At 46.8% G+C, this 288,358-nt stretch overlaps 5 protein-coding genes across 9 annotated transcripts; 3 read left to right on the top strand and 2 right to left on the bottom strand.

Moving 5' to 3' along the window:
• The first annotated feature begins 3,883 nt into the window (after positions 1 to 3,883).
• Positions 3,884 to 23,459, top strand: LOC140393508 (polymeric immunoglobulin receptor-like). The gene is made up of 6 exons (XM_072479825.1): positions 3,884 to 3,961; positions 9,290 to 9,619; positions 20,334 to 20,657; positions 21,485 to 21,515; positions 22,424 to 22,546; positions 23,205 to 23,459. The coding sequence occupies exons 1-6, from the start codon at positions 3,922 to 3,924 to the stop codon at positions 23,341 to 23,343; spliced, it is 987 nt and encodes a 328-aa protein (XP_072335926.1). The 5' UTR covers positions 3,884 to 3,921; the 3' UTR covers positions 23,344 to 23,459.
• Positions 23,460 to 25,995: 2,536 nt separating this feature from the next.
• LOC140393716 (polymeric immunoglobulin receptor-like) lies at positions 25,996 to 39,849 on the top strand. Of its 2 annotated transcripts, none has more exons than XM_072480035.1 (6): positions 25,996 to 26,073; positions 30,664 to 30,993; positions 34,836 to 35,159; positions 37,647 to 37,677; positions 38,602 to 38,708; positions 39,595 to 39,849. In XM_072480035.1, exons 1-6 carry the CDS (start codon positions 26,034 to 26,036, stop codon positions 39,687 to 39,689), a joined length of 927 nt encoding a protein of 308 aa, XP_072336136.1. In that variant the 5' UTR covers positions 25,996 to 26,033; the 3' UTR covers positions 39,690 to 39,849. The 2 variants fall into 2 exon arrangements, with proteins under 2 accessions (XP_072336136.1, XP_072336135.1); XM_072480034.1 differs by having other exon boundaries at positions 38,586 to 38,708.
• Positions 39,850 to 59,743: 19,894 nt separating this feature from the next.
• Positions 59,744 to 95,973, top strand: LOC140393715 (polymeric immunoglobulin receptor-like). The gene is made up of 7 exons (XM_072480032.1): positions 59,744 to 59,821; positions 66,740 to 67,069; positions 80,295 to 80,618; positions 89,283 to 89,319; positions 90,439 to 90,548; positions 93,098 to 93,144; positions 95,566 to 95,973. Exons 1-7 carry the CDS (start codon positions 59,782 to 59,784, stop codon positions 95,740 to 95,742), a joined length of 1,065 nt encoding a protein of 354 aa, XP_072336133.1. The 5' UTR covers positions 59,744 to 59,781; the 3' UTR covers positions 95,743 to 95,973.
• A 5,093-nt stretch (positions 95,974 to 101,066) lies between these two features.
• Positions 101,067 to 222,588, bottom strand: LOC140393714 (S-adenosylhomocysteine hydrolase-like protein 1). 4 transcript variants are annotated; one of them, XM_072480031.1, is made up of 17 exons: positions 222,239 to 222,584; positions 153,443 to 153,554; positions 151,110 to 151,253; positions 145,383 to 145,483; positions 136,862 to 136,964; positions 128,439 to 128,533; positions 125,859 to 125,965; positions 121,788 to 121,904; positions 118,930 to 118,993; positions 117,193 to 117,281; positions 114,373 to 114,443; positions 113,603 to 113,697; positions 112,708 to 112,806; positions 110,279 to 110,347; positions 109,706 to 109,784; positions 109,331 to 109,451; positions 101,067 to 108,099 (listed from the first exon to the last, which is right to left on the bottom strand). In XM_072480031.1, the coding sequence occupies exons 1-17, from the start codon at positions 222,476 to 222,478 to the stop codon at positions 108,093 to 108,095; spliced, it is 1,713 nt and encodes a 570-aa protein (XP_072336132.1). In that variant the 5' UTR covers positions 222,479 to 222,584; the 3' UTR covers positions 101,067 to 108,092. The 4 variants fall into 4 exon arrangements, with proteins under 4 accessions (XP_072336132.1, XP_072336130.1, XP_072336131.1 ...); XM_072480029.1 differs by lacking the exon at positions 222,239 to 222,584 and adding an exon at positions 172,670 to 172,705; XM_072480030.1 differs by lacking the exon at positions 222,239 to 222,584 and adding an exon at positions 168,034 to 168,183.
• Positions 222,589 to 241,187: 18,599 nt separating this feature from the next.
• Positions 241,188 to 275,832, bottom strand: LOC140393713 (glutathione S-transferase Mu 1-like). Its single transcript, XM_072480027.1, has 8 exons — positions 275,686 to 275,832; positions 272,625 to 272,700; positions 270,594 to 270,658; positions 267,230 to 267,311; positions 260,390 to 260,490; positions 247,214 to 247,309; positions 244,174 to 244,284; positions 241,188 to 241,369 (listed from the first exon to the last, which is right to left on the bottom strand). Exons 1-8 carry the CDS (start codon positions 275,719 to 275,721, stop codon positions 241,274 to 241,276), a joined length of 663 nt encoding a protein of 220 aa, XP_072336128.1. The 5' UTR covers positions 275,722 to 275,832; the 3' UTR covers positions 241,188 to 241,273.
• Positions 275,833 to 288,358: the final 12,526 nt, after the last annotated feature.

Raw genomic sequence — 288,358 nt, 5'->3', positions numbered from 1 at the left:
ATATCTTGTCTCCCCGCTTGTGTTTGTTGGTCCCATGCGGGTCGGGCAATTGGAAATTTTGTGTCCCCTGGTATTGTCGGGACGTTCCCTACAGTGGGGTTTTCTCTTTCCCAAATCCTCATTCCTGCTTGTCTTACCATTTGCCTCTCGTCTGGGGTTAAGAGATTCCCCAGAATGGCCTGCATTTCGTCCCAGGAATATATATTGGGTCCAAGGAATTGATCTAATTGTTCAGCCACTGTCAGGGGGTCCTCCAGCAGGTTTTTCATTTCTTTCTTGAAACTTATTACTTCAGTACTTGTTAGGGGCACGTTCACAAATCCCAAGTTACCGTCACCCATGGGTACCTCCCTCAAGGGGAACAGCGCCGTTGGACGGGTGCTTGGTCGAGGGAAATTTTTGACATCGTCCTTTAACTGCCGGACTTCTGTTTTTCTTGACCTCGGGATCGTCCCCATTCCCCCTGGTTGATCATTATGGGCCCCTGTTTCTGTTGAAGGAGTGTGGGGCCCTTGTATTATGTCCGGAGGAGGATTTATGGGCTGAGGATGGTTTATGGGCACCAGTTGGTCTTCCCGTTGCAGTGGGGGAAGCGGAGGAGGATTTATGGGCGCCTGTTGGTCTGCCAGTTGTGGCTGATTATTCTGAGGGGGCGCATTGGGCTGCAGATAGGGCGGTGGCAGACTGTCTAAACAGTCCCTCTGAGGGGGAGGGGGAGGGAGAGGTTCTTGGTCTTTCTTCCCTTTAACTTTCATTTGCTTTCTTAATTACGGACTCAACCTGCAAGTTTACCTTTAGAGAATCCTGGACTAGGACTCCCAAGTCCCTTTGCACTTCAGCATTATGAATTTTCTCACCGTTTAGAAAATAGTCCATGCCTCTATTCTTTTTTCCAAAGTGCAAGACCTCGCACTTGCCCACGTTGAATTTCATCAGCCATTTCTTGGACCACTCTCCTAAACTGTCTAAATCTTTCTGCAGCCTCCCCATCTCCTCCATACTACCTGCCCCTCCACCTATCTTTGTATCATCGGCAAACTTAGCCAGAATGCCCCCAGTCCCGTCATCTAGATCGTTAATATATAAAGAGAACAGCTGTGGCCCCAACACTGAACCCTGCGGGACACCACTCGTCACTGGTTGCCATTCCGAAAAAGAACCTTTTATCCCAATTCTCTGCCTTCTGCCTGACAGCCAATCGTCAATCCATGTTAGTACCTTGCCTCGAATACCATGGGCCCTTATTTTACTCAGCAGTCTCCCGTGAGGCACCTTATCAAAGGCCTTTCGGAAGTCAAGATAGATAACATCCATTGGCTCTCCTTGGTCTAACCTATTTGTTATCTCTTCAAAGAACTCTAACAGGTTTGTCAGGCATGACCTCCCCTTACTAAATCCAAGCTGACTTGTCCTAATCCGACCCTGCACTTCCAAGAATTTAGAAATCTCATCCTTAACAATGGATTCTAGAATCTTGCCAACAACCGAGGTTAGGCTAATTGGCCTATAATTTTCCATCTTTTTCCTTGTTCCCTTCTTGAACAGGGGGGTTACAACAGCGATTTTCCAATCCTCTGGGACTTTCCCCGACTCCAGTGACTTTTGAAAGATCATAACTAACGCTTCCACTATTTCTTCAGCTATGTCCTTTAGAACTCTAGGATGTAGCCCATCTGGGCCCGGAAATTTATCAATTTTTAGACCTCTTAGTTTCTCTAGCACTTTCTCCTTTGTGATGGCTACCATATTCAACTCTGCCCCCTGACTCTCCAGAATTGTTGGGATATTACTCATGTCTTCTACTGTGAAGACTGATGCAAAGTACTTATTTAGTTCCACAGCTATTTCCTTGTCTCCCATCACTAGATTACCAGCGTCATTTTGGAGCGGCCCAATGTCTACTTTTGCCTCCCGTTTGTTTTTAATGTATTTAAAGAAACTTTTACTATCATTCCTAATGTTACTGGCTAGCCTACCTTCATATTTGATCCTCTCTTTCCTTATTTCTCTCTTTGTTATCCTCTGTTTGTTTTTGTAGACTTCCCAATCTTCTGACTTCCCACTACTCTTTGCCACATTATAGGCATTCTCTTTTGCTTTGATGCATTCCCTAACTTCCTTTGTCAGCCATAGCTGCCTAATCCCCCCTCTGATAAACTTTCTTTTCTTTGGGATGAACCTCTGTACTGTGTCCTCAATTACTCCCAGAAACTCCTGCCATTGCTGTTCTACTGTCTTTCCCACAGGCTCTGCTCCCAGTCGATTTTCGTCAGTTCCTCCTTCATGCTTTACCTTTATTTAACTGTAACACCTTTACATCTGATTCTACCTTCTTTCTTTCAAATTGGAGATTGAATTCTACCATATTATGATCACTGCCTCCTAAGTGTTCCCTTACTTTAAGATCTTTAATCAAGTCTGGCTCATTACATAACACTATGTCCAGAATGACCTGTTCCCTCGTGGGCTCCATCACAAGCTGTTCCAAAAAGCCCTCCTGTAAACATTCAATGAATTCCCTTTCCTTGGGTCCACTGGCAGCATTATTTACCCAGTCCACCTGCATATTGAAGTCCCCCATGATCACTGTGACCTTGCCTTTCTGACATGCACTTTCTATTTCGTGGTGCATTTTGTGGCCCCGGTCCTGACCACTGTTGGGAGGCCTGTACATAACTCCCATTATGGTTTTTTTGCCTTTGTGGTTCCTCAACTCTACCCACACAGACTACACATCATCTGACCCTATGTCGTTTAGTGCTATTGATTTAATTTCATTCCTAATTAACAAGGCAACCCCGCCCCCTCTGCCCACCTCTCTGTCTTTTCGATAGGTTGTGAATCCCTGGATGTTTAAATGCCAGTCCTGAACCCCCTGCAACCACGTTTCTGTGATGCCTACCACATCATACCTGCCAGTCACAATCTGGGCCACAAGCTCATCTACCTTGTTCCGTACACTGCGCGCATTTAAATATGGCACCTTTAATTCTCTATTGACCGTCCCTTTTTGTTTTCTTAGTGTGGTGGACATCCTGTGGCCCATTCTAATGATTTAATCAAACCACATCCCTCACAATGGCCCCTTCTAATGATTTAATCAAACCTTATCCCTCACAATTCTGTACAGACTTTTCCTCTTTTTCACCCCCCCAACCCTCCCCCGCGACGAACAGGGTCACAAACATCCCCCACCTTTCCTCAAACACCCCTGAAGAGCCCCTTAACTCATACTTTATCCTCTCTAACCGCAGGAAGTCGTATGGGTCACCCAACCAAGCCACTACCCCCGGTGGCGATGCCGACCGCCACTCCAGCAAAATTCGGCGCCGTGCAATCAGAGAGGCGAAGGCCAAGACATCGGCCTTCCTCCTCTCCATGAGCTCTGGCTTCTCTGAAACCCCAAATATCGCCACCAAAGGGTCCGGGTCCACTCCCTCCTCCACTATCCTGGCTAAGACTGCGAACACTCCCGCCCAGAATCTTCCTAATTTCTCGCAAACCCAAAACATGTGCGCGTGATTGGGTGTGAAGTTAACAAAGTTTAATATTGTAGTCGTCATAAAGTTTTGTTTTAAAAATAACCAAGCCCCATTTCTTCATGCAATCACTCCTGGAGTGAATCATTCTTTCCACACAGTCTTTCAAATACTAAAATATTGGGGATTTAATCCACTATCCTAGCCATTGTCGGGATCTGGTCTTGGATCATAACAATGGGTCAGTGAAAATGGCAATTTCCTTAAATTGCAACTGTTGATGGATACACAAACAAATTGTGAAATAGCATGATTGGTCAATTTCTCTTATCCTGTGTATATGTGGAAAATATTTCTAATTCTATGAGGAAGTCAGTGATTCAGTTCGGATGTGTTGAGCGATAGAGACGTTCGTACTGAAAACTGTGGATACACTGGGACCATGGTGTTCACTACGTTGCTGTTCCTCACTTTGATATCAGGTAAGATGTCCTTATTCTACATTTGGAATAACTGCTCACGTTTATGCCGGATCATCGTCTTAGAAAAATGGCTCAACATTCCTCACTGAGGTGTAGAGAAACACAGACTCTGGGCCAAAGGAGGGAAGGTTGGAGGGGTTGACCAAAAGCTCCGTCAAAGGGATGGGTTTTGAAGAGGATCCTAAATGGGGAGGGGGAGCTGGCGAGGAGGAGGGGTTTAGTGATGGAGATTCAAAACGTTCGATCTGATTGAAAACTCAGCCATTAACAGAGGGGCAAAGGGAGGAACCGATGCATTTGTTTGGAGGAATAGAGATTTCCCTCAGGGAGGGGGATAATGGAATATTGGAGGCATTACCGGAATGAGAACTGATGAGTACAATTTTCAGGATCTAGAGGACCACATGGCTCTGAATCCTGCCACCCAGGGACAAACCCCTTCAAATAAAGGCAGCAACCAGAGTTCCAGCCTTACCCAGCCTGTGAATCTGCTACTCCTATCGCTGCCAATCTGGCCGAGTGAAAATCATCCTCAAGTTAACAATTCAGTTTTAGGCTTACTGGTGAAATTTAATTTTATTCAAGAGAATAGCAGTGAGGATAAACTTACAGCTCATGTGGGCTGCAAAGTGAATATGAATGCTGAGCTTCCCAGCTGGCCAACTTGAGTTTCTGCCCTGTTTCCTTTAATGGGCTCTGACCCCTGAATGCTCAGCTCATACTTTTCAGTGTGGTTCTTGCAGCATAAGGATCCAGCACACACAATCCAGTACCGCCCAAATAGCGATTTTTCTTTTAAATGTCATTCCTTTCTCAGAGCCACAAAGCCAAACGCAGAGTGAATGGGGCGCGCCCCTAATCCATCTCCTTGCTTGCTCTGAAAACCAATTCGAATTGAACCCAATTCATGGTCCCCACGGAAGGGACATACTGCAGGGGCTGGTTAGGCACATTGGGCTAAACAGCTGGCTTGTAATGCAGGACAAGGCCAGCAGCCCGGGTTCAATTCCCGTCCCGGCCTCCCCGAACAGGCGCCGGAATGTGGCGACTAGGGGCTTTTCACAGTAACTTCATTTGAAGCCTACTTGTGACAATAAGTGATTATTATTATACTCGATGACAAGAGAAGGCATTGCACCCGATCGCGGGCTTGATCCTACGCTCGATCTTAGCCAAATGGCACAGTGATGAACCAGGTCCAAGTGTCAGTGCGAAATTGAGCAGCAACATATACAGACCTAAGCACGGAGACAGATCCTAGCCAAAACCCTTTACTGTAAATGTGTAAATAGTCCCGGTATTAATAAAGACTTACAGTTAACCAACGGAAGATTATCGAGACTTCTTTAAAACATACCGTTCTGTAACCAGCACTTTCCCAACAGTGTTACCTTTGAAGATACATCACAAAAAGGAGAAGTTTTCTTTGTCGACCAAAGTCATTATAATGGTTCTACCAATCAATTGGATAATGATATACAGATTACTCCTGGTTTGGAGTAGGAGAACCTGGAGTCGAGAGATAAAGTCCACAAATCTCACACTGACTGGCTTCACATATTTCCGGCACCTTTTACTGGGCCCACCTCTGCTCGTTTCCATGTCTCAGTTCGCAAGCCATTTGTGTCACATTGCTCAGTAAAACTAACCTTCAGATTCCCAATGTCCCCATGACAATGACAGAGGACTAATGGGCGCTTCATTTTCCTGATGCATAGCCCAGTGCCTCGTGGTTACGGATGAGACCATCAATTCACTCGAGTCAAGAGTAGAAATAAACTGTGGCTTTAATCAACTAGAACAATGCCTGCCTGCGACTGATCTGACACTGAGAACCGCCTACAGGTCGACTGCTCTTTATACCTCCCTTCAAGGAGAGGAGCCATGGGCGGAGCCCATACAGGCCCCAACATGTTCCCTTATGGATAATGCCATACAATGGCCCATAGGTTGAGCCCACAAGGGCAACAGCATAGCACAGATACAAATACAAGGGCAACAGCATAGCACAGATACAAATACAAGGGCAACAGCATAGCACAGATACAATGATGGATTATTGATATAATACATTCACCACAGTTACCAACCATACAAATGTCCCCAAAGTACAATGGAATTCACAGACTGACTTTAATGAAAAGGCAGAACGTGCTGGAGAAACCGTCAGGTCCGACAGAGAGGCACTACACAGATTCCAGAACTGGCAGGTCTTTCGGATGTAAAGTATGCGATGTGCTTCCTGCAGGAAATCCACATCGATCCGGGAAACAAAACCACGTGGGTGTTCCACATGAGGTACCTGGCCTCCAATTCTAGCAGGGCGGCTCTCTTGTTGGCCCCGCTATTTCGGCCAGAGATCTTGGGAGTCAAGGAGCATATACCAGGCCGATTGCTGCCCCTCACAGTTCACGAGGGGGGCATGGTGCTTCACTTTGTGAATGTCTTCTCTCCCCTGGCTGACCAGCAGCAAATCGCTTTCTTTGAACAAGGGTCCACTCATCTCGGTTCCATCGACCTGGGCGAATACACCGTTCTTGGGGGCGGGAGATTTCAACTGCACCCTCAAGGCCAGGGACTGCTTTGCAACCCTGCGCCACATGCCAGTGATGGAGACGTTGAGGGACCTGGTCGGGTCCCTCAACCTGGTGGATGTCTGGCGGCATCTCCACCTTGACTCCAGCGTGTTCACTTCCATGAGGCCTGGACTTGGAGGGCGCTGAATAGACCGGCTTTACATTTCGAAGGCGTGCATTTCTGGTGTAGGGGGCATCTGAGGAAGGGAAGAGAGAGCTAACGCTTCAGGTTGAAGACCTTTCTTCCAACCTGGAAAAAAGTTAGTGCTGCAACAGGTTTTAAGTAAAAACAATGGTCGGGACAGGGGAAGGACAGGAAGGAACATCCAAGAGCAGGTTTGTGAAGGAAGGAGAGATTAATGACAAAAGCGAAGATGACGTGGGGAAATAAGAAGGTGCTAGCAGAACAAGCAACGGAATTAAAGAGGGAGCTCGAGGAGCTTTAAATGGCAATGGCACGAAAATTACCTGCAGCACCATCTGAAGATAAGGGAGCAATGGTTCCGATCTTAAGTAATTGAATTCACTGCTGAGTTTGTAAGCCTAATTTGATGAAAGGTCACTGACCTGGAATATTAACCCTGTTTCTCTCTGCATAGGTCTCGCCAGCCCCAATGAATTCTTCCAGCATTTCTTGTTCTTATTTTGGGTTATCAGTATTTTGTTTTTTGACTTTAACTTGGACAAATTGCAGAAAATGCTGGATAAACTCAACAGGTTTGGCAGCATCTGTGGAGAGAGGCAGAGGCTGCACGTTAACGAAAAACAACAGAGTCCTGTCTTGGGCTCGTATAGCAGGGTGTTACTTGGCACCTGCAATGACGAGGGCGGCCCTGCTAACGGTACAGGGACCACCGCGCCGAAACGGCACTTACATCATTTCCTGCACTGGTGAGCTCACCTCAACTGTGCAGGGAGAGATTGCGGTGCCATTTTTAAATGCCTCCCCAATCTTTCGGCCCCCCTCGGCATCTCCAGCCGTGGTCTCCAGAAACCCCCACCCACCCCTCCCCAAAAACTAAACCTCTTTGGGGGTCCTCGAGCCCCCGCCCCCCTCACCAGCCCTCTTAATAACAAGGCTCACCCGGGCCCAATCCCTGGCATAGGCAACCTTGCACCTGGGCACATTGGCACTGTCAGCCTGGCATCCTGGCAGTGCCAATGTGCCAGCGTGGCACTGCCAATGTGCCAGGATAATGGTGCCAATGTGCAGTCTGGCAACGCCAAGGTGTCTGGGTGCCAGCGGAATACCAGGGTACCACCCTGGCCAGTGTTCAACCACCTTGGGGTCTCCAATGACATGGGAGAACCTCCAGATGCCACTGCGTTTGGCCCACGTTTGAGTGGACCAGTAGTAAACAGCACCGTGACAAGGCCCCGCTGTGGAGGCCACTAGTTCTCAGGCCCCTAATGGCTCGTTTAAATATGTTAATGTGGATCTCACCCACCAGATCACGACATCTCGGGGGATCCTGATAGATCTCACGAGGCGTTCCAAGTGTCTCGAATCTCACGAAAGGCCTCTCGCGAGATTAAACAGCCTCAGCCCAACACCAATTCTGGTGCAATGAGGCCATTAAACCGCGCCCAGAGTTACTGTTTCGGATCTTAATGATCCGTCTACAGAAGCTGCCAGACCTGCTGAGTTTACGCAGCGTTTTCTCATTTTATTTCAGATTTCCAGCATCCTCAGTATTGTCCTCTTTGATTTTAACGAGGAAGAATTTAATTTAATTTACACGCAGATCATTGCAGGGGCTTTTTCTCCCCTGACAGTGAATACTTGCCAGCATGCATCAGGAAAGGCGGGGCAAGCTGCCTGCAACAGTCCAGTAGGAACTGATTTTCCACTGCCAGTGTGCACTTGAAAAATGATCACCGATGTGTCATTTTGGGGGTAGTATTGTAAAGGGAAATCGGAGGGCTAAATGTCAGAAAATCTTAAGCATCTCAAGCACAGTAGTACAGTGGTTAGCACTATTGCTTCACAGCTCCTGGGCCCCAGGTTCGATTCCCGTCTTGGGTCACTGTCTGTGCGGAGTCTGCATGTTCTCCCCGTGTCTGCGTGGGTTTCCTCCGGGCGCTCCAGTTTCTTCCCACAAGTCCCAAAACACGTGCTTGCTAGGTGAATTGGACATTCTGAATTCTCCCTCCGTGTTCACGAACAGGCGCCGGAATGTGGCGACTAGGGGATTTTCACACTAACTTAATTGCAGTGTTAATGTAAGCCTACTTGGGACAATTAATTTTCTAAGAGGGCAGCACGGTGGCACAGTGGTTAGCACTGCTGCCTCTCCGCGCCAGGGACCAGGGTTCGATTCCGACCTTGGCTGACTGCCTGTGTGGAGTTTGTACATTCTCCCCGTGTCTGCGTGGGTTTCCTCAGGGTGCTCCAGTTTCCCCCCTCAACCTAAGGATATGCTGGTTAAGTGGATTGACCATGCTAGACTGCCCTTAGTGCCCGAAGATTTGTAGATTGGGTTGTGGGGCGAGGGCGGAGGAATGGGCCTGGGTAGGATGCTCATTCAGTGGGTTGATACAGACTTGATGGACCAAATGGCTTCCTTCAGCACTGTAGAGATACCTCCATTGATATAATACTAGCTGGACAGGCCGAATGGCCTCCTTCTCTGCTTTAAGGTTCTTGATTCCAGTCCCACTCAGGGTTTGTGTGTGTCCCCTTGGGAAAGGATTGTCTAAAATTGATTGGTGGGATATTTCCAGCTTTCTTAAATCATGTTTCACCCAACAGCTTCACCGACACAGGCGGCTCCGATAGTGATGAAAGCTGCACTGGGAGAAACCATCACAGTGGAATGTCCACAGGCAGAAAGGTACAAAGGAAACTCTGTAATCTGGTGGTGCAAGGCCACTTGGGGAAGTGGGTGCAATCATATATCGAGCATTGATGGACAGATAGTCAGAAACGATTATCGAGGAACATCGATCGCGAATACCAATGGCAAAATTTCAATAACCATACGACAACTTGAAGAGAGAGATACAGGAACATACTGGTGTGGACCAGGAGATAACGACACATTCAATATTTCAGATGTTATATTGCTGAAGGTTTTCACAGGTGAGAATATTTCAGTAGATTGATTCTAGCATTGATAAAGTGGTTGGGCTGCAGTAACACTGCTGCTGTGTGAGCTCAGACTGTGAAAGGATTATCGCTGCTCCTTATGTGCAAGTAAAGACCTCCCATCCTCCCATTTCTATCCATTTCCATTAACCTCTCGAAACATACTTCCCCTGACACTTTTACAAATCTAAAATCATATTCCACCAATGCCTCTTTTTAAAAAATTATTTCATAGGATGTGGGAGTCGCTGCCTAGTCCAGCATTTATTGCCCATCCCTAGGTATCCCTGAGAAGGTGGCGGTGAGCTGCCTTCTTGAAACTCTGCAGTCCACGTGGTGCAGGTACTATCAGATTGTTGTTAACGGAGGGAGTTCAGGATTTTGATTCAGCGACATTGAAGGAACGGCAATGTAATTCCAGGTCAGGCTGCTGGGTGACTTGAAGAGGAGGTGGTGGTGTTACCTTACACCTGCTCCCCTTGTCCTTCTCGGTGAAAGGGGTAGCAAGTTTGGAAGAAGTGAGCCGCTGTATGTCTCCACAGTAGAAATCTCTAATAGTTGCCAAATCAATAGTTGCCTTCTGCAACACACTGGCATCAATTGGTTATAACTAATTGGAGGTTGTTTTATTGGAATTATGTTTAACATAATTTGCATTCAACAACATTCATTCGCACTTATTTACAAAATAAGTCTCCAAGTTTACAAAAGTTCTACAAAATTATGAGGGGCATAGATAGAGTGGATGGTCAGAGATTTGTCCCAGGGTAGAGGGGTCAATTACTAGGGGGCATAGGTTTAATGTGAGAGGGGCCAGGTTTAGAGGAGATGTACAAGGCAAGTTTTTACACAGAGGGTAGTGGGTGCCTGGAACTCGCTGCCAGAGGAGGTGGTGGAAGCAGGGACCATAGTGACGTTTAAGGGGCATCTTGACAAATACATGAATAGGATGGGAATAGAGGGATACGGACCCAGGAAGTGTAGAAATTTTAGTTTAGACGGGCAGCATGGTCGGCACGGGCTTGGAGGGGCGAAGGGCCTGTTCCTGTGCTGTACTTTTCTTTGTTCTTTGTTATTTGATATCAATTGTGCTCAAAAGCATTCAGCTATCATTTGCCATTGCAAATAGTGATCAACAGGCATCATTATCATCAATTGCCAATAAACTGCATTGCTCAAACATTGGTGATTATTTAGTTGAAGCATTATGCGAGCATATGAAATCGGCAGAAAAGCCAGCCATTCGGCCCCTCGAACCTACTCTGCCATTCAATAAGACCATGGCTGACCTGTTTGTATTTTGAATTCCACATTCCCATCTACTCCCAATAACCATTGATACCCTTCCCTAACAAGAAACAATCTACCTCCATCTTAAAAATATTCAGTGAGCCCCCGTATTCACCGGCTGCTCATGCAGAGAGTTCCAAAGTTTTTTTAAAAATATATTTTATTCAAGATTTTTTGGCCAAACATAACAGTACGTAGTGTTTCTTTTAAACAACAATAAAGCAATATAAATAACAGTGGCCAGTTTTGAACAAATAAATAAATAATATTTAAACAGAAACAAAAAACAAAACTAAATGGCAACTGCCTTGTCAAAAATAGATAATCTCCAAAGATACAATCCAACAGTCCAATATACATTACCTATAACAAATGTCTATATATATACAATGACATCCCTGAGAGTCCGTCCGGTTCCTCCCCCCCCCCCACCCCACCCCTCCGCCCGCCCGCCCCCCCCCCCCGCTCCCCCCCGGGTTGCTGCTGTTGTCTTCTTTTTTTCATTCCCTCTATCTTTCTGTGAGGTAGTCGACGAACGGTTGCCACCGCCTGGTGAACCCTTGAGCCGAACTCCTTAATACGAACTTGATCCGTTCTAACTTTATAAACCCTGCCATGTCGTTTATCCGGGTCTCCACATCCGGGGGCTTGGCTTCCTTCCACATAAGCAATATCCTGCGCCGGGCTACTAGGGACGCAAAGGCCAAATCATCAGCCTCTCTCGCCTCCTGCACTCCCGGCTCTTCTGCAACCCCGAATATAGCCAACCCCCAGCTTGGTTCAACCCGGACCCCCACCACCTTCAAAAGCACCTTTGCCACCCCCACCCAGAACCCCTGTAGTGCCGGGCATGACCAGAACATGTGGGTGTGATTCGTTGGGCTTCTCGAGCATCTCGCACACCTATCCGCTACCCCCAAAGATTTACTGAGCCGTGCTCCAGTCATATGCGCCCTGTGTAACACCTTAAATTGTATCAGGCTTAGCCTGGCACACGAGGACGATGAGTTTACCCTACGTAGGGCATCAGCCCACAGCACCTCCTCAATCTCCTCCCCCAGCTCTTCTTCCCATTTCCCTTTCAGCTCATCTACCATGATCTCCCCCTCGTCCCTCATTTCCCTATATATGTCCGACACCTTACCATCCACCACCCATGTCTCTGAGATCACTCTATCCTGCACCTCCTGCGCGGGAGCTGCGGGAATTCCCTCACCTGTTGCCTCGCAAAAGCCCTCAGTTGCATATACCGAAATGCATTCCCTTGGGGCAACCCATATTTTTCCGTCAGCGCTCCCAGACTCGCAAACGTCCCATCTACGAACAGATCTCTCAGTTGTGCTACCCCAGCTCTTTGCCATGCTCCAAATCCCCCATCCATTCTCCCCGGAACGAACCTATGATTGTTTCTTATCGGGGACCGCACCGAAGCTCCCGTCCTTCCCCTATGCCGTCTCCACTGCCCCCAAATTTTCAATGTAGCCACCACCACCGGGCTTATGGTGTATTTCTTCAGTGAGAACGGCAACGGTGCCGTCACCATTGCTTGTAGGCTAGTCCCCCTGCAGGACGCCATCTCCAATCTCTTCCACGCCGCTCCCTCCCCTTCCCCCATCCACTTACACACCATTGAAATATTGGCGGCCCAGTAGTACTCACTTAGGCTCGGTAGTGCCAGCCCCCCCCTGTCCCTACTACGCTGCAAAAATCCCCTCCTCACTCTCGGGGTCTTCCCGGCCCACACAAAACTCATAATACTCTTCTCGATTCTTTTGAAAAAAGCCTTCGTGATCACCACCGGGAGGCACTGAAACACAAAAAGGAATCTCGGGAGGACCACCATTTTAACCGCCTGCACCCTACCTGCCAGTGACAGGGACACCATGTCCCATCTCTTAAAGTCCTCCTCCATCTGTTCCACCAACCGCGTTAAATTAAGCCTATGTAATGTACCGCAATTCTTGGCTATCTGGATCCCCAGGTACCGGAAGTCCCTTGTTACCTTCCTCAACGGTAAATCCTCTATTTCTCTGTTCTGCTCCCCTGGATGCACCACGAACAACTCACTTTTCCCCATGTTCAATTTATACCCTGAAAAATCCCCAAACTCCCCAAGTATCCGCATTATCTCTGGCATCCCCTCCGCCGGGTCCGCCACATATAGCAACAAATCATCCGCATACAGAGATACCCGGTGTTCTTCTCCTCCCCTGAGTACTCCCCTCCACTTCCTGGAACCCCTCAATGCTATGGCCAGGGGCTCAATCGCCAGTGCAAACAACAACGGGGACAGAGGACATCCCTGCCTCGTCCCTCTATGGAGCCGAAAATAATCCGACCCCCGTCCATTCGTGACCACGCTCGCCATCGGGGCCCTATACAGCAACTGTACCCATCTGATATACCCATCTCCAAAGCCAAATCTCCTCAGCACCTCCCACAAATAATCCCACTCCACTCTATCAAATGCTTTCTCGGCATCCATCGCCACCACTATCTCCGCTTCCCCCTCTGGTGGGGGCATCATCATTACCCCTAGCAGCCTCCGTATATTTGTATTCAGCTGTCTCCCCTTCACAAACCCAGTTTGGTCCTCATGAACCACCCCCGGGACACAATCCTCTATCCTCGTTGCCATAACCTTGGCCAGAATCTTAGCATCCACATTCATAGTATCATAGAATTTACAGTGCAGAAGGAGGCCATTCAGCCCATCGAGTCTGCACCGGCTCTTGGAAAGAGCACCCTACCCAAGGTCAACACCTCCACCCTATCCCCATAACCCAGTAACCCCACCCAACACTAAGGGCAATTTATCAGGGCCAATCCACCTAACCTGCACATCTTTGGACTGTGGGAGGAAACCAGAGCACCCGGAGGAAACCCACGCACACACGGGAAGAACGTGCAGACTCCACACAGACAGTGACCCAAGCCGGGAATCGAACCTGAGACCCTGGAGCTGTGAAGCAATTGTGCTAATCACCATGCTACCGTGCTGCCCCGGAGGGCCCATTCCCCTCCATTCAGGAGGGGAATGGGCCTATAGGACCCGCATTGCAGCGGGTCTTTTTCCTTCTTTAGGAGGAGCAATATCGTTGCCTCTGACATAGTCGGGGGCAGCTGCTCCCTTTCCCTAGCCTCATTAAAGGTTCTCATCAGTAGCGGGGCCAGCAAGTCCATATATTTCCTATAGAATTCCACTGGGAATCCGTCTGGTCCCGGGGCCTTCCCCGCCTGCATGCTCCCAATCCCTTTCACTACTTCCTCCGTCTCAATCTGTGCTCCCAGTCCCGCCCTCTCCTGCTCCTCCACCTTAGGGAATTCCAGCTGATCCAGAAAGCACATCATTTTCTCCTTCCCTTCTGGGGGCTGAGCTTCATATAATCTTTCATAGAATGCCTTGAACACTCCATTCACTCTCTCCGCTCCCCGCTCCATCTCTCCCTCCTCATCTCTCACCCCCCCTATCTCCCTCGCTGCTCCCCTTTTCCTCAGTTGGTGGGCCAGCAACCTGCTCGCCTTCTCCTCATATTCGTGCTGTACACCCTGTGCCTTCCTCCATTGTGCCTCTGCATTACCCATAGTCAACAAGTCAAATTCTACATGTAGCCTTTGCCTTTCCCTGTACAGTCCCTCCTCCGGTGCCTCTGCATATTGTCTGTCCACCCTCAAAAGTTCTTTCAACAACCGCTCCCTTTCCCTACCCTCCTGCTTTCCTTTATGTGCCCTGATAGATATCAGCTCCCCTCTAACCACTGCCTTCAACGCCTCCCAGACCACTCCCACCTGAACCTCCCCATTATCATTGAGTTCCAAGTACCTTTCAATACACCCCCTCACCCTTAAACACCCCCCCTCATCTGCCAATAATCCTATGTCCATTCTCCAGGGTGGGTGCTGTTCTTTTTCCTCCCCTATCTCCAGGTCCACCCAATGTGGAGCGTGGTCCGAAATAGCTATAGCTCCGTCCCCGTCACCTTCCGGATCAGTGCCCTTCCCAAAACAAAAAAGTCTATCCGTGAATAAACTTTGTGGACATAGGAGAAAAACGAAAACTCCTTACTCCTAGGTCTACTAAATCTCCAGGGGTCTACACCTCCCATCTGCTCCATAAAGTCCTTAAGCACCCTAGCTGCAGCCGGCCTCCTTCCGGTCCTGGACCTCGATCTGTCCAGCCCTGGGTCCAGCACCGTATTAAAATCTCCATCCATTACCAACTTTCCCGCCTCTAGGTCCGGGATGCGTCCTAACATAAGCCTCATAAAATTGGCATCATCCCAGTTCGGGGCATATACGTTCACTAAGACCACCGCCTCCCCTTGCAATCTGCCACTCACCATCACGTATCTGCCCCCACTATCCGCCACTATGGTCTTTGCCTCAAACATTACCCGCTTCCCCACTAATATAGCCACCCCCCTGTTTTTTGCGTCTAGCCCCGAATGAAACACCTGCCCCACCCATCCTTTGCGTAGTCTGACCTGGTCTATCAGTTTCAGATGCGTCTCCTGCAGCATAACCACATCTGCCTTAAGTTTCTTTAGGTGTGCGAGTACCCGTGCTCTCTTAATCGGCCCGTTCAGCCCTCTCACATTCCACGTGATCAGCCGGGTTGGGGGGCTCTTTCCCCCCCCCCCCTTGTCGACTAGCCATCTCCTTTTTCAATTCAGCTCCTCACCCGGTTCCCACGTAGCCGTATATCCCCCCAACGGCGCCCTCCCGCCCCGACCACCCCACCCCATACCAGCTCCCCCTTCTCCCCAGCAGCAGCAACCCAGTTAACCCCCCCCCCCCCCCCCCCCCGCCAGATCCCTCACTATCGTAATTGCACCCCCCATGTTGCTCCCAGAAGTCAGCAAACTCTGGCCGACCTCGGCTTCCCCCCGTGACCTTGGCTCCCACTGTGCGAGGCCCCCTCCTTCCTGCTTCCCTGTTCCCGCCATGATTACCATAGCGCGGGAACAAAGCCCGCGCTTCCCATTTGGCCCCGCCCCCAATGGCTGGCGCCCCCAGCTCCTCATCCTCCCTCCCCCACGACATGGGGAAGAGAGAAAAGTTACAGGGTCGCAGGATTAACAACTTGGGAAATCATCTCTTCCCCCTTTTCCCCCCCTCTTCACCCCACGTATTCGCCCCACCACTTTGTCCCAAACGTTCCTTTTCAAGCCCGCTTATTCCAGTTTCTCCTCGACAATAAATGTCCACGCCTCTTCTGCCGTTTCAAAGTAGTGGTGTTTCCCTTGATGTGTGACCCACAGTCTTGCCGGCTGCAGCATTCCAAATTTAACCTTCCTTTTGTGCAGCACCGCCTTGGCCCGATTAAAGCTTGCCCTCCTTCTCGCCACCTCCGCACTCCAATCTTGATGTACGCGGATCACCGCGTTCTCCCACCTGCTGCTCCGAGTTTTCTTTGCCCATCTGAGGACCATCTCTCTGTCCTTATATCGGAGAAATCTCACCACTGTGGCTCGAGGAATTTCTCCAGCCCTCGGTCTTCGCGCCATAAGTCGATAAGCTCCCTCCACCTCCAACGGACCCGTCGGGGCCTCCGATCCCATTAACGAGTGCAGCATCGTGCTCACGTATGCCCCAACGTCCGCCCCTTCTGCACCTTCGGGAAGACCAAGAATCCTTAAATTCTTCCTCCTCGCATTATTCTCCAGCACCTCCAGCCTTTCCACACACCTTTTGTGTTGTGCCTCGTGCATCTCTGTCTTCACCACCAGGCCCTGTATGTCGTCCTCATTCTCAGCAGCCTTTGCCTTCACGACCCGAAGCTCCTGCTCCTGGGTCTTTTGCTCCTCCTTTAGCCCTTCAATCGCCTGTCATATCGGGGCCAACAGCTCCTTCTTCATCTCTTTTTTAAGTTCTTCCACGCAGCGCCGCAGGAACACTTGTTGGTCAGGGCCCCATATTAAACTGCCTCCTTCCGACGCCATCTTGCTTTGTGCCTGCCTTCCTGGCCGCTGCTCTAGAGGATCCACCGCAATCCGGCCCCTTTCCTCTCCTTTTTCCATCCGTGTCCAGGGGGGATTCCCTTCTGGTTTACCGCACAGTGCTTTTAGCCGTTAAAATTGCCGTTGTGGCTCCTATTAAGAGCCCAAAAGTCCGTTCCACCGGGAGCTGCCGAAACGTGCAACTTAGCTGGTCATCGCCGCACCCGGAAGTCGAGAGTTCCAAAGTTGCACAACCCTCTGCGAGAAACAGAATTCTCCCCATCGCTGTCCGAAAACAGTGTCCTCCTAATTCTAAAACAGTTGCCCCCTAACTCTGGACTCACCCACAGGAGGAAATATCCTTTCCACACCCACTTTGTCATGACCACTCAGGATCTCGTATACTTCAATCTAAACGCCAGTGTAAACAAACACACCCCGTCTCTCCAACAATCTGAAACCAAAAATGATCAGAGAGTTTATTCTCCTAGTTTCTGAATTACCATTGCTTCAATCATCTGAAAGATGAGCTAAATTTAGAAAAAGTGGACGCTGTTTCAACATATGTTTTTATAAGATAGTTTCATGATGACTTCCAGTTGTGGCTATGCAGAGCTAATCGCACGTTCGGCAGCTCCCGCTTGGAACGGAGTTTGGGGCACTTTTTAGGGCCCCCAACGGCATTTTGGCAACATTTCCCGGTGTGGGAAGAAGACGGCAACATTCCCTCGACAGTGTATGGCTTGGACCAGGAGCAGGGCGACTAAAAAAGTGGTGGTGAACCCAAAGAAAGTGCGAGGGAAGAAGAGCAAGATGGCGGCGGGGTGGGGACCAGGCAGCGTGGATGCAGTGGGCGCAGGAGCAGCAGGAGGCTATCCAGCGCTGCTTCAGGGAGCTCAAAACGGACCTGCTGGAGCCGATGAAGGCCTCTATTGATAAGCTGCTGGAGACCCAGACGGCCCAGGGGGTGGCGATCCACGAGGTCCAACAAAAGATCTCAGATAATGTGGACGAGATCTTGGGCCTAGCGGTAAAGGTGGAGGCGCACGAGGTGCTCCACAAGAAATGGCAGGAACGGTTCGAGGAGATGGAGAATCGGTCGAGGCGGAAGAATCTGCGGATCCTGGGCCTCCCGGAGGGGCTGGAAGGGTCGGACATGGGGACCTATGTGGTCACCATGTTAAACTCGCTGATGGGAGCGGGGTCCTTCCAGGGGCCCCTGGAGCTGGAAGGGGCCCATAGAGTGCTGGCGAGGCGGCCCAAGGCTAACGAGCCGCCGCAGGCGGTGTTGATGCAGTTTCATCGGTTCGCTGATCGGGAGTGCGTACTCAGGTGGGCCAAGAAAGAGAGGAGCAGCAGGTGGGAGAACGCGGAGGTTCGAATATATCAGGACTGGAGCACGGAGGTGGCGAAGCAGAGGGCCGGGTACAACCGGGCGAAGGCGGTGCTGCACAGGAAGGGGGTGAAGTTTGCCATGCTGCAGCCGGCGCGTCTGTGGGTCACCTACAAGGACCGGCACCATTATTTTGAGTCCCCGGAGGAGGCGTGGGCCTTTGTTCAGGCCGAGAAGCTGGACACAAACTGAGGGTCGGGATGGGGGGTCGGGCGTGGGGATGTTCGGGGATTGTTGTTGTTGTGTTACATTTTGAGGGGGGGTTCTTTGTTCTTGTTTCTTTTTGATTCAGTGTGGGTGGTTAGGGTAGGTTGGGCAGTGTTTTGGCTGGGTCTGTCGGGTGGGATCTTGGAGGGGGGCAAGTAAACGGAGTAGGGGGTAGATGGCCGGTAGGAGGGATGGGGCACCGCGGGGAGGGGGAGGCGGTGCCGGGCAGGTGGAAAGCGCTGGCGTTTTCCCGCGCTGAAGGCCGGAGGGGGTGGGGCCGTGGCGGGGAAGCGCGGGTTTATTCCCGCGCTTGGGATGGCAGGGGGAGGCGGAGAGCCTGCTGGTGGGTAATGGGGAGGGAGGGGAAGTCCCACAATGGGAGGAGTCGAAGGAGAGGCGGGAGTGGCCGGTGTCAGCAGGAGTCAGCTGACTTGCGGGAGTGCAATGGGGGGAGCAAAACAGCTAGGAGGGGTCCTACCTGGGGAGGGGGGTTGGAGGGTGGGGGGGTGGGAGGAGGGAACCGGGTTGCTGCTGGTATGGTCAAGGGGGAGCTGGAGCGAGTAGAGAGGGTTGGGACGGGGGTCTGTCGCCGAGGGGAACGGGCTGAGGAGGGGTTATGGCTAGTCGGCGGGGGAGGGGGGGGGGGCGGGTAGCCCCCTGATCCGGCTGATAACCTGGAACGTAAGGGCTCTGAACAGGCCGGTTAAGCGGGCCCGGGTGTTCGCGCACCTGAAGGGGCTGAAAGCGGATGTGGTCATGCTCCAGGAGACACACCTGAAGGTGGCAGACCAGGTAAGATTGAGAAAGGGGTGGGTAGGTCAGGTGTTTCATTCGGGGCTGATTTAGATTCTGAGCATATTTGATGCCTTTGGGCACCTTTTGCCTTCTAGCTCCATTGATCACATTTGATTACATTTCATTGCAAAACATTGTTGTCCGCATAAAAAACACATTCCAAATTAAAACGTTTGTCGTCAAATGAGCGCTGGTCATTTTTGAGCGCATAAATAATGTCAAAACTTTCTGGTACGGTTTGAACCCAGTGGCTAAAATCTGAATTCATTCAAATCCATCCACTTACAAAAGTTTAAAATCAGACCTAATGGTTCTAGCAATGCAAACTAAAACTCAAACTGCTTAATGTGCAACCAGAACTATACTCCGTCCCTTCCCTGTGTAACAGGCCTGGTGTTGGGTGTAATTCAAACACTAAGGAACATCGACCCAGAGGTGGGTACAGTTGGTTCTGGGCAATGGCATAAAATGGCTATTCACAAATTGCCAGCTCAATTCTTAAACTGCTTTTTTTCCCCCCATCGACTTTACCTGCAATACTCCAATAATGAATGTACAGGAGCCCTGCATAGTCCACTTTGAACTCAGTGTGCGAGATCTTAACTCATTCAAACCCATCCACCTACACAGGGTTAAACTCAGACCCAATGGGTCAGACGATGAAAACTGAAACTCCATTTGACCTACAAGTAACAAACTCACATTGTTTGTATATTTTTAGTGTTTATCCAAAGCAATGCTCAGTTTGTGTCCAACAGGCCTGGAGTTGGGTTCCCTTCATCGACTTTGAAAATTCACCCGAACATTCTGAGCAATTTCACTGCAGCTACAGAAATAGAAATGGTTCACTAAACTTAGACCCACACACCTCTGAAATATTAAATTAAAGGTTTAGAACGAGCAGGAATTGAACGCAGGAGCCTTCAATGATTACAATGCATTTTAGACTATAATCCTGTCCGTACATTAAAAACAGAAAATACTTTTTGACATTTTCAACATTTGGTTGGTTTTTATATTTTGAGCAATGAAAAGATGCTCAGTTTTGAACTTTTATTGATTGTTTTTTCTGATTTATCAACAGGTACATGGGAGCCAATTGTATCAGAGATCAGAGGTGTGGGAAATACCGCCACTGTACCATGTCTGTACACGGAGGAGGAGACATACTATAAGAAATTCTTGTGTAAAGTAACCTCTATAAATAAATGCACCATTATTGCCAGATCTAATGGAGTTGTAAACAATCTGCAAAATGGGGGTGTTTCAATCACTATTAACAATTCTCATAATTTTACTGTTACCCTGGGCAACATTAATAAAGCTGACGAAGGAGAGTACTGGTGCGGAGCAGTAACAATAAAGAACATAAAGATCGTCCAGGTAAAAAATCTGACAACTGCTGAAGGTAAGGGTCAAGATAATATTATTATAATTCAATCAGTGTTGAATAAAACTCCCAAAACAATAACAATTGGTCAATGCCGAGTTCTTTATTTACACAATGCGGCCACCCTACTTCATCTCAACCTTTCAGCACATCCTTCTCTTACTTTCCCCCTCGCTAAGTTTCAATTTCCCCCTAAGAGCATCTATGAAATTTGGCACAATTATACCTTGTGGTACAGGTAGAGCAACACAGATCCGCTAACCAAAAAACAATGGTGTCCGTCCACAAATCAGACATTTTTAGGATGCTCAATGCACCAATTTTAACTGAGTTAAATTTTTTTAAAAGCACCGGGACAATTCGGCTAGGTGCTACGTTGGCACGATGTGACTCCACACTAGATACCGGCGTCAGCGCTTCACCTTCCACTCTATCCGCCACTCCATACGACCCTTACACCAGCTAACGCGGCCTCACATGAACCACCCGTGGCCTGGACTGCCCACCCTGCAACCTAGCAAGATCTGAAAGCCATGACTAGATTGGAGGTACTGTCCCTAGTTCCACATTTAACAAGTTGAATCTTCTATCGAGTGTTCAAAACTTTCACTAATACTGCAAGAAAATATAAATGTTAAAAATAAATAGAAAGTTTGTGCTATACCTCACAGATTATTGTCCTTCCAACACTATAAGCTCTTTGTGAAGCCCCCTCAGAATCTATTTTTTCCTCAGCTCACAACACCCATGTTCACTTTCCATAAGTACAGTACGCTGAAGATAATAATTGTGGTGGTTGTCAGTTATTCATCAAATTATTCATTTATGTTTACTTCCAACAATAGGAAGACCAAGAGTTTCCAACGATACTTCAAGGTAAGATTTTAATTTGCAACTTATAAATATCAATTTTGTGCCATCCTCATTAAAGCCACGGTTGTTAGATAATCCTGCTTTCCTCAAAGGTCATGATGAGCAATGCAATGTTTTTAAATTACTCCAATCCGCACAACCGCCATCTTGGTGCCATATATTTCCTCATAATTCTGCCATTGATTGCCTTCCCATTTAATACACACAAATCGAAGCCAGGGGGCGACGTTTCTGAAGACCTTGGCAGTAATCATTCGGTGCGATAATATGCGACAGTCAAATTAACACTGTCTGCTGATTCCTTCCCCACGGAACATCCGACACCTCAGCCCAGCGTTTAATCATTCTCGGGATGTCGGTGCCACTGACAAACCCTCATTTATTGCCCATCCCTAATTGCCCTTGATAAAATATTGGTAAGCCACCACCTTGAACCCCTGCTGTCCATGTGATGTCGATACACCCACAGTGTTGTTCGGTAGAGAGGATTTTGACCCAGAAAAGGTGAAGGAACCATGATATTTTTCCAAGTCAAGTTAGTGTGGTAGTTAAGAAGGGGAATTCGAGGTGGTGCTGCTTTACCTGTTGCCCTTGTCTTTCCAAGTGGTGATGGTCACAGGTTTGGAAGGTGGTGCTGAAGAAGCCTTAGAAAGTTGCTGTAATGCATCCTCAACAGAGAGATGCAGTCTCACCAGAACACAGCTCATCTCTCCGCAATTCCTGTTCGAGATATTTTCCCTGTGTGTACAAGGCCCACTAACTCCTAGGTGTGATTACACTTTGAGAATCACCCCATAGCTCGTACAAACTGTCACTGCGTTCAATATAATTTTGCAGAATTGTTGGGACGTTATTGATGGTCATATTGCATAAACTGTGGGTTAATTTATTTTGTACTGTATTAATTCTAGTTCCTTGTTTAATCAGAGAGGATCAGCTGAAGATATGGACTATATTCCGTTGGCTGCTCTTTGGGGCTCTGGCTGTTTGCTCCACTTCAGTCACATGCTATGCACATTTTGCAAAAGGGCCAGGTATAAAAGAGGAAATCTTTTTGCTCTAATATTTACAGATATTTAACTTCAGCCTAAAAGCTCAGGCACTTTGAAAGTTACCAAGAAAAGCAACGCATAATCCACAAGAAATAAGTTATCCTCATAAAAGTTTAACGAGAGAGCCATTTGAGTGTGATACCAATGATCTTTGGGGTGAATTTTATGCTCGTTTACAGAAAGGATAAAAATGTCAGTTCGTCTGGAGATATTTATTTTTACGCGGGAGTGCAAGATGGGGAAAGTCATGTCGGCACTCAATGCAAAGCACTGTTTAATTAAATATCTTTTTAAAATGCATACCTGTGTACAAAGGCAGCCTTGAACATGGGTAAGGGAGCATCAACAGTGCCCCTGGACCAGGCACAGTGTGTTGCATTGTATAACCTGGAACCCATGATGTGCCCCAGAGCTGTGGGCACCAGATGCAAAATAGAAAGCTCCCCCGAACCCAGGAAATTGGAGCAAGATCACAGTGCGAGGCTATGGCAAACAAACCTCAGCACTTACGTCAGGATATCTCCACCAACACTCCCACCTATTTTTTTGCCATGTATTGCTTGAAGTATTTCACTTACAGAAAGAAGATCAATCCCTCTGTTTTCTTCATTACGATTGATTAAATTCATTTCTTATTCAGTTCTGCAGGCCAGCAAATGATGGGTTCTGTGGCAACATCAGCCAGAGAACACCAATGGGATGAGAGCTGCATTCGAAGACCGGCCAGAAGGTTGACTAATTCCTACACGAATGTCCAGAGTATTTTCACTTGCTTTTAGAAGTTACTTTCCTGTATTGCAGTATTTTATACTTTATGACAATCTTAAAAGCTTTGTAAAGTCTTCAGAAATTGTGCGAACTGCTTTTATTATAATAAAAACAACTAGATGATAAACGTTGTTGTTTTTTTTATATTAAGGAGCAGTGGATGCCAGAACACTAAAGAAATTTGAGTAGGAGATGGATAGGTTTTTAATTAGTGGTGGGATGAAGGATTACGGGAATGGGAAGGATGGTGGGAGATGAGGCCTGGACGAGATCAGCCAAGATTGTTAGGGGAGGCGATGGTATAGTGGTATTGTCACTGGACTAGTAATCCAGAGGTCTGGGATCCTGGGTCCACCTTACCAGGTGGAGGAGGGGTGACAGGGTGTTCCCAATGACCTTGGCAGATGTTGAAATTTGAATTCAATAAAAAAATCTGGAATGAAAAGTCTAATGATGACCATGAAACCATTGCTGATTGTCGTAAAAACCCATCTGGTTCACTAAGGTCTTTCAGGGAAGGGAATCTGCCGTCCTTACCCAGTCTGGCTTACATGTGACTCCAGATCCACACAACAATGCTTCCCCCCTCAGTTCAAGGGCAATTAGGGATGGGCAACAAATGCTGGCCCAGCCCAGCGAGGCCCACATCCAAAGAGCGAATAAAAAATAATATTGAATGGCGGAGGAGGTCCGAGGGGTGGAATTGCCGACTCCTGCTCCTGGTTCCTCCATTCTTATGTTTGTGTCCCAGCCATTGGAGGTGCCTCCCAGCCATTAGAGACCCCTGGGTGGTCGGGGACAGGGCAGGGTGATACGATGGAACTCCCTATGGCAGCCTGGCACCTTGGCCCTGCCACACTGGCACCTTGGCAGTGCCATCTTGCCACTGCCTGGGTGCCAGGCTGGCAGTACCAGCGTGTCCAGGTACCAGATTAACACTGATGGCGATCAGGCCCAGTGGAGCCTTACCAGGTGGAGGAGGGGTGACAGGGTGTTCCCAATGACCTCCCCAAAGTTGGGGTCAGAGGGGTCAAAAAGAGGGGGGGGAGGGCAGAAAGATCGGGTCAGTATTTCAAAATGCGAGATGCATTTCCTACCGGTGAGCAGAAGCAGGAAATCGCTCTAAGTGCGGCCTCAGTGGGGAGTAACTCCCCTCGGCAAAAAAAACAGCAAAGTGCCGTTGAATATCGGGGTGTTTTTCGGCACTGCAGCTGCCAAAAAACACCCTGCTAAACGTGCCCAAAGCAGATATAAACATTTTTTGCTTGAATTGCCCTGAGGTTTCTCATCAACCCTCTTGGGATTAAGCGCAAATGTAGTTGGCTTTGTGGCTTCTGATGAGCTGAGGGGTTAGTGGAGTGACCAGTTTAACTCTACAATCCTAGGAAGAATTGGACTTCACAGGCTGTTGGGGGACAGAGCTTACAATCTGCAAATTTATTTCACTGCATGTGTGTCCTGATTGTACATTCTTCACCTTAACCAATTGACTATTGTTTCTACCACCCTTTGGTCAGATAGTTCTGTTTCTGGTACATTTATAAATCTTGGCTGAAATATTCCACCCATTCCCGCCGATGGGATCTTCCATTACTGCCAATGGTGACCACCCGCGGTGCAATCCCAAGTGGCGGGAGACGCCAGGAAGGCAACACACCACATTGAAATTGGCCGGCATGATTTTGTAGGCGTCACAGAGATGTAGTGGAACAGCAATGGCAGGAGTTTTTGGGGGTTATTTGGGAGGCACAATAGAAATTCATCCCAAGGAGGAAACATGGTAAGGGGAGGACAAGGCATCCATGGCTGACGGGGGATGTCAAGGACAGCATAAAGGCTAAAGAAAAATCAGACAAAGTGGCGAGCATTCGTGGAAAGCCAGAGGATTGGGAAGCCTTTAAAAGCGAGCAGAGGACAACTAAAAAAAGCAAGTTGCAATATGAGTGCAAGCTAGCTCGTAATATGAATGAAGAAGGAAGAGTTTTTTCAATATATAAAAGGTAGGGGAGAGGCAAAAATAGATTTTGGATCACTGGAAAATGAGGCTGGAGAAGAAGTAATAATAGGAAACAAAGAAATGGCAGAGGAACTGAATAGTTACTTTGCATCAGTCTTCATGGTGGAAGACACCAGTGGGATACCAGAGCTCGAATTGAATTATTATTCATGACCCAAGGAGGAGGCATTTGGATTAATTTCCCACATAAAGCACCAAGAGGATAATTTATTGCATTGATTAACATTACAGCAAAAAGCAAAGCAACCAGAAATCGAAATTGAAAAGATATTTTCACATAGAGACGGCAGGATGCTCCGTCCCGCCGAACCGCATTTCTGCCTCATCACACCGGGGGGATGTTCCATTACGCTGGTCGGTCAATCGGGTTTCCCATTGTGGGGCAGCCCCACGCCGTCGGGAAACCCCCAGCCTGCCGGGAAAACAGAGCATCCCGCCGGCGGAGGATCCGGCCCAATATCTTTACTTAATGCCGTAATTTGGCAATGGTCAGCGAACAAGGGATCATTTCCTCAAATTGCAACCATTGGCATCCACACAAACTATGTTGTGCAGCAGTGAGATTGGTCAGCTTCTCTTATCCTGTACGTGTTAGGCAGATATTGCTGGTTCTAGGAGGAAGTAAATGATTCAGCGCAGATCTTTGACCGATACAGAGACACTTGTACTGAAAGCTGTGGGACCATGATTTTTACTGCATTGCTGTTCCTCACTTTGATATCAAGTAAGATTTTCCAATTCTGTATTTGGAGTAACAGCTCACGTTTATGTCTGCGGAAAATGGCACGACATTTCTATTTTTGAAATTCAGTTTGGGAATGTGGGTGTCGCTGGTTATGCCAGCATTTATGGCCCATCCCTAGTTGCCCTTCAGAAAGTGATGGTGAATTGCCTTCTTGAACCGCTGCAGTCCAAGGTGTAGGTGCACCCACTGTGCTGTGTGGGAGGGAGTTCCAGCGACAGTGAAGGAACGGCGATATATTTCCAAGTCAGGATGGTGAGTGACTTGGAGGGGAACCTCCAGGTGGGGGGGTTCCCAGGTATCTGCTGCTCGTGTCCTTCTAGATGGTAGTGGTCATGGATTTGGAAGGTGCTGTCTGAGGAACCTTGGTGAGTTGCTGAGGTGCATCTTGTAGATGGTACACACGGCTGCCACTGTTCATCAGTGGTGGAGGGTTTGAATGTTTGTGGAAGGGGAAGCAATCAAGCGGGCTAATTTGTCCTGGATGGTGTTGAGCTTCTTGAGTGTTGTTGGAGCTGCACTCATCCAGACAAGTGGCGAATAAGCCATGGGGACTTCATGGGGTCCAGAGTCGATGGTAAGGGCTCCCAGGGCAACTCCCTCCCAACTGTATACCACTGTACCGCCACCTCTGCTGGGTCTGTCCTGCCGATGAGACAGGACATTCCCAGAAATTGTAATTGTGCAGTCTGGGACATGGTCTGTAAGATATGATTCTGTGAGTATGACTATGTCAGGCTGTAGCTTAGCTAGTCTGTGAGATAGCTCTCCCAACATTGGTACAAGCCCCCAGATGTTAGCAGGGTCGGCAGGGCTGGGTTTGCTGTTGTCGTTTCCGGAGCCTGGTTCGATGTCGGGCAGATGTCGGGCCGTCCGCCTGGTTTCAGCAGTACATATATAGATACATTTTAAGGGCCTAACAGGTGTTTAATCTTTTTTTTTCCTTTTAAAACGCTTTGGGAATTCAGATCAGAGGGGATGGAAGCTAGGGCAGTTACCAGCTCCTCCTGTAGGATGTGGGTGGTGACTACACCTGCAGGAAGTGCACCCAACTCCAGCTCCTCAGAGACCGCGTTAGGGAACTGGAGCTGGAGCTGGATGAACTTTGGATCATCCAGGAGGCAGACGGGGTGATAGAGAAGAGTTACAGGGAGGTAGCCACACCCAAGGTGCAGGACAAGAGTAGCTGGGTTACAGTCAGGGGAAGGAAAATTAACGGACAGACAGTGCAGGGATCCCTCGTGGCCGTTCCCCTTCAAAACAAGTATACCGTTTTGGATGCTGTTGGGGGGGGATGACCTACCGGGGGAAGGCCCTAGCGGCCAGGTCTCTGGCACTGAGCCTGGGTCTGTGGCTCAGAAGGGAAGGGGGGAGAATAGAAAAGCAATAGTGAGAGGAGACTCAATGGTTAGGGAAACGGGTAGGAGATTCTGTTGTCGTGAACGAGACTCCCAGAAGGTATATTGCCTCCCGGGTGCCAGGGTCAGGGATGTCTCAGATCAAGTCTACAGGATTCTTAAGGGGGAGAAGGAGCAACCAGAAGTCGTGGTGCACATAGGCACCAACGACATAACTAAGAAAAGGGATGAGGATCTAAAAAGGGAGTTAGGTTGGAAGCTAAAGAGCAGGACAAGCAGAGTAGTGATCTCAGGATTGTTACCGGTGCCACGTGCAAGTGAGGCAAGGAACAGTGGCGAGTGCAGCTGAACATGTGGCTACAGGGCTGGTGCAGGAGGGAAGGCTGCAGATATGTGGATTATTGGGATACATTCTGGGGAAGGTGGGACCTGTACATGAAGAATGGATTGCACCAATATCCTGGGTGGGAGGTTTGCTAGAGCTCTTCGGGAGGTTTAAACTAGTTTGGCAGGGGGATGGGAACCAGTGCTATGGATCAGAGGATAGGGTAGCTGTTGAACAGGCAGAAATAGTATGCAGCAAGTCTGTGAGGAAGGATAGACAGTTGATAGGGCAAAGTTGCACTCAGTGGAATGTGTTAAAGTGTGTCTGTTTCAATGCAAGGAGTGTCAGGAATAAGGGAGATCAACTTAGAGCATGGATCAGTACTTCGAACTACGATGTGGCCATGACGGAGACATGGATTTCACAGGGGCAGGAATGGTTGTTAGATGTTCTGTGGTTTAGATGTTTTAAGAAGAATAGGGAGGGAGGTAAAAGATGAGGGAGAGTGGCACTGTTAATTAGGGAGTGCAACACAGCTGCAGAAAAGGAGGTAGTTGAGGAGGGTTTGTTGACTGAGTCAGTATGGGTGGAAGTCAGAAACAAGAGAGGAGCAGTCACTTTATTGGGAGTTTTCAATAGAGCCCCCAAAAGCAGCAGTGAGATGGAGGAACAGAACTATCTGACCAAAGGGTTGTAGAAACAGCAGTCAATTGGTTAAGGTGGGGCAGCTACAATGAGGACACACATGCAGTAACATAAATTTGCAGAGTGTAAGTCCTGTCCCCCAACAGCCTGTGAAGTCCAATTCTGTCCAGGATTACAGAGTTAAACGTCCTTTTTCATATTTTCCAATTAAGGGGCAATTTAGCGTGGCCAATCCACCCAGCCTGCACATCTTTGAGCTGTGGGGGCGAAACCCACGCAGACACAAGGAGAATGTGCAAACTCCACACAGACAGTGACCCAAAGCCGGGATCGAACCTGGGACCTCGGCGCCGTGAGGCAGCAGGGCTAACCCACTGCCCCACCCTGCCGCTCCTTGATTGCAGAGTTAAACCGGTCACTTCACTAACCCCACAGCTCATCAGAAGCCACAAATCCAACGAGATTTGAGCTTCATCCCAAGAGGGTTGATGAGAAACCTCAGGGCAATTCAAGCAAAAAATGTTTATGTCTGGTTTGGGCGCGTTTAGCAGGGTGTTTCTTGGCGGCTGCAGTGCCGAAAAATACCCCGATATTCAACGGCACTTTGCTGGTTTTTTTGGCCGAGGGGAGTTGCTCCCCACTCATGCCGCACTTAGAGCGATTTCCTGCTTCTGCTCACCGGCAGGAAATGCACCTCGCTGGTCCGGATGACATTTTGAAATACTGACCCGATCTTTCTGCACCCCCCCCCCCCGCCCACTTTCAGCCCTCCTCCCGCCTCCTTTTGACCGCTCTGACCCCGACCTTGGGGAGGTCATTGGGAACACCCTGTCACCCCTCCTCCACCTGGCAAGACCCCCCTGGGCCTGATCGCCATCAGTGTTAATCTGGTACCTGGACACGATGGTACTGCCAGCCTGGCACCCAGGCAGTGGCAAGATGGCACTGTCAATGTGCCAGGATGGCAGGGCTAAGGTGCCAGGCTGCCATAGGGAGTTCCAGGGTATCACCCTGCCCTGTTGCCGACCAACCAGGGGTCTCTAATGGCTGGGAGCCCCCCCCCTCTCACCCCACCCCCGGGTCTGTTATGCCTGATCCACGTTTGTGGAAACCAGCTCTGCAGAAGGAGGCCATTCGGCCCATTGAGTCTGCTCCGGTTCTTGGAAACAGCACCATACTTAAGCCCACGCCTCCACCTTATCCCCATAAGCCAGTAATCTCACCTAACCTTTTGCACACTAAGGGGCAATTTATCATGGCCAATTCACCTAGTCTGCACATCTTTGGACTGTGGGAGGAAACCGGAGCACCCGGAGGAAACCCACGCAGACACGGGTAGAATGTGCAAACGCCACAGAGACAGTCACCCGAGGCCGGAATTGAACCCGGGTCCCTGGAGATGTGAGGCAGCAGTGCTAACCACTGTGCGACTGTGCCATCCCGAATCGCTCCCCCAAGCTTAAAGAAGGAAGGCTCTTTACCGATAATTGCAATATAAAATGAATGTGAGGATGATTTTTGAATTTTAAATAGGAGTATTAAATACAAAGTGAGCAGTTATGTTACCCCTTCACTACTCATTGGTTAGGTCTCTGGTTAGATGCTGTGTTCAACTCTGGGCAACACACTCGAGGGAGGAGGTCACGGCCCTGGCGAGGACACAGGGCAGATTTACCAGGATGATACCAGGGATGTGGCAGTTTGTATTTGTGGGCAGATTGGAGAAATTGGGACTATTGTTCTTAGAGCAGAAAAGATTAAAGGGAAATTTAATAAATGTATTGAAATTGAGGAAGGGGCTTATGCAGCAAGTGGAGAGTAATTATTTCCTCTGGTGGTGGATTGGTAACCACAGATCATAGAGTTAAAATAGTTGGAAGAAAAACTAGTGGGTAAATGAGGAGAAGTTATTTCACACATTAGGTTGTTATCATCTGGAATACACCACCTGGAATAGTCATGGAAAAGATTCCATGGGAACTTTCCAAAGACAGATGGACATACATTTGAAGGGGACCAATGTGCAGGGTTACAGGGGGAGCTGGGGTGTGGGATTAAATTGGGCAATAAATTTTCCAAGAGCTGGCACAGACATGACCGGCCGAATGGCCTCCTTCTCTGCTTTTAAGGTTCTTGATTCCAGTCCCACTCAGGATTTGTGTGCGTCCCCTTGTGAAAGGATTGTCTAAAATCGATTGTTGGGATATTTCCAGCTCTCCTAAAACTTAATGTTTCACCCAACAGCTTCACAGACACAGACGGCTCCGATAGTGATGACGGCTGCAGTGGGAGAAACCATCACAGTGGAATGTCCACAGGCAGAAAGGTACAAAGGAAACTCTGTAATCTGGTGGTGCAGGACGATTTCGGGAACTCGGTGTGATCAAATATCGAGCATTGATGGACAGAAAGTCAGAAATTATTATCGAGGAACATCGATTGCTAATACCAATGGCACGATTTCAGTAACCATACGACACCTTCACGAGGTAGAAACAGGAGCGTACTGCTGTGGACTAGAAGATAACGGCTCATTCAATATTTCAGATGTTATATTGCTGAAGGTTTTTGCAGGTAAGAATATTTCAGAAGGTTGATTCTAGCATTGATAATGTGGTTGGGCTGCAGTAACACTGCTGCTGTGTGAGCTCAGACTGTGAAAGGATTATCGCAGCTCCTTATGTGCAAGTAAAGACCTCCCATCCTCCCATTTCTATCCATTTCCATTAACCTCGCTAAACATAGGATAAAAGCAAATTACTGCGGATGCTGGAATCTGAAACCAAAGAGAAAATGCTGGAAAATCTCAACAAGTCCGGCAGCATCTGTAGGGCGAGAAAAGAGCTGACGTTTCCAGTCGGATGACTCTTTGTCAAAGCTAAAAGACAGAGAAAGTGGGAAATATTTATACTGTGGAGTGAGAATGAAAGATGAGTCATAGCCACAGAAACCCAGGGGAAAGAGTGCTAATGGCAGTCCCCAGAGAGGACAAAAGGTGTGAAAGGCCAAACAGCAGAAAAACTAACATCAGAGGCTAAACTGTGACAGATGGAGATGTGGGGGCAGGGGAAGGGGGAAGCAAAGGGGAGAAGGGGTAAGGAAAGGTGGATAAGATGGGGCCGGGTGTTAAATATATATTAAGAAAGACAAGAAAGAAAGAAAAGGTAAGAGCTAGTTGAAATGAAATGGGATGAAAAGGGATGAAATCCTCCGCCATTTTTGCCATCATCAGCGTGATGTCATCACCAAACACCTCTTCCCTTCACTCCCTCTGTCAGCATTCCGCAGAGACCGTTCCCTCGGAGACAATCTGGTCCACTCCTCCACCCAACACCTCTCCCATCACCCATGGCACCTTCCCATGCAATCGCAGAAGGTGTAGCACCTGCCCCTTTACTTCTTCCACGCTGAACATCCCAGGCCCAAAACACTCATTCCAGGTTAAGCAACGTTTCACTTGCAGCTCTTCCCATTTGGTCTATTGCATTCGCTGCTCCCAATGTGGTCGCCTCTATATCGGAGAGACCAAATGCAGACTGGGTGATCGCTTTGCTGAGCACCTTCGGTCTATGCGCATTCAGGACCCTGACCTTCCCGTTGCTTGCCATTTTACCACAAGACCCTGCTCCCAGGCCCACATGTCTGTCCTTGGCCTGCTGCAATGTTCCAGTGAAGCTCAACGCAAACTGGAGAAACAACATCTCATCTTCTGGTTCGGCCTTCCGGTCCCAACATCGAATTCAACAACTTTAGATGATTAGCTCTATCCCGCCTCTAGCCATTTGTTTTGATCCCATTTCATTTCAACTGTCTCTTACCATTTCTGTCTCTTACCATTTCTTGTGAGGTGAATTGGACATTCTGAATTCTCCCTCTGTGCACCCGAACAGGCGCCAGAATGTGGCGACTGGGGGATTTTCACAGTAACTTCATTGCAGTGTTAATGTAAGCCTACCTGTGACAATAAGGATCATTAATTTATTAATAAATTAATCAATATTAAAGATGGGTGGCAGCGGTGTGGGGACCTTGTCAGCAATGGGATGGGGGCGAGGGGCCTTGCCAGTGGTTCTGGGTGGGGGAGGGTGGGGCCTTGCCAGCGATTCGTGGGAGAGCTGCATCAGTATTCTGAGATTGGGGGACCGAAATACCTGTCAGAGAGATTAAGCCCCACCCCTCTCAAGCCCAAAGTATGGGTGGCACGTTGGCACAGTGGTGGCTCACAGCTCCAGGGATCTGGGTTCAATTCTGGCCTCGGGAGACAGTCTGTGTGGAGTTTGCATGTTCTCCCCGTGTTTGCGTGGGTTTCCACCGTTTCTCCCACACTCCAGAGATGCACAGGTTAGGTGGATTGGCCGCGCTAAATTGCCCCTTAGTGTCTAAAAAGATTAGGTGGGGTTACTGGGTTACGGGGATAGGGTGGAGGCGTTGGCTTAAGTAGGGTGCTCTTTCCAGGGGCTGGTGCAGACCCGATGGGCTGAATGGCCTCCTTCTGCACTGTAAATTCTATGATACTATGTGAAGCCCAATCCTGTGAATAAAACATTCTAAATCCCATTCAATGGGTTTCCTGCTGGAAGGTCTCCGGAGTTTTCAAACAGGAGAATTGTGGCCCATATTCCTGAATTTCGATTTCTTCCATCATCCAAAATCCAGCCAACTTTAGAAGAAGCAGCTTCCATATTAACATATGTTTTTGTAAGCTAGTTTTTTATGTTTTTCTTCATAACCTACAACTAATACAGCACATCCCCTCGCCCCCTGCCCCCTCGCACCCGTTACCCCAGATTGCAGTATTTGTCTTCCCCATCTGCCCCTCTGAAATTTCTGCCACCCGTCCCCACGATTCCCCCCCCCCCCCCACCCCGCCCTCCTGGATTACATCAGTTTTATTCCTTCATATCCCCCCCTCTTTCCCACCTCATTCCTCCTCCTCTTCTCCTCCTCCCTCCCTCTCCTCCACCCCCCCCTCTTTGACTCTTCATCCCCCATTATCCACCCATCTTTCCACCCTTTATCCCCACTCTTTCCCTCCCTGCCTTCTCTGTTGCTCTGTCTCTTCCCAGCCCTGAGCACTCAGGTCGCAGGGTAGGCCGGAACCAGAAATAACCCAGGTGTCCAGCTCTACCTGCAGCTTTCCAGCCAGCATGGAGCAGCACTGGCTGCAGGAAGGTGGTGTGTGTTTGCGGTGGAGAAGTCAGGGGTGGAGAGAGCCATTGGCGGGGGTCTGGGCTTGAGGTTTGGTGGCGTCTGGATCGGACCCTGGACTCGGCCCTAAATTGGGGTGGGGGGAGTGTTGGCCCGAGGCCAGAAATGGGTGAGGGTGGTGGGGAGAGAGTCTTTGGATTATTTGATCTGGGGGAGGAGGTGGGGGAGAGCTGCCAGATGTCAATGGGTCGGGGGGGTCGGGGGGGGTTGAGGGGGGGGGGGGCATCAGAGATGCAGAGAAGAGATTGGGGAGATGGGGGTGGGGAACAACCAGGCCACCGAGACTCACTCCTATTGTCCTAAACCCAGATAATTTCTTCCCAGGTCGACAATTAATAGATTACTAAAATGCATTAAGTACTGATGGGATGTAATAATAATAATCTTTATTATTGTCACAAGTCGGCTTACGTTAACACTGCAATGAAGTTACTGTGAAAATCCCCGAATCGCCACATTCCGACGCCTGTTCGGGTACACAGAGTAAGAATTCAGAATGTCCAAATTACCCAACAGCACCTCTTTTGGGACTTGTGGGAGGAAACCGGAGCACCCGGAGGAAACCCACGCAGACACGGGGAGAACGTGGAGACTCTGCACAGACAGTGACACAAGCCGTAAATCGAACCTGGGACCCTGGCGCTGTGAAGCAACTGTGCTAACCACTGTGCGACCGTGCTGCCAACTTAGCACTTATTATTTCATAATAATAATAACGCCTGATGTCTTTCATTGCATTTGATGTCAAAGTTGGCAAAATACTGCTGACGGCATGAAAACCCTTCCCAAATTAGAACATTTGATGTAATAGAATCATTGAATTTACAGTGCAGAAGGAGCATCTGACCATTTTCTTTCGCACAAAAGCAGTTTAGCAGTTAAACTCAGGCCCAATGGTTCTGGTGATTAAAATTGAAACTCCATTTGACCTACAAGTAACAAACCCACATTGTTTGTATATTTTTAGTGTTTATCCAAAGCAATGCTCAGTCTGTGTCCAACAGGCCTGGAGTTGGGTTCCCTTCATCGACTTGAACGCAGGAGCCTTCAATGATTACAGTGCATTTTAGACTATAACCCTGTCCGTACATTAAAAACAGAAAATACTTTTTGACATTTTCAACATTTGGTTGGTTTTTATATTTTGAGCAATGAAAAGATGCTCAGTTTTGAACTTTTATTGATTGTTTTTTCTGATTTATCAACAGGTACATGGGAGCCAATTGTATCAGAGATCAGAGGTGTGGGAAATACCGCCACTGTACCATGTCAGTACACGGAGGAGGAGAAATACTATAAGAAATTCTTGTGTAAAGTAACCTCTATAAATAAATGCACCATTATTGCCAGCTCTGATGGGGCTGTAAACAATCTGCAAAATGGGAGTGTTTCAATCACTATTAACAATTCTCATAATTTTACTGTTACCCTGGGCAACATTAATAAAGCTGACGAAGGAGAGTACTGGTGTGGAGCAGTAACAATAAAGAACATAAAGATCGTCCAGGTAAAAAATCTGACAACTGCTGCAGGTAAGGGTCAAGAAAAAATTATTATAATTCAATCAGTGTTGAATAAAACTCCCAAAACAATAACAATTGGTCAATGCCGAGTTCTTTATTTACACAATGCGGCCACCCTACTTCATCTCAACCTTTCAGCACATCCTTCTCTTACTTTCCCCCTCGCTAAATTGATCTCAATTTCCCCCTAAGAGCATTTATGAAATTTGGCACAATTATACCTTGTGGTACAGGTAGAGCAACACAGATCCGCTAACCAAAAAACAATGGTGTCCGTCCACAAATCAGACGTTTTTAGGATGCTCAATGCACCAATTTTAACTGAGTTAAATTTTTAAAAATAAACCGGGACAATTCGGCTAGGTGCTACGTTGGCACGATGTGGCTCCACACTAGATACCGGCGTCAGCGCTTCACCTTCCACTCTATCCGCCACTCCATGTGGCCCTTACACCAGCTGACGCGGAGTCACATGAAACACCCGTGGCCTGGACTGCCCACCCTGCAACTCAGCAAGGTCTGAAAGCCATTACTGGATTGGAGGTACTGTCCCTAGTTCCACACTTAACAACTTCCACCTTCTATCAACTCTCTGGGTAAAGTGTTCCAAACTTTCACTAATACCAACAGAAAATGTTGATATTAAAAATAAATTGAAAGTTTGTGCTATACCCCACAGATTATTGTCCTTCCAACACTATAAGCTCTTTGTCAAGCCCCCTCAGAATCTATTGTTTCCTCAGCTTTCGTGCCAGTCAAAGACGTCCACTCAAAAATCGTTGTTCATAGTGTAACGGATTTAGGTTATTCCGGACTTAATAATACTTCATTATTAACCCATCCTCTAGGTTAACCCACCAAAAGAGGGAAATCCGTTTCTCTGCTAAGACTCAAAATAGATCTCACGAAGGGAGAATGCTTTTCCGGGTCTCAGACAGTTAAACAGGGTCTCAGTTACTTTTTATGGGAAAAGTTCAGATGCGTCACTCATAACTAAATCGTTATCTCTGTCGTCGTGGGTCCTAGTCACTTAAGATTTCCTAAATGAGTGTCCAGGATTTTAAACTTTCAGAGTAAGTCCACACAGTATAATTTTTAATAAAAATATTTTTATTGTAAAATACTCTCAATTGATACATACAGAATTGCAGAGTTAAAAACATAAATTGATTAACAGTTTTTAGTTATCTGTTAATAATATAAACCTGCTAACAGTCCTTTGTTATCTGCTAACACACTAACTTCTCTTAAGAGAATGAGATATCTAAAACATGGAAAATCCTAAAGTATCTCCTATCAATTTCTACTATATTTTTAAGAAGTTTAATAGAAACATACTTACAGAAACCACAATGTCTTTGTCTGATGAGGCATGCTTGAAGAACAGAGCTTTTCTCCCTTCAGTAGCACTGAAGGAGAAGAGGATGGAAACTTTCGCTAAAGTCCATCCTCCTTATATACATAAAATCTTCTCATTGGTGAAGGACTTTTTCTGTTATCTTATCACTTATTGTTGGTTAATTGCCTATAGCCAAATGGCTAATTTGATATATTATCATCAATGTATGTTTTAATGATCTTAGTGTCTGCGTGAATGTCAGGTGTCTTAAGATATATTGGCAAAGAGGGATTCTTATACGAGATCTGTCTTTTTTCAATGTTGCCATGTTTCTTAGATATATAAAAATTGTCAGACACTTCTTTGAGAGTGTTATTCGAAGTGTCAAGAGTTATATAGTTAAGGAAAGATTTGTTGTATTGTTTATCTGAAGAATGTTCCTGTCTTCATGGTTTGAAGTCCATGGGGAGTGATTTAGAGAATTTACAGTGTGTCAATGCAAGGATTTCCTTATCCTGTATTTGTTTGGAATGCCCTAATGATCCTTGAAGTCAGCTAGGAGTTTCACCCAGCAAATGGTGACTTCTGGACGACCTTTAGCAGAAGTGGTTTTATTCCACTTTGAATTAAAATACTTGACGTATTAATTTCTGTTACCTTATTTCAAATCGAATTCTGCGGCGAATGTGATATCCATCACAATAGGGCAGCACGGTGGCACAGTGGCTAGCATTGCTGCCTCACTGCGCTGAGGTCCCAGGTTGGATCCCGGCCCTGGGTCACAGTCCGTGTGGAGTTTGCACATTCTACCCATGTCTGCATGGGTTTCACCCCCACAACCCAAAGATGTACAGGGTAGGTGAATTGGCCACACGAAAGTGCCCCTTAATTGAAAAAAATTAATTGGGCACTCTAAATTTTTTTTAAAATTGTTGTTCATTCATCCTGTATTTGACCAATTGGCTGAAGGAAACTTAATCAGCAGGTGTTCAGGATAAATGAAACTTACCCCAACTCTGTTGGACACCCATTCCCACCATTTCCCTGCTCACAACACCCAGGTTCACTTTCCATAAGTACAGTACGCTGAAGATAATAATTGTGGTGGTTGTCAGTTATTCATCAAATTATTCCTTTATGTTTACTTCCAACAATAGGAAGACCAAGAGTTTCCAACGATACTTCAAGGTAAGATTTTAATTTGCAACTTCTAAATATCAATTTTGTGCCATCCTCATTAAAGTCACGGTTGTTAGATAATCCTGCTTTCCTCAAAGGTCATGATGAGCAATGCAATGTTTTTAAATTACTCCAATCCGCACAACCGCCATCTTGGTGCCATATATTTCCTCATAATTCTGCCATTGATTGCCTTCCCATTTAATACACACAAATCGAAGCCAGGGGGCGACGTTTCTGAAGACCTTGGCAGTAATCATTCGGTGTGATAATATGCGACAGTCAAATTAACACTGTCTGCTGATTCCTTCCCCACGGAACATCCGACACCTCAGCCCAGCGTTTAATCATTCTCGGGATGTCGGTGCCACTGACAAACCCTCATTTATTGCCCATCCCTAATTGCCCTTGATAAAATATTGGTAAGCCACCACCTTGAACCCCTGCTGTCCATGTGATGTCGATACACCCACAGTGTTGTTCGGTAGAGAGGATTTTGACCCAGAAAAGGTGAAGGAACCATGATAATTTTCCAAGTCAAGTTAGTGTGGTAGTTAAGAAGGGGAATTCGAGGTGGTGCTGCTTTACCTGTTGCCCTTGTCTTTCCAAGTGGTGATGGTCACAGGTTTGGAAGGTGGTGCTGAAGAAGCCTTAGAAAGTTGCTGTAATGCATCCTCAACAGAGAGATGCAGTCTCACCAGAACACAGCTCATCTCTCCGCAATTCCTGTTCGAGATATTTTCCCTGTGTGTACAAAGCCCACTAACTCCTAGGTGTGATTACACTTTGAGAATCACCCCATAGCTCGTACAAACTGTCACTGCGTTCAATATAATTTTGCAGAATTGTTGGGACGTTATTGATGGTCATATTGCATAAACTGTGGGTTAATTTATTTTGTACTGTATTAATTCTAGTTCCTTGTTTAATCAGAGAGGATCAGCTGAAGATATGGACTATATTCCGTTGGCTGCTCTTTGGGGCTCTGGCTGTTTGCTCCGCTTCAGTCACATGCTATGCACATTTTGCAAAAGGGCCAGGTATAAAAGAGGAAATCTTTTTGCTCTAATATTTACATCAGCCTAAAAGCTCAGGCACTTTGAAAGTTACCAAGAAAAGCAACGCATAATCCACAAGAAAATAAGTTCTCCTCATGAAATTTTAACAAGGGAGCTATTCGAGTGTGATAACAATGACCTTTGGGGTGAAGTTTAAGCTCGTTTACAGAAAGGTAAAAATGTTAGTTTGTCAGGAGATTTCATTTTTATGCGGGAGTGCAAGGTGGGGAAAATTTAAGTCGGCAGTCAAGGCAAAGCACTGTTTAATTAAATTTTTATTTATAATGCATGCCTGTGTACAAAGGCGGCCTTGAACATGGGTAAGGGAGCATCAACAGTGCCCCTGAGGGCAGCATGGTGGCGCAGTGGGTTAGCCCTGCTGCCTCACGGCGCCGAGGTCCCAGGTTCGATCCCAGCTCTGGGTCACTGTCCGTGTGAAGTTTGCACATTCTCCCCGTGTTTGCGTGGGTTTCGCCCCCACAACCCAAAGATGTGCAGGCTAGGTGAATTGGCCACATTAAATTGCCCCTTAATTGGGAAAAATGAATTGGGTACTCTAAAATTTTTTTTTTTAAACAGTGCCCCTGGACCAGGCACAGTGTGTTGCATTGTATAACCTGGAATCCATGATGTGCCCCAGAGCTGTGGGCACCAGATGCAGAATAGAAAGCTCCCCCAAACCCAGGAAATTGGAGCAAGATCACAGTGCGAGGCTATGGCAAACAAACCTCAGCACTTACGTCAGGATATCTCCACCCACACTCCCACCTATTTTTTCGTCAGTACTGCTTGAAGTATTTCACTTACAGAAAAAAGTCAACCCATCCGTTTTCACCATTACGATTGTTTAAATTCATTTCTTATTCAGTCATGCAGGCCAGCAAATTATGGGTTCTGTGGAAACGTCAGCCAGAGAACACCAATGGGATGAGAGCTGCATTCAAAGACCAGCCAGAAGGTTGACTAATTCCTACACGAATGTCCAGAGTATTTTCACTTGCTTTTAGAAGTTACTTTTCCATATTGCAGTATTTTATACTTTATGACAATCTTAAAAGCTTTGTAAAGTCTTCAGAAATTGTGCAAACTGCTTTTATTATAATAAAAACAACTAGATGATAAACGTTGTTGATTTTTTTTCACATTAAGGATGCCGGAACACTAAAGAAATTTGAGGAGGAGATAGATAAGTTTTTAATTAGTGGTGGGATGAAGGATTACGGGAATGGGAAGGATGGTGGGAGATGAGGCCTGGACGAGATCAGCCAAGTTTGTTAGGGGAGGCGATGGTATAGTGGTATTGTCACTAGACTAGTAATCCCGAGGTATGGGATCCTGGGTTCAAATCCCACTATGGCAGATGGTGAAATTTGAATTCAATAAAAAAATCTGGAATGAAAAGTCTAATGATGACCATGAAACCATTGCCGATTGTCGTAAAAACCCATCTGGTTCACTAAGGTCTTTCAGGGAAGGGAATCTGCCGTCCTTACCCGGTCTGGCCTGCATGTGACTCCAGATCCACACAACAATGCTTCCCCCCTCAGTTCAAGGGCAATTAGGGATGGGCAACAAATGCTGGCCCAGCCCAGCGAGGCCCACATCCAAAGAGCAAATAAAAAAACGTATTGAATGGCGGAGGAGGCCCGAGGGGTTGAATTGCCGACTCCTGCTCCTGGTTCCTATGTTCTTATGTTTGTGTCCTTATAAGTAAAATGCGATTTCAGAAACTTTTATAGGAACCCAGAATTCATATTTAATGATAATAGTAGGGAATTACTAAACCCAAGGTCTCTCTGAGTTAGAAGGTTGTGAATGAGTTTGTTGTCCAGCAGCTGAGTAGCTAGAGTAGCTGATCCTCTCTTTGTCCCGCCACATGACTTTTAAGGTTGTACAAGAGGGAATTATTTTGTGCTCTTCCAACAGGATTACTTCTCTTAATCCTTCATTCATGTGGCCAATTGTGAGTGCTCACCCCCACCAGTCAAATGCTAGCTGTTTAATTCTTTCAAATTCAAGGAAGGTTAAGTGGGCTTTTTGCAAGAATTCCTAAATCTCATCGATACATAGATACATAGAAGATAGGAGCAGGAGGAGGCCTTTTGGCCCTTCGAGCCTGCTCTGCCATTCATCACCATCATGGCTGATCATCCAACTCAATAGCCTAATCCTGCTTTCTCCCCAGAGCCTTTGATCCCATTCTCCCCAAGTGCTATATCCAGCCGCCTCTTGAATATATTCAAAGTTTTAGCATCAACTACTTCCTGTGGTAATGAATTCCACAGGCTCACCACTCTTTGTGTGAAAACATGTCTCCTTATCTCTGTCCCAAATGATTTCCCCTGAATCCTCAGACTGTGACCCCTGGTTCTGGACACACCCATCATTGGTAACATCTGGGGGGGCGGGGGGACGGTGCAGAGTGCCCCCACAACAGCCTCCTGTCTTCCTGAGTACGAGGGGCTGAGGCCATGGATGCAGAACAAGTTAATGGAACCCTTCCCGCCATCTCCGTCAGCCTCCCACAAAACTCCTGGTAGCCATCGGGAGGTTTATAACGCTCCCCACCCTGCCAGGTCTACATTAGACTCAGCACCCAACACATTCCCATCACCCGTGCAGTGCCATCCAGTTAGCAGATGCAGTCAGGCTGGCCGGCCTCAATTGCCCACCCAGCGTAATATCACATCAGCAATCGGGTATCGACCTGGAACGGATTTTACATCCGCTGCCAGACTCAGCAACTTCAGGCACATCCTGAGGGTGAAAGTCAGGCCATTGTGTATTCTCTTTAAGAAGGGAGGAGTGCAGAGCCTGGGAGGAGGGGTTGTATAAGGTGCAAAACATCAGGGTCTGTGCCCTTGAGGGGCCCGAGCTCAACCCACAGCTTTTGCCTTTGTCTTTACCAGCAGCAGTGCCTCTCACTCTCATGTAGACCCCTCACTCCTTGTGTCAGAGCACATGGTCACAAAGATGTGAGATGTATTGGGCGGGATTCTCCGTCCCGCCACACCCGTTTTCTGGTGCAGTGCTGGCAGCGGGTTTCTCCGTCCCGGCAGCCGGCCAATGGGGTTTCCCATGGTGGGCACCCCCCACGCTGTCGGGAAATCCCGCTGATGGAGAATCCAGTACATTGTCTCCTGCAGCTTCTCAAGCCCAACAACAACCACCAAAGTAGTTTGTTTCTGACTTTCTCCTAACACTCAAAAACAGACTTTTGTATTTGTTGCCGTTTTGCTGTTTTTTTTGGGGGGGCTGAAGGTTTTTAAAATCACTCTGCTTTTTATTTTTATTTTGCTGGCGCTGCTGTAGGTGCTGCTGTAGGTGCTGCTGTAGGTGCTGCTGGAGGTGCTGCTGGTGGTGCTGCTGGAGGTGCTGCTGGAGGTGCTGCTGGTGGCACTACTGGAGGTGCTGCTGGAGGTGCTGCTGGCTGTGCTGCTGGCTGTGCTGCAGACGGTGCTGCTGGAGGTGCTGCTGGAGGTGCTGCTGGAGGTGCTTCTGGTCACGCTGCTGGAGGTGCTGCTGTAGGTGCTGCTGGAGGTGCTGCTGGAGGTGCTGGCGCTGCTGGAGGTGCTGCTGGAGGTGCTACTGGTGGCGCTGCTGGAGGCTGCTGGAGGTGCTGCAGGTGGCGCTACTGGAGGTGCTGCTGGAGGTGCTGCTGGAGGCTGCTGGAGGCTGCTAGAGATGCTGCTGGAGATGCTGCTGGAGGCTGCTGGAGGTGCTGCTGTAGGTGCTGCTGTAGGTGCTGCTGGAGGTGCTGCTTGTAGGAGCATTTTCAAGGACTGAGTATTGAGTGGGGTTCCTCCCTCTTAGTTATGGCTCAGCTAAATACGAAGACCAGCAGACACATCACACTCTGGTTAAGAGGCTTTATTTTCCGAGCTTGGTCAACGTACAAGGGAGAGTGATTTGGATAAATGCCAAATCCACTCTACTTTACACTGGTTCAGGTGCAACAGTTATACAATTTTCCAAAATTCAGTAGCCCACCCCAGTTGGACTATATCCAATCCTTGTATCTGTCAATTTTATCTTGACCAATGAAGTTTACTTTAGGCAGCGTGGTGACTGTGTGATCAGCTCATGATTTAGCCCCATCCTGTTCCCTGGCCATCTGTTAATTTCATATCCATGTTCCTTTGCTCTCCCCTGCTCCCATGTCGCTTATCTCAATCAGTTCCTGCCCAGCTCATTCTTCATTCTGGGTGCAGGGTGTTGAAGCTGGTTCCTCTTTGTGCCATGTTCTGTCTGAGCACAGGATGTTGGGCCATTGATAAGAACTATTCACTGAGCTGACTGTGTTACTGCTGGCCACACTATTCCTGTCTAATTCTGCCTATCTTGAGAACTCGGTCAAGTTAGCTTATATCCCGTCATACATCGCGCCCACTACTTATTAGCCAGAGTTTAAAAACATGTTCTACATGTTTAATGGTTAATAATGATTACTTGGTATACTTTCTATGATTAATCGCAATTCTTAACAAACTAACTGTTGTAGAGTAAGAAGTCTTACAACACCAGGTTAAAGTCCAACAGGTTTGGTTCGATGTCACTAGCTTTCGGAGCACTGCTCCTTCCTCAGGTGAATGAAGAGGTATGTTCCAGAAACATATATATAGACAGATTCAAAGATGCCAGACAATGCTTGGAATACGAGCATTAGCAGGTGATTAAATTTTTACAGATCCAGAGATGGGGTAACCCCAGGTTAAAGAGGTGTGAAGTGTATCAAGCCAGGACAGTTGGTAGGATTTCGCAGGCCAGAGGGTGGAAGATGAATGTAATGCGACATGAATCCCAGGTCCCGGTTGAGGCCGCACTCATGTGTGCGGAACTTGGCTATAAGTTTCTGCTCGGCGATTCTGCATTGTCGCGCGTCCTGAAGGCCACCTTGGAGAACGCTTACCCGGAGATCAGAGGCTGAATGCCCTTGACTGCTGAAGTGTTCCCCGACTGGAAGGGAACATTCCTGCCTGGTGATTGTCGCGCGATGTCCGTTCATTCGTTGCTGGAGTTTTCAAATGGATTTTGTCAATTCATGTACCAGGGGATTGGAGAGCGGCGAATGTCGTGCCCCTGTTCAAAAAAGGGACTAGGGATAACCCTGGGAATTACAGGCCAGTTAGTCTTACTTCGGTGGTAGGCAAAGTGATGGAAAGGGTACTGAAGGATAGGATTTCTGAGCATCTGTAAAGACACTGCTTGATTAGGGATAGTCAGCACGGATTTGTGAGGGGTAGGTCTTGCCTTACAAGTCTTATTGAATTCTTTGAGGAGGTGACCAAGCATGTGGATGAAGGTAAAGCAGTGGATGTAGTGTACATGGATTTTAGTAAGGCATTTGATAAAGTTCCCCATGGTAGGCTTATGAAGAAAGTAAGGAGGCATGGGATAGTGGGAAATTTGGCCAGTTGGATAACAAACTGGCTAACCGATAGAAGTCAGAGAGTGGTGGTGGATGGCAGATATTCAGCCTGGATCCCAGTTACCAGTGGCGTACTGCAGGGATCAGTTCTGGGTCCTCTGCTGTTTGTGATTTTCATTAATGACTTGGATGAGGGAGTTGAAGGGTGGGTCAGTAAATTTGCAGACGATACGAAGGTTGGTGGAGTTGTGGATAGTAAGGAGGGCTGTTGTCGGCTGCAAAGAGACATAGATAGGATGCAGAGCTGGGCTGAGAAGTGGCAGATGGAGTTTAACCCTGAAAAGTGTGTCCATTTTGGAAGGACAAATATGAATGCGGAATACAGGGTTAACGGTAGAGTTCTTGGCAATGTGGAGGAGCAGAGAGATCTTGGGGTCTATGTTCATACATCTTTGAAAGTTGCCACTAAAGTGGATAGAGCTGTGAAGAAGGCCTATGGTGTGCTCGCGTTCATTAACAGAGGGATTGAATTTGAGAGCCGTGAGGTGATGATGCAGCTGTACAAAACTTTGGTAAGGCCACATTTGGAGTACTGTGTACAGTTTTGGTCGCCTCATTTTAGGAAGGATGTGGAAGCTTTGGAAAAGGTGCAAAGAAGATTTACCAGGATGTTGCCTGGAATGGAGAGTAGGTCTTACGAGGAAAGGTTGAGGGTGCTAGGCCTTTTCTCATTAGAACGGAGAAGGATGAGGGGCGACTTGATAGAGGTTTATAAGATGATCAGGGGAATAGATAGAGTAGACAGTCAGAGACTTTTTCCCCGGGTGGAACAAACCATTACAAGGGGACATAAATTTAAGTTGAAAGGTGGAAGATATAGGAGGGATATCAGAGGTAGGTTCTTTACCCAGAGAGTAGTGGGGGCATGGAATGCACTGCCTGTGGAAGTAGTTGAGCCGGAAAAATTAGGGACCTTCAAGCAGCTATTGGATAGGTACATGGATTACGGTAAAATGATATAGTGTAGATTTATTTGTTCTCAAGGGCAGCACGGTAGCATTGTGGATAGCACAATTGCTTCACAGCTCGAGGGTCCCAGGTTCGATTCCGGCTTGGGTCACTGTCTTTGCGGAGTCTGCACGTCCTCCCCGTGTCTGCGTGGGTTTCCTCCGGGTGCTCCGGTTTCCTCCCACAGTCCAAAGATGTGCGGGTTAGGTGAATTGGCCAATGATAAATTGCCCTTAATGTCCAAATTGCCCTTGGTGTTGGGTGGAGGTGTTGAGTTTGGGTAGGGTGCTCTTTCCAAGAGCCGGTGCAGACTCAAAGGGCCGAATGGCCTCCTTCTGCACTGTAAATTCAATGATAATCTATGATAAATCTAGGACAAAGGTTCAGCACAACATCGTGGGCCGAAGGGCCTGTTCTGTGCTGTATTTTCTATTTTCTATGTAAAATGACAGAGAATAATACAAGGTCTGCAAGATACCCAACCCTCATTGAGCAGGGATGAAACCTAAATATCTAATGAGGGAAACATGTTACATGTCATAAAACGACATTAGCAAAATCACAAAGGAAGTTTGTGAAAAAGTTTTAAATGTTTCCATGAAAAGGGAGATGGTTTTGGACAGGGTCAGAGAGCGAAACAGATATATGTTGTAGAAACAAAGCTCGGGGGAGTCAGAGAAATGTTTATTTCAAAGTCAAAATTTAACTTCAAATTGCGTATAATCAGCTCCAATCAGGATTGTCTCTAACAGTGTGTTTTATATCACACAGTTACCAATGGTTTCCACAACCCATGTCTTACAAGTAGCAAACAAATCTGTAAAGTATCAATTTCAGACAACTATCAAGACTGCAAATTTAATAATAATAACAATAATCTTTATTAGTGTCACAAGTAGGCTTACATTAATACTGCAATGAAGTTAATGTGAAAATCCCCTAGTCGCTACACTATGGCACCTGTTCGGGTTCACGGAGGGAGAATTCAGAATGTCCAATTCACCTAACAAGCACGTCTTTCAGGACTGTGGGAGGGAACCGGAGCGCCCGGAGGAAACTGACGCAGACACGGGGAGATCGCACAGACAGTGACCCAAGCCGGGAATCGAACCCGGGACCCTGGCGTTGTGAAACAACAGAGCTAACCACTGTTCGAACAAGTTCATTATTTATTTCTCGGTAAATCACTCGGGTTTGGAGATTCAGGCTCTGTCCTGTTTGAAGCCTTTGTAAATCCCGGGTAGAGCAATATGCCAAGCCGTTAATTACCACAGAGTGCCAGCAACTACATTTCTCAGTTTGAACCTGACAGCTGTTTCCTCTGCAACCAAATGCGTTGGACATAAACTACAGTCTTTCTTCAATATCAATACTGCTCCTCCGTATCTACTGAGTACAAAACAGCTGCTTTTTGACATCCGAATTCCCGAGTGGCAGACCTGCCCCCTTGACACCCACCAGGCTGGGCATGGGCATGAAGACGGAGCTGGGAGACCTGTGTTATGGGCCAGGGTTTAGAAAGTATATTATGGAGTTCACCTGACCTATACCTGTTTATTGATTTTTCACCTGCCTTTCGGGTGTTAATCAACAGAGTTCTCAGGCGCTTTTAATCAAAAAACAAGCTTTATTCTACAAATTTAGTTAATATTTGAATAAAAACATACAGTAATAATTTGTACCAACTGCAAACATAAAGACCCCTCACAGCTACAGTAATCTATATATAACCCTTAATGAATTCCCCCTTAACTGTTCCAATTCAATAACAAAATCCAAGTAAAGCCAGAAACCCCTTTTCAAAGGCATAGCCCGGCACTCTCGCTGGTATAAGACGTGTTATTGATACTCTGTTCCCCTTTTCAAACAGCAGGTTTAAATTCCTTCCAGAAAGCAATTATCTATTTTAAGTTATCAAACAGTCTGAAAACAGCTTTTAAAATGAAGACAGAGAGAGACTTCTTTCAACCTGTGCAGTTCAAACCCAGTCCAAAACTCAAAGCGAAAGTAAAACCCAGAGCCACAGCCCAGCTCCATCCACACAATGACATCACTGAAGCCATGTGATAAGACAAAAACCTTTCTTAAAAGGTTACTCACATGACACCTGCCCATTTTCAACATGCCACCCACCCCCTGTCTGGACTCGCAATCATTCCTGGAGGGAATCTGCCCCATGGTGGTGATGCAATGGGGTCAGCAGCTGCCTGGCCATCCCTCAGACCACCAGGGAGCTGCTGCAATTGGATTTGCTCTTGACCACTTTCCAAATCCAGCATCGTGGGCAAGGCTTTTCCCAGGAAGGTGACACTTCCAAGACTTTGAATGTGACCCTGGAAAACAGGTAACTTTAAAAAAAGGGGGGGATTGGACAAACATTGCCCTCCGAATTGGCCTAGCCACCTATTCAGTTGTACCTAAAACTGCAATGGAAAATTGGATAACAATGAAACCGTACAAACTGCCTGGGCAAACACGGCATTGTCAACCCTACAAAGTCCTCCTTACCAACACCAGGGGCTTCTGCCCAAACTGGGAGAGCTGTCTCACGGAGTAGTCAACATAGTCACACTGACAGAATCCTACCTGATAGGATAGTGACCCAGACACCACCATCCCTGGGTACGTCCTGTCCCACCTGCGGGACAGTCCCAGCAAAAGCGGTGGCAGCACAGTGGTATAGAGTCAGGAAGAATATGTTCTGGGAGTCCTCAACATTGACTCCAGGCAGGGCTGCACGGTGGCGCAGTGATTTAGCCCTGCTGCCTCATGGTGCTGAGGTCCCAGGTTCGATCCCGGCCCTGGGTCACAGTCCGTGTGGAGTTTGCACGTTCTCCCCGTGTCTGCGTGGGCCCCACCCCCACAACCCAAAAGATGTGCGGGGTAGGTGGATTGGCCATGCTAGGTTGCCCCTTAATTGGAAAATAATAACTGGGTTATCTAAATTTATATTTTAAAAAGATCATTGACTCCAGACCTCATGGAGTCTGTCTTTAGGTCAAACATGGGCTGGGAAAACCCCTGCTCAACACCACTATTCGCAACCCCCCCCCCTCCCGGCTAATGAATCATTGTTCCTCCATGTTGAACAACACTAGGGGGAAGCACCGAGGGTGACAAGAGTGCAGAGTGCGCCGTGTGTGAGGGATTTTCATGTTCATCGCCAAGAGTGGCCTGGTAGCACCACTAGTGACCGTGCTGGCCCAGTCCTAACAGATAAAGCTGCTAGACTGGGTCTGTGGCAGGTGGTGAGGGAACCAACAAGGAGGAAAAGATTACTTGGCGCCACCCTGGCCAATCTGCCTGCAGCAGCTGAATCTGTCGATAGGAGTGTCCCCCACACAGTCCTTGTGGAGACAAAGTCCCGATTTCACATTGAGGGTCACCTCCATCATGTTGGGTGGCACTAGCGATGAGCTAAACGGGACAGACTTTTGAGGGAGCGCTGACAGGTGGTGATTTACCTGGAGTGTTACCACACCTCAGGAGAATGGCTAGGTTGGGAAGACGGGGTCTTCATGGATAACCTCAGCCAGTGCGGGAATTGAACTCGTGATGTTAGCGTCACTCTGCATCACGTACCAGCCGTCCAGCCAACTGAGCTAACAGCCCCCCAAACCCAGACTGTAGTAATGTCTGATAAACCTTAGCACCACTGCAGATATCTTTCTGGCCTCTCACGATCCAATGTCTTATCAATTCTCTGTGACTTCACTTACGCAAGAATAACCTGTTCTAGTTCCCAGTTTCCTCTGTTCCGTTTACTCCAGACTTCCTGGAATCCTCACTTTATTTCTCTAGTTGTCTTCACTAGCTGCTCTTGAGATCACTGCACTTGTTTTCTTCACCATTGCTCCATAGTGTGGTTATCTTCTAGAAAATCTGAGAGAGATGTTCCCTCTGTGGTGAACCACTGTACACCTGTATTAGGGGATGTAAGGTAGGACCTGTACCACAGGTAGCCCCTGCCTGCTGGCTCCGCCCAGGAGGAGGAGTATAAATATGCGTGTCCTCCATTCAGCTGCCATTTCGCCAGCTTCTGTAGGAGGCCACGCATCTTACTGCAATAAAGCCACAGTTGTATCCAATCTGAGTCTTTGTACAATTGATCGTGCATCAATTTATTGCAGTAAGATTTTCTACAAGATGGACCTCCGAATCAAACAAGATCGCCTGCAGCTGGATCCGCAATCGACCAACGCCAGAAAGGACTTTAATCACTGGCTAGCTTGCTTCGAGGCTTACATAAACTCAGTGAACACCCCATCGACGGAGGCTCAGAAGATACAGGTCCTGTACTCAAGGTTGAGCTCAAGCGTGTTTCCGCTGATCCAGAACGCCCCGACCTACACGGAAGCCAGAGCGCCCCTCAAAGAGAACTACGCACAGAAAGCGAACACACTCTTCGCCAGGCACGTACTCGCCACTCGCTCTCAACTCCCTGGTGAGTCCATTGAAGACTTCTGGCGGGCCCTAATCCCACTAGTCCGGGTCTGTGACTGTCAGGCCGTATCGGCTGCTGAACATTCTAATCTCCTCATGCGCGACGCTTTTGTAACGGGGATTGGGTCGGACCTCATCCGCCAAAGACTGCTTGAAGGGGCCACGCTCGACCTAGCGGGGACTAAAAAACTAGCGCGCTTCATGACGGTCGCCTTGCGTAATGTTCAGGCCTACCCCTCCGGCCACGCGGCCCACCCCTCCTATCCCTCCTGGACCCCGCAAACGGCCACCCCAGCGTGGGCCTTACACAGCCAGTACGCCTGCGCCACACGCCAATCCGTGCACCCCAGGGGTCCCCGATGTTACTTCTGTGGCCAGCAGAAGCACCCTCGCCAACGCTGCCCGGCTCGCGCTGCCATTCGCAAGGCTTGCAGCAAAAAGGGACCCTTCGCCGCAGTGTGCCAGGCCCGCGCAGTCGGCGCTATCGCCCCCTCCCCCCTGACACACGCACAATGAGCGCCGCCATCTTCACCTCCCGGGGCCACGCGCGGCCGGGGGCACCGCCATCTTCACCCCCCCGGGGCCGCAACCGGCCAGTGGGTGCCGCCATCTCCCCCCCCCTCAGTCCACGTGCGGCCCATGGGCGCCGTCATTTTGTCCCCCGCAGGATCTTCCGTCACCGCCATCTTGTCTTCCCCACGGGGCATGGACGCCGACGACATTCCACGGCCTTGGCCCCCCACGCTCTCCGTCTTCTGACACCAGTGACGATCAGCCGCAGCTCGCCTCGCTGACGCGAGACCAGTCTCGTCCTCACAACCTGGCCACCGCTTCGACTACGGTGAAAATCAACGGGCACGTGACCTCTTGCCTGCTAGACTCCCCGGGAGCACAGAAAGCTTCATCCACCTGGATACGGTAAGGCGCTGCTCCCTCGCGGTCCACCCCGCCAATCAAAGGATCTCCCTGGCCTCCGGATCCCATTCCGTCCCGATTCGGGGGTTCTGCACGGTCACTCTCACGGTCCAGGGCGTAGAATTCAGCAGCTTCCGCCTCTGCGTCTGTTGATCCCCAAATTTCTTTCTCTGTCAGTCTGGCCTCAATAAAAGTTGAGATGGATTCGCACGTAAAAAGAAGTTATTTATTTAGCTTGCAAGTTTGATTCATTTCATAGAAATATAAGAGACATCCAGTTTCCTATATCCCAGAAAGCGAATGAACAAAGAAACAAAGGGATCTCTGCAAATCAATTCAAATGGTATCAAGTTTCACATACTCGACGGACATAGGTCAGCCTATGTCCCTCCTGACCTGTTCGATCTATTCTGATTGGCTCACTTCCAGTCCCTTTCTCTGGCCCCTATCAATGCAGCATCACTCTCATAGACACACCTCTTCCTGCTTTTTCCATGCGGTCTCAAACCCCTTTGTCCCTAACTGCCAGAATCAAAGTGGTTTATTTCTACATTACATTAACTAGTATCTCTAAAGTAACTATTTTATATCACATTCGTCATTCCCTCCTTTTATCATTCCATGATAACCGAACTATCCAATCCATAGCTACGGTTCCTCATCTAAAAAGATCTGTCGCTGCATTTCCAATTCCTGTCTTCATCTGCCTCACCCTCATGGATTTTAACAGTTAAATTTTTTTTTCCGGTGATTGGGGCGGTGATCTGATCTAGTGCACCCCGCATTCTACCCATCACACATTTAAGGATGGCCAGGCCCACAAAGATGCAGCCGATAGCTACCACTAGATACATGGCCATATTTATCAACCAGTCCTTCCATCCTCCAAATCCCCAGTTACCCCAAGAGTCAGGATCCTGCATCCCGTCCAAGTGATCACGTATGCGATCCATAAATTTAGTAATGTTAGCGGTCAAGTCCTGAACACCCATGATACACTTGCCCTGTACTATGGCGCATACCCCACCCTCACGGGCCAGAAGATAGTCAAGAGCATACCGGTTCTGCATTGCAAACAACCGTAGCTGAGACAACTCCTTGGTTATTGCCCCGAGGGCTCCCAAGGTTTACTACCCGGGTTTTCCTCAGTTTGGCCTTTAACTAACTTAAGTGTATCTCCCGGTAACCTACGTTCTAGCTGTACTTCCCTTCTCATACGCCCCGTCCTCTCTCTAGTCCCTTTCTCTTTCTCATGGTCTCTTCCTACACTCTTCTGACAGCCTGATTTTACCTTTATTGTACCACTCTTAACACATCCAAAATCAAATTTACATGTATTCCAAAAACAAGGCAATGTCCATATAATGTTCCCTTCCCATCGCCGGGACCGGTGCAGCTGCTTCATGACTCCTGCATTCTCCTTAACTTTGATGACCTTCCATGAGTCGATACCATGTCCTCGTATATGGGGGCAGCGAAGAACATCACCTTTGCATAGGTGATGTATCCTTGTAGATTGGTTGGGGCTACACAGATACATAATATTCCCCTTTTCCATGTCCATCGCCAATAACACGCCAAGCGAAGTGAGGCCAAATATCAGACAGACGATGCGTAGCCACTCCATCATGCTCCACACCTGTAAAATAGCACTGGAGAAGGGAGGCAGGTTAGTATCCGACCTTTTACAGTAGTGGAGATGGACTCAATTTACAGTGATGTAGGTGGAACCAAGCACTTCGCCCCTCCACTTTAACTGCTGTGGGGGTGGTAAGGAGAACTTGGAAGGGCCCGTCCCATCGCCGCTCCGAACCCCTTCGTAGTCCATTTTTTGACCATGACATAACTACCGGGCTGGACTGAAAGTGAGCTAGGTACTGGGGCAATGGCTGGTGAGCCGCGCGGACTTGGCCATGGAGTTCCTTGAGCACTTGCGTAAGGGCTAGAACATAGGCGGTCATTTCTTCAGTCATCTGATGAAACTGAACCCGTCTGGGAACCTGCAGGCTCCAAGGAGTTCTAAGAGGCCTGCCATAAAGAATCTCGGCGGGAGAGAACCGGGCTGGTCCCGCAGGTGTAACCCGCAGCTGGAAGAGGGCAACGGGGAGCAACTTAAGCCATGTCAGTCCCGTGTCTGCTCTTAATTTAGCCAATTTAGTTTTGAGGGTCTGATTGTGTCTCTCAACCAACCCGGCCGCCTGCGGTCTGTAAGCACAGTGTAACTGCTGGCGTATGCCCAACTGGGAGCAAAACTCCTTGTTAATTTGTCCAATAAAATGAGGCCCATTATCAGAACTTAACTGAGCTGGTATACCGTACCGGGGAATGATTTCCCTCATCAAGACTTTAACCACAGTAGCAGCTTTACTATAGATAGTCGGATACGCCTCGACCCATCTGCTGAACACATCCACAATGACCAAAACATATTTGTAACATTGACACCTTTCCAACTCAATGTAATCCATTTGGAGCGTCTCAAAGGGACCACTGGGCAACGGGGTTTGCCCCTTCCCACAAGGGATACCTTTTCCGGTGTTATATTGCTGACAAATCAAACACCGATTACTGATACTTTGGGCCAACCCCTGCATTTTAGGGTGCCACCAAGTGTCCAGCAACAAATCACTAGTCTCTCGAGCCCCACAATGAGTTGCAAAGTGTACACATTCAATGACCCATAAAGCCAGCACATCAGACATACAAGTCTGATGTGCAGGCGTGGTCCATAAAGAGGAAACAGAATCATATGTACAATCTAACCGTTTCCACATTTGTTTATCACTCTCAGGAGCGTCCTCCTGTAACCTTATGACGTCTTGGATGGTTGGCATTGGCTTGTCAGAAGCAGACATATTCATAGTAGATCGTTTAGTCTGACTTAACATTTTAGGCACCATCACTTGCTGAATTTGTGCGGCTGTGCGCGCTGCACGATCTGCTCGTTCATTACCAACGTCAACTGGGGTTGTACCATTCGTGTGGGCAGCGCATTTAATAACGGAAATCTGCGCGGGCATAAGGAGGGCCTGCAGTAGGTCATTAACTAAACCCCGGTGGGATATTTGACCACACATAATCATGTCAGGTTGTTCTGACGAAATGTCACTCAAATCGCCCCTTATTGTGGTAGTTTCCTGAATCAAGGCTAAACAGTCGTGGCCAGGTGCGTCTTCATGGACAGGGGGACCACTAAGAAAACAGGCTGGATTGATAGTGGTACAGTATTTAAATGTCAGACGTGGATTGTTCAAAAGGTATATCTCATACCTATTCTGACGAGCTGCGGTAAGATGCTGACCATTCGCCCCATATCCCTGGCATGGTACTGGTCATGGACCTGACGTGTAATATGAGGGCTTACCGAAGCTGACTGTGGCCATAAATGTGGTGATATTGTAACAAAATCGGCTGTACCTTCTTTTCCCGTGACTGTGGCTGTAACCTTGACTGGCCATTCGGTCTCAAGTAATGGCCGGTATTTGTCCTCCAACTCCCTGTTTCGTCCAGTTCTGTCATAGGCCAGGGTAACGTGATGCAATGACTGTTCAACGTCTAACGTCCACCACTGGGGGGTGATAGAAATATAGCACTGTTGTCTCATCCTCCTCTTCGCTGATCCACCCACCCAAAGTCACTATATTGGGGCTCCTGCTGGTAAACTACCATTTCTGCCGCTTGTTGGGGTCGCAGATCATCCTTTTTCATTACATACTCAGTCTTAACCTTTGTAACTGAGCCTCCTTCTTGGCCTACACCCTCCTTCCAGTAAAATCTGACTGCCCTTGCCATCTGGGAAGGGTCGTTCTCTGTCCAATTCATGTTATTACATTTCACAGCAGTAACCACAGAAGGTGGTAGGCAATGCATTAACATAGCACAGTATTGAGGGGCATTCTGACCATTTTGATACAGCAAATCGCCTGACTGCCCCCGGTGGATTTCATTAAAATGCTCCAGAAATTCCTCTGGCTCTTCAATCTTCCTAGGTTTTAGCTCTAAGATAACAGAAAGATTTATGGGCCTTTGAAATGTGCTATTCAACGCATTCAAGATCTGTGTCCTTCTTTTCTCTATTTGCTCTCTTTTTTTTAAAACTTAAAAATGTTTGAAAATTCAAATTGAATTACTGCAACTTGCAAGCTTAGCTCTGATCTCAACTCAGAACTAAATTTGCAATTTGCTTAACACAAACTTGTATAACATTTACAACTTAATTATTTCTTTATCTTAACAATTTTTCTTTTAACAAGTTTTTTTTTTTCTTTTACATACACATAAGTATTAGCAAAATCAACTATCATCTCCAGATTGACACTTTTTAAAATGGTGTCCATGATCTTCTTTAAGTTTCTATTAATCTCCAGATAAAATGAGATAAACCTTATTTCAAGTAAGTAAAACTTAAGATTCTGGCAATTTCAATCAATTGCTTTCGAAAATAATAACTTTTATCAAAGAGGTGGAGAAACCCACTGGTTTCCTTTAATTAATTCAAAACGTAACTTTGCTGGTGTTCACTGACTCAAAGGAAAGGTATCCGATTACACTACGGCTGCTGCTGTTATCTCAAAGCCTGAGTGAGAAGCACTGTCTGTTTTCAACTCCGCCTGCTGCTGTTAACCCTTTGAGAGACTTCTGCTTCAACCAATATGCAGCATTCCTCACAATCTCAACTAGACCTCGGAACTTTACAGTCCAAGGAGACAATTTTAGCTTAATCAACTATATATTTAAAACACTCACACATAGAGTTGAACCATCTTCAGATTTAAAAACAGTTATACTGGACTGAACCTTCATCTATTGAAGTCCCATCAGCCCCTGAACCCATATAATAGACTGAACCTTCATTAATGAAGTCACATCAGCCTCTGAACCCATATAATAGACTGAACCTTCATTAATGAAGTCACATCAGCCTCTGAACCCATATAATAGACTGAACCTTCATTACTAAAGTCCCATCAGCCCAAAGCCCTAACCCAAGCCGAAACAACAATATGAAATCCCATCAATTAAAGTGCTAATCCCCAGACTGACCTGTGATTTCGTCGAGGCGGTCTTTCTGTGCCAACCGCGAGTGACCAGACTAATCAGACGATAAGAAGAGGGTAACAATCAATGCGCGGTCGTTTTCCAGTTCTACATTGAGGGCCCTTTGTTCCCCATCCTCCTGTTCATAATCAGTCTAATTCTGATTTCGCAGTTGGATCAGGATCGCCCTGAGAAATCCCGGGTTTCGGCACCAAATGTTGATCCCCAAATTTCTTTCTCTGTCAGTCTGGCCTCAATAAAAGTTGAGATGGATTCGCACGTAAAAAGAAGTTATTTATTTAGCTTGCAAGCTTGATTCATTTCATAGAAATATAAGAGACATCCAGTTTCCTATATCCCAGAAAGCGAATGAACAAAGAAACAAAGGGATCTCTGCAAATCAATTCAAATGGTATCAAGTTTCACATACTCGACGGACATAGGTCAGCCTATGTCCCTCCTGACCTGTTCGATCTATTCTGATTGGCTCACTTCTAATCCCTTTCTCTGGCCCCTATCAATGCAGCATCACTCTCATAGACACACCTCTTCCTGCTTTTTCCATGCGGTCTCAAACCCCTTTGTCCCTAACTGCCAGAATCAAAGTGGCTTATTTCTACATTACATTAACTAGTATCTCTAAAGTAACTATTTTATATCACATTCGTCACGTCCTCCCTAACCTCTGCACTGCACTATTACTTGGCCTGGATTTCCAGTGCAATCTCCAGAGCCTCACCCTCAAATTCGGCGGGCCCCTACCACCCCTCACTGTGTGTGGCCTCGCGACCCTAAAGGTCGACCCCCCCCACTCCCTCTTTGCCAATCTAACCCCGGATTGCAAATCCGTTGCCACCAGGAGCAGACGGTACAGCACCCAGGACAAGACCTTCATCAGGTCCGAAGTCCAGCGGCTGCTTCGGGAGGGCATCATCGAGGCCAGCAACAGCCCCTGGAGAGCCCAGGTGGTAGTCGTTAAAACTAGGGAGAAGAATAGAATGGTCATGGACTACAGCCAGACCATCAATCGGTACACGCAGCTTGACACGTACCCACTCCCACACCTATCTGATATGGTCAATCAGATTGCGCAGTACCAGGTCTTCTCAACGATTGACCTAAAATCCGCCTACCACCAGCTCCCCATCCGTAAATCGGACCATCCATACGCTGCCTTCGAGGCGGACGGTCATCTCAATCATTTTCTTAGGGTTCCCTTTGGCGTCACTAACAGGGTCTCGGTCTTCCAAAGGGAGATGGACCGAATGGTCGACCGGTACGGTTTGCGGCCCACGTTTCCCTACCTAGACAATGTCACCATCTGCGGCCATGACCAGCATGACCACGACGCCAACCTTGCTAAATTCCTCCGCACCGCCACTCTCCTTAACCTTACTTATAATAAGGAGAAGTGCGTGTTCAGCACGACCCGCTTAGCCATACTCGGCTATGTAGTCCAGAACGGAGTTCTGGGACCCGATCCCGACCGCATGCGCCCCTCATGGAGCTTCCCCTCCCCCATTGCCCCAAGGCCCTCAAATGCTGCCTGGGGTTCTTTTCGTACTACGCTCAGTGGATCCCAAACTACGCGGACAAGGCCCGCCCACTCTTTCAGTTCACCCACTTTCCCCTTACGGCCGAGGCACAACAGGCCTTCGCCCGTATCAGAGCTGATATAGCCAAGGCCGGGATGCACGCAGTAAACGAGACACTGTCCTCCCAAGTAGAAAGCGACGCATCAGACGTCGCCCTAGCCACCACCCTCAATCAGGCAGGCAGACCCGTGGCACTCTTCATGCCTCAGAAATTTGGCATTCGTCCGTCAAAAAAGAGGCCCAAGCTATCATTGAAGCTGTGCGACATTGTAGGCATTACCTGGCGGGCAGACGATTCACTCTCCTCACTGACCAACGGTTGGTAGCCTTCATGTTCAACAACACGCAGCAGGGCAAGGTCAAAAATGATAATATCTTGCGGTGGAGAATCGAGCTCTCCACCTCTAATTACGAGATCTTGCATCGTCCCGGCAAACTCAACGAGCCCCCAGATGCCCTCTCCCGAGGTACATGTGTGAGTGCACAAGTAGACCTATTCCGGGCCCTACACGACAGCCTTTGTCACCCGGGGGTCACTCGATTGTACCATCTTGTCAAGGCTCGCAATCTGCCCTACTCCGTCGAGGAAGTACAGAAGTCACCAGGGACTGCCAGGTCTGCGCGGAGTGCAAGCCGCACTTCTACCAGCCGGACCGTGCGCGCCTGGTGAAGGCCTCCTGCCCCTTTGAACACCTCAGCGTGGATTTCAAAGGGCCCCTCCCCTCCACCGACTGAAACACAGTCGATGAGTACTCCTGATTCCCCTTCGCCATCCCATACCCGATATAACATCTGCCACCATCATCAAGGCCCTCAAAACAATCTTCGCTCTGTTTGGTTTCCCCGCCTACATCCACAGCGACAGGGAATCCTCATTCATGAGCGATGAGCTGCATCAGTTCCTGCTCAGCAAGGGTATCGCCTCCTGCAGGACGACCAGCTATAACCCCCAGGGAAACGGGCAGGTAGAGAGGAAGAACGGGACGGTTTGGAGGGCCATCAAGCTGGCCCTACGGTCCAGGAACCTCCCAGCCTCTCGCTGGCAGGAGGTCCTCCCTGATGCACTACACTCCATCCGGTCACTATTGTGCACCGCCACTAATAACACACCCTATGAACGTTGCTTTACCTTCCCCAGGAAGTCCACATCCGGGGTGTCGCTCCCGACTTGGCTCGCAGCTCCAGGACCGGTCCTGCTCCGTAGGCACGTCCGACTCCACAAGGCGGACCCGTTGGTGGATAGGATACGCTTGCTCCATGCCAACCCCCAGTATGCCTATGTGGTGTACCCCGACGGCCGCCAAGATACTGTCTCCCTCAGGGACCTGGCACCAGCAGGTTCCACCCATACACACTTCCCCGGCCCGGCGCCACCCTCCCCTCCCCCGGCGCTTCCAACATTCCCACCAGGTCCATCCCTCCTTCCCCTGCCCACGCAAGAGGATGAAGAGGATTTCGGCACACTCCCAGGGTCACCAACATCAGGCCAACACCGACGTCGCCAGCATCGACATCGCCACCACCGTTACGTCACTCCCAGCGGAACGTCAAGGCACCAGACCGGTTGAACCTCTAACTGGCACCGGACTTTCAAGAGGATATTTTTTTCTCACTTCCTTTTAATAAAACACTGTACATAATTTTCAATACTGTATATAGTTCTACACCACCCCCGCCGGACTCATTTTTAACAGGGGGTGAATGTGGTGAACCACTGTACACCTGTATTAGGGGATGTAAGGTAGACCTGTACTACAGGATCGCCGGTAGCCCCTGCCTGCTGGCTCCAACAAGGAGGAGGAGTATAAATATGCGTGTCCTCCATTGAGCTGCCATTTCGCCAGTTGCTGTAGAAGGCCACGCATCTTACTGCAATAAAGCCACAGTTGTACCCAATCTGAGTCTTTGTACAATTGATCGTGCATCACCCACCAACAGTTCCTAGCAGAGCTGAGATCTGCCTTCCCTCTCACTATCTTATGTCCAACTGCCAACAAATTCAGCTAAAACTAAGACAAAGATAATCCCTCCCCTCTGGAAAGTAGCCTTCTGTTGCTAAGCAACCACTGCTAGTTTATTTACTCACGCCGCAGCCCTCTCAAAGCACAATGGATTTAAAATTGGAAATGAACCAACCCCGACACATACACCTTTATGCAGCATCAATATAACTATAGGTTTTACCCTTACAGGCACAGAAACATTAACTTAAACCAGAGGGATCAAACACCCCAGTTTGAAATGCTATGCATACGGTTAAGTTAGAACACCCTCAGTCGAGTTCCTCTTTACACACCCTGAATACCAATTCACACTGATTCCCATCCCTCGAATTGAATAGGATGTGTTTGGATTAATTTCTTATGTAAAGCACCAAGAGGGTTATTTATTTTACTAATACAAATTACAGCAAAAAGAAAAGCAACCAGATGTTCAAATTGAAAATATATTTTCAAAGAGAATATCTTTACTGAATGTCGTAATTTGGCAATGGTCAGCCAACAAGGGATCATTTCCTCAAATTGCAACCACTGGCATCCACACAAACTATGTTGTGCAGCAGTGAGATTGGTCAGCTTCTCTTATCCTGTACGTGTTAGGCAGATATTGCTGGTTCTAGGAGGAAGTAAATGATTCAGCGCAGATCTTTGACCGATACAGAGACACTTGTACTGAAAGCTGTGGGACCATGATTTTTACTGCGTTGCTGTTCCTCACTTTAATATCAAGTAAGACTTTCCAATTCTATATTTGGAATAACAGCTCACGTTTATGTCTGAAAAGAATGACACAACTGTTTTATTTTTAAAATTCAGTTAGGGGATGTGGGCATCGCTGGTCTTGCCAGCATTTATTGCCCATCTCTAGTTGCCCTTCAGAAGGTGGTGGTGAGTTCTTGAACCACAGCCAGGCTTTGAGTCCGAAAGGATGTAACTGCTAGACTGGGACCGGAACAGGTGGTGAGGGAACCAACAATAGGGCAAAACATACTTGACCTCATCCTCAGCTATCTGCCTGCTGCAGATGGATCTGTCCACGACAGTATCGGTCGAAGTGACCACTGCACAGTCCTTGTGGAGACAAAGTCCCGTCTTCACATTGAGGATACGGTCCATCGAGTTGTGTAGCACTACCACCGTGCTAAATGGGGTAGACTTTGAACAGATCTAGCAACTCAACACTGGGCATCCATGAGGCGCTGTGGTGCTGTGTGGGCAAGAGTTCCAGGATGTTGCCCCAGCGACTTGTGAAGGAACGGCCGATATATTTCCAAGTCAGGATGGTGAGTGACTTGGAGGGGAACCTCCAGGTGGTGGGGTTCCCAAGTATCTGCTGCTCTTGTCCTTCTAGATGGTAGTGGTCGTGGGTTTGGATGATGCTGTGGAAGGAACCTTGGTGAGTTACTGCGGTGCATCTTGTAGATGGGACACACGGCTGCCATTGTTCAGTGGTCGAGGGTTTGAATGTTTGTGGAAAGGGTAGTAATCAAGCGGGGCTGCTTTGTCCTGGATGGTGTCGAGCTTCTTGAGTGTTGTTGGAGCTGCGCTCATCCAGGCAAGTGGAGAGTGTTCCATTACACTCCTGACTTGTGTCTAGCAGATGGTGGAAAGGCTTTGGGGGTAGGAGGTTAGTTACCCGCCTCAGGATTCTTGTGTTGTAGCTTCACCAGGTTGAGACCTCATTCTGGGTCTGCCTGGTGTTGCTCCTGGCACGCTCTCCTGCACTCTTCATTGAACCAGGGTTGATCCCTGGCTGGGTGGTAATGGTAGAGTGGGGGATATGCCGGGCCAGGAGATTGCAGATTGTGGTTGATACAATTCTGCTGCTGCTGATGGCCCACACGCCTCATGGATGCCCAGTCTGGAGTTGCTAGATCTGTTCAAAGTCTACCCCATTTAGCACGGTGGTAGTGCTACACAACTCGATGGACCGTATCCTCAATGTGAAGACGGGACTTTGTCTCCACAAGGACTGTGCAGTGGTCACTTCGACCGATACTGTCGTGGACAGATCCATCTGCAGCAGGCAGATAGCTGAGGATGAGGTCAAGTATGTTTTGCCCTATTGTTGGTTCCCTCACCACCTGTTCCGGTCCCAGTCTAGCAGTTACGTCCTTTCGGACCCGGCCAACTTGGACTGTGGTGGTACTACTGAGCCACTCTTGGTGATGGACATTGAAGTCCCAGAGCATCTTCTGTACCGTTGCCACCCTCAGTGCTTCCTCCAAGTGGTGTTCAACATGGAGGAGCACTGATTCATCAGCTGATCGTGGCCGGTACGTGGTAATCAGCAGGAGGTTTCCTTGCCCATGTTTAATCTGAAGCCATGGGGACTTCATGGGGTCCAGAGTCGATGTTGAGGACTCCCAAGGCAATTCCCTCCCGACTGTATACCACTGTACCTCCACCTCTCTGGTGAGACAAGACATACCCAGGAATGGTGATGGTGGTGTCTGGGACATCGTCTGTAAGGAATGATTCTGTGAGTATGACTATATTAGGCTGTTGTTTAATTAGTCTGTGAGACAGCTCTCCCAACTTTGGCACAAGCCCCCAGATGTTAGTAAGGAGGACTTTTCAGGGTTTGCAGGGTCGGCAGGTTTGCAGGGTCGGCAGGTCTGCGTGTTCCATTGTCCTTTCCGGGGCCTGGTTCGATGCTTGGTGGTCCGTCTGGTTTCATTCCTTTTTTGTGTTTTTGTAGCGGTTGGATATAACTGAGTGGCTTGCTAGGCCATTTCAGAGGGCATTTAAGCATCAACTACATTGGGTCTGGAATGACATGTGGGCCAGACCAGGTAAGGATGGCAGATGCAGATTTCCTTCCCTAAAGGGGCATTCGTGAACCAGATGGGTTTTTACAACAATCGACAATGGTTTCATGGTCATCATTAGACTTTTAGTTCCTGATATTTTATTGAGTTAAATTCCACCACCTGCCGGGGTGGGATTCGAACCCAGGTCCCCAGATCATTGTCCTGGGTCTCTGGATTACTCGTCCAGCGACAATACTACACCACTGCCTCTGCAGAGGGGTAAAGAAACACAGACTGTGGGTCAAAGAAGGGAAGGTTGGAGGGGTTGGCCAAAAGCTCCGTCAAAGGGATGGGTTTTAAAGAGGATCCTAAATGGGGAGGGGGAGTTGACGAGGAGGAGGGGTTTAGCGGTGGAGATTCAAACTGTTCAATCTGATTGAAAGCTCAGCCGCTGACAGAGGGGCATGTGGTAGTCACCGCTGTTTGTATATAGTACACATAGGAGATGTAATACGGTAAGGCTCCTGTACTACAGGTACGGGGGTACAAGGAACCCGACCGGCTGAATTTGTGAACTTTTCCAGAACTGTACACTTTAAAAATGCTCACTTATATGTAAATAGTTTTCCACCCCCCCCTGCTGGACTCTTTTTTAACAGGGGGTGAATGTGGTAGTCACCACTGTTTGTTTATAGTACACATGTGAGATGTAATACGGTAAGGCTCCTGTACTACAGGTACGGGGGTAGATCCCTGCTGGCTCCGCCCAGTAGGCGGAGTATAAATGTGTGTGCTCACCGAGCTGCAGCCATTTCGGCAGCAGCGGTAGGAGGCAACACATCTCTGCTTAATAAAATCTTGATTACTCTCTACTCCTGTCTCGTCGTAATTGATAGTGCATCAGGGCAAAGGGAGGAACCAATGCACTTGTTCCGGAGGAATGGAGAGTTCCCTCAGGGAGGGGGATAATGGAATATTGGAGGACATTACAGGAATGGGAACAGATGAGTACAATTTTCAGGATCTAGAGGTCCACATGGTACCGAGTGCTGCCACCCAGGGGCAGCGGCAGGAATAGAACCCATCATACGTTCCATATCTGAAGTAAAGAAAAGAGAGGAGAGTGGAGACTAGGACAGTGAGGATAGTGCTTTCTGAGGGCAGATCAGTTACAATGATGGGCCGTGTAGTTTCCTTCTGTCTTGTGAAATCCGATGGTTCCCTCACGGAAATCGAAAATCATCTCAGGATACTGACTAAACCCATTACTTCCCAACATGTTGAGACATTTTCATGTTGCAGAAATTCTTGCCTGCACCCTCAACTATCTTTTGCTGCCATATTATCTACTGAATAAGGTAACACACCCTCATTTCTGACCAATTATCATCATTTTTACCTTTTTGTTTGAGGAAATGTGGCACATAGGATAAAAAATGTGGTGACAAGCAGCCTAAAGAAACTTCTAGATTCGTACAGAATTTTGCTTCACATGACCCCAAGTCTTGATCCTTAAACAATGTTTATCTGGTTGGGAAGCGTAAAGAGGTCGCAGTCCGTTGTTGAGATTCTATAATAGAGGCCATTGCCTGGTTGACTTCTGCCTGTGATAAAACAACAGAAGAAAGGATAATAATCCAAAAGCAGACACATTATTATTTTAGAGAATGCAGGTTTAACGAATGCAGGGCAGCACGGTAGCAGAATGGTTAGCACAATTGCTTCACAGCTCCAGGGTCCCAGGTTCAATTCCGGCTTGGGTCACTGTCTGTGCGGAGTCTGCACATCCTCCCCGTGTGTGCGTGGGTTTCCTCCGGGTGCTCCGGTTTCCTCCCACAGTCCAAAGGTGCACAGGTTAGGTGGATTGGCCGTGATAAATTGCCCTTAGTGTCCAAAATTGCCCTTAGTCTTGGGTGGAGTTACTGGGTTATGGGGATAGGGTGGAGGTGTTGACTTTGGGTAGGGTGCTCTTTCCAAGAGCCGGTGCAGACTCGACGGGCCGAATGGCCTCCTTCTGCACAGTAAATTCTGTGATAATCGAACATGGATAGGCTTGGGCCTGTGCTCAGTGCCTGGGTGAGAGATTTACCTGCAGAATGTGCTTCTCTCTCAATGCCACATCCTGCAGCGATGGCAGCTGCTCCACAACACATCCAGCCACCAAATGCATCACAATGCCAGGTGGCAGCTTCCTGGGTGGTAGCAGCTGTCAGGATTGGCTCATTCCTGAAGGAGCAGGCCCAATTCTTCACACTCGCACACACTCTCCCTCTCACTCCCAAACAGACACACAGGCCGAGATTCCCCAACCATGCGCCGGGTCAGAGAATCCCGGGGAGGGGGGGGAGGCGTGAATCCCGCCATGCCGCCCCGAGCCGGCTGCCCTATTCTCCGGTGCCATTTTTCAGGGGCCGGCGGGATTCCCACTGTTTGTATAATAGTTGTATTAGGGGCTGGCTGAGCACACTGGGCTAAATCGCTGGCTTCTAAAGCAGACCAAGGCAGGGCAGCAGCACGGTTCGATTCCCGTACCAGCCTCCCCAAACAGGCGCCGGAATGTGGCGACTAGGGGCTTTTCACAGTAACTTCATTTGAAGCCTACTTGTGACAATAAGCGATTTTCATTTTCATTTCATTTCATTAGAGGTAATACGGTAAGGCTCCTGTATTACAGGTAATGCGGTAAGGCTCCTGTACTACAGGTACGGGGGTAGATCCCTGCCTGCTGGCTCCGCCCAGTAGGCGGAGTATAAATGTGTGTGCACACCAAGCTGCTCTCATTTCTGGTAGCATCTCTGCTTAATAAAGCCTCGATTACTCTCTACTCGTCTCATCGTAATTGATAGTGCATCACTCCCTTACACACACACACATATATACACTGTCACACACACACAAAGCACACACTCTCACGTCCTGACACATGCACTCTCTCACTCCCTTACACACACATACACACACTCTCACACACACAGCACACAGCCTCACTTGCACACACAAACACTCTCCCACTCCCTCACATACACACACTCACTGCATCACTTCCACACACACACCCTCTCACTTCCTGACACGCACTCTCTCACTCTCTTACACGCACACACACATGATCGTCATCCTCTTACTCTCACACTCCATCCTCTATTCCGAGGCCTTGCAACGAGCCTCTCCTCCCCTGCATCTCACAATCTGTGTCTCCTCCCTGGGGCCTCCTCACTCTGCTCCCTATCGCTGTTTGGAGGCGCTGGAGTGGTATTCCGGTGTGCTCCAGCATCATGACACCCCTAACGGAAGAGGAAGATGATAAGGCAGTTGTGGGATTCTTGAATTTTAAATAGGAGTATTAAATACAAAGTGAGGAGGTATGTTACCCCTTCACTACTCACTGGTTAGGTCTCTGGTTAGATGCTGTGTTCAACTCTGGGCAACACACTCGAGGGAGGAGGTCACGGCCCTGGCGAGGACACAGGGCAGATTTACCAGGATGATACCAGGGATGTGGCAGTTTGTATTTGTGGGCAGATTGGAGAAATTGGGACTATTGTTCTTAGAGCAGAAAAGATTAACCGGAAATTTAATGAATGTATTGAAATTGAGGACGGGCCTTATGCAGCAAGTGGAGAGTAATTATTTCCTCTGGTGGTGGATTGGTAACCACAGATCATAGAGTTAAAATAGTTGGAAGAAAAATCAGTGGGTAAATGAGGAGAAGTTATTTCACACATTAGGCTGTTATTATCTGGAATACACCTCCTGGAATAGTCATGGAATAAGATTCATAAGTTCATAAGATATAAGAACAGAATTAGGCTATTTGGCCCATCGAGTCTGCTCCACCATTCTATCATGGCTGATATGTCCCTCATCTGTTACCTACAATGTTACAGACCAAGAGCTGGGTTGCAAAATCAGCCAGAGCGTCTCCTCCCTCGAACACACGACCTAGGAGCAGGAGTCGGCAATTCAGCCTCCCGAGCCTAACACCCTCAATGTGATCATGGCTGATCCCATCCTGGCCTCAACTCCACCGTCCTGCCCGTTCTCCATCACCCTTCAACCCATTACCAATTAAAAATCTGTCTAACGCCTCCTTAAATTTACTCACTGTCCCAGCATGCACCGCACTCTGGGGTAGCGAATTCCACAGACTCACAACCCTTTGGGAGAAGTCGTTTTTCCTCAAATCTGTTTTAAATTTGCTGCCTCTTATTCAAAGATTATGACCTCTCGATTTAGAATGCCGCACAAGAGGAAGTATCTGCTCCACGTCTACTTTATCCATACCGTTTAGCATCTTGTATACCTCAATTTGTTCTCCTCTCATTCTTCTGTACTCTAGAGAGTATCGGCCCAAACTGTTCAACCTCTCCTCACACGACAAACCCCTCATCTCTGGAAATCAATCTGGTGAACCTCCTCTGAACTGCCTCCAATTCCACTGCATCTTTCCTCAAATAAGGGGACCAAAACCGTGCACAATACTCCAGGTGTGGTCTTACTAATGCTTCCAAAAGACAGATGGACATACGTTTGAAGGGGATCAATGTGCAGGGTTATGGGGGGAGCTGGGGTGTGGGATTAAATTGGGCAGAGCTGGCACAGACATGACCGGCCGAATGGCCTCCTTCTCTGCTTTAAGGTTCTTACCTCTTCATTCACCTGAGGAAGGAGCAGTGCTCCAAAAGCTAGTGACATCGAAACAAACCTGTTGGACTTTAACCTGGTGTTGTAAGACTTCGTACTGTGCTCACCCCAGTCCAACACCGGCATCTCCACATTAAGGTTCTTGATTCCAGTCCCACTCAGGGTTTGTGTGTGTCCCCTTGGGAAAGGATTGTCTAAAATTGATTGGTGGGATATTTCCAACTTTCTTAAATCATGTTTCACCCAACAGCTTCACAGACACAGACGGCTCCGATAGTGATGACGGCTGCAGTGGGAGAAACCATCACAGTGGAATGTCCACAGGCAGAAAGGTACAAAGGAAACTCTATAATCTCGTGGTGCAAGGCAATTTCGGGAACTCGGTGTGATCATATATTGAGCATTGATGGACACAGAGTCAGAAATTATTATCGAAGAATATCGATTGCTAATACCAATGGCAAAATTTCAGTAACCATACAACAACTTGAAGAGGGAGATACAGGAACATACTGGTGTGTTCCTTATTCTGAAAACCAACTCCATATTTCAGGAGTTATATTGCTGAAGGTTTTCACAGGTAAGAATATTTCAGAAGATTGATTCTAGCATTGATAATGTGGTTGGGCTGCAGTAACACTGCTGCTGTGTGAGCTCAGACTGTGAAAGGATTATCGCAGTTCCTTATGTGCAAGTAAAGACCTCCCATCCTCCCATTTCTATCCATTTCCATTAACCTCTCGAAACATACTTCCCCCTGACACATCGACAAACCTAAAATTATATTCTACCAATGCCTCTTTTTTAAAATTATTTCACGGTATGTTGGTGTCACTGGCTAGGCCAGCATTTATTTCCCTAAGTACCCTTAGGAAGGGGGTGATGAGCACGAAAAAGGTGCTGGAAAAAGCATCGACCTACCAGAGCAACCAAATGGTCGCCCAGGAGGCTGAACTGCGACCGAGGGGAGCCTGATGGGGAAGATCGAGGACCAAGAAAATCAGTCGAGGTGGCAGAACATTCAAACAGTGGGCCTGCCGGAGGGAATCGAGGGCAGGGACGCGACCGACTACATGGCCCAGATTCTGAGCACCCTAGTGAGGAGGGACAGCTTCCCCAAGCCGCCGGAGATCGACAGGACTCATCGGTCACTCAGACCAACACCCAAGGCAGGGGAGCAGCGGAGAGCGGTCATAGCCAAGCTGCACAAGTACCAGGACTGGGGAAGGATCCTTCGCTGAGTCAGACAGGTGAAGGCTTGTAACTGGGAGGGACATAAAATCAGAGTCTACCAGGACATTGGGGCGGACCTGGCAAAGCGCCGGCGGAATTTAACCAGGCAAACTCGGCCCTATATAAAATCAAAGTCAGATTTGGGATGCTATTCCCAGCCAGACTCTGGGTTACATATCAGGATGAGGAACATTATTTTACTGCCCTGCAGAGGCGGACAAGTACATCCGTAAGAACCGTTTGGACACACAGCATAGAGGCGGTGATGAGGACGCGGAGGACACCAATGGAGAATTTTGGACGGGGCTGCATCACCTCGCTGTGCACAGGGGAACCAGCTCATGGGAAGGAGAGGGCAAGGGCACCAGAGCGCAGGAGAGGGTGAGGAGGAGATAGCAGGGTCACCGGCAGAACGGGTGAGGGGGGGGTGGCATGATACCAGCAGGAAAGGTAGCAGCAGGAGATATGAGGGAGAGGGGGGCATCTCCCAGGAGAGAGCATGTGGCAGGGTGGGGGTGCGGGGGGAGACACGGCATCGAGAGGGGGGGGGGGGTAGTCAGACAGAAGAGGAGGAAGATGGGGGTTGATGGTTGGGGTTTTCAGCGAGGGGGCGGGAAACAAAACCACAGGGTGATGTGTTGGGTGTTCTGGATCACATACAGGTCACCAACACTTGAAATAGTGCAACACTATTTTATTGAATCATTAACTGTTTAAACTGTGGGTAAATACGATACTAGCTTTAACTAAAGACTTTGCCTTGTCCTAACCAGTCGATGCACTCAGCACATGGTTTATGTCTGTGTTGCAGGCTGTGAGCTCTGTCCTCCTAGCTAGCTGCAACTCGAATCAGCGGGAACTCTGATGTCCCCTGTCTTTATAGTGCGTGTGCTCTCACTGGTGATTGGCTGCGATGTTGTGTGTGTTGATTGATTCCACTGTGTGTCCATCAGTGTGTGTGTCTGCACCATGATATACTGGTGTATATTATGACATCCCCCCTTTTATAAAAAATGTACCTACATGGCAATAAATAGTGTATGGTGTATGTTCCTGACTACATGTGTGCGAAATATTTACAGGACTATGTACATAAAAATTAAGCTATTTACATGGGAAGGTGCCTGGTGCAGAAAAACAGTGTGTCACAAGAATAACGAGATGAACACTATATACAAACTATATACAAACCACTTGAATGATTAAACGGAAGAACAGAACAAATCAGAAAGTCCATAAGTCCACAAAGTTCACAAATTAAGTCTCTGAGGTGGGCGACGAATTCTGGTTGACCGCCTCAAGGGTGGGTCGGGAACCGCCGGCTGAGGAGCGGGCTGGACTGCGTCAGAGTGAGGAGGATGCAGAGTGACCGGAATTTCTGCATAGTCCAGGTCAGGGTCAACAGGAGGGCGTGGCAATGGTGGAGGATCACGTAGCGAGCGCGGAACGAGACGAAGGGCACGTCGATTGCGGCTCAGAATGGAGCCATCCGGTAGACGAACCAGGAATGAGCGGGGGGCCACCTGCCGAAGAACCACAGCAGTTACAGACCAGCCACCATCCGGAAGATGGATGCGGACGTTGTTATCTGGAGCCAGAGCAGGGAGATCAGCTGCACGGGAGTCATGAGCCGCCTTGTGCTGTGCACGAGACAGTTGCATTCGTTGAAGGACCGGAACGTGGTCGAGGTCTGGGACATGAATGGACGGCACCGTCGTCCTCAGGGTGCGACCCATGAGCAGCTGGGCTGGCGACAGGCCAGTGGACAGTGGGGCTGAGCGATAGGCCAGAAGGGCGAGGTAGAAATCAGACCCAGCATCGGCAGCCTTGCAGAGGAGCCGTTTGACCATGTGGACGCCCTTCTCCGCTTTGCCGTTGGATTGGGGGTACAGGGGACTGAATGTCACATGCACAAAGTTGTACCTCCTGGCAAAGTTGGACCATTCCTGGCTTGCGAAGCAGGGGCCATTGTCCGACATCACAGTGAGTGGGATGCCGTGTCGAGCAAAGGTGTCCTTACAGGCACGGATAACTGCAGACGATGTGATGTCGTGTAAACGAACCACCTCCGGGTAGTTTGAAAAATAGTCTACAATCAGGACATAGTTCCTGCCCAGTGCTTGGAACAGGTCGATGCCGACCTTGGACCAAGGGGACGTGACCAACTCATGGGGCTGTAGGGTCTCACGTGGTTGGGCCGGCTGGAAGCGCTGACAAGTGGGGCAGTTGAGCACTGTGTTGGCTATGTCGTCATTGATGCCGGGCCAGTACACTGCCTCTCGGGCCCGTCGGCGGCACTTTTCCACGCCAAGATGGCCCTCGTGTAGCTGTTCCAGGACGAGCTGGCGCATGCTGTGCGGGATGACAATGCGGTCCAGTTTCAGGAGAACACCATCGACTACCGCCAGATCATCTCTGATGTAGAACTGAGGGCATTGGCCCTTGAGCCACCCATCTGTTAGGTGGCGCATGACACGCTGTAGCAAAGGGTCAGCCGCCGTCTCGCGGCGAATTTGGACGAGGCATTCATCTGAAGCAGGTAGATTGGAGGTCACGAATGCCACATGGGCGTCAACCTGGCAGACAAATCCCGCTGGGTCACATGGAGTGTTGACTGCCCTGGCGAGAGTGTCAGCAATGATGAGGTCTCTGCCTGGGGTGTATACCAGCTGAAAGTCGTATCACCGGAGCTTGAGAAGAATACGCTGGAGGCGAGGCGTCATGTCGTTCAAGACTTTCTGTATTATATATATATATATTTATTTTTTTTAATAAATTTTTCCTTTTCTGAGTTACCAAGCCAGGGCTCAGAGTGTGGGTCAGGGGCGAACCCCTACTCCAGCTCCTCGCCTGCTCCAAAAAACTAATTCAAATTGAATCGAATTTATGGTCCCCACAAGAGAGACATACCAGATCTGAACCGACAGGCTCAATCTACAGACACTTGATTTTAGCCAAAAGGCCGAGAAGCGATCTTTCTATATTATATTGACCAGCGGGCGATGGTCGGTCTCGACGGTGAATTGAGGAGGGCCGTACACATAATCATGAAACTTGACGACACCGGTCAAAAGGCCCAGGCATTCCTTTTCTATCTGCGCGTAGCGCTGTTCCGTGGGAGTCATGGCGCATGTCGCATATCCAACGGGGGCCCATGATGAGGCCTCATCGCGTTGCAGGAGCACTGCCCCAATGCCAGATTGGCTGGCATCGGTCGAAATTTTTGTCTCTTTCGCTGGATCAAAGAAAGCTGAGACAGGGGCCGTGGTGAGTTTTGTTTTGAGTTCACTCCATTCGCGCTCGTGGGCAGGAAGCCATTGGAAGTCTGTCGTCTTCCTGACCAGGTTCCTGAGAGCCGTGGTATGAGAGGCGAGGATAGGGATGAACTTCCCTAGGAAGTTGACCATGCCCAGAAATCGGAGGACCGCCTTCTTGTCCTCTGGCGTTTTCATCCGGCCGCACACCCAACTGGGAGATTTGGTCCCCTAGAAACCTGAGTTCCGTCTGACCAAAGGAGCATTTAGCTCTGTTGAGGCATTGGCCCTGCTCCCGTAAGCGTTTGAACACGCGCTGGAGGCGACTGACATGCTCCTGCGGGGTGGTGGACCAAATGATTATGTCGTCGACATAAACGCGAACACCTTCAATGCCCTCCATCATTTGTTCCATGATCCTGTGGAACACTTCTGAAGCTGATATGATCCCAAACGGCATCCTGTTGTAACAATATCTGCCAAAGAGGGTGTTAAAGGTACAAAGTTTCCTGCTGGATTTGTCGAGCTGTATTTGCCAGAATCCTTTCGAGACGTCAAGTTTGGTGAAGAGCTTGGCGCGAGCCATCTCACATGTGATCTCTTCGTGCTTGGGAATTGGATAATGCTCCCTCATGATATTGCGATTCAGATCCTTGAGATCAAGGCAAATTCTCAGCTCGCCGCTTTTTTACGCACACCATGGAACTGACCCAGTTGGTTGGTTCCGTAACTCTGGCGATCACTCCTTGGTCTTGGCGGTCCTGCAGCTGCTGCTTGAGGCGGTCCTTGAGGGGTGCTGGGACGCTGCGAGGTGCATGCACCACAGGCGTCACGTTCTGTTTGAGTAGGATCTTGTACGTATATGAGAGTGTGCCCATGCCTTCGAAGATGTCGCGGTGCTGGTCGATGATGGCGTCGAGTTGCGCCCTGAAGTCAGCATCCTGGAAGGCGGGCGTGTCATCAGTAGAGAGAGAGTGAACTCTTTGAATGAGGTTCAACAGCTTGCACGCCTGTGCGCCAAGCAGGGAGTCCTTCGAGGAGCCCACGATCTCGAAACGAAGGATGGCTTTCCGTGACTTATGCGTCACTTCAAGTTGGCACGAGCCGGTAGCAGGAATGATGTTGCCATTGTAGTCCAATAGCTGGCAGGCCGATGGAAGGATGGCTGGTTTGACACAAAGGCTTTGGAAAACAGACCATGCCATGAGATTGGCGGAGGCACCAGTGTCCAGGCAGAATCGTATTTGGGACCGGTTGACCGTCAGGGTGGCACACCACTCATCGTCTGGATCGATGCTGTATACCGACAGCAGCTGGTGTCTTTGCTTCAGGGACAGCCTGTTTTTTGTCACAACACCGACTCGGGTCGTCGGTGTCACTGCTGTGTGGGAGGTCCGCATCGGACTCGGAGACCGTGGGTTGAATTGCCCGAACATTCCTGCGAGGCTGGTTGAAGCGATATGAGTTGGCAGGCTGAGCTGCTCGACAGCAGGCAGCATAGTGGCCAAGTCTTCCACATCATAGACATTGTCGAGATTTTGCGGGGCATTGCCGCTTTAAATGGGCGGAGCCACAGTTGCGGCACGTCATGACGTCAGCACGTTCGCTGCGCCACCGCGCATGCGCGGTGCCGTCATGCGTGGTGTGCGCCTGCGCATTACGTTCCTCAAAGTCGCCATCCCCTCGTTTGGTATGTACAAGCGCGGGAGTCCGCAAAATGGCCGCCCTCATCCAGGCTGAGGCCCTGGAGGTGATCAATCACTTGGACCTGTTCCGCCTCGTGGGGACCTTGCCGTGCCGTTTCAGCCGCTTGTATATGGGAGTACCGACTCGTGGCGTTTTCATGTAAGACACAGGTCTCGATGGCGGTCGCTAGGGTGAGTTGCTTTACTTTGAGGAGCTGCTGACGTAGGGGGTCTGACTGAACACTGAAAATGATCTGGTCGCGTATCATGGAGTCGGAGGTGGGCCCGTAGCTGCAAGATTACGCAAGGATGCAGAGGTGCGTTAGAAAGGATTGGAAAGGTTCACCCTTACCCTGCAAACGCTGCTGGAACACGTAGCGTTCAAAACTTTCATTCACCTCTACACTGCAGTGAGTGTCAAACCTGAGGAGGACCGTCTTGAACTTCGTCTTGTCTTCATCATCTGCAAAGGTGAGAGAGTTGAAAATGTGGCTGGCATGGTCCCCGGCCGTGGAGAGAAGAAGACCAATCTTCCTGGTATCCGAGACGCCCTCCCTGTCCGTGGCTTCGAGAAGAGCTGGAGGCGCTGTTTGAAAATCTTCCAGTTGGCCCCGAGGTTGCCAGCGATGCGGAGCGGCGGCGGCGGGCTGATGTTGTCCATGTCGCAGGATGACGGAATGCTGGCGGAAGGCAGATCACTTGCAGGTAGGTCTAAGAAGTGCTAGTATCCCACCAGCCCTGGTATCATGATGTGTTGGGTGTTCTGGATCACATACAGGTCACCAACACTTGAAATAGTGCAACACTATTTTATTGAATCATTAACTGTTTAAACTTACTTAGACTGTGGGTTAATACGATACTAGCTTTAACTCAAGACCTTTGCCTTGTCCTAACCAGTCAATGCACTCAGCACATGGTGAATGTCTGTGCTGCAGGCTGTGAGCTCTGTCCTCCTAGGTAGCTGCAGCTCAAATGAGCGGGAACTCTGATGTCCCCTGTCTTTAGAGTGCGTGTGCTCTCACTGGTGATTGGCTGCGGTGTTGTGTGTGTTGATTGATCCCACTGTGTGTCCATCAGTGTGTGTCTGCACCATGATAAACTGGTGTATATTATGACACAGGGGGAACAAAACTGTAAGAGTGGAAAGGCTCTAGACTGGCTTCAGCAGGTCACTCTCAGAAACGTGGAACAAGATGGCACCGTAAGCAGCCATTTTGGAGGGTCCCTAAATAAAGGGAAACCCCAGAGCGCAGGGACTGACCCACGTGGTGGCCAGTTGCCCCTGGACAACGGAAACCCCGGAGAGCAGGGACTGACCCATGTGGTGGCCAGTTGCCCCTGGACAACGGAGAACCCGGAGCACAGGGACTGACCCACGTAGTGGCCATTTGCCCCTGGACAACGGAAGCCCCGGAGCGCAGGGGCCCGGCCTCATGGTGGGAACGGTGACTGTGACAATTTTGGCTGACCCCCTAACAAAGGGAAACCCCGGAGTGCAGGGGCGCATCCACAAGGTAAGTATGGTCGATCCCGCGGGGGGAAGGGGAAAATAAAATCTCCATCAGAATAGCCGCTTGGAACGTCAGGGGACTTAACGGCCCAGTGAAAAGATCCAGAGTCTTCGCCCACCTGAAAAGTATGAAAGCCGACATAGTCTTCCCTAAAGAGACACAGCTGAGGGAGAAGGACCAACTTCAGGTTACAAAGAGCTGGGTGGACAGACCTACCATTCCTGCTACAGGCCAAGAGCCAGGGCGGTAGCCATATGATCAGTAAGAGGACGGTGTTTACTGCGACGAGAATGGTTACGGACCAGGGGGGACTGTACATCATGGTCAGCAGTGGGTTTCCTCCGGGCGCTCCGGTTTCCTCCCACAAGTCTGAAAGACGTGCTGTTAGGTGAATTGCATATTCTGAATTCTCCCTCTGTGTTCCCGAGCAGGCGCCGGAATGTGGCGACGAGGGGATTTTCACCGTAACTTCATTGCAGTTTTAATGTAAGCCTACTTGTGACACGAATAAAGATTATTATTATTAGTCCTGGTGAATGTGTACGCGCCCAACTGGGATGGCACGGAATTTGTAAAGGAGACCACGGCAGAAATCCCCGACATAGACACGCGCCGACTGATCATGGGGAGGGGGTCTTTAACTGTGAACAGGACCCACTGACGGTCAGGTCAAACCCCAGAACGGGGAAACCGACAGGTATGGCCTGAGAACTGGGAATGTTTATGGACGGGAAGGGGGCAGTGGACCCATGGTGAAAAGGAATTCTCATTTTTCTCGCTAGTACACAGCACGGCAGTACCGTGGGCAGCACGGTAGCACAGTGGTTAGCACAGTTGCTTCACAGCTCATGGGTCCCAGGTTCGATTCCCGGCTGGAGTCACTGTCTGTGCGGAGTCTGCACGTTCTCCCCGTGTGTGCGTGGGTTTCCTCCGGGTGCTCCGGTTTCCTCCCACACGCCAAAGATGTGCAGGTTAGGTGGATTGGCCATAATAAATTGCCCCTTAGTGTCCAAAAGATTAGGTGGGGTTACTGGGTTACGGGGCAAGGGTGGAGGTGTGGGCTTGAGTAGGGTGCTCTTTCCAAGAGCCGGTGCAGACTCGATGGGCTGAATGGCCTCCTTCTGCACTGTAAATTCTATGATTCTGGGTAAAGCCCAATTCTGTGAATAAAAAATTCTAAATCCCATTCAATGGTTTTGCTGCTGGAATGAAATGAAAATCGCTTATTGTCACAAGTCGGCTTCAAATGAAGTTACTGTGAAAAGCCCCTAGTCGCCACATTCCGGCGCCTGTTCGGGGAGGCTGGTACGGGAATTGAACACACGCTGCTGGCCTGCCTTGGTCTGCTTTAAAAGCCAGCCATTTAGCCCTGTGCTAAACAGCCCATAGCTTCATGGGAAGGCGAGGGCACCAGAATGACTACGGAGTTTTCAAACAGGAGAATTGTGGCCCATATTTCTGAATTTCTATTCCTCCAACCATCCAAAATCCGAGCTAACTTTAGAAACAACTGCTTCTGTATTAATGTATATTTTTAGAAGCTAGTTTTTTATGTTTCTCTTCATAACCTACAACGAATACAGCACATCCCCTCGCCCCCCCTGCCCCCTCGCCCCCGTTACCCCAGATTGCAGCATTTGTCTTCCCCATCTGCCCCTCTGAAATTTCTGCCACCCGTCCCCACGATTTCCCCCCCCCCCCCCCCCCACCCCGCCCTCCTGGATTACATCAGGTTTCTTCCTTCATATCCCCCCTCTTTCCCACCTCATTCCCCCTCCTCTTCTCCTCCTCCCTCCCTCTCCTCCACCCCCCCTCTTTGACTCTCCATCCCCCATTATCCACCCATCTTTCCCACCCTTTTTCCCCACTCTTTCCCTCCCTGCCTTCTCTGTTGCTTTGTCTCTTCCCAGCCCTGAGCACTCAGGTCGCAGGGTAGGCCGGAACCAGAAATAACCCAGGTGTCCAGCTCTACCTGCAGCTTTCCAGCCAGCATGGAGCAGCACTGGCTGCAGGAAGGTGGTGTGTGTTTGCGGTGGAGAAGTCAGGGGTGGAGAGAGCCATTGTCGGGGGTCTGGGCTCGAGGTTTGGTGGCATCAGGAGTGGCCCCTAGACTTGGCCCGAGATTGGGGTGGGAGGAGTGTTGGCCCGAGGCCAGAAATGGGTGAGGGTGGAGGGGAGAGAGTCTTCGGATTGTCTGATATGGGGAAAGGAGCTGGGGATAATGTCGAAAACTAGACTCTGAGTAAGACTCAGAACACAAAATATAGGTTAACTTCAACAGTTCATTTATTTACTAGAAATAATCACAAAATGATAAGACTTTTGCAAGGGGGGCACCTGCGTGGTGTCCCGAATGTTATTTACATTCCGGTGTTTTTTTGTTATTTACATGGGTTTAGATCCTTTCTTATTTTCATTCTTTTGTTTTCTTTCCTCATTGCCGCGTTTGCTGTGGCCATTGTGGTCCCCTGTGTCACCTTTCCTGCCTGTGTTCCCCTCTCTTTTCTCCCTCCTGATTCCACACCCCCCCCCGTTGTTGTTGGTGATCAGGGACGCAAAGGCAAGGGCGTTGGCCCGCCTCCCCATGCAGAGATCTGGCTGATCTGATACCCCGAAGACTGCCACTTTCTGGGCACGGCTCCACCTTCTTCTCCCCGGGTGGGTGAATCTCCATGGGTCCACCACCCCCATCTGCCCCATAAAGAGACCGAGTTCCTTTGCAATGCAGGAGGTCCTTCCCATTTTGGGGTTTGACCTCTCTGTCCGTGGGTCCTGTACACAGTTAAAATCCCCCTTCCCATGATCAGGAGGTGCGTATCTGTGTTGGGGATTTCTGTCATGGTCTTTGTTATGAATTCCGTGTCGTTCCAGTTGGCAGTGTATACCATCCTTGCCGCCATAAACATTGCCCTCTTATTAATTAGTATGGCTATCACCCCCTGGCACTCGTGCTGTGGCAGGAGTGGTACGTCTGTCGCACCTAGCCCTTCCTTACCCGTTGTCGTTCCTGCTCGCTCAGGTGCGTCTCTTCCAGGAAGACTATGTCAGCTTTAATGTTTCTCAGGTGGGTGAAGAATGAGGATCTTTTCACTGGGCCGGACATTCCAGTTGACTATCCTGGTGTGGGGGGGGGGGGGGGAGGGGGGGGGGGATTGTTTCCCCCCCCACCCCCCCCCCCACCCCCCACCCGCTCCTGTGGGGTTAACCATACTTACATGATGGACGCGCCCCTGCAGTCCAGGATTTCCCTTTGTTAGGGGGTCGTCCAAGATGGCCACGGTCACTGTTTTCCCCATCTGATCATGTCCCTGGGCTCCGGGGTTTCCCTTTGTCCAGGGGGCACCCAACATGGCCACCAACGGTGCGTCCACCACGTGGATATGTCCCTACACTCTGGGGTCTCCCTTCGCCCAGGGACGTTCTAGGTGGTTGCTTGCAGTGCTATTTTGTTCCGGGCCCCCAGTTGTGGTCTGATATAGCCATACTGCCTTTATCGTTCTGCCCTTATCTATTTCTAAGTCCCCTTTCCCCATCCTTCCCGTAGCCCACTCCCCTCTATCCCCCTTCCATCTGCTTCTCTCCCCCTTACCCCTTGTCACCGTTTTTTGTGCCTCCCCCCCACTTGCAGGTGCTATTCCCCTTGCTAGGGGTGTGCCGTGGCCTCTGTCTGCTGCATCAGTCATGGTGCTAGTTATGCCGCTAGTGTGGTGACTCCCCTCCCGGAGTTACTGTCCTTCTTTTCTTCGCCCGCTCTCTGGAATTCCTACCCGTCCTATCCCCCGTCTTACCCTGTATTTTTCCTGGGTGCCACTCCGCCTTCCCTCTGCGCTACCCTCGTTGTCCCGAACGAGGCCACCTTCTCACACGTAAAGCGGTCTCTTTGGTGGTGGCTTGTTGTTGATCGTACAGGTTGTGGTGGGGGGGGAGAGGGGGGGAACAGGTTCTTCTCTTCTCCTCCTCCCCCACCCCCTCACCATTGTAGCCATCTCAGATGGCCACCTGAAAAGGACCATGGGAATTATGGCCAACCCAGGACTCAGACACACTCAGAGCTTGTGTGTGTATTTGCAACCCTGATAGCTAGACGCGATCGAAACCCCCGCTCGTTTGCATTCTAATGGCCCATTTCCCCAGAACAAAAGGATTGTACTCAGGTAACCGATACAGATGCAGACTAATCGACGCCACTCCCTTTGCTAAGGAAGCCCAAACAGCCAAGGTCAATGACCGCTCAGGACACTCCCAACCATCAAGGCACCCGCCCCTTTATTGGCCAAAATCGAAGAGAGTGATCGAAGCCTGTCGAATTATTGGATCCAAAGCTAAGAACCGCCCCAAAGAGTGCGAAATCCCAGAAGGATAAAGAGAGACACAGCCATGTGCTCGGTCTCTCTTGGCCCCGGCCTACGCCTAAAACCAAGTGTGGCATCACGACCAGAAGACAAGTTCAAGACCAACGATCGCTATCAGACGGATGAACCCAGCAGAAACGAAGCCACTTCTTCCACCCAGCCACACAAGATCCGAACAAAGGCCTTGTTCATCTCCAAAGCAGGTTGCCCTGAAGTTAAGTACAGGTTGTTGTCGTTGTTAGGTGTAGTTTAAGTAGTAGTGTTTTATGTTGCATGTCGAAGTAATCCTTGTGTATAAATAAACTATCCTTGAACTTGAACTGACTAACTGGTTGTTTGGTCTTTGATCGATATCCGGTAAAGCCTTGTGGTGGTATCATTTGATACTTGGCGGCTCTGAAAAGCAATATTATCATTAATAACTGTCATATCTAGTTAATTTGGCAACATTATTGGGTACAGCATACCAAACCGTACGCCGCTCTTGTATAGCGCGTCCTTTGACTTGTTGAACTCGGCCCGGTTCTTGGCCAGGTCAGCCCCAATGTCCTGGTATATCCGGATCTTATGTCCTTCCCAGCTACAGTTATTGGACTGCCTGGTGCAGCGCAGGATTCTTTCCCGGTCCTGGGATCGATTCAGTTTCGCTATCACCTGCCTTGGTTGGTCCCCGGCTTTGGGCTTTGATCGCAGCGACCGCAGTGCTCTGTCTATTTCCTGTTGGTTGGGGAAGGTCTCCCTGCCCACCAGGTTGCCCAGCATTTGGGCCACATAGTCTGTGGGGTCCCTACCTTCGATCCCCTCCGGTAGGCCCACGATCTGGACGTTTTGACGCCTTGACCGGTTTTCTTGGTCCTTGACCTTTCCTTTCAGGCTGTCTTGTGCCGTGACCAGCCTGGCCACCTCTTTTTCCAGGGCAACGATCCGGTCGCTCCGGACCATTGAGGCCCTTTCCAGGTCTGTGATCGTCACCTCCTGGGCCTCCAATCTCTTTTCCGCTTTTGCCCAGGGAAACTTGGGGTTCGCCAAGTGCACCGATCGGCTCGTCCGTTTACTTCTGCTCCAGGCTCTTTCCACTCCTGGTCTCTGCTCGGCCCCTGGATTGACTTTTGCCAGGCATTTTTCCCCATCTCTCTTTTTCCCCCTGTTCCACTAAGGTGGTGGAAGTTGTTAAGTTCTTAGGCGAATGTTTGGCGAAAAGTGGCTATTTTGCACGTCCACGGGAGGAGAGCCACCAGATGTGGGACTGCTCAGCAAATCGTCATCACCGGATGTCTCCTGACCATTTTCTTTAGCACAAAAGCAGTTTAGCAGTTAAACTCAGCCCCAATGGTTCTGGCGATGAAAACTGAAACTCCATTTGACCGACAAGTAACAAACTCACATTGTTTGTATATTTTTAGTGTTTATCCAAAGCAATGCTCAGTTTGTGTCCAACAGGCCTGGAGTTGGGTTCCCTTCATCGACTTTGAAAATTCACCCGAACGTTCTGAGCAATTTCACTGCAGCTACAGAAATAGAAATGGTTCACTAAACTTAGACCCACACACCTCTGAAATATTAAATTAAAGGTTTAGAACGAGCAGGAATTGAACGCAGGAGCCTTCAATGATTACAGTGCATTTTAGACTATAATCCTGTCCGTACATTAAAAACAGAAAATACTTTTTGACATTTTCAACATTTGGTTGGTTTTTATATTTTGAGCAATGAAAAGATGCTCAGTTTTGAACTTGTATTGATTGTTTTTTTCTGATTTATCAACAGGTACATGGGAGCCAATTGTATCAGAGATCAGAGGTGTGGGAAATACCGCCACTGTACCATGTCTGTACACGGAGGAGGAGAAATACTATAAGAAATTCTTGTGTAAAGTAACCTCTATAAATAAATGCACCATTATTGCCAGCTCTGATGGGGCTGTAAACAATCTGCAAAATGGGAGTGTTTCAATCACTATTAATAATTCTCATAATTTTACTGTTACCCTGGGCAACATTAATAAAGCTGACGAAGGAGAGTACTGGTGTGGAGCAGTAACAATAAAGAACATAAAGATCGTTCAGGTAAAAAATCTGACAACTGCTGCAGGTAAGGGTCAAGATAGAACATAGAACATTACAGCGCAGTACAGAACTTTCGGCCCTCGATGTTACGCCGACCTGTGAAACCAATCAAAGCCCATCTACACTATTCCCTTATCATCCATATATTTATCCAATAACCACTTAAATGCGCTTAATGTTGGCGAGTCCACTACTGTTGCAGGCAGTGCATTCCACTCCCTTACTACTCTCTGAGTAAAGAACCTACCTCTGACATCTGTCCTATATCTATCTCCCCTCAATTTAAAGCTATGTCCCCTCGTGCTAGCCGAGGAAAAAGGCTCTCACTGTCCACCCTATCCAGTCCTCTGATCATCCTTGTATGCCTCAATTAAGTCACCTCTTAACCTTCTTCTCTCTAACGAAAACAGCCTTAAGTCCCTCAGCCTTTCCTCATAAGATCTTCCCTCCATACCAGGCAACATCCTGGTAAATCTCCTCTGCACCCGCTCCAATGCTTCCACATCCTTCCTATAATGCGGTGACCAGAACTGCACGCAATACTCCAAATGCGGCTGCACCAGAGTTTTGTACAGCTGCAACATGACCTCAAGGCTCTGAAACTCAATCCCTCAACCAATAAAAGCTAATACACCATACGCCTTCTTAACAACCCTATCAACCTGGGTGGCAACTTTCAGGGATTGATGTACATGGCACCGAAATCTCTCTGCTCATCCACACTACCAAGAATCTTACCATTAGCCCAGTACTCTGTCTTGCTGTTACTCCTTCCAAAATGAATCACCTCACACTTTTCTGCATTAAACTCCATTTGCCACCTCTCAGCCCAGCTCTGCAGCTTATCTATGTCCCTCTGAAACCTGCAACATCCTTCCGCACTGTCCACAACTCCACCGACTTTAGTGTCATCTGCAGATTTACTCACCCATCCTTCTACGCCCTCCTCCAGGTCATTTATAAAAATGACAAACAGCAGTTGCCCCAAAACAGATCCTTGTGGTACACCACTAGTAACTGAACTCCAGGCTGAACATTTCCCATCATCCACCACCCTCTGTCTTCTTACAGCTAGCCAATTTCTGATCCAAACTGCTAAATCACCCTGAATCCCATGCCTCCGTATTTTTTGCAATAGCCTACCGTGGGGAACCTTATCAAACACTTTACTGAAATCCATATACACCACATCAACTGCTTTACCCTCGTCCACCTGTTTGGTCACCTTCTCAAAGAACTCAATAAGGTTTGTGAGGCATGACCTACCCTTCACAAAACCGTGTTGACTATCTCTAATCAAATTATTCCTTTCTAGATGATTATAAATCCTATCTCTTATAAACCTTTCCAAGACTTTGCCCACAACAGAAGTATGGCTCACTAGTCTCTAGTTACCGGGGTTGTCTCTACTCCCCTTCTTGAACAAGGGGACAACATTTGCTACCCTCCAGTCTTCTGGCACTATTCCTGTAGACAATGATGACATAAAGATCAAAGCCAAAGGCTCAGCAATCTCCTCCCTAGCTTCCCAGAGAATCCTAGGATAAATCCCATCCGGCCCAGGGGACTTATCTATTTTCACACTTTCCAGAATTGCTAACACCTCCTCCTTATGAACCTCAAACCCTTCTAGTCTAGTAGCCTGAATCTCAGTATTCTCCTCGACAACATTGTCTTTTTCCTGTGTGAATACTGATGAAAAATATTCATTTAGCACCTCTCCTATCTCCTCGGACTCCACGCACAACTTCCCACTATTGTCCTTGACTGGCCCTACTCTTACCCTAGTCATTCTTTTATTCCTGACATACCTGTAGAAAGCTTTAGGGTTATCCTTGATCCTACCTGCCAAAGACTTCTCATGTCCCCTCCTGGCTCTTCTTAACTCTCTCTTTCGGTCCTTCCTAGCTAACTTGTAACTCTCGAGCGCCCTAACTGAACCTTCACGTCTCATCTTTACATAAGCTTCCTTCTTCCTCTTGACAAGTGATTCAACTACTTTAGTAAACCACAGTTCCCTCGCTCGACCACTTCCTCCCTGCCTGACAGGTACATACTTATCAAGGACATGCAGTAGCTGTTCCTTGAACAAGCTCCACATTTCAATTGTGCCCATCCCCTGCAGTTTCCTTCCCCATCCTATGCATCCTACATCTTGCCTCATCGCATCATAATTGCCTTTCCCCCAGCTATAACTCTTGCCCTGCGGTATATACCTATCCCTTTCCATCGCTAAAGTAAACATAACCGAATTGTTGTCACTATCACCAAAGTGCTCACCTACCTCCAAATCTAACACCTGTCCTGGTTCATTACCCAGTACCAAATCCAATGTGGCCTTGCCTCTTGTTGGCCTATCTACATACTGTGTCAGGAAACCCTCCTGCACACATTGGACAAAAACTGACCCATCTAAAGTACTCAAACTATAGCGTTTCCAGTCAATATTTGGAAAGTTAAAGTCCCCCATAACAACTACCCTGTTACTTTCGCTCCTGTCCAAAATCATCTTTGCAATCCTTTCCTCTACATCTCTGGAACTTTTCGGAGGCCTATAGAAAACTCCCAACAGGGTGACCTCTCCTTTCCTATTTCCAACCTCAGTCCATACTACCTCAGTAGACGAGTCCTCATCAAACGTCCTTTCTGCCGTAATACTGTCCTTGACTAACAATGCCACCCCTCCCCCTCTTTTACCACCTTCCCTGAGTTTACTGAAATATCTAAACCCCGGAACCTGCAACAACCATTCCTGTCCCTGCTCTATCCATGGGCGTCATTCTCCGACCCCCCGCCGGGTCGGAGAATGGCCGTTGGCCACCGTGAATCCTGCCCCCGCCGAAGTCTCCGCTCCCGGAGATTGGGCGGGGGCGGGAATCCGGCCGCGCCGGTTGGCGGGACCCCCCGCTGGATTCTCCGGCCCGGATGGGCCGAAGTCCCGCCCAGGAATTGCCTGTCCCGCCGACGTAAATCAAACCTGGTATTTACCGGCGGGACCAGGCGGCGTGGGCGGGCTCCGGGGTCCTGGGGGGGGGCGCGGGGCGATCTGACCCCGGGGGGTGCCCCCACGGTGGCCTGGCCCGCGATCGGGGCCCACCGATCCGCGGGCGGGCCTGTGCCGTGGGGGCACTCTTTCCCTTCCGCCTCCGCTACGGCCTCCACCATGGCGGAGGCGGAAGAGACTCTCCCCACTGCGCATGCGCGGGAAACTGACAGCGGCCGCTGACGCTCCCGCGCATGCGCTGGGAAACTGACAGCGGCCGCTGACGCTCCCGCGCATGCGCCGCATTTCCGCGCCAGCTGGCGGGGCAACAAACGCCATTTCCGCCAGCTGGCGGGGCGAAAATCCCTCCGGCGTCGGCCTAGCCCCTCAATGTTGGGGCTAGGCCGCCAAAGATGCGGAGACTTCCGCACCTTTTTGCCGGCGCGATGCCCGTCTGGTTGGCGCCGGCTTTGGCGCCAGTCGGCGGGCATCCCGCCGTTGGGGGAGAATTTCGCCCCAGGTCTCCGAAATGGCCACAACATCCCTGGTACCAACCCCTGCTGCAAGTTCACCCACCTTATTCCGGATGCTCCTGGCGTTGAAGTAGACACACTTTAAACCACCTTCCTGCCTGCCGGTACACTCCTGCAACCTTGAAACCTTACTCATGATCTCACTACTCTCAACCTCCTGTATACTGGATCTACAATTCAGGTTCCCAACCCCCTGCTGAATTAGTTTAAACCCTCCTGAAGAGCATTAGCAAATTTCCACCCCAGGATATTGGTATCCCTCTGGTCCAGGTGTAGACCATCCCATTTGTAGAGGTCCCACCTACCCCAGAATGAGCCCCAATTATCCAGGTATCTGAAACCCTCCCTCCTGCACCATCCCTGTAGCCACGTGTTCAACTGCTGTCTCTCCCTATTCCTCGTCTCGCTAGCACGTGGCACAGGTAACAACCCAGAGATAATAACTCTGTTTGTTCTAGCTTTAAGATTCCACCCTAGCTCCCTGAATTCCTGCCTTACATCCCTATCCCTTTTCCTACCTATGTCGTTGGTGTCTATGTGGACCACGACTTGGGGCTGCTCCTCCTCCCCCTTAAGGATCCCGAAAACACGATCCGAGACATCACAGACCCTGGCACCAACTGCGAGTCTCTCTCGTTCCCACAGAATCTCCTATCTATCCCCCTAACTATAAAATTGTTATAATTCAATCAGTGTTGTATCGAACTCAGAACAGAAACAATTGGCCAATGCCGGTGCGTGAGCTTCACACGAGGCACCTCCTACTCACCCCTTCTCTCAGCATATCCCTTGGTCCATTTCCATCTCAATGTCTTTCTCTAGCTTCCCATTAAAAACATCTGTGACTGTTGCCACAACCACTCCTTCTGGCAGCAAGTTCCACATTGAGCAAGTTCCATATTCTAACAACTACGAGTAAAGAATTTTATTCGGAATCCCTAATCGGATATTTTTAAAATATCTTCGATTTTTACGCCCTTAGGTTCCATCATAAGTGGAAAGATCTCTCTTAGAGTCATAGAATTTACAGAGCAGAAAGAGGCCATTCGGTCCATCGAGACTGCACAGGCCCTTGGAAAGAGCACCCCATTTAAGCCCACGCCTCTACCATATTCCCGTAATCCAGTAACCCCACCTAACCTTTTTGGACACTAAGGGCAATTTAGCACGGCCAACCCACCTAACCTGCACATCTTTGGACTGTGGGAGGAAACCGGAGCACCCGGAGGAAACCCGCGCAGACACGGGGAGAACGTGCAGACTCCGCACAGGCAGTCACCCGAGGCCGGAATTGAACCCGGGTCCCTGGAGCTGTAAGGCAGCAGTGCTAACCACTGTGCCACCGTGCCACCCTTGTCTTAATTTTTTGTTCTTCATTCTTAAGATGTTGCCGCCATTGACAAGGCCAGCCATAACTAAACTGGAAAATTTGGTGACATTCGCTGTTTCTAACTGCTGCATCCATGTGGTGTCGGAACACCCATGGTGCTGTTTGAAACAGAATTCCAGGATCCCCACCCAGTGACAGTGGGATAACAATAATGTATTCCTAAGCTTGGATGGAAAATTCCCTGAGGAACGCAGTTTCTTCCAGACCTGCTGTGTTGTGTGCAGATAGGCCTCTGCTGAGTCTGTGGATTGGACGTTCATCTATGATGTGTTGCATAGTTTGCTCTCTCCCACAGGCACATAGGGGGCTGGCACTAATGCCCCAGCTGTGGAGGTTGGCCAAGCAGGGGCCCTGGCCGGTCCTGAACCTGCTACGGGTGGACCACTCTTTCGTTGGAAGGTTGAAACCAGGCAGCCGTTGGGTTGGGTTATGAGACCAGCTCCTTGCTTTGTCGTGTCCAATCATTCCCATTCATTTGTCCAGTTGGAGTTTGCGCTGAAATCCTGTGGGAGAGGGTTTTTCCAGATTGGCCTTAGATGGGAGTCATACATTGGGTGGGCTGAAGTGGCAGGTGTGGAGGGCGCATTGTGAACTTTATCCATCATTTTGTGGGGTTTCTGCAAGACAGTGGATATGTGGAGGGGTGAGGTTCACCAGGACAGGGAGCCAAGGGAGTGATGTTAAGTGTAGTGTTTCAGTAAAGATACGCATTGTAGCATTCAGCTACGTGTAAACTGTGTGTGCATGTGTGTGTGTGTGTTGATATTGACCAAACAGGGCCACAGTATTCTGCTACTATGAGAGTGGCGAGTGCTGAGGTTAGGAGGGTGGTGGTAGCAGCACCCCCCCCCCCACCCCCCCCCATTGAACCGACTAGTTTCTAGTTTGGCAATCAAGTTGTTTCTGGACTTGACCTTGGCTGCAGTTGTTTTTAGATGTTCCCGGAGGGTCAGTGTCCTATCTAAGGTCACTCCGAGGTATGTTGGAGCTGGGTGGTGCTGTAACTAGCAGCCATTCATTTGGATGTTGAGCTCCTTATTGGCTTTTGCATTGTAAAGATGGAATAAGCTGGATGCAGTTTCTGTAGGACTTGGCTTGAGTCACCATGTGTTGCAGTATTGTTCAAAATTTTGACAAGTCCTCATTTAGTTTCGGGTCCAGGGTGTTAAGTCAGGGATTTGAATTGCGTGACAGGTGCCATCCGCCTATGTGAACTTTCAGGATCTAGTTTTTGGAAGATCGTTTGTGCACAAGCTGAACAGAATTGAAGCCAGTACTGAGTCTTGGGGGAGTCCATTGCTTTGCCTTTTCATTGTACTCTTTTCCTGTCCAAGACAACTCTGAACCTTCGATTGTTCAACAGTGTCCCCTTTCTTTAGTCGCCTGGGTTGGGGACGCACCCGAGACAGTTTCAGGAGGAGGAGGTCAGTGTGCCAAACGGTGTTGTAGGCAGCTGTGAGACCGAGGAACATTGTGGCTGTCTTCAAGTTTTCCTGAAAGTTGTTTTCAACGTCGGTGGTAAGGGCCGGAACCCCCTGTATTGCGGTCCTTGCGGAAACCAACCTGGTCGCGCTAGGGACTTCTCCTATGATTGGGGATATGAGCTGAAGGATGAGGCGCTCAAGTATTTTCTGGAACCAACAAGAGGGAGATTGGACGATAGCTAGCTGCACGTGTGGGGTCTTTTCCGGGTTTCGGTAGTGCAATGACTTTTGCTGTCCGCCATTTCTTTGGAGCAGTGTTGGAATTTATGACCATCGTGTAAAACCGGGTCAGCCAAGTGTTTCATAAATTCTAGCGTGATATTGTCATATCCTGCTGCCTTGCCGCACTTCAAGCCTTGTTATTAGATAGAAAAATATATTGAAACAACTCTGTGGTAAATCCTCTCTGATTTTGAGTTTGGCCACATTGGACAAACTTTCCCAGGGGAAGAAGGGACATGAGGGTGTAGTCATAGCTAGGCACTTGGGGTGGAATTTTACCAGCTACATTGTCATTGCCAACTGTGATTAAATATGGGCTTCACCATATGACTTTTTATGGGCCCGGGTTTAAAACTCCAAAGTATATCATGGAGTTCACCTGACCTACAACTGTTTATAGATTTGGGTTAGCGATGAGCACAAGGGCCTACCTATCAGGTGTTATTCAACAGAGGCCTTAAGCACTTTTAATCAAAAACAAAGTTTATTCTACGAATTTAGTTAACATTTTAATAAACACACACAGTAAGCATTTTTATCAACTATTAACATAAATACCCCACTCAGCTACAGTACTCTATATATAACCCGAGATAAATTCCCCTTTTAACTGTTCCAATTTAATAACAAGATCCCATAAACCAGAAAACCCTTTTCAAAGATGTGGCCCAGCAGACAGCACTCAAGACCTGGTCTGGATGCTCCTCTTTCCGTTCCAAAACAGCAGGTTTGAATTTCTTCCAGAAAACAGTTATTTATTTTCAAGTTATCGACCAGTCTGGAAACGGCTTTTAAAATGCAGATAGAGAGAAAAAACTTTCTTTCAACCTGTGCAGAACAAAACCAGGTCAAACTCAAAACGAAAGTAAAACCAACTCTCAGAGCCACAGCCCAGCTCCACCCACACAATGGCATCACTGAAGCCATGTGATAAGACAAAAACATTTCTTAAAGGGACACTCCCATGACAGACTTCGCCCACGTTCCAACCATCAGTTGGCCAACACATCCATCCTTGTGACGTACAGCCTTCCTAAGACAATCGGAAGACAAAAAGACTCATTATCCGTGTGGCTGATGCTAATTTGTCAGTCAAATAACCTTTTCCCACATTTTCAATATTTTTATACCTGGTAAAGGGAAATGTTCAATGAAAATTACAAAAAAAATCTTCTTCAACATCCCAAAGATGTTTCTCTAGGGTTGCACACAGCATTGTCCTGGAGATTGGTCTTGAATTTCTGGAGATTCTAGGCCAACCCTGGAGAGTTGGCAACCTGGGCTCCATGCAAGTGACTTTGGACGTGGAAGAATAGGGATTTCAAACAGTTAAGTGTCGGGTCAGCTCCCTGCCTCTCGGCTAGTTCCCCATGGGCGGGCTACTATGGGAACTGTCAGCCCACTCCATGGAGACGGGCAGTCAAGAAAGCTAATTAAGGCCCTGTTCAGCAGCCATTTTCAGGAGCCACTGAAATTTTGCTAGGGTGAACCCCAAACACCACCCCCCAGCACCCCCCCCCCCCCCCACCACACCCACCCCCCACTGGAACTGAAGCCCTGAAGGTGATCTCCCGGTAACAGATGGAAAGCCATCGGACCCTCTTCGCAATCCCACATTCACGGAGCCACATAAAGAAAAGAGCCACCTGCACAACAACTCCAGCCAAGAAGACCCCTATTCAAACTGACTTCTTTAATTGTAAATTCTTCACAGGCCTCCGAAAGCACCTCCATTTTGGAAAAGCCCTCTCGGTCCCCTCCCTGCCCATTCAACCACTAACTGAATCCACCTTTTCCTCCGCTTGCCTTTGCGCAAGATTACGTGATAATTCAAGTCAAGGAACTCCATTCAGCCCATCTACGTCCGTCCATCCAAAACTTGACCAGTTGGTCAAGGAGACTGTAACAGCGGGTGTTCAGAATGAATAATATATATCCTTTTCACCACATAACTGGCCCCTCCCATCCTCCAACACCTATGCTTACTTTCTTGAACACTCGGTGATGAAAATAAATGTATGTTATTGGGAATGATTATCAGTTATTCATTGAGTTACTCATTCATGTTTACTTGCAGAACTAGAAAATCCACCAAGCTCCAATGATTCCCAAAGGTAAGATTTTCATAATCGTCATAAAATAATTTTTAATCATTCGAATTAAAGTCATATCTAATAGCTAGTTCTGCTCTCTTCACAATACATGCTGAGCAATGCTATGTCTTTAAAACTACCACAATCCACACACTTTTTGCTGCTGAACTTTGCCTCATATAATTCCTCTGTTCATTGCCTTCCCATTTAATACACACATCGAAGTCAGGGAGCAAAGTTTCCACAGGCCCTGCCAACAATCGTTCAGTTGGCGATAATATGTGAGCCATGAATTGCCACTTCCTCCTGATGTCCCTCCCCACAACTCAGCATTCGTTCATGGATGTGGGCGTCACTGTCAAGGCCCATCCCCAGGGTCAGCACGATAGCATTGTGGATAGCACAATTGCTTCACAGCTCCAGGGTTCGATTCCGGCTTGGGTCACTGTCTGTGCGGAGTCTGCACATCCTCCCTGTGTGTGCGTGGGTTTCCTCCGGGTGCTCCGGTTTCCTCCCACAGCCCAAAGATGTGCAGGTTAGGTGGATTGGCCATGATAAATTGCCCTTAGTGTCCAAAATTGCCCTTGATGTTGGGTGGGGTAGCTGGGTTATGGGGATAGGGTGGAGGTGTTGACCTTGGGTGGGGTGCTCTTTCCAAGAGCCGGTGCAGACTCGATGGGCTGAATGGCCTCCTTCTGCACTGTAAATTCTATGATTGCTCTTGAGCGGGTCGTGTGCTGACATCTTGTGCCACAGCAGCCCACATGATGTAGGGATTCCCGTGGTATTGTTAGGAAGGCAGTACCTGGATTCTGACTCAACGACGATGAAGGAACCTTGATATATTTCTGAGTCAAGTTAGTATGAGGTTTGGACTTTCCCACGAGCCTATTAGCATTCTCCTTCCGGATAGCAGAAGTGCGGGTTTGGAAGGTGCTGCTGAGGAAGCTTCGGCAAGTTGTTGTCGTGCATTGTCAACAGCGAAAGACAATCTCACCAGAATGTGACTCATCTTTCGACTTAGCAATAATTACAATTAAAAAAAGATTTAGTTCACAATCCACTGCACGTTAGAGATATTTTTCCTTGTTTTAATGTGTGTACGGTCTTAATTTCATCTATTGCACTTCAATCTTTTAGAAACACTGCCTTGTACACCATCATCGCAGTTGTTCTGGGATTATTAATCTTACCACTGCTGGTTCTGTTTATATTGAGAAAGAAAAAGCTAAAAGCAGCACATGACCAGGGTAAGTAACCAAGAAATAAATATGCGAATAGAAACAGAAGTTGCCGAGTGGAAGAGTACAATAATTAACTGTTGAAATTAAATTGAAAAGAACTACTTTTTAATCAGAAACGGAGAGGGCTAAGCTTTCCCAGTTCTGGGAAGGTGAGATTGGGAACAAAGATGCAAAATAGCACATCGGGCTGGCGACTAGAATCGTTCCCACTTCCGAGGGATCTTGACCGAGCTGAATGGCAATGGCTATCCATACAGTAGCAACGGGTAGTCAATTAGGTGCATTAATGGGACAATTGGGGGGAGAGGTAATGACATTATTGGGATCTTCACTATAGCGGATGGAACCCCTGCTGAGGGTCAAGCCTTGCAGACAACTGGTGGCAGCCTCCTGGGGATAGGGCTGGAAGCAATCAATGCCTCCACTATATCAAGCCTGCGGAATTCACCAGCATCGGCTGCAGCCACAGGCCGTCCTGTGGAGCGGACCCCTCGCCACAATGATGGCCGCACAGCTGCGGCCAGTTTTTAATTTCCCCCACTACTACAGAGAGCCTCTCCATTTTGAGGTACCCTCATGATCTCCTGCTAGCTTCAGAAGTGCCAACTTTCCTGGTGGAGTGGCCGTCCAGACATTGCTACGGGGCCTCCGAGTGAGATTCTTGCTTCCATAGTCTGTCCTCTGTCGATAATTAATTAAACAGGGATTCCGGTGGTGGCTTCTTAATTGGCCGTTTCTCTGAAGCTCAGAGCCCACCAAAGCCTCCTCAAGGTTCCGAACCGGAATTGAGACCATCATCAGGGTCGTGACCCAATCAAGGAAATTCATCCCTCGGACATTCCAGCCCCTCGACCCAAACCAACTTAGGGGGGGGCAATTTTGTAATTGTTTATTTGATATATAAACAAAATGAAGGAAATCAAAGATAATGAGAACCATAATGTATAAATCAGGCCTTCCATTCCAATGCATGGGACTTGGGCAAGAGGAGTCATTTGCCATCCAGTGAAGCATAATATTGCATTCTGAGTCATTTCACTTCACAGTGACAGAATTTCCAGTAACCCCAATGCGTGGACAAGGTTCCCGAATCTCAGTTGTCTCACTTCCTCCCTCTATCTCTCCCCGTCCCTTCTTGAGCCACTCACACTAGCCGAGGCAGTGACTATGTGAGGCTACACAACTGCAGCAAATATCACAGCGGACATTGGTCCTCCTCCAACACCATGTCCAGCAGAAATTCCTGGATAACAACCAGGGGCAGGAATTCTGCCTGATCGCTTCCCGAGTCTGGGGCGCTGCAGCCATTTGTGGAGCCCCCAACACAGGGTGCTTCTGAGATTAATTCATTCATTTACAGAAGTGTACGGTACAAAGCCAGGTTTACACAGCTCAAGGACTCGCTGCCCTAACTTGTTCAACCATTGAAATAGAAACTGAATCTTGGGTTTCATGTATGTATTGTTGAGATGTGGGTGGTGCTGACAAGGCCAACATTTACCATCCGTCCATAACTGTGTTGCGGTGAACCACCTTCTTGAACCCTTGCAGTCCATGTCCATGTGGTGTGCACGCACACACACACACACTTGTTGGGGAGGGAGTTCTGGGCTTTAATCCAGCTACAGTGAAGGCTGTGATCTGACCCTGTAGATTCTGATCAAACTTTTGAATCCCTCCCATAGTTTATAGAATCGTAGAATTTACAGTGCAGAAGGAGGCCATTCAGCCCATCGAGTCTGCACCGGCTCTTGGAAAGAGCACCCTACCCAAGGTCCACACCTCCACCCTATCCCCATAACCCAGTAACCCCACCTAAGCCTTTTGACACTCAGGGCAATTTATCATGGCCAATCCACCTAACCTGCACATCTTTGGACTGTGGGGGGAAACTGGAGCTCCCGGAGGAAACCCACACAGACACAGGGAGAACGTGCAGATGCCGCACGGACAGTGACACAAGCTGGGAATTGAACCTGGGACCCTGGAGCTGTGAAGCAACCGCGCTAACCACTATGCTACCGTGCTGCCCTAAGTTTATGATATATATCTTGAGCCCCCAATTGCATTGGAAGACAGTGAAAAAAAGCTCATCTGGTTCAATGAGATATCCCCTAATTGTTTCAGAAATATAATGTTGATGTTACTCATCAGCTGATGAGTAACTTTGTACTGTTGTACTTTACAGCACTCTACTCAATTTTGCACAATGTTCTGAGGAAGTGGTTTGTCAGGAGTGAGTAATAAATAGATTTCTGCAGCAGATGCAAAGGAGACAGTTGGATTGATGTGGGGGAGTATGTGTGGGTGTGGAATTGAAGTTCTTGCAGTGATTTCAGAGTTTAATAGAACAAAGTTACTGCTGGTCAATATGACAGATAGCGTTCTTACTGTAAATTGGATTGGATTGGATTTGTTTATTGTCGCGTGTACCGAGGTACAGTGAAAAGTATTTTTCTGCGAGCAGCTCAACAGATCATTAAATACATGAAAGGAAATAAAAGAAAATACATAATAGGGCATAATAGTGAATCGCATGTTATCTTTTGTTACAGGTAAGAATGAAAATGTAAATGTGGAATTCCCAGCCACAATCAGAAAGGTAAGAACAGAAGGTATTTTAAATTCCACTTTTCTCATTTTGCAATCATTTAACACAATAATGAAAACTTTAACAGAAACTTAATTTCCCTAAATTCCCCAAAGTGCTCATTGTAACTACATTGACATTATAAACTTTGGTTTTCAACAGCACCAGCTGAAGGTCCTCCTCCAAGCCACTTACCATCCTGACTTGGAACTATATTGCTGTTCTTTCATTGTTGCTGGGTCAGAATCCTGGAACTCCCTCCCTAACAGCACTGTAGGTGCACCTCCACCACATGGGCTGCAGCGGTTCAAGGAGGTGGCTCACCCACCACCTTCTCAAGGGCAATTGGATATGGGTCACAAACACTGGCCTAGCCAGCGACATCCGCATCTCATGAAAGAATTTAAGAAAAGGTTTTGACAAGGTGCTACATGATCGGATAACTGGATGACCCTGGATTAGGTATAGACTGAAGGTTATTATTCCAGGCAATGTTTCCGTTTGGAGACATGTTACAATAATAATAATCTTTATTGTCACAAGTAGGCTTACATTAACACTGCAATGAAGTTACTGTGAAAATCCCCTAGTCGCCACATTCCGCCACCTGATCTGGTACAGAGGGAGAATTCAGAATGTCCAATTCGCCTAACAGCACGTCTTTCGGGACTTGTGGGAGGAACCCCACGCGGACACGGGGAGAAAGTGCAGACTAAGCTAAACTTGTTTGCACAGCTGATCTTGCTACTTAATGCCAACTTCAATTTTAACCACACATTCAGCAATTGCCATTTTTCATGAAGGCTCCTGAAGCAAGAGAATAGTATGAATGAGGAGCACACAATTTGCAACAGCATTTTTCAGGTACATCTTATGAAAGGTCAATGATGCACGTATACACTCACTTACCATGACCAGATGATGGTACTTTGTTGCAGTTCTCAACCAACCCAACTCCACGCCAACTCCTTCACTTCAAACACATAATATTTATAAAAAAATATAAGTTCTTCATAGTTAACTGTGAAAGCGCAAATCATTTAATGATCGTCAATCGTTTAAAATTAGCAAGTAGTCAAAATACTCAAGAGACCCACGTCAATCCACTTGGGTGAAAGGGCACAGACCGAATTATGTGGGAAATGTTAAATATTAAGAGTCAGCAAATATATGCATGAAGCACACCTAAGCATCAATTTATGATAACATTTTAATAAAAGGATCAATTATCATTCAATCTTGGTAATTGGCAATCATGGGCAGCATGGTAGCACTGTTGCTTCACAGCGCCAGGGACCTGGGTTCGATTCCTGGCTTGGGTCTCTGTCTGTGTGGAGTCTGCGTGGGTTTCCTCCACGTGCTCCTGTTTCCTCCCACAAGTCCCGAAAGACGTGCTTGTCAGGTGAATTGGACATTCTGAATTCTCGATCAGTGTACCTAAACAGGCGCCGGCGTACGGTGACTAGGATTTGCACAGTGGCATCATTGCAATGTTAATGTGAGCCTACTTGTGACACTGATAAAGATTATTATTTGAATGAGCTGTCAAGGACAGCTTTTAATTCCTTTCCTTCGAGGCAGTGAGCTGCCTTCTTGGACCGCTGCAGTCCAGCTGGTGCAGATTAGGGAGTACCATTCGGGAGGGAGTTCCGGGATTTTGGCCCAGCGACAGTGAAGGAAAGGCCGATGTTTTTCCAAATGATGACGGTGTGTGCAGCTTGGAGAGGAACATTCAGCTGGTGGTGTTCCCATGCATTTGCGACATTTGTGCTCCCAGCTGACATGGAACCGATTTCGAAGGAGCTGTCAAAAGTGCCTTGGTGAGTTGGTGCACGTGTCCAGTGGATGGCAGACACTGCCGGTAATGAACCAAGAGTGCTGATCGAGTGGGCTGCTTTGTCCTGGATGGTGTTGGGTTTCCTGATCTGCACTCATCCGGGCAGGTAAAGAGTTTTCCACCATACTCCTGACTTACACCTGTAGACTGGCAGGAGGAGGCAGAATCTCCACCTTTAACTTACTGTTGTAGCTACAGTACAGATATTTCATAGAATTTACCATGCAGAAGGAGGCCATTCGGCCCATCGAGTCTGCACTAGCTCTTGGAAAGAGCACCCTACCCAAGCCCACACCACCTTATCCCCATAACCCAGTAACCCCACTCAACACTAAGGGCAATTTTGGACACTAAGGGCAATTTATCATGGCCAATCCACCTAACCTGCACATCTTTGGACTGTGGGAGGAAACCGGAGCACCCGGAGGAAACCCACGCACACACGGGGAGAACGTGCAGACTCCGCACAGAGTCAATATGGTCAATAGTAACACCCAGGATATTAATGGTGGGATAGTATCACAGGAATGTCTACCTACATACTTTGTTTGATCACCTTTAGACAGCACCAAGCGTGAATGATCTATTTATTTTAGTTTGACAGGGAAGCTGATGACACGATCACTTATTCTACTGTGGAAATTCAAACTGCTGCTCAAAGAGAAAGACATTCTGCAACTTACGCCAATTTGAAGAACTTGAACACGCAAAACGGTAGCATCGCGACCAATTCAGAATCAGTGGAATATTCCACACTGGTGTTCAACCACTAGTCCAATTACAAGTTCAAAATAGCACTCTAAATATACTAAAGCAAAATACCGCACATCCCTTACATCTGAAACATAAACAAAACACTGGAAATATTCAGTAGTGCTGGCACCAACAGTGGAGGGTTAACAGCTGTAATTTTACATGCCCTGGGAAGAGGGTGGCGGCAGGTGTAGTCTGGTACCATGGCAACAGTGCCATGTCTGCTGCCGCTGGTGTTTTACCAGCGTCGGGGTGGGGGGGGGGGAAATCGGGGGTCAAGTAACCAGCCTGCCCTTGGTCCAACAGTACTATTATTCTCCCAATAGCATGGTGTTCCTCGACCATCTGGTCAGGCTACCAGGTGGTACCTTTTGGCTTTGATCTGGATCGAGAGGAACATCTCTCTGCTGCGAGCACCTTGTACCTGATGGTGCACATCCCACCACCCCCAACACCCACCCTCACCCCAATGTATCTCTCCCCCTCTGCACCCAACACTCCCCCCAAACCCAGTCCTTCGCCTGCCTAGTCGAGGCCTGCCAGTCTGGCTATGCAGTATTCCGCATTCACCTCCAAATCCATATCCTCAAATCCTCACCTTGGGGACTGCCTGCAGTTGCCACTGCTCCGGTTGTCTTGCTTGGACTAAGGGCTGCTAGCCATTTGTTTGATCAGGAGCTCTCAGAAGGGGGACTTCCTCCCAGAGAGCGGTGCAAGCCTCACCCTGAGCCACTTAACAGCCTGACAGCCGTAAAATGAGCTCAGGGCAACCGAACCCTTTGCATTAAATTCCACCTGAAGTTTCAGGCCGATAAGCTTTCATCAGAATTTTCAAGAAAGGTCATGACCTGAAAAATTAACTGCTTTCCTTCCCAGCTACTGCCCTATATTCTTTTATCATCACCTTATATTATATATTTGTATTTCAGACATTCCAAAATTGGTAATTGAATTGCAGGAAATAAAATGTGTGGCAGAGGTCTATTAAAACAGTTGACGGTCCTCCCGAGATTCCTTTTTGCTTTCCAATGTCTCCCCATCTTCATTCTGAGTTCCTTTTTTAAGCGGGTCAATAAAGTTATAGCGGGCTTTGTATGGGGTGGGGCAAGTCCCGCGAGTGAGGAGGGTAATGCTGGAGCGGAGTCGGGGGAGGGTGGGCTGGCGCTGTCGAACGTTAGCAATTATTACTGGGCAGCTAATATAGCCATGATTAGAAAGTGGCTGGTGGTTGGGGGGGGGGGGGGGGGGGTCGGCATGGGTGCGTATGGAGGCGGCTTCATGCAGGGCACAAGTCTGGGAGCACTGGTAACTGCGCCTCTGCCGTTCCCACCGGAACGGTACTCCACCAGCCCTGTGGTGGTGGCGGCCCTGAGAGTCTGGGGGTAATGGAGGAGACATGTGGGAGCAGAGGGAGCATTGGTCTGGTCCCCAATCTGCGATAATCACCAGTTTGCCCCAGGATGGACGGGGGGTTCCGAATTTGGCGGAGAGCAGGGATTGAAAGGATGTCCCCCATGTATGAGGGCACTGGAGAAGTTTGCATTGGCTGTGGGAAACAAATCCCGATATTTACAGGTACGGGACTTTTTGCGGAAGCAGGTACCAACCTTCCCACTCCTGCCGCTAAGGGGGATTCAGGATAGGGTGGTTTCTAGAGGATGGCTAGGGGAGGGGAGCATCTCGGACATATATAAGGAGTTTATGGGATCAGAGGAGACGCAGACCGAGGAGCTGAAGCGAAAGTGGGAGGCGGAGCTGGGAGGCGAGATGGAAGAGGGCCTTTGGGCAGAGGCGTTGAGTAGAGTCAACGCGACCGCAACATGTGCCAGGCTCAGTCTGATTCAATTCAAGATCGTTCACCGGGATCACATGACAGTGGCCCGGATGAGCAGATTCTTTGGGGTGGAGGACAGGTGTGCAAAATGTGCGGGAGAACCAGCGAACCATGTCCAAAGCTGAGGGGATTTTGGCAGAGGTTTGCCAACGTCATGTCCAAGGTATTAAATACAAGGATGGCATTGAGTCCAGAGGTGGCGATTTTCGGGGTGTCGCAGGATCCAGGAGGAGAAAGAGGCAGAAGTTCTGGCCTTTGCTTCCCTGGTAGCCCGGAGGCGGATATTACTAGCATGGAGGGACTCGAAGCCCCTGAAGTCAGAGACCTGGCTAGCAGACATGGCTGGCTTTCTCTGCCTGGAGAAAATTAAGTTCGCCATGAGAGGGTCATTGTTAGGGTTCGCCCGGAGGTAGCAACCATTCATCGACTTCTTCGCAGAGAATTAACCGTCAGCAGAAAGGGGGGTAGGTTAGCGTAGATTAGGGGGTGAAGTAATGGTGGGAACTGTGGGGGAGAGAAGCGGTATTTGCTCTATGTTTATATTTTTATATACATTGTTTATATTGCTGCTGTTACAATGCCCAAAAAAACCCTCAATAAAATGTTTATTAATAAAAGAAGTTTGGAGCCAAGTCTTAAGTCAATTTTACATCTTCACTTAAATCCTTTGTGCTCTGCAGGGCGAGTCTATGGCAATACCATAGAGCAGTCCAGAGTTCCCTCTTGTGTGTCAAAGCAGAATTAGGTTGATGACTGCCCTTGACAGCACACTGGGACCAGTGTTTGGAGAGTCACAGCCCAAGCCAGTGACTTTGCTGCTGAGATTTAAAGATTCACCATTTTCACCTCTCAATTATTGCAAATCAATTGGTTTGTCAGTTTCTGGTGCACTGTTTGGAAGCATGCGATTCAATGCCTTGGGACCACGTGTAATCAAAGTGCACAGCCATTAAAATATAGGCAATCTGGTATTTACAATAACAAGATGGCATACAAAAGTTACAATGGCTTGTTCTAATGGCTAAAATAATCAATAGATGCTTTGTGCAGAGCAAGCTGACCTGCTGTTTCCAACCTTTTCTGCTGTATTGTGCTTTTGTACCTATTTATGTCCAGTTTCATTTATTAATCAGATAGAACCCCAGAGAAAAATACTTTGATCATGAACATTAACTTGGTGGGCAGTATTACTCTGATTATACCTGGTGAAAATATTTTTGATTTAAACTTTTTTGCACCATCTTGTTCTCACTTATGCACGGGTAGTGTTTCACTGACCTAGACTAGTTGGCAAGGTTGCCAAAGTGGCTTCTCAGATCAGTCAATGATTCTGGGAGCGTTTCCAGTTCCAGCTAAGCTTTCTTCCTGGAAGAGGAGCAGGCTGAAAATAGTCAGGCGATAGTCTGTTTGGAGATGCAGAGGAACAAACACTGGACAACTAAATAGATCAAAAGTGTACTGCAGCTGGAATAGGATCTTTGAATTATGCTGCCTTTCTTGGAGCTAATTAGAAAGCCAAGGTGGGGTTGAGTCTTCCGATCCTGGTGAGGAGTAAAAATGGATGGACGGAGCATCTTCCATCCCACAAAATAAATGTCTCTCAAAATCTATTTACTATGGTGGTTTCTAGTTCATTTATTGCCCTCTTCGGAGCACTCTTTACACTTTAGAAGTATAGATTCCTGGTTTTAAACTATCTGAAATGAAATGAAATGAAATGAAAATCGCTTATTGTCACAAATAGGCTTCAAATGAAGTTACTGTGAAAAGCCCCTGGTCGCCACATTCCAGCGCCTGTTCGGGGAGGCTGGTACGGGAATCGAACCGTGCTGCTGGCCTGCCTTGGTCTGCTTTAAAAGCCAGCAATTTAGCTCAGTGTGCTAAACCAGCCCCTCTTTTTAAATCTTACCATAAAAAGAGGAAGAAAAAATCTAAAATGAAGCAATGTTTTCTTATGGCCACATCACTCTTCTTCCCGTTTCTGTAACAGGCTTGAAATATAAAAAGGATATTGACTCAATGTCAGAATCACATGGCACAGTCTCAGAGCAGCAGGACGTTACTTCACAGCGATGATTTCCACAGCACCGCAGGAGACGCCATGGGGAGGGAGGGCCTGCAAGTAACCAACACAGCTACAGGTCCCAGCGATTATTGGAAAAGGCTGGAGAATAACGTTTGCTTTTTATTTTGTTGGCACAGGAGGAAGCAGAGCTCACAAAGTTCAAGAGAGAGTGAGGGTCTTTCATGGTTATGGTGAAAAGATAGATGGGGAAGTATGGTCATGGCATCGCACAAAAATAGATGCACCATGACCCATATATCACATGTCCACCAGTCAGAAAATAGATAGATAATGATTGACGGGTGCAACAAGAATTATAGAGAATAGAACTGCTACAGTGCAGGAGACGGCCGAACGAGTCTGCACCTCCCCTCTGGTGGAGTACCCTCCCTATCCCCGTAACCACACCTAACCTGCACATCTTTGGACATGGCCAATCCACCTAACCTGCACATCTTTGGGAAGAAACCGGAGCACCTGGAGGATTCCCACTCTGGGGAGAATGTTCAAACCCCGCACAGCCACCCGAGGCCGAAATTGAACCCGGGTCCCTGACGCTGTGAGGCAGCAGTGCTAACCACTGTGCTGCCCTCAATTAAAATCTTTTTTAAAAACATTGCACATAAGGCAAATAATAGGTTCTGAGCTCTGTCATTTGAGGCTTTGAGTCACTGATATATGCGCTTGCTAGATGCTTATAAATGGTATTATTGAACTACAAATTTACTCTGTAAGGAAAGATAAATCTTTTGCATCCATATAAAGAACAGAGGGAAGAATAAATACTGCAAACTCCCCCCTGGGAGGAAAACGGCAAAAAACATTGTGCAAACAAGCTGACAAGATGGTTTGAGGAGGAATTAACAATGTTGCTTGCTTCTTAAACAAATTCAGCAACATTAAGTTAAAACAATAAACCTGCATTTATGTTTCATGAAATATCCCAAAGCATTTTATAAGCAGTGTGAAGTGAATCATTGCTTCTGTAGGAAAATAGAATTATAAATGTTGAACATATACCTTCCAGAATCAATAGTCTATAACTTTTCTTTTTAACCTGATGTCAATTCCGTTTTATTATCTTCATAAAGTTGCTGCTTGAAGCACCAACACATTTATGCTGCCGTAGACAGGCACTTAACATGCAACAGTGCCCAGAGCAATGGGAAGTCTAGTACTATCATAAAATACATTGGAACGCAAAACGCATCTGGCCTTCGCGGCTGTTAGAACCATTCTCAAAATTTGTCGTCAACAATAAAGATTTGGGTTAGCAGGTTATCTTGAAACAGTTATGTGACTAAAGTTTAACGGGATACTTCCAGTGTGATCGTGGGATGACTTTCAGACTCGAGAGCAAGGAAGCAAGACAGACAATGTACAACAAACAGAAAAGCACAATTCCGCTTTTGGGAGGGTGAAAAAGACAAAGGTGCATGAAACACTGATGGTTTAGGAGACCTTTATTAAAGTTAATGACACTTTTCATCTACTACTCTTCATAGTACAGCAATGAAAAAGGTTGTATGCAATAGAAAATTATCAAATAATATGTAGAGCAATATGTATTCTCTACTTTGAATATATCAAGTGTTTCTTTAATGAGCTGAAATTGAGTAAGACTCTACATTGCTGGTTCACCCAGTGGCCTTCAGAGTTTTCAAGCAATTGCCTTATCCTTTGAGAAATCAGGCTGAAAACAATGAGTAGTTAAGAAACTGCACTACCACTTTTAAACTCTCCGAGTGTAATATCCAATTCAGATGACAACAATGGCTCTCTACTTGGACAGAGGTTACATTATACTGAAGTGACAATATGTTCCTGTCTCAAAATCGTTGTGGTGACAGAAAGCCACAATGATCAAATCCACCCCATGGTAGTGTAATTTCCCCTATCCGCACCTCCTTCTGTCTCCAAACTTCAGAGAAGTTTTGGCCAAGTTCACAGGTAACTTCCCAAAACCCGCAGAATAGAACTTTGCACTAGTTCTGGTACTAATAGGTTTGTGTAATTGACGTGCATGTCGCATAGTAATGAATCACAAATCTTTCATCACACATGATATTCACCCACGTAAATGGCCTATCAGCAAGCTGGTGACTTGGCTACCCATTTACTGTACATCCATAACGGTTTAAATCAATGTCATCGGGAAGAGTAATGAATAATTCAACGAAGAGTAGAGATGTTGCATTGTGAAGGTTATTTGGCTTATTTCTCCGAATGGCCTTAAACTGTTTCAATTTTTTCCTTCCTTAAATACACTGCTAAAGAGCTAAGGGACAAAATCAAAACAATGAGCAGGAGCTTATAGAAAGAAAATGCATAAAAACAACAAATTCTGAATATTAGTTAGTTAGTAAAAAGCTGCAGTAATCGATGTACAACAAAGCAAGTCTTAGTCCTTTTTAATGTTATCAAAAATGCTGTAGAATATGCAAGACCAATGGATTTCTTTATCCAATGTTCACATCTCTTTAAAGTATTTAATAGGTCTCCATTACAATATGTGCCAGAAACAACAGAAACACCTAAACCAATTCTGTTTCCTCCGCCATATCCCCATCTCTGCTGGTTTATGAGCATGTTGTCATGTGTAACACATGAATGATGTTAAATACGAAATGGTCATTCCAGAAAGCCCAGCAAATTCCAAAAAACAATTTCTCCCAGTTCTTAACGTTCTTGTCCATCTTCCGTAAATAGGTGTTTCAGAGAATCATAGAATTTAGTGTGCAGGAGGCCATTCGGCCCATCGGGTCTGCACCGGCTCTTGGAAGGGGCACCCCTTAAGACCACACCTCCACCCTATCCCCCTAATCCAGTAACCACACCTAACCTTTTGGACGCTAAGGGGCAATTTAGCATGGCCAACCCACCTAACCTACACATCTTTGGACTGTGGGAGGAAACCCAGGCAGACACGGGGCGAACGTGCATACTTCACAGAGACAATCACCCAAGGCCAGAATTGAACCCATGACCCTGGAGCTGTGAAGCAGCAGTGCTAACCACTGTGCAACCGTGCCACTCTAACCTGGATTTTCCCTGAGCTGCCAACCGATGGGGAGTGGCCAATGTTGATGATTTTCTCAAAACCACAATCACAAGAGAATCAACTGCTACAAATATCCCACTGCAAATATATACTCGTGTGGAAATCCTTCCTGTTCTTAATCTTGGTTGTAATTATTTCTAAAAATCCATAACTTTCAATTAGAGCTAGTTCACAAGAGTTCCATACACATTCATTCTTTGGAATTCTCTACTCCCGAGGGATGTGGGTGTTCAGTCATTGAGTTATATTCAAGACCAAAATCGAGAGACTCTTGGACACTAAAGGAATCAATGGCATGTCAGGAAAGAGTGAGAAAGTGGAGTCTATATTGAAGTGCAGCCATGATCATGTTGGTGGAGGAGCTCAAGAGGTGGTTTGGTGGACTCCTGTTCTTACTGTAAATGTGTGGACAAAACCCAATGGAGTTGTGTAAAGGAAGGATATCCTGAGTGTCCATTGAATTATCATCTCACTAGCTTAGTAGAGTTTAGTATCGGATGGCAAACGGCGCACGACCCCCGGTGGGGATGGGTGAAAGGATTTCCCAAGTGTGCACCAAACAGTGCCTGCAAAGGCTGTAAAACAAAAACCCACGCAAAATCTGTCCACTTAAAACACCATCGATGTGGATCCCCACGCTACAGATTGTGCATGCTGTAGAGGATTATCCTGCCACATGTCTCTTCCGTGCCTCGTCTCCCATGGTACTGCCAAGATACACCATTGCAGGGCTCATTGGGAAAGGACTGAATTAACCATTGGTAACTGCCTTTGGCGTTACCTTTCCCTGCAGTAAGGGCAGGAGGGGACACTGAAGAACAAAATGTCCATCATCTTCCTGGTTCATGCTTGAGTTGTACACCCCAGAAAACAGGGAAAAATCACAAATATAAGAAAACAAATACCCTATTCCTTAAATAAATAATTTTAAATGAAAACATAGATTTATGGCGGAAAGTACTGATATTATCGAAGGAGGATTTTAACATTACCGTAGAAGCCAGCTGGAAACCCTTTCCATTTGTCCTTCAAACTAAACTACAAAATACAACGGTGCCTGTCTACTGGACAAATAGATGGATGGATATAATTGGAACATCTATCATGTTGCTTTTTCAGTTGTATAAAGGAGGATGCACAGCCTTCGAAGAACACTGCAGCCACAAAGCATGAGGGCAGCATGTGGTTAGCACTGTCGCTGCACAGCTCCAGGGTCCCAGGTTCGATTCCCGACTTGGCTCACTGTCTGTGTGGAGTCTGCACGTTCTCCCCGTGTCTGCATGGGTTTCCTGCGGGTGCTCTGGTTTCCTCCCACAGTCCAAAGATGTGCAGGTTAGGTGGATTGGCTATGCAAAATTGCCCCTCAGTGTCCAAAAAGGTTGGGTGGGGTTGCTGGGTTACCCAAACCTTGGGTAAGGTTTGGTGGATGCTAGGATGCAGAAGGAACATTCAATGAGAATACCTCCTTGCCCGTCTCTGTGCACAGCCAGGATTGGGGTGGTCAGAAACCCCGGAGTGTTCCTGCATTTCCTCTGCTACACTCTAGGCTGGGGGAGCTTTCCTTTCCATGCCAGGTTTTCAATGCTGCCCTCCGGCTCTGCTGTAGCCATTTACATACCCTCTTGATCGGTCTTTTGTCTGATTATCGCCTAACCTTAACCCCCGTCATTTATTCATTCCTGCCCCTCTACGCCATCAGTGTTCTCTCCTGTGGTGTCACTTTCCTTCTTCCGCAGCTCTGCACTTACAAACTATTTATCTGTAACACCCCAACCATTCCGATGACAAGTCATCAAGATGTTAACTCTTATCTTTGTGTCTGCAGATGCTGATAAGTGTTTCCAGTTTTTATTTCGGATTTTGTTTTCTGTTGGCAAATACAAGTTCTAGAATTTGTTGTCTCTAAGTTTGGGAAATTAAACATGAATTCCCACATTTATCAAAACATGATACAAAAAATTCTACAGTACCATATAACAAGCAGAAGTTATCTAGGCTCACTGCAAATATAAATACAGCCAAACCCTTTCAATGGTAACACTCATTGCCTGTTTAAATATGGTTTGGGCCAGTTTAAAAAGCATCTACTAGAACTTCCATTTCCAGATGGAGACTGGTGGAACATGAAGGTGAAGGGGACTTACTCACAGGATACGGAGTGGCCTGGATAGAGTGAACATGGAGAGGATGTTTCCACTTGTAGGAGAAACTAGAACCCGAGGGCACAGACTCAGACTGAAGGGAAGATCCTTTAAAATAGAGATGAGGAGGAATTTCTTCATCCAGAGGGTGGTGAATCTGTGGAACTCTTTGCCTCAGAAGGCTGTGGAGGCCAAATCACTTGACTGTCTTGAAGACAGAGATAGATAGGTTCTCGATTAATAACAGATCAGGGGTTATAGGGAGAAGGTAGGAGAATGGGGATGAGAAACATATCAGCCATTATTGAATGGCGGAGCAGACTCGATGGGCCTAGTGGCCTAATTCTGTTCCTCTGTCTTAAGGTCTTATCAGTTTTATCTCCTCCTCTTTTCCTCATTTACTCCAGGAGATATCAGCAGTTTTGAGAGAAAAATAAACACATTATAGTCAAAGCGGGGCCATTTGTTATCTCATCCTGTGCATTAGATTCACACTGAAAATGTTTAGTCGCCTGGCTTCATGCTATTAGATTCATCAAATGCTAAACATGAAACTGGCATTGATATGGGACTACAGTGGGCTCAGATAGCCCTGCAAACAGCATGTATGATGGGGAAGGGGGGCGGGGGGAGGGAGAAAGAGGGAGAGGGAGAGAGAGAGAGAGAGAGTGAGAAATGGTTACATCGGTGAAGTTAATGGAAGTTGGTGCCATCTCTCAGCTCGCTATCCTGGTCAAGCGTTCCTCATTTAAAACTAACACTTGGCCACCAACGTTCACCACCATTCTTTTATTTCCTACTTTAGTTCCCAGGGCAACGAGCATCAGACTTGGCAACAACTGTTCTCCCACCACTGGCAGTAAGATGATGACTGCTCCACCCCAAAAACAAAATTTACCAGCTCACAACTTGAGCAAGGTCCACAATCCCCTCCCCCAACAAGGGCAGATGCAGGGTCAATATCCTAATGTTAAAAAGGGGGGGCAACTGTTTCCATACTCGAGATGCCTCATTTATCCATAGAATCCTGATTGGGCGGAATTGCCTCCTTCTGCACTTCGATTCTCACCGACCCTCTGAAAGAGCACCTAGGCTCACTCCCCTACCCTATCCCCGTAACTCCACCTAACCTGCACTATACTCTGTATGCTTCTGTATTTACATTGTGTATTTATCATCTATCCTATGTTTTTCACGTATTGAACGTTCTCCCTGGACTGTACGCAGAACAATACTTTTCACTGCGCCTCAATACACGTGACAATAAATCTAAATCTAATCTAAAATCAATTTAACAATTAGCTTTGCTGGCATTTCAGAATAGCATGGAACACCCACCTATTTTTGTGGTGGTGTGAGTGTCTACAGTGTGTGTGCGCAAGTGCGTGTGTATAACAAGGAGGGAAATCTAGGAAAATAAAGTACAGATTTATCACCGGAAACAGGATGGTGGGAACATCTTTAGCAAAGATTGGGTCAGACCTTTCAGAAAAGACAATCAAATTTATTCAAATGCTTTAACAAAAGGGACCGGATCAATTCCTGGGCTGGTGGGAGAAGTTAGAATTTTTTAAAATGCAGCTTGTTTTTGATCTAGAACATGCTGCCTAAAACAAAAACAGGTTTAGGAGTAACTTTCGAAAGCAAATTGATAAATACTTAAAAAGGTACGGTTTGAAGAGCGTCAGAGAAAGAGCTAGGGTAGTGGGAGTAATAGGATAATACTTTCCCATGGCTGGCACAGGCATGTCGATACAGTACAATTGATGATTCGGCAAAATCTGCATCACAAATCAAAACAAATTAGTTTTGCACATGTTGCGCCAAATTGAGACAGGAACAATTTTGAAAATATTGCAAGGGACCTTTGTTTTCTCCCTTAACAATCTAACTTCAAACAAACAAACACTTCACCATTCAGAGTTCTAATGTTTCCCACTCTACATCAGGAGTTCCCAAATTAACACAATCAGAGTCATTCTCACCCAGGTGAATTCCCAGAAGACAACACAGAAGCAAGATTTGATTGAAAAATCCTTCATGTTTCTACAATGATTTTTAAATTCTTTATTATATTTTTTTAAAATATATCTTTTTCACGTAACTGGAGTCCAGGTATTTTCTGGTCCCACTGTTGGGTCTACAACCTTAAGAGGCTCAATGGCATAAAAACCCACAGCATTAACAGAGGTCACCAGCAGAATCCAGTGCTTGTTCATGGTCCAGAAAAAAGCATTTGCAAAACAAAAAAGCCCCATCACAATAAAGTACATAATAGCGGAAATGTTTTGTTTGTATACAGCAAGTGTCTGTGGAATGTGAAGCCATCAAGACTCAACCCGAGATTGGTGCTCATCACCACACACTCTATTTGGCACAATCTTATGACAAACTTTCTCTAATATGATTCTGTCAAAATGTAACCATCTGGTATTGGAATACTGACACCTTAAAATTACTTGGTCTGTTAAACTGGCAGATGCAAGCTTCTAATTTCCCTTGCCTGATCGATAATGATTTGCGTCCTGAAGTGTAACATCTGGTGGTGCCAATATAGTAAAGCGCATATGTAAGGCTAGCATCGCATGAAAGAGGTGAACTCAAATTCTGCATGAACAAAACCATTCACATTTTTTTTTTGGGCTGCACAGTGATATTTACAACTGGTTTCAGTACTGAATCGGGGTTTGTTTAAAGGTTGATACTCATCATTTATTACAGTCAGCACTGGTTCCTGAAAAGACACGAGTATCGTACAACTATATTGGCAACAACCAAATCGGTTTTCCATTGCCACCAACAAAGGGTTTTTTCTTTTAAAAAAACATATCATTAAAACAAGAAAATCCTTTGGAACATTTGGAACTGAGCTGAAAGCTCAGGTCTTGGACTGGAACTAAACAGGAAAGACGAGGCAAACAAATAAAGATAATCGTTTTAAATTATTACAGTACTACTTGTTTGCACATCAATCATATACAGGCTCAAGTGATCTCATGGAGACTGTGCCATCACAATAGTAATGTGGCGGTTATATCTCCTGGCAGTAAATTAGAAAATCATAACACTCATTTATAATTGGAGTATAGAAAAGAATATGCAAGCAAAAGACCAGGCTGTTAAAGGAATAAGATGCCTAGGAGTGCAGAAATGCTCTTCCAATACATTTAGCGAGCATTTAAACAGCTAGGCTGGCTCCTACTATACATTCTTCTACTGAGGTTTCATACAACGTGCTCCTTCTTTCAATAATTTTGGTTCTGCTCCAGCTAATACCTGCAGAGGGAGGGGGGGCACAAAACATTGTTGTGTGTTAATGAGAGTCCTCTTGACCATTCTGTTAATGGTTAGTACAGTTTGCGTTACTCCCTCCCTTTAAGCACAAATAATTGTACATACTATCCTACTCCTTACACAAAAAATTGCTCAATTAGTCTAAGCAGTGATATTTTTACTACATTCAACGGAATATTGACCAACAAACCATTAGCGATTATTTTTTTAAAAAACTAAATTTAGAGCCCCAATTATTTTTTCCAATTAAGGGGGAATTTAGCGTGGCCAATCCACCTACCCTGCACATCTTTGGGTTGTGGGGGTGAAACCCACACGGACACTGGGAGAATGTGCAAACTTCACAGGGACAGTGACCCAGAGCCGGGATCGAACCTGGTCCTCAGCGGCGTGAGGCAGCAGTGCTAACCGCTGCGCCACCACTATTAGCGATTCTAGAGTTCACAGGCTGTGTGCATATGAATAATATGTGGGAAGATAGGGCAATTGAGACAAAACACAGAGGGATCATTATCAACACCAAAATAGTTGCTTCTGTTCAAATGTAATTACCCTTCAATGGGTAATTTCACAATAATTTATAAATGAAATAGAAAGGTCCTGCATTTGTGTGTTTACTTCTGCACAGTAAGCTCCTAGTATGTTGTGATACGATGTTTCCGTCAGTTTATTTATTCAATATTTGTGTTAACATTTCCCTCTCTCTGCAATTGCATTCCCACATGATGGGGTGCTCATTTAAGAGGAGATCTGGCCATCAGGCTTCCCTGTAGACTTGGTATTAGTTGCTGAATGAGATGGTTACAATTCTTCCTTTCAGGATTTGTTGGGGTGATACCAATGGATACAGATCCTAAATTGCAGAACTAGCCATTATTTTGTGAAGGTGTGAGCTTTTGAAGGGAAGAGTCATAGTAAGTTTACTTTGAGCTCCCTCTGATGGCTCAGTTGGTAACTGCAGTAAAGGGAAAGCGGACTATCTGTATTTCTGCCACTTGCATAGCACTTCGCACCAGAAATTTGAACCACAACAGCAAATGAGATTCACGTCTACAATGATTTAAAATGTTCAGTGTTTTTGCAATGAAAGAATTCCGTGCAGAGGAAATTTAGTTTCTTTAAGTCAACACTATTAATAACTTTGCATGGTGAATCTTCAACAATTCCACTAAATGTATGCATTGATGTTCGGATCAATTATACAGAAGTTTACCTGTAGTAATTAGGTTTGAAGGGTCCGTTTTTGTTTAGGCCGAGATATTTTGCCTGATCATCTGTCAACTCGGTCAAGTGTGCATCAAAGGTTGGCAGATGCAAACTGGCAACGTACTCATCTGTAAGGAGATAAGATTTATTTACAACCAGAGAGTGGATGGAAGTGTTCAATAACAGATTCAAGTAACTTTGGGAACTCAAGACAATTCCGTTTCCCAGCTGTTGACTGAAATACTTAGCAGGGTAACTAAATCCGTGAAACCTTCTCTAGAATGTTAGTGCCACAGTAGCACTATATGATGCAGGTTTGCAGTCCTCTCACTACTTTTTATCTAAGATGCAGCTCTGCAATGGAAAACACAATACTACATACCCATCTTTTTAGGCAGAAGATACACATCTTGTTTGTAGCGCCCCTCGGGAGCATTGTAGAGCTCTATCAAAGCCAGTGCCTGCACATAAATCAGAACAGGTTAGTAACTTGTATGTGCTAAACAGGATTGATATAAAGCCACATATTTTCCAGCTCACCTGGGAATTCCATTTTGTAAAACATTGTTTCAATTTTGCTGCTTATATATCGACATTGCCCATTAAACAAATGAGTGCCTCGGTAGCTGCATCGTGAGATCACTGGGTCTTGTGGCCAGACCAGTGATCTGCTAGCTTTGACTGATGCTTGCTTTTGAACTCACTTAACAGGGCAGTTATTACAGAGTAGCTGTCCGTCTTTGTCATGCATAATGTTTTAGAGATAGAAGACATTTGTTCATTATTTCTAAGCAGTGCTGCCCAAGAGGAGAGTGAAGCTATCACTTGGCTATAACGTAATATACAGAATACACAAGATACAGAACGAAATACCAACATCAGACTGCAAGAGGGTTCTCCTGCACTGCAGTTAAATTATTAAATTATATACTGGAGTTCCCATCTAGTCTCCTACCTGAGTGGTTGCTGTGATTGAAAGCACAAAAGTGGGAACAGTTGAACAGCTCAAGTTTAGAAGGCGGCCCTGAGGAAAAAGAGAGAGTATTTATTAAATTGACATCCTAAACCATACACTGGTTTACACTAATCCTTAGCTGCTATAGTTGACGAGTAAGCTGCTGGCAGGCAGCACAAGCATTCTGTAGAAACGCGCATAAAAGGCACAAAAGGTACGAGCTACTGTAACAAACCTCTGTTGGTAGCAGCAAGTCATCCCCTCTCTTGCAATAATTTACTGCAAGTTCCAGACAATCCCTGAAAATGATCCGATACAAGACCCGCAATTTCATCAGTTTAATTACAGTGCTTTCACTTCTCAAACCTGCGCGTTTCCCAGTCTGATGCCCATGCACAGAATTCAGGACAGAGGAAGTACCAGCATTTTCTTTTTCAGGCTTCATCTAATCCTACGCTACAATCAGGTGCGAGGAGGCAACATTTGTGATCCAAACTGATCCACTTATTGATCTTTCCAGCTCTCCCCCTTCCAAGGCTCACTTGGCAATCCTACAAAACTGGAGCTTTAAGCTTGCGGCATATATTCTCTGAATCCTGCAGTGGGTGGTTTCCCCTCCGCAATGAAGGCCCGCCAGCTGTGATCATACTTTGAAACCTACAAATGTTTTCAAAGAGTGCCTCCATCTTGAGGCATACTCCCACTTTCTCACCTAGAGTGGCAGCACCCACCTCTCCCAGTGGCACTGTCAGGCCCATGGGGCACTCTCACTGACCTACCTGCCTGCACAGCACTCCGCTGCCCTCAATTGAAGGGGCTCCTGCAGGCAACCTATTAACTGGCCACCTCCTGGAAAATTGTGCAAGCAAGGGGAACCGCAGAAATCATTGGTGTCGGGTTCCAGAAATGGTCCTAATCTGCCTTTAAAAACTAACAGATTCCTCCCGCAGTGGTTGCTATCCTCTTTTATTTTACTGAAAGGTTGGTTGAATAGGAGCACAAAAAATAGGAGTAGGCCATTCAGCCCCTCGAGCCTGCTCTGCCATTCAATGGGATCATGGTTGTTCCAACATTCCTCATGTCCACTTTCCTGCCCTTCCCATGTAACCCTTGATTCTCTTACTGACCAAGAATCTATCTCAGCCTTAAATATACACAAGGACTCTGCCCCCACAGCTCTCGGAGGCAAGGAGCTCCAAACACTCAACGCTCAGAGAAGAAATTCCTCCTCATCTCGGTCTTAAATTGGCTCCCCTTTATTCTGAGACTCTGCCCTCTGCTCCTAGACTCTCCCATGAGAGGAAACATCCTCTCAGCATTTACCCTGTTACGCCCCTCAGAATCCCATATATTTCAATGTGATCACCTCTCATTCTTCTAAATTCCAATGAGTAGAGTCCCAACCTGTTTGACCTTTGCTCATAAGACTATCCCTCCATATCGGGGATCATCCTAGTGAACCCTCTCTGAACCCCTTCCGATGAAATATCTTTTCTTAAAAAGGGGGATCAAAACTGCTCACAGTCCTCCCGACGTGGTCTCACCAGTACCTTGTACAATTACAGCCAGACTTCCCTTCTCTTAGACTCCAACCCTCTTGAAATAAGGGCCAACATTCCATTAACCTTCCTGATTACCTGCAGCAACTGTGTGCTAGCTTTCTGTGTTTCGTGCACAGATACCCCCAAGTCCCTGGTGTTGCAGCTTTCTGTTGTTCCATTTAAGTAATACCCTGCTCTTTTGTTCTCTCTTCCAAAATGAACTTTACATTTTCCCACATTATACTCCATTTACCAACCTTTTGCCCATTTATTTAACCTATTAATACCTCTCTGCAAACTGTTTGTATCCCTGTCACAACTTGCTTCTCCACCTACTTTTGTGTCGTCTGCAAATTTGGCTGCAGTACATTTGGTTCCTTCCTCCAGGTCATTAATATGAAAATGAAAAATGAAATGAAAATCGCTTATTGTCACAAGTAGGCTTCAAATGAAGTTACTGTGAAAAGCCCCTAGTCGCCACATTCCGGCGCCTGTTCGGGGAGGCTGGTACGGGAATATATATTGTAAACAGTTGTAAACATATATAATATATATTGTAAACAGTTGGGAGTCCCAGTACCGAGCCCCGTGGAATCCCACTGGTTACATATCGCCAACCTGAAAAAGAACCCCTCATCGCCACTTGCTGTTTCCTGCCCATTAGCCAATTCTCTATCCATGCCAATAAGAAGCTACTGGAGGGCTTTCTACACCAACCGAGCTACATCCAAATAAAACTCATCTTCAGCAATGGAGAAAATAAATATCCACCTTTTAATTCCCAGCAGCATTGTACCACGATATTATGGTCCCCAAGACTGGCATAAACTATCTTGAACTTATTCCTGTACAGATTCTTCCAATAAAAACAGAATGAAGAGCACAAACCTCGGCTAAAAGCACAACACGCTTCCCATCAGGCCAAATCACGTGGTCAACTTGAGATCGTACACGCTCCCATGTCAATTCTGGAGTACGAAGGCTAGCCTGCAATAAAGATTTGCCAATGATAAGCAGATAGGAATATTACAAAATGTAAATCAATAAAACCATTGGGAAAAATGAGCAAAAAAGGAAAATATTCCATTTGACTGTCTTAACTACTTGTATTCAAAATTAATTCATATTTAGTTTAACCAATAATTACTCTTAATTTGGTAAAAGCTTTTGACATCACAAATTGTGAAGCTAATTATTTTTGTAAAACAAAGATTGCACATGATCATAATGCCAAGTAGCATTACCACTGTGCTACATACAGATTAAGAGCAGAGCTAGCATCCATTCGACTCTGGAGTAGCACCTCCTGGGTGCCTATCGCCACCACCTGGAAAGGCAGAGGTAGCAGGGCAGCCCCGTCGCCTCAGGGTTCCTCACTGGATACACACACCATCCAAATCGGACATATATCAGCGTTCCTTCATTTTTGCAGTGTTGGGAGTCCAGTGGCTCCTTGATTCGCGGCACGTTGGGATTGCCTTTTGGGAACGGGAGGGAAATAAATTTGCAGGTTGGCGTGGATTGGAGGGGGGGGGGGGGCCTGACTGAACTGCACTAGAGAGAGCAGTCTTTGACTCACTGGCTCAAATGGTCATCGTCTGTGCGGTTTTGCTGCTATGACTCTTCCTATAACCTCAAAATAGAAGGGACCTTTGGCCAATTGTGCCCGTCTGCGTGACAGCCCCACAAGCAGCCATCTATTTTAATCCCAATCCCCTGCAACTTTTATATCTTTCTCAGCAGTTCAACGTCACGGTGGAAGTGTGTGATAACATTTCCTTACCACATCAATTTCCGTGTTGGAATGCCCCATGTTGCAGATAATACAGCCATTCTTCATTCGGTCGAGCTGTTCCCGAGTAACCACATTTTTGTTTCCTAAAAATAGAACGTAAACAGAAAAGTACACAATATGCGAGCACAGCCATGACCATCCACACCGGATACACAAACCAAAAAAGCAATTTACAAGATACATCACAAGAGTATTCATTCGCAGCTGGTTACAGAGGAGCATGATGCAGCAGCTCTACAATCATTATATTAATCATTAAAAAGTCAATTTGACAACATGACATATGTCATTACATATCAACGTCCACAGTGTGCATGATACTTGTTTCTGGTAACAAAGCAGAAGAAATTGTAATTTAAAACAAAACAAAAAAAAAAAACACAAAATGCAATAAATTTGAGGTTTATAAAAAAAGAATTGTTTGATATCTGTTCTTTTTGATGAAATTAAATGCTCACATGAAACAAAGTACCAAAACCCTGAGTCTACTAGAGTCGGACATAGGGGTGCAGCCAATTCACATCTTAACACAGTACATGCAGTAAATTCATCGAATTTTTGAATTCACCTCTGTCACTATCAAATTTTTTCAAAATATATATTTTTAAGCGTATTTTTCAGCATGTCACCATTTTTGCCTTCCCCTATCCGATACTCTTTTCCAAGCAATATTTGCAAGCACAAGTCATAATAGTAGACTGGGCTGCTAATTAAACTGTTTTGTGCATGTTATAAGTACATCTGCGGCGCTCTAGTACCTGTGCAAGTAATGATCAAATCCCCCTGTCGTACAACTTCATTCAGTTTCATCACACGAAATCCGTCCATACTACAGGAGAAAGACAAAAAAGTTCAACTAAAATAAAGCACTAAATGCCTTTATGTGGCAAAAGGCAAAAAAATAAATTTAGGCAAAGGTCAAGTTCCTTGCAGTTTAATCATATCACAGTGAAGACTCTGATGACTCTCAAAGTGCTAAATCGTATTTTTAATGTTAATGATGACCTATAGTCTCGTTGCTTTAAGTATCCATTTAGGCTGAGATCCAGACAGTGTGCCTCTTTAGTCAGTTCTGTCAGATGGACTGAATATCATTGAGCAGCATAGAAACATAAGAAACAGGAAGAAGGGTAGGCCAATCCATAAGGGTTGCCCTTCGACAATCAACTCTATCCCACCCTAACCCCTTATACCCTTAGTGTGCAAAAATCTATCCATCTCAGTTCTGAATATATTTTGTTACCCGAACATCCATTGTCCTCCTGGGCAGAAAATTCTAAAGATTCACAACTTTCACTGAACAGGTTTCTCCTCACCTCTGTCCTAAATGGCAACACTCTAATGCCAACCCCTAGTTCAATCCTCTCCAGACAGGGGAAATCAGCCTCTCAGCATTTACCCTGTCAAACACTCTTTTAAGTGTTTTGGACGTTCAACAATCTCGCAAACTCGAGGAAATATTGGCTAATTATACTCGATCTCTCTCAGGAGAACCTTTTCACTTCAGAAATCAATCCAGCAAACCTTTGTCGCACACTTTTTAAGGCAACTAAATCATTCCTTGGGTAAGGAGACAAAAAGGTACACAGATCTGCAGGTCTGGTCTCCCCAAGAGCTCTATATAATGGCTGACAGACTTCCTAACACTTGTACTTCAAACTCCTTGCAATAAAGGCCGACACGCCACATTTGACTTCCGAATTGGTTTGCTGTCCTTGCAGGTTAACTTTGCATGCATTACCAGGTGCTAAAAGCTCTTGAACCAAAGTAAGTTGATTGATTGGACAATAGATCAAGCGATTATTCATCAATTAAGTGCACACAATTGTAAGCTCTTCATAATAAATTTGGTCATCCACTGAATGAATCATTCAATATCGCAATGGGATTAAGTCAATTTGTTGCACAATTTGGAGATCACTAAAAAATATCCACAAATCAGTCATTTTGTTATTTTTAAAACTTATTTTCTCCAGGTCAAGTTTCTCTCTTTTCCGCCTGAACCCACTAACAACTAGAGGGATGAAACTCCACTGGTGACAGTTGCCTCAAGCACATATCCCAAGTGACCATTCAACCTGTTACTCGTGAAATCTGAAGAACCACTGCCGGACGTAACCGCGTACGCAGCAGGAGGTCATTGGATAGCGATCAAGAAGAAAGGTCGGTGACGATTCTTTCCCTTCCCTGAGCCGGGTGAGGCGGAGTGACTGAATATCAGCTAACAACATGAAGGGAGGAAACTCGTGGCTAGTCAAAATTCACTGAATCGTGAGGGGAGTGTAACCTGTCCCTTTCGGGTGCGGCGTGGGGGAAAATGACGTTCAGTTTTCATTCCTCTACACGTGTCTATACACTTGCCCTTCCCGACTGCCTCTCATACCACACCCAAAAGAATAATACTACAGCAATGATTGCGCCATCTTCTGGCTGACGAGGGAGCCAAAGATAATCATTCAATCAAAGTTAGAGTCTCACATTGTTTGCCTAGAAATTTTTTAAAGGTCTTCTCAAAAGTAGATTGGCGGCCACGAAATTTATGGGCGATTTGTTTACTCTGTTGTTGGTGCATCAACCCAGCATGTATCAGACCAGAAGATTCTGGGTTTGATCACTGGCTTATGTCAAATTAGCTGCCGGCTCCTCTTTCGAACGCTAAAACTGACCTACGTTGGTATAGGAGGAAAAAAATCAGCAAGATTGATATCCAGTGATATCTACTAGAACCAGTAGGATGCTGATTTTAGGCAAAGAAAAGGTCAGCTTCATTTTTGATGACCCAGCTGATCAAACTACCTGTTGACCTTCATATCTTCAGAATCCAAACGGTTGATGTTCCACCCAAAAAAGATGTCAAAAACTGCTAAGGAGCAAAATTTATGTTTTTTTTTAAACTATAAACTCCTTCATTACCAAATGAAATGACATGGCTTTTGAAATAGTCCTCCTTTTCTTTGTGTGATATCTACAAATGTACTTGACGCGGGATTCCCTCCTCTCCCCCACCCGCAGCCTGTGCCGTATGTTCTGGCAGTGGAGGCGATCCATCATTGGCCGCCGGTGATCTTCTTGCCCCGCTGATGTCTACGGGGTTTTGTGTGCCCCCGCACCCTTGCCGCGAGGAGTCGTCCATCGGTGGGGCAAGATACCGCTGGTGGGTACAGCCGTAAAGGTTTCAACCTTGTAATTACAGTTTAGTGACAAATGCAGATAAAGATGATTGTACCTAAACACAGGATCATTCTCAGCCCACAGGGTTCTTGGGAATTAAAAGAAACAGTACTTTCAATGTTGAAGCTATCCTGCATTGTTCAATCCTGAACCAAACTAAGAAACATCAATCGGACGTAACATGTCTGAGGGAGGTATCGCAAAAAGGTAGTTGGCTAAATGGGACAGAAATTAATCCACAACTAAACAGTTACCATATCAGGTGCAAGGAAATAAAATAACTTATGTATTGGATATATTTTGCTCAGTTTCACCTTAAGGGCTCTGCTAACCCCCTAGTTCCCTTAGCCAAGATAGCTAAAGTTTGAGCATGGAGCTACAATAAGCATTGAAAACAGTCATCTTACCAAGCCTGTAAAGCACAAATTGGATCAATCTCGGTCACATATACAATAGCACCCAGAGCCTTCAGGGCAGCGCAGCAACCTTTCCCGACCTATAAAAATGTCAAAAGATTTGCATTATTAATGGGTTTCTCCCCCCCATCGACAGTCTTTCAACTCGAGGAGCAGCAAGTAAGATCTACGGAATTCTGTTATTGATGCTTGGTTTACTGCAAACTATTTCAAAAGCAAAGTTCAAACCACGAAAGATAGAAATTTGAAATGAATTTTGAAAATACGGGATATAAGCTAATGTCAGCCATTGTCTACACTGTTTTTTTCTTAAATTTAGAGTACCCAATTCATTTTTTCCAATTTCGGGGCAATTTAGCGTGGCCAGTCCACCTAACCTGTACATTTTTGGATTGTGGGGGCGAAACCCACGCAAACACGGGGAGAATGTACAAACTCCATACGGACAGTGAATCTACATAGAGTTAAAGAAAGCATGCAGCAGAGAAACAAGCCAGCTGACCCATACCATCTCTCTTCACTAGCCCTTCTACTCCCTCCACCCTCATGTTTACCCCCCTTACCCTCACGAACATCGGAATGAGAAAGGCAGGCTGGCATTTCAGAATTTGTGACAAAAGCTTTGCACCACTTCTTCCTTCGCGGCTGACTGACGGCATTTGTCAGCCATTTCTCTTGAACTGACATTTTTAATAAGGAAGTTCCTAATGCCGTTTTCTTTTCCCTAGGGGCCACTTTAGCTCAGTTGGCTAGACGGACGGCTGGCTCGTGATGCAGAGCGAGGCCAGCAGTGCGGGTTCAATTCCCGTACCGCCTTGAGATTATTCGTGAAGGCCCTGCCTTCTCAACCTTGCCCCTCACCTGAGGTGTGGTGATCATCTGGTTAAACCACCACCAGGCAGCTCTCCCCCTCAAAAGGGGGAGATCTGTGGCTATGCCGACTTTTCCTTACCTTTCTTTTCCCTAAATTCAGAACCAGTAAAGTAATATTCTTGCTATTCGGACAGCTCTCCCTGTAGTAGCCATCTTCCACAGCTTTACTCACAACTATATTCATCATTTTACTTTATATGGAAAATAAGCACGCATGTGGGACAAGCTGCATTTAATTTCTTTTGTATTCTTTCTAAAAACACATTTTCTAGATAGGTTACAGTACATTACAGCAACAACCAACTTCTCTACAAGAGATGCATTAGCGACAGCTTCCCCACACGCAGGTTGACGTAGAAAGGGGGGAGTGGCTGAGAGAATCCTTAGCAGAACTTTCAAGTGCAATGCTCACACCCGATACGTAACCTTGGTTACGTCAGCTTTGCTCTTGCAAGGAACACAACTCATTCTGCTATCTTTCCGTGATGACTGATCCCCTACTTGTAGAAGGAAACCAACTCTCAACATTTGTGCAGTAATTAGCTTGTTGGGAAGTCGCAACACTTTTTCATTGATGTACAACAGCTGCCACAGCACCAGAAACACAATCCAAATCAATGCAAATATGTTCACAGGACAGCTTAAAAATTAAATAGCCAATGATCCAATGTTTCCATAGTGACCATGCAAATATTACAAAAATCAAGATCAGTAATCTGCAGCAAATTGGAATGGCTTGTAATTAATTATATGTAATGCAAAAATTGGATTGAAAACAAAATATAAAAATCTATCATCGGGTGAATTAAGTGTCCATTTATTTACAGAAGTACCAGGAGGTAGGCTGGACATTACCTCTCCATATCCACATATTACCACTTGCTTTCCACCGAACATCACATCTGTTGTTCTCTTTAAGCTGGCAACAGAACACAGAAGCAGATGATGAGATTCATAGTTCATGAACTGTGTGAGAACTGCAGATTTGTAACTTTGACCAACTTTTTTGATGTAAATTTCTCTGGGCACACTGGGGGCTCTTATGTTAGTCGGTGTGCTCAAAGGGAACTCACTTCCTTGACAGGACTGGGTGATGTCAGCTAGTGTAGTAGAATGGATGCCGAAATGGCTCATGTTCCTGAGCTACGAAGAACAACAAAACCAGCAAAGCAGCAGTTCCTGCTTCAGATCCCTATCCAGTGAGGCAGTTGGGATCAAACACAATGCCAACAACCTGTCTGCCAGCATAACCCCAAATTCACACAAAAAATAACTGCCGGGAAGGCCAGCTGAAACCAGAGAGCCACAGCCACCAGGAGGCCACAGCCCACCAGGAGGCCACAGCCCACCAGGAGACCACAGCCCACCAGGAGACCACAGCCCACCAGGAGACCACAGCCCACCAGGAGACCACAGCCCACCAGGAGACCACAGCCCACCAGGAGACCACAGCCCACCAGGAGACCACAGCCCACCAGGAGACCACAGCCCACCAGGAGACCACAGCCCACCAGGAGACCACAGCCCACCAGGAGACCACAGCCCACCAGGAGACCACAGCCCACCAGGAGACCACAGCCCACCAGGAGACCACAGCCCACCAGGAGACCACAGCCCACCAGGAGACCACAGCCCACCAGGAGACCACAGCCCACCAGGAGACCACAGCCACCATGGGACATATCCACCATCAGAGCGTCTTCAGGTGGAGAGAGTAGCAAATAACTGTGCAAGGGGGGAAAAGTGAACAATGTCATAGTGCACTTTCAATTCATACCTTGAATTAACAAGACTTTAGGGATTCTTGGCGATTTTTCAATATTTTGTTAGTTTTAGCAGCTGCTTTTATTGGGACATTAATGTCACCAGCTCCTGACATGTGAATTTCACACAGTCAATGGTAATATTAAAGTAAATACGCTGGAATTACTTGGGTTAGTGCCAGATGACAAATGTGCTTCCTTTTTGATACCTGATCATCCTGGCTACCAGTTTAATCAAATAAAGCTTCCTTTACTGCGCCCATTTACAATGTGGATCTCCCACATCAGGAGATGTGATGGGGATGGGGGGTAATTGGTGCGGAGCTGCACACTAACCTACATCAAGCAGCCAAGTAGGTTCACAAATCAAAACGGTGCTCCCTCATCCAAGGAAAATCAAAATTTTACCATGTACTGCTTTTAGCATTTATTAAAATAATTCTACATGTCTATGTTGCATATAAACAAACATACAAATTAGGGGCAGGAGTAGTCCGATTGGCCTTTGAGCCTGCTCCACCATTTGATAAGATCATAGTCAATCTGATTGTGCTCTCTACTTCTTGTCTACCCATACGACTCCCTTGTTAGTCAACAATCCATCTAACTCAGCCTCAAAAATATTCAATGATCCAGCTTCCACAAACAAATAACCTCAAAAATAAATTCTACCTGCATCATAAATGGGGTTCTAGCCTCTCAAATAAGGGGAAACATCTCTTCCGCATTCACCCTGTTAAGTCCCCTCTTATATATTTCAATAAGATCATCTTTCATTCTTCTAAACTCAAATGTATACAGACCCAACCTTTCACCCTAAGAAAACCTCTTCATCCCAGGAATCAGTAGAGTGAACATGCCCCACTAATCTTGACAATCTAAAACTGATCCATTTATGCCTATTTGGTTGCCTATTTGGTTTCCTGTTAGCTAACCAATGCTCTATCAAAGTTAATATGTTACCCCCTGCACCATGAGATCTTATTTTGTGCAGCAGCGTTCTTGTTTATATAGAATCCCCACAGGCGGCCATTCAGCCCATCGAGCCTATACTAACCCTCTGAAAGAGCACCACACCCAAGCCCACATTTCCCCCCCCCCCCCCCCCCCCCCCCAGCCTATCCCGGTAACCCCACCTAACCCGCACATCTTTGGACTGTAGGACGAAACCGGAGCACCCGGAGGAAACCCACGCAGACACGGGGAGAAAGTGCAAACTCCGCACTGACAGTCACCGAGGCAGGGATTGAACCCGGGTCCCCAGCGCCGTGAGGCAGCAGTGCTAACCCCTGTGCCACCGTCCCGCCGTTAATATTGTCAAATATCTTTTGGAAATCCAAGTGTAGGACACCCACATGTTCCCTTTCATCCACGGTGCTTGTTACTTCCTCAAAAGAACTTTGATAAATATGTCCAAGATAATATTCCTTTCACAAAACCATATTGACTCTACGTGAATTGCATTAATATTTTCTAAGTGCCCTGCATAACTACTTTGATAGATTCTAGCATTTTCCCTATGACAGATGCTAACTAACTGTCTGTCATGCTGCTTAAAAGAATCTGACGAAATTGCAATATTTCATCTGCCCTGGAGATAATAAACCTTCCCTTCAGTAGGTAAATAAAGCATGGTTTGAGGAACATGTGCAACGATCCATTGACAGAATCATCAAGGGGCAAGGGCAAGAAAATACATGCTTTTTCAGACATAACACAGAGTCCCTAAAATGAGCCATGAATGCAATGCAAAACCCGAATTGCCAAATTAACCAGTCTCGTCCATTCAGCAAGGTTTTTCTTGTAGCTTTGTAATAAATTCTGTTTCGGTTACAAACATGAGAATATGGTCCTGCTGAAATCAAAAGGATGGCACACACAAATTATTCACGTTAATTGTATTTATAAAAACTTTCCAAACAAAGAAAATCTTAATACTGTATTGCTCACCCATCCAAGATCGACTCCCTGCAGCAGTAGAGGTTGTCAAATTTCTGTTTGGTAACAGAATCATTCACATTCATGGCTGGGACGCAGAGCTTGCCTGCCTTGGACAACTGATACAGTCTGAAACAAAACAAACACAAAGCCTTAACGCATAACCATTTTGCGTAACCTTTGAAATACGTCACGGACACGGTTATAACCGAAGCTGGTGACATGCTGCCAATATATCAGATTTATCCTGACTGTTTCAAAGTTGCTTTCTGGCTTTGTGTGTGCATGCAAGAGTACATTCACAGAGTAGCATTCACACACTGATTATAATGTTAAGTGCTGATGGAATTTATCTCTTTGTTAACCGTGGCGAATTGGTCTCCAGTTGCTTTTTTTTTTTAAAAGCATAATATTTCTGTAGTGCTAGATTCCATTTTTTTTTTTAAAGTTGGCTAGCATGTTTAAACCTGGCTGCCTACAATACTGATGTGAAGCATTAGTTATTCAAAAAGAGGGTTGTAAATGCATAATCTCAAACATATTCTCCAGCTGCAAGAAGATCCTCTTGACACCTGAAAGTCAAGGGATCATTTCACGAATGAGGCAGGTGCTAGAAGAATAATCTTTAATAGTGTCACAAGTAGGCTTACATTGACACTGCAATGAAAGTTACTGTGAAAATCCCCTAGTCGCCACATTCCAGCGCCTGTTCGGGTGCACTGAGGGAGAATTCAGAATGTCCAATTCACCTAACAAGCACGTCTTTCGGGACGAGTGGGAGGAAACCGGAGCACCCGGAGGAAACCCACGCAGACACGGGGACAATGTGCAGACTCTGCACAGTGACCCAAGCCGGGAATCGAATCCGGGACCCTGGCACTGTGAAACAACAGTGCTAACCACTGTGCTACCACACTGCTCTTAACTAAGGTAATTGCATGAGTGTCCCCTGAACACAAATTGAAGAAGTATGCTCAACCTCTAGGCCCAACTGATTGCTGGTCGAGATGAACCATTTGTGTTAAATATTTAAGAGAATCTTTCTTGCTTGCTCTGTCTCTCATGGATAAAAAGAATAAAGTTTTCACAGCACCAACAATCCATCTGAATTTTAAAAATTTGAACTAGCCTCGCTTCAAAATTTAGCTATTGAAGGCCAGCCTATTTTTTTAAGAAAATAAGTAAATAAGCATTTTCCTTGCTTTCCATAATTGGGGAGTAACGGAAATTTGATTGTCTTATGAAAATTGCATACTGTTCATTCATGTAATCATAAGATCACAAGATATTGGAGCAAAATTAGGGCCATCCAACCCATTTAGTCTGCCCCACCATTCGATAATGGCTGATAGGTTTCTCATCCCCATTCTCCTGCCTTCTCACCGTAACGCCTGATCCCCTTATTAATCAAGAACCTATCTATCTCTGGCTTAAAGACACATTTCTCACCTCTACCCTTACCATCAAGCCAGAGATTCTACTATGGTTCAATGAAGAATGCAGGAAAACATGCCAGGAACAACACCAAGCATACCAAAAAATTAGGTGTCAACCTGGTGAATCTACAGCACAGGACTACTTAAGTGCCAAACAACATAAATTGCATGCAGTAGACCGAGCTAAGCGATTCCATAACCAATGGACCAGATCTAAGCTCTGCCATCAGAACACGTCTAGTTGTGAATGGAGGTGGACAAATAACCAACTCACTGGAGGACGAGGTTCCACAAATATCTCTATCCTCAATGCTGGGGGAGCCCAACACATCGGTGCAAAAGATACGGTGAAGCATTTGCAACAATCTTCAGTCAGAAGTGCTGAGCTGATGATTTATCTCAGCCTCCTGCAGAGGTCCCCTGTATCATAGATGCCAGTCTTGGATTTTGTCTTGTCTTTAGCCACTTTGAAATGAAAATGAAATGAAACTCGCTTATTGTCACAAGTAGGCTTCAAATGAAGTTACTGTGAAAAGCCACATTCCGGACCTGTTCGGGGAGGCTGGTACGAGAATTGAACCATGCTGCTGGCCTGCCTTGGTCTGCTTTAAAAGCCAGCTATTTAGCCCAGTGTGCTAAACCAGCCCCACTTTGAACTGAAGGCACTGGATACTGGGATACTGAAAAGGCTATGGGCCCTGACAACAATTTTATAATAGCACTGAAAACTTGAGCTCCAGCACGTCTCGCTCCCCTAGACAGGCTGTTTCAGTATAGCTACAATACTGACATCTTACCAGCAATGTGGAAAATTGCCCAAGTATGTCTTGTACAGAAAAAGCAGGACAAATCCAATCTGGCCACTTTGCACCCCATCAGTCTACTCAACCATCAGTAGTGATGATGTGGAGATGCCAGCGTTGGACTGGGGTGAGCACAGTTAGAAGTCTTACAACACCAGGTTAAAGTCCAACAGGTTTGTTTTGAATCACTAGCTATTGGAGCACTGCTCCTTCCTCAAGTGAGCCCTGAGGAAGGAGCAGTGCTCCAAAAGCTAGTGATTCGAAACAAACCTGCTGGACTTTAACCTGGTGCTGTAAGACTTCTAACTGTGATCAGTAGTGATGGAAGGGGTCATCAACAAGTGGCATTGCTGCTCAACAATGACTTGTTCACTGATACTCAGTTTGGGTTCTGCCAGGGTCACTCAGCTCCTGACCTCGTTACAGTCTTCGATCAAACATGGACAAAAGAACTAAACTCCAGAGGTGAGGGGAGAGTGACTGACCTCGACATCAAGGAAGCGCTTGACCAAATGTGGCATCAAGAAGCCCTAGCAAAACTGGAGTCAATGGGAATCGGGGGGAAAACTCTGCAATGGTTGGAGTCATACCTAAGACAAAGAAAGGTGGTTGTGGTTGTTGGAGGTCAATTGTCTCAGTTGGAAGTTACCGCTGCAGGAACTCCTCAGGGTTGTGCCCTAGGTCCAATAACTACAGCTGTTTTATCAATTGCCTTCCTTCTATTCTAAAGTTAGAAAATGCGGTTGTTCGCTGATGATTGCACAATGTTCAGCACCATTTGTGACTCTTGCATACAGAAGCAGTCAATGTTTAAATGCAGCAAGACCTGAACAATATTCAGGCTTGGGCTGATAAGTGGCAAGTTACATTTACACCACACAAATGTCAGGCAATGAGTATCTTCAACAAGAGAGAATTTAACCATTGTCCCTTGACATTCAATGGCATTACCATCACTGAATTCCCCACCATCAACATCCTGGTGGTTACAATTGACCAGAAACTAAACTAGACTACCCATATAAATATTGTGGCTACCAGGGCAGGTTAGAGGCTAGGAATCCTGTGACGAGGTAACTCACTTCCTGACTCCCCAAAGCCTGTCTGCCAAGTCAGGCACATGATGGAATATTCTCCATTTGCCTGGATGAGTGCAACTCGAACAACATGAGAAACCCGACACCATTCAGGATGAAGCAAACAGCTCGATTGATGCTCCATCCACAAGTATTCAAACCCTCCACCACCGACGAACATTAGCAGCAGTGCACTGCATCTACAAGGTGCACTGCAGGAACTCGTCAAGGCTCCTTAGGTAGCACCTTCCAAACCCACAACCACTACCATCTAGAAGGACAAGGGCAGCAGAAACCTGGGAACCCCACCACCTGGAGGTTCCCCTCCAAGTCACTCACCATACTGACTTGGAAATACATCGCCGTCCCTTCACTGTCATTGGGTCAAAATCCTGGAACTCTCTCCCTAACAGCACAGTGGGTGTACCTACACCACATGGACTGCAGCGGTTCAAGAAGGCAACTCACCAAATTCTCGGGGGATATTAGGGATGGGCAATAAAAGGGCCCAGCCAACAATGCCCATAACCCATGAATGAATAAAATAAACTATCTCACCTATTTATCCGCTTTTGGCACTCTCTAGAAAATCTTCAGCGACGACTGACCGGGAAGTGATGATCTTAGCTACTTTGTTCTTCCATTAACTACAGGTGGAACCACTATTTCCTACCGCCCAACTGCCCCACTTTCCTTCTTACTGAATATCTTGGATTACCAGTGGTCAAGATGTTTCTTTTTAGCTGAAACCTTTTAGAATGTTCTCACCTGTGAACACCAGTCACACTCTCCTCTACAATGCCTCGGATTTTCTTAAAGACATTGGGATATTTCTTATAGACCCAGTGAGTCAAATCTCCACCATCATCCAGAATCTGTGAGGGAGAGAACAAAATACAGAAAAAAGATTGCCACTAACTTTTGCACAGTCAACAAAAGTCGGTAAATCAGCCAGAAAATATTTAGGCTTGCAGGAAAGGTCAAGGAAATTAGGTACAGATTAGGTGAAAGGAAAGGAGACTGCAAGGTCAATTTGTGTTAAGTTTCCAGTTCGATCGAGTTTCTGTTTGCATTACGATTATATGTCCAACATCAATCGGACTGGAACTTGGAAATTTTTCATTATTTATTTTGTGACCGAGAATCATCAGTCAACACAGGCCCATTAATTTTTTTAAATTTTTTTTAAAGTTTGCCGAATCTGCTTAACATTGCTTAGACTTTGTTCAAACACCATTGGAGTCAGTGCAACGGGCACAATTATCTCAGTCAAGGTTACACAACAGAGCTGAAAAGGGAAGATAAGTTTTCCACACCTTACATTTTCATGGTGAATATTAACAGGGTTCCGGAGCCTATAAAATAATTCTACGATAAGATATCCTAGAAGAACATAATTTAATCTCAACTGCTGCAAGGTCACTCTTCTTTATACGACTTCCCTTCATCACACTCCCCACTAGATTTTAAAAGTCTTGATGGCTATACAACTTGTAATAAGTTACTATGCAGTGCTGTGAACATTTTGTTATGCAACTAATGTAATGCATTGGCAGACTATCTCCTCCTGGGGGCACTATTGACTAACAGCTACTTAAAATACTGCCCTCTGCATTGGAGTAACCATTTTTAATGAACTTACACTTTTTTTTAAATGAAATCAAATGGGAAACCTATCAATTTTAATAATTACAGTTCACTAAAGCAAAGAAACTTTCAATTAAAAGAAATGGATATCGCAGGTTGAAATGTCACGACATATCTTTCCACAGCGCTATTTAATTTCCTTGAATCAATAATTACTACATTGTGAAATCTTTTTCGAAAACACTTATTATATTTTTTCAGGCTACCTAATCTCCTTGATCCAATTAAGAAAAGCTTAGTCATGTCTGAAGCACAATATGCTATGGTTCTAAAAAATATGGATGTTGGCTTTTACCCCCACCATTACATATTATTGTCTTGGACCGGGAACGCAAACGGTTTAAAGATTTGTAACTGGCCGTTTTCACATTTCCTGGCAGCTAGAGCTAGAGAAAGACAAAGTGCAGTCAGAGGACAGAATGAGAACAAAAGGGTATTATGGAGATAATAACAGGATTTGGTACGCATTAAGGCTGAAAGTCATATGATTACACCAGTCTTACAATTTGCAAGAAAGTACATGAAACTTCAGGTGGAGCTGAAAAGCATTGTGCCTCTACCATAATTCTGGTTTAGATACACTGTCCTATAAACACTGGGGCCTGATTTTGAAAACCAGCCCCCAACTAACGTTGTGAAGATCCTAAATCACACAAAGTAGAACCATTTCTCCCCCCCCCCCCCCCCCATTTAATTGCAGATACAGTAGGCAGGTGACATCATTTGGTGCAAACTGGTCTGAGAAGCCACAAGCAGAAAACTTCATTCTGCCACATTCCCTGCCCAAGATTGGAGTTAATGGAAACACTGACAAAAGTTGAGAAACTCTTTGTTTTCCAGCAGTGACCAATATTCACTTTGTTTCCCCCTTAAAGAAAGGCACGCACCCGGAATTGGCCATTAATAAACCTCTGCAATGTGGACACTAAACAGGAATAAAATACACTGTCTCTTTTAGTGGGCAGCACGGTAGCATTGTGGATAGCACAATTACTTCACAGCTCCAGAGTCCCAGGTTCGATTCTGGCTTGGGTCACTGTCTGTGCGGCGTCTGCACATCCTCCCCATGTGTGCATGGGTTTCCTCTGGGTGCTCCGGTTTCCTCCCACAGTCCAAAGATGTGCAGGTTAGGTGGATTGGCCATGATAAAATTGCCCTTTGTGTCCAAAATTGCCCTTAGTGTTGGGTGGGGTTACTGGATTATGGGGATAGGGTGGAGGTGTTGACTGTGGTTAGGGTGCTCTTTCCAAGAGCCGGTGCAGACTCGATGGGGCGAATGGCCTCCTTCTGCACTGTAAATTCTATGAAAAAGTAGTAATTATAAACTGTACAAAACATTGGCTCGACCACAGTTGAGAATAGCGTGTGTAGTTCTGGGTGGCTCGTGATATAAAGAGGTCTTTAAAGCCATCGTATAATGGATCAGATCGGAAGTTATTGTTGCAGAGAGACACTGGGTCTATTTGCACTGGAGCAAAGAGGGCAGCAGGATACTTGACTGGGGCATTTAAAATTATACAGCCTGACAGAGTGAATAGGGGAAAATATTTCCTCTAACTGGGGAGTTAACACATCAACTTAGAGCTGTTCATGATAGAGAGAAGAGAAGCTAGGAGAAATTGACGGAGCGTGGAATGCTTTGGGAAGAAGGATAATCAGAACCTGCAGTCCTCAACTTGGCTAGAAAAGTAGCTCATTTACCATATTTGCTTGCCAGCCGTTCATGTTGACACAACAATCGATGCACCACCAGAAATCATCCTCAGACTCCCCTTTCCAAGCAAACACCGCAAATCCTGAGGGGTGGGCAGGTTTGAAAAAAAACCACAATAATTATAGGGAAATGTTCAAATATTTAAACCCGAGCTGCAACAAGCTTAAAATAATTCAAAAGTGGACGTAGAGTTCAACTGAGAGAGCTCCAATTACTTCAAGCAGACTTTCCATAATTAGCAGATGATTTGCAAAATATAAGCTGAAATAAAACTTCACAGCAAGGAGGGTATATCAGTGAATCAGGCTCTTCAATATTCGGTGGGAGAATCTGAAAGGATCAGCTGATGACATTTCACGGGTCAGAGCATTTTATTAAGCTTGCAGAGACCAACGTAATTAAGCCCATTGTTTCGACTAGATATTGGCTGGATCACATTTTAGAAATGCAAAGCATGCACATTAACTACGTTTGTATGGTGTGAGCCAGGAAATCTTACCAAACCGACAAAATATATTTAATACAGTGCAATCATGCATTTCTTTTTATAAAACACAGATAGGCAATATTTTCTAATTGGAAATCATCTGTACTTAGGAATTGTTTAGATTAGCCCATACAAAATTGGCCTGCCATCCCAGTTTATTGAATCCCATCCTTCCAGAATGTCTGAAAGCTATGTATTCCAGTAGTTTAATAATAATCTTTTATTGTCACAAGTAGGCTTACATTAACACTGCAATGAGGTTAGTGTGAAAATCATCAAGTGTCAGTACCGGAAATGAAAAACACGAACGAAAATCTGGAATTTGCCATCATCCGTTAAAGAAACCTCAGCCCAATAGAACTAGCAGATTCATACTCAATTATATTGCAATATATCCCCGATGTGACGAGCTGCCCATTTAAAATTGTGGCATCAATTCAACATTAAAGTTCGCCTGATTAAGAATGCAGTTGCTCAAAAGACTCGACCATAACTTTCAGCGCACCTGCACACATACAATCCTGCCCGTTTCTCTTTCACAATCTTGTCCGTTTTTCTTTTCTTTTAATTAAACCTATGAATTTTTTTACATGGAACTTTATCCCTGAAGAACATCCTCAGAATTTCACCTTTCCATGTTCCAGTTCTGAATTGAAACAGAGCAGCTTTTCATTCTCCCCTCCTTTTTCTCCCTCAGTAAGAACAGCAGCACCATCTGGGCACCAGGCCTCTTGAGGAATTTGATTGGCGCTGTTGCCTACAGTTGCACTTGGCTGCTGGGATAAGACAGGGACTTGTTCTTCCCCCAAACAGGATGCATCACACACTGCAGAGAGAATGTAACTTCTAAAGGAACAGCTCAAACAAGGTCGAGCAAATGTACCCAGTGTGGATGCAAGAGTCACCTGTCTAAGTTGTCCTGTGCTGAATTCCATCAGAATTGGAGTTCACAGAAAACCATTATAAAATAGTCACTAAAGTTTTGAATCTGAATATATTGATACAGAAAGTCCTCACTAAAAGTCACCCCACTTCAAGTCTTTTCACTTTAATGTAATTTACTCTTTTGGGCCTTTCTTCGATTTACATCACCATTTTTGATTTTATGTCGTCTGAACTTTGGCACTGCCCACCCTGCGCTGAACTCTGGACCAGCTGCCACCCTGTTCTGATGCTGGAGCTGCCATCATAGTCACACAAGCCCAGGCTGTGGGGAGAGAGCAAGGTCTGAGATCTGGGGGCAGGAGTGCAAGGCAGGGACAGGAAGCTGCTGGCCACCGGTCAGATAATGTACTGAGAGTATCCCTGGGGGGGAATGGAGCAGCATCTTCCCCAGCTCCCTGCCTCACCCTCCTGATGCTTTTGTGGCACTCCAGTCAGCCCCTGCAAACTGTCAGCAAGGGGGTGGGGGCGAGGGAATTGAGTGAGCGGGAAGCAGGGTGCAAAAAGACAGAGCTTTAGCAGAGGAAGGGACGGAGGATGTGCTGTGGGCGAGAGTCAGAAGCCGTCTTACTCAAGGGGTTTGTTTGGGTGATCTAATTTCAATGTAAATGGTGTTTGTGTCATATTCAGTGATTTTATTTTGCAAGTTATTCCAGTTAAGAATGTGCATTGCTATGTGTGTACAGTACAGTAATTAAACATTTCTTGCCCAGAAAAAGCAATGCCCAAACAAACCTCACTCTGGCTTTAATATTGATTCCTACAGTAACCCATGATTCATATAAAGTTGTTTCACATCAAGTTACAATTTTCAGGAATGCTTGAGCACTATTACAGTATGACATTAAAGCATTGAAGTTATGTACATAATAATACATAGTCCTAAACATAAATGAACTGCCAACTTCCACCAAAAGCATGCGGTAGAAGAATTTAAACTTTTTTTAAACACAGTACTATGACTGTGAATACTCGAAATACCACAAGTTTCTGGCTGATGCTGGTAGAGGCACTGAAGTAGGCTTTGCTGTACCACTGAAGCAATTTGACAAGAATGGTGTGCTGCCAGGTCATTAGAGCAGGTGGGAAGGAGGACTGTGCAAATCCAGATTGTGCACAGCTGCTTTTACATTGACCTTAACGGTGCAGCAACCTCTGGTATCTGTACGTCTTGTGACAACCCCAAGATAATTTTGCCTGCCTCACCAAAGAAAGCTACTGGAAAGATCAGGGGCGACATTCTCCGACCCCCCCCCCCGCCGGGTCGGAGAATTGCCGGGGGCTGGCGTGAATCCCGCCCCCGCCGGTTGCCGAAGTCTCCGGCACCGGATATTCGGCGGGGGCGGGAATCGCGCCGCGCCGGTTGGCGGGCCCCCCCGCTCGATTCTCCGGCCCGTATGGGCCGAAGTCCCGCCAATAAATTGCCTGTCCCGCCGGCGTAAATTAAATCACCTACCTTACCGGCGGCACAAGGCGGTGCGGGCGGGCTTCAGGGTCCTGGGGGGGGGGGGGGGGGCGCGGGGCGATCTGACCCCGGGGGGGTGGCCTGGCCCGCGATCGGGGCCCACTGATCCGCGGGCGGGCCTGTACCGTGGGGGCACTCTTTCCCTTCCGCCTCCGCCACGGTCTCCACCATGGCGGAGGTGGAAGAGACTCCCTCCACTGCGCATGCGTGGGAAACTGTCAGCGGCCGCTGACGCTCCCGCGCATGCGCCGCCTGGAGATGTCATTTCCGCGCCAGCTGGCGGGGCAGCAAAGGCCGTTTCCGCCAGCTGGCGAGGCGGAAATTCCTCCGGCGCGGGCCTAGCCCCTCAATGTTGTGGCTCGGCCCCCAAAGATGCGGAGCATTCCGCACCTTTGGGGCGGCACGATGCCCGTCTGATTGCCGCCGTTTTGGGCGCCAGTCGGCGGACATCGCGCCGTTTCCGGAGAATTTCGCCCCAGGTTCCTTTTAAGATCCTCCCACACACCAATCTTAGAAAATTGAGCAAAATTCCCAGATGGAAGGTGAAAAAGCAGCTTTGTTTTTCAGCAACCACGGCTGGCTACCAAACCAGACTTAGTTTCTCTAAAAGCTCAGAGAAGACAATACTTTCTCAACACGTTTGACTAATAAATAAAGTTAATTTTCCACTGTTGCTACATGCCATTTATTGACTACTTTCTAGTTCACCTTACAAAGAATATTCACCTTTTATTTTGGAGGGTTGGGAGTTTCTTGAGAGAGAACGGGATCATCTCAGCTCTCAATATTTTACCAAGATGCTTAAACTGAGCCAAACGCTCTGAAACTCACTACAGACCATTCACATTGCATTGAGAGACCTGCAGGAGCCCCAGTTGCTGGAGATTTTGTTTCCCTGGTCCTAGTGAAACAGTTGAGTGGTCTAACATGGCGTTTACGTGCCAGCGTAAGCATTGGAGCTAAAGTCGGCAGATAAATTCACCATTAGGACAGCTGGTGGGGGCCATGAGCTGAGCGGTCGCACAAAAGGCGGCTCTTGTCGAGAAACCTTGCTTAAGGTCCTTTAACCCCAACGAACGAGCACCAAAAGAATGAAAAATCCCCCAAATCAACCCAGTATCGACCGCAATGCCACCCAAAGTGCTGAGGATCCAGCAATCCACAGGGTGAGTATGGTTGACCCCACAGGAGCGTCAGACTAGCTACATGGAATTTGAGGGGCCTTAATGGTCCGGTGAAAGGATCCAGAGTCCTCGCCCATTTCAAAAACTGGAGGGTAGACGTAGCCTTCCTACAGGAGCTGCATCTAAGAGAGAGAGGGACCCACTGCGGGTGAGTGTGGGCTGGTTGGGGCCAGGGCGGGGGGGGGGGGGGCATTTTATGTAGCAGGGCAGCAGCGTTCACAGCGATGGGGGGAATAAAGCTTTGGAAGTTCAACCACCTTCTCCAACATGCACAAGGCCTGCTCACATATAGACGTTTACATCATAGGGAAATGGCGCATCGAGTGAGGGCGGAATAACTAACACACCTTGGCGGATTCATCCCAGAGGTGGCGGGACGCACACGCACACAGATGAGGATAAGTGCGAGCGGTTGTTTGTTTTTTTTTGGGGGGGGGGGGGGGGGGGTGGCTGTCAAACCACCCATATGTTCTGATGCTACCCCAGACTCGGAGTTCTGCACAGCCTTTTTTGAGGCCATCGCCAGGGTTATGGGAAGGAGAGCCCCACGGCAGAAGGGACACCGATCCCTCTCGCATGCAAGAAACCGGCGAAGCAGTATAGCCTACTCACCCTCGAAAAAGAAAGGTTCAACATGACTCTCTCCATCACTATAAATATAAATACACCATTCTCTGTATGTACACCACTGTAAATAAGACGATGTGACCATGGGGGCTGGGGTCACCAACGTTATGGCAATCTGTAAATGATATGTTCTTTATTCGTTTTTCTCTTCTTGTTCTGTCTTGTGTAAAGTTTGATGTTGTGTTAAAATTCCAAATTCACCATTAGCATGGCTGAGGCCACTAACCCCACTGCTGAGGCCAAGCCTCCAGTTGCCACTGTGTCCACAACACCCGTGTGGCATAGAATCATAGAATTCCTACGGTGTAGATGGAGGCCATTCAGCCCCTCGAGTCTGCACCGACCCTCCGAGAGCACCCTACCTAGGCCCCCTTGCTCCCTGCAGCACCACCGAACCTGCACATCTTTGGACTGTAGGAGGAAACCACAGCACCCGGCGGAAACCCGCACAGACAAGGAGAGAATGTACAAACTCCACATCGTCACCAAAGGCCGGAATTGAACCCAGTGTTGTGAGGCAGCAGTGCTAACCACTGTGCTACTCGGTGCCGGAGATATCCACTGACCTTTACCTCAGTTGATTGGGCACTCTTTCTGGAGCATATTAGTGTAGGTTGCAACCCAACTATCGTTAGAGAATATATTTTCATTGCAACTGATAGGAAATGTTGGTCAAGGTTCACATAACTCATGGAAATGTACAAGATTCTATATCCTCCAGCCACACTGACCGTTTTTTTTTCTCCTCACCCATATGCACCCCAATATGGTGGGGGTGGGCGGAAGGAGGAGAAAGGGAAGAGACACGGACAATTAAAGAATCAGAAAGCAGTGGGAAGTTAAATTAATACCAGCAGGCAGTCAGCAGCTCAGTGGGTTTCTTTTCAATTCAGTTCTACATGTTAATCCAGTTCCTGTGCAGCAATAACAACACACATTTTTGAGCATCTTTAATAAAGTAAAATGCACCAAGCATTTCATAGGGGTGTCATCAAACAAGATCTGACACCAAGCCACACTAGGCGACAGGGAAGATTGGCATGGTCAAAGAGGTACGTTTTAAGAAGCGTGTTAGGAGGAAACAGAGGTTCTGAGATTTAGGGAGATAATTCCAAAGTTTAGGGCCAGGTAGCTAAAGGCCCCACCACCTAATGGCTGGTTTAGCACAGTGGGCTAAACAGCTGGCTTGTAATGCAGAGCAAGGCCAGCAGCCCGGATTCAATTCATGTACCGACCTCCCTGAACAGGCGCCGGAATGTGGCAACTAGGGGCTTTTCACAGTAACTTCATTGAAGCCTACTTGTGATAATAAGCGATTATTAATTAATTAAAATAGTGGGTGGTCAAGAGACCAAATTAAAAGGCGTGCTGACATCCAAGAGGTTGTGGAGCTGCGGGAGATTGGAGATAGGGAGAGGGGTGACCACAGAGCAATTTAAAACAAGGATGGAAATTTTTTAATCGAGGCATTGCAGAGCCAGGTGTCAATCAAGGTCAGTGAGCACAGGGGTGATAGGTGAAGGGACTTGGTGCAAGTTAGGGCACGTGTGACAGAATTTTAGATAACCTCAAGTTTACACAAGAAATTAAGGTTTTATTTTGACGGGTTATTAGTAAAATTAGTACAGATTGTTTCACTGGCACAAAATGTAGGCTCCAAGTGATGTGTTTTAAAATCGTTGCTGATGGAAGTGGGAGGATGGAGGGGGCAAAATAATATTTGAGGAACTAAATTAGGATATAGGTCTTTTCTACATGCCTCAAAGCTGGTTGCGTGGATAAATATCTATCACAATTAAAACTGGGGAATTGGAGAGAATTCTATTTTATACAAACACAAAGACATACACTCAGGCATTTAAATATTTTATTTCTGAGCATAGATCATTACCTGGGTCAAGATCATCAATGGGATGTACAGGGCAGGACAATACGTGGGCTTTCTAAAGCCCAAACATGAATGTAAAATAGCCCGAGGAAAAATAAAATTTAACAGAGCATGGAAAAGCAAACATTGCAGCAACTTTATATATGTTTTGCTTTCTCATTTTGAAGGACAGCAACTTGAAATACTACAATCCTAGACCCTACCTTTCACTGTTCAATTTGCTGAGTAGGAGGAGCCTAGTGATCAGCTGTCACTAAATCCACAACAATAAAAGCTTTATTCAACTCAGCCTGTATGAACCCTCCTCTATGCAACTTCCTACCAAGGTCTCCCAGTTTTACAGCCCATTGTGAATGCTTTGCTTTGATAACTACTTGCTGCCTGGTCTACAAATCTGTGTAATTTTCGATGTGATAGTTCCAGCAGTGGGGGAACTGGTTAGCTCCGTTGGATAGATGGCTACCTTGTGGTTCAGAACAACAGTAACAGTGCGAGTTTGGTTCCTGGAGTGGTCCGCCCCCTTACACCGCTCCGAGAATGGAAGGCAAACCATTGCGTGAAAGGAAAACTGCTCAAGTTGAAGCGACAGCAGATGCTAAGCCAAGGACCTACAACACCCAGGCTGAGCATTTTGTGGAATGGAACTCCAGTGGGCGGGATTCTCCGCCGTCGGGGTGCTCTGTTTTGCCGGCAGCCCAAGGGTTTTCCATCAGTAACCATTTTAAAACACGTCACTTAGAGCCTACATTTTGTGCCAGTGAAACAATCTACAGACTGTACTAATTTTACCAGTAACCTGTCAAAATAAAACCTTCAGTTCTTGTGTAAACTTGAGGTTATCCAAAATTCTGTTGCACATTCTGTTCCTAACTTGGGAAACCCCATTGACCGGCCAGCGCAACGTAGCATCCTGCCGGCGTGCTGATACAGAAATGTGGCGCAACGGGGCAGAGAATCCAGCCCAATATAGTTGGATGTACTCGAAGGTGCCTATGCTTTGATTCTTCATACCTTCAGTAAAGCTCCCGAGAAAGTAGGTTATGCTTGATCCAAGTTGGACAGACGTGCAAAGCTTAAGCTTACACATTACAGACATTCACCTCCAAGCCCAACAACCACTGCTTTGGTCTGATCCTATATAGATGGGCATGAGGTGAATCCCGGTTATTGCCCACAACCTGAATATAGTTAAACATACAACCTTCATATTGGGCAAACAGAAACTCTGAAGATTGTTTACTATCAAAGCTTGAATTAATACCGGGTTTACAGAAGTGTCAAGACACATATTTTTAAAAATTTGCTCCATTGATGGTTCTGTGAGATTATCTTTTGAGTGGCTCTGCTACACAAACCACGATCGCAGTTTCAAATCCCGCCTGTTCCACATTCACTGATCTGAGTCAGAACAGTCCAGGTGTCAGAATTGGCACCAACCCTCCAGTTTAGGAAGAAAATTATTCCAATCTGAGATTCCCTGCTGTGTGCGTGTGTATGTGTGTGTGTGTGTGTGTGTGTGTGTGTGTGCGAACACTGTTGGAGGACAGGATTCAGGTTTGGTGAGAACGTGTCCCTGAATAGTCAATCACCACGCACTGTGAAGAGTCACATGAATAATGGGCATTTTGATGATGTACGGATGGTATCAGCGCCCACCCGTTTCAGTAATGCTTTCCGATAAAGGGAGACCAGAAAACTGTCAAGTTATAATATATTTGCCTTTGGCCTGCAGCCTAATGTGTCAAATGGCAGACTGACAGTAAAGGAGCAGAAACATGGATGTGTGAACTTAGTATGTAAATAAAATATGAACATACCAGCCTCAGCGAGAGCAGCAGCAACCTCATTCTGCGTGGAGTAAATATTGCATGCTGCCCAGCGACACTGAGCTCCAAGAGCACCCAGGGTCTCTATGAGGACCTGCAGCAAACACACAAGGAGGAAGACTTTAATACACTAATAGTGCCACACTAAATGCTTTTATTCTGGGTTTATAATGGGATCACTTATTGAATCCACTCAGTTTAATTACGGGTTAGCATTGACCAGACAGGGGCTCACACCGAGTCCACACCTGGAGCCAGGGCACCTCACTAAACACAAAATAAAACCACCTGCTTCACTCGTTGTATTTTGAAATAAATGGGGAGTTATGTGGAGCCATTTGGACAGCGTACTGGAGTGAAAAGATTCATTAGGCAGCCCTTTAAAAAAATGCCACTCTCACACAAGTTCCACATGGTGTCTCACAATCAAAGATACTTGGGGGGAGTCTCCCTCCCGGCGCCCATACCGCTAGGTCGGGAAAGCCCCTACACAGGCTTCACGCCGGGCGTCAGATAATGCACGATGCTCTCGGCCTGCTCAGCTGACATAACCCAGATTAGTTTATTCAAATATCCATTTAAATATGCTGGGTCGGTTTGAGCTCCTGCCTCCCGGTGTCGTCATCCTCCCCTCCCCCGGCCGGCACAGTGTTAGGATCCACTCAATTATGTTTTAAGATCCATTAACCCAACTGTGAGAAACACTTTTGAGCCCCTTTATGGTCTTTATATCTATCAGTTTATTAGGCCTGTTGCTTTCACAGCTTGTGTGTAAATATCTGACCAAGAACTCATCTCCTGGTGGAAATGAATAATCACTAAACTGTGAAATTTCTTTTTGACTTGTTGAAAATAATCCATCAAAACTTTACACCATGTAAGATATTGCAGCCAAGGCGGTTCCATCGTCAGAAAATGTCTTCAACACGCCCATTTCTGCAGACTCAATAGCAAAGTAACTTATAAGACCATAAGACATGGAGCAGAATTAGGCCATTCAGCCCATCGAGTCCCAACAATCAAGGCTGATATTTTCTCATCCCCATTCTCCTGCCTTCTCCCCATAACCCCTGATCCCCTTATTAATCAAGAACTTGTCTATCTCTGTCTTAAAGACACTCAGTGACTTGGCCTCCACAGCCTTCTGCGGCAAAGAGTTCCACAGATATCTCTGGGTTGTTACCCGTGCCACGTGCAAGCGAGACGAGGAATAGGGAGAGAGAGCAGTTGAACACATGGCTACAGGGATGGTGCAGGAGGGAGGATTTCAGATACCTGGATAATTGGGGCTCATTCTGGGGTCGGTGGGACCTCTACAAACGGGATGGTCTACACCTGGACCAGAGGGTACCAATATCCGGAGGGGGAAATGTGCTAGTGCTCTTCGGGAGGGTTTAAACTAGTTCAGCAGGGGATTTGGAACCTGAATTGTAGCTCCAGTATACAGGAGGTTGAGAGTAGTGAGGTCATGAGTAAGGTTTCAAAGTTGCAGAAGTGTACCGGCAGGCAGGAAGGTGGTTTAAAGTGTGTCTACTTCAATGCCAGGAGCATCCGGAATAAGGTGGGTGAACTTGCGGCATGGGTTGGTACCTGGGACTTCGATGTTGTGGCCATTTTGAAGACATGGATAGAGCAGGGACAGGAATGGTTGTTGCAGGTGCCGGGGTTTAGATATTTCAGTAAGCTCAGGGAAGGTGGTAAAAGAGGGGGAGGGGTGGCATTGTTAGTCAAGGACAGTATTACGGTGGCAGAAAGGACGTTTGATGAGGACTCGTCTACTGAGGTAGTATGGGCTGAGGTTAGAAACAGGAAAGGAGAGGTTTTCTATAGGCCTCCGAAAAGTTCCAGAGATGTAGAGGAAAGGTTTGCAAAGATGATTCTGGATAGGAGCGAAAGCAACAGGGTAGTTGTTATGGGGGACTTTAACTTTCCAAATATTGACTAGAAACGCTATAGTTCGAGTTCTTGAGATGGGTCCGTTTTTGTCCAATGTGTGCAGGAGGGTTTCCTGACACAGTATGTAGATACGCCACGAGAGGCGAGGCCATATTGGATTTGGTACTGGGTAATGAACCAGGACAGGTGTTAGATTTGGAGGTAGGTGAGCACTTTGGTGATAGTGACCACAATTCGATTACGTTTACTTTAGTGATGGAAAGGGATAGGTATATACCGCAGGGCAAGAGTTATATCTGGGGCAAAGGCAATTATGATGTGATGAGGCAAGACTTAGGATGTATCGGATGGAGAGGAAAACTGCAGGGGCTGGGCACAATGGAAATGTGGAGCTTGTTCAAGGAACAACTACTGCGTGTCCTTGATAAGTATGTACCTCTCAGGCAGGGAGGAAGTGGTCGAGCGAGGGAACCGTGGTATACTAAAACAGTCGAAACACTTGTCAAGAGGAAGAAGGAGGCTTATGTAAAGATGAGACATGAATGTTCAGTTAGGGCGCTCGAGAGTTACAAGTTAGCTAAGAAGGACCTAAAGAGAGAGCTTAGAAGAGCCAGCAGGGGACATGAGAAGTCTTTGGCAGGTAGGATCAAGGATAACCCTAAAGCTTTCTATAGAAATGTTAGGAATAAAAGAATGACTAGGGTAAGAGTAGGGCCAGTCAAGGACAGTAGTGGGAAATTGTGCGTGGAGTCCGAGGAGATAGGAGAGGTGCTAAATGAATATTTTATCAGTATTCACACAGGAAAAAGACAATGTTGTCGAGGAGAACACTGAGATTCAGGCTACTAGACTAGAAGGGCTTGAGGTTCACAAGGAGGAGGTGTTAGCAATTCTGGAAAGTGTGAAAATAGACAAGTCCCCTGGGCCAGATGGGATTTATCCTAGGATTCTCTGGGAAGCTAGGCAGGAGATTTCTGAGCCTTTGGCTTTGATCTTTAAGTCATCTTTGTCTACAGGAATAGTGCCAGAAGACTAGAGGATAGCAAATGATGTCCCCTTGTTCAAGAAGGGGAGTAGAGACAACCCCGGTAACTATAGACCAGTGAACCTTACTTCTGCTGTGGGCAAAGTCTTGGAAAGGTTTATAAGAGATAGGATGTATAATCATCTAGAAAGGAATAATTTGATTAGAGATAGTCAACATGGTTTTGTGAAGGGTAGGTCATGCCTCACAAACCTTATTGAGTTCTTTGAGAAGGTGACCAAACAGGTGGATGAGGGTAAAGCAGTTGATGTGGTGTGTATGGATTTCAGTAAAGCGTTTGATAAGGTCCCCCACGGTAGGCTACTGCAGAAAATACGGAGGCATGGGATTCAGGGTGATTTAGCAGTTTGGATCAGAAATTGGCTAGCTGGAAGAAGACAAAGGGTGGTGGTTGATGGGAAATGTTCAGACTGGAGTCCAGTTACTAGTGGTGTACCACAAGGATCTGTTTTGGGGCCACTGCTGTTTGTCATTTTTATAAATGACCTGGAGGAGGGCGTAGAAGGATGGGTGAGTAAATTTGCAGATGACACTAAAGTCGGTAGAGTTGTGGACAGTGCGGAAGGATGTTACAAGTTACAGAGGGACATAGATAAGCTGCAGCGCTGGGCTGAGAGGTGGCAAATGGAGTTTAATGCAGAAAAGTGTGAGGTGATTCATTTTGGAAGGAATAACAGGAAGACAGAGTACTGGGCTAATGGTAAGATTCTTGGTAGTGTGGATGAGCAGAGAGATATCGGTGTCCATGTACATAGATTCCTGAAAGTTCCCACCCAGGTTGAGAGGGTTGTTAAGAAGGCGTACGGTGTGTTAGCTTTTATTGGTAGAGGGATTGAGTTTCAGAGCCATGAGGTTATGTTGCAGCTGTACAAAACTCTGGTGCGGCCACATTTGGAGTATTGCGTGCAATTCTGGTCGCCGCATTATAGGAAGGATGTGGAAGCATTGGAAAGGCTGCAGAGGAGATTTACCAGAATGTTGCCTGGTATGGAGGGAAGATCTTATGAGGGAAGGCTGAGGGACTTGAGGCTGTTTTCGCTAGAGAGGTTAAGAGGTGACTTAATTGAGGCATACAAGATGATCAGAGGATTAGATAAGATGGACAGTGAGAGACATTTTCCTTGGATGGTGATGTCTAGCACGAGGGGACATAGCTTTAAATTGAGGGGAGATAGATATAGGACAGATGTCAGAGGTTCTTTACTCAGAGAGTAGTAAGTGCGTGGAATGCCCTGCCTGCAACAGTAGTGGACTCACCAACACTCAGGGCATTCAAATAGTCATTGGATAGACATATGGACGATAAGGGAATAGTGTAGATGGGCTTTAGAGTGGTTTCACAGGTCGGCGCAACATCGAGGGCCGAAGGGCCTGTACTGCGCTGTAATGTTCTATGTTCTATGAATGTGCAAACTCCACATGGGCAGTGACCCAGGGCTGGGATCGAACCCGGGTCCTCAGCGCCATGAGGTAGCAGTGCTCGCCACTGCGCCACCCTAACTTCAAATACTTCTTATGATCCAGTTCCCACCACCCCTTGTTACAGAGTGTTCCAGAGATGCAAAATTTGAGAGAAGACGTTCTGCGCATTATAGTTTTAAATGACTGGCCCTTTATCTTGTCGCTATGTTTCCTTCTTGAAGACTCTCCCACTAGTGAAAACTCCTCTGCTGGACTCACATAACTGCAACAGATATTGAAGATGCACGAGGTAGAGAGTTAAAAATCCTGGAATAGGTATTTCCTTATCTTACTCCACCTTGCACATTAAATAAATATATTAACCACTCCAGCAGTACAATTCTCTTGGTTGCCTTGCTCAGATTACTATTCTATGCGCGTGAACCCAGAAGCTGACTACTGGCAGTCTATTTGGTTGAAGACAGGGTCGGACATTTAATGTTCAACCATTCCATTTTTCAACATAGGTTAATGTATAACTGCTTACTAGTTAGGAATAGAATGCTAGTCACTAAACTAACCACTCAACACTGATGTCAACAAAAGCAAAACCAATCATGAACTGGAACCTTCTGGATGGCAAAGCCAGTATTGCCCACCCTAGTTAATTTCGAAATGGTGGTGGGCTTTTAGCCGACACAAGTTAAGCGGTGAAGGTGCTTCCACAATGTCTTTTAGTCCACATTAGAGTCATGGAATGCAGATGCAGGAGAGAATGGATGTTTAAGTCAGTGGCTAAGGTGCTAATAAAGTAGACCTGCTTTGCCCTGAATAGTGTTGAGCTTCTTGAGTCTTATTCAAGCTTCACCCATCCAGAGAATTCACAACTTGTGCTTTTGCAGGTGGTTTGAGAGGCTTTAGAGAGCCAAGTACTGATTCAATCACCACGGATTGCACGGCCTCTGACCTTCCCAACTGGCCATTGCAATTATGCAGCTGGGCCATTCCACTTTCTGTCAATGATGATCCCCAAATCTGTATGCTTTTATATTGCACTCAACAAAGGCTTTCTGTACCAAACACCGCAAGAAGCCTAGAAACAAAATAAAGTTGTCAGTTTTGTCATGTGAGAGTACCTTTAAGTAATGGGTGTTCATAAATGGGTGAACATAAGAACATAAGAACTAGGAACAGGAGTAGGCCATCTGGCCCCTCGAGCCTGCTCCGCCATTCAATGAGATCATGGCTGATCTTTGTGGACTCAGCTCCACTCTCCGGCCCGTACACCATATCCCCGAATCCCGTTATCCTTTAGAAAGGTATCTATCTTTTTCTTTAAAAAGTTTAAAGAAGGAGCCTCAACTGTTTCACTGGGCAAGGAATTCCAGAGATTCACAACCCTTTGGGTGAAGAAGTTCCTCCTAAACTCGGTCCTAAATCTACTTCCCCTTATTTTGAGGCTATGCCCCCTAGTTCTGCTTTCCCCGACCAGTGGAAACAACCTACCCGCATCTATCCTATCTATTCCCTTCATAATTTTATATGTTTCAAGAAGATCCCCCCGCATCCTTCTAAACTCCAATGAGTACAGTCCTAGTCTACTCAACCTCTCGTCATAATCTAATCCCCTCAACTCTGGGATCAACCTAGTGAATCTCCTCTGCACTCCCTCCAGTGCCAATATGTCCTTTCTCAGGTAAGGAGACCAAAACTGAACACAATACTCCAGATGTGGCCTCACCAACACCTTATACAATTGCAGCATAACCTCCCTAGTCTTGAACTCCATCCCTCTAGCAATGAAAGACAAAACTCGATTAGCCTTCTTAATCACCTGTTGCACCTGCACACCAACTTTTTGCAACTCGTGCACCAGCACACCCAGGTCCCTCGGCACAGCAGCATGTTTTAACATCTTACCGTTTAAATAATAATCCATTCTGCTGTTATTCCTCCCAAAATGGATAGCCTCACACTTGGCAACATTGAATTCCATCTGCCAGGCCCTAGCCCATTCACCTAACCTATCCAAATCCTTCTGCAGACTTCCGGTATCCTCTGCACTTTTTGCTTTACCACTCATCTTCGTGTCGTCTGCAAACTTTGCCACATTGCACTTGGTCCCCAACTTCAAATCATCTATGTAAATTGTGAACAACTGCGGGCCCAACACTGATCCTTGAGAGACCCCACTAGTTACAAGTTGCCAACCAGAGAAACACCCATTTATCCCCACTCTCTGCTTTCTGTTAGTTAACCAATCCTCAACCCATGCTACCACTTTACCCTCAATGCCATGCATCTTTAGTTTGTGCAGCAACCTTGTGTGTGGCACCTTGTCAAAAGCTTTCTGGAAATCCAGATATACCACATCTATTGGCTCCCCGTTATCTACTGCACTGGTAACGTCCTCAAAAAATTCTACCAAATTAGTCAGACACGACCTACCCTTTGTGAACCCATGCTGCGTCTGCCCAATGGGACAATTTCCCTCCAGATGCCCCGCTATTTCCTTCTTAATGATAGATTCCAGCATTTTCCCTACAACCGAAGTTAAGCTTACCGGCCTATAATTACCCGCTTTCTGCCGACCTCCTTTTTTAAACAGTGGTGTCACGTTTGCTACTTTCCAATCCTCTGGGACCACCCCAGAGTCTAGTGAATTTTGATAAATTATCACTAGTGCGTTTACAATTTCCCTAGCCATCTCTTTTAACATTCTGGGATGCATCCCATCAGGGCCAGGAGACTTGTCTACCTTTAGGCCCATTAGCTTGCCCAATACTGCCTCCTTAGTGATTACAATCATCTCAAGGTCCTCACCTATCATATCTTTATTTCCATCAGTCACTGGCATGTTATTTGTGTCTTCCACTGTGAAGACTGACCCAAAAAACCTGTTCAGCTCCTCAGCCATTTCCCCGTCTCCTATTATTAAATCTCCCTTCTCATCTTCCAAAGGACCAATATTTACCTTAGCCACTCTTTTTTGTCTTATATATTTGTAGAAGCTTTTACTATCTGCTTTTATGTTCTGAGCAAGTTTACTTTCATAGTCTACCTTACTCTTCTTTATAGCTTTTTTAGTAGCTTTCTGCTGTCCTCTAAAGACTTCCCAGTCCTCTAGTCTCCCACTAATTTTTGCCACTTTGTAAGTTTTTTCCTTCAATTTGATACTCTCCCTCACCTCCTTAGGTATCCACGGTCGATTTTTCCCCTTTCTACCGTCTTTCTTTTTTATGGTATGAACCTTTCCTGAACACTGAAGGATCGCTCGGAAGGTTCTCCACTGTTCCTCAACTGCTTCACCATGAAGTCTTTGCTCCCAGTCTACCTTAGCTAGTTCTTCTCTCATCCCATTGTAATCGCCTTTGTTTAAGCACAAAACACGAGTGTTAGATTTTACCTTGTCATCCTCCAACTGTATTTTAAATTCCACCATATTGTGGTCGCTCCTTCCAAGAGGATCCCAAACTATGAGATCATTAATCAATCCTGCCTCATTACACTGGACCAGATCTAGATGTGTATATAAATATCTGTAGTGAGAGTACCTTTAAGAAATGGGTGTTTATTACTGCAGTGATGTCAGCGAGTGGGTGGAGCTGGGCTGTCTGTCAGCTTTTTACTTCATTTTAGGCTGTTTGCTGCAGGGTGTGTTTTAGTTTTGTTTTCAGTGTTGGAGCTGAAGCCAGACAAAGCAGGTGTATTGTTGATCTCTCTGCCATGAAAAGACTATCTCTTGATCATTTGGTGAATTCGGAATTATAAATGTTTTCAGTAGTGAATGTAAACCTGATGTGCTTCTGTTAAAAGATGTTTCTTTTGTCTTCTGGATGTTGTTTGGGAAGTTATTAAGGATTACTTAGTGTTGTATTCTTTGGGGGTTGTATTTGAATTAATGGTTGCTAAGATGTTCACTGTATGTTTTAAAAAGGTTAACTTGAGTTCATAGAATAAACATTGTTTTGCTTTAAAAAATACTTTTCCATTTCTGCTGTACCACACCTGTAGAGTGGGCCGTGTGCTCCCCATACCACAATCTATTAAAAGTTGTGGGTCAGGTGAACTCCAAGATTCACTTTGGGGTTCTCCAAACCCTGGCCCATAACAGTTTGTAAACTGACCATTTTAATTCACCTACCCAAACTTCCTGTACCAGTTGCTTACCGCAGTTTGGGCTGTGATGTGAGTGCAGCCCACAACTTTAGCTCCAGCTAGTGGTTTTTCACCCTGTGCTCGTTTCCGAAGAGCAACCAGAGCTGACATTTCTAGAGGGAATAAGTAACAAGGTAGAACAACAGATTATCAACGAATCAATCATTTCAGGTCAAAGGAGATCATTTGCTAAGCACATAGTTTATCTGATCAAATCTAATCACCATGGCCCAATTCATTGGTGCATGAGGGCAATGTTAAAAAAATGGGATCCAGGATCATTTTTCAGCCAAGAATCCAGGAGAGCAACAAAACCTGGAAGAAGTGATCGGATGCAGGACAACCAAAATGGGAGAGTTTTTTTCTGGAGTGTGGAAAAAGGAAAATAATGTCTCATGACTCGTCATTTTGTTTAAGAGTTTGTTCATGGGATGTGAGCGTCAGTGGCTGGGCCAGCAATTATTGCCCAACCCGGAGGGCAATTACGAGTCAATAACATTACTGTTACTCGGAAGTCACATGTAGGCCAGGTCAGGTAAGGATGGCAGGTTTCCTTCCCTACATTCCTAAACCTGGTGAGTTTTTAAACAACAATGACAGCACAGTAACACAGTGGTTAGCACAGTTGCTTCACAGCTCCAGGGTCCCGGGTTCGATTCCCGGCTTGGGTCACTGTCTGTGCGGAGTCTGCACGTTCTCCCCGTGTCAGTGTGACATTCCTCCGGGTGCTCCGGTTTCCTCCGGGTGCTCCGGGTTTCCTCCCACAGTCCAAAGATGTTCACGTTAGTTGGATTGGCCATGCAAAATTGCCCTTAGTGTCCAAAAGGTTAGGTGAGGTTATGCGGATAGGGTCGAGGTGTGGGCTTAGGTAGGGTGCCCCTTCCAAGGTCCGAATGGCCTCCTTCTGCACCGTAAATTTGATGATTCTCTGATAATTCCAAGTATTTTTGAATTCTAATTTCACCATCTACTGTCGTGGGATCTGAACCCGGGTCCCCACAGCATTACCCTGGGTCTCTGGATTGCTAGCCCAGCGACAATACCACTACACCACTGCCTCCCCAACTATCAGCTATTGCAAGTTGAGGGTTCCCACTTCTCTGATTTAAGATCGGATGATTGAGTATTTAAGTGGGCTCCCCGTTGCTCGCACCGTCCGCCGCTGGGGACCTGCGGTGGGGGGTCTCCTGCGGTGAGACTGGAAGATCCCAGCAGTGGGAACTGCCGGGAAATCCCACCAGTGTCTTTTTATATTGTAGGGGTCCCCCCAATGTTCTTCACAACTAATTATAAAGACTTTTGAAGTGCAGTGTCTGTAGATACATAGAAAAACAGAGCAGACAAATAATTCAGCAAGTTCTCACTTAATGCAGTGAGGTAAACGCTACCTTGGTAGTGTTGTTGCATACATATCCAAGACACCAGAACCACCACATTTTCTTCAAATGGTGTCATGGAATATTTCATGCCCAACTGAACAACCAAAAAGAACTTGGGGCAAGATTCTCCGACCACCCGCCGGGTCGGAGAATCGCCGGGGGCTGGCGTGAATCCCGCCCCCGCCGGTTGTCGAATTCTCCACCAACGGATATTCGGCGGGGGCGGGAATCACGACGCGCCGGTTGGTGGGCCACCACCCGCGATTCTCCGGCCCGGATGGGCCGAAGTCCCGCCACTAAAATGCCTGTCCCGCCGGCGTAGATTAAACCACCTACCTTACCGGCGGGACGAGGCAGCGTGGGCGGGCTCCCGGGTCCTGGGGGGGGGGGGGCGCGGGGCGATCTGGCCCCGGGGGGTGCCCCCACGGTGGCCTGGCCCGCGATCGGGGCCCACCGATCCGCGGGCGGGCCTGTGCCGTGGGGGCACTCTTTCCCTTCCACCTTCGCCACGGTCTCCACCATGGCGGAGGCAGAAGAGACTCTCTCCACTGCGCCTGCGCGGGAAACTGTCAGCGGCCGCTAACCCTCCCGCGCATGCGCCGCCCGGAGATGTCATTTCCGAGCCAGCTGGCGGGGCACCAAAGGCCTTTTCCGCCAGCTGGCGGTGCGGAAATTCGTCCGGCGCCGGCCTTGCCCCTTAAGGTTGGGGCTCGGCCCCCAAAGATGCGGAGCATTCCGCACCTTTGGGGCGGCGCGATGCCAGACTGATTTGCGCCGTTTTGGGCGCCAGTCGGCGGACATCGCGCCGATACCGGAGAATTTCGCCCCTGATGTCAAATACTTATCCAAAAGGCAGTGGGATAATTCCTCCCAGATGCTTTAGCATTAAGGTACCACCTGGATAGCCAAGGTAAACTCAAGCTGAAATAGCAGTTTGTCTTCATTTAGCACAATACATCATCCTGTTACCAGAGGATCATTAAGGGGCTGACTGTCACTTTAACTAACCACTGGTGCTCATTCAGGACTCTGAACAGCCTTTTAGTGGCCAACACTTGAACTTATCGCCACTCCTGACAAAAAACGGCTGCTTGTGAGCCAACTAGTCATGGCAGACAATTGGGAGTGCTACTTAAAGGTAGATCTCCTTCCACCATTCACTTGCAGCCGTAACTTGAAGAGGACTTTGAAACACATTGGGAGATTTTCTGGGGTACTTTATCAATACTTTACCGATACTCTTATCAATGTTTATTCCGGACATTATGGGCCACCCTTTTGGGACAGAGATGAGAATGTTGTTGTCGGAGGGTTGTGCGACTTTGGAACACTGCCTCAGAAGGTGGTGGAGGCAGGGGCATGGAATATTTTTAAGGTGCAAGTAGATAGATTCTTAGGCAAGGGAATCAAATGTAATCGGGGTTAGGTAGGTGGAATTCGAAACACACAGATCAGCCATAATCTTACTGAATGGTGGAGCAGACTTTAGGGGAAATAGGTCTACTTCTGCTTCTATTTATTATGTTTGTAAATTCTCTGAAGACTTCACCTGAAAAGATTGAATGCTGTGTTACTCCTCCTTACTGGGCACCTCATATATGAGTTACGGGGAAAAAGGACATGCTTCTCGTTCGGGAGTGGTAGAAGGGAATGAGGTACGGCAATTGCTGCAGGAGAGGGAGAAAGGAAAACAGGGTGGATTCATCCACCCCCATCCTCTGTTCAGGACAACTCTCCTCCTCTACAAGGAGCTCCAAAGCCACATCCAGGAACTTGTGCAGTCTCCCGCAGTCCCAGGCCCATCCAGAAATGTGTCACTGCGTGTCAGCCGTCTCACTCCATTCATACTTCCATTGGAAGTGGGTGATACACAACGCTGCACAAATATTGTGCCTAATCAGCACAGAGTACAAAACGTGGAAGTTATCTACATTAGCCCTGTCTGGGAAGCTAAATTATGCTACTCAGCAACATTCCATGCAAAACTAGACTTTAGAACAAGCTGGTTTTATTAGCGCTGCACCCATTTACACCCTTTCACTAAAATAGCCCCAACAGCTCTGAAGATGTTGCACTGAAGTATCATCCGAGATTATGCACGAGTATTGCAGTAGGGGTTGACCCCGCAACTTGTAATTCAAAAGACAAGACAACAGTAAGCAACTTGCAGTAATTCTTTCCCATAATTAGATAGCTGCTCAGTAAAACGAAGCAATGAAAAGTTAAACAGAATTCTAAAACCAAAACACAAAGCACCTGTGAGATCCTGCGGGAAATGAACACAATTTTGAAACTTGAAATGATTAAGCCCTCCGAAGTCACGCAGAGACTTGCAAGTGTATTGATGTCTTTTGATAAGAAACACTGCTTGGATGTAGTAGGCCATCGTGTCATTGTACAAACAGTACCTGAGTCTGCAGCTTCAGCACCAGTTTTCTTAGGACTAGCATTTATTTTTTTTTGGGGGGGGGGCGCATTCAAACATGTCCAAGCATTAAGTTAGTTCCTAATTTAGTTTATCTACCTCCATTAGTAAATGAAAATATCCAAGAAATTTAGTGTTAAAAATAGTCCACAGGTTAGTGGCCAATTACTTTTCCATGTTAAGCGAAGATTGACAGCCACTCTGATGGAAACACCACAGCTGTCCCTTTCTCGGGTCCCGTTTAAAATACCGATTTGTGGGAGATTTCCAAAAGCCTCTGCTTTTCTAACCGAGGTCAGCATGGCTGAAGCAACGATGGAATAAAGTATAATTAAAATTATGCCCAAGATTAGATGCCTCTTTAAGCATTAATGCTTTTAGCAAGTTCACAATTATTTCTAAACATCAATTAATTCCAGCAGAAAAATAATCTAAAAAGAGAATTAAATTTAGCACATTTTCTTCACAACCTTAGATTAATTAGTACTAATGACGGTACTCTATACATCTGTGGAAATTGTGTCATGAGAGAACATCTGTAAATGCGAGCACTGAACTATTATCTCTTTTGTATTATTTCTCATTGCCTACATCACCCCTGACTTCACTGGAAGTGCTGTAACGTAGGACACTCTAGAGGAGTCAAATGCAACAGTTGTCCTATTACAAGTAATTGTGAACATTGGCATTGACAGCCAAAAAGGCCATTGGAGCCGCTGTCATGAGATGGGCATGTTATAGGGTGCCAGCCAGTCACCTTGTTCAGTACATCACCTGATTTCATTGGAGCCCTGAGCAGCAACCATTCAAATTGATACGGATCAGTAACAAGACATCGCTGTGTTGCTAAAAGAAATGCTCATTGCTCATTTTGCTTTTACTGCAACAAGACATCGAGAACATCAGGCAAAGTGCAAGATCAGAGGGAATTTACCAGGTTAGGATCAGCCCATCAGCTATTATTACTTAATAGCAATAATGTTTTGTATCTCACAATGGTATCAGGGCTTTTGAAAGAGCAAGGGACACAGTGAGAGAGAGAAAACACAATACAGGTCTTCTGATCCTGTATAACACTTTCATATTTCACCCAAACATATCCGACGACTTACTACCAAAGGACTTCAAGAAACCTCGATAATCGGTTTACATTTTAAATTCCAAGATAAGGGGCGAAATTCTCCCGAAACGGTGCGATGTCCGCCGACTGGCGCCCAAAACGGTGCCAATCAGACGGGCATCGCGCCACCCCAAAGGTGCGAAATGCTCCGCATCTTTGGGGGCCGAGCCCAAACATTGAGGGGCTAGGCCGACGCCGGAGGAATTTCCGCCCCACCAGCTGGCGGAAACGGCCTTTGTTGCCCCGCCAGCTGGCGCGGAAATGACATCCCCGGGCAGCGCATGCGCGGGAGCGTCAGCGGCCGCTGACAGTTTCCCACGCATGCGCAGTGGAGAGAGTCTCTTCCGCCTCCGCCATGGTGGAGACCGTGGCGGAGGCGGAAGGGAAAGTGTGCCCCCACGGCACAGGCCCGTCCGCGGATTGGTGGGCCCTGATCGCGGGCCAGGCCACCGTGGGAGCACCCCCCAGGACCAGATCGCCCCGCGCCCCCCCCCCAGGACCCCGGAGCCCGCCCGCGCCGCCTTGTCCTGCCGTTCAAAAGGTGGTTTAATCCACGCCAGCGGGACAGGCAATTTATCGGCGGGACTTCAGCCCATCCGGGCCGGAGAATCGAGCAGGGGGGCCCGCCAACCGGCGCGGCCCGATTCCCGCCCCCGCCGAATATCCGGTACCGGAGACTTCGGCAACCAGCGGGGGCGGGATTCACGGCAGCCCCCGGCGATTCTCCAGCCCGGCGGGGGGTCAGAGAATGACGCCCAAGGTTTCTAAAACGATAAGGTACTGCTGCACCAATTATAACCTCTGCCCCACCGTACCTTGCTCAGCAATTTCAATCTCCCTGCGTCCAAACTCCGCCTGCTTGATATTCTTTACACAGAAGTCACTACTGTTCTTTGAGTTGGTTTGCTGCTTGTCTCTTGGAGATGTTTCATCATCAGAGCTGTCTGTATAGGATGCAGCTGAAGGGAGAAAAGGCAATGCACAAATGATAGCGTCAGTTGGGGACTCATGCAACAAACGAGAATGCAAATGGATCAACAGCATTTGTAAATACAAAAATCAATACAAACAGGAAATAGAGACCATCATTGATTAACAGATGCATCATAGAATATTGCAGTGCAGCATCTCACAGATAAATATTGTAGATTAGAGACTTTACTCATATTATGGAAAACTGCCCGCGAAGCAGAACCTTTATTAATATTCTGACTAGCCCAAGCCGTGCAAAGAATTCAGCTAGGTTAAACCCTTGCCATTTTTGTGGAGATGGGAAAGGATACAGAAAGGAAATATGTATACTCACCTCACAAAACAAATCATTACACCTATTAATTAAATACTGTGGCATCCTATCCTCCCTGCTGGAGGCGTGCAACAGACACAGCGACACAAACTAGGAGGATTATGTGAAATCAATAATCTCTCATTGTTCTCGTGAGAAAATTACTTGGAAAGAAATTCCTGCTGGCAAGTAGCTCGTCCCATAACAAGACAGAGTTGGACAAAAGTAGGAAAGTACGTGCCTAGTATTTCCCAAAGGGGTTATCAATTTTGACCTTGTCATCAGGGAGAAACCTGGCCAGGGAATATTACGTGACACCGAGGGAGATGGACTGAGCTTTTATTGAAATATCTAACTCAAGGACAGACACAGAATATACTCAGCATCCGCACAGTATATTATGACAATAACGTGACAATTTATAAAGGAGACATTAAATAGTGTTGTGGCATCCAGCTCAATGTTCTATGGATGATAATGGCATAGTGTAGGTTAGATGGCTTTTGTTTCGGTGCAACATCGTGGGCCGAAGGGCCTGTACTGCGCTGTATCGTTCTATGTTCTATGGAGAGAAAACAGGCGCAAGGGAGAGAGACAACAGAAAAGAGAAAAAAGTGAAAAAGAGAGAGTAAGAAAAAAGAACAAAAGAAATGACAAAATGAAACTAGATCAGAATGCTTGTTTTTATTTTGCCGCGTTTAGCAGGTGGTGAGTAGGAGAAAGTGGAAAAAGATAACTATTTCAGTGCATATATTGGACACAGCACATGGGAGTGGCAAACACCAATAACATATTCCCTTTCACAATAGTGTGACTCAAAACAGACAAGTAACTAACTCATTCTTCCAGTGTAGTGATTGTTGTTTACCCTGCTCATTTACAGTCAGCAGATTGCCTCCTCAGTGGAGGAGCCCACGACAAGAGAACAGTGTCACCAAAACGCACAGGGCAAGCTGAGGAATGCCACCGACACGTTTGCTTTGAAATGCTGAATTCAGCAGAGTCTGATACTTAACTATAGCCTGGCATGGCGTGAGCAAAAATTTAAATTAGGAATTGAAATTTCATATGTAATCCAACAGGTCGAATACAACACACAATGGCAGGTTCTAATATTGTCTCAGGTTGGTCTAACCTCTCCCAATTCAGCCCCGGACCTAATACTCAAAGAGTGATGAAACCCAATAAGGCTTTTCTGACCATATTTGAAGTCTCAACGCCAAGGCCTTTTCCTTTATTTTTTTGTTAGCGATTTCCAAAATTACGTATGCATGCAGTATTTACACTAAAACTTAACATTATTTAAAAAATGAAATGACACAAGATAGGTTTTTAATCCTCGAAAAGCTTGCGCAAGTGAACACGAAGCAGGCTTTTGAAATAATCTAAGTAATCATAGACTACTCACAACCCTTACACAAACTCTAACTTTGTCCCAATATCCTAAAAAGTGTTGCCTGGAACAATATTTATTACGCAACTATGATATGAACAGAAAGGTTGAGAGGGGCAGCACGGAGGCGCAGCGGTTAGCATTGCTGCCTCACGGCGCCGAGGTCCCAGGTTCGATCCCGGCTCTGGGTCACTGTCCGTGTGGAGCTTGCACATTCTCCCCATGTTTGCGTGGGTTTCACCCCCACAACCCAAAGATGTGTGTGAAGGCTAGGTGGATTGGCCACACTAAATAGCCCCTTAATTGGAAAAAATAATTGGGTACTCTAAATTTATATTTTAAAAAAAGAAAGGTTGAGAGGGGTGGCAGGGAAAGAGAGAGCGAGAGAAAGAAGAGGGAGCTGGGGAAGAGAAAACAAATCAACAAGTTATTCAAGAAAGGTAAATAAAAGGTATGACTTGAGTCACTACCTGAGCTGTAGCTGTCTGTGGAAGACTGCGAAATGGAGCGTGATAAAGACCTTCGACCAGTCTTGGTGGGGAATCTGCTAAACTCCTGCTTCTCATCTGCAAATTGGATTTGCTGCAAACACAGAACATCCACATAAACAGTAAATAACTTGATTCACGTAAGTTTACCCAAGTTGGTGAGTGGAGTAGCGTGTACGGATAATGAGATAACCCACCCAACCCTTCCTCAGGTAGCAATCTCGGTGAGACTGCATGGGAATACCAAAGGCCAGTTTGTCACACACCCAAATAATCAACATTGTTTCATTATTATGGAAATTTTGACAACCTCCACTGCACCAAGGTACAGCGGAACTGGACAGCAGTCATGTCCACTCATTGACAACTCGCTTGCCATTCCTGTTTTAATGCAGTCATTTTTTTTTTTTTCAAACCCCGATATATAGTGATTTCCCCAAAAATATTATAGTTCCATTTATTGTAAATCCCACTGTATGCAAGTGCGATGTGCAAAAATCTCACTCTTCTGAGGATTTATCACCTTTGAACCTGAAGTTTTCAACGGTCAACCTGAATGGGTTCAGTGGACATTATCAAATAGTTACTTACTGCACTTTTTAAATAAAAAGTTGCTATTTGGCATACACCCTTCCTGGAAGTTATTGCATACAATTTAAGCAAGTTACGGTTGTTATGCCCCAGACCAGTCCAGTTTGTGTTACTTGCTGTTTACAGAAATGACCAGTTTGATCACAATTGCAAGGATGTCCAAAGCAATAGAGTGGCTTCATGTGTACCTAAAATCCTGATAGCAATCGATAAATAAAACCCCATTAACATGGGGCAACATCAGAAATATGAGGCTTAGGCATCATGTGGCACAGTGGTTAGCACTGGTACTGCGGCGCTGAGGTCGAATCCCGGTCCTGGGTCGCTGTCCGTGTGGAGTTTACACATTCTACCCATGTCTGCGTGGGTTGCACCCCCACAACCCAAAGATGTGCAGGCTAGGTGGATTGGCCACGCTAAATTGCCCCTTAATTGGAAAAAAAAATAATTGGGTACTCTAAATTTATTAAAAAGAAATCAGACAGGACTTCCTAATTTCCAATTTAAAATGTTTCAGCACAGAATATGTCTCATTTAAAATCCTAACATCAAAAAATATGCAGAGAAAACAGCATTGCTTGATGTCTATTTTAGTCGTACGTCACAGAAAAATACAAGGAGGTTACTAGAGTATGATCAACTATAGCATAAAACAAATACAATAACACAGTAGAAATTGCCATTTCAGTTCTTATGCTGTACCATGAGATTATTCATGATGGGCCGGTATGGTGGTACACTGGTTAGCACTGCTGCCTCACAGCGTCAGGTACCCGGGTTCAATTCTGGCATCGGGTGACTGTGCGGAGTCTGCACGTTCTCGCCGTGTCTGCGTGGGTTTCCACCAGCTGCTCTGGTTTCCTCCCACAAAACAAAGATGTGCAGGGTAAGTGGACTGACCGTGCTAAATTGCCCCTTCGTGTCCAAAAGATATGGGGCTGGGGTGGAGGCATGGGCTTAAGTAGGGTGGTCTTTCCAAGGGCCGGTGCAGACTCGATGGGCCGAATGGTCTCCTTCTGCACTGTAGAGATTCTATGAATTAAATTACACTAATCTCCAAGGCACCCACTGGTGCTTTCTATTTACAGTTCGATATCTTTCTTGTCTGTTTGCATTGGATATTGAGCCACAAAGCCAGTGCTCAACAATCACAGCACCTATATAACACAAATGTCCTTGCATGTTAAAGGAAATCCTCAAGATGCAAACAATCAAATCAAAGGTTCTCTAGTCTATAGCACGGCTGAGTCATCTACAGATTGGATTTCAATCCTGATGGAAACATCACTCATTCTGTTACCAGTAATAGCGCCAGTGATTACTTTTCACAACAATGGATAACTTAACTGCAGGACAGTATTTTGCACATTTCTTTTAAATGATACTAGAACTAGCCCCTGCTTATTATCTAAACTACGTTATTTTCTTTAATGTTTCATCTTTGGACACCCTGATGGGAGGTCAGGAGGAAACATAGGAACACAAATACACCATTCATCACCTCCAACCCGATCATTGTTCATTTAGACCAGGGTTTTTCAAAGTGAGGGCCACGACTTGCGGGTGGGGTCAGGGGGTTAAGGGCCTCGGAGTTAAGGGTCCGATCTAAATGCCGGATTTCCGGGTCCTTCTTGTTTCCTGTCATAGGATGACGCTGCTCTCCTGCTCAGGCCCAGAATTTGAGGTAAAAAGTTTTAGTTGAAGGATTTTGTTTCGTAAATACCTCCCTAGCCTTCCTCGTGGTCAACAGGAATTCTAAATGCAGCCAACAGCTTTAATTGAAAAGTCATTGTGACAGGGTTTTGGGTCTGAATCCAGGCACAAGTCCACCCTCTCACTCTGTCGCAAGTGATCCCATGGTGCTGTGCTGAAGACACACGAGCAGTGAGGTTATCGCCCCGAGCACCGGCTGACATTGCAGCTTGGACAGGAAATTTTAATTATTCTTCTCATTTACTGGGAGCCGAGTAGTGTGTGGCCTTCTAGCTCAGGACCAGAGATTGTTATTACAGAAAGAATAATGGTCTCAACAAAAAGGATGACGCCTCGCTTCCGTTCCCTCCAGGTTTAGTTTTGATTTCTGAAGAGGGTGGCAGAAGAGTTAACTTCAACAGGCAGCATGTCCAGATTGTGCAAGAATTTGAAAACCTGTCCAGTCCAGGATTAGGAAGATTGGAATATGGAAACAGAAGTAAACTATTCTTCCTCATGTTTGCTCTGCCGTTTAATAGGATCGTGATGCGTCTGTACTTTAACTCCATCTTCTCGCCATTGTTTTATAATCCTTCAAACACTTACAAAGCAAAAGCTATCAGTTTCAGTTTGGAAATGTCCTGGTAACCCCCAGCTTTAACACTTGTTTGTGGGAGGGAGTTCAATATTTCCACCATCCCACCAGAATGGCAGGGGTTTGGAAACTCAGCAGAGTGACAAGGCTAAGAGAAACAATGACAGTAATTTTAAAAAAGTAAAGTGCAAACAGGGTAGACAGGGTAATCAAGGGCTAGAGACAAATAAGGCCATAGTACAAAGAAAACTTAGGACGATTTAAAACGGCAAAAAGGCAAGCTTAAAGGCTTTGTATCTTAAGGCATGAAGCATTTGGAATAAGGTGAGACCCAAACGTCAGCCGGCGTGGGTCCCAAAGGTCCACCAGTTGGAAAAATAGGTCCCCGGGGAAAAAAAAGTTTGAAAAACACGGATTTAGACTATTGCTGATGTGTACTGGAAATCCATCTATCCACATCTTTGCTCCTCATCTCGACACCCTCACATAACAAACAAGGATATTGTTTGGTAGCATGGTGGTTAGCACAATTGCTTCACAGCTCCAGGGTCCCAGGTTCGATTCCCGGCTTGGGTCACTGTCTGTGTGGAGTCTGCACGTTCTCCCAGTGTGTGCGTGGGTTTCCTCCGGGTGCTCCGGTTTCCTCCCACAGTCCAAAGATGTGCAGGTTAGGTGGATTGGCCATGATAAATTGCCCTTAGTGTCCAAAATTTCCCTTAGTGTTGGGTGGGGTTACTGGGTTATGGGGATAGGGTGGAGGTGTGGGCTTGGGTAGGGTGCTCTTTCAAAGAGCCGGTGCAGACTCGATGGGCTGAATGGCCTCCTTCTGCACTGTAAATTCTATGATAACTAAAGGCTATTATTTCAGCCTTGAAACTTTCAGCTGGAGACCTGATCCCAGCTCACGTCACCACCCAACTCATCTATTCCCAAAAGCAGCAACAGTTGCTGCCAGATACAAAAGCACAGCCCAGAAAGCCATTTCCCTGATTTTCTCCTCCTCAGTATGGGAGAGCATCTGACTTTGATCAGGCACCTTCCCACAATGTATAGGTTTGAGGTCAGAAACGCAGCACTTGGATGCTAACCATACTCCAGGAACCTTGGTTCTAATGCCTCCTTGCCACTCTCCAGGCCTTTACAAAAAACTATTATGCAAAAAGATATCATGATAACTACTGCCTCGTTGTGATTAATGCTTTTCTTCCCAGCACAATCATATACACTCATACCCTGCATCATTCAAGCAAGCGTCTGATCCAAGCCTGCAATTGGCCGAACCCAAGTCTGCAAATAGCTGCACTACAGGACACCAAGAGAAGAAATGCATTGTCAAAAACGCAAAACTTTAAAGAGAAAAGATATTTACACATGCACAAAGAGTGTGCTAAATGTGGGGGCACAGGAAACAAACCTGAAATCAATTACTATCCATCAAATGAGTCATATCGCCTTGGTTACCAACATTTTAAGTGTCCTGAGTTTTCACCCAGTGGATTTAGATTCATATCATGAAGTCAGACAAAATCGCATAAAATTCAAGATATAACCACAATGGAATCTCCATCATTGCATTATCCTCTGCCATCCTAATCAAGCGCCACTAATTTTGTGCAACAAACCTTTGGCGAGACAACAAACAGCACATTTCTTTCGATATTTGCATTTTTTCCTTTTCCCAAAGCAGTGATCAACAAAATGCGGATTTTGTTCCGTGCAGAACGCTGCCGCTCATGTCCAAGAGCAAGTTGGAGATCCTTGGTTAACATTTTCCATCATCAACAGAAGGAAAAATGTGTGGTCCCTTCCTTATAACAAGTGGAGGCACCGCTGAACTTGCATCCCGGTCAATGGAAAAATAGCCAACATTTTACTTTGGGTTCTGGAAGACTGGTCTCCACAACCTCTCAAAAGTTGTATTCAAAAATCCAGCTTCTACATCATGCTACGGTCAATTCGCCATAGTCCCAGATGGTCATAGGCTGCTTTCCCCTTTTGAGAGGGAGCGCTGACCTGAGGATCGCCACACCTCAGGCGAGGAGAAAGGCGAGGCCTTTATAAACCACCTCAGCTGGTACGGGAATTGAACCCCCGCTGCTGGCCTCACTCTGCATCCTGAACCAGCTGTCTAGCCAACTGAGCTAAACCGGCCCCCACGAGGTATTAGACACATGGACCAAGTTTTTGCATCTGTGTGGTGCTAAATACCCTGGAGTTGGACATGTGCCCTTATCTATTAAGGCAAGCAATCTCGTGTTACAGGAATAGAAATTCCAGCGTGCCTACATTCCTGCAATAATCAACTACTTATTGTATATCCATCAATTACACATCCAAAATCAGGGTAGGCACAATGCACAATAGTGTGATGTAGTTAAGAGGTAGTTGGAACAAAAATTATATACAATGTCAGAGGTCAGAAAAGGGTCATGACCACTGTGGAAATCAGCTATTAAATGTACATGATTAAATGTATTATGATAGTCAATCTGCTCATTATCTGGTCCAGGCCAACACTGGAGCTCAGCAAAATCCTAATGACTGAATGGCTGCTAAATATATTACCCAACTTCTCGAGAAGCTTACACAAGGTCGTTACAGCAGTTAAAAACACATTTCAAATCAACTTAAATTGAAATAAAATATGAAGCAGCGCTATCAATCACGCACGAGGAGAGGACGACGTTCATCAATTTCGAAGCGGATTCATTATTTCACAATGAATTGCTCGAGTGCTTGCCATTTAGAGCAGGGTTTTTCGAAGTGCTGGTCTGGGTCGCGGGTGAGTGTCGGCAAGGTGGCGGAGAGATCGGTCATGGTAGTCCCAATCGAGGGAGAAGGACCCAACGACCACCACTGGCATCTTTATTGAGAATGGCGGCCGCTGTCGCCTTTAAAATGAGGAAATGAGGCTGTGTGCAATCTTCCAGCCAGAAGCGGCAGCAGTGAGCAGATCACAAACCCCGCACGTACTCTTGACATCTGCAAGTGCTTTTGACGCAGGAGAGTTTCTTCCTTTTTCTAGCTGCTGCCAAGCAAGATAGGAGAACCGTTAAGATGAATTGTTTTCATACACGTCAGAGACGGCCAGGCACACAAATAGGCAGAGTACCTACTGGCCAGGATCTCACATCTGAATCTGGAGAGAGCTGTTCAGGAGGACCCACGGCAGGACAGAGCAGTGCTGGTGTTAGCTCGGTACAGAGCTCCAGGGCGTCTGGTTAACAGCCTACAAAGAAGAAAATTAACATGGGAACACAGCAGTATAAAGAAGATTTCTTGAGGTATGGTTTTGCTAACTGCATTGGAGTGTGCAGAAGAGGTTTATAAGAATGGTTCCAGGGATGAGAAACTTCAGTTACGAGGATAGATTGGAGAGGTTGGGATTGTTCTCCTTGGAGAGAAGGCGGCTGAGAGGAGACTGGATGGAGATGTTCAAAATCATGAGGGGGCTGGACAGAGTAGACAGGTGCAAACAGCTCCTGCTCATAAAAGGATCAAAAACATGGGAGCACAGATTTAAAGTGTTTTGCACAAGAAGTAAACGTGACGAGAGAACATTTCCAGTGAGTATGCTCGTTTGGGAGCTGGTGCAGACACGATGGGCCAAGAGGCCTCCTTTTGCGCCGTAGCAGTTTTGTGATTCTGAAACTGAAAAACAAGCCAGGGTAATTGTCAGTTGCAGGCATTGGACAACTTGCATTAACCATGGCGTCATAGGTTACACAAATCAGAAAATTGTTTAGCGACGACAACAGGGAAACTATGGTCAATTTAACCTTTAAAATTGAATGGGTATTGCAATAATTTTTCACAATTTTTAACCAGCTTTATTCATGTCTTCCCTAAAGATGACCCTTCTTATGGTTATAATGTGTAGCCAAGATTAAATTAGCATGAGTGATGCATCACACTTTCAGGTCACTGAGCAATTCCAGGTATGCATGATGATTGGAGCTACTTTGTTTAGATTTGAATCTCGTTATGTTCATCAAGTGGTGCTGTCATATTGACACTGAGCCCTGCACACGGCAGCGCCAACGCGTGAACCCTGCAGGAAGCTCGCTCATACACGATTAGTTAAATAACAACTTCCAAGATTCTATAAATTCTGGAATGGTTCTTGAAGATTTAAAGGTAGCAACAGTCACTCCACAATTTAAGAAGGGAGGGAGAGAGAAAACAGAGTTACAGGCCCATTAGCCTGACTCGTGATAGGGAAATGCTGGAGTCTATTATAAAGGGTGTGATAAATAGGCACTTGGATAATCATGATCTGATTGGGCAAAGTCAGCATTAACTCATGAACCGAAAATCACGTTTAATGAATTTATTGGGAGTTTTTTTGAAGATGTTACTCGCAAAATTGATCAGAGACAGTTGATGGGCATAGTATATTTGGACTTTCAGAAAGCTTTTGATGAAGTCCCCCACAGGGAGGTTAATTACCAAAATAAAAGCACATGGGATTGGAGGCAACAAGTTGTCATGGATTGAGGATTGGCTCACGGGCAGAAAAATGAGTCGGAATAAACGGGCCATTCCCATGTTGGTACGCTGGGGCTGGTGGGGTATCGTGAGGATCAGTACTCGAGCCCCAGCTATTCACTATATATATCAATGAGTCTGATGTGGGGACCAAATGTAATATTTCCAAGTTTGCGAATAAAGCTAGATGGAATGTGTGCTGGGAGGAAAATGTAAAGCAGCTAAAGGAGGAATTTGGACAGACCGAGTAAGTGGGAAAGAACATAGCAGATGGAATATAATGTGGGAAAAGAAGGAACAGATGTGCAGAATATTTCCTAAATGGTAAGAAATTAGAAAGTGTGGATGTACAAAGGGACCTGGGTGCCCTTGTCCATAAGTCACTGAAGGCTAGCATGCAGGTAACAGCAAGTTATTAGGAAGGCCAATGGAATGTTAACCTTTACCGCAAGAGGATTTGAGTACAGGTGTGGCGAGGTCTTGCTTCAATTGTATAGGAGTTTGGTTAGGCTGCACCTGGAGTATTGTGTGCAGTTTTGGTCCCCTTACCTCAGAAAGGATATTGTTGATATAGAGGGAGCGCAACAAAGGTTCACCAGACTTGATCCAGAGGTGGCGAGACGGTCTTATGAAGAGGGATTGGGAAACGGGGTCTGTATTCTCTAAAATTTCAAAGAGTGAGAGGTGATTTCATTGAAACCTACAAAATACTTAAAGGAATAGACAGGGTAGATGCAGGTAGGAGTTTCCCTTGATTGGAGAGTCTAAAACCAGGGGCACAATTTCATATAAGAGGATGTCACTTCGGACCAAGACGAGGAGAAATTTCTTTACACAGAGGGTTATGAATCTTTGGAATTCTCTACCCCAGAGGGCTGTGGAAGCTCGGTCATTGAGTATGTTTAAAGCAGAGATTAATAGATTTCTGATTGACAATGACGTAAAGGGTTATGGGATATATCAGCAATGATCGTATTAAATGGCATAGCAGGCTTGATGAGCTGATCGACCTACTCCTGTTTCTATGTTTCTAACTACCATCTGTATAGTCCCATTTACCTAACGAAACAGCTCACGGTGAGGCGGTGCCGTTGTGGCATTGTCAGTAAACTAGTGATCCGGCGATGCAGATTCGAGTCCCACCATGGCAGGTGGCAAAACTTGAATTCATAGAATCATAGAATTTCCAGTGCAGAAGGAGGCCATTCAGCCCATCAAGTCTGCACTGGCCCTTGGAAAGAGCACCCTACCGAAGCCCACACCCCATCCCCACACCTCCACTCTATCCCCGTAATCCCACTTTAACCTATTTTTGGACACCAAGGGCAATTTAGCACAGCCAATCCACCTAACCTGCACATCTTTGGACTGTGGGAAGAAACCGGAGCACCCGGTGGAAACCCACGCAGACACGGAGAGAACGTGCAGATTCCACACAGACAGTGACCCAAGCCGGGAATCGAATCTGGGACTCTGGAGCTGTGAAGCAACTGTGCTAACTACTGTGCTACCGTGCTGCCCATGTGTTACCGTGTGCTAAAAATCTGGAACTAAGTCCGACGATGACCATTAAACCATTGCCGATTGTTGCAAAAACGTATCTGGTTCACTAATGTCCTTTAGTGAAGGAAATCTGCTGTCCTTACCTGGTTTGATTCCAGATTCACAGCAATGCGGTTTGACTCATTAACTGGCTCTGAAAAAGCCACTCAGTTCAGGGCAACTAATGACAACACCCATGTCCCAGGAATAATTTTTTTTTTTTTTTTTTAAATGATACTCTTTATATTTTAGTAGAGTATGGTCACACTTTTATCCTTGGTATGTGTTCACAAACTTTCTCCTCCCTGACGTTACAGGCCACATCCAACCATAAATCTTCATAGCAATTATACTTGTCAGTACATGCCACGAGTACACTTGAAGCCAGAGTGGATTTGACATGTAGAATTCAGTGAGATTATGCACTCAGTTAGAGGCTGAATTTTAGCAGACTTCAGATCTAATACTGATCTCTAACTAGCCTGGTTCATAAATCTTTAATGGTCTTTTCCCACCGTTTTAAATGTTCCCCAAAATACCCTTTCTGCGATTTTAGCAAGATTATGGTTTATGTCGCTACATGATGCCTACACAGGAATGAGGGGGGGATTATGTCAATATCTATCTTTGTATCTGCCCCAGACAACAGGTTCCTTTTAAAGCTCTCTGGAGCATTCAGCCAGTCACAACTGGAACAGCCCAGTTGGTACTCAAAACAACATACACAAACGAGAGGAAAACATAAAGGGCTAGACAGACTGGGTTAGAGTGCCAAAACATATTGGATGTGTATCTTCACAATTGCTATCACGAGCAAATGTAAAATGGCCTAAGCTTAAACAATGAAAGATAAAGCTCTCCTGCAAGTACTGGTTTGGCAAGAGTACCTGCTTTCAGAGTTGCCTCAACCAACATCGAGTTATGTTCCTCTTCTCAAAACACTGTTTTCAGGGACAAAATGAAGCTCGGCATGTGTAAAAGGTAACGGTCAAGTCGCCATAGTCCCAGATGATCATAGGGGATTTGAGGGGGATCTAACCGGAGGATCACCCCACCTCAGGTCAGGGGCACGGTTGAGTGAGAAGAACATAAGAACTAGGAGCAGGAGGAGGCCATCTGGCCCTTCGAGCCTGCTCCACCATTCAATGAGATCATGGCTGATCTTTTGTGGACTCAGCTCCACTTTCCCACCCGAACACCATAACCCTTTATTCTTCAAAAAAAACTATCTATCTTTATCTTGAAAACAGTTAATGAAGGAGCCTCAACTGCTTCATTAATAATTATTAATTCATGGATAACCTCAGCCGGTACAGGAATTGAACCAGCGCTTTAGCCTCACTCTGCATTACAAATCAGCTGTCCAGCCAACTGAGATCGCATGTGAACATTACTCAACAGCGTGCCAAAATGTTTAAATGTTAGAAGAAATCCAAAAGGATAATCAACTGTGTTTTAATCTTTAAACTGAGTAAGCAGTCTGGCAGACCACCTGTGCACATTTTAAATTAAAAGGCAAGATTTGCAATTATAATTCCCTTGTGTTGATCAAAAGCAATAAGGTGCCAAATCCATGTTGAACCAACACAAAGTTTGTCCCATAGCTAGTGTTGTGTGTAAAACCTCAGACACCTCGACCAATTTACTACTCAAACGTTTTACCCAGGTGCTCTTATTTGCGAGGTGAACAAAGGACAAATACAAGTTTGATTCAACCAATTTTATTATTAAACTCAATAACACAGTTATCCCCCCCCCTTAAATTACCCCAACAAATAACAATCCCAACATTCTGAATGCTACCCGCGTCAATGAACTCAGTTGAGCTCCAGGTCCAATTCCGAGTCTCGGTTGTCTCAGGGCCTTCACCTGCAAAAGGTGGGTCTCGTAGGCTGCTTCCTTCAGTCCTCTGGTCTGTCATCAAATCTTCTCTGCTACCTCAGTGCCGATTCTTCGCCAGGGAGGGTCCTGGGTGGTCAATATTTATACCCCTCTTCGTGCCCTCAGCCAAGGAGATCTCGGGGTAGGGGTCACAACACCTAATGGAGTTACTGACTGCAACTCTGCAGGACACCAGGAACCCATCCCCAGGGGTCCATCGCCAGGTATACTGTCTGCACGCAACCTTACTCCATACAAGGTGATCTAGGTGGCAGAAAGCCTGGCTTCATCTGGACAATCCATAACTGCGATCCATTTGAATGGGACAGATTCTCTTCCGACGTCTTGTTTACAGGGCAGGCCCAGATGTGCCCCGGCTGTCGGTCTCTATCCAGTCTATTCGAACTAGTCTGTCGGGATTCCCATCAGGACAGTCTGCGGTTTAATTTAAAATGTCCAATTCTCAATTTAAAGTGTCCAATTCTGTGACAGGCCTAAAATTCAGGCTGTTGGCCATTTTCCCACACTAATCATTTGATAATCATTTTTAAGAGTGAAATTAAAATCGCTTATTGTCACAAGTAGGCTTCAAATGAAGTTACTGTGAAAAGCCCCTAGTCGCCACATTCCAGTGCCTGTTCGGGGAGGCTGGTACGGGAATTGAACCGTGCTGCTGGCCTGCCTTGGTCTGCTTTCAAAGCCAGCGATTTAGCCCTGTGCTAAACAGCCCCACCTCAAATGTTTATGCTAAAAGGGACAATCACATGGAAATTTATATCATTTCCCTGGTTGACTCGCCCAAGTAGCTTATATATACGTGTACTTCTTTGCGTCATTGCCCCATTAGCTTAAATTCAGGTCAGAGTTCAATTTTATCCTTCTGGATAAATTGTTAACCAACAGCTGTATCCACTATGAATGTTTCCTGCAACATAACTAAGATTCATCAACTCACTTCACTGTGGATTGTTGGAACCCAGGTTGTCACTTATAGTTCCAGCTGAAGATAGCAATGCACCTACAGAAGGGTTTGTTTTTAATATTATGGAAAGGAAGACAAATCACTGCATTCACCCATCCCTTCCACCTGCCTTCTGAGTTAGAGCGGAGCAGATTTCCTGAACAAAAAAAAGACACTAAACAAGAACACTGTTCTCTCACAAACCTAAAATTTACTACATAACACATTCCACAGGTGTTTATGTGGAAATGGTGCAAATGAATAACTATTTCAAAACTGGGATTGGAAAATTTAAAAACTTGCACCATAATGATGCCATGTCATATGCTATAAATGTCATAGACAGACCATGTGGACAATGAAGGTGTGCTCTAAATTGCAGGAACAGGAAGAACTCGAAATAGTGACATCCAGAAAATAAAAGTCAGCATTTCAGCCATTTGACCGGAGCTGAAAAGCTTGGGAGATTTCTGCTGGAGGGCAAAGTGGAGGGCAGCAGAAAGAGGGGCATAGTCAGATGACCGATGTCTCAGAGAGATTGCAGCGGATGTGTGGGGGGGGTGAGGCATGGCAGATGAGTGTGACATACCATGACAGCAGATCTTCTGATAGGAATAGCTACAAACAGGAGCAGCAGCAGCAGACTGATTTTATCAAATTAACAACACAGAATTCATACAATTATAATTTAACACGATGCTTGATTAAAATGGAACATATTAGGTGGTGGAATTCCCGCGGCCACTGCCACACACAGTACAGGACAGGGTGCTCTCAGGGGGGGGGGTGGGTGGGAGTGGGGAAGATCTCGGAAACTTACCAGGTGATGCAGGAGGAGGAGGAGGCCTCTGTGGTGGAGTTGAAAGGAAGTGGGAGGAGGAGTTGGGAGAGGAGATCGAAGAGCGGACGTGGGCAGATGCCCTAGGGAGGGTGAATTCTTCCTCTTCGTGCGCGAGGCTCAGCCTCATACAGTTTAAGGTGCTGCACAGGGCACACATGACCGGGACAAGGATGAGCCGGTTCTTTGGGGGTGAGGACAGGTGTGTTAGGTGCTCAGGGAGCCCAGCAAATCACACCCATATGTTCTGGGCATGCCCAGCACTGGAGGAATTTTGGAAGGGCGTAGCGAGGACGGTGTCGAGGGTGGTAGGATCCAGGGTCAGACCGGGCTGGGGGCTCACAATATTTGGGGTGGCAGAGGAGCCGGGAGTGCAGGAGGCGAAAGAGGCCGGAATTCTGGCCTTTGCGTCCCTCGAAGCCCAGTGGAAAGGTGCGAGGCCCCCAAGCGTGGAATCCTGGATCAGCGATATGGCAGGGTTCATTAAATTGGAGAGGTTTACATTCGCCTTGAGAGGGTCGGTACAAGGGTTCTTTAGGCGGTGGCAACCGTTCTTAGACTTTCTGGCAGAACGATAGACATTGGTCAATGGCAGCAGCAGCTCGGGGTGGGGGGGGGGGGTTTACTTTATTTTTGTTTATGTTATTTACACTGGAGGGTCTGAGGGGGTGTATACACCTGTTGTGTTAAGTCAGGGTGTTAATGTTAATTTACTATTTATGTACAGGGGGGGGGGGGGGGTTTGGGGGGTTGCTTTTTTAGATTGTGTTTTGTACTTAACCCTGTTGGGTTCTTTTTTCTTTCTCATTTTGTTATTGATATTTTATGAAAGCCTTTAATAAAAATTATTTTAAAAAAATAAAATGGAACATATTTTTCCCACCCCTGTTCCAAGGCCGCAATATTCAACTCTATTGTTTAAAAGATTCCAATCTGCATTCATTTCTCAAGTTATCAGTTTTATTTAGAATAATGTTGAAATATCATTACTCTCCATGAACTCTCAGTATGGCTTAACACATTATACATGCAGCAGGTTTCACAGGGATTTGCTTGTCACAAAGAACAAACTCTTCTGTTGTACCATCTACAACAGTGTTCTCCAAACGTTTTTTCCGGGGACCCATTTTTACTAACCGGCCAACCTTCGGGACTCAACCCGGCCGACCTTTGCGACCCACGCCGGCCGACCTTCGCGACCCACGATGGCCGACCTTCGCGACCCACGCCGGCCGACCTGAGCGACCCACGCCGGCCGACCTGAGCGACCCACCATTTTCTCTTACCTTGTTTGCTGCTGATAAAAATGGAGTAAATGGTTTGGGGTCCCTTTGGCCCTCGTACACGCTCCTCCAATGGAACCTGTTGGATGAAGGTGAAGCCTTCCGGTGTCGGAAAGTATGGAGTCTCCATCTGTCCAAAGTTCTGCATTTCTTTTCCCGTAAAATGTTATTAAATAAAACCCTCCCGAACTTGTAAAATAAATAAAAAATAAAATGAATTTTTTAAAAATTGGGGAAAAAATTGAATAAAATAAATGAATAAAATTAATTTTTAGAAAAACAAGTTGTAAAAAAAAAAAGCTGCAACCGTTTTTAAAAATGGCGCACTGCGCATGCGCGCCCGATCATCGGCACGCATGCACATAGTTTTGGGCATGCGCGCCGATGATCATGCGAGCATCCGAATGTTTTTTACATGTTCGCGGCCATTTTAAAGGCCGCTTGCAGCCGGCGTTATTAAAAGCCGGCTGCTGTGTGGCGATTTGCGCGATCGGGAGCGTCACAAAGGACGGCTCTGCGACCCACCCGCGGGTCGCGCCCCCGAGTTTGAAGAACACTGACCTACAAGATGCACTGCAGCAACTCACCAAGGCTCCTTTAGCAGCCCCTACCAAACGCACAACCTCTGAAATCTAGAAGAATAAGTACAGCAAGTCCATGGGAACACCACCACCTGTAAAGTTCCCCTTTCAAGTCACTCACCATCCTGACATGGGACTATATTGCCGTTCCTTTGCCGTCACTGAATCAATAATCTGGAACTCCCTTCCCAACAGCACTTTAGGAGTACCCTCGACACCACCACAGACTGCAACAGTTCAAGAAGCTGGCTCTCCACCACCTTCTCGAGGGCAATTAGGGATGGATGATAAATGCGAGCCTTTCCAGCGACACCCACATCCCAGGAACAACTAAAGCAAAGCTGCAGAACTTTCAAACGTCGCACACGTACTATCTTTATATATCAAATGTGCACACATACACACCTGTTTAAATAATGACATCGCACTTTTACCTCACTGAACATTAGGGCAACTGGAAAAATGTTGCAGGGATTGAGGTAAATAGAGAGAAAACGGGATTGATTGGATTACTGTTCCCGAGAGACAGCTCAAGCTCAAAAGGGCTGCTCCTCCCGTTGTGTATATTCCGATTTTGAATGGGGCATTCCGAATAGCATGCCCCTTCAGCCATCACACTGGAACACGGCCAAACAAGATGACTCTACAAGTACAACAAACCTGAAATACATTTCCTCATATCCTGTCTGGATACTCCCTAAAGCTGCTGCTACAACTCCCCCAACATCACTGACATGGGAACCAGAATGCCCAAGGGATTTCTGCAACTGCTTCTGAAATAATGAAAAGCGGTACCTATGTAGCCAACTAGGATTGCATGTCCCACAAAGTCGGCCATAAAAATTGCAAAAATGTGGTATTTCCTGCCCCATAACTCTGCTTGGAGAAAGGGTTTCAAAAAGAAGCATACAATATAAAATCACTGCTGTGCTCTCATTGATCCCAAGTTACAATTTTTTATCAATCTTGTTCACCTTTAAAGTTGAATCTGGTGGACAAGACTATGGCCCAACCCAAATATCATTTGTTTTTGGATTTCCTTCCCAGGAAAAGGATCCAGAAACTGCTCCGTGTATATTCCCTTGCAAAATACATTTTTTTTTTTTTTTAAACTATATGAAAACTGAAATAATGTAAGCAACCAATGCTATAATCCCCAAAGCATGACTCATGGCTACTCGGAGTCCACCCATCCTGTGTTCCTGTGCAGGAAACAGCATACACGTATCAGGTTTAGCAGTGCTCAGAAGCAAACTGGTCAAGTTACTTTCCTACTTGCCACTATTTTACACTTTTAGTACAACCGCATTTACAGCAGCTCCAAAGCTTACACTTCACAGAAACACAGAATTGTTAGGGCGCAGGAGGCCTTCATTTGGTTCATCATGTCTGCACCAGCTCTCCAAATGAGCATCATGACTTAGTGCCATTCTCCTGCATTTCCCCTGTACTCCTGCGCATCAAACAATCATCTAATGCCTTCTTGGATGCCTCAATTGAACCTCCCTCCACCACACTTACAGGCAGCACATTCCAAACACAAAACATTCTTTGTATGTAAAAGTTTTTTCTCACATCACAGTTGCTTCTTTTGCAAATCACTGTAAATTTGTGCCTTCTCGTTTTTGATCCTTTTACAAACGGGAACAGTTTCTCCCTGTCTACTCTGTCCAGCCCACTCATGATTTTGAACATCTCGATCAAATCTCCTCTTGGCCTTCTTTTCTCCAAGGAGAACAGTCCCAACCTCTCCAATCTATCCTCATAACTGAAGTTTCTCATCCCTGGAATTGGTCTTGTAAACCTCTTCTGCACTCTCCAATGTGTTCACATCATTCCTAGAGTGTGGGACCCAGAACTGTACATAATATTCTAGCTGATGTCTAACTGGTCTTCCTCCTTCTCCAGATCCTGTCATCGTCCACCATTAGGAGACCACCAGTTGCCCACATTGAATTTCAAACTGAATGGAGAAGTTATTATTTGGTTGACATTGTACAGTACAAGTTAGTGACAGGAGCCAGAACAGCTTTACCCATTTGATTTTAGTAAAGAAAGATTAACATGAGCTTCTCATGGCTAGGAACACTCCTACTGATCACATCTCAAATATTTATAATCAGGGATTTGGTGACACTGAACCTGCAGTCCCCAACGATCAACTCCAGCCCCCTGCCTGGCAATAATCTGAGGCTCAACTAGACTATTTGCAACCTGGGCATCATATTTGACCAAAGGCGAGCTCGCAACCACATATCCACTTCATCACAAAGACTGCCGACATCCAACTCCATAATCACCAGGCTCTGCTCCTGCCTCAGCTCATCCGCTCCTGAAACTGTCATCCATGCATTTGTCACCTCTAGCCTTTGATTTCCTGGCCCAGTCTCCCATTAAGGAGGCACGGGATAGTGGGAAATTTGGCCAGTTGGATAATGAACTGGCTAACCGATAGAAGTCAGAGAGTGGTGGTGGATGGCAAATATTCAGCCTGGATCCCAGTTACCAGTGGTGTACCGCAGGGATCAGTTCTGGGTCCTCTGCTGTTTGTGATTTTCATTAATGACTTGGATGAGGGAGTTGAAGGGTGGGTCAGTAAATTTGCAGACGATACGAAGATTGGTGGAGTTGTGGATAGTAAGGAGGGCTGTTGTCGGCTGCAAAGAGACATAGATAGGATGCAGAGCTGGGCTGAGAAGTGGCAGATGGAGTTTAACCCTGAAAAGTGTGAGGTTGTCCATTTTGGAAGGACAAATATGAATGCGGAATACAGGGTTAACGGTAGAGTTCTTGGCATTGTGGAGGATCAGAGAGACCTTGGGGTCTATGTTCATACATCTTTGAAAGTTGCCACTCAAGTGGATAGAGCTGTGAAGAAGGCCTATGGTGTGCTCGCGTTCATTAACAGAGGGATTGAATTTAAGAGCAGTGAGGTGATGATGCAGCTGTACAAAACTTTGGTAAGGCCACATTTGGAGTACTGTGTACAGTTCTGGTCGCCTCATTTTAGGAAGGATGTGGAAGCTCTGGAAAAGGTGCAAAGAAGATTTACCAGGATGTTGCCTGGAATGGAGAGTAGGTCTTACGAAGAAAGGTTGAGGGTGCTAGGCCTTTTCTCATTAGAGCGGAGAAGGATGAGGGGTGACTTGATAGAGGTTTATAAGATGATCAGGGGAATAGATAGAGTAGACAGTCAGAGACTTTTTCCCCAGGTGGAACACACCATTACAAGGGGACATAAATTTAAGGTGAAAGGTGGAAGATATAGGAGGGATATCAGAGGTAGGTTCTTTACCCAGAGAGTAGTGGGGGCATGGAATGCACTGCCTGTGGAAGTAGTTGAGTCGGAAACATTAGGGACCTTCAAGCAGCTGTTGGATAGGTACATGGATTACGGGAAAATTATATGGTGTAGATTTATTTGTTCTTAAGGGCAGCACGGTAGCATTGTGGATAGCACAATTGCTTCACAGATCCATGGTCCCAGGTTCGATTCAGGCTTGGGTCATTGTCGGTGCGGAGTCTGCACGTCCTCCCCGTGTCTGCGTGGGTTTCCTCCGGGTGCTCTGGTTTCCTCCCACAGTCCAAAGATGTGCGGGTTAGGTGAATTGGCCAATGATAAATTGCCCTTAATGTCCAAATTGCCCTTGGTGTTGGGTGGAGGTGTTGAGTTTGGGTAGGGTGCTCTTTCCAAGAGCTGGTGCAGACTCAAGGGGCTGAATGGCCTCCTTCTGCACTGTAAATTCAATGATAATCTATGATTAATCTAGGACAAAAGTTCGGCACAACATCGTGGGCCGAAGGGCCTGTTCTGTGCTGTATTTTCTATGTTCTATGTTCTATCCTACTTCAACTTGAGGGCAACCAGAACTCTGTGGCTTGTAACCCAATTCATCATAGCTCCATTTGTCAACATTTATCGGGTCACAATTAAAGCACCACTCCTACTTTCAAATTCTCATTCTTGCTTTCCAATCTCTTGATAGCCTTGCTGCTCCCTACATTTGTAACTCTCCAGCTCTAGAACCCATGCAGCATAGTTTAGCGTCTAATCAATGAGTTTAGTTGATCTGGAGAGTACAGCCGAATTAAAGAAATTACAAAGAAAAAACCTTTATTCTTCTGCTTTATATTTTCTCGCCTCATCCCTGAGCAATAGTCCCAGGTACTGTCCTCCCACAGTACCGCATCCAAGACCTAATGCAGAGGCAATGAGCATCAACAGATAGAGGAAATCACAACCAAATCCTGTCCCGTCTTCACTCAGCACTTGAATCAGAAGTTTCTGGATGGCGGAGACTTGGAGGAGTTTGCCCACCGCAAAACACTTCCGCAGAATAGCACCATTACTGTCAGACAAGCCAAGATCAGCTCATGCAACACAGGCTGGGAACTGAACATGGGGCTTTTCCAATCTTAATAGCTCGATGCCACACTGGGAAGTGATTTCACTATTGTAGGCTGCAAATCATATTAAATCCTTTATGGTGATTCTGAATACGTCGATCTAAAAGCATTTAAACAAGAAGAAACATATGCTTCTCTTCAAAATCAACTGGGGCAGTTTCATTCTGGATCTCGGCAGCTGTACATTTCTTTCAACGCACAGATGTAAAGTGAACCTCTCTGGTGGGCTTTCAAGTCGAAAGAATGCAGTCAGCTTGTAAATTAAGTGATAAGACACCACTCTTGATCCTCCCTGATGCCTTAAAACATTTAGAATTCAGCAAAAATCTGAAAGAAAATCAAAACTGTACCTTAATGTTCTTCTGGGACATTCTACTTCCTTTTGTATCCTGGAGAATAAATCCTCAAGCTTCTTTTTAATAGTTTTGTGTTTCACAGCCAACTCATTTCCTATGGATTGAATTGGTCTAACCCCCACCCACAGCTCTGAGTAAACCTCACTGTTAAAACATACTTAGTCATCTGATCTGATTTCCCATAACCTTCCAAAGGCGTTCACAAAACACCCTTCATATTAACCGATTGTGACATTTCTTGAAAGCTTCTGACATTCAAACTTTTTAAGGCCTCGATATCCATTTATGATCCATTATAAAGCAAAGGTTCTCTTCTTAATGTATCAATTAAATAATTATCAGCTGCCTTTATTAGGGTTCACCCAAGCTTCCAAAGCAAAAATACATGAGTGGCAAGGATATTTTCTGAGGGTGCTGATGGTCTGTCTTATCTATTAGTCACAGGTAAAAATTCACAATCTTTTTAAAAATTTTATTCAAGGCATTTTCATACATAATCATAATCAGAAGGACATCCAAACAATTCAATTAACCAACACCCAAATCCCCCCCCCCCCCCCCGCTCCCCTGACGCCAACCCCTCCACACATCTCGCCTTCCCCATTTCCACCCCCACCCCTCACAGTGACCTCTCAAATTTCCTTAAATAAATCAATAAACGGCTTCCACCTCCGGGCGAACCCATCCACCGACCCCCTCAAGACGAACTTGACCTTCTCCAGCCTCAGAATTCCGCTCACCCACACCCCCACTTTCGGCGGCTCCAAATCCCGCCACCCGAGCAAAATCCGTCTCCGGGCTATCAGGGAGGCAAAGGCCAAAACATCGACTTCTCTTACCTCCACACAATCTCAGCAGCAGTGTCGCATCCCCGCATCTATCAAAGGGCATCAATGTCCTGAAAACGTGGTACAAAAATCTTCCATTGTTCAGTAGCACATGCGACAAAAGTACGCCATGTGTGTCGAAATGTATCACGATCACCGAAAGGTTTACAAAATGGTGTGCATGACTGCTCTGCTCTTTCCCCCATCCTGACAGTGGCCACTCTCTTTAAACCACAATGTTCGACATTAGAAATCTGCCCTGTGCAACAAATTGGGGCATTCCATGACACTCAAGTATTCAGAGCAAAGAGGAAAAGTTCAAACAGAACCTATTAAAGAATCTGAGCCCCACCAAAAAACTTCGAAGGTCACCTTTATTTTAAAAGAAATCTCTCCAGCTCTGACTTGTATCCAAGTCTGGAGCTGCTCACTTTCAACATACTCCTCCTGAGGGGTGGATTGAAGTGTGTGCAGTACAATTAATAATCAAATCTTCCAGCTGACTTCAAAAAGCATTTATTTTTCTGCAAGCTTTTGAACAGTTTGCGTTTACGATCATGCATGGTGATCCCTTTTGAATTTAATCCGGCAGTGCAGAATAAAAGTAACCGCAGCAGTGGGCATCTTAAGACCCTCAGGGGCACACTCCAGAATTCCCTCTCGGGGGGAAAAGATGCTGTTTTCAGAAAACAAATTTTAATCTAGCACCATGAGAGAGTTCTTAAATCGGCCTCAAAGACCGTCACTGAAATAATTACTGTTTGGAAAAGCGAATTGCTTGTCAACCATAAGTCAAAATACTGTACCAAATTTCACTAAAAACGTGACAAGGGACTGAATCTTTTCAGCCAGTAAGGCTCCCCACAAATCAATTCCAGCAAAACATGATAGTTCCCACCGCCCATTCCTCCAGGAATACCCTTACACGAAATGCAAAAAAAGTTGAACATTTTAACAAAAGTGTCTTTGATTGGTAGCACCTAAGCTGCGAAGCAGAGTTCCCCCCCGGAGGCTCGGTGTCCATCAGAAGCAGTTAACTTGTGGTCGAACTACTTAAACCAATTTTTTAAAATAGGCTTGTAGTCCCAGGAAGTACATTAACGTTTAGCTTTATCAAAGAACAAAGGATCTTTTATACAGAATTGACATCATTACTCAGTCATGACTGCCGCCAGCCCCCCCCCCCCCCCCCATTCCCTTCTTACCAATGCAGGCATATAGCTCCTTAAAAAATACAAGTTGAGGGCAGCATGGTGGTGCACTGGGTTAGCCCTACAGCCTCACGGGTTCGATCCCGGTTCTGGGTCACTGTCTGCATGGAGTTTGCACATTCTCCCCGTGTTTGCGTGGGTTTCGCCCCCACAACCCAAAAATGTGCAGGCTAGGTTGATTGGCCACGATAAATTGCCCCTTAATTGGAAAAAGTGAATTGGGTGCTCTAAATTTATAAAAACAAGTTGCACTGAAATTAGATTATACACAGTGCAAAGATTGCTGAGAATGAGGCTACCGCAGAAAATACGGAGGCATGGGATTCAGCAGTGATTTAGCAGTTTGGATCAGAAATTGGCTAGCTGGAAGAAGACAAAGGGTGGTGGTTGATGGGAAATTTTCAGACTAGTGGTGTACCACAAGGATCTGTTTTGGGACCACTGCTGTTCGTCATTTTTATAAATGACCTGGAGGCGGGCGTAGAAGGATGGGTGAGTAAATTTGCAGATGACACTAAAGTCGGTAGAGTTGTGGACAGTGCGGAAGGATGTAACAAGTTACAGAGGGACATAGATAAGCTGCAGCGCTGGGCTGAGAGGTGGCAAATGGAGTTTAATGCAGAAAAGTGTGAGGTGATTCATTTTGGAAGGAATAACAAGAAGACAGAGTACTGGGCTAATGGTAAGATTCTTGGCAATGTGGATGAGCAGAGAGATCTCGGTGTCCATGTACATAGATCCCTGAAAATTTCCACCCAGGTTGAGAGGGTTGTTAAGAAGGCGTACGGTGTGTTAGCTTTAATTGGTAGAGGGATTGAGTTTCGGAGCCATGAGGTCATGTTGCAGCTGTACAAAACTCTGGTGCGGCCGCATTTGGAGTACTGCGTGCAATTCTGGTCGCCGCATTATAGGAAGGATGTGGAAGCATTGGAAAAGGTGCAGAGGAGATTTACCAGAATGTTGCCTGGTATGGAGGGAAGATCTTATGAGGAAAGGCTGAGGGACCTGAGGCTGTTTTCGTTAGAGAGAAGAAGGTTAAGAGGTGACTTAATTGAGGCATACAAGATGATCAGAGGATTGGATAGGGTGGACAGTGAGAGCCTTTTTCCTCGGATGGTGATGTCTAGCACGAGGGGACATAGCCTTAAATTGAGGGGAGATAGATATAAGACAGATGTCAGAGGTAGGTTCTTTACTCAAAGAGTAGTAAAGGCGTGGAATGCCCTGCCTGCAACAGTAGTGGACTCGCCAACACTAAGGGCATTCAAATGGTTATTGGATAGATATATGGACGATAAGCGAATAGTGTAGATGGGCTTTAGAGTGGTTTCACAGGTCGGCGCAACATAGAGGGCCAAAGGGCCTGTACTGCGCTGTAATGTTCTATGTTCTATCAGAGCACAGAGTCCAACACTGAAAGTTTACAGAATCTGAACGTACATAAGGCAGTCAATTTGCAACCAACCAACCAATCACTAAGAATGCATTACTTGACATTTTGCAAACATTTCTTCAAACGGTCCTCGGACTCCAAAGACAGTTTTTCAAAGTTGATGGTATCCCATGTAAACCTGTCCAAAGGAGCATGTCTAAAGCAGAAAAGCCTGAAAGTAAGTAAACGTTCAAATTTTCCAGGGCTGTTAGTTTGAAAGACTGGCATTCACTCTCATTTACTGAAGGTATCAAAAAGTTAAAATACAATTATTGCAAAGTACAGGAACCTAGGTTAATTCTATTGAATTCCCTGGAATTTACCAATGTTTTTGAGACTGGGGTAATCGTGCTGGTTAGGTTAAGTTAAATGAAGAAACAGGATTAAGAGTGAAACGTGGGCGGCACAGTGGCACAGTGGGTAGCACTGCTGCCTCACAGCTCCAGGGACCCAGGTTCGATTTCGGCCTCAGGTGACTGTGTGGAGTTTGCACTTTCTCCCCGTGTCTGCGTGGGTTTCCTGCCGGTGCTCCAGTTTCCTCCCACAGTCCAAAGATGAGCAGGTTAGGTGGATTGGCCGCGCTAAATTGGCCCTTAGGGTGGGGTTGCAGGAACAGTGCAGGAATTGGGCCTAGGTAGGGTGGTCTTTCGAAGGGTCGGCGCAAACCCGATGGGCCGAATGTCCTATTGCTGCACTGGAGGGATTCTATGATTCTATGAAAGTGAAGGAAGGAAGAAAAACTGCATTTAAAGGAGGAACACAGTATATTCAACAATAAATTCAAACTAATTGATCCTTCCACCCTGCAAATCAAGCACACACAAAATAAGCCCAAGATTCTGAATGGAGAATATCAACTTTAGGATCACATAAAGACATGTGGTGCTAAACTCCCACCACATCCTAACGTCAGCTCAAGAGTGGTAAAAACAGGAAAGTATTACACTAAAGTGACAGACAACAGAGCAAGGTAGCAGAGAATGGGAGTATCAGCAACACACACAAGTTCGTCACTGCTCTATTGTCACTCCAACCACGTCCCACTCATACCACTGTATAGAGCAACGTTATCTTGTATGATTCAGACCTTTACACTACCCTGCATTTAACAGACACTTCTCAAATTTACGGCATTCTTTTTCAAGCTGAGATTTACTTGGCTTCTACGATCAATCATCCTGGAAGCCACAAGAACAAGCAATGGTACTAAAGGAAGATATTTACATGTAAATATCGAGATGGAAGTGCGAGAACCTCGATTCCTTCAAACTCTGACAAGTCAGGAGATGCTGACCCTGATTTACTCACCTCAAAAAGATACACTGCTTTTTTTAAACTGCAAAAAAATGCGCATCATGTACAAACAATGGAGGTTAAATGTGTGTTGTGTATAAACAATGGAGGTTAAAACATATCCCCCGTAGAATACCTTCCCTTCGCATAATTGCATTAGCTTGTAAAGCCATGGACATTAGCTTGACTTCTCACTTGACTCCCATTTCTCCTCACTTGACTTCCATTTGCTTCAGTGAGAGAGAAAATAAATAAAACCAGAGCCTGAAGACCATTTGTGAAACTGTGGAAATCTGGTCAATTATCTCTGTAATTCAAACTCAAGAGTCCGGTGAAGGGTAGAGAAAAATGACAACGTAATAGTTTAACAATGGGGACTAACACTGCAGAAAAATAATTAGGTCCTTCAGTTTACCAGAGTCTGTAGTGGCAGATATAACCGTGGCATTTTGTTGCCTCGCCACTATTGAGAAACATTTCCTCCATCCAGCATTTTGTATGATAACAACAAGGGCAAGACGTGGAGGAGACAGTGAGTTAGCACTTTCATCTCTGGGAGAAAGAGCAAATGTGAATCGTTTTTCTGTTCCGAGTTCCATATGTAAAGAAAATAATACGGTTTCCACAATGCAATTATGTCTTGACACCAATCACCTCACTCTCACTGCTTTTTAAACAAATGCACAGGTGAGTGCTGCTACGTCACGTAACTTAAAGACTTGTTCATTTGAGGAAAGCAGGGCAGCACGGTGGCGCAGTGGGTTAGCCCTGTTGCCTCACGGTGCCGAGGTCCTAGGTTCAATCCCGGCTCTGGGTCATTGTCCGTGTGGAGTTAGCACATTCTCCCTGTGTTTGCGGGGTTTCACCCCCACAACCCAAAGATGTGCAGGCTAGGTGGATTGGCCACACTAAATTGCCCCTTAATTGGAAAAAAATGAATTGGGTACTCTAAATTTATAAGAGAAATAAATAAAATCTTTGAGGAAAGCAGAATCAACAAGCGGTATCCCCAGTCTGATACAGCGCACAGTCGGCCAAAATGTCTACATGGTCTGAAAGAGGCACCATGCCCTAACCACACACTGCAGCTTCGCCAACTCATGCTGCCACCTGGTACCCAAGTTGGTGCCCTGGATTCTGCCACTAAATCTATATTTTTAAGCTCTCTCCATTCTCCCTTTACTACATTTGAGCTGATGACTGTGTGACAAAAAAACAATTTGGGTTTTTTTTGGTCTGCGTTAGATAGACTCAAAATCAACCACTAGAAACATTGTACACAGGATTAATCACACTATGCTGTGAGATGCTCTCGGCAAGACACAGCAAATGCATACTATATCACGGCAGATGACGTTCAGTTAATATTCAATGCAGTGATGTTTTCTGTGAAACAAGGTGTTTTCATACGTTAATCCTAGCTGAGTGCACATTGAATTGTTCCTGCCTCACAGGATCGTCAATGACAGGATGGAAGAGCCAAATCACTTCAGTTATCTCGGAAAGATCAAATGAAATGTAGAAATCCTCATCAGCATCAAAGATCGGCTACCTATTTAATATAAGAGAATGTAACCTCTTACTGGTACAAGAGGTAAAGTTGCATATATATTATATATATATATATATATATATATATATATATACACACATATGAAAATGTATATGTAGATGAGCTGATTAGCAGATGGCACGAAGAAAAGTGGAGTTACAGGTAGTGAAGGGGACTGTCAGAGAATACAGCACAGTATAGATAGATTGAAGACTTGGACAGAGAAATGGCAGATGGAGTTCAACCTAAATAAATGCGAGGTGATGCGTTTTGGAAGATCAAATTCAGATGAATTATACAGTAAATGGCAGAACCCTTAGGAGCATTGACAAACAGAGAGATCTGGGCGTACAGATCGATAGTTCCATGAAAGTGGCAATGCAGGTGGATAAGTTGATCAAGAAGGCATACAACAGGCTTACCTTTATCGGCAGGGGCATTGAGTGCAAAGTTGGCAGGTCATGTTACATTTGCATAAATCTTTAGTTAGGCCACATTTAAAATATTGTGTGCAGTTCTGGTTGTCACACTACCAGAAAGACGTGGATGCTTTGGAGAGAGTGCAAAGAAAGTTCACCAGGATGCTGCCTAGTCTGGAGGGTGTTAGTTATGAGGAGAGGTTGAATAAATTAGAAGGGTTTTTGTTGGAAAGATGGAGGCCGAGGGGGAGACCTGATTGAGGTCTACACAATTCTGAGAAGTATAAAACAGGGTGAATAGTCAGAAGCTTTTTCCCAGGGTGGAAGACTCAATTACAAGGGGGCACAGGTTCAAGGTGAGAGGGGGAACATTTAGGGGAGATATGCGGGGAATGTTTATCACGCAAAAGATGGTGGGTGCCTGGAATGCGTTGCCAGTGGAGGCAGGCACGACAGCAAAGTTTAAGAAGCGCCTTGATAGACACATGGACAGGCGGGGAATGGAGGGATACAGTTTGTTTGGACAATAAGTAGGAGGTCTAAATAAGGACTCTGGATCGGCACAGGCTTGGTGGGCCGAAGGGCCTGTTCCTGTGCTGTAATGTTCTTTGTTCACTTTGTTCTTTTGTAAATAGTGTTTGACCTTAAAAGCAAAGGAAACCTACTGTGTTTTGTCTCCATCTTATTTAAAAAGAGATGTGGATTATATTTCTGGGAAGCCCATTTGATTCTCAGTCAATTTGTAATTTCACAGTCATCAGAAGTCCAGCAGGAATGCTGGGTCAATCTGACACTGCAGCTTGCTTCAGAGCAGAAGTGAACTTCTGTTTCGAAATCTATATTTAGAGAGAGAGAGAGTGGGTGGTATACTTATTATTTTGTATAGTCGAGGAGAATGAGGTGAATGATTCAGTTTTCAATTACCTATTTTATTGAATTGGTTTACACTAATACTAAAGCAAGATACTGCAGATGTTGGACATCTGACATGAAGACAGAAAATGCTGGGAAAAAGCATTCCCTCTCCAAAGATTCCACAAAACCAGCTGAGTATTTCCAGCATTTTCTGTCTTTATGTTGGTTTATAAAGAGTCTGACAAAGAAGTGCAAATTCAGTGCTTTTGGCGAGAGAATCAGGTGGAATCACAGGGTACACTCAAGTAATTGCTCCAGGGAACAAGTGTCTCAGGGTCCCCGAGGCTCACCAAACTTCACACAGATATCACACTGTAAAAGCTACAACCTAGATCGCAGGAGAGTGCCACAGAAGAAACATTTATTATAAAAACCCCGAAAATGTGACAACTCTCCTATGGTAGAATGTGACTGAATTAAGCATAGTGATATCTATCTTGACCATAACATTTAGGACCGTGAAGGTTATAACAGAATCACCTTCTGTCTTCTCTTCTCCAATGCAATCATTAGCAACGTCTGCATCCACTCCCATTACAGAGCTGCTCATTCCCAGCTGCCTGTTTAGTTGTCAATCCCATCTCTCCAATAACTGGATGTTTTTGTGCATAATGGGCGAATCAAAAGTTTAAATTCATTCTTTAAAAAAAATATTTATTCAAATTTTTCAACAAATTTTCAACAAAACCCACCCCCCCCCCAACAAAAAGAAAGAAACAAGAACACAACAATCAGAAATTATACATTGGATTTTCCACATGTACAATAACCCCCCATATAACATTTTAAAACACAAATAGGGAATCCCCCCCCCACCTTTACGCAAACGGCACCCCAAAAGAACCCACCACCTCCCCGCCCCGCCCTTGGGCTGCTGCTGCTGACCTCCTCCTAACGTTCGGCGAGATAGTCTAGGAACGGTTGCCACTGCCTGAGGAACCCCTGCACAGACCCTAGCAAGGCAAACTTTATCCTCTCCAGCTTGATGAACCCTGCCATGTCATTGATCCAGGCTTCCACACTAGGGGGCTTCGCATCTTTCCATAGAAGCAAAATCCTCCGGCGGGCTACCAAGGACGCAAAGGCCAGAATACCGGCCTCTTTCGCCTCCTGCACTCCCGGCTCATCCGATACCCCAAATAATGCCAATCCCCAGCGTGGCTTGAACTGGGAGTTCACCACCTTGGACATCGTCCTCACAAAACCCCTCCAAAACCCATGCAGCGCCGGGCACGACCAGAACATATGGACGTGATTTGCCGGGCTCCCCGAGCACCTCCCACATCTGTCCTCCACCCCAAAGAACCTACTCAACCTCGCCCCTGTCATATGCATTCTGTGGGTAACTTTGAACTGTATTAGGCTGAGCCTGGCGCAAGAGGTGGAAGAATTAACCCTACTCAGGACATCAGCCCACAGACCCTCATCTATCTCCTCCCCAAGCTCCTCCTCCCACTTGCCTTTTAACTCCTCCACCAAGGCCTCCTCCTCTTCCTTCAGCTCCTGGTAAATCGCCGAACCCTTGCCTTCTCCAATCCATACACCCAAAATCACCCTGTCCTGAATCCCATGTGCTGGAAGCAGCGGGAATTCCCTCACCTGCCGCCTCACAAACGCTGGTCCCTCTCCTCCCCCAACTCCAGCTCCACCCAATGCGGGGCGTGGTCCGAGATGGCTATGGCCAAATATTCCGTTCCCTCCACTTTTGGGATTAGCGCCCTACTCAAAATGAAAAAAATCTATCCGGGAGTAGGCTCTATGGACGTGGGAAAAGAAGGAAAATTCCCTGGCCAGCGGCCTGGCAAACCTCCATGGATCCACTCCCCCCAACTGGTCCATAAACCCCCTGAGCATCTTGGCCGCAGCCGGCCTCTTACCCTTCCTGGACCTAGTGCTGGGTCCAGCACCATGTTGAAGTCCCCCCCTCCCCCCCCCCATTATCAAGCTTCCTACCTCCAGATCCGGAATCCGACCCAGCATGCGTTTCATAAATCCGACATTATCCCAATTCGGGGCATATACGTTCACCAGTACCACCTGCACTCCCTGCAACCTACCACTCACCATCACATATCGACCTCCATTATCCACTACAATATTCAGTGCCTCGAACGACACCCACTTCCCCACCAGTATTGCAACCCCTCTGTTCTTCGCATCCAGCCCTGAATGAAAGACCTGCCCTCCCCATCCCTTTCTCAGCCTAACCTGATCTGCCACTTTCAGATGTGTCTCCTGGAGCATAACCACGTCTGCCTTCAGTCCCTTTAAGTGCGCAAACACCCGGGCCCTCTTGATGGCCCGTTCAAGCCCCGCACATTCCAAGTTATCAGCCGGATCGGGGGGCTACTCGCCACCCCCCCCCCCCCCTCCCCCTCCCTGACGACTAGCCATCTCCTTTTCTAGGCCAGCCACGTGCCTGCGCCTCCCGCACTCTCCAGTCCCCCCGGCGACGGACCCCCTCCCCGACTACCTCTCCTACTTCCAGCTCCCTTTTGGTCAATGCAGCAGCAACCCAGTTCTCCCCCCCCACCCCCTCTAGATCCTCATCTAGCCATTTTGTCCCCCCCATGACACTCCCGTAAGTCAGCTGACTCCTGCTGACCCCGGCCTCTCCCGCCATTCCATCGACCCCACAGCGTGAGAATCCCCCCACTCCTTGGCAGTCAGTATGCACTCCTCTCCAGCACCGTCCTTCCCCCCCGCCCCCCGGCCCCGCCCCCATCCTTCCGTAACGCGGGAAAAAGCCCGCGCTTACCTGAGCCGGCCCCGACCCTCTGGCACACCTTTTTGCGGCCTTACCCCAACTCCCCATCCCCGGATTCCGCCCTGCCCCTCCAACACGTACGCCCACACTCTCCCACAGCCCCCACATCAAATCCATTCACCCATCCCCACCCAGCACTCAAACAAAAAGAAATTCCCCAAACGTGGTAAACACAGTAAACATCCCCCCACGACAAACCTTCAATTTGAGTCCAACTTTTCAGTCTGTATAAAGTTCCATGCCTCATCAGGCGTTTCAAAATAGTGGTGCTGGCTGCAGCATCCCGAACTTCACCCCCTTCCGATGGAGCACCGCCTTAGCCTGTTTAAAACCAGCACTCTTCTTAGCCACCTCCGCACTCCAGTCCTGATAAATTCGCATCACCGTGTTCTCCTACCTGCTGCTCCGCTCTTTTTTGGCCCATCTCAGGACACACTCTGTCCATAAAGCGGTGGAATCTCACCACTACAGCCCTTGGCGGCTCGTTGGCTTTGGGTCTCCTTGCCAGCACCCGATGAGCCCTATCCAGCTCCAGGGGCCTCGGGAAAGCTCCCGTGCCCATCAGCGAATTGAGCATCGTGCTCACATATGCCCCGGCATCGGGTCCCTCCACATCTTCAGGGAGACCCAGAATCCGAAGATTCTTCCTCCTCGACCTATTCTCCAGGTCCTCGAATTTTTCCGCCCACCTCTTGTGCAGCGCCTTGTGCGCCTCCACCTTCACCGCCAGGCCCAAGATCTCGTCCTCGTTCTCCGAAGCTTTTTGCCGCACCTCCCGGATCACTGCCCCTTGGGCCTTCTGGGTCTCCACAAGCTTCTCAATCGCCGCCTTCATTGGTGCCAGCATTTCTGTCCTCAGCTCCTCAAAGCAGCGTTTAAGAAACTCCTGCTGCTCCTGCGACCACTGCGCCCACGCTGCTTGGTCTCCACCCGCTGCCATCTTGCTTTTCCTGCCTCGCACTTTTCGCTGCACCAGGATCACTTTTTTAACCGCTCCACTCCTGGTCCAATCCAAATAATGTTGGGGGGACCTTGCGGTCACCTTCCCACACTGGAAGCCATCGAACAATTGCCGTTGGAGCCCCTCTGAAGAGCCCAAAAGTCCGTTCCCGGCAGGAGCTGCTGACCGTGCGACCTACCTAGGCATAGCCCCAACCGGAAGTGTTAAAATTCATTCTTGAAATGCACTCATACTCACATTCTGCACAAACTCAAACAAGTCCTGAGACTTTTGCTTTGGGGAGAGTGCACAGATCGTTAACCAGGATGTTGCCTGGTCTAGAGGGTGTTGGCTATGAGGACAGGCTGAGGGGAAAGTTTTTCACACAGAGGGTGGTGGGTGCCTGGAATGCGTTGCCAGTGGAGGTGGTGGAGGCAGGCACGATATCATTGATGTAACTTGATATACACATGAACGAGCGGCGAAAGAGAGATTCAGATCATTTGGACAATAGGCAGTAGGCCTAAATTAGGAATCTGGATCGGCACAGGCTTGGTGGGTCAAAGGGCCTGTTCCTGTGCTGAAATGTTCTTTGTTCTGAGATTTAAGCTCAATTCTTGATGTACAAACTCAGGGTGCTATTTGTGCTGCACACTGTACTGCTTGGTTCAACAATCTACCCCACCAGTACATAAACAGGTAACTCCGTCCCCTGGGTCCTGTCCATATTGCTGTTGCTTTTTATTATCCTTTCACATTAAATAACATCTGCCAGTTATTTGTCCCTTTTTTTTTTTAAGATTATCCATGTCCTTCTACATTTAGACAAATGCACACATTGGGTTATTCGACTGTTAACTCAAAATTAAGACAAGAAACTTCACTAAAGCGCATCAGCAACCGGTATCCTCAGTTGGTACAGCGCACAGTTAACTAAAGTGTGAGCATAGGAGATGGGTAAATATCACACGTGGCACACATTTGCACCTACATAACATTTTGTAGCATAGAAAGAAAGCATTTGGCTGAACTAATCGGTGTGAGTGATTGTGTTCCACACAAGGCTCCTCCCATCTGAATTCACCTTAAATGCTACCTTCACAGTAGCATTGTGGATAGCACAATTGCTTCACAGCTCCAGAGTCCCAGGTTCGATTCCGGCTTGGGTCACTGTCTGTGTGGAGTCTGCACGTCCTCCCAGTGTCTGCGTGGGTTTCCTCCGGGTGCTCCGGTTTCCTCCCACAGTCCAAAGATGTGCAGGGTAGGTGGATTGGCCATGATAAATTGCCCTTAGTGTCCAAAATTGCCCTTGGTGTTGGGTGGAGATGTTGAGTTTGGGTGGGGTGCTCTTTCCAAGAGCCGGTGCAGACTCAGGGGGCCGAATGGCCTCCTTCTGCACTGTAAATTCAATGATAATCTATGATTAATCTAGGACAAAGGTTCGGCACAACATCGTGGGCCGAAGGGCCGGTTCTGTGCTGTATTTTCTATGTTCTATGTTCTATGTTTAAAGTAAGCCACATAAGCCTGTGTGATAAAGATGAGAAGACTGCAATCCGGATCCACTACGTTCCAGAAGGCACAAAAAATGACGACTTACCCAGTAAATATTTCAATATAAGCGCCTATAAACAAGGGAACAAGTCAGCAGCTTTTCAATATGCCATCTCTCCGCCGTGTGCATTGCTGACTCAGGTTTGAACTACTGTACTCCGCTGATCCACAGATTAATCTCAAAGCTCTTAACATGCACTGTTTTCAGTAGATTATAGAGATAGAGTTAAGAATTATTGATTGATAACTCATTGTCGGTGACGTAAGAACCCAAACAGGTTTTTGAAGATTGCGGCTTTTGTGACTGAGCATCAGTAACTCAAATATACAAAGTCAGGAAAAGGAACTGCAACAGTATCCCCAGCAGTGGCACTTCATTATGAAAGGAATCAAATGAATGTTCAGTCACGTAACAAACAATTGTTTCAGCTTCAGTGCCTGCCCAAAACTTCAAAACTGCCCAAAGGACATCCAAGGTGGCCAAAAACTTCCTCGCTAGAAATGAAAATTTCAGACAAAAAAGGCTCCACATTCCTACTAATAGCTGTAAATTATTCACACAAGTTTAGTGAACTTACAGGGCCATGTGTTTAGTGCAAATAGCATTTGTTGCAATAGATCAACATGTTAGCAGATCATGGGTGCAATCCATTCACACTCATCGTGCTTGGACTCACCGATCCTTTCTCAACGCAGGATCAATTTTCCTGCCAATCACTCTTGCTCGTGCAAGTGTAGGTCTGAGATGCATGCAGTTACTTTCAAAATAGGGGCAGCAAGTTCAATAAATTGCAAAAATAGGTCAAGCACCACTGTCTGGAGATTCATCAAAAGAGGAAGGAGAAGGATGTCTGTGTGGGATTCCTCCGGGTGCTCTGGTTTCCTCCCACAGTCCAAAGATGTGCAGGTTAGGTGGATGGGCCGTGATCAATGCAGAGGGTTACGGGAATTGAACGGGAGAATGAGGCCCAGGTAGGGTGCTCTTTAAGAGGGTCGGTGCAGACTCGATGGGCTGAATGGCCTCCTTCTGCACTGTGTGGATTCTATGGATCCACAAGAAGAAAAAAGGCTAATCGGTACACAGTGCTATAGCTATCCTCTGGAGTGGAGTGTAGAGGGCAACATCGGGATATTCCAGAGTCAATTACCCTGCTACCTGGTGGTAAGCATGCAGTACATGACAATTACAAGATCTACAGAGAAAAATGAGGGAAACACTCAAGTATTTTTTTTTTTTTAAAGTGAAAAATAAATCACAAAAGAATAATTTCACAAAGAAATATAAGCTTCATGTGCTTTTGAATGTGGGCTGACTTTATGAAAAAAGAGGCATGTTACAAAACTATATTACAGCCTTGTTAGCAAATACTGGATGTCCTTAATGGCTCTCAGCATTAAATACACCAAGAAGCACACTCAAGAAAGAATGAACAAGGTTATTGAGCATGATTAAAATGAGCCATGTACCACCAAGCACATCAAGGCTTTGTATGGAACAGACCTGCTTATTTTGCCTTTGTACCCGATATGAAATGTACCATTAAGCTACAATTGACAAACACTGTGACCTATAAAGGTGAAGTGTTGCTACTGTTGCCAAGAAATTTATAAGCAGGATTGGCAGAATATGCAGGAGTGAAACACTATATATAGAATGGAACATGAAATTGCTTTTATGACTTCCTCCCACACTCAATACATGCGAGGCCTGGCTTTAACAACATATTGGAAACACAAAAGGAGACACTAAACTGAGATTAGAGATTTAATTGTACTTTTTTGTTTTAAAGAACCACAGGTTCAGAAAAGATAGGCACCGTACTGGGAACTCAAATTATTTTCTACGGTGGTATACTTGCAGTTCAGAAGCACCACAGAAATGGAATATTTGCAAGTAACTAATTCAAACATCTCTCAGTTCATCGCAGACTTTAACAGTGGCAGTCAACATGGCTGTGCCTGCATTAACGACGGACCTTCATGTAACTATTCTGGATTCTCAAAACAATGCAAGAATTTATTTTGTTCTGGCTATTGGTGCACAACATCGTAACTCCAAAATCAGGGCACCACCATCAGTACTCCAATTAGTGACCTCTACGGGAAAGTAAGAGTCCACGAACATCAAGATAAGTGCAGAGTCAGATGTGACCTTGCCGTTTCCCACCCTGTTTGCACAAGCTGCAAGTCAGGTATCACAATTTCCTGCACACAAAGGATAGGTCATTGTGTGACGGTTTTACAGTCTGCTCGGATGAAAGAAAAATATAATTCTTTGTTCAATTGTGAAGCAGTAGGTTACAGTTCAAGACTCCATTCCAGAACTCCGGTACATAAGCTTGACTGACACAGATTGCTGGAGGTGCCTTCTGTTGGAGGAAATATTAAACCACCTGCCTGTCAAGGGGACTACAAAATCTCGCCGCTCTTCCCAGCACCAGATAGTTCTCCCGATGTTCACCCCTCAACCCGAGATTAACAGTTTACAGGACCATAGGGCCCGATTCTCCGGGGCCGCCGATTCTCCGGCCCGCATGGGACGAGCGGTTGCGCGGAAAAAGCAGAGTCCCGCCGGCGCCATTCACCCCTGGTCGTTACCGGCGGGAACTCTGCGCGAATGGTCGGGGGGGCGGCCTGTGGGGCGGGGGAAAGCGCTCCTTCACCGAGGGGGGCCTCCGATGGGGACTGGCCCGCGATCAGGGCCCACCGATCGGCGGGCCGGCCTCTCCCCCTCCGGGCCTACCTTGTTGCACGGCCGGTCCCTGATCCACCACGCCATGTTGCTTAGGGGCCGGCGAGCATGCGCGGGCTGGTTCGGCCCAACTGCGCATTCGGGCGCGGCACCCATTTGGCGGCAGGAAGGGAGGCTGGAGCGGCATGAACCGCTCCAGTGCCATGCTCATCCCCGCACCCGTTTCGCGCCGTCATGGAACGCGACAGCATTCACGACGGCGTGAACACTTAGTCTCCATTTTGGAGAAACGCCCCCTTTAAGTACAAAAACATCCCAAAAAAACTGGAGATATAACTGCTGCTAAAGAGAGGGAGAACTGATGGGCAGCACGGTAGCATAGTGGTTAGCACAATTGCTTCACAGCTCCAGGGTCCCAGGTTCGACTCCCGGCTTGGGTCACTGTCTGTGCGGACGGGTGTGAGTGGGTTTCCTCCGGGTGCTCCGGTTTCCTCCCACAGTCCAAAGATGTGTAGGTTAGGTGGATTGGCCATGATAAATTGCCCTTAATTGCCCTTAGTGTTGGGTGGGGTTACTGGGTTATGGGGATAGGGTGGAGGTGTTGACCTTGAGTAGGGTGCTCTTGCCAAGACCCGGTGCAGTCTCAATGGGCCGAATGGCCTCCTTCTGCACTGTAAATTCTATGTTAATCTATATTAAAGTTGGTGATATTAGGAGAGAAAAAACCTTGGCCAAAGAAGTGTATCAAAAGGAGGGAGGGGGAGGTGCATAGGTTTGAGGAGAGAATTCCAATGGGAATGGGCTTGAGACTGCTGAAGGTATGCCAAAAACAGTGGGAGGAGAAAATACACTGATGCAGTGAGCATTTTGGAGAATGATGTCCTGTGGAGTTTCATGCGATGCATCGAGATCTAGTGGGGGTGGCAAAACCTATAATGCACGAGATATACTTGAAGTCTGAACAACTATAGTGTCTGTATGGGGAATACTCGAACTTGACCAAACTCCATTCACCCACCACCTCGATGTTCACCGGCATTGGCCCCTGGTCCACCCGGATGTTAAGATTCCCATTCTCCATTCCAAATCACTCCGTAGGTTTGGTCCTCCCCATCCCTTCAATGTCCTCCAGCCCCGTCAACTTCTGGAATTACTGTGTTCCTCAAGTCTTACCTTTGTGTAAAGACCCTATTTTTAAAATGGTCCACCATCAACAGTCATTTTTTTCAGGTGTCTAGGCCCCAGAGAGGTTTAAGATATTCTTTAAAACCTAATTGGTTCAAAAGGGGTTTTGGTCATCTCTTAGAATTTACAGTGCAGAAGGAGGCCACCTGGCCCATCGAGTCTGCACCGGCTCTTGGAAAGAGCACCCTACCCAAGGTCAGCACCTCCACCCTATCCCCACAACCCAGCAACCCCACCCAACACTAAGGGCAATTTTGGACACTAAGGGCAATTTATCACGGCCAATCCACCTAACCTGCACATCTTTGGACTGTGGGAGGAAACCGGCGCACCCGGAGGAGGACGTGCAGACTCCGCACAGACAGTGACCCAAGCCGGGAATCGAACCTGGGACCATGGAGCTGTGAAGCAATTGTGCTATCCACAATGCTACCGTGCTAGCTCATGTGGCAGATGTTAAATTTTATTTGATAATATTCTGGTAAAGTATTTTGGGAGGTTTTATTGCTTAAAAGGTCCTATACAAATGTAAGTTGTTGTATCCACAGATAATGAGTAAGATAGAAGACAGAAAGCTTTGAGGAAAAATGGAATCAAAGGTGGAGTTGAAAAAGTAATTGACTTCATGACTACAAACGATTCATGCGGAACAGTGTTCCAACAGCACGTTAACTGATCATTCATCTCATCTTTGATTCAACTCTAATAAAGCCAGGTGTTATTTAAGTGCATCACATGTTGGTGAAAGTTGCATGTGGCAACTAGTTGGAGTAAACATGCAAATTTACTCGGTCAACGGGATAATTCATCAGCTATTTGGAAATGCTCGCAGAAACATTAATAATCAGCTCTGAATCGCCCACTTAAGTCATCTCTTCCGAAGATACCATGCAAGGAGATTCACGCTGCATTTCGTGTAGGACTGCTGCCCTGGCAAACCTGAAAGGAAATGGTGTGACACAGCTGCCTTCAGAGGCACTGAACTGTGTAAAGAGATATCTCTGGAATGCAGCAATGTTCCAACAAGACTTTGAAACTGTTCATGCACAGTTTGCCTATTGTTCTAGGGCACTGGAATCTACCCTACAACTTTAAGTTTCAAACTGTTCTATAATGTAAATGCATCAACACAAACCTCACCAAGATTTGGTTGGGCAGAGTGAAAACCGACTAAATCTGATAAAATGAGAGGACGCTATATGCAATGCACCCAATAATCCTCACTTGGTGCTTGGGACTTCTGCATTTCTAACTCAAATAAGCAAAGCCACACAACCCTAGTTCAGTACTTGTCCTTCAGTCAGAAAGACAAATTCACCGTTTTGCACGGTCTACCATTCTTGTTGAGCACTGACCAGCAAGTGACAGCCACATGTGAAAGTTGAAGCACAAGAGTGCACGAGAATTCCTCTGATTACTACGTGCAACATCAGAAATATGTTCTTTCAGAATGCTGCACACAAGCAATACTTAACCTGATTTCATAGCCGAGAATCGGTCAGTTTCTGCTACATTAGTCACAAACGTAATAAAAACATAAGTCTGTTTCTCCAAATGTAGACTTTGAACATTTTCTACTCCCAACTCTTTTTGCCTTCACTGTATCATTAAGTGATTTTCAGCAAGTTTGCCCTTTCCATTTTATTCTGCCCGTGTCTCGGTACCCTCTTACAGCCCTCTCTCTCTCTCTGCCGATTTCTGGTATATCATGGAGACCTCAAACCAGACTCCAAACTCTGACCACCTACTTGCTGCAGAAAATATCCTTTGCTCCCAAAGTACAAGGCACAGTGCTATTTTCAGGCAACAACTCCTGGAACATCCCAATGTTTCAGGCAAGTCCTGTCCCTTGAATAGTGTAGATGGAGTCTAAGGGGCTCAGTTTGAAAGGGAACAGATGGTCAGGGGCAGAAGAGGAATTCAGCGCAGTTTCAAAACAACAAAGTGATACCCGAGCAAAGGGGGATCGGTGGACAACTGACCCATGACAGTCGGACACTGAAGGAGACTGGTCAGAAGAGCCTGGAAAGTAGCAAACACACAAGACGCAGACTCACTGGAACCTTTGGCACAGAATTAGTGAGTTACCACTGAAGAAAAACAGAACTGGACCAACCATTTAATACTGCAGCTTCAAGAGCAAGTCAGAGACTGGAAAATCCTGGCAAATAATCCACTGCCCCCAACCCCAAAGCCATCATTTAAATCATTGCAATAAAGGCAAAATACTGCAGATGCTGGAAATCTGAAATAAAAACAGAAATTGCTGCTGAACCTGTGTGGAAAAGGATCCAGTAAACGTGGAGTCCCCTATGGTCGGAAGAAGAGCAATATTGGATTTGAAACATTAACTCAATCTCTCTCCACAGATGCTGTCAGACGTGCTGCATTTTTCTAGCACTTCCAGGTTTTATTTAAATACTCTGACTACATGGTCAGGTCAGAGGCTTGAAATTCTGCAGCAAGTAACCCACCTCCCAACTCCTGCCCACCAAGTCAGGGAGTGCGATGCACATTCCCCACTTGTCTGGATGAGTGCAGCTCCAAGTACATTTAAAAGCGCAACACTGTGCAGGACAAAGCAGCCCTCTTGATTGACACCCCATCCACCACCTTAAACATTCACTCCCTCCACCGCTGATGCACAGTGGCAGCAGTGTGCACTATCAACAAGATACACTGCAGCAACTCGCCATGTCTCCTCGCAAATCCACGGCTTCTAGCACCTAAGAACATGGGACAGCAGGCACACAGGAATACCGCCACCTCCAAGTTACAGATATATCACCATCCCTTCACTGCTGCTGGGTCAGAATACCACAACTCTCTCCTAAACGCACTGCATGAGTCAAGAAGGTGGCTCGCCATCACCTTCTCAAAAGGCAATTCTGGTGAACAATAAGTGTCGGCCATGCAAGTGATGCCCACATCCCGTGAAAAAGGAAAATAATGCTTTAATTTCCAGCAAGACTAAACTGCCCTGTAGGAGGCAGTGATAGAACTCGGTGTTTCAGATTGTTCACACGTCACCTTCCCACCTCTAGGATACTACTCCGAGACACAAATCTATCCAGTTTTCAGTAGCACTGAATCTCTGCAAGGGCAGTGACTTCTGAAATAATCATGCTGTTATTGCACTGAACTATTGGTCAGTAGAACACAATAAATAATGGTGCCACAGCAATTCCAGCTAAATTACTAAGCTTCCTCAAAACCCAGATCATATATGCAATGCATGACACGCCATGCATGCTCCAGCACCGATACGGAGGAAGTGAAATGTCCAATTGCTTATTTCCAGTAAAACGTGGTTGCACAAACATTCTAAATATTCACTGAAATCTCAAGAGTTCAAATTTAGACCCACTGGTGAAAATGCAAATTGGTTCTAATGGGCATTTTTGGATTATGTTGACTGGACTGGGAATTATTTTACTGTCTTCGCGCCAATGTAGGGGAGTCTCGGTAATATTAAAGAGTCACTTTTTTCATTTGCTGGCTCTAGGATTTTAGTGCAGCATTTAAATCACTAGCACCAATGTGGCAAACATTTCAGCCAGATGTGCTGTGCGTTCACACGTTTCAAATTTTTAATTTGATGTTAAAGTTCTCATCTGTCTTTTCATAACCTTCCGTGGACTTGTCTCTCTCCCTTTCTCTGCAATCTCCTTCAGCCCCAACAATGATATTAATGTCATAAGTAGGCTTACATCAACACTGAAATGAAGTTATTGTGAAAAGCCCCTAGTTGCCACATTCCAGCGCCTGTTTGGGTACACGGAGGGAGAATTCAGAATGTCCAATTCACCTAACAGCGCATCTTTCGGGACTCGTGGGAGGAAACCGGATCACCCGGAGGAAACCCACGCAGACACAGGGAGAACAAGCAGAGTCTGCGCATTTACCCAAGTTGGGAATTGAGCCCAGGTCCATGGCGCTGTGAAGCAACAGTGCTAACTGCTGTGCAACCATGCCGCCCCTGTTCCTTCTAACCCAAACAGCCAGGCAGCAACACTGTTCAGGCCGCGCACAGGTTGGCCTGTTTAAATGACCACTTGTGCGACTGCACAAAATAATTTCAAGAGACCAGGCAAGTAAACGAATCACCCACGTACTCCAAAATGAAAGTAAAGGGGACAGTCTCGAAGTCTGTCCTCATAAGAATCCCCATTTTAAATCACTCCACGACTGTTGCTCATACATTCAGCTACCAAGCCCAAGCTCTGGAATTCCTTCCCCACACCTCTCTAGCTCTTTCTCCTCCTTTAAGACACTCCATTAAACCTGTCTCTTTGGCCAAGCTTTTTGTCTTCAGCTCCATATCGTGTGGCTCTGTGATTAATGTTGCTTTCTAACACTCGTATGAAGTCCGATGAGACTTTTTTTGTGTTAAAGGCGTTACCCAAATACAAGTTGCCGCTGGCGCAAAGACTCTCATAACTTGACTGCTTCACTCAGGCATACTATAAAAGATAGGCCAAATGAAAAGGAGAAAACACACATTTGTGCGGTTGGAACAACTAAAGGTTGACCACACTGTTGGGATAACAGAAGGGATATTTAACCCTGAATGTAACTTGTTACCGCACAGCATCAAATGCTTTGCATTCAGTGCAACGAACAGTAAATCATTCCTTTGCCAATTGACATCACTCACTTCAGAAAGAAAATCACCTAAACACAACAGGAAAGGAAGGGAAGAAAAATGTTGAAAACAGAAAACAAAGAATTGTTATAATGGGGTCTTTTCTGGTCGATAGGATGTGATAAATGGTGTGCCACAGGGATTAGTGCCGGGGCCTCAACTTTTTATTACATATATATATATATAAAAATGACTTGGATGAAGGGGCTGAAGATATGGTTGTTAAAAATTGCTGATGACACAAAGGGAGGAAAGTATATTGTGAAGAAGAAACAAGGGGCTACAAAGGGACATAAATTGATTCAGTGAATGGACAAAACTCCAGCAAATGGAGTATAAAGTGGGCAAATGTGGAATTGTCCATTTTGGCAGGAAGAATAAAAAAGTTTATTATCTGAATAGTGAGAGATTTCAGAGCTCTGAGATGCAAAGGCATCTGTAGGTCCTAATGCATGAAGCACAAAAGGCTGTTATATGATGCAGCAAGCAATTAGAATGGTATTATTTATTATGTGGAGAATTGAATACAAGGTTATGCTTAATCTGTACGGGGCACTGGTGAGACCACATCTGGAGTAGTGTGTACAGTATTGGTCGCCTGTTACAGACACCTGGTTAGCTCCCAACAGTGGCTAAGAGACTGGACCAGGACCATAACGTTTTTTAAAGTTTTACGGCAGTGTGGAAAGATCGATTCATTCCAGGAGTGATACCATAAGAAATAGGACTTGGTTATTTTATAAACAAACTTTACTAAAATAAAAATAAAATATTTAAACTTTAAATTTCAACCCTAACAATAACAGATTATAGGTAGTTTCTTAACCTTAACACACTAGCTCCCATTAAATATCACTTCAAATGTACAGCTCTCATTCCACTTACATAGGCAGACAAAGATGATATTTATATTTCCGAAGCAATTTTCTGCTGTTAGCCAAGTTCCTTTAGAAACCTTTTCAAAAGCTTGTCTCTGGGACAGTTCTTCATGTCCCCTCTCTCGGTGGCATTTCAAATCCTTCTCTCATCTGTTCAAAACAGGATTCTTTCTCTCTAGAGCTCCATCCAGCCCTTCAAACAAAGGTTCTCTCCTGGGGTGCCCAGACTTGAACCCATCAGCGTTATCCTGGCTGTTTGATTTCCCACTCCTGTTTATACAAAAGAACAGAGCCATGCTAATGATATGCAACTCACCTCCCACTGAAGGACAAAGAGGCAATCGGACTCTGTAATGGGCTAATGGCTGATCAGACATGAGTGTTCACAAGGACAATGGATCTGGAGTGACTCACCTTTGCTGAACAGGGGCATCCTACGTATCCCCACTAACGAGTTTAAGTCTGAATGGGACAATGTAACTCAGGCCAGGTGTGGGCGTATCCCTCGGTCTCCGTGCTAGCTGTTATTTTCCCCTCAGTCTGTTTAACCCCTAAATTGCCTGCTATATCTTCAATCCCATTTATAGAACCAATTTCCCAATATCTCCTTCAGGTAACCGCACCTTATTTAAGGAAAGATGTACATGTTAGCAGTTCAGCGAAGGTTTACTAGGCCAATGCCAGGAATGGTCTTACAAAGAAAGGTTGGAGAGGTTAGGTTTGTATCCACTAGGAGCTTAGAAGCGTAAGAGGCAATTTTATAGAAACATTCAAGATCCTGAGCGGTATTGACATGGTGGATGTGGTGAGGGTGTTTGCTCTCGTTGGAGAATATGGTATTAGGAATCGCTGTTTAAAAATACGGGGTCGCTCATTTAAGATAGAGATGAGGAGAATGATTTTCTGTGCTTTTCGGAGGTTAGAGAGTATCTGGAACTCTGCTTCCTATGCTTTGAGTATTTGTATATTTTTCAGGCAGAGTTAGATAGATTCTTGATTAACAGGTGGTCGAATGTTATCGGGGTTAGGCAGGACTACGGGGCTTAAGTTATATTCAGATCAGTCATGGACTTACTGAATGACCGAGCAAACCCGGGAGGCTCAGTAGCCTACTCCTGCTCCGAATTCAGGTTTTCATTTACCTTGGATTTTTAAAAAAATATTTTTATTCACATTTTTCACCCTAATCAAAACAAGTACAACCAAACGCGGTTACATACATTTAAAAAACCCAAAACATATAATAACCCTATATAAAACCTAACCCACCCTTCCGATCGCCCCCTTCGCCACTTAACAACTAATGGTGACCAATTCCTTGAAATAAACAATAAATGGCCGCCATCTCAGAGAAAACCGCTCGACTGCTCCCCTCACAATGTGCTCGACTTTCACGAGGTATAGGAACTCCATCAGGTCCTCCAGCCACATTGAGGAACTGGGTGGAGATGCCGACCTTCACCCAAGCAGTACCCACCCCCAAGCAATCAGCAAGGTACTCGGCCATCTCGCCGCAGGAAGAGGAGATCTTCCATCAGGACACAAATCTATCCTGGAATATACTTTATGCACTGGAGGTAAAATTGAAAATTCTTTACCCCGGGTGCATAAAACACCAAGGATCTACCCTCACCTCCTCCATAAACGCCAACGCCACCTCCGAAGGGGTCTATGAATTTGCCTTCGACCAAGTCAAATTTCAGGTTGAAAACACAATTCAAATGTCCTCCCAGAATCAACCGATGTGTGTCCAAATCCGGTATTGCGGCCAACAACCTCCTCATAAAAGTTACATCGCCCCAATTCGGGGCACATCCATTCACCAGCATCACCAACTTACCTTCTTCCAGCATCCCAGTGATTATCACATACCTACCTACCTCCCTCCCTGATCCGCCACAACCCTCCCCGCTCGAAAACAGACCCTTTAGTTAATAAAAATTGCCACATCCCTGAGCCCTGCTGTCAGAGTGGAAAATCTGTCTCACCCAGCCTTTCATAGCCTCATCTGATCCCTCATCCGCAGGTGTCCTGCAAAAGTATCACACGGCCCTTAAATTCTTCAGATCAAGTGAAAGATCTAGATTGTTGCGCCGGTACCCCCCCCCCCCCCCCCCCAGACCTCAAGTGACTCATCTGATCAGGGACCCCCCCCCCACCCCAACCCAAAATCAGAGGAATTATTTACCTTGGATTTTAACCACAGTTATTTCAATAAGTACAAACAGGTTTAGCTCTGAACGTCACATCAGAATGTTATTGTACATTTTTCTAACCTTGGACTAAACACCATTTGGAAATTGCCTAAAAGGGTGCAGCCTGACGCTGATAACATTACCCACATAAACAATGTGACTGTCAATTATTTCAAAACCTTCTTCGACCTTGGGTGGTTCATTTATTGTACTGCAGCAACGCCATTAAAAGGATAATTAGGAGCTGTCCCTGCGAACCAGTCATTGGATCTTTTAACTGAAAAAAAGAACACTTCGAAGCAATCCCAATCTTGGAGCAACCCCACGGGAAACAATTCTTTGAAATGTTAATAGAAGAAACTAAAGAAAAGCATAGGCAAATCAGGGTGGTTTATTAGGCCAGCTGTACTACACATTTTACAATCATGTGAAGCAGTTTCATAAAACACATTGCATTTCTCTGCTGCTAAGTTACTCAAATGAAATGCTGGCAAGGGCCATCAGACCACTTTAAGAAGGTAATTCTCCTACCAGTTGAGCTTTTGATATGCTGCAGTTCAAGTTTATTAGCATTAACGTTTTTGTGGTCAAATCTGAAAGTCTGCAATCTGGAGTTTCTGCAAAGAGATTATCACTTTATATTACAAGTGGTGCCTACAGCTGCAATTTTCACACATCCTCACATTTAATTACATGGTGATTCTAATTCAGTCTATAAGCACAGTTTTAACTAGAAGAGCCTGTCTGATTCAGCACAGATTCTCCAAAGATTTATATATTTTTAATAGGTGTGTGCCTATTTTACATACAAGAACAACAAAGAAAAATACAGCACAGGAACAGGCCGTTCGGCACTCCAAGCCTGCGCCGATCACGTGTCCTATCTGGACCAACCGCCTATACCCTTCTATATTCCATCTGTTCATGTGTCTATCCAGGTAAGTCTTAAAGGTCGCTAACATATCTGCCTCAACCACCTCACTTGGCCGTGCATTCCAGGCCACCACCACACTCTTGTGTAAAAAAAAAACTTCCCCCGCACATCTGCACTGAACCTTTCCCCCCTCACCTTGAACCTGTGCCCCCTTGTAATTGTCATTTCCGCCCTGGGAAAAAGTCTCCAACTATTCACCCTATCTATACCCCTAATAATTTTATCAACTTCTATCAGGTCGCCCCTCAACCTCCATCTCTCTCTCGGGAGAACAATCCCAGTTTACTCAATCTCTCCTCGTAGCTAATACCTTCCATACCAGGCAACATCCTGGTAAACCTTTTCTGTACTCTCTCCAAAGCCTCCATGTCCTTCTGGTAGTGCGGTGACCAGAATTGGACACAGTATTCCAAATGTGGCCTAACCACCGTTCTATATAACTGTAACATAATGAGCTTTTATACTCGATACCCCATCCGATGAAGGCAAGCATGCCATATGCTTTCTTTACCGCCATTTCCATATGTGCTGCCACTTTTAAGGAACTGTGGACCTGCACGTCCAGATCTCTGCTACAAACTATCCCTGCTACAAAAAGGCAGAAAAGAAGCAAATGCTATGCACACTGAAATAAAAATTGTTTCCTGTCCCACCAGTCACCTGGTGCACTGTAGCAGGCACACAGTTTGGAAACAAATCACCTGTTCACATTGCTCGCCACTGGAAAATGTGGAACGGATTTCAGTCATCAGTACTGATGTTGAAAAGGACAAAACCGTCTGAAAGATTATGAATTGCAATTACAGTACAGAATAATAGGCATTTGAGGCAGTGGCTTTCAGGAGTTCAAAAGTGAAGCCCAAGTGATTTATTACTCAAATTCGTATTTAGAAATGTACTTAACATATAATTACTCAGAAATTACAACATGGAAACAGGCCATTTGGCCCATTCAGTTTGGTGCTTATTCTCCACTCAAGTTAACGGACATCTATTGGAAAGGAGGTGGGAATAGTGCAATTGGAAGGGATTTTGTTTTTAAACAAATCACTGATTCAATCTCTGATCAGTGTCCAGACGAGCACTGGGTTTGGCCGTGATGCACTGACACACAAGATCTAGATTTCCTCATGAAAAGCATCCACATGGGTGTGATATAAAAGGGCAGCACACACACACTTGAGAAATGCGTACATGGACAGGGAGCAGAAGAGAATTTTTCACATAAACTTGCAGTTCACAAGTTTTTCACCAGACAGGATCCAATGCAAAATTGGTCAGTGTAACAGGCCGAGATCGTCCATATGCCTGACCAAACATCAAAATCCAATTTAACCTTGGCTATTGCTCACAGACTGGACTTTCAATGACTCTGCTGTTGATTCATTGCTCTCCAGTAATTGAAAAATTCACCCCGCTTCAAAATGCATATGTGACGCAATATAAATCAATAGCAGCATTCTGGAGAAGTCTAGCAAACTTATCTGTCAGATTATTCACATAGAATTCACTTGTGCATACATTACATTCAGAAATGAAGGAGGATGAAATAAATTCCAAGCATTTGTTGAACAGAAATAGGGTCGATTTGTCAAAAGGTCTCAGTATCACATAGTGAAAAACATTCATACTTGAGCATCTCTTGGTCTTTCTGGTCAAAGTCATTTTCTTAACATCTCCATTTGAACTTAAATGAATCCAAATGCAAGTTTTAAAAAGCATGAGCATTGAAAGAAATGGCTACTTGGAAGAGGTTACTCAACATGGAAGAAGCAAGCTGAGGTCCATGTTCACGAACGTGCAAATAGTTAAAAAACATTTGATCCAACTCCATGACCGAGTGAGATACTGCTCTCCGTAATCCTAGTCAGCAGTTTGAAAAAATAATAAGGTGCAACAGATAAGTTTGGCAATCTCAAACCCAGCTCTTCGAAGGCCTGCAGTATAAAACTACCTCCTAATTTGACACTTGAAATCACAGGACAACGGTTGAGAGAAGTAGAGAAACATCACAAAAGGTCTTCAAAGCTGTTATAACCTGTCTGCTTACCACTGGCTGGGGACTAATGGTAATCCCACAATCCTTTGGGAGTATGAGCTTCCCCAATGAGGGGGTGGCGGAGAAATCATTAGCAGATTCCCTGCATAAAAAAAGCTGGCCAGTTTGGAACCAGCTAGAGAGGAGTGAACAGCAAGGGAGTTGCTGCTGCTGTTGTATATATATGTTATTGTAAATAAATGTTATTTTTTTCTGTCCTTCAACTCGTGCTGGATTCTTCGCGGCCCTCATAAAAGCCCAGGGCTTTTCAGAAAGATGATTGGCCAGAAGATGCAGATCTTTATCCTGCATCTATCCCAGGTTTGACCTTTATGCAATTACTGGGCTCCCGACGTGACAAGTATCACATTTCCCACTCCATCACTCACTTTTATGATCATGAATAATCACAAGAAGTAACTGGAAGTGAACTTGCAGGAAACAGTGCAACATTAAAGAATCTGCTTCTTCAACTGATGAGATAAACGTCGTTGCTTTCGCTGGAATATAATATGCAGCCGCCAGAAGTGCTAGGATATAAATTTAGTCACTGATCAAATGGCAGATCTTGGCGTACTGCAAACAAAGGTGAATACGGAGTCAACACTAATTGTGCAGTCAGCACCACAGGCTCCTGGAGCACTTCCATGTAGCTTTCACTGCAATCATTAAGGGTGTTGTGCCAAATTTAATAATATGCTAACTTCAGTGAATATTTCCACTATGACTAGGTCATAGTGACCATAAAGCACTTCACTGCATCAAAACGCACACATTGCCTTCAAAACTAAGCACGGGGGAAGAATTATTCAGGCCACCACATGCAGCAATATTGGATGCTTCAGTGCAGCACTCACATCAATGTCATGAATTTATTTTTTTCTTTAACGTACGCACAAAATACAAAAGCAGAGATCACTTGCACTGTTGCACTTACTATATTCCTCCACATAGCAACCAAAGTCAAGCAATTTTCCCCCTCTACACCCACGTATCAATGATGCAGTCATTGCAGTGGGTTGAATATGAAAAGATGTTTTACACTGGTCTAATTATAACGAGGATGCCTGCACTGCAGCACTCGGTGAATACACTGCTTTACATATTGATATAATGAGTGTGATACGACGTGATTGACACTCGTTCGTTTTCACGCAAGCCTAAGTGACATTTGCCTTCCTGCATTGGCTTTCTTCCAGCCTCCCCCAGTCCACCTCTCAATATTATCCGCCTGTCCATCATTTTGTTCTTCCTCCTCTTCTGTTTTTACCCTCAATTTCCCCTTGTTGCCCGGACAAGGCTGTTGGGTCTTTGTTTCCAATGTCTGTGGCTATTTTTCTGATTGCACTCAGCAACCTTTTTAATTTCTGAACGAGTGGCTAGCATAACCTTCCAATCCCTAATTTTAAAAGCTCAACTGTATCTTGTCAACTTTCTGAAGAAGTGTTTATTTTCTTAAATTTTTGCAGCAGTGGAATTAGATTTAGATTTGTCACATGTACCGAGGTACAGTCCAGGCAGAGTGTTCCATACATGAAAAGCATAGGACATACAATAAATAGACAATGTAAATACATAGACATCGGGTGAAGCATACGGAGTGTAGTGCTACAACAGTAGAGAAGATGCCGAGAGAGATCAGTTCAGTCCATAAGAGGGCCATTCAGGAGTCTGGTAACAGGGGCGGCACAGTGGCACAGTTGTTAGCACTGCTGCCTATGGCGCCGAGGACCCGGGTTCAATCCCAGCCCTGGGTCACTGTCCATGTGGAGTTTGCACATTCTTCCCGGGTCTGCATGAGTTCCGCCCCCACATCCCAAATATGTGCACATTCGGTGGATTGGCCACGCTAAATTGCCCCCGAATTGGAAAAAAGAATTGGGTACTCTAAATTTAAAAAAAAAAAGAAGAAAAAAAGGGAGTCTGGTAACAGCAGGGTAGAAGCTGTTTTGCTCCCACTCGGGTGGGAGGAGTCTTTGATTATGCTACCCGCTTTCCCCAGGCAGAGGGTGGTGTAGACAGAGTCAATGGATGGGAGGCAGGTTTGTGTGACGGACTGGGCTGTGTTCACGACTCTCTATAGTTTCTTGTGGTCTTGGCCAAGCAGTTGCCATACCAGGCTGTGATGCAGCCCGATAGGATGCTTTCTATGGTGAATCTGTAAAAATTGTTAAGAGTCAATGTGGACATGCCGAATTTGCTTAGTTTCTTAAAACTTGGCCTGATGCAACAAAGAATTTGCACCCAAATAAAATTATCCAATAGGGTGCCAAAAAAAACCCCCAAACAGATCCAGAGTTTATGTTGGCTGTCCCTTGATTAGAGGACGATGTCTACTCAGTGTCATCAGTTTCTGCTACGAGTTTCCATGTTACTGTATAGGCCGATTCCCGACCTGCAAATCTTTGGACACATGGAGTAGGATGTCCCACAAAATAGTGCAATCTGGATTTTCCTTTCCTTTCGCTGCTCTGCCTCATCATTTAAAGCATCTGAATTTAGCAGCTTGATGGACAGGTTTTTGCCATTTTGAATGACTAGTTGCCTTCTCCTCCCAGTTATTTATGTCAATGCCGCTGTGCTTCAAGATCTGAAGTGTTTTCTTTGTCCACCCCAGAACGCTGGTCATTTGAGAGTTGAGAAAATAGGACCTGGCAGGAGAGATGCGTTTCGGACAACCGGACACAGTGTCCAGTCTGCTGTAGTTGATTTTTGCAGCTATTGTGCCTGAATGCTTGCATATATGGTTTCAATAAGGACACTAGCATTTGTTCAAAAGGCCTCCCGCTGAATCCAGACAATGCAGCCGAGGCATTGCTGATGGGACTAGTGCTCATGTCACTGAAACACAATCCAAGTTTGAGTACAATACAGCAGCATGATCTTACATTGACTTGTACAGGTCTTTGTTGTCAAACACACACTACCATAGTTTGTAGAAGGTGTAGTTGATCTGGTGTTGGATCTCTTCATCAACCGAGACCTTTTTTAGAACAATGCTTGCTAAGGTATTGAACATAGGAACCTAGGAGTAGACCATTTGGTCTATTGATCCTGCTCCAATATTCAAACAGATCTTGGCTGATCATCTAATCATCTATCCCTACACCATTTTTCCCCATTCACATATTCCTTGATGTCATTAGTATCCAGAAATCTATCAATTTCATTCTTGGACATGGCTCAGTGATTGAGCCTCCACAGTCTTCAAGGGTGGATAATTTCAAAGATTCACCATCCCTCCTCATCCGATTCCTAAATGGGCTGCCCCTTATCCTGAGATGGTGTCCCTTGGTTCTAGCCTCACCTACGAAGGGAAAAGTCGTATCCACATCTAACATGTCATGCACTGTAAGAAGTTGCAATGAAATGACCTCTTAGTCTTCAAACCTCTAGAGAATACAGGCCCATTTTCTTCAATCTCTCCTGGAAGACAATCCTGGCATCCCAAGAATCAGACTGGTGAGCCGTCTTTGCACTGTCTCTATGGCAAGTTCTTCCTTCCATAGCTTAGGAGACCAAAACAGTACACAACTCTCCAGGTGCAAGTTTCATCAAGGTTCTACACAATAGCAGCAAGACATCTTTATTTCTGTACTCCAATCTCCTTGCGTTGAAGGCCAACATATCATTTACCTTCCGAATAGTTTGCTGCACCTGCAAGTTAGCTTTTAGTGACTCATGAACAAGGACATCCAGGTCCCTTTGGACATCAACACTTCCCAACCTTCCACTATTAGAATAACTCTGTCTTTCTCTTTTTTTCTACCAAAGTGAAAACTTCACACTTATTCACATTATATTCCATCTGCAATGTTCTTTCCCACTCACTTAGCCTGTCCAAATCACCTTGAAACTTACTCACAACTTACATTCCTATCTAGATTTGTTTAATCAGCGAATTTGGAAAAACACATTCAAATCATTTACAGATTGTGAACAGAGGTGACCCCAGTACAGATCCTTGTGGTACCCCAATACTAACAGCCTACCATCCTGAGAATGACATGTTTATTCCGACACTGTTTTCCACCTGTGGAAACTGTGAGGTAGCAGTGCTAACCACTCTGCCACCATGCGCCCATGTGAAGTGCTCGACACATTCCAGAGTCCCACCTTCAACATACATTGGGGAGGGAATATTTGACTGACCAAGTCTACATTAAAATATGGGTTTTGTTTTGGCAACATGCAAGGACAGCCTGTGTGCACAGAATTGAAGAAATCAAGAGTGATTTGCAAATCTGGAGACCACTGATGTTATGGTGGTCAACTCAGTTTTAATACAATGGTGTTTGAGGTTGAAGAACATTCCATCTAGGTGGTGTTTAGTACATACATCAGAGGGGAGTTGATCTTTGATGAGTAAATACATAGATACATAGAAGATAGGAGCAGGTGGAGGCCTTTTGGCCCTTCGAGCCTGCTCTGCCATTCATTACGATCATGGCTGATCATCCAACTCAATAGCCTAATCCTGCTTTCTCCCCAGAGCCTTTGATCCCATTCTCCGCAAGTGCTATATCCAGCCGCCTCTTGAATATATTCAAAGTTTTAGCATCAACTACTTCCTGTGGTAGTGAATTCCACAGGCTCACCACTCTTTGTGTGAAGAAGTGTCTCCTTATGTCTGTCCGAAATGGTTTACTCTGAATCCTCAGGCTGTGACCCCTGGTTCTGGACACACCTATCATTGGTAACATCTCCCCTGCATCTACCCTATCCAGCCCTGTTAGAATTTTATAAGTCTGTAAGAAATCCCCCCCCTCATTCTTCTGAACTCCAGTGAGAACAATCCCAACCTAGTCAATCTCTCCTCATATGACAGTCCCGCCATCCCTGGAATCAGTCTGGTAAACCTTCGCTGCACTCCCTCGAGAGCAAGAACATCATTCTTCAAAGAAGGAGACCAAAACTGCACACAATACTCCAAGAGTGGCCTCACCAAGGCACTGTACAATTGTAGCAACACATCCCTGCTTCCATACATGAAACCTCTTGCAATGAAGGCCAACATACCATTAGCCTGCTTTACCGCCTGTTGCACCTGCATGCTTACCTTCAGCGAATGGTGCACACGGACACCCAGTTCCCGCTGCACACTCCCCTCTCCCAATTTACAACCATTCAGGTAGTAATCTGCCTTCCTGTTTTTGCTTCCAAAATGAATAACCTCACACTTATCCAAATTATACTGCATCTGCCATCGGTTTACCCACTCGCCCAACCTGTCCAGATCTTGCTGTAGGATCCCTGCATCCTCGTCACAATTCACCCTCCCACCTAATTTGGTATCATCTGCAAACTTTGAGATGTTACATTTTGTTCCCTCATCCAAATCATTAATATACATTGTGAATAGCTGGGGCCCCAGCACTGATCCCTGTGATACCCCACTAGTTACTGCCTGCCAATTTGAAAAGGACTCATTAATCCCTACTCTTTGTTTCCTCTCTGCCAACCAGTTTTCTGTCCACCTCAATACATTTCCCCCAATCCCACGCGCTTTAATTTTGCGCAATAATCTCTTATGCGGGACTTTGTCAAACGCTTGCAAATCTCTGGATCACAATCCACACAGCCTCACAATTTCCTGAGTCAAATGCTTTTATCAGGTTAATGAATGCAATGGTGTTGTTTTTGTCTGGGAATAAACACCATGTCAGAGGTTCCTCTGGAAGGTCTTAAGCCATGCTGTGACTCTTGGGAGGATTCTCTCAACCACTGGAAGTAGGTGATTCAGGAGAATACGTGAGACGATTTTCCTTGCTTTGGACAAAAGGGAAATACCGTGATAATTTCCAGTGTTTAATTATCTCACATCACCAGAGTAGAACTCGTGTTGTAAACTCTCTAAAATCACATTTACATTGCAACTGCTTTGCTTTGCACCAATACTGCAGTGACAGCATAGATGTTGTTTGAATCCAGAGTGAGAGCTGATCTGACATCAGAATGAAACCAAGTAGAACTACCTGGAAGGAACTGGACTGCTTTACTCAATCTACGTACCTGAGGCTTCATCCCCATTTACACAAGTTTAGCATTGGTGCAAGTGCTCATGGCTTTGCATCAATGCTAATCGTATAGTATCATAGAATCACAGTGCAGAAGGAGGCCATTCGGCACATCAAGTCTGCACCGGTTCTTGGAAAGAGCACCCTACGTCAGCCCACGCCTCCACCCTATCCCCCTAACCCAGTAATGCCACCTATCCTTTTTGGATACCAAGGGCAATTTATCATGGCCAATCCACCTAACCTGCACATCTTTGGACTGAGAGGGGAAACCGAAGCACCCGGAGGAAATCCAGCAGACACGGGGAGAACGTGCAGACACCGCACAGACAATGACCCAAGCCAGGAATCGAACCTGGGACCTTGGAGCTGTGAAGCAACTTTGCTACCATGCTGCCCCCATGCTCCAGTAGCACAAATCTAACACGAGGCCCAAGCAGAAATGCCACCTTTCAAGAATTCTCAGCTTTTTAACATCGTTATTTCTGGTTCTATACAATTATGGGGTTGATGAACCAAACAGAGGGACGATACTCGGTATCGATTTACTACCCATAAAAACTAAATTGCTCCATCCAGGAATAATTACAGGAATATTATAATCCCTTCAAAACTGAACAAGTTGGAAGACAGCCTGGTAGCTCGAGAATAAAATTTATTAATGCCTTTAACACGGCCTACCCTCAGTAAAAATATTTCTCCCTCTATAAAGTTATACGAACTAGCGTCTGCTTGAAATTTAGTCAAAACGGTTTATTAGGCCAGCTGTACTGCACATTTTACAATCACGTGAAGCAGTTTCATAAAACACATTGCTGCTAAGTTACTCAAATCAAATGTTGGCAAGGGCCATCAGACCACTTTAAGAAGGCATGTTCTCGTTCTCCCACCAGCTGAGCTGCTCACGTGCTGCAGTCCAGGTTTATTAGCAATAGATTCTTTCTATCCAAATTAAAAGGTTTTCAATTTGTAATTTAGGCGAGGAGCTTATCACCTTATGTGGCAAGAGACGCCTGCGGCTGCAATTTCCACGCATCCTAACGTTTAATTACATGGTGATTCTAATTCAGTCGATATATGCTGCTGTAACTAAGGCAGGCTTGTCTGATTCAGCAAAAATTCTTCTGAAGAGTTACATTTTGAATAGCTGTGTGCCTATTATTTTACAAAAAAGGTTTGTTGTTGGAATTATCCCTGCTACGAAAGGCAGAAAGCCAAGCAGATGCCAAGTACAAGGAAGGAAAAACAAACATCTTGTGCGTCCCACCAGTTACCTGGTGCACCATCAGCACACACACTTGAAATGAAAATGAAATGAATGAAAATCGCTTGTCACAAGTAGGCTTCAAATGAAGGTACTGTGAAAAGCCCCTAGTCGCCACATTCCGGCGCCTGTTCGGGGAGGCTGGTATGGGAATTGAACCGTGTTGCTGGCCTGCCTTTGTCTGCTTTCAAAGCCAGCGATTTAGCCCTGTGCTAAACCAACCCCTTGCACATTTTACAATCACTTCATTTTCGTATTGCTGTTCGATTCAGAGCCATCTACAACACATTACGGAGGTTAGATTGCTCCTGCTTTTCAGCTATAGTTGCATTGTCAGATTTTTGTTCACCAATTATAAATTTCTTATAAATGTAATTATATATAAAGTGGAAATTGCATACAGAATTACACTGAAACAGACTGGCCAGTGCCCCAAAAAACAAACAATAGTCATCCATTTAAACACAAATCATGAAAATAGTTAAATAACTTTTGTGCGTATCTTGCACATACTCCAGTCCCTGTGGTGTCCAGCAGTTGTGGAAGATGTCAAGCCCATTAACGGTGCCTCATTTCCAAGACCTCTCAGGTACAGCCACAAAGGTAAACAAGGAGCTTGTGAGGATCCCAGACAGGCCAGTGGATGGCCACCGTAACCAGCCCATAAGCAGACCCACTCGGAGGTCCTCAAACCTTCCCCTCCCTCCCAACAATCTAGCTACACCACGTGGACTGTAGCCGTTCAAGAAACCGCTCGGCATCACCATCTCAAGAACAATTAGAGGTGGACAATAAATGCTGGCTTTGTCAATGACACTCAATCAGAGAATCTACAATGCAGAAGGAGGCCATTCGGCCCATCGAGTCTGCACCGACCCTTGGAAAGAGCACCGTACTTAAGCCCACACATCCATATCTCAGTAACCCAGTAGCCCTACTTTTTCTTTTTTATTAAGGGGCAATTTAGCGTGGCCAATCTACCTAACCTGCACATCTTTGGGTTGTGGGGGTGACACGCATGCAGACATGGGGAGAATGTGCAAACTCCATACGGACAGTGACCCAGGGCCGGGATTCAAACCGGGTCCTCGGCACCGCAGTCCCAGTGCCAACTACTGCGCCTCATGCCGCCCCCAGTAGCCCTACCTAACCTTTTTGGACACCAAAGGCAATTTACCATGGCCAATCCACCAACCTGCACATCTTTGGACTGTGGGAGGAAACCGGAGCACCCGGAGGAAACCCATGCAGACACAGGGAGAACGTGCAGACTCCGCACAGACAGTCACCCAAGCCAGGAATCGAACCTGGGACCCTGGAGCTGTGAAGCAGCTATGCTAACCACTATGCTGCCACGCTGCCCCAAGAATGAACATATATCTGTGGTGTCCAGCAGTTGTGGAAGGTGTCAAGCCCATTAACAGTGCCTCATTTCCAAGACCTCTCAGGTACAGCCACAAAGGTAAACAAGGAGCTTGTGAGGATCCCAGACGGGCAGCAAGGTAGCATTGTGGATAGCACAAATGCTTCACAGCTCCAGGGTCCCAGGTTCGATTCCGGCTTGGGTCACTGTCTGTGCGGAGTCTGCACATCCTCCCAGTGTGTGCGTGGGTTTCCTCCGGGTGCTCCGGTTTCCTCCCACAGTCCAAAGATGTGCAGGTTAGGTGGATTGGCCATGCTAAATTGCCCATAGTGTCCAAAATTGCCCTTAGTGTAGGGTGGGGTTACTGGGTTATGGGGATAGGGTGGAGGTGTGGACCTTGGGTAGGGTGCTCTTTCCAAGAGCCGGTGCAGACTCGATGGGCCGAATGGCCTTCTTCTGCACTGTAAATTCTATGATAATCTATGATATTTAAAATTCAGGTGGAATGTACCAGGTCACTGGGCTCATACAGTCTACAATCTAACTCTGGGCAACCATCCCTGGAGTCTATAAAGGGTTTAACTTTTACAATGTAATAAAGGCTGGGTTTAATCTCCTGAGGCTCTGCTTAATTGCCCTTGGGAGCCAGAGATTCCTGCAGCATTAGCCTCAGTGGATTTTATCTTGTAATTTTTTTTTCACCTCTCCTTGATAATGCCGACTGTCAGCATATCCCTTATCACTGTTTTCCACTCACATGGTCACGGTGCTGTGATTTATTATTCAGCATCTCTAAACGGCCTCATTCATTTGCAACAGTGAATTCTAAGATCACTTAAAACAAAGAAAGAGCGATGTTTGCATTAAGAGGCAGACCTTGATCCACTTGTGAATATATATATATTCAGCACTCCCCATATCACAGTCTAGACAGTCACCAGAGTGAAACAAAGCTCGTTATCTGACCCTCAAAGAGCACCCTTTGCTTCACCACTGAGGTTTCAGTGTCTGAAGGAGCTCCTTCAGGCTTCTAAAGCAATAATAAAGTTATGATGCGGCCTCAAGCCCACGGGAAATTATACTGAGATACCCCAAAATTTATACAAAAGCGAAATATCACAGCCACTGGAAATGCAAAATTCTGGAAATGCTCAGCGCAGAATTTCTTTTCTTTCATGGGCTGTGCCCATCTCGAGCTAGGCCAGCATTTATTGCCAGGGCAGTTGAAAATGACACATGGAGAATCACCACCCTCAGCTACTGTCCAGAAAAATGTTCATTCGAGCACGAAGAGCAGAGAGGTCCGATTGGGAATGGGGCAGTAAGTTACTTGAAGCTCAGGGTTATGCTGAAGGACCCCCTTCCCTCCTTGATACCCTTGCCCACTCTTCAATCAGCTTCCCCAACCATACCATCTTCCTGGGCAAGAAAATATAACACATACTCTTTTACCTCCTTTTTAAAAAAATTCATTTATGAGATGTGGGCGACACTGGCTGGGGCAGCATTTATTACCCATCCCTAATTGCCCTTGAACTGTCTGGCTTGCCCGATCATTTCAGAGGGCATTTAAGAGTCAATCATGGCAGCACGGTGGTGCAGTGGTTAGCACTGCTGCCTCACGGCACCGGGGACCCGGGTTTGATCCTGGCCCGTCATTGTCAGTGTTGAGTTTGCGCATTCTCCCCGTGCCTGTGTGGGTCTCACACCCACAATCCAAAGATATTGGATTAGCCACACTAAATTGCCCCTCAATTGGAAAAATTAAAGAAAAATAAAGAATCCAAGACATTGCAGTTGATCTGGAGTCACATGTAGACCAGACCGGATGAGCAGGGCAGATTTCCTTCCCTAAAAAAGACATCAGTAAACCAGATGGGTTTTTAATGACAATCAGCAATGGTTTCATAGTCATGTATTCGGTGGCACTATTCCACTGGAAATAACAGAGTCCCAAAAACTCATTTCGGGTGAAGCAACAAATTACTTGTATGCCTTTCAATTTAGTAGACTCTATCCAGTGTTCACAAAATTATATCCGCCACTTTGGGGAACTAAAACACGAGTATGGTTAATCACTCCTGCTGTCCACCCTATTACAGGTCTTCCCTTTTGTGCTTCTCGCCCTTCCCTCCCTATTTGATTGAAGTTGGTTGCATATTTCTATCTTTTCCCAGCGTTGACCTGAAACATTTAACTGTTCCTCTCTCCACAGACCCTGCCTGACCAGCCAAGTATTTCTAGCATTTTCTGTTTCTATTCAACAAATAGGTCTCACATCAGAGCACTAGTGGATAGCACCATGGCTTCATAGTGCCAGGGTCACAGGTTCAATTCCCCACTCGGTCACTGTCTGTGCAGAGTCTGCACGTTCTCCCCGTGTCTGCGTGGGTTTCCTCAGAGTGCTCCGGTTTCCTCCCACAGTCCAAAGACGTGCAGGTTAGGTGGGTTGGCCATGATAAAATTGCGCTTAGTGACCAAAAAAAGGTTAAGAGGGGTTATTGGGTTACAGGTATAGGGTGGAAGTTAGGGCTTAAGTCAGTCGGTGCAGACCCAATGAGCCGAATGGCTTCCTTCTGCACTGTATGTTCTATGTTCAGAGCGCTTAAAACAAGCAGATAATTTCCAACCGATATGGACAATAATCCGCCCAATCCAGAAGATGAAACAGCATTGCTCAAAACTCTGAAACAATCAGAATCCATGCTGTGTTATAGCACTGTACAAAATCACAGAGCAAAATGTGTCAGCTCAGAGCGATTGCAAGGTGTAATCTGACTAATCAGAAATCAATATCACAAATTAAACTTTAAGCCCTCTATAGTCACTTGCACACTAAGATTAGAGATTTCTTACTGCTTCCTTCTATTCTCGATAGGGTACGTCTTTTTGGCTTGAAATGCTCACTTGTTTTTCATCATTCTTTCACAATGAGCATTAATTCACAATTTTTCCTTGGCACATAAATGACATTCATTCCAGTTAGTTTATATTTTTGACATTACTACTAAAAGCTTAACCAAGAAGTTCCAGTTCCAGGAAATTCCACAAGTACAACTCTAACCGCCACATACCACATCAACTTTTCAACATAATTCTGTCAGTCACGAGCTAATGCTGGTTCAGTTTGTGCAGTTTACTGTTAGAGGTGTAGGGCAAACCACTGTGCTACTGGGTGATAGCAAAAACCTAATGCGCACAACAGCAACACTAACCAACCAAGGAAAGTGAGATGAAACAGGAGCATAGAGTGTCCCTTCAACAACCACTATCGCAAAAGGCATGCATGTTCTGGTGTCCACCAGCAAGAATATTCCGCCTTCCAGAAACACAAGCTCATCCAAAACTCTGCTGTCTGTATCCAAACCCCATGCACCCATCATTCCTGCACTCAGCAACCTCCACTGGCTCATAGCCCAGCAATGCCTCAATCTTAAATTCCTCATCCTGGTTTCCAAATTCCTCCACCCCCCTCCCCAATTACGCAACCTGCTACAGCCCTACAACCACACCCTCCCTCCCCAAAATCTCTTGTGCTCCAAAGTTTTGACCACTTCCACATCCTCCCATTTTAATCGCTTCACCATTGGCAACGGTGCTTTCAGCGGCCCAAAAACAACTTGTCCTTGTTCAGTGCCTTTAATGTCGGAAAGCATCTCAATGTGCCTCACAGGAATGTTAGCAAACAAAATCTGACACATAAGGAAATATTAGGGTAAATGACCAAAACCTCAGACAAAAAGTTGGGTTTTAAAGAGTGTCTTGAAAGGAACAAAGAATAGCGGAATAGCTCTACTTTAGATACTTTTGTATGGTCAGTTCAACAAAGCATTAGTGTTGAATTAATATGCACAGCCACTCAAACCTCCGGTACAAAACTTTATTCCCAACTCCAATTTGATGTCCCAGCAGTCAGTCACGCACCACAAATATTCCGAAGCCAGTTTTCCTTTCTAGTTTGAGAGGCCTAAGACTTTAATATCCCAAATCTCAAGCTTTATGGCAGATCAACGACAATTTTAAACCATACAAAGTGCAAAACGGATTTAAAAGTGATGAATCTCCTTCACTCTGAAGACTAATAAAGAATTCCATCAGGGCACGGAAAAGATAATGTGGGCGATTATGTCACCTCTCCAGGTGTGAAACTTATTCTACAGAGGAACTATTATCTGTTGTACACCAGCCAAGACAATAGATGCTGCAGTCTCTGCCATTCCCCTCAAAACCCCAGCGCCAACAGAACATAATTAATATGATGCCTTATCAAGCCATCATTCTGGGCACCGCAGGTGTTAGTTGACTGACCACGTTTCTCACTGCACATAAACACCTGTCAATGCAACACAAGCTGCAAAATTCCCGATTCAGACAATTGAACGTCCCTCTGCAAATAAACAAGCAAAAATAAAACTACTTCCAAACACAGTTATTATTGGACGGTATGCTAAAACCGGAAAAGAAAATCCGAAACATAAACTCCCTCAGCTCTTCTGCGCTATCCTTCACTTGGATTTTCAACAGATGCGGGTGGGGCCACAGACAGAATATTAGGGCAAACACAGTGACCTCAGGAGCTACTCCTGAAGGGGGTTCCGGTAAGAGAATCTAATCTTGATTGGTGTATCTTCAATCTTCATCCCAGGTGTGAGGAGCTCCTTGCTGAGAACGAAACATCAGCAAATCTACTCAACTGTGACTGCTTCCGTCACCATTTATAAAGTCTGCGTAATAAGAAAGGTTTTTCCTCCCTCCATCCCCTCACCCATCCTGTCAAAGTTTAAAATCATTCAACAACAAAGAAAATTGCAAAGTGAAAAATCATCCAGGCATCAGAAAGAATACAGCAAGGATCCACTAAACGGATAAAAGGGACTGGGCACCTAAATCACTGAGGAGGGCTGCAGAGGAAATGTATACACTGGAAAACAAAAGCCTCAAAGACTCATCTTATAGAAAGGTCCATGGAATGGAAAAAGCACGGAAGCAGGCCATTCAGCCCGTCACTTCTGTGACAGCTCTCTGACAGGCCCACTTTCCTGTCTGTTCCCTACAACCCTCAAAATATTTTCTTCTCAGATAATTATTCAGTAACCTTTTGGAAGTTGAATCTGCCTCCACCACACAGACACTGCATTCTGGATCCTAACCACAATGCTCAAAATAGTTTTCCCTCATTTTGTTGTTGGTTCGTTTGATGGCAGTGCAGACTCAATGGTCCAAAGGGCCCCTTCTGCACTGTATTATTCTGTGACAATCAACCCATACCTTTCAGACAACATCCACGATCACTCCATCACCATCCCCAAGTACGTCCGTCGCTTCAGCAAGGCAGATCCACCAGAGGTGGAGACACAAGTGTCATTACATTGACAGTCAAGAGGGCTTGATCCTGGGAGTCCTGAAGATTGACCCTACATCTTTAGAAGTCTTACAGTTTTTACTTGTGAGTGCAGGTGGCTCGGGATGGGCCTGGCTCTGTAAGTTGAATTTTATCAACCTGATAAAAGGGTCAAGGTGTATCTATTGAGTTTGCGACAGCTTTCCACTATCGTTGGCAGGCAGGGTGCAGGCGGTTAAGATGAAGAGTTTGCCACGGTTTATACTTTTATTTCAGTGCCCATCGGTCTTTTGCTGAAAATGTTTTTCATGTGGGTGGAACGGTTGATTTTGTCGTATGATGGACAGGTACGGTGGCAAGGGTTAGGAGGTGTTTCAGAGAGGGTGACAGTCAGGGGGCCTAGCCCTTCCAAACCTGATGTATTGTTATTGAACGGCGAGATGGGAGACAGAAGCTGTGTGGGTGAGGATGGAGGCAGGCCGGGGTTGCGGGCACCAGCAGCAGCGCTGCTCCGGTTTGCCCCAGGGAAATATTCGGGGAGTCAGATGGTGGTAGCCACTTTGAAAATATGGGAGACAATTTCGGCAACACCTTAGGTTAGGGGTGGGGTCGAAATTGATATCAATCCGAGGAAATCATGGGTTTGAGCCAGAGAGGATGGATGCGAGGTTTTGGGGAGGAGCAAGGGGTGATGGAAATGAAGGACCTATTGCTACAAGGGCAGTTTGTGAGTTTGGAAGATCCCGCAGGGGTGGTTTTCAGGTATTATGCAGGTGCGGGTTTTCGTTATAAAAAGGTTTTTCTGGTTGCACCGTCCTCATCATTGCTGGGAGGGGTGTTGCCGGTGATGGTGCAGGGGCAGATGTTTTAGCCTTCCCCTCGCTGATCACTCTCAGGCGGGTCCTGCAGGGGTGGAGGCCAGCTTCTCCACCCTGAGCCTCGATGTGGCTGGGGTTCTAATGGGAATTTTTGTACCTGGTAAAGGTGAAATTTGCAAGTGGGGGGGGGGGGGGGGGGGGGGAGTGAGGGGTTGCACAAGAGAAGGGGTTTGTTTGTACTACATGCAAGGAGCTGGTTGCTGTCAGCGGTTGGAGGGGGTTTGTTTTTTTTCTTCGCTACGTTCGGTCTCGGATAAAAGATTTTTTTTTTTTAAATAGAAGTCTTGCAGTTTCAGATCAAACATCAACTTGGAAACGTCCTGCCGATTACCACCTATCACCCACCCTCAGCTGGTGAATCAGTACTCCTCCATGTTTAACGCCACTTTGGAGAAGAACTGAGCAGCAAGAACACAGACGGGACTAGTCGGGTGCTACAATATCCTTCACCAGGAGAGCCACAGCAGCAGCACAGAGTCCTACAACACCGAGCCGACACACTGGACCTGCAGCAGGTGATGTGGAAACCAACACAGGTGGCACCGTAGCACAGTGATTAGCAGTGTCGCTTCACAGCTCCAGGGTCCCAGGTTCGATTCCCAGATTGGGTCACTGTCTGTGCGGAGTCTGCACGTTCTCCCCATGGATTTCCTCCGGGTGCTCCGGCTTCCTCCCACAGTCCAAAGATGTGCAGGTTAGGTGGATTGGCCATGCTAAATTGCCCTTGGTGTTCAAAAAAGGTTAGGTGGGGTTACTGGGTTACGGGGATAGGGTGGAGGGCGGCTTAAATATGATCCGATAGAAAAGTCAGAGAGTGGTGGTGGATGGCAAATATTCAGCCTGGATCCCAGTTACCAGTGGCGTACCGCAGGGATCAGTTCTGGGTCCTCTGCTGTTTGTGATTTTCATTAATGACTTGGATGAGGGAGTTGAAGGGTGGGTCAGTAAATTTGCAGACGATACGAAGATTGGTGGAGTTGTGGATAGTAAGGAGGGCTGTTGTCAGCTGCAAAGAGACATAGATAGGATGCAGAGCTGGGCTGAGAAGTGGCAGATGGAGTTTAACCCTGAAAAGTGTGAGGTTGTCCATTTTGGAAGGACAAATATGAATGCGGAATATAGGGTTAACGGTAGAGTTCTTGGCAATGTGGAGGAGCAGAGAGATCTTGGGGTCTATGTTCATACATCTTTGAAAGTTGCCACTCAAGTGGATAGAGCTGTGAAGAAGGCCTATGGTGTGCTCGCGTTCATTAACAGAGGGATTGAATTTAAGAGCCGTGAGGTGATGATGCAGCTGTACAAAACTTTGGTAAGGCCACATTTGGAGTACTGTGTACAGTTCTGGTCGCCTCATTTTAGGAAGGATGTGGAAGCTTTGGAAAAGGTGCAAAGAAGATTTACCAGGATGTTGCCTGGAATGGAGAGTAGGTCTTACGAGGAAAGGTTGAGGGTGCTAGGCCTTTTCTCATTAGAGCGGAGAAGGATGAGGGGCGACTTGATAGAGGTTTATAAGATGATCAGGGGAATAGATAGAGTAGACAGTCAGAGACTTTTGCCCCGGGTGGAACAAACCATTACAAGGGTTTCCTCCGGGTGCTCCGGTTTCCTCCCACAGTCCAAAGATGTGCGGGTTAGGTGAATTGGCCAATGATAAATTGCCCTTAATGTCCAAATTGCCCTTGGTGTTGGGTGGAGGTGTTGAGTTTGGGTATGGTGCTCTTTCCAAGAGCCGGTGCAGACTCAAAGGGCCGAATGGCCTCCTTCTGCACTGTAAATTCAATGATAATCTATGATTAATCTAGGACAAAGGTTCGGCACAACATCGTGGGCCGAAGGGCCTGTTCTGTGCTGTATTTTCTATGTTCTATGTCCTATGCTCTTTCCAAGGGCCGGTGGCATGCTCGTTGGGCCGAATGGCCTCCTTCTGCACTGCAAATTCTATGGTTCTATGATGACAAGAAAACAAAATCTAATTGACCTCATCCTGACCAATCTACAACATTGATACATCTGTACATGACAGCATTGGTAAGAGCAACCAATGTGCTTTTGACTCAATAGTCTTGAGGTCCCCCTTCTGTTATGTTGTGTGACATTACCACTGTTCTAAATGATCAGGAAGAGATCCAGCAGCTCAAGACTAAGCATTAATGTAAGACTGTGAACCATCAGCAACATCAACAGGATAGTGTTGCACCATAATCTGTAACCTCGTGGCCTGCCATATCCCTCAAGCCAGGGCACCAACGGTTAGCGGTGCAGAAGGGTGTGGCAGGAACAACACCAAACATGTGTAAAAACTGAGACGCCAACCTGCTACCATGTGCATGCTGAACAGCAGGAGCAGCATGCTCAGGGCAGAGCCAGGCAACCCTACAACCAACTGAATCAAAGCAAACTCTGCAGTCCTGACATATCCAATTGTGAATGGAAATAATCAATTAACAATTAACAGGAGGCATTCCACAAACCTCTGTGTCCTCAATGGTGGCAGAGCCCAACGTGTGAATGCAGAAGGTGAGTCTAAAGCCAGCAAAGTGGATGATCCATCGGTGCACTATCCGTGGCTCGCTGTTTAACATTCTTGCCTCAGAGTCAGAAGGTACTGGTTCAAGTCTCATTCCAGCTGACATACGACTGCAATAACAAGGGAGTGTGGCGCAATCCATGGTGTTATCTTTCAGAGACAGTGTACAAAAAAGCTTGGTTTTCTCTCACAGATAGATGAAGATCCCAAGGTACTCTTTTGAAGAAAAGCAGAGATATCATTGTGTCCTGGCTAATGTTTACCCATGAAGGACAAGAGCAGCAGATAACTGGGAAGCCCACCATCTGGAGGTTCTTCTCGAAGACACTCAGCAGACTGACTTGGAAATATATCGCCGCTCCTTGATTGGCGCTGGGGCAAAATCCTGGAAACCCTCCCTAACAGCACAGCGGATGTACCTACACCTCAGAGACTGCGGCGGTTCAAGGCAACTCACCATCACCTTCTGAAGGGCAACTAGGGATGGGCAATAAATGCTGGGCCTAACCAATGACGCCCATATCCCGTAAATGAATTCAAATAAATCAAAAGCAGATTACCCAGTTATCGCATTGTTGTCTGTGGGAGGTTGCTGTGCACAAATTGACTACTGTGTTTCCTACATTACAACAGTGACAACCCTTCAAAAGTTCCTCATTGTTTCAAAGTGCTTTACAGACATCAGGTGGCTGTGAAATATGCTCGATATAATTTACAGTGCAGAAGGAGGCCATTCAGCCCATCGAGTCTGCACCAGCCCTTGGAAAGAGCACCCTACACCCCCACGCCTCCACCCTCTCCCTGTAACCAGACCTAACGTTTTGGACATTAAGGGGCAATTTAGCATGGCCAATCCACTGAAACTGCACATCTTCGGACTGTGGGAGGAAACCAGAGCACCCAGAGAAAACCCACACAGACACGGGGACAGTCTTTCGAGGCCGGAATTGAACCCAGGACCCTGGAGCTGTGAGGGAGTGCTAACCACTGTGCCACCTTGCCGTCCCAATAGACGTTAATCACAGCCTCCTTCAGATTCTGATCATCACAGAAGCCAGTCTTGAGTCAATTTGATTCACTACACATGATACCAAGAAAATGAATAGCATACTCTTACAGCAAGGTCTGTGGGCCCCCAACTATATCCGAGTTGTAGTGAAGACTTCTGCTGCAGACCAGCCGCACCCCAGGCCAAGGTGTTCCAGCACAGCTACAACACTGCCATCTACCCAACAAGGTGGAAAATTGCCCAGATACATCCTGACCGCAAAAAGGACATTATAATCTGGCCAATTACCGCCCATTAGTCTACTTTCAATTAGAAAGATAATGGGTCAGCGACAGTCCTATCAAGCGATACTTACCAATAATCTGTTGATGCTCAGGGATAATTCCCCCGCCACCCCCAGCCAAGTCCATTATAATCTTGATTCAAACAGAGACAAAAGAGCTAAACTTCAAGAGGTGAGAGGAGTGTGTCTACCCTTGACATCAAGTCAACATTCGAATGAATGTGACATCAAAACGCCCTTGTAAAACAGACATCATTGGGAATCAGGAGGAAACTCTCCACTGGTTGAAATCAGCCCTAGCAAAGAGGAAGCTGGTTGTTGTTACCAGAGGTCAATCAGTCCTTCAGGAGTTCCTCAAGGTAATGTCAGAAGTCTAACTACCTTCAGCTGATTCAGTGACTTTCCCTCCAGCCTAAAGGGCAGGGGTGAGGATGCTTGCTGGCGAAAGCATCAGTTTTATTCACAAAGCATCAGATACTACAGCAATCTCTGCCCTGAAGAAGCAAGACCTGGAGAACATTCAGGCTTGAGATTGCAAGTGTTAAGCAACATTTGCGAACATTAGGCAATGGCCATTTCCAACATGAGAAAATATAATCATGTTCCTTTAACATTCAACGGCACCACCATCGCTGGATCCACCCCATTAACATCCTGTGGATTATCATTGACCAGGTACTTTACTGGACCAACCGCCAGTGGTTGCAAGAGTCGGTCAAAGGCTTGATATGCTGCAGGGCGTAACTCACCTCCAGACTCCCCAAAAACCTGTTGCCCATTTACAAGGCACAGGTGACATGGAATACTCTCCTTCCTGCCTGGTAGCATGCTGCTCCAACATCAGAGGAAGCTCATCCAGGACCCTGTTTTATTGGTATCCCACCCACCACCTTAAATATTCTCTCTCTCCAACACTGGTTAACCAAGCCTGAAACATGTACCATCTACAAGATGCACTGCAGGAACTGCCGTGACAGTACATCCAAATCCCAAGACCACTACAACCTAGAAAATTAAGGAAAGCAGATGCATGGGAAAAGATCACGTGCAAGGTCCCCCCAAGGGGCACACTATCTTGATTTGGAAATACATTGATGTTTCTTCATCATCACGAGGTCAAATCCCTGCAACTCCTAATAGTTCCCAGAGAGTAACTCTGCTGCATACACTGCAAATGGTTCAAGAATGCAGCTCATCATTACCTTAAGGGTAATCAGAGGGAAATGGGCAATAAAAGTTGGCCTTGCCAACGAAGAAAAAAATTTAACAATGACTATACTCCCAAACTGCTTTATAGTGAATAAGCGCAAGTTCTTTCCATAGAATCCCTATAGTGCAGAAGGAGGCCATTCGGCCCATTGAGTCTGCACTGGCCCTCATTTCTTTCCATGGTAACTCATAATTGAACTTCAAAGACTGAACATCACCAGGCACAACAATAGCTAAATCCTTATCAAGCAACATGGATGGGGTGGCACGGAGGTGCAGTGGTTAGCACTGCTGCCTCACAGCGCTGAGCACCCGGGTTCGATCCCGGCGCACTGTCCGTGTGGAGTTTGCACATTCTCCCCGCGTCTGCATGGGTCCCACCCCACAACCCAAAGATGTGCAACGTAGGTGGATTGGCCACGCTAAATTGCCCCTTAATTGGAAAAAAAATTTAAAAATCAAGCAACACAAATACATTTCTGAGTCATTGGTGCAGAGGTGCTGGCATGTCGCAAATTCAACAGGCAAAATAAAATGGTCCAAAAGAACGTTTCTCCCCGAGTTATGTTCAATAATGTCACATGTGGAGAAAGTCAAGAAAAAGGCCGAGGTACAGGATGCAGGACACCATCCAAAGTTGAAATAAGTAGGATAGAAAATAATATAAATTAAGGACAAGCAACAGGAAGTGGCAATACTCAGGTCAAATGGAAGAACTTGGTAAGTTTCAGTAACTCAACCTCCAATTAAAACGACAATAGTTCTTCAGCTTTTTCATTTCATCAGCAAACTGGTGGCCGAAAATCTTGGTTGGTATAAAGCCAGGGTAAGGCTAAACAGCACACCTATATTTAAGAATGCATTGAGCTGTGATTCAACCAAGTCTAGAAGATGAACGAAATTGCCGCAGACCTCATGCCAATTTTCAACACCCCATAGCAAGAGTGACAAACATCTGGGATCCAGACCATGGTTCCGCTTACTTGCATTCATATCTTTTGAAACGTTATCTGTCGGCATTTTAAATCTACATGTTCCTTCTTTGGAATCAATAGTCTAGATAACCCACTGATAACTTTAACAACTCTGCTGGCCACTGACTTTCTTTGCAATAGCCGAGACAAAACTGGACCTATGCGTGCTCAGCAGATATTCCAGACAAATGTACTTTGGTTAACGCAGTTTATTATAATAATAATGTTTATTGTCACAAGTAGGCTTACATTAACACTGCAATGAAGTTACTGTGAAAAGCCCCGAGTTGCCACATTCCAGCACCTGTTCAGGTACACAGACGGAGAATTCAAAATGTCCAATTCACCTAACAGCAAGTCTTTCGGAACTTGTGGGAGGAAACCGGAGCATCTGGGGGAAACCCACGCAGACACGGGGAGAAGGTGCAGACGCCACACAGACAATGACCCAAGCCAGGAATCGAACCTAGGACCCTGGAGCTGTGAAGTAACAGTGGTAACCACTGTGCTACCCATATTTGCATACCTATGTGAAATGAAACAACTGGAGCCCTGGTCTAAAATCAAACACATCAATGTTAATAGCTGCATCAGGTCCCAAATATTAGGCTTTTTTTTTCATCCCAAAAAGCTTCAAGTTTGCCCTGTACCAAAATAGTCAATACTATTGCCCTTTAAACTTTTAACAGACGGACGCCTATTTGAGCATGGATTCTGACATCTGTTTTGCCGGTGAGCCCACCGATGTGAAAGGCAGAATATTGCCCAGGTACTGCAGTGAGAGTCCAGTGTCACTGGCAGCACTTTAACCAGCAAGGTCCAGTCCCTTCCAGAGGAAGAGGAAAGAAATAAAACAATTTTTCAATGTTCAGCAGATCGATCTTGGGAGTGTGGAGCCTTGAAAAGTCCAGGCTCTGGGAGGGATGGGGTGAGGGGCTTGGATAATGTTGGCTAATTCAGCAATTATTGATTTTTTTTGTGCGGGGGGGGGGTATTTCCTCCCCCAAACATGAGGGGGAATGGAAAGAGTAAGGGACGCAGTCGGCCCACTGCGCAGGCGCCCCGTCGCGGGGCTGCTGGGAGCTGTAGTTCCCCAGCTGAGTCCAACAAACCTCCAGGCCGCCATCGGGACTACAGCTCCCACAATGCAGCAGCGGCCGCCGCCTGCCCCGGTGGAGCCGCTCACTGTGTTCCCCCCCCCACCCGGCCCGGCCGACTCACCTTCTTCACCGGCTTGTGCGACGCGACAGCGCCGCCGTCGTTGTTGAAGACGACCAGCGAGGGCTCCTTGGGCGACACCGACTTGTTGAGCGCGTACTTCTCCATGTCAGCCTTGGTTTTCTCGCTGCTCTGCGCCCTCTCGGCGTTGGCGTTTTCCTTCACCTCCTTGGCCTTCAGCGCCTCCCGCACGTCCTTGGTCTCCACCGGCTCGGGAGCCCCTTTCTTCAGCACCTCGGCCATCGTCGCTGCGGGTGGCCACCTTCCGCGATCGACCGCGGCCGATGCTTTGACTGGCGGACGGGATGGCGCAGCGGAGACGGAGCAGCCCGGAGTGTTGACGTTGGAGGAAGGCTCCGCCCCCCCCTCTCAGCTCGGCTCCGCCCCCCCCCTCTCAGCTCGGCTCCGCCCCCCCCCTCTCAGCTCGGCTCCGCCCCCCCCCCCTCTCAGCTCGGCTCCGCCCCCCCCCTCTCAGCTCGGCTCCGCCCCCCCCTCTCAGCTCGGCTCCGCCCCCCCCCCTCTCAGCACGGCTCCGCCCCCCCCTCTCAGCACGGCTCCGCCCCCCCCTCCCAGCACGGCTCCGCCCCCCCCCTCCCAGCACGGCTCCGCCCCCCCCTCTCAGCACGGCTCCGCCCCCCCGCTCTCAGCTCGGCTCCGCCCCCCCTCTCAGCACGGCTCCGCCCCCCCTCTCAGCACGGCTCCGCCCACCTCCCAGCTCAGCTCCACCCCCTCTCTCAGCTCGGCTCCGCCCCCCCTCTCAGCTCAGCTCCACCCCCTCTCAGCTCAGCTCCGCCCCCCAGCTCAGCTCCACCCCCCTCCCAGCACAGCTCCGCCCACCTCCGAGCTCAGCTCCGCCCCCCCTCTCAGCTCAGCTCCACCCCCTCTCAGCTCAGCTCAGCCCCCCAGCTCAGCACCGCCCCCTCCCAGCTCAGCTCCGCCCCCTCCCAGCTCAGCACTGCCCCCTCCCAGCTCAGCACTGCCCCCTCCCAGCTCAGCTCCGCCCCCTCCCAGCTCAGCTCCGCCCCCTCCCAGCTCAGCTCCGCCGTATCCCAGCTCAGCTCCGCCCCCTCCCAGCTCAGCTCCGCCCTCTCCCAGCTCAGCTCCGCCCTCTCCCAGCTCAGCTCCGCCCTCTCCCAGCTCAGCTCCGCCCTCTCTCAGCTCAGCTCTGCCCCCTCTCAGCTCAGCTCCACCCCTCCCAGCTCAGCTCCACCCCTCCCAGCTCAGCTCCGCCCTCGCCCAGCTCAGCTCCGCCCTCGCCCAGCTCAGCTCCACCCCTCCCAGCTCAGCTCCGCCCCCTCCCAGCTCAGCTCTGCCCTCTCCCAGCTCAGCTCTGCCCTCACCCAGCTCAGCTCCGCCCCCCATCCCAGCTCAGCCCCGCCCCCCAGCTCAGCTCCGCCCCCTCCCAGCTCAGCTCCGTGCATGCTCCGACTCGACGTCAGGACTCCGGCTAGCACTCTGCGTGTGACGTCAACGCGTTGAGCCCCTCCCCCTGCCAAAGTTGACCATTTCCATTTGGGCAATGAATCATGGAATGTACAGTGCAGAAGGAGGCCATTTGGCCCATCGAATCTGCACCGGTCCTTGGAAAGAGCACCCACACCTCCACCCTATCCCATAACCCCACCTAACCTTTTTGCACACTAAGAGCAATTTATCATGGCCAATCCACCCAACCTGCACATCTTTGGACAATGGGAGGATTCCGGAGCACCCGGAGGAAACCCATGCAGACACAGGGAGAACGTGTCCACACAGGCAGTGACCTAAGCCAGGACTCGAACCTGGGTCCCTGGCGCTGTGAAGTAAGAATGCTAACCACTGTGTGACCGTGCTGCCCGAACATGACCATTTCCATCTGGGCAATGACAGGAGCTGCATTTCTCCAGCACCATCACCACCTGCTGTGCCAGCCTACTTGACAGTCAGTGAAGTACTCTTCATGTGTTGCATTGTGGAGAGGGCAGCATTTATCTCAGGCTGGCATTGCCCCCCCCCCACCCCCGCAGGATGAACGTGCCCCTCGTTGCTTGGGTGGGTCACCACACGGCTGGAATGTCCAATTCACGATCTGTGGACACAGAAACTGAAAATACTGGACGATCTCAGCAGGTCTGACAGCATCCGTGGAGAATTTATTGTCACGTGTACCTCGTTACAGTGCAAAGTATTTTTCAGCGAGCAGCTCAAATTTATTATTTCGTGCATGAAAAGAAAAACAAAATAAATAATAGGGCAACTCAAAGTCCACAATGTAAATACATAGACACTGGCATAAGGTGAAGCATACAGGAGTGTAGTATTAATCAGATCAGTCCATTGTTAAGTAATGGGTTAAGAGACATTGCAATTAGTTGTCTCATTTATGTTAAGTATCCATTAATTGACACTGATATGTAAAGGCTTCAGGTGGCCTCTGTCAGGTGGTGTGTTAAGAGTTTTGTGCAGAGGCTGTGGAAGTGAAATAAATGGGTTTTGGTGAAAAGGAACAAGAACTTTAGACTCTTCATTTCACAGCAACTAAAACGTGTAACAATTGGTAGCAGAGGATGGTTGCTGTGCAAATGTGAACGTTTGAAAGATACAACTTTTCCTGATCAAACCAAGGAGTGAATGAGAAGGGAAAAAAAAAAAGATACATGGCTGAACCGAGGATAAAGATGGCTGGATATGACTATCCTCACTTATTTTCTGAAAGGGAATCGTATGACCAATGGAGAAGTGCAGTAGTTATGTGGACTAAAGTAACTGCTTTGGGAAAGAGAAAACAAGGTATGGCATTGGATCTTTCTCTACCATATAGCAGTAAAATCCGAAACAAAGTGCTTTCTGAGCTGGAATTGGAAGAGTTAGACTCAGAAGAAGGTCTGGAGACTGTATTACATAATATGGATAAGATTTATAAGAAAGATGACTTGTTAAGTGCGTATGAAGCATGGTCGGATTTTGATAAGTTCCGGAAAATGGAGGATATCTCCATGGAAGACTATACAATGGAATTTGGTAGACTATATAAAAGGCTGCAGAAACACAATCTGGAATTTCCACAGTCTGTGTTGGCCTTTAAATTACTTGACTGTGCTAGAGTGAGCAACATGGATAGGCTCCTGGTTTTGACAGGAGTTCAGTTTACTGATAAGGATACCTTATTCGAACAGATGACAAAAGCTTTACAAAAGTTTCTGGGGAAACATTCAATTCCGATGGCTCTGATGACCCAAATAGGTCAGCCTGCAATAAGGCAGAATATGGGAGATACACTAGGAACAGGATGGCGAAATCGTATGGCTACGAACAGGGCTCAAGACTATAGACGGAGACCGAGACAAGGAAATTATGAAGACAGAAACCCAGTTTGAACCTACAATAGGAAGATGAACCCCAGAAATGCACGGGGCATGATAAATCGATGTTTTTGTTGTGACTCTCAATACCATTATGCTTTCAACTGTCCAACTCATTATGATAGAGTGTTTGAAGTGACACATGACACAGAAGAGTCAGAAGAGGAAAAAGATGGTGACCAGAAAGAAGGCATTGTCCTATTGACAAGCAGTTTTACGCCGGTAATGAGGGGGTTGGTTGCAGAATCCTTCAACTGTGCTGCATTGGACAGTGCTGCACATCTACTGTGTGTGGAATTGACTGGTTAAAATGTACCTGGACTCTTTGAATGCTGAAAATCGTAACAAGGTTAAGGAATTTGAAAGTTCCACAAGTTTCAGTTTGGGGATGATAATACCCTGAAGTCGCTGAAAGAGTGGTGATCCCTTGCAATATTGCCGGAGTGAATCATTTCATTAGCACGGATGCTGTATCAAGTGAGATACCTTTGCTTCTGAGCAGACCATCGATGAAGAAAGCACACATGAAACTGGATATGGAACAGGATAAGGCAACAGTTTTTGGAAAGACTGTGGACTTTACAATTTACAGAGTCGGGACACTATTGTATTCCATTACTGACAAATAATTTTTCAAGTAGAGTGGTTAAGGATGTGTTAATGGCAGTTGAAAATGGAACTTTAGCTGATTAAAAAGCTTGTGGTATTAAAACTGCATAGGCAATTTGCACATCCGTCTCCTTGTAGGCTGAAAAATGTATTAACGAATGCAGGGGTAAGGGATGATGACTGTACTAAACTGATAGAACAGGTTAGTGACCACTGTGAAGTTTATAGGAAGTACAGAAGGACACCAGCACGACTGATAGTAACCCTACCTTTGGCCAGGGATTTTAACGACATTGTGGCCATGGACCTTAAGATCTGGGATAAAGCAAATATATATTTATTTTGCATTTTGTAGATTTAGCAACCAGATTTAGTCAATCAACGATTGTACGAAGTAAAGAAAAAGAGAGTAATTCTGGATCAAATTGTGGAAAAATGGATAGGGACAGAATGGGTCCACCGGCAAAATTCCTTACGGACAATGGGGGAGAATTTGCTAATGATGAGTTTAGGGATATGTGTGAAAACATGAGTATCAGAGTTATGAATACGGCTGCAGAAAGCCCATTTAGTAATGGTGTCTGTGAAATAAATCATGCTGTCATCGATGACATGCTTCGGAAAATTTTGGCAGATTGACCAAATTGCAGGCTAAATTCAGCTTTAGCATGGGCAGTACATGCAAAGAATTCATTGCAGATGGTTGGGGCTATAGTCCTTATCAATTAGTGTTTGGTAGAAATCCTAAAATTCCATCCATTTTGGATGACCAGCCTCCAACTTGGGAGGAGACTACAATTAGCTCTGGTTTTGCTGAACATTTAAATGCATTACACAGCAGTAGAAAAGCTTTTTTGGAAGCAGAAGTCTCTGAAAGAATTCGCAGAGCTTTAAGACATAACGTACGGCCATCAGATGCCGTTTTTCAGCAAGGAGACATGGTATACTATAAGAGAGACAATTCTAATGAATGGAAAGGCCCAGGGAAGATCATAGGCATAGATGCCAAAACAATTATTTTGCAACATGGTAATCAAACTGTTAGGGTCCATTCATCAAGGATAATGGGTACAGATTACAAATTTTCAAATTAGATAGAGCAGACAGACATGATGAGGAACCAGAGTCATCTGGTACGCATGTGTTACAGAACTATGAGGACCAATTAACTGATATAGACAGGGTTTCTGTGGAGGAACACAACACTTCTGGTGAATTAAAACAGGCCATTTTTCCGAAAGGGCAACTGCCAAAAGTTGGTACAAAAGTGACATACTTGCCTGAAGGGTCTAGTCAATGGAAGGATGCAACTGTTATTAGTAGAGCAAGGAAGGCCACTGGAAAGTATAAACATTGGTTGAATGTACAGCATTCAGGGGAAGGAGTCAAGACAATGGATTGGGAAACGAAGTTCAAAATGGAGAGCACAGAAACGCAGTGCCAGTTCAGATAGTACATCGGATAGTGAACAGGTCCGCAGGAAAAGGTCGAGAACTATTGAAAAGGGACATCCCACAGCAGAAGGGAACGATCAAGCAGTAGCAGTACAGAACGAGATACCAGGCGGGAGAGGGGACGTAGTTTGTCAAGATCTTGGAACATGAGTAAGACTAACGAATACTAATAGGAGTAGAAGCCCACATGCACGTGAGATTTTGGGTGGCTTCAAATAAATTATATGAAAAAGTTATTAAAGAAGCTAAACAGCAAGAATTGCATAGTTGGAGTGAATTTGGGGTATACATGGAAGTACCGGATAGGGGACAAAGAGCTCTGTCCCACAGATGGATTTGCACGGAAAAGGTTCTTCCGGATGGAACTTATAAGGCAAAGGCCAGGCTCGTGGCAAGGGGATTTGAAGAAAACGTAGAAGATCAGGGTTTAAGGGTAGATTCACCTACAGCAGGAAAGGTTATTTTAAAGATCTTCTTGGCTCTATCAGCCACAAAGGCATGGGAATGCAAATCTATAGATATAAAAGCTGCCTTTTTGCAGGGGCATCAGCTCCAGAGAGACATTTTTCTCCGTCCTCCTAAAGAAGCAGCTAACACAGAAGGGGTACTCTAGAAGTTGAACAAATGTGTATATGGATTAAATGATGCATCTAGAGTCTGGCATTTTTCGGTAAGGTCAGTTTTGTTAAAGTTAGGCTGTTGCCAGTTGAAAGTAGATCCTGCAATGTTTTACTGGCACTATAAAGGAAATCTTCCTGGCATTTTTATGATGCATGTCGATGATTTTTTGTGCGGTGGAACTAGTGATTTTGAAGCTATTGTAATCTCTGGTTTGAGGAAAGAATTCAGGGTTGGAAGTCAGGCTTCCGGCGCATTTAAATATATTGGACTGGAAATTGGACAAAGTTTTTAAAAAATATATTTATTGAAGTTTTTTAACAACACAATTTTTTCCCCTTACAAACAATAACCCCCCCCCCCACCCCCGCCCCCCATAACAAAATAACACAAAATCGCACTGAGCAAGATATATACATAGCAAAATGGTATATTTACATAGCTTTATACACTGGCTCTCGCCCGCACGTGCCAGTTTCCCCCACCCTCCATGTTATCTTCTGCTCATCCATCCCCTCAAACAACAATCTCTCGTTTCCCCCCTCCCCCCCCCCCCCCCCCCCCCCCCCCCCCCCACCCAGGGTTGCTGCTGCTGCTGACCGACCTTCCTCTAACACTCCGCGAGGTAGTCTAGGAACGGTTGCCACCCCCTGTAGAACCCCTGCGCAGACCCTCTCAAGGCAAACTTAATCCTCTCCAGCTTTATGAACCCAGCCATGTCGTTTATCCAGGCCTCCAGGCTGGGGGGCTTCGCCTCCTTCCACAGTAGCAAGATCCTTCGCCGGGCTACTAGGGACGCAAAGGCCAGAATTCCGGCCTCTTTCGCCTCCTGCACTCCCGGCTCGTCCACTACTCCGAATATTGCTAGCCCCCAGTTTGGCTTGACCCGGACTTTCACCACCTGAGATATTGCTCCCACCACTCCTCTCCAGAACCCCTCCAGTGCCGGGCAGGACCAAAACATATGGACATGGTTCGCCGGACTCCCTGAACACCTTCCACATCTGTCCTCTACCCCAAAGAACCTACTCAACCTCGCCCCCGTCAAATGCGCTCTGTGAACCACCTTAAATTGTATCAGGCTGAGCCTGGCACATGAGGAGGAGGAATTAACCCTACCCAGGGCATCAGCCCACAAACCTTCCTCGATCTCCTCCCCCAACTCCTCCTCCCATTTACCCTTTAACTCTTCTGCTAGCGCTTCCCCCTCTTCTTTCATCTCTTGGTGTATTGCCGAAACCTTGCCCTCCCCGACCCATACACCGGAGATCACCCTGTCTTGAATTTCTCGTGCCGGGAGTAACGGGAATTCCCTGACCTGTTGCCTCACAAAAGCCCTCACCTGCATATATCTAAATGCATTTCCCGGGGGTAGCTCAAACTTCTCCTCCAGTGCCCCTAGGCTTGCAAATGTCCCGTCAATGAACAGGTCCCCCATTCTTCTAATCCCCGCCCGATGCCAGCCCTGGAACCCCCCGTCCATCTTCCCCGGGACAAACCGGTGGTTACGCCTGATCGGGGACCACACTGATGCTCCCATTGCACCCCTATGCCGTCTCCACTGACCCCACATCCTTAGCGTTGCCACCACCACCGGACTCGTGGTTCGGCGAGAGCGGCAGCGGTGCCGTCACCAATGCCCCCAGGCTCGTTCCTTTACAGGACGCCATCTCCATCCTCTTCCATGCCGCCCCCTCTCCCTCCATAACCCACTTGCGGATCATCGCCACATTTGCTGCCCAGTAGTAGCTCCCTAAGTTTGGCAGAGCCAACCCTCCTCGGTCCCGATTGCGTTCCAGGAACCCTCTCCTTACCCTCGGGGTCTTATTCGCCCACACAAACCCCATAATACTCCTACCTACTCTTTTGAAAAAGCCCTTGGTGATCACGATGGGAAGGCACTGAAACACAAACAAAAACCTCGGGAGGACCACCATTTTGACCGACTGCACTCTACCCATCAGCGAGAGCGGTAACATGTCCCATCTTTTGAAGTCCTCCTCCATTTGCTCCACCAACCTCGTCAGATTCAGTTTATGTAGGGCCCCCCAACTCCTGGCTATCTGGATCCCCAGATACCGAAAACTCCCCGCCGCCCTCCTCAGCGGTAGGTCCCCTATCCCTCTTTCTTGGTCCCCTGCCTGTAATACAAAAAGCTCACTCTTCCCTACATTGAGCTTATAGCCCGAGACCTCCCCAAACTCCCTCAGAGTCTGCATGACCTCCACCATCCCCTCCATTGGGTCCGCCACGTACAGCAGCAGGTCATCCGCGTATAGCGACACCCGATGCTCTTCTCCCCCGCGGACCACCCCCCTCCATTTATTAGACTCCCTCAGTGATATGGCCAAGGGTTCAATTGCCAATGCAAACAACAGGGGGGACAGGGAGCACCCCTGCCTCGTTCCTCGGTACAGCCAAAAGTACTCCGACCTCCGCCAGTTCGTCACCACACTCGCCACCGGGGCGCTGTAAAGGAGCTTAACCCAGCTAATAAACCCTCCCCCGAACCCAAACCTACGCAACACCTGCCAGAGGTACTCCCACTCTACTCGGTCAAAGGCCTTTTCCGCATCCATAGCTGCCACTATCTCCGCCTCTCCCTCCTCCGATGTCATCATTATCACGTTTAAGAGCCGCCGCACATTAGTATTTAATTGCCTGCCCTTTACGAATCCCGTCTGGTCCTCATGAATCACCCCCGGGACACAATCCTCAATCCTCGTGGCCAGCACTTTTGCCAATAACTTAGTGTCCACATTGAGGAGCGAAATCGGCCTGTACGATCCACATTGCAGTGGGTCCTTGTCTCGCTTTAGAATCAAGGAAATTGTCGCCTCCGACATTGTCGGGGGCAGGGTCCCCTCCTCTCTTGCCTCGTTAAAGGTCCTCACTAGTAGCGGGGCCAACAGGTCCACATACTTTCTATAGAACTCCACCAGGAACCCATCCGGCCCCGGGGCCTTCCCCGCCTGCATACTCCCCAAACCCTTACTCAGCTCCTCCAACCCGATTGGAGGCCCCCAAACCAGCCGCCTCTTTCTCCTCCACCCTCGGGAACCTCAGTTGGTCTAGGAATCGTTTCATCCCCTCTTCCCCCCCTGGGGGCTGGGATCTGTACAGCTCTTCATAGAAGGCCTTGAATACCTTGTTTATTTTCGTTGCACTCTGAACCGTGGCTCCCCTTCCATCTTTGATCCCCCCTATTTCCCTCGGCTGCCGTCCTCTTACGGAGCTGGTGTGCCAGCATCCGACTGGTCTTTTCCCATACCCGTAGGTCGCCCCCTGCGCTTTCCTCCACTGTGCCTCCACCTTCCCTGTGCTCAACAGGTCAAACTCCATCTGGAGCCGTCGCCTTTCCACAAGTAACCTTTCCTCCGGGTCCTCTGCGTATCTCCTGTCCACTCGCAAAATCTCCCCCACTAACCTCTCCCCTTTCCATGCCCTCTGTCTTCTCCCTATGAGCCCTGATGGAGATGGTGGATCGGGGGTGTCCCTGCATTCACCGTCCTCCTTACACAAAGACATCTTTCAGCTGTTGTGTGATGTGAAGAATTGCCAGTGTTTGGGGGAAGGTGAGGCTGCGATGCTAATCACTTTGTTCACACGCGATGTGTGTCAGTCAGTGTGCCTGGGATTCCACCACTTATTCTTCTCCTCCTCACCCCCTGTGTGCCCAAGTGTACTCGAGGAGCGTTCAGCCCAATAGAAACTTTCGTCATTTACCTCTGTGTACATGTAATATTGTAGAATGGTACGGAATGCTTATTCCAACTTTCCCCATTGAAGCGTGGTGCTGATTTAATAAATTTGTCAAAGAGCAAGCATTCATCAATCCAGATGGGGAAGACTTTCCAACGTGCTGTTCTTGGCTGGAGAATGCTGCAGTGGACGCGCGCCCCCCCCCCCCCCCCCCCCCCCCCCCCCACTAGCCATCTCCCTTTTCTGGGCTAATCCGTGTCGCGTCTCCCTCACCCTCCAGTCCCCCAGTCAGGGGACCTCCATCCCGACCATCTCTTCTGTGTCCCCTTCCCTTTCGGCCAGTGCAGCAGCAACCCTTTCCCACCCCCCCTCCCCCCCCGCTAGATCCCTGTCTAGCTTTTTTGCTCCCCCATATCACTCCCGTAAGTCAGCTGACACCTGCTGACCCCGGCTTCCCCCGCCATCCCTTTGACCCCCCCGTGTGGGAGTCTCCCAGTCAATATACGTTCCTTCGTTCCCCTTCCCGCCTTTCTTCCCGCGCGCGGGAAAAGAACGCCGCGCTTTCCAAAGCTGCCCCGCCCCCTCTGGCGCAGCTCCTGTCGCGGCCCTTGTCTCTCTTCCCCAGCCCCATATAACATTTCCTGCGCGTGATTGACCCCCTATATACAACAACCATCATACTTCAACCCTCAAACACCCCCCCACCCTCACAAACCCTCAATTAGAGTCCAACTTTTCAGTTAGTATAAAGGTCCACGCCTCTTCGGGCGTTTCGAAGTAGTGGTGTTGGGCATTATGTGTAACCCACAGTCGCGCTGGCTGCAACATTCCAAATTTCACTCCTTCCGATGCAGCACCGCTTTGGCCCGGTTGAAACCCGCTCTCGCTTAGCGACCTCCGTGCTCCAGTCCGGGTATATTCTGATCTCTGCATTGTCCCACTTGCTGCTCCGCTCCTTCTTGGCCCATTTCAGGACCTCTCTCTGTCCGTAAACCGGTGAAATCTCACCACCATCGCCCTTGGCGGCTCATTTGCCTTGGGCTTCCTCGCCAGCACCCGGTGCGCCCCTTCCAGCTCCAGCAACCTCGGAGGGGCCTCAGCGCCCCAATCATTGTGCCCACATATGCCGCGGCATCGGCCCCCTCCACTCTTTCTGGAGACCCAGGATCTCAGATTATTTCTCCTCGACCTGTTCTCCAGGTCTTCGAGTCTTCCCGCCCACGTCTTGTGTAGCGCCTCGTGCCGCTCCACTCTCACCGCCAGGCCCAAGAGCTCGTCCTCATTCTCACTCACTCTTTTCTGGATCTCCTGGATCTTCACCTCGTGGGCTTTCTGGGTTGCCCCAAGTCCTTCAATTATTGCCAACATAGGCGCCACCATCTCCTTACGCAGCTCCTCGAAGCAGCGCTTGATGAATTCCTGCATCTCCTCTTTGTCCCTGGCCGCCGCCATGTTGCTTATTTCCCCTCTCTTCTCCCGCTGCTCCAATGCCACTTTTTAGGCCGTTTCGCTGCGGGTCCGGTCCATACAGGTTAGTAGGGGACCTCTCTTCCCCACGGTTGGCTGTAAAAAAAATTCCATTGGGGCTCCTCTAGCGAACCCAAAAGTCCGTGTTCGCGGGAGCTGCTGATTCGTGCGGCTTAGCTCCGCATAGCCGCAACCAGAAGTCTGGACAGACTAAGTTAGGGGCAACTTTACGTCAGCAATCTTATTTGGAAAGCATCACCCCAATAGCAATTAGTCGTGGCCGAGTTTCACAAAAAGACGCAATGATTTCAAAGATAGAAAAAGTGCAACTGTGAAGTTTAATTGGGCAACTGAACTGGTTAGGTAGACAGACTAGACCGGACGTGAGTTTTGATGTCTTAGAGTTGAGTACAAAAATGAATGATCCCAAAGTGGAAGACATAATAAGAGCAAATAAAGCGTTGGCCAAACTAAAAATGCAGGAGTGTGTTTTGAAGTTCCCAGTTTTAGGTGACCTTAAGCAGTTATAACTCATAGTTTATAGTGATGCGTCCTTCGCAAATTTATGTGATGGGGTTTCAAGCGCAGGAGGTTTTATAATTTTCCTTTTGGGAACAATGGTAAATGTTGCCCACTTGTGTGGAAACAAAGAAAATAAGGAGAGTGGTAAAAAGTACTTCGGCTGCTGAGACGTTAAGCCTTGTAGAGGCGGTGGATATGGCTTTTTATATAAGTATGATATTGACAGTATTTTGGGATTAGGGGATTTGGGTAATATACCTATTGACTGTCACATTGACAATAAATCCCTGTGGGAAAATGTGCACTCTACAAAAAGTGTCAATGAAAAGAGGTTACGGATAGACATCGCAAGTTTGAAGCAGATGTTGGACAGAGGGGAAATAACAAAAATTAAATGGGTCGACAGGAGCTATCAACTGTCAGACTGTTTTACGAAAAGAGGGGCGAGTTCACAGAAACTTTTGGATATTGTTAATGAAGGGCGCTTGTTTCTGTGACTGTTTTTTTTTCTTTCTCGTCCAAACAAAAAAAAAGGGGGGGACATCATGTGTGTGTTTTTGAGTTTCTTGAAATTTTGTTTTCACCTAATTATTTTTTTTCTCCAAGGAAGGGGAGACTGTTAAGTAATGGGTTAAGAGACATTGCAATTAGTTGTCTAATTTATGTGAAGTATCCATTAATTGACACTGATATGTAAAGGGGGTTCAGGTGGCCTCTGTCAGGTGGTGTGTTGTTAAGAGTTTTGTGCAGAGGCTGTGGAAGTGAAATAAATGGGTTTTGGTGAAAAGGAACAAGAACTTTAGACTCTTCATTTCACAGCAACTAAAACGTCTAACATCCATAAGAGGGTCGTTTAGGAGTCTGGCAACAGCGGGGAAGAAGCTGTTTGTGAATCTGATTGTACGTATTCTCAGATTTTTGTATCTCCTGCCTGATGGGAGAAGTTGGAAGAGTGAGTAAGCCGGGTGGGAGGGGTCTTTGATTATGCTGCCCGCTTTCCCCAGGCAGCGGGAGGTGTGGATAGTCAATCGATGGGAGGCAGGTTTGTGTACTAGGAAATTGAAGCTGCTAACCATCTCCACCTCGGCCCCATTGATGCAGACAGGGGTGTGTACAATACTTTGCTTCCTGAAGTAAATGACCAGCTCTTTAGTTTCGTTTGACAACTCTTTGTCAAAGCGCCATCCAGACTCGAAACGTTAGCTCCCTTCTCTCTCTCCACAGATGCTGTCAGACCTGCTGAGATTTAACATAGAATTTACAGTGCAGAAGGAGGCCATTCGGCCCATCGGGTCTGCACCGGCTCTTGGAAAGAGTACCCCACTTAAACTCACACCTCCACCCTATCCCCATAACCCAGTAACCCCACCCAACACTAAGGGCAATTTTGGACACTAAGGGCAATTTATCATGGCCAATCCACCTAACCTGCACATCTTTGGACTGTGGGAGGAAACCAGAGCACCCGGAGGAAACCCACGCACACACGGAAGAACATGCAGACTGCGCACAGAAGTGACCCAAGCCGGAATCGAACCTGGAACCCTGGAGCTGTGAAGCAATTGTGCTATCCCACAATGCGACCGTGCTGCCCACCAGCAATCCAGATAATCCAGTATTTTCTGTTTGTTTCAGATTTCACCATCCGCAGTAATTTGCTTCTATGATCTGCAGACTCTGCCACGTGCGGGGTTGAATGATGGGCTGGATAGGTGCTATGCAGAGGTTTGCCTGTTCCATAACATTGCCTCTGCAATGTTCCCGACAAAGTCGCTCAATGTGCGGCATCTTCTCTATTTTGGCCAGTTACAAAACTTAGTCTCCAATGTGTCAGCGAGGGGGGGGGGGGGGTGTTTGGGCTCTTCAGGGGCGCTTTGGGAACATCAGGGGGTATCACGGTAGCTCAGTGGTTAGCACAGTTCCAGGGTCCAGGTTCGGTTCCCGGCTTGGGTCACTGTCTGTGCAGAGTCTGCACGTTCTCCAGTGTCTGCGTGGGTTTCCTCCGGGTGCTCCGGTTTCCTCCCCACAGTCCAAAGATGTGCAGGTTAGGTGGATTGGCTGTGGCTAAATTGCGCTTAGTGTCCAATAAAAGGTTAGTTGGGGTTACGGGGATAGGGTGGAGGTGTGGGCTTGGGTAAGGTGCTCTTTCCAAGGACCGGTGCAGACTCAATGGGCTGAATGGCCTCCTTCTGCACTGTACATTCTATGATTCTATGATCACCAGAGCATCTCGGCTGGGACCCGACCACAACCGAGTTCAACTGGAGTATTTGCTTCAGGAGCTAGTACTGCACAGGGCTTTTGGATTCAAATCCTGGAATGAAACTTGGACTAATGACCTTCAAGCTCGCAATTAAGAGTACGCGAAGGACAATTTTGGACTTGTGTACTCAGAACCACCCCCCCACGCCCCGAGCATTGTGTTATGGGAGAGGCGTTTTCAGAACCCCAAAATGTATCATGGAGTTCAACCAACCTCCCCCTTTATTGTATTGTTGCTTTTCCGAGCACACGGCTTGTTCTCCAGGTGTGGGATTACAATTATGGACACGTGGGTTTTAAAACAAAACAATGTCTATTCCATGAACTCAACTTAACCTTTTAAAATAAACATTGGGTCTCTTAACACCCCTTACTTCAAAGATAACCCCGAAAATATTACAACACTACACAATCCTGCAAGCTGTTCTTTTAAACCTCCAAAAGACTTCAACCCTTCAAAAATAGGAGCACAACAGGTTACATTCAATATATTTATAGTCTTTGGATTGCAGAAATCACCAGACAGCTCTTTTCCTTCCTGCAGCTCTCAGCAAACCAGCCAGGCACTTTTCAGCTGCTCTCTCAAACATTTCTTAAAGGCACTCTCACATGACAATTGCAATAAGTGCAGTCTCATCACCCTTACTCACTGGAAGAAGGCAAAGAAAGAACAGAGGCCCCTTTGAAAAGGGCCCTGAGGGAGGGGAAAGAATCAGTTATCATAGAGTTTTACAGTGCAGAAGGAGGCCATTCGGCCCATCGAGTCTGCACCAGCTCTTGGAAAGAGCACCCTACCCAAGGTCAACACCCTCCACCCTAACCCCATAACCCAGTAGCCCCACCCCACTAAGGGCAATTCATCATGGCCAATCCACCTAACCTGCACATCTTTGGACTGTGGGAGGAAACCGGAGCACCCAGAGGAAACCCACACAGACACGGGGAGGATGTGCAGACTCCGCACAGACAGTGACCCAAGCCGGAATCGAACCTGGGACCCTGGAGCTGTGAAGCAATTGTGCTATCCACAATGCTACCGTGCTGCCCAACAGTTCAGGGTGGGGGGGGGGGGGGGGGGGGGGAGGGGAGAGAGAGCTGGGGGAAAGATGTTGTAACCCACAGCTGAAAGTAGCCTGCAGAAGTAGAGATGGGAGGTCTAGACAATAGAAAGACTTATGTTAGAGGAAGAATGTTTACATTCTTGTATCAAAGGATAGATTCAGGTCATGGTTGACAGGACAGTGGAACATTTGAGAGTAGGAATGTGGATGGTGAGGTTTTAACCAAGCTGCAATTTGTGAAGGGCACATCTTAGAAAGGTCAGCAGTAACTTAATCCAGAAATGATGAATGTAAAAATGTACGACCACAATTACTCACAATATGTAATTGTGAGGGGCAGCACGTAGCCTTGTGGATAGCACAATTGCTTCACAGCTCCAGGGTCCCAGGTTCGATTCTGGCTTGGGTCACTGTCTGTGCGGAGTCTGCACATCCTCCCCGTGTGTGCGTGGGTTTCCTCCGGGTGCTCCGGTTTCCTCCCACAGTCCAAAGATGTGCAGGTTAGGTGGATTGGCCATGATAAATTGCCCTTAGTGTCCAAAACTTCCCTTAGTGTTGGGTGGGGTTACTGGGTTATGGGGATAGGGCGGAGGTGTTGACCTTGGGTAGGGTGCTCTTTCCAAGAGCCGGTGCAGACTCGATGGGCTGAATGGCCTCCTTCTGCTCTGTAAATTCTATGATAATCTATGTATTTTATGACTCGGAGGGAAATTAATGTACTAATGACAAATTTGCAGATGACACAAAAATAGATGGAAGGCAAATGGTGAGGATGACACAAAGAATCTACAGACGGGTTATAAACAGGTTGGCGAGTGGGCAAAAATGTGGCAGATGGAATATAATGTAGAAATGAAATGAAAATCAAAATCGCTTATTGTCACAAGTAGGCTTCAAATGAAGTTATGCACTTTGGTAGGAAGAATAAAGGAGCTGAATATTTTAATGAGAAAGACTGCAGAAAGCTGCAGCACAGAGGGATTTGGGGATCCTCGTGCATAAATCACAACAAGCGATAGCACAGTGGTTAGCACTGTTGCTTCACCGCTCCAGAGTCCCAGGTTCGATTCCCGGCTTGGGTCACTGGCTTTGTAGAGTCTGCACGTCTCCCCGTGTCTGCGTGGGTTTCCTCCGGGCGATCCGGTTTTCCTCCCACAAGTCCCGAAAGACATGCTATTAGGTGAATTGGACATTCTGAATTCTCCCTCTGTGTACCCGAACTGGTGCCAGTGTGTGGCAACTAGGGGCTTTTCACAATAACTTCCTTGCAGTGTTAATATAAGCCTACTTGTGACAATAAAGATTATTATTAACAAGCTAGCATGCAGTGCAGCAGGTAATAGGGAACGAAAATTAATGTTGGCCTTTATTTGGCAGAAGGTATTTAGCAAAACATCGGGGGTTTTACACGTGAATGTGGAGCCCGGTCCCCTGGAAATCATTTTTGGGGTGTCGGATCGTCTCGAGTTGCAGGTGGGGGGCAGGCGTTGTAGCCTTTGCCTCACTGACTAGAACTCGAGGACACAGCCTCAGACTGAAGGGATGATCCTTTAAAACAGAGATGGAGGAATTTCTTCAGCCAGAGGGTGGTGAATCTGTGGAACTCTTTGCCGCAGAAGGCTATGAAGGCCAAATCAGTGAGTGTCTTGAAGGACAGAGGTAGATAGGTTCTTGATTTTGATTAATAAGGGATCGGGGTTATGGGGAGAAGACACATATCAGCCATGATTGAATGACGGAGCAGACTCGATGGGCCGAATGGCCAGATTCTGCTCCGATATCCTATGGTCTCTCCTTATGACAGCGTTCATGAGGCCAAACTGGGCTGACATGAACAGAATTGTTAAATGCTGACTAAATGTCGAGAGTTTAAGATCCAGGTTGAATCGGAGGCTATGGTTACCAATTATTAGGTCCAGCGTGTGCAAGCAACTAGCGAAAGGAATGGAGTGGAGTAGAGGTGTAGGAGCTGAAAAGAAAGCTTAGCAATGTTTGCAGCACGGTAGCACAGTGGTTAGCACTGTTGCATCACAGCTCCAGGGTCCCTAGTTCGATTCCCGGCTTGGGTCACTGTCTGTGCGGAGTCTGCATGTTCTCCCCGTGTCCGCGTGGGTTTCCTCCAGGTTCCTCCCACTGTCCAAAGACGTGCAGGTTAGGTGGATTGGCCATGCTAAATTGCCCTTAGTGTCCAAAAAGGTTGTGTTGGGTTACAGAGATAGGGTGGAGGTGTGGGCTTGGGAAGGGTGCTCTTTCCAAGGGCTGGTGCTGACTTGATGGGCCGAATGACCTCCTTCTGCACTGTAAATTCTTTGAATGTAGAGCAGGGGTGGCACAGTGGTTAGCACTGCTTCCTCACCGAGAACCTGGGGTTCAATGACAGCCCTTGTGGTCACTGTCCGTGTGAAGTTTGCACATCCGCCCCGTGTCTACATGGGTCACCACCCCCCCCCCCCTCCCCCTTACAACCCAAAGATGTGTAGTGAATTGGCCATGCTAAATTCCCCTTTTTTGGAAATAAATAATTGGGTACTCAATTTATTTTAAGAAAGCAATGTAGAGAAGGCAAAACCATTGTACGAGCTGTGCTATTTTCCTTGGGATGTATAGGGACAGCATCAAACTGGGGCAGTGCCATGGAGACAGGTCCTGAGAGAATTGGAGCAGGATCTCTTGGTTACCCCATCTCAAATGTCAGGTGGAATACCATCGCAACGATGGTGGCTATTATTGATCTGACTGATCAGGAAGCTCACGACACCTCTGTGCACTCTCCATCCTTGATATCAATTTCCATCTGAACCCAATTTGCCCCGAATACCCTCCTTGACCTCTGAATCTCTCCCCAGCACAAATGATGCAACCACAATGAGCAATTTGTTTCAGATGTTTCAATGTAAATCTCTCTATCCATACCCATTCCTTCCAATCTTGCCATCTCTCCTGGCTTCTGTCTACCAAGTTCTCAAACACAACATCATCTGACCACTTTCTTGTCCTCAGCACCCCCTATCCCACAACCTCCTTCCAGCTCCACCTTCTCCTGAATCTGCCCCTTGGAAGAACACTTTCCCCAGTGTTACGGTCATGATCGCCCACAGTATGTGGCCCTGACTATTTCACATCATCATTGCCCGAGAGAAGGTGGTGGTGAACTGCCTGCTCGAATACAACTGAGTAACATGCTAGGCCATTTCAGAGCGGTTAAAGTGTCAAACACTTTGATGTGGGCCTGGAGTCACTTGTAGGCCAGACCAAGTAAAGATGGCAGATTTCCAAATGGATTTTGGGGGGACGGGGGGCGGGGACTATTTAATTCATAATGATTGAACTTCTTAAATCAGTTTTTGTTAACATACAAGGGGAAAATGTTCATTCCTGTACGAGGAGTTTATATATAGACACGCTGTAAACAGTCTAACGGGAAACTTGCACAATACTACCGTCTATTGGGCAAGAAGAGTTATAACTCCGACAAAGTTAAATTTGAAGAAAGTGGACTTTGTAATCTTATAAAATGTAAATGTTAAGGATGGAATTACCAGGGCAGTAACAAAATCAGATAAATGTAATATACAAGTTTTCAACACAGACGAGAGGCATTTTATTGTTAAGCTGGAAGACTAATCTAAAGTGTGAAATACGTTACTGATCAATCTCCTGGACTTTGCCTCCCACAGTGTACAGTACAAGTTTCAAAAGGGTACAAAGTCACCCTGATAATCAGCCAGTGGATGGCATTCATAGTGTGGAACCATTCTGCACCCATTAGAATTTCCTTCTGTGCTTCTTCCCCGGGCAAGTTAGGTTAAACACACAAGTGTCAATAATAATTTGTGCAGATCACTTCCCCATGAACTGCACACAAAGGATCCCATTCACAAGCATGAAAACAATACCAAAGACTGGCTATGCAATATTTTAACAATTCATTTCAACTTTATTAAAGTTTGCCAAAAACTTTTGTACATCATGTTTGAGAAGCCTGAGGGATGTCAAATTCCTTCACGGTTTCTTGTTTCCCCATTTGGCCACCTTATTGTTGAATGGGCCCTTCATAAAGCGGTCAGATTTCAAGTATGCTGCAATCTTCTCTAGAGCCTGCAAAAATAAAATAAAAAAGGACACAAGCATTTGAGAGCACAATCGCTACAGATTAAAAATTGCAAAATTAAAAGCACACAGAAACCAAGAATGAGCCAAGTAGTTTAATTTCTTTATCTTTTGGAGGGGAAAAAAAAGAGCTTCCTTGCACTCAACAACATCCACAGACAAGAACTCTGCTCCAGAAAATTAGCGCAACCCTCAAATCTAACTCCATCGCCTTCCTCGAGTAGACTTGTTTTCCGATTGAAGACTAGGAGCTCTTATAGGACTCACAGTACATTGCATAAAATTCACCTTGCATTAATATCCCAGTTTATCACAGATCAATAATCCTCTCATTGTTGCCACTATTTCATTCTATACTTAAAACCGCAAGTTTAAAATGCAGAAAGCTACAAGAAAGAAATCTTTAGCTGCAAAAATCCCAGAGTGAAACCTGGCTTGAAATATCAAAAAAATACCATGGAGAAATGCTAATTAACAAATTCACAGGAGTCTGCTTACTAACACAAAAAGGATAAAATGTTTATTAACAGGAAAATATTTTTACACCTGACGAAAAGCTATGTGGTTACGTTCAGAGTTCAGTCAGCCAGTCCCGCCCAGTTAGATGATTCAATTCTGATCATCTTGCTGGACATTAGAACCAAGAAAATTACAGCACTGGAACAGGCCCTTCGGCCCTCCCAACCTGCGCCGATCCAGATCCTTTATCTAAACCTGTCGCCTATTTTCCAAGGATCTACTTCCCTCTGTTCCCCGCCCGTTCATATATCTGTCTAGATGCATCTTGAATGATGCTATCGTGCCCGCCTCTACTACCTCCGCTGGCAAAGCGTTCCAGGCACCCACCACCCTCTGCGTAAAAACCTTCCACGCACATCTCCCTTAAACTTTCCCCCTCTCACCTTGAAATCGTGACCCCTTGTACTTGAGACCTCCACTCTTGGAAAAAGGTTATTGCTATCCACCCTATCCATACCTCTCATAATTTTGTAGATCTCAATCAGGCCCCCCCCCCCCCCCCCCCCCCCCCCCCCCCCCCCCCCCCCCCCAATAACCTCCATCTTTCCAACGAAAACAATCCTAATCTACTCAACCTTTCTTCATAGCTAGCACCCTCCATATCAGGCAACATCCTGGTGAACCTCCTCTGCACCCTCTCTAGAGCATCCACATCCTTCTGGTAATGTGGCGACCAGAACTGCACGCAGTATTGCAAATGTGGCCTAACCAAAGTCCTATACAACTGTAACATGACCTGCCGACTCTTGTACTCAATACCCCGTCCGATGAAGGCAAGCTTGCTGTATGCCTTGACCACTCTATCGACCTGCGTTGCCAACTTCAGGGTACAATGGACCTGAACTCCCAGATCTCTCTGTACATCAATTTTCCCCAGGACTCTTCCATTGACCGTATAGTCCGCTCTTGAATTAGATCTTCCAAAATGCATCACCTCGCATTTGCCTGGATTGAACTCCATCTGCCATTTCTCTGCCCAACTCTTCAATCTATCTATATTTTCCTGTATTCTCTGACAGTCCTCCTCGCTATCTGCAACTCCACCAATCTTAGTATCATCTGCAAACTTGCTAATCAGTCCACCTATCCTTCATCCAGATCATTTATGTATATCACAAACAACAGTGGTCCGAGCACGGATCCCTGTGGAACACCACTAGTCATCTATCTTTCTCCATTTTGAGACACTCCCTTCCACCACTACTCTCTGTCTCCTGTTGCCCAGCCAGTTCTTTCTCCATCTAGCTAGTACACCCTGAACCCCATATGACTTCACTTTTTCCATCAACCTGCCATGGGAAACTTTATCAAATGCCTTACTGAAGTCCATGTATATGACATCTACAGCCCTTCCCTCATCAATTAACATTGTCACTTCCTCAAAGAATTCTATTAGATTTGTAAGACATGACCTTCCCTGCACAAAACCATGCTGCCTATCACTGATAAGTCTATTTTCTTCCAAATGTGAATAGATCCTATTCCTCAGTATCTTCTCCAACAATTTGCCTACCATTGACATCAAGCTCACAGGTCTATAATTCCCTGGATTATCCTTGCTATCCTTCTTAAACAAAGGGACAACATTAGCAATTCTCCAGTCCTCCGGGACCTCACCCGTGCTCAAGGATGCTGCAAATATATCTGTTAAGGCCCCAGCTATTTCGTCCCTCGCATCCCTCAGTAACCTGGGATAGATCCCATCTGGACCTGGGGACTTGTCCACCTTAATGCCTTTTAGAATACCCAAAACTTCCCCCTTCCTTATGCCGACTTGACCTAGAGTATTTAAACATCCATCCCTAGCCTCAACATCCGTCATGTCCCTCTCCTTGGTGAATACCGATGCAAAGTACTCATTAAGAATCTCTCCTCTGACTCCACGCATAAATTCCCTCTTTTGTCTTTGAGTGGGCCAATCCTTTCTCTAGTTACCCTCTTGCTCCTTATATACGAATAAAAGGCTTACCCTTCCCTCAACCAAGTCTCAGTAATACCAATATCATATTCCCAGGTACTAATCCAAGCCCTAAGGTCATCTGACTTACCTGTTACACTTATCGCATTAAAACAAATGCACTTCAGACCACCTGTCCCTTTACGTTCATCATCTCTTCCCTGTCTACTCTTCCCCTTAGTCACATTGAGTTTATTATCTAGTACCTTACTGGCTTTAGTTGCTGCCTCTTTACTGACCTCTAACTTCCTAATCTGGTTCCCATACACCAATCAAGCCTTTCGCTGATACTTGCTTCAAAAATCACATTTCTTACCTCAAAATGCTGGACAAAATCCTTCAGGTTTTTAAACTCATCCAGACACTTGGGTTCCAATACACGATGCTCGTCAAAGAGTTCATACATTAGAAAATCGACAAAAGTGATCTGGCAGGGAGGAAGGTTTAAAAAAAAAAACATTTTAAAATTTGTTTACTACAAAGACTAGTTTTGAGATTTGGAATTAAATCAGGTGGATGGAGTCCTTAAGTTACCAAAATAAACTCCTCACACCCTCAATTCATCAGGTACTCAACCCTGCGGAATCCCAGAAAGCTTACAAAGAAAAGTACAGCACAGGAACAGGCCCTTCGGCCCTCCAAGCCTGTGACGACCATGCTGCCCGTCTAAACTAAAATCTTCTACACTTCTTGGATCCGTATCCCTCTATTCCCATCCTATTCATGTATTTGTCAAGATGCCCCTTACACGTCACTATCGCCCTGTACGGTTGTTTACTTATCTGAAGCTGCACATTTAAAGTTTGTCTCATTTCATTCACTGTGGCCAGCATCTGTTACCCATCCCTAATTGCGCACGGGTCGCTGATGTGGGTGAGCCGCCTTCTGGGACTGCTACAGCCATGGTAAGGACGGTACTCCCATTAGGCGGGGAGTTCTTTCAACCTTTCAAGCCAGTGGTGGGTCAACGACGGCCCGGGGGCCTCATGCAGCCCACCTGGGTTCAGAGGGCGTCCCACAAGACCGTTGCCACATTCCACTGATTTGCGTCCGCATCGGTTTTTTTCCTACCGGTATGACTGAAGTGATGCACACATAAAGCGAGGGCGAGTGAAGTGAGGAGCGTGCTGATCGCTCACAACATTAACTGTAGTAAGAAGTCTTACAACACCAGGTCAAAGTCCAACAGGTTTATTTGGAATCTCCAGCTTTCGGAGTGAGTCACCTGATGAAGGAGCAGCGCTCCGAAAGCTAGTGATTCCAAACAAACCTGTTGGACTTTAATCTGGTGTTGTAAGACTTCTTACTGTGCTCACCCCAGTCCAATGCCGACATCTCCACATCATGACATTGACTGAGAGTGTGCACTCCCTCTGCATCCAGTGTAAATATTTCCTTTTTAGACTATTTGAAGTTGATGACAGTTCTATTCGTAGGTAAATGATTAAGCATTTTCTGTAGCTCATGAAATATTTGGCGTGTACTAAACGTATTTAACCTTATTCATGGGGCCGCAGTTAGTGAACAAGACGGATTTGAATCTTGTGGCCCACTGAAATGAAGGAGGGTCACTCACGGGGCCCACTCACTGGTCCAGGTCGTCCATTGCTGATTCAAGCTTTGGAGCCTGTAGTCGTTTCCAGGGACGGAGGACTCGCAAACCAAGATTTATCCATTGAGAGTAGGAAATAGCCCGGCCTCTTCATTCCAGTTATATTCTAAACCTAGTGAAAAGACAACTGCTGTGCCACAACAGAATTGGGAGAGAGCTCGCTGTTTTTATATAGGAATCAACACAAACAGGCTCCCACTGATGTAAACTGACTTGTGGTGGATCGTGATGCATTTTAGTTTACACTTTCTGCAAAATCACCAACATGACCCAGGCAAGATTCAGCTTAAAATGCAAGCCGCAACATTCAAATCCTCTTGGTAACATGTTAGACCGACTCCTCAGCAAATCAGACGCAGAGAAAGAGAGCGAAGTCCAGTCAAAGATCTGTAGGTCATCGGATCTATTTTTGTCAGATGTCAGAGGGCCTCAAGAGGGTCATCTTAAGCTGCTAACTGGAGACCAGGTGGGACACAGGCTCCTCAAAGCAGCACAAAGAAGATTTGTCTCCTTGCGCCAGCTAAACGAAAGAGCGCCCTGCCCGATGTGCAAAATTCAAACAGCCAGAGAACATGTGGAGTGTTGATGTATTGATGAAGTGCAAACAAACTCCTCACTTCACGAGGGTGGCCACCAGCATTGCTGCAACATTATCATCATCTGCCTTAGGAAATGCACGGAATACAAATGAATTGGCCTCCCTCAATTGCTTTAGTGCAAGTGGAGGGGGAGGGAACAGAAAACAAACTCATAACAACCCTCTATTCTATAGCACAGCTCCCGAGTCAAAGACCGCGAGCCGCCCAGTTAGCCTATGTGTCAAGAAACTGTTACATTTCACATAGTGAGGTGGTGAAGAACAGAACTGGAATCTACCCTTTACACACTTGCAAGCTTTTTAGTTAATGAAACGCACATTACAAACATACACCTCAAAACCCAACCACTGTTTCAGATTGCTCCTATACACGGGAGCACAAGAGAATCCCCACTAACTGTCCACCGCAAACACTCAATTAACATACCAGCAAGCAAAGAACGCAGGGGATTACTGAAGAGCGGTGAAGCCCAGAGACAAAATGGACAAGGAGAGGGGGGATGCAATACGTAAAAGGCGGCAAGGTTTGAAGAAGTCGGTGTGTAGATGGTATTTTAAACTGAGGTGCACCAAACCCTCGCGCATTTTTAAACCTGGAACCCAGGCCGCAAGACATGAATTGAATTGGTTTCAGCAGCATGTTGCAAATGGAGAGGTGGCGGCCTTTAAAAGTACTGCACCATCACCTCTCCAGGCTGGAATGCTTAGGACCAAGTCATTTCTGGGTTTCAGAATTTTCTGGATTATAGAATGACATTACAATGCCTAGCCGCATCGTTGATGTAAATATTTAGCTGAAACGTAAAACAGTTTTAAAGCATTACAAAGCTGTAATGAACGTGGTTTTACAGATCCAAATACTGCCTGCTCCCAAAGTACTGTAGTAAGATTATGCCCACAACCACACCAGAAAAACCTGGGAACTGCTCAAAAATATTACTGGATGATTGGTGTTTTCCCCGAACAATAGGTTTCCAGATTGGTGAGGTTGCAGTGCACCAAGTTCCTTCTTGGTCTCGCGTCAAGCGGAGCTTCATCATTCCTTATCAACATGCCCAACCAGAATAAATGACAAGCCAAAATTTTTTTTAAAAAGGAGCTGGTCCCAACATAGTTGGTGCAGCGTCCGCCGGGAAGCAAACTTACCTTGTCACCTGCAAACCAAGGTTTCTTCCCCAGAAAGTCGGAGAACTGCTTCAACAGGTTCGGTAGGCCTTTCAGATATTCCGCCTTCAGATTTTTCTGCAGCAAAAGTCAGGCAACAAACGGTTACATTCTCAAATCCCGATTACGAGTTCATACCCTGAACAATGAACTTGCGCAACATCTTTTAAGCATTTATAATCCTGCAAGTTTTTAAGGAATCACCTTGTAGAAAAGGGCAGGTGCAGCCATAAAGTCGGAACGGAGTGAAATTCATTTTCCTGGAATCAGCAATTCTTGCCGATTGTGTTAAAAGGTCGGGAGGCGTTTTTTTTTTTTTTTACTGTTTTGAAAATCGATTTTTGCATAGTCAGCACTCGAGGCGTTATCGGTTTCATTTAAAAAAAAAATCACGCCAGCCGAGATTATAACTCGTGAAGCATTTAATTGATTACTGCAAATTAATCCGCACCATCCCACAACTCAAATACGGGAGCATCTAACACACTAGGTGTTTCTTTTCATTACCAAGCACGGCGGAGCGTATCGCTTCGGACACATTCACAAAGCAGCGGCAGGCGCGAGGACAGGATTTTAATTTAGATCCCGTTTGGGAGCACCAGAATAGGCTCCATTCATGCTAGATCTGAGCATCGCCGTCCACTTATGGGGAACTCTATTTCACCACGCAGTCAGCTGTACGAGCCGCTGCCTTGATCGCCCCCATTCAGTTTGTGTCGCAGGGCAGCACAGTGGCCCATCGCCGACCGGAGAATTGCCGGGGGAGCCGCTGCCAATGGCCCCCGACCGGCGCAATTCCTGCCCCCGCCGAAAAACCGGCAGCGGAGGAATCCGGCAGCCGGGATTCACGCCGCCTCCCGACGATCCTTCGGCCCGGCCGGGGGGGGGGGGGGGGGGGGGGGGGGGGGGTCGGACAATCCCGCCCAGGATCCTTTCTATTTCTGATCTTCAACAGTAAACACCAAAAGCTATCACATAAAATACAATATACAGGTACACGCTCCAGGTGGCTTTGTCATTACTTCTGGCTGGTAAAGTGATGATTCATATTGGGGTGGGGGGGGGGGGGGGGGGCAGGCATCAGGAATTCTGGTTAGTCGCACATTCTGGTTAGTAGAGTTCCAAATAAAACATTGCTTACTGTAAATAGGAATAAGGGAGGTGAGGGGGATTCTTATTTGCACTAATCATCGCCAGTTTTATAATTATGAAGCTATGGAAAAAAGCCTGATGTGGGCTTAACTCCGCTAAGCTAACTAAGAGACGACATTTATTTAAAAAGTTGATGTAGTCGTTTGACTATTACACACTGATCATCGTAGAGGTAGATAGATGAGAGAGATGTGTTACACTGCAGTTTCAGATTCACGGATATCTGAACAATTTCTTTATACGTCCACAACCCCCCCCCCCCAAAATAAACCTAACACAAATCTGGAGTTGTTTCAAATAGTACTGAATCTCAATTGCAACGCTGACAGCAAGTCAGTGGATGGGATGAACTTCTACAATGTAACCAATGCATTATTCCCGTGTAAATGTACAGCTATGTCCCTCGAAAAAGAGAAACGTCTAACTTGTAAAACCAGTGGGAAAGTTCGTGCAGCGCAACAAGAGCGTCGACATTGTGGATCCAGTCTCAGGGGTCGCTGCTGCCTTTCCTACACTTTTATTCTTCACGCAGAACATCTGAAGGGCGATCACAAGATGCATGACTGCAAAGTTTTAAATGTTAGTGAGTCTCCTGTGGGGGTTCACAGTTAACTGAAAGAAATGATCATATTTTTACGTGGCGATTCTGCAGCATTGGATGACCAGCTGATGAACGATTACCGGAAAATGAACAGTTTCTCTCTCTCTCTGCACAGATGCTGCCAAACCCTGACCATTCCAGCATTTTCTGCTTCAAAGATTCATCACCACCTCTGCAGCTGTGGCCAACAGCACCATCATGTGGTGAGCTTGGCAATAGCAAGTGTTACCATTCCTGTATCGCCTATTCACATTCAAACACATATTTAAAACAATGTAAATCTTCCAAAGCGCAACTAACAAATGCCGTCAAACAAATCTCAACATCGAGCGAAATCTGGAAACAGGAGCCGGAGTGACCAAATGATTGTTCAGAGGTAGGTTCGAAAAGTGAAAGGGGTGTCATGGTGGCACAGTGGTTAGCACTGCTGCCTCAAGACACCAAGGACCCGGGTTCGATCCCGGCTCTGGGTCACTGTCCGTGTGGAGTTTGTACATTCTCCCCGTGTCTGTGTGGGTCTCGCCCACAGATGTGCAGGGTAGGTGGATTGGCCAAGCTGAACGGTCCCCGAATTGGAAAAAAATTGGGTGCGCTAAAAGATTTGAAAAGGGAGAAATGATGAGGTTTGGGGTGGAATTTCCAGAGCTGGGTGGCTAGACAGCTGAAGGTGCAGCCCTGCAGCAGGGCAATGAACTTCTGATGTGCAAGAGCCCAGAATTGGAGCAGAGCGGGGATTGCAATAGGGTTGGCAGGCTGGAGGGGGTTTGGCAAACAATACTAATAAAGAAAGCGAATGGAATGATGGAATTTATAGCTAAGGGAATTGAGTATAATGATAAGGGGTGTTGCAACTATACAAGGCATTGATATAGAACATTACAGCGCAGTACAGGCCCTTCGGCCCTCGATGTTGCGCCGACCTGTGAAATCACTCTAAAGCCCATCTACACTATTCCCTTATCGTCCATATGTCTATCCAATGACCATTTGAATGCCCTTAGTGTTGGCGAGTCCACTACTGTTGCAGGCAGGGCATTCCACGCCCTTACTACTCTGAGTAAAGAACCTACCTCTGACATCTGTCCTATATCTATCTCCCCTCAATTTAAAGCTATGTCCCCTCGTGCTAGACATCACCATCCGAGGAAAAAGGCTCTCACTGTCCACCCTATCCAATCCTCTGATCATCTTGTATGCCTCAATTAAGTCACCTCTTAACCTTCTTCTCTCTAATGAAAACAGCCTCAAGTCCCTCAGCCTTCCCTCATAAGATCTTCCCTCCATACCAGGCAACATTCTGGTAAATCTCCTCTGCACCCTTTCCAATGCTTCCACATCCTTCCTATAATGCGGCGACCAAAATTGCACGCAATACTCCAAATGCGGCTGCACCAGAGTTTTGTATAGCTGCAACATGACCTCATGGCTCCGAAACTCAATCCCTCTCCCAATAAAAGCTAACACGCCGTACGCCTTCTTAACAACCCTCTCAACCTGAGCGGCAACTTTCAGGGATCTATGTACATGGACACCGAGATCTCTCTGCTCATCCACACAGTCAAGAATCTTACCATTAGCCCAGTACTCTGTCTTCCTGTTATTCCTTCCAAAATGAATCACCTCACACTTTTCTGCATTAAACTCCATTTGCCACCTCTCAGCCCAGCGCTGCAGCTTATCTATGTCCCTCTGTAACCTGTAACATCCTTCCGCACTGTCCACAACTCCACCGACTTCAGTGTCATCTGCAAATTTACTCATCCATCCTTCTACGCCCTCCTCCAGGTCATTTATAAAAATGACAAACAGCAGTGGCCCCAAAACAGATCCTTGTGGTACGCCACTAGTAACTGGACTCCAGTCTGAACACTTCCCATCAACCACCACCCTTTGTCTTCTTCCAGCTAGCCAATTTCTGATCCAAACTGCTAAATCTCCCTGAATCCCATGCTTCCGTATTGTCTGCAGTAGCCTACCGTGGGGAACCTTATCAAATGCTTTACTGAAATCCATATACACCACATCAACTGCTTTACCCTCATCCACCTGTTTGGTCACCTTCTCAAAGAACGCAATAAGGTTTGAAAGGCACGACCTACCCTTCACGAAACAGTGTTGACTATGTCTAATCAAATTATTCCTTTCCAGATGATTATACACCCTATCTCTTATAAACCTTTCCAAGATTTTGCCCGCAACAGAAGTAAGGCTCACTGGTCTATCGTTACCGGGGTTGTCTCTACTCCCCTTCTTGAACAAGGGGACAACATTTGCTATCCTCCAGTCTTCTGGCACTATTCCTGTAGACAAAGATGACTTAAAGATCAAAGCCAAAGGCTCAGCAATCTCCTCCCTAGCTTCCCAGAGAATCCTAGGATAAATCCCATCCGGCCCAGGGGACTTATCTATTTTCACCCTTTCCAGAATTGTTAACACCTCCTCCTTATGAACCTCTAGTCTAATACTTCTAGTCTAGTACCACACCTGGAGTATTGCACACAGTTTTGGTCCCCTTAGTTGAGCAAAGATGCAGTGGCATTGGAGGCAGTTCAGAGGAGGTTCACCAGATTGATTCCAGAGATGAGGGGTTTGTCGTATGAGGAGAGATTGAACCCAGTTTAGGACTATACTCTAGAGTTTAGAAGAATGAGGGGAGACCAAATTGAGGAGCACAAGATAATAAAAGGTATGGACAAAGTAAATGTGGAACGGATGTTTCCTCTTGTGGGGCATTCTAGAATGAGAGGTCATAGTCTCAGGATAAGGCGTAGCGAAGTTAAAACGAAGATGAGAAGATACTTCTCCCAAAGGGTTGTGACTCTGGAATTCGCTCCCCAGAGTGCAGTGGATGCTTGGACAGTGAGTAAATTTGAGGAGGAGATAAGACAAATTTTTAACCGGTATGGTGGAGTTGAGGCCAGGATGAGATCAGTCAAGACTGAATGGGGGACTAGACTCGATGGGCCAAATGGCCTAATTCTGCTCCTATATGTTATGAACTTACAAACTAAGGGCAAGGATGAGGAGAGATTTCAAAAAGGTCAATTTTTTTAAAAAAAGTTGTCTAACTGGGAACCAACAAAATGCAACGAGCACAAGGATAATGGGGTTTGGTGCAAGTTAGATTCGGGGTTGAAAACCTATAAACAATTTATTAACTGTGGATAATACAAAACAAAAGATATATAACAGCAAGATCAAGCACAAGCAATCTCTCTCCTGCTTCCTCCAGCCAGTTTGAGGGGTCACCTGACTCCAACATTCACTTATATACTAGTGAGACTCCTAGTGGTCAGTTGGTGAAATACAATACAACCATGATATCACTATATCCCCTTTCCTTTGAAGGAATAAATTAATACAACATCAGTATATTTACATGTAATATGAGCCTATGAGTCTAACAGTATTATTATTTTTTATTTCTAAAAAATGGTTTAGCAAATATCTATATATATTTTTTAAATTTAGAGTACCCAATTAATTTTTTCCAATTAAGGGGCAATTTAGCTTGGCCAATCCACCTACTCTGCACATCTTTTGGGTTGTGGGGGCGAAACCCACGCAGACACGGGGAGAATGTGCAAACTCCACACGGACAGTGACCCAGAGCCGGGATCGAACCTAGGACCTCAGCGCCATGAGGCAGCAGGGCTAACGCACTGCGCCACCGTGCTGCCCTGGCAAATATATGTATTACAAACACACACAAGAACAGCAAGCAAATTATGTACAAATAGTCCAAATCTACAAATTGAGTCAATCAGGTTTTCTTCTGATTCTAGTTGATCTTCCCAAAGTTTGACTTTGCTGCTCAGAACTTGTAGATTCAATGTTCTCCATGACATTCTCATGCTCAGGAACTGCTGAACTATCTGGACACTGCAGCCGCCGTTGATTCTGACGTAGATTCATCATCCATCACATTGTTGTGAAAGTCTTCCCTGGTTTTCAACAGCACGCAATGATTTCTTCTTAAAACCAACCCTTCCTCTGTCTGTACATTGTAGGAACGAGGTGCTACTTCAAGTACAATGGCTTTTCTCAACCAATTGCCTGAATCTTTTACTTTCACAGTGTCATCTGCTCAGAGGTGGTAACGTTCTGGATACTCTTATCATAGAACTGCTTTTGTTTTGCTTTAATCTTTTGCCTTTCCTGCAGTACCACTGAATTCTCCTCCATCTTTGCAAAGTATGGAAGTGTGGCATGCAACCTTCTATTCATGAACATCTCTGCTGGCGGCCTACCAGGTTGACAACGGTGACGCTCTGTAACTCAATAGTGCAAGATATGGATCACCTCTACCCCGTAGAGGTACAGGTTCTCTTCCTGGTGCCTGTATCACAGGTTTTGCATCCTCTTTGAGTTGTGTCTTGTATGTGAATAGTAGTGCTAAAACCTGTGCACACATCGCTGAATTTGTTGATAGTGTTCTTAGAATCATTGGACCTCATGCTTCACAGGACTGATGACCTAATTATGAATCCAAGCCCTCGGATACAATATACAATGGACAAAATAAATGGTGTTCTTCATGACCACACTCAGATTACAAGCACCATAACATTTAATGCTTGAACCATTATAATCTCTCAGAGATATTTTGTGATTTCTTCTAATCGGTTGAATTTTTACATTTTTTAATCGTGCTGATTAAATTGGCTTTGGCACCAGTGTCTAACTTCAATTGGACCACTGTACCGTTCACTTCCAAGTGGTGGCAGCCATTTGTCCTCATAACTGTTGAGCTCCACCCACCTCCACGATGATATAGCTTTCCAGGGCTCACAATGCTTTTAAATTCATTGTAGCTTTAAGTCCCAAACCAAAACAACTTTGGGCTAAATTTCTTTGCAAGCAGTGGAGACACCTCGTCTCCAATTCTTGAGCTAAGTAAGTGTTCCTATTGTTTGATGATCTCAACTTTCTGGCTGTTAACCCCTTAAGTCAACATGGCTCGAACTTTGTAAGTGTAATAGTCATTGAGATGTTTAAGTTGCATACATCCCATTTTCTATAGATAAACTGTAATCTTCCCAGAACTTAAAAATGTTGCTTAAGGGGCGGCATGTGGCGCAGTGGTTAGCACTGGGACTGCGGTGCTGAGGACCCGGGTTCAAATCCCAGCCCCGGGTCACTGACGGTGTGGAGTTTGCACATTATCTCCATGTCCGCGTGGGTTTCACCCCCTCAACCCAAAGATGTGCAGGGTAGGTGAATTGGCCACGCTAAATTGCCCCTTAATTTGAAAAAAAAATAATTGGGTACTCTAAATTTATTTTTTAAATTGTTGCTTAAATGTTACGATGAACCATAAACAGTTATTTATATAGTTATTTATTTTAAATGGAGCATCAGTTTGCAATATTTTTTAAGTACTGGAGAAGTCTTTGATGTCTCCAAAAAATTATTCCTCTCAGTTATTAATCCAACAAACAAAATGATGTTTCATCACTGGAGACTGTGTCTTCCACTGTGCTGACGGATGTGGGGCTGAGTTTTGAGTAATGATTCTGAACAGTGATTTTTTGTTTGTTTGTTTGCATCTGGAACAAAACTTGCCAAACAGCGGACACTGCCTTTATTTGTGGGCTTTGACCATATCTTTTACACAGAAATACTTGGTCCTGATCTTTAACCTGGTTGTTGGTGTGCAAGGAACTGCAGGATTAAAAAATGATGCATGGAAAAGCCCAGAGTGCAGAGAACACCTCAGCAACAGTGAGGCTGACAATCCATGGTCGCCACCAACTCTCAGAAACCTAAAGTTTGTGCTGAAATGGTTCAGATTTTGTAGCAAAAATGGTTTGGTTAAGGTACTTAGTTATTTATGCTTGCATAAACGATGATGCGACTTCAGGTCAGGAGCAGGCGTGCGATTAAATGCCAATGTCTGAAAGTTACTGCTGGAATTGTGCCACTCCACCGTGAAGGCTTTTCTTCGTCTGCCTCGCTACTGAATATCCTGACGTTTCCACGCTCGCAGGGTAGATAACAAACTAAACGCAACACATAACATCAAATTCTGCAAGTGCAAGGACTCTGTTAATACAAGATAATTGTTAATTACTACCAGTCAATTTAACTGGCACTGAAGTCTGGAATCTCTTTCCTTCAGGTATCAATTGTTTGAGTTTTTTTTTTTAAATGGAATGTTTTTGGTTTTTTTAATTTGTCCTTGGTTTCTCGCATTCCAACATTCAATTCCCTCACTTTCTGCACCCCGATTTGACACTGAATTCACCCCCTTCTAACTTACAGTTCCTTCTCAATATTCAGTGCCCCTCCCCCGCCCCACACACCTCAATCTGACCGGTTAAGATACACAGTTTGTGTCTCGGTGCACTCAGATCCCAGGTGCCATGTTTCCCCTCACTGGACAGCTATCAGCTCACAGGACTGGCAACTTTGAGTGTTTTGAGCGAAAGGGTTCAGCTGCAAGTCTAACTCGCAGAAGCCGGCATTAAGTGCTCTGCTGCAGAAAAACCTTTTTGTTATTTAACACTGTAAAGACCTACGACACCGTCTCCTACAGGCGTAACTGGTACTGCAAACGTTGAGCAATCCCACGGTGGTCTTGTTGAACAGGGGGCCATTTCCAAGTTGGATTTGGATTTGATTTATTGTCACGTGTACCAAGGCACAGTGAAAAGTATTGTTCTGTGAACAGTCCAGGCAGATCGTTCCATACATGAAAAAACATAGGACATACATAAATACACAATGTAAATACATAGACACGGGTATTAGGTGAGCAGATGAAGTGTGTCATAGAATTTACAGTGCAGAAGGAGACCATTCAGCCCATCGAGTCTGCACTGGCCCTTGGAAAGAGCAATCTCCCCAAGCCCACACCTCCACCCTCCTCGTAATCCCAACCAACCTTTTTGACACTAAGGGCAATTTATCGTGGCCAATCCACCTGACCTGCACATCTTTGGACTGTGGGAGGAAACCGGAGCACCCAGAGGAAACCCACGCACACACGGGGAGGATGTGCAGACTCCACACAGACTGTGACCCAAGCCGGGAATCGGACCTGGGACCCTGGAGCTGTGAAGCAACTGTGCTAACCACAATGCTACCGTGCGGCCCATAGTGTAGTACTACTCAGTAGACATTTTTAAAAGGTTAGTACGATTATAAGAGATGTATGAAGAGGATCTGAGGGACAGAGATCGCACAGAGTCGCCAAGCTCTGGGGCCCCACCTTGAGCTCACTCCAGCATGGTCCAGAACTATCAGAAAACGCAGCTAAAGGTTAATTTCCCCCCCCCCCCCCCCCCCCCACATCCAGTACAGTTAATCACTATAAGTCAGAATAATCTATAAAAGAGATGGGGCAGTGAATACTGACAGCAATAGAAATCCCAGCTTCTCATCTGAAAATGGAATACGAATTCAAAGATTCAAACCACGAGGTTTTCGTATGATTATCATCCATTTGGCTATTTATTTGAAAGAACTTCTGAATTAACCCAACTCCCTTCCTCTTTCCCAATCATCATGTAATTTTTAAAAAAATATATTTTTTATTCTCCTTTTTGCACATTTTCTCCCAAATTTACACCCAACAATAAACAATAATCAGTAACAAATATGTCAGTCCCCATATCAATAACAACGATCCCATCCTCCCACCAAACCCCCAAACATCAGCCCGCATGTTAACATAAAGAAATGACAAAAAGGAATCAGGAATCACCCATAGTCACCATTAACACATACAGTCGTCGTCCCCCCCCCCCCCAAATCACGCAATTTTTAAAATGCAAATTAATCGGCACTATATGCCAAAATTACCTTTATTACTAATCCTGTCTCGAGCGGTTTTTGAATATGCCGCTCAGAAATACTTGCAAAAAAATTGGTGGCTGGTTACAATAGGAGAACCACCCGAGAATGTTGAAAAGTGTTATTTCCAGACGGAGCAAAACTGAAGATTAAACTTTTCTCTCTCCCAGTTGCCAATTTCAAGTGACTTTAAAAAGGTTAAGTGAGGTGATTTTGAGTTAATATACAGCCGGAGACCACAGCGCCGTCTGCTGGCAGAAAATGGCAGAGCAAAAGCCTGGAATGATTTCTGATCCGTGAATTCTGTGGTGTTAGAGGGGTGGTGGGCGCGGACGGCTAATGTCATTCCTGTATTTAAGAAGGGACATGTCCAGGGAATTTACAGGCCCTCAGCTCAAAATCAGTGGCAGAAAAAATAATGAAATCCTTTCTAAAGGAGATACGGAAGACCATCTAGAAATGTGAAATCTAATTATGGCAGGCATAGATTTCAAAAGGGAAAATCTTGCTTTATCAAAACAATTTTTTTTTTTTTTTTTTTTAAAAAGAGTACCCAATTTTTTTTTTTTTGCCCGATTAAGGGGCAATTTAGTGTGTTCAAACCACCTAACCTGCACATCTTTGGGTTGTGGGGTGGGGGAAATCTTGCTCGACCAACCTCACTGAATTTGTCTCAAGATGGTAAGAGAGAGAGTAGACAAAGGTAATTCGATAGATGTAATTTATCTGGATTTTCAAAGGGCCTTTGATAAAGTGACCCAGAACAGACTAATAAATAAGGTCAGGTGACGTGGAGTCAGAGGACATGTGGTACAGTGGAATGTGAGCTGCATTAAGCAGAGAGTAGGGAGAGCAAAGGGTAGTTATTCAGAGCAGCAGAAGGTGGGATATGATGTTCTATTGATCAGTGCTGGAACCACTGCTGTTCACAATTTATATTCGAGAGTTGGATTTGAAATAAAAAATATAATTTCTAAATTTGTTGATTATGTCAAATTGGAGGAATAGTCAATACGGAGTGCTAGGAAAACAAAAGTAGTTTTAAGGGACTTATTTTTGTATTGGTAAACATAAGAAATCAGGGATCGTTTTAAGTGGGTTTAATTTAATGTTTCAGTGCTTGGAAGGGCAAAACCTATTGTTAGATTCATGTTGGACATGGGTATTTGTATGTGTGGGGGTTGGTTTCAATTCAATCTGTGATTTTATTGGGCATGAAGATTGATGCATGATCAATCACTACTGAAGTGAATTGTAGTCCAATTGAAGGCTTTATTGAACAAGTAGTTACCCCAGGAGCTCCGGTACAGAATGACTGCTGTGGGTGAAACACAGACTCTTATGCTCCACCTGCTGGGCGGAACCAGCAGGCAGGTTCCACCACTCATACTACAGTATAAGGTACATCCCACCTAGGTACCACAATACCCCTAGTATAGCCTACCTCAAATAAAGCTCAGGGCCTTGTCCGGTACAGAAGCTTTTAAGTTTTAGTTTAGCTAATTTGATTGCAGTTGGAGTTAGGTAGTGAGGGAGGAGGCAGTTCACACAGCTCTGCTCGATGCAGTTGGTTTTAGAAGGCTAAAAAGGGAACGTCTCTCTCAGCCTTGCTAGAAGAAAAGCGATACTATGGAGTAATAATTAAGAAAACAGATGCCATAAACCTAAAGTCTAGCTAGTTAAGGAAACTCGAGAAATTAAATATCCAGGAAGTCTGGAGTTAACAGAACAGAGAACACTAGGAACCAGAACAGATTACGGTTTAGTAAAGTCACAGAGAGCTGAAAGGGTGTTGGATCATGTGAGGCCACAGTAGTGTCAACAGGTTGGGCGACATTATTTGAAATAACTGTGAAAATCAGTGGCTGGACCTCGGAGTTTGTGTAAAAACCTTTAAGACAAAGGGAACCTGAAGGTTGAGAGATGTAAAACCTGAAAGTGAAACCTCGACGCAAACAGCGGAGGGAAAGCTTAATTTGAAAGAAGACCTGAAAGTGTGACTTTTGAAACCAAAATTTGAAATAACTCATGGGAAAGCCGGAGTTCAGTGAGACAAGGTGGCTCACGGTATAAGAATCATCTGGGGGGGATTTGGAGGAGAAATCCAGACATTCACTTGGGTTCAAAGAGCAGTGTGTCTGACCACAGTCATATTGTGCGCTTAAAAGGGACTTTGTGTGTTCATGAGACCACTGTAGCTCAAGATGTACTTTGTAATCTGTGTTAATCTTAACATCGGTGTATGTGGGGGGAGTGGAAAAAGAGGGAAAAGAGCACAGGAATATTGCATCATAATCCAATTTTTTCATATTTAATTTTTTTCTGTTGTTAAAACTAATTAGCAGTCCCATGACTCTGTTCCTCCACATTTTATAAGAAAAAAGCTACGGTCGTTTGAGCCAGGATTTCATCTAGGGATCTTCTCACCCCGTTGTCGCATCAGCCGGAATCATTGCCGGGGGTGGGAGGGGGATTACAACAAATTATAGGAGGACATTACAGAATAGGCAAAATAATTTGTGAATGAAGATCGATACAGTTAAGTTGAGATAGTACACTTTGGTAGGATGAATAGGGAGGTCACTTATTACTTCGAAGTTGAGGGTCTAGTTGGGGTAGAAGTATTAGAGGATCTTGCAGTATAGATACATGGATCATTAAGGTTCCGCCACATATCTAGAGGGATAGAATTGAAAAGCAGGGAAGTTATGCTTAACCTGTACCGACCCTTGATTAAACCACACAGTCCTGGTCGTCATGTTATACAAAAGGATATAAAGGCTCTGAAGAGGGTGCGGAGAAGATTTACAAGGATACCAGAAATACATATACATTCACATCAGGAAAGGGTGGAGAGGCTGAAAAATTAAGGTTGATCGAATCATTTTTTAAAAAAATTATGCAAGATTTAGATGGATAATGTTTACTCTTCTGGAGAAGAACATTATTAGGAGGCCATTTGTATAAGATAGTAAACTAAGTGATGCTGTAGGAAATTCAGGAGGAACATCTTTGCCTACAAAGTGGTGAGTGTGTGGGACCAGGGAGTGGTTTAAGTGAATATTATAGATGGATTAAAAGGGGAAGCTGGAGAAGCTCGCGAGTGAGGTAGGAACAGTAGTTCACAGCACCAGGGTCCCAGGTTCGATTCCCGGCTTGGGTCACTGTCTGTGCGGAGTCTGAACGTTCTCCCCGCGTCTGCATGGGTTTCCTCCGGGGGCTCCGGTTTCCTCCCACAAGTCCCGAAAGACATGCTGTTGGGTGAATTGGACGTTCTGAATTCTCCCTCCGTGTACCCTAACAGGCGCCGGAATGTGGCGACTGGGGGCTTTTCACAGTAACTTCATTGCAGTGTTAATGTAAGCCTACTTGTGACAATAAAGACTGGTTAATTTAGATGAGAACCTTGGGAAGAAGAGAGCAGAAAGAGACACTTGGGCTGATTGGGCCGAATGTAAATCCTCTGTAATCAAGGTCTTGGTCAGCACAGCATGATTTGAAACAAATGCATTCGAAAGGACGGTCCACCCTTCTTGTCCACCATGTAACCCGAGCAAAAAAGCAAAAGGAACATTCAGCGACCAAGCGTAGCCAGTTGCAAAACTCACAAAGTCAGGGTTGTAGGCCAGCCGGACGATGCCCATGCGGAAATCCATCGCCTGGTTCTCCAACATATCGACACGAACCTTTTCATCTTCAGTCTCGCCCACTATGGGGGTGAATTCAAATACAGGTTTATTCAAGTTGAGACAGAAAACAACAGAATATAGACTGAACCGCAATAGGTCATAGAACATACAGTGCGGAAGGAGGCCATTCGGCCCATCGAGCTTACACCAACCCACTTTAAGCCCTCACTTCCACCCTATCCCCGTAACCCAATAACCCCTCTTAACCTCTTTGGATACTAAGGGCAATTTATCATGGCCAATCCACCTAACCCGAACGTCTTTGGACTGTGGGAGGATATCGGAGCACCCAGACAAAACCCACGCAAACACGGGGAGTGCATGTCATACGGTGCATGATCCAAGTACTTACCGGAACGCAATAGTTCCCCACTCTGTGTTGACTCAGTCAATGTTGTTTTATTCACATCAACTCCACAAAGCAACAGGGAGCCTCTCAAGGCATTCATTATAATGTCATCGGGGTGTGGGCATTGTTAATCATCAGACTTCCAGAGTGTGTGTCAGGGCATGGAACGGAATGGGGGAAAAAAAGAAGCACTCCCTATTCCACAGAAGAAAGCATCCTCCGCAAAATTGAAGTTGTGAAGAGGACATTAACAAAGATAAAACTTGCAGCAGCAGATTATGTGGGCAGAATGCCATTTTATTTCGCGGTAGTGTTTTCTACTGCAAGACTGAGACACTTAGCCTGGGGTGACTACAGTATGATTTTCTTGCTGAAACATGCTGAAGCCAATAGTAGAGATACATCGCACCTAGTAGCAGTTGGAGAGGGTGGAGTGTTGATAAGACATTTGCATCCCTGTTACTATAGGTCTCGACCATTGCTTCACTTGACAAATTAAAAATAGGCAGAAAGAACACATTTTTCTGTGGAGGTCACTGCAGATTATTCGGGGGAAGGCAGGAACATCGTCTGGCATTAATGTAAAATGTGTGCAAAATGCCTTTTATGCGGAGGAATTTATTGTATTTTAAAAGTTATTTCTGCTAGGAATGCACAGTAGTGTACAATACTTAGTACATTGTTTATCCCGGGCAAAAATTTTTTAAAGAACCTAGTTCCAGCTTGAATGTTGATTCCTCTGGATGGAACGGGGCCACCGCAGTTAGTACTGCTTCCTCACAGCGCCAGGGACCCGGGTTGACTATTTGCATGGAGCTTGCACATTCTCGCAAGTGTCTGTGGGGGTTTCCTCCAGGTGCTCCAGTTTCTTCCCACAGCCCAAAGACGTGCAGGTTAGGTGGGGTTACGGGGATAGGGCGGAGGGGTGGACCTAGGTACGGTGCTCTTTCAGAGGGTTGGTGTGGACTCGATGGGCCGAATGGCCTCTCTTGCCGTGTAGGAATTCTACGGTTCACTCTTCTGTGGCAACTCGCGATTCACTTAATGCTGCAAATTCAGAGAACGCAATTAGGGTGTCGAGAGGAATTACTGCAATCTTTGCGAGACTTATTCAAATAATAATTCATTCATTTTTTTTGAGCCTGGACTACGTGGCATTTGTTCAGAATACCGTACAAGCTTCTCTTCTTTAAAGCAAACATGCAACTATTCGCTATTGCACTTACACGCAGGCCTAAACAGAAGGAGAGACCTAACCAGGTTGAAACCTGCTGGCTGCTGCACATGAAAGCAAAATGTTTGAAGACATGTGCAGTAACTTCAGGGAGAAACACTGCCTTAACCTGTTGTTGAAAGTTGAATTATGGCCTAATTTCTGCAGTGGGGCGGTGTTGGAATTGGATACAATTGGGTTAGATTCTTCAAAGATTCACTGTGTAACATTGAAATAATGGCATTTTATTATTCATTCATGGGATTTGGGCTTTGCTGACAAGGCCAGAATTTATTGCCCAACCCTAATTGCCCTTGAAAAGGTGGTGATGAGTGACTTGGAGGGGAACTTCATGGTGGTGGCGTTCCCAGGTGTCTGCTGCCCTTGTCTTTCTAAATGGTAGCAGTTGTGTGTTTGGAAGGTGCTTCCCAAGGAGCCTTGGTGAGTTCCTGCCCTGCATCTTGTAGATGGTGCACACAGCTGCCACTGTGCATCGGTGGTGGAGGGAGGGGATTTTTGTGGAAGGGGTACCAAGCAAGTGTGGCTGCTTTGTCCTGTTGTCTGTCGAGTGTTGCTGGAGCTGCCCTCATCCAGGCAAGTGGAGAGTATCCCATCACACTCCTGACTAGAGCTTTGTAGATGGTGGACAGGCTTTGGGGAGTCAGGAGGTAAATTATTCGCTGCAGAATTCCCAATCTCTGACCTGGGGTGGGATTCTCCAACCCCCCCCCCCCCGCCGGGTCGGAGAATCGCCAGGGGGCGCCGTGAATCCCACCCCTGCCGACTGCCAAATTCTGCGGCGCTGGGGATTTGGCAGGGGCGGCAATCGCGCCGCGCCCGTCGGCGGCCGCTGTCAGCGCACCCCCCCGGCGATTCACCAGCCCGCGATGGGCCGAGTGGCCGCCCGTTTCTTGTTGCCGGTCCTGCCGGCGTAAATTAGAGTAGGTCCTTACCGGCGGGACCTGGCGGTGCAGGCGGCCTCCGGGGTGGGGGAAATCTGGCCCTGGGAGGTGCACCCACGGTGGCCTGGCCCGCAATCGGGGCGCACCGATCCGCGGGCGGGCCTGTGCCATGGGGGCACTCTATTGTTCCGCGTCAGCCACTGTGATCCTCCGCGATGGCTGACGCGGAGAAGATCCCCCCCGCACATGTGCTGGGATGACGCCAGCACACATTGGCGCTCCCGCGCATGCGCCAACTTGCGCCGGCCGGCGGAGGCCCTTCGGCCCTGGCTGGCGTGGCGCCAAAGGCCTTTCCCGCCGGCAGCGCGCCAACCACTCCGCCGCGAGCCTAGCCCCTCAAGGCGAGGGCTTGGCCCCTAAAGTTGCGGAGAAATCGTCACCTTTGGGGCGGCCCGACGCCGGAGTGGTTCCCGCCACTCCATCCCGCTGGGACCCCCCCCCCCCGGGTAGGGGAGAATCCCGGCCCCTGATCTTTGCAGCCTCAGTGTTCATTTGGTCAGTCCAGTTCAGTTTCAAGTCAGTGGTAGCTGATAGTGGGGGAATTCAACCATTGATTCCTTTTCTTTATCAGTTAACTATTTAAGAACGCAAGACCAAACAGTCAATCGAGTCTGGTTCACTCTTCGACACGACCTGGCTGACATTGAGTTAAACTAGGAAATGGTGGTTTTGGGGGAGGGGGGGGGGTCGGTCGGTATAGTTTCAAAAACATTCACAGGACAGAGTAAAGAAACAGCCAGAAATCCTAGTTCAGGTACGGCCGGTTAATGGCAAAACTACAAATATATTGGTTAAACCAGAAGAGAGAAATAATAAACGGGTGAATAAAGCTGAAGGAAAGTTTAGAGGGTGTGGCCCACATTGGAGCCCTATATGCAAATACACAGAGCGTAAGGAATAGATTAAATAAACTGCAGGCAAAATTCAAATTGGAGGTTTTGCGATTGTAGCCGTTACGGAGACAACACTGCGGGATAGTCAGGTCTGGAAACTAAATATACAAGAGGCTTACAGGACAGATAGAAAAAATGGTGGTGGGAGAGTCACATTACTGATTAATCTTTTATTATTGTCACAAAGGCTTACATTAACACCGCAATGAAGTTACTGCGAAAAGCCCCTAGTCGCCAAACTCCGGCGCCTGCTCAGGTACACAGAGGGAGAATTCAGAATGTCCAATTCACCTAACAAGCACGTCTTTCAGGACTTGTGGGAGGAAACCGGAGCACCTGGAGGAAACCTACGCAGACACGGGGAGAACATGCAGACTCCGCATAGACAGTGACCCAAGTCGGAAACAGAATCAATTTACTGGTGAGAGAGGATACAATGAGGGAAAGCATCCAGTAGATACCTTGTGGGTGGAACCGAGGAACAGTAAAGGATCTAAAACTGCAATAGGTGTTGTGTATGGATCCCCTAGTGGCAGCTCAGAAGTGCTAGATTGTATATTTGCAGACATTAGGCAAACACGTCGCAAAGGCAAAGTATGGGGGATTTTCACTTTAACATAGAATGGGAGTCAAGCACCCATTAGAAAGGTAGCGAATTTCTGGAACCTGTCAGGATAATTTCCTACATCAGTATGTCCTGGATCCAACAGGGGGACAAACAATATCAGATTTAATAATGAGCCGGATTTAATTAGTAACCTAACTGTGCATGAACATTTAGCAAATAGTGATCATAACATGATCGAGTTCAATGTAATATTATACAGAGATATTATAATGAGATACAGAGCGAGTATATAACCCCCCCCCCCCCACCCCTCCCCCTCCCCCAAGGAAACCGCTCCTCCACTTTCCACTGAGAAAAACAGCCATGGACAACTAGAGGGTAGGGGCAGCATAAAACTAAATGGGCTTACAAAAAATGCGAAACACAGCACAGATCCAGACAAATTGGACAGATACAAAGACCAGCAAAGGGTCACAAAGCAGCTTATAAGAGGGATTATGAAAAGAAACTTGCAAGGGGCATCCAAATCGATGAGAAGAACTGTTTTAGTTATTATGTTATAGCGAAGAGCAATGTAGGCCCACTAAAAGTTGAAAGTGGAGATATTGTCATTGATAATGGGGAAATGGCACAAACTTTGAACAATTACTTTGCTTCAGTATTTACAGTTAAAAAGGTGGTCCCCAATAAATTAATAGTCGATACTGGAAAGAGACTTAATACAATTAACACATTAGCAACCAGGAAATCAATGGAACTGAAGAGTGACAAATTCTCACGACCCAACTGTTTCCATCCAGGGGTGTTAAAGGAAGAGGGGGAGCACATTGTGGATACCCTAACTATAATCTTCCAGAGTTCCCTAGATTCAGGATGAGTCCCGCTGGATTGAAACATTGCACATCTCACTCCACTTTTTAAGAAGGGTGAAAGGGGGAAACCAGGGAATTACAGACCAGTTAGCCTAATGTCTGTGGTTGGGAAATTGCTGGAGTCTATAATCAGGGATGGGGTAACTGAACACCTCGAAAAGTTTGGCTGATCAGGGAGAGCCAGCATGGATTGGTGACGGGAAGGTCATGTCTGCCCAATCTCAGTGAATTTATTTGAAGACGTGACTAAGGTAGTGGACAGGGGAATGCCTGTGAATGTTATTTATATGGACATCCAGAAGGCATTTGATAAAAGTCTCACATAAGAGAATGTTAACTAAAGTAAAAGCCCACGGAATTGAGGGTAAATTACTGAGATGACTGGGAAACTGGTTAAATGCCAGGCACCAGAATGTAGGGTTAATAGGCAGGTATTCAAATTGGCAGGATGTGACTAGTGGTGTACCACAGGGATCTGTGTTAGGGTCTCAATTGTTCATATTATTCATTAACGACTTGGATAATGGCATAGAAAGTCATATATCGAAACTCGCTGATGACACAAAATTGTGGCGCACTGTAGGCAGTGTAGATGACAGCATAAAATTACACAGGGATATTGATACACTAGGTGAATGGGCAAAACTGTGGCAGATGGATTTCAACATAAGCAAATGTGAGGTGATCTACTTTGGAACAAAAAAGGATAGATCGGGCTATTTTCTAGATGGTGTGTAGCTAATTCATTGGATGTCGAAAGAGATCAGGGAGTTTTGCTGCATAGATCTTTAAAATGCCATGAACAAATGCAGAAAGTAATCAAGAAGGTTAACGGGATGCTGGAGTATAAAGACATAGAGGTTATGCTGCATCTTTACAAAACTTTGGTTAGATCCCACTTCGATATATTGGCCTTGGAGGAAGTGCAACGTAGGTTGACAAGAAAGATACCTGGACTTCAGGGGTTAAGCTTTGAGGAGAGATTATACAAATTAGTCCTGTTTATCTGTCGAATTTAAAAGGTTAAGGGCGATCTGATCGAAGTCTCCAAGATATTCATAGGGAATGACAAGTTGATAAAGATAAATTGTTTCCACTTGGTGGAGATTCTAGAACAAGTGGGCATTGTCTAAAAATTAGGATCAGACCGTTCAGGAGACATGTAAGGAAGCTCTTCTACACACGAAGGGTGGTAGAGGTTTGGAACTCTCTCCCACAAATAGCAATTGTTGCTAGATCAGTTGTTATTTTAAAACCGAGATGGATAGTTTTTTGTTAAGCAAAGATATTAAGGGATATGCACCGAAGTAAATGGAGTCAGGCCACAGATCAGCCATGATCTCATTGAATGGTGGAGCAGAGTAGAGGGGCTGAATGACCTGCTCCTGTTCCTACGATCCGAAAACACCACTTTCCTCCTGCCTCCTGCCCCCCCCATGTCCCTCGTTCCCGAGACACCAAAAATCTTGCAGTCTTAAAAATTATTCAATTTAATTAACTAACAGAAAGAATTTAGAAAGGGGATTCAGCACTAACGGGCACGTGTGCAAGGAAATAAGTGAAGCTTTTCGATGAAATTTCACAATTTGACAGAATCAATTTCTTCCCATTTATATTTTCATTACCACTATTCCAATATAATCTGCACAGGAACTGGTGCATAACTAATTAATGGTCAGCCAACCTGTACTAATAGCTAACAAATTAATAAGAATGAGATTTTTCAAAGACAAAATGAAAGGAACGGAGCTGGTCAAATGGATTGGAAACAAATGGTACAAGCCGCACTGTGAAGGAGGAACAGATGCCTACATTCCGCAAGATTACTGGTGCAAAAAGTAAGCTGAATTTTGGCACGTCGTTAAAGAAAGAGGCACATACAGTTGTGTAGAACAAACTTACCAAGTTTGTGTTTCCTCGCAATGTAGCGCATTATAGCATTGCTCTGAGTAATTTTAACATCCCCATCAAACAAATAAGGGAGCTGGAAAAGAAAAGTGTTCACATCATCATAATGTTGGACATGGATGCACTCAACCAGCCACAGAACAGATGGTCTATGTGATTATAATCAGCATTTTATTTAGGTCAAACACTCAGTGATCATTTAGCAGGTTTTGTTTGTTTGGTGGCACGATGGGAGGAGACAACACGAAGAGAAGACTCCCCCTGGAAACCCGACTTTTGTTCCCTTTTTTCCGGCAGCAGGAGCCTTTACCTTCTCGGGAAAATCCTGAAATTTTGCAGTGTAGAGGTCTCTCATCTCTGCAAGGCCCAAGGGAGGCAAAGCGAAGAAAGAACTGGTCCGAATCCCATCGACTGAATCTCAGGCCTCTTAGGGATCAACTAGAGGCAAGATGGCAGAGGCAGCACCTTCTCCAACCACTCCACTAACGGCCGAAGCTCTCGCCAGAATTTTGGCGATCAAGCTCGATAAATACCGACAAAGCTTGTCGGAAAGATCAATTGTGGATCTCTCTCTCTCTCTCACCGCCCCCCCCCCCCCTCCGAGAGTTAGACTGGGCCCATCGCACGCTTTGACCTGTTCGTGGAGAGCGGCTTGCCAGTTCCTGAGAGTTAGCGGACAAATTTCAGTGACCTAAGCTCTAGTCTTTTTTCATTACTTTCAGGTTCTCGATTTATCCTGGAAGGCTTTCCCTTCCTTTCCTCTGGCTCCGGCCTCCCTGCTGAAGAGGATTCTCTCCTCAGCTCAGCTGGGCAAGAGGTTTATCTCACACCTATTTGGCTATCTCCCCTCTCCTCTTAAGTGGGGCGAGGGCAAAATGGGAGTGATCAGAGGTTTGGATAGGGTGGACAGTGAGAGCCTTTTCCCTCGGATGGTGATGGCTAGCACGAGGGGACATAGCTTTAAATTGAGGGGAGATAGATATAGGACAGATGTCAGAGGTAGGTTCTTTACTCCGAGAGTAGTAAGGGTGTGGAATGCCCTGCCTGCAACAGTAGTGGACTCGCCAACATTAAGGGCATTCAAATGGTCATTGGATAAACATATGGATGATAATGGAATAGTGTAGATGGGCTTTAGATTGGTTTCACAGGTCAGCGCAACATCGAGGGCTGAAGGGCCTGTACTGCGCTGTAATGTTCTATTGTCTATTGAACTGGGCCCTATACTCACTAACCAGGCTTAGAGAGAGGTCCTTTACAGGGTCAACTCCATGTCCTCATGTGCCCGACTGAGCCTAATTCAGTTCAAGGTGCTGCAGAGGATGCAGCTGACCACGGCGAGGATGCGTGGGTTTTATCCAAATGTTGAGAACAGATGTGCTTGCTGTTTGCTTGCCCCCACTGATCATACACGGATGTTTTGCTCCAGCCCCAGACTGGCCAGTTCCTGAGCTTCCTTTTTTAGCACCATGTCGGAGATACTCCGTTTTGAATTACTCCCATGTCCGCTGGGAGCCATATTTGGGCTTTTAGATTCACCGGCAGTTCACTCTGGGGTAGAGGCGGACGTTGTCACCTTTGCCTCACTGATAGCCCGGAGGGGAATACTGTTCGGTTGGAGGTTTGCCGTTCCGCCCAGTGCCTCTGGCTGGTTGGGGGATTTAATGTCCTTCTTGCGTTTGGAGAAAATTAAATTCACCATCAGGGGCTCAGTGGAGAGATTCTACCCGAGATGGCAACCGTTTATCTCCTTTTTCAAAGATCTAGACACCGTCAGCTGTTAGGGGTTTTAGGTATCGTGTTTAAGGTTAGTTACTTTTTCTTTGTTTGTAATATTTGCATTCTTATGTTTTAGTTGAATGTTAATGTATAAAACTTTAATAAATATCTTTTTTTTTTAATTGTTTGTTTAAAAAGATGTATAGACTAATCTGTGTTATTGTGCCTCCAAAATTCAATTTGAATTAGTATCAAACAACAATTGATTATTTTATCCGTCCCTTTGATGCACGAATGGTGTCACTGGAAAACAGCACGGTGGCACAGTAGTTAGCACTGCTACCTCACAGAGTGAGGGACCCGGGTTCAATAGTAATACAATTAATAGTCTTTAATAATGTCACAATTAGCTTACATTAACAGTTACTGTGAAAATGCCCGAGGCGCTACATTCTGGCATCTGGTCAGGTACACAGAGGGAGAATTCAGAATGTCCAATTCACCTAACAAGCACATCTTTCGGGACTTGTGGGAGGAAACCGGAGCACCCGGAGGAAACCCATGTGGCCTCATGTGACTGTGTGGAGTTTGCACTTTCTCCCCGTGTCTGCGTGGGTTTCCTCCGGGTGCTCCAGTTTCCTCCCACAATTCCAAAGGTTAGGTGGGGTTACAGGGTTTGTGGGATAGGGTGGTGAATGGGCCGAGGTAGGGAGCCCTTTCAGAGGGTCGGTGTCGACTTGATGGACCGAATGGCCTCCTTCTGCACTGTAGGGATTCGAAAAGTTAATTTTATCATTAAATTGGCAAGTTCTATACAGTAGATCTCGCTGTGGATTAAAATATTATTCACAAAGACATCACCGAGCCAGTTATGATGGCACAGTGGTTAGCACTGCTGCCTCACAACGCCAGGGACCTGGGTTCAATTCCCACCTTGGGTCACTGTATGGAGTTTGCACGTTCTCCCAGTGCCTGTGTGGGTTTTCTCCGGGGGCTCCGCTTTCCTCCTACAGTCCAAAGTTTAGGTGAGGTTATGGGGATAGGGTGGGGGAACTGTGCTTGAGTAAGGTGCTCTTTCAGAGGGTCGGTGTAGACTCGATGGGCCGAATGGCCTCCTTCCACGCTGTAGGGATTCCATAATGCTGAAAATTTGTCTCCACCTTCCACCGCTCACTTATTTGAGGCGTCAGTGGGCAAGATATTACCAATACTAATAACCAGCTGGGTACGTTATTTCCAATGCGTACAGCATTCACCGGCATTTCAGGTCCTTTGGGAAGTGAGACAGGGTCAGCGTATTTTAAACACAATTGCAATCTGTAACTGATGATTCCTTGCAAGGTACTGAGGGTAGAAAAATCAAAAATTCGAAATCTAATGGAATTAAGAGAGCCTGAGAACTAAGTAACATCCATTCCAGAAAGATACGACGTGATAGGGGGACAATCATCTTCAAAAAAATTAGTGATTTTCTTTCTCATAAAAACGATGACGTTAGCAGTGGGGTTCATTCTAAGATTTATGCACAAGTTAATGAAACAAAACGATGTTCTGTCGAAACCAAGTACACAACAGCTGGAACAGGCACAGAATTTTCTTTACAAAAACCTTGAATTCCGGGATTTGGGTCAACACTTACGTTTGGGAAGTCCAGTCCGAGCTTCGGCTTGACATCAAACCAGCAGCTTTTGTCGTAATTCGGAGCTTGAAAAAGGTTAACACATTCAGAAAAGGTCAGGATTCTGTTAATGTATTGCACTGTCGAAGTTACTACATAAATCAGCTCAATATCAAATACCCAGAGAAAAATGTTTAGAATGAAATTCTCAAACCAGTAACCCGTGTTTAAACTGCGTCAGAAAGCAAGAAATAGTATTTGAAAGTATTCTCCAATGCCTCTTTCCCCTCCCCCCGTATTTCAAATGTGACAAGTTGGGCCTGAATTCGAGCAACATGTTGCACATTGTTACAGCAACATTAACATTTTTATGGTATCAAAGGCCATTTTAAAACGTCATGACAATCAGTTTCTGTGTCAATGTTGCAAAGCGACATGCAGTTTGGAAACCTGCCCAAAATAATTTTTGAATGCGTTAGTTAACTAACTAGTTCTGCTTTCTGATGACAGAAATTGAACCCTGAAACCTAAAAAAAAATCCCTTTTTTATATTAGTTTCGGGGATTAGGAGTGTCGCTAGCTAGGCCAGCATTTATCGTCAGTCCCCAACTGTTGTTGAGATGGTAATTGTGAGCTGCATTCTTGACCTATTAAGTGACACATGGAACACAAAGTCAGTGTGCAGATTGACCTATTAGAAAGGCAAATGGCACGTTGACTTTTATTTCAAGGAGATTTGTGGGCAAGACTACGAACAATTTCACAAGGGCCACAACTAGGGCACCGTGGTCAGTTTTGGTCTCAATATACAAGGAAGAAAATTCGGATCTGGAGGCTGAACAGTGAGCGTTCACTAGAGATTGGTTCTTGGATGAGTGGGTTGGTCTATGATGGAAGGCCGACTGAATTAGATCTATACTCTCGAGTGGAGAATAATAAGGGGCGATCTCACTGATACACAATTCCAAAGGGTCGAGACAAGATCGACACTGATGCTCTGGAGTGGCATCTAGAATATCGGGGAAAAGAGGCCGACCATTTAAGACTGAGATGGGGAGACATTTCTTCACTGAAAGGACTGTGATTGTATTGAGTGGCAGAGCAATCCCGAGTGGCAGATGCTGCCACATCATGGCCGGGATTCGCTAATCCCACAGCAGAGTGTCCATGCCATCGTAAACGCCATCGACCCTACGACTAATTCTGGCCCGCAAAAGGGGCCAACATGGCACTGGAGTGGTCCACGCCACTACCGGCGTGAACTGTGCGCAGTGGCACCGGCACCAACACGCGCATGCACAGTGCCTTCCTTCAATGCGCCTGCCCCGACGCAACATGGCGCAGGAATACAGGGGGCGGCGCGGAAGAAACGAGGCTCCCAGCCAGAGAGGTCAGCCCGCCGATTGGTGGGCCCCGATCGTGGGCCAGGCCACATCGGAGGCCCCCCCCCCCCACCCCAACCGGGGTCGGACCCCACCTCCCTCCCCCTCAGGCCACCCCTCCGACCCTTCCACACCGAGTTCCTGCCGGCTGAGAGCAGGCGTGGACGGCGCCGGCGAGACTCATCTTTTTCACGACGGCCGCTCGGCCCATCCCGGGCATAGAATCGGTGGGCCGGCCGTGCAGAGTGGCCCCCGACCGGTGCCGCGCCAAGCACACCGGCGCCAATTCTCTGCTCTGCGGAGAATTGCGTGCCAGCATGGCACGATTTGCGCCAGTCATGTGTATTCTCCGGCCCGGCTCCAGGCTGAGAGAATCCTGCCCCATACGTTCTTTGTAAGGCACACGTTACTTGCCACTTACCATCCCGAGCCGGAATGAGCTTGGGGCTGGGACAACAGTGGCCTCTCTTACATTGAACCAAAAATCTGCAGGAACAGTTAGCATTTGCCAAATCATACAAAGGATAGCCAATGTTCAAGTAGATTGTGTTGGGACATGCCAGTGACTGACAGGTGAGGAGGCATGGTGCAATCCCAAATCACATCACAACCCACTTTATTAATTCAGTGAAACTTCACATCATAACTTCACAGACAGAAACACAATTACCTTCTCCACATGAATAGAACTGCTCTTCATATTCTGTTCCACAATATTCCAAAAGCAAGCGGATTGGCTGTGCCAACTACACAACAAAGACTCAAATCAGATGGTGTGCAAGACTTGAATTTAATTAGCATTTTCAAGAAAATCGACAAGAGAAACATTAGAGCTACTTTCTCTTTTTTTTTTTAAATTTAGAGTACCCAATCATTTTTTCCAATTAAGGGGCAATTTAGCGTGGCCAATCCACCTAGCTGGCACATTTTTGGGTTATGGGGGCGAAACCCACACAAACACGGGGAGAATGTACAAACTCCACACGGACAGTGACCCAGAGCCAGGATCGAGCCTGGGACCTCGGCGCCGTGAGGCAGCAGGGCTAACCCACTGCGCCATCGTGCTGCCCCTGCCATTCTTAAAGACATTGCTGTTACTTGTAAAGTGCCAAGACACATTATACACACAGCTTGGAGCAAATACAAACTAGTCTTCACGTGTATCACAAATAAATAAGTGAAGAGGGTTAGAATTGTTACTGTGGCACTGGATAGTTTTGGATCCAGAGGTTTCCTGTGCCTGTATCCGTGACTGATGATGATTTAAGCAGACTGTATTTGTGGTTCAAATGAAATTATTGCATTTCTGGAGCTTCTCCAGATCCATTTTAGCACCAGACACACACACTTCAAAACTCTCCCATCGCGGCAGGGGGGGGGGGGGAGCAGTGCTATGTGAAGGGAGAACCAATCCCTTTCAGACAGCAGGTAGAGTCTCAATTTACAAAAGATTCTGAAACACGTGGCAGAACTGCAGGACAAGCGAGTTCCAGAGAAAGGCACCATTGAGAGAGCAATCATTTATTTACAGAGGACCACTCGGTGCATGTTACTGGGGGGGTGGGGGGGGGAAAGTGCAGGGATCTACACATTTAAAATAAAAATTGATATATTTTGCAAGAAAGCCAGCCAATTTGGAAATGGCAAAATAAAAAATTGAACATGGCTGAATCAAAACCTAAAGTTCTCGGGTGCTCATTTGGCCTCTTAACCATAACAAAAAGCCACCAGATGCAGGAAAGTTGAAAAAAAAAGCACAAAGTGCTGGAAATACTCAGCAGGTCTGGCAACATCTGTGGAGAGGGTTAATGTTTTGGAAGTCAAATACGACTCTTCTTCGGGAGTCACATTGGTGCCTCATGGGACCAGAGTTCAATTCCGGCCTAGCCAGTTTGCATTTTGCAAATCACCCCAGTGGGTTCCCTCTGGGTGCTCCGGTTTCCCCCCAGTCAAAACATGTGCAGGTTAGGTGGATTGGCCATGCTAAATAAATTGCCCCTTGAATGTCTAGTGACGTGCACGATAGGTTAATTGCATGGGTTTCCTCCGGGTGCTCCAGTTTCCCCCCACAAGTCCTGAAAGACGTGCTGTTAAGCGAATTAGCCATTCTGAATTCTCCCTCTGTGTACCTGAACAGGCACCGGAATGTGGCGACGAGGGGATTTTCACAGCAGCATTAACGTAAGCCTACTTGTGACAGGAATAAAATAAGAAACGGATTGGGCAGAGAATGGACATAGGTAGAGTGCTCTTTCGGAGAGTCAGTGCAAACCTGATGGGCTGAATGGCCTCCTTCTGCACGGTAAGGATTCTGTGACTCTAAATGCTAATTCTGTTTCGCTCTCGCCACAGATGTTGCCTGGCCTGCACAGTATTTCTAGCTCTTCCTGTGTTTTTTATTCCTCGAACCAGCATTAGCGCAGTTTAAATCATGAATGGAAACAATGGGTGCAGACTCAACTGTTCGACTACAGGATAAGAATCAGGAAATGAGGCAGTATATATGAAAAAAAATAGTCACTGAAGAATTGTCCTAGGAAGGACCAGGCATGCCAGTAATCCTGCAAATGTTTTTTATAATATTTTCACCATTCCTGCAATACTCCACCCTCTAACATTTGAGAGCCATAATTTCAAGGCTTGTAACCACTACTTTAGAAAGCGGATTTACAAAGCACATGCAGGGGTCGTTATAAAACTTTGGGCATGATTTGACCATCAAAGTTGCAAGTTCATATCCTGCTTCAGTCCTCCACTGCTGGCACTACCAGAGGCTTTTCTACATTGTTTGCAAAACATTAACCTAGGTTGCAATTTATGCGGAAATATTGTAACAGCAATATCGCGTCTCCATCCAAAAAAAATAAATCACATGTTTAACATAAGAGCGCCCAGATTTTTAAACTCCCAAGTCCACGTTCTGCAAGAAAATAAGCCACCAGCCTTTACAAAACTTTAGACTAAACAGGAAACATTGAAACTGCAAAAGGATGTTGCGGTGCACTTGAAAGACGAAGATAAAATATCACTTCGGCAGAGGAGATAGAAACACCGGGGACGCGGGAAGTATTCCCGGTATCCAGTGCGAATGGAAAAGTGAAAATTATCCGTGTGGAGTTTGCACATTCGCCTCGTGTCTGCGCGGGTCTCGCCCCTCCCCCACAACCCAAAAAGATGTGCTGGGGAGACGGATCGGCCAGGCTAAATTGCCCCTTAATTGGGGGAGAAAAAAAATTGGGTGCTCTAAATTTATTTTATTTAGAAAAAGAGTAGATTGTGGCAGGAGGTGTGGAAAAGGTGCCGAGTAAAAGGGGGGGGGGGGATAATTTAGCCCCAAACTGACTTTCCTCATCTGTTACTGCCTGGCTCCCAAACAGCTGACCTGGCGCCATCCCTTCCCGAGGGCTCTTCCCAACATCCCGGTGGCATCCCAGAAATTCTAAACCTTCTTCAACACCGCAGGACCCGTCCCCGATTAACCGGGAGCCGGATGGGATTGGGAATGATTCCCATTCCCGCCGCCACTGCAATTCCCGGACTGGGATTGAGTGGGAACAACATCCACAAACAATAAAAGCCAGACCCAGCGGGAAAGCAGCTTCCGCCCGCCAAATCTCAACCAAGGCCCCGACATGAAGAGTCTTTGTGCAGAAAGCAGCGGGACTTTCCCGACCGGGACTCCCGGCGACGGGCGAGTTCCATCCCCGGGACCCGCTGCTCCCGCTCCTTACCCCGCGGATGTCCCAGTAACCCAGCTTCATGGCCATGGTCTCAAATCGCAGCTTCTCCCTCACAATCCGACTGAAAACACTCTGAGCGAATCGTGAATCCCGCCCCTCGAAAGAGAGTTTCCCGCCCCCTCAACAGCCAGAATCCCGCCCCCCGAAAGCTGGAATCCCGCCCCCCCCCACAGCCAGAATCCCGCCCCCTACAGCCAGAATCACGCCCCCTCTACAGCCAGACCCCGCCCCCTCTAAAGAGAGTACCCCGCCCCTCGACAGCCAGAATCCTGCCCCATCTACAGCCAGAATGTCGTCCCTCTACAGCGAGAATCCCACCCCTCTACAGCCAAAATCCCGCCCTCTCTACAGCGAGAATCCCACCCCTCTACAGCCAAAATCCCGCCCTCTCTACAGCCAGAATCCCACCCCCTCTACAGCCAGAATCCTGCCCCATCTACAGCCAGTGTCCCGCCCCCTCTACAGCGAGAATCCCACCACTCTACAGCCAAAATCCCGCCCCCTCTACAGCGAAAATCCCGCCCCCTCTACAGCCAGAATCCTGCCCCATCTACAGCCAGAGTCCCGCCCCCTCTACAGCCAGAATCCCGCCCCCTCTACAGCCAGACCCCGCCCCCTCTAAAGAGAGTACCCCGCCCCTCTACAGCTAGAATGTCGCCCCTCTACAGCCAGAATCCCACCCATCTACAGCCAGAATCCCGCCCCCTCTACAGCGAGAATCCCACCCCTCTACAGCCAAAATCCCGCCCCCTCTACAGCCAGAATCCCACCCCCTCTACAGCCAGAATCCTGCCCCATCTACAGCCAGTGTCCCGCCCCCTCTACAGCGAGAATCCCAGCCCTCTACAGCCAAAATCCCACCCCCCCTACAGCCAGAATCCCACCCCCTCTACAGCCAGAATCCCGCCCCCTCTACAGTCAAAATCCCGCCCCCTCTACAGCCAGAATCCCACCCCTCTACAGCCAGAACCCCGCCCCCTCTACAGCCAGAATCCCGCCCCCTCTACAGCCAGAATCCCACCCCTCTACAGCCAGATTCCCGCCCCCTCTACAGCCAGAATCCCACCCCCTCTACAGCCAGATTCCCACCCTTTCTACAGCCAGAATCCCACCCCCTCTACAGCCAGTATCCCGCCCCTCTACAGCCAGAATCCCGCCCCCTCTACAGCCAAAATCCTGACCCATCTACAGCCAGAGTCCCGCCCCCTCTACAGCCAGAATCCCGCCCCCTCTACAGCCAAAATCCCGCCCCCTCTACAGCCAGAATCCCGCCCCCTCTACAGTCAAAATCCCGCCCCCTCTACAGCCAGAATCCCACCCCTCTACAGCCAGAACCCCGCCCCCTCTACAGCCAGAATCCCGCCCCCTCTACAGCCAGAATCCCACCCCTCTACAGCCAGATTCCCGCCCCCTCTACAGCCAGAATCCCACCCCCTCTACAGCCAGATTCCCACCCCTTCGACAGCCAGAATCCCACCCCCTCTACAGCCAGTATCCCGCCCCTCTACAGCCAGAATCCCGCCCCCTCTACAGCCAAAATCCTGACCCCTCTACAGCCAGAATCCCGCCCCTCAACAGCCAGAATCCCGCCCCCTCTACAGCCAGAATCCCGCCCCTCTACAGCCAGAATCCCGCCCCCTCTACAGCCAGAGTCCCACCCCCTCTACAGCCAGAGTCCCGCCCTCTACAGTCAGAATCCCGCCCTCTACAGTCAGAATCCCGCCCCCTCTACAGTCAGAATCCCACCCCCTCTACAGCCAGAATCCCGCCCTCTACAGTCAGAATCCCGCCCTCTACAGCCAGAGTCCCACCCCCTCTACAGCCAGAATCCCGCCCTCTACAGTCAGACTCCCGCCCACTAGTCAGAATCCCGCCCCATCTACAGTCAGAATCTCGCCCCACCTACAGCCAGAATCCCCCTCCCTACAGCCAGAATCCCCCCCACAGCAAGAATCCTGCCCCCCCTGCAGCCAGAATCCCCCCTCCAACAGCTAGAATCCCCCCCTACAGCCAGAATCCCCCCCCCCTCCAACAGCTAGAATCCCCCTTCAACAGCTAGAATCCCCCTCCAACAGCTAGAATACCCTCCCCCACAGCGAGAACCCCACCCCTTACAGCCAAAATCCCGCTCCCTCTACAGCGAGTACCCCACCCCCTCTACATACGAGAATCGTGCCCCCTACAGCCAGAATCCCGCCCCCCCAAAGACAGAATCACACCCCCCCAAAGCCAGAATCCCGCCCCCTCTACAGCCAGAATCCCGCCCCCTCTACAGCGAGTATCCCGCACCGTCTACAGCCAGAATCCCGCCCCCTCTACAGTCACAATTCCGCCCCGTCTACAGCCAGCATCCCACCCCCCTACAGCCAGAATCCCGCCGCCTCTACAGCCAGAATCCCACCCCCTCTACAGCCAGAATCCCGCCCCCTCTACAGCCAGAATCCCGCCCCTCTACAGCTAGAATCCCGGCCCTCAACAGCCAGAATCCCGCCCCCTCTACAGCCAGAATCCCGCCCCCTCTACAGCCAGAATCCCGCCCCCTCTACAGCCAGAATTCCGCCCCCTCTACAGCCAGAATCCCGCCCCCCCTACAGCCAGAATCCCGCCCCCTCTACAGCCGGAATCCCGGCCCTCAACAGCCAGAATCCCGGCCCCCGACAGCCAGTATCCCGCCCCCTCTACAGTCAGAATCCCACCTCCTCTAAAGCGAGTATCCCGCCCCCTCTACAGCCAGAATCCCACCCCCTCTACAGCCAGACCCCGCCCCCTCTAAAGAGAGTACCCCGCCCCTCTACAGCTAGAATGTCGCCCCTCTACAGCCAGAATCCCACCCATCTACAGCCAGAATCCCGCCCCCTCTACAGCGAAAATCCCACCCCTCTACAGCCAAAATCCCGCCCCCTCTACAGCCAGAATCCCACCCCCTCTACAGCCAGAATCCTGCCCCATCTACAGCCAGTGTCCCGCCCCCTCTACAGCGAGAATCCCACCCCTCTACAGCCAAAATCCCGCCCCCTCTACAGCCAGAATCCCACCCCCTCTACAGCCAGAATCCTGCCCCATCTACAGCCAGAGTCCCGCCCCCTCTACAGTCAAAATCCCGCCCCTCTACAGCCAGAATCCCACCCCTCTACAGCCAGAACCCCGCCCCCTCTACAGCCAGAATCCCGCCCCCTCTACAGCCAGAATCCCACCCCTCTACAGCCAGATTCCCGCCCCCTCTACAGCCAGAATCCCACCCCCTCTACAGCCAGATTCCCACCCCTTCTACAGCCAAATTCCTGACCCCTCTACAGCCAGAATCCCGCCCCTCAACAGCCAGAATCCCGCCCCCTCTACAGCCAGAATCCCGCCCCTCTACAGCCAGAATCCCGCCCCCTCTACAGCCAGAGTCCCACCCCCTCTACAGCCAGAATCCCGCCCTCTACAGTCAGAATCCCGCCCTCTACAGTCAGAATCCCGCCCCCTCTACAGTCAGAATCCCACCCCCTCTACAGCCAGAATCCCGCCCTCTACAGTCAGAATCCCGCCCTCTACAGCCAGAGTCCCACCCCCTCTACAGCCAGAATCCCGCCCTCTACAGTCAGACTCCCGCCCACTAGTCAGAATCCCGCCCCATCTACAGTCAGAATCTCGCCCCACCTACAGCCAGAATCCCCCTCCCTACAGCCAGAATCCCCCCCACAGCAAGAATCCTGCCCCCCCCTGCAGCCAGAATCCCCCCTCCAACAGCTAGAATCCCCCCCTACAGCCAGAATCCCCCCCCTCCAACAGCTAGAATCCCCCTTCAACAGCTAGAATCCCCCTCCAACAGCTAGAATACCCTCCCCCACAGCGAGAACCCCACCCCTTACAGCCAAAATCCCGTTCCCTCTACAGCGAGTAGCCCACCCCCTCTACATACGAGAATCGTGCCCCCTACAGCCAGAATCCCGCCCCCCCAAAGACAGAATCACACCCCCCCAAAGCCAGAATCCCGCCCCCTCTACAGCCAGAATCCCGCCCCCTCTACAGCGAGTATCCCGCACCCTCTACAGCCAGAATCCCGCCCCCTCTACAGTCAGAATTCCGCCCCGTCTACAGCCAGCATCCCACCCCCCTACAGCCAGAATCCCGCCGCCTCTACAGCCAGAATCCCGCCCCCTCTACAGCCAGAATCCCGCCCCTCTACAGCTAGAATCCCGGCCCTCAACAGCCAGAATCCCGCCCCCTCTACAGCCAGAATCCCGCCCCTCTACAGCTAGAATCCCGGCCCTCAACAGCCAGAATCCCGCCCCCTCTACAGCCAGAATCCCGCCCCTCTACAGCTAGAATCCCGGCCCTCAACAGCCAGAATCCCGCCCCCTCTACAGCCAGAATCCCGCCCCCTCTACAGCCAGAATCCCGCCCCCTCTACAGCCAGAATTCCGCCCCCTCTACAGCCAGAATCCCGCCCCCTCTACAGCCGGAATCACGGCCCTCAACAGCCAGAATCCCGGCCCCCGACAGCCAGTATCCCGCCCCCTCTACAGTCAGAATCCCACCTCCTCTAAAGCGAGTATCCCGCCCCCTCTACAGCCAGAATCCCACCCCCTCTACAGCCAGAATCCCACCCCCTCTACAGCCAGAATCCCGCCCCCTCTACAGCCAGAGTCCTGCCCCCACTACAGCCAGAATCCCGCCCCCGACAGCAGGAATCCCGCCCCCTCTACAGTCAGAATCCCGCCCCCTCTAAAGAGAGTATCCCGCCCCCTCTACAGCCAGAACCCCGCCCCCTCTACAGTCAGAGTCCCACCACCTCTAAAGAGAGTATCCCGCCCCCTCTACAGCCAGAACCCCGCCCCCTCTACAGCCAGTATCCCACCCCCTCTACAGCCAAAGTCCCGCCCCTCTACAGCCAGAATCCCGCCCCTCTACAGCCAGAACCCCGCCCCCTCTACAGCCAGAATCCCGCCCCTCTACAGCCAGAACCCCGCCCCCACTACAGCCAGAATCCCGCCCCCTCTACAGCCAGAATCCCACCCCCTCTACAGCCAGAATCCCGCCCCCTCTACAGCCAGAATCCCACCCCCTCTACAGCCAGAATCCCGCCCCCTCTACAGCCAAAATCCCACCTTTCTACAGCCAGAATCCTGCCCCCTCTACAGCCAGAGTATTGCCCCCTCTACAGCCAGAGTCCCACTCCTCTACAGCCAGAATGCCGCCCCCTCTACAGCCAGAGTCCCACCCCCTCTACAGCCAGAGTCCTGCCCCCTCTACAGCCAGAACCCTGCCCCCTCTGCAGTGAGTATCCCGCCCCCTCTACAGCCAGAATACCGCCCCCTCTACAGTGAGTATCACGCCCCCTCTACAGCCAGAAACCCGCCCCCTCCACAGCCAGAAACCCGCCCCCTCTACAGTGAGTATCCCGCCCCCTCTACTGCCAGAATCCCGCCCCTCTACAGCCAAAATCCCACCCCTCTACAGCCAAAATCCCGCCCCTCTACAGCCAGAATCGCGCCCCCTCTACAGCCAGAATCCCGGCCCCCGACAGCCAGTATCCCGCCCCCTCTACAGTCAGAATCCCACCTCCTCTAAAGCGAGTATCCCGCCCCCTCTACAGCCAGAATCCCACCCCCTCTACAGCCAGAATCCCACCCCCTCTACAGCCAGAATCCCACCCCCTCTACAGCCAGAATCCCGCCCCCTCTACAGCCAGAGTCCTGCCCCCACTACAGCCAGAATCCCGCCCCTGACATCAGGAATCTCGCCCCCTCTACAGTCAGAATCCCGCCCCCTCTAAAGAGAGTATCCCGCCCCCTCTACAGCCAGAACCGCGCCCCCTCTACAGTCAGAGTCCCACCACCTCTAAAGAGAGTATCCCGCCCCCTCTACAGCCAGAACCCCGCCCCCTCAACAGCCAGTATCCCACCCCCTCTACAGCCAAAGTCCCGCCCCTCTACAGCCAGAATCCCACCCCCTCTACAGCCAGAATCCCGACCCTCTACAGCCAGAACCCCGCCCCCTCTACAGCCAGAATCCCGCCCCTCTACAGCCAGAACCCCGCCCCCACTACAGCCAGAATCCCGCCCCCTCTACAGCCAGAATCCCACCCCCTCTACAGCCAGAATCCCGCCCCCTCTACAGCCAGAATCCCGCCCCCTCTACAGCCAGAATCCCACCCCCTCTACAGCCAGAATCCCGCCCCCTCTACAGCCAAAATCCCACCTTTCTACAGCCAGAATCCTGCCCCCTCTACAGCCAGAGTATTGCCCCCTCTACAGCCAGAGTCCCACTCCTCTACAGCCAGAATGCCGTCCCCTCTACAGCCAGAGTCCCACCCCCTTTACTGCCAGAGTCCTGCCCCCTCTACAGCCAGAACTCTGCCCCCTCTGCAGTGAGTATCCCGCCCCCTCTACAGCCAGAATACCGCCCCCTCTACAGTGAGTATCACGCCCCCTCTACAGCCAGAAACCCGCCCCCTCCACAGCCAGAAACCCGCCCCCTCTACAGTGAGTATCCCGCCCCCTCTACTGCCAGAATCCCGCCCCTCTACAGCCAAAATCCCGCCCCTCTACAGCCAGAATCGCGCCCCCTCTACAGCCAGAATCCCGCCCCTCTACTGCCAGAATCCCGCCCCTCTACAGCCAAAATCCCGCCCCTCTGCAGCCAGAATCCCGTCCCCTCTACAGCCAGAATCCCGCCCCTCTACAGCCAGAATCCCGCCCCTCTACAGCCAGAATCCCGCCCCCTCTACAGCCAGAGTCCCACCCCCTCTACAACCAGAACCCCACCCCCTCTACAACCAGAACCCCACCCCCTCTACAGCCAGAATCCCGCCCCCTCTACAGCCAGAGTCCTGCCCTCTCTACAGTCAGAATCCCGCCCCTCTACAGCCAAAATCCCGCCCCTCTACAGCCAGAATCATGCCCCTCTACAGCCAGCATCCCGCCCTCTGCAGTCAGAATCCTGCCCTCTGCAGTCAGAATCCCGCCCCCTCTACAGTCAGAATCACACCGCCCTACAGCCAAAATCCCCCCCCCTACAGTCCGAAACCCGCCCCAGCTACAGCCAGAATGCCCCCCACAGCAAGAACCCTGCCCCCCCTACAGCCAGAATCCCCCCCACAGCTAGAATCCCACCCCCCCCTACAGCCAGAATCCCCCCTCCAACAGCTAGAATCCCCCTCCAACAGCTAGAATACCCTCCCCCACAGCGAGAACCCCACCCCCTACAGCCAAAATCCCGCTCCCTCCACAGCGAGTATCCCGCCCCCTCTACAGTCAGAATCTAGCCCAATACAGCCAGAATCCCGCCACCCATACAGCCAGAATCCCGCCACCCCAAAGCCAGAATCCCACCCCCCCCCACAGCCAGAATCCCACCCCCTCTACAGCCAGAATCCCGCCCCCTCTACAGCCAGAATCCCGCCCCCTCTACAGCGAGTATCCCGCCCCATCTACAGCCAGAATCCCGCCCGCCCTACAGCCAGAATCCCCCCCCCTACAGCCAGAATCCCCCCCCTATAGCCAGAATCCCCCCCCCCCACAGCCAGAATTCCGCCCCCCCACAGCTAGAATCCCGATCCCCCCACAGCCAGAATCCCGCCCCTCTCCAGCCAGAATCCCGCATCCCAAACAGCCAGAAGTCCCGCCCTGCTCCGTAACCATAGAAACATAAAATTTGTACACTGCAAAGGAGGCCATTCAGCCCATCGAGTCTGCACCGACCCTCTGAAAGAGCACTCTACCTAGGCCCACTCATTCCTCTTCCCACCCTATCCCTGTAGCAGCATCAAACCTGCACATCTTTGGACATTAAGGGCAGTTTAGCATGGCTAATCCATCTAACCTGCACACCTTTGGACTGTGGGAGGAAACTGGAGCACCCGGAGGAAACACACGCAGACACGGGGGGAATGTGCAGACTCCACACGGACAGTTACCCAAGTCCAGAATTGAGCCCGGGTCCCTGGTGCTGTGAGGCAGCAGTGCTAACCAGTGTGTAGATCCCTGCAGCCAGAACCCTGCCAGCCCCTCCCCACCCACGCCCTGTAGCCAGACCTGGGGCGATTCCGTGTCCCAGACCCTGAGCGAATCGCACCCCTGCTCTCTCTGTATCTCCACCTCGGACCACTGGGCCTGGAGTTTCTAATCAACCATTCACATTCCATCAGCAGCTTTACTCACTTTCTGCTATCTCGAATCAAGAAGGGAAAAGGACAATGCGGGCTCAAAAAAGAATGTTAAAACTAAATTTTCCTGTCCTTAATCGTCCGGACAATCCAATAAATCACAGTATTTTTTTAAAATCCAGAAAATGCCGGACACACACTGGTTAGCACAGTTGCTTCACAGCTCCAGGGTCCCAGGTTCGATTCCCTGCTGGGTCACTGTCTGTGCGGAGTCTGCACGTTCTCCCTGTGTGTGCGTGGGTTTCCTCCGGGTGCTCCGGTTTCCTCCCACAGTCCAAAGATGTGCAGGTTAGGTGGGTTGGCCATGATAAATTGCCCTTAGTGTCCAAAATTGCCCTTAGTGTTGGGTGGGGTTACTGGGTTATGGGGATAGGGTGGAGGTGTTGACCTTGGGAGGAGTGTTCTTTCCAAGAGCCGGTGCAGACTCGATGGGCCAAATGGCCTCCTTCTGCACTGTAAATTCTACGATTCTATGACACTCAACAGGTCTGTAGAGAGAGAAACAAATAAAGGTTTTAGTCTATTGACCCTTCTACAATCACACGGACTCGAAACATTAATTCTGTTTCTCTCTCCCCAGTTGCTACCAGACCTGCTGAGTATTTCCAGCATTTTGTGTTTTATTTCAGATTTCCAGCATCCGCAGTATGGTTTTATCCAATAAATCACAGTCTTGATCATTCTCCATCATTTTTTTCTAAGAACTCCACATTCCAATGCTGAGCAATTCTTTTATTTTTGTTTGTGCCAGTGACTCTCCTCTGACAACAGAGAAACGTAGCACTTAGGAGCAGGAGCAGGACATTCAGCCCCTCGGGCCTATTCCGATGAGATCATTGCAGATTCTGAGGTCAGAGCAGTGTTTGCACTCTGTTGAAGGTGTCCCGCAGGGCAGTCACCCAGTCTCCCCAATGTAGAGGAGACAGCATTGCGAGCAGCGAATACAGCAGCATGGTCAATATTTATTTTCCAATCATTAGATTAATTTCATCATCATATGGTTATTTATGGGAGCACACAGCATAAAATATGCTGCTATATTTCCTACATTATGGCAGTAGCTAAACTCTGAAAAAGCACGCCATTAGTAGTAAAGCATTTTGCAATGTTCTGAGATTGTGAAAGGTTGTATAGAATTACAACATCTTCAAAAATAACACATTGAATTGCTCAGTTGGGAATTATGTTCACCCTTTACTGTGAGTTAAAATAGACTGAGTTTAAACCATGAGTTATGATGATTCATACCAGTTAGGATTGGCTGCACGCCAATACTCACTTCATTATTCAACAGATAATAGCTGCAAATTTCAATCCGTTTCGTAGTCCACAGGAAGTGCAATGGTAACTGTCGTTCTCGGTACAGGACCACATATTGGGATAGAACTTGTTTTCTAGACTGTTAGGGGCCAAGGTTTAAAAATTCCAAAGATATTATGGAGTTCACCTGACCTATAACCTTTTGTTGAATTTGGCTAGGATGAGCACAGTCTCCCTAGGCACTTTAATCAAAAACAACATTTGCATAAACACACACAGCAAGAATTTTTATCAATTACAAACATGAAGACCGCACACAGCTACAGTATCCTATGTGTAACCCTTAATTAATTCCCCTTAACTGTTCCAATTCAAAAATAAAATCCCATAAACCAAACACCCCTTTTTAAGGGAGTGGCCCAGCACTCTGCATTCTCACTTGAATAAGACTGGCTTTCCCTGAGATTCTGACCCTGTCTCATCCACAGATTTACCCCCTTCCGGAAAGCAAACTATATCTTTTAAGTTATCAAAACAGCAGGTAGCTATAATCAATGTTTTTTTTCTTGCAACAACTCTTTAAAATGAAAATAGTGACACAGGCTGAACACTTCTGTTCTCTGTCTGAGTCCACAGCAGCCAAAATGTGAAGGCGAAATGAAAAACAGCTCACAGAGCCACAGCCCAGCTCCACCCACAAAATGACATCACTGAAGCCATGTGATAAGACAAAAACCTTTTGCAAAGGGACACTCACATGACAAGACCATGGAAATTCTCACTGCCCTTCACCCAGCCCAACTCATCTGAGTTTCCCCCCACACAAACCCATATGAGGAGATGGTAGCATAGTGGTAATGTTACTGGACTAGTAATCCAGAGGCCCAGGCTAATGCTCTGGGGGTGTGGGTTCAAATCCCACCACGGCAGATAGTGGAATTTGAAGTTGATTAATAAAATCTGGTGAATGGTGCCCATGAAACTGATCATCAATTGTCGTAAAAATCCATCTGTTTCAGCAATGCACCTTTAGGGAAGGAAATCTGCCACCCTTACCCACACTGGGCTACATGTGACTCCATGTGAATCCCTACAGTGCAGAAGGAAGCCATTCAGCCCATCGTGTCTACACCAACCCTCTGAAAGAGCTCCCTACACTGGCCCAATCCCCCACCCTATTCACGTGACCCCACCTAACCTTTGGACACCAAGGGGCAATTGTAGATGGCCAATCCACCTAACCTGCACATCTTTGGACTGTGGGAGGAAACCGGAGCGCCCGGAGGAAACCCACGCAGACACGAGAAGGAAATGCGAACTCCACACAGTCGCGCAAGGTTGGATTTAGACCCGGGTTCCTGGCGCTTTGAGGCAGCAGTGCTAACTGGTGTGTCACCGTGCCGACCCATATCAGTGTGGTTGACTCTTAACTTCCCGCTGAAATGGCCTGGATGTCAGTTCAAGGGCAATTAGGGATTGACAGCAAATGCTCGCAAATGTGATATCCACATCCCACGAAAGAATACATTTTGAAAAAAACCTTCAGTAATGTAGGCATCTAATTGTGGGAGGCAATACCATAATAGAAAATGGCTAACACTGGAATCATGTGTAAACAAGTTAATTTATACACACAACGTTTCGTACTCAGAAAGATTTTCTGCTGACTTAGGGAGAGGCAAGTTGAGTAATATGAAATAGAAAGCAACTTGGGAAGTTCCTTCATGTTAGCAGATTTGTAAAGTTAGTATTGATTCTGAGAGTTTACTTGTTTCAAATCATTTATCATTAAATGTTTCTCTAGAATTGAATTGAATACATTTAGCACGGGAACTTCTCGGAGGCAATACAGTAGAATGGTTTATCCACTTTTATTGGGAAAGTTCCTAGTGAGTCAAAGAATGTATCTCTTTTGTTTCCACAGTCTTGTACTTTCTGCTTGATAGAACACTATTCGATGTTTTGCAACAATATAAAGAAGGAAACAAAGATTTATTTTAACTATTTACAACAATCTGCCCACGGCAGTAACTGGCCACAATCGGCCAGCTATTATGTTCTGATTGAACGAGCCCTAGTTGGGCGGACTCCGCCCTCTATCTGGGAAGCTGGTACTGAATGAGTCGCACAGGGAGATCGACAATGGGCCTCATGAGGGTTATGACACCCCTTCTCCCAAAGTCTGAATGTTCCCCTCTGCTGCCATCAGTGGGGCGTTCTGCGCTGCTTTACCCGAGGCTGCGTTTCTGCTTGCGGCTTGTTCTGAGTCGGGCGATGTATTCCGATTCGTCAACCGCCTTTTTCTGGCTGACCTCTGGAGGGCTGTCACCAAACCTCGGTCCCGGACACGACATTGTCCATCTGCACAGATGCATCTGTGTCCATATCCGAGCCAGAGTCATCTTCTTCCTGTTGGTCCGGACAATGGACCCTAGCTGGTTGCGTCCTTTGGCTCAGAGGTGGTTCTTGGAGCGGAGGAAGCGATGTCGCTGGTTGGGCGTCGTGTAGTGCAGGGTCCTGCTTCTTGACGTGGTTCACTGGCTGGACTCTTCCTTGCATTTTAACTTGATAGGAGTCCGGGCCCATTCTCTTGAGCACGATTCCTAAGAGCCAGAGTGCCAAAGTTTTGGCATCGACTGTCTCCCCAATTGAAACAGCCGCCCTGGTTTCTGACAGTCATCGTACCTCGTCTGTATTTCCTGCCTAGGTTTGGGAAAATCAGGCTCAACAAGTCAGTTCCTGCGGCCCATCAGCAGTTCTGCTGGTGCTACCTCCATCATCACGTGCAGTGTCGTTCAGTAGTGTGGTAAACCACTGTTACACCTTTATTAGTGATGTAAGGTAGGACCTGTACACCGGTAGTCGCTGCCTGCTGGCTCCGCCCAGTAGGTGGAGTATAAATATGCGTGTCCTCCATTCAGCAGTCATTTCGCCAGCTGCTGTGGGAGGCCACGCATCCTAGAGCAATAAAGCCTCAGTTGTATCCAACTCTAGTCTTTGTTCAATTGGTCGTGCATCAATTTATTGCTCTAAGATTTTCTAAAAGCTGGACCTCCGAATTAAACCAGATCGCCTGCAGCTGGATCTGCAATCAAGCAATGCCAAAAAATACTTTAATCATTGGCTAGCTTGCTTCGAGGCGTACATCAACTCAGCGACCACCCCTGTTCCGGAGGCTCAGAAGATACAGATCCTGTACTCAAGGTTGAGCTCCAACGTGTTTCCGCTGATCCAGGACGCCCCGAACTACGC

This window comes from Scyliorhinus torazame, chromosome 17 (assembly GCF_047496885.1).
Source record: "Scyliorhinus torazame isolate Kashiwa2021f chromosome 17, sScyTor2.1, whole genome shotgun sequence".
Taxonomy (NCBI): domain Eukaryota; kingdom Metazoa; phylum Chordata; class Chondrichthyes; order Carcharhiniformes; family Scyliorhinidae; genus Scyliorhinus; species Scyliorhinus torazame.
Note: the sequence above shows the minus strand (reverse complement) of the source record. Positions and strands in the feature narration are given on the sequence as shown.

What these genes read in the sequence shown, in the direction of transcription:
- LOC140393715 (XM_072480032.1), top strand. Translation starts at nt 59,782, where the DNA reads ATGATTTTTACTGCGTTGCTGTTCCTCACTTTAATATCAA. An exon ending in AAATCTGACAACTGCTGCAG is followed by an intron (nt 80,619 to 89,282) that starts GTAAGGGTCAAG and finishes GTTTACTTGCAG; the next exon opens with AACTAGAAAATCCACCAAGC. An exon ending in AAAAGCAGCACATGACCAGG is followed by an intron (nt 90,549 to 93,097) that starts GTAAGTAACCAA and finishes CTTTTGTTACAG; the next exon opens with GTAAGAATGAAAATGTAAAT.
- LOC140393508 (XM_072479825.1), top strand. Translation starts at nt 3,922, where the DNA reads ATGGTGTTCACTACGTTGCTGTTCCTCACTTTGATATCAG. An exon ending in ATTGCTGAAGGTTTTCACAG is followed by an intron (nt 9,620 to 20,333) that starts GTGAGAATATTT and finishes ATTTATCAACAG; the next exon opens with GTACATGGGAGCCAATTGTA. An exon ending in GTTTCCAACGATACTTCAAG is followed by an intron (nt 21,516 to 22,423) that starts GTAAGATTTTAA and finishes TATTAATTCTAG; the next exon opens with TTCCTTGTTTAATCAGAGAG.
- LOC140393714 (XM_072480031.1), bottom strand. Translation starts at nt 222,478, where the DNA reads ATGGCCGAGGTGCTGAAGAAAGGGGCTCCCGAGCCGGTGGAGACCAAG. An exon ending in CACAGACAGCTACAGCTCAG is followed by an intron (nt 151,254 to 153,442) that starts GTAGTGACTCAA and finishes TTCTCCCTTCAG; the next exon opens with CTGCATCCTATACAGACAGC. An exon ending in CAATCACAGCAACCACTCAG is followed by an intron (nt 109,785 to 110,278) that starts GTAGGAGACTAG and finishes ATTTATGTGCAG; the next exon opens with GCACTGGCTTTGATAGAGCT.
- LOC140393716 (XM_072480034.1), top strand. Translation starts at nt 26,034, where the DNA reads ATGATTTTTACTGCATTGCTGTTCCTCACTTTGATATCAA. An exon ending in GTTCCTCACTTTGATATCAA is followed by an intron (nt 26,074 to 30,663) that starts GTAAGATTTTCC and finishes TTCACCCAACAG; the next exon opens with CTTCACAGACACAGACGGCT. An exon ending in ATTGCTGAAGGTTTTTGCAG is followed by an intron (nt 30,994 to 34,835) that starts GTAAGAATATTT and finishes ATTTATCAACAG; the next exon opens with GTACATGGGAGCCAATTGTA.
- LOC140393713 (XM_072480027.1), bottom strand. Translation starts at nt 275,721, where the DNA reads ATGGCCATGAAGCTGGGTTACTGGGACATCCGCGGG. An exon ending in GTTACTGGGACATCCGCGGG is followed by an intron (nt 272,701 to 275,685) that starts GTAAGGAGCGGG and finishes TTTGTTGTGTAG; the next exon opens with TTGGCACAGCCAATCCGCTT. An exon ending in TGCGAGGAAACACAAACTTG is followed by an intron (nt 260,491 to 267,229) that starts GTAAGTTTGTTC and finishes TCACCCCCATAG; the next exon opens with TGGGCGAGACTGAAGATGAA.